The sequence below is a fragment of the Equus asinus genome, chromosome 1 (genome assembly GCF_041296235.1).
Source record: "Equus asinus isolate D_3611 breed Donkey chromosome 1, EquAss-T2T_v2, whole genome shotgun sequence".
Lineage (NCBI taxonomy): Eukaryota > Metazoa > Chordata > Mammalia > Perissodactyla > Equidae > Equus > Equus asinus.
In genome coordinates this window covers 95443074-95677826 of record NC_091790.1, presented here as the reverse complement: position 1 = coordinate 95677826, position 234753 = coordinate 95443074, and the positions used below count along the sequence as shown (strand labels likewise).

Sequence of the window (234753 nt, the reverse complement as noted above, 5' to 3'; positions counted from 1 at the left end):
AGGGACATTCAAGTGAGCCCAGTGGGCATGGCTCCTTGGGAGAGGAGGAGATAGGACTCAGTGCTGAGATTGTCTGAGCAAGGTGGGGCCCTGGAGATTCTGGTGAAGTCAGGGATGAAAAGCGATGAGCCACACTGTGATGTCCACACTGGCTGAATCCACAGAGGAGAAATGTCAGGGGAATCTAGGCTTCCTGGAGAAGCCACTTGGCTTAAGAGCTGGTGAGAAAATCAATTCCACGCTTTTCGCAGAGCACAAGGTTTTTAATTTTAATGAAGTCCAGTTTATCAATTTTTTCTTTCGTGAATCATGCCTTTGGTATTGTAGGTAAAAAGTCATTGCCAAATTCCATATTTGTTTAGGTTTTCTTCTGTGTTATCTTTTAGGAGTTTCATAGTTTCGTATTTTACATTCAGGTCTACAATCCATTTTGAGTTAATTTTTGTGATGGGTGTAAGGTCTGTGTCTAGATCCATTTTTTGCATGTGGATGTCAAGTTGTTCCCACACCATTTGTTGAGGAGACTATGTTGGCTCCATTGAATTGCCTTTGCTCCTTTGTCAGCGATCAGTTGACTGTATTTATGGGGGTCTACTTCTGGGCTCTCTATTCTGTTCCATTGACCTATTTTTCTATTCCTCTGTCAATACCGCACTGTCTTGATTCGTGTAGCTTTCTAATAGGTCTTGAAGTCAGGTGTCAGCCCTCCAACTTGGGTCTTCTCTTCAGTGATTTGCAAATCACTGGCCTCTGCCTCTTTTTGGGTCATGAAATCAGTTTTGGAGGTCTCATGACTAGCATTTTAAAAAATGAAATAGAACAGAAAAGAATAAAGAAAAAAAGTGGGGTATGGAACCTACTAAGGGAAATAATATTTGCTGAAACTTTTGTCTCAATTATGTATGTGTATATGTGCCCTAGGTCACAATATAAAATGCATTTCTTACTGTAGGTTGTAATCAAAGACTTCGAAAGCCACTGTGGATACTCTCTTTCTGAAGAAATAAAGTAGGTCAAGATTTGTAACATCTGGAAGTGAGGATTAAACAATGATTACAAAAGGTTAGAGACGGCAATTTTTATTTGCCACCAGCTACTCCTATGTTCATTTTTTAATTCAAAAACATGATATTGATATGTTCCTTAGCTACTTGTCATTTTCTTTTGTGAATTTCTTTCTTCCATTTCCTCTCTTATTTCTAGCTCGGGAGTGACAAGCACTCAGCCTGGGAGGGGTACAGGCCTGGTGTGCCAGCCAGTCCTGAGGGCAGCACTGGACTCCTGCATGGGGACCATTCACCCAGCGCTTTCTTCAGCTGACTCTGATACCTGACCAAAGACAAAATGATCTGCTTATCGACTTTTAAATTAATTATAATGAAGCTAATGCATGACAGTGGGATTTCACACGTATTATCTGTTTGGGCCTCCCCCAGGAGATGCACAGAGTTAGTGTGAGTGGCCTCATTTTGTAATGAGGAGAGGAGTGGATAGTGGCAGACAGAGAGGAGGGTGCCCTGCTGGGGTGCTCAGGTTGGCAAGAGGGAGAGGTGGCAGCTCAAGCCTCTGTGGGAAGCCCCTTCTTTGCCCAGTTACCTGGCCATAGATTCAGCATAATGGAATGAAGGCCACTGCCGGGCTCGGTGCATGACTCGGTGCAGATCCCACTGCAGAGAGTGAACAGAGGGCCTAGAAGGAACCCCAGTCAGAGAGTCAGGAGTTGCGGGTCCAGACCTGGCTGTACCACGACCCGGCTGTATACACTGAACAACCCCAACTGAATGGCTCCCTTCACCCTGGTGAGCAGGGAGGTGTGTCCGGCAGGGGACCCAGCAGGGGCTGCACTGCCTCCCCCCTAGGCATGTCTGTCCACTGCTCCACGGGGACAAACAGAGCCTATCAGTAGGCAGCATGAGGCCAGAGGCTGCCGTGTCCTGTCAGGGCCAGAGCCCCACAGCATTTCCAGTTGTACTGGCCCTCTGCTCACTGGGGTGCCCATGGGCAGCTTCAAGCATTTTTAAACTTAATCCTCAGCCTTTCCCAGCACAGCTTACCAATACCAACCACTACATCTAGATGCTAAAAAGTCCCTGATGGCTTGGATGGGATGAAAATACAGCAGATGCATGGAGCTCATGGCAAACTGGAGGTTATTTTATCCACCTGTGGTGGTCTATGAGCAAACACTTTTATTGCCAAGTCAAAGATTTTGATTCTCTAGGCTTAAGAGGAGTCTGGAGATGTGTAGGTGCAAAGCCCCACAGGTGACTCTGATGGATGGGAGGGTTGAAAGCCATTGCTGTGAGCCAGATGCATCCTTCCACAGGTGTGTTAAATGAGTCCCTAAGTCGTGCTGCTAAGCCAAGGCAGAAGGAGGCACGAGCCTGTTTCTCTGGACACCCTCTAAAACTCTCCTTCCCAGTGGGAGCTGCACTCAATCACGTGGTGGCCTGGTACAAAGGCACTTTTCTGTCCCCAACTAACCTACTGAGTCAGAATCTCTGGGGGTAAGTCCAGGATATACCCGGACTGCATCATCGTGAATGTACCCATTCTAGAGAGGAAGTGTCAGAAAGCAGGCTTGGGATAGCCCTTGGAGTCTCCCCTTCCAGCAGCACCCAGCTGTAAGCTCAGCACTGAGGCAGAAAGTCATCCACATGCAGAATGACCCTGGAAAACACCTCAGTCCTCTCAGAAGGCACAGAGCAGGGCAGGCAGATTTTACGGAAAATTGAAATAGTGCAATAACAAAATAGTAATACCATTTCACATTTTGTAAAAAACAAAAAAATAATGCACATCCCCTCCCTCCAATTAAAAAATATGCCGAGAATTTTTCATACTCTTGGAAGCTGTTGGTTGAGTGAAGCCTAAACTGTGCTCTCATCGCAGTGGCCCACCTTACTCGTAAACAGAAACACTGGCACTCTTTGTCAGGGTGGGTTGTGAATTATGTAAAGGTGTCAAGAATGATCCCAGTCTTCAATGTAACTGCTCTGGACATAACTCTCTCTCAATAAGTCCTGTGCGGCCAGTTCTGACTCCTGCAGGGAAAGAGGCCGCTCTTTCTTTAGATGTGCACCAATGAGGTTTCTGCTTTCATTTAGAGTCTTTGGGTAAAAACACACACTTTATATTTACACACTAAAACTACACTCGATCCAGGGAGATGCCCACAGTAATGGGACTAATTTGGGCAATAGAAAATGTACACTTCCTAACTCTGGCTCACGCCAGGAAATCTGCTCATTAAGTAGGGTGATATCAAATCAGGAAGCATTCTTTTTCTCGGGGGATTGTGGAGGGGGGGGCTAAGCAGACATAGCTGAGTTTTCTGTTTTGGTTTTTGTGTTTTTTTTAGGAAGATTGGCCCTGAGCTAACATCTGCTGCCTATCTTCCTTTTTGCTGAGGAAGACTGGCCCTGAGCTAACATCTGTGCCCATCTTCCTCTACTTTATATGTGGGACGCTTACCCCAGCATGGCTTGTCAAGTGGTGCCATGTCTGCACCCGGGATCCGAACTGGTGAACCCCGGGCTGCCAAAGCAGAACGAGTGTGCTTAACTGCTGCGCCACCGGGCCGGCCCCCATAGCTGAGTTTTGTAGATGATATATGTATATGACATGAAACCACTGCCATGCAGTTATAATCAGAAAGCCAGGTGGACCCAAGCAGAACGAAGATAGTGGATCTGGTCAGTGTTCAGCAAACACGAGGTTGCATCTTCCCTGTGGGTGAGGCAGAGGTGTGTCTTAAGTGGCGAGGCCCTTAGCCTTGGATCTGGAGCTGAGCTTTGCCAAATCAGAACATCAACACAGGGAGACCGATTCTCAAGTGCATCCCTTCTCGTTCTAACTGTTCCTTACCGCTTCTGTAATTTAGGCTCTGGTCATCAGTCACCCAGACTAGCCTCTCCGACAAAACTTTCTGCAATGATGGAAATGCTCTCTATCTTACGGTAGCCGCTAGCCTCATGTGGCTACTGAGCACTCAAAATGTGGCTAGGGCAACCCAGGAACTGCAATTTTCATTTTATTTTATTCTTATTAATTAAAATAAATTTAAATAGTCACATGTGCCTAGTTGTATCGCATTAGATAGCACACACCTAGCCAAGGCGACACTCTCTCTCCACCTGTGCTCACACTCACCTTCACATTTGTAAGGGAGGAAGACATTTCGTCTACCCGCTGTGGGTTCTTCTGGCTGGAGAATGAATTAAATTCACATGAGACAGAATAACAGGATAAAATTAAACAAAGCTTTATAACATGTACACATGGGAGAGGCTCAGGCAAGCAAAGCAACTCGCCAAAATGGCTGAAGACACCACCTTAAATATCACCCTCAGCTAAAGACAAAGGAGGACGTTGGGGGCGGAGGGAGTCAGTTACAGGAGGTTACCAGATTATGCAGATTTAAGTCCTTGCCTTCCACACTGATTTATCAAGAATTTCTGGAGATAAGGTCACCCCCCCTCTTCTTCCTGGTACAGAGAGGGAGACATCTTTACAGATGGAGATTTCCTTTACCATGTAAATGTCTCTTAACAAAGGGTAAGTAAATTCCACTTTTTAAAGTCTCTTTCCTGTCTGCAGTTTTCAAAAGTAACCAGCCCAAAATAATCCTCATGCCAAAGAGACATTTCTTGGGGTGGCCAATTCCAGTCCCCCACACATTCATTCTTCACACATGAGTCTCCCAGCTGGACTCCGTGCTTCCTTGAGCATTCTGTGCTACAGCTCTGAGATAGCTCTGCATGTGTGCATGTTTGAGTATATAGTTACAACAGAGTTTTTATTTTCCAAGAGAATTGGTCATGACTTTTATTTCAAATAACAAAACCCCACAATTAGACAAAATGACACTGTATTAATTTTCAATAGAACAACCAAGGGAAAAAACGTTCTATTGCTAATTAGTATGATATCATTTTAAGGGATTTGTCTGGAAGGTATGTGAAAGATACATGTGAACATCGGTGTGACCAAAGGCAGGGAGAGAAATTGGTTAGATTATCAGTCTTAATGGATTATGTTGTCAAGGTCTTGGAATTCATATACACAACTCTTTGTAATAGGGTTTATTTATTAACTTATCCTGCTAGCATCAAACACAACCCCTGTCCTCTTCCTCACACAAACTTCCCATGAATGGCTGGTCCAAGGAAAACTCACCTTCTTCAAAGAACCAGGACTGATCTTCTATGAAGAAACCCCAGGAAAAGAGGAGGGAATGGTAGGAAAAAGCAAATGGTAATGAGCACTCACTGGGAAAATATTGCCATATAGTAGATTAAAACTGCAACCAAACATAACATCATGAACTTAAAAAAAAAAATCAAGCAATCACTTCATAAAAGCTCAAAACAGAGATGCAAGAGCTCAAGGAATATATGAGAGGAAAGCCGGCATGGCTGTGAAGAGAAATGGAAGAGAAAGACAAAGCCTTCCCAGTAGTGGAGTCCACATTGGAAGCAGTGTCACAGGGGGAATGATCCTACGGAAATACCGTGAGTGACATGGAGGACGGACTGAGACAGCAATACCAAACCAAATTGCAATCACAGTTAGAAGGGTGTGAGAGAGAGCAAAGGTTATAAAAGGCAGATAAGAGGGATCCAACACACACCTAACTGCTGTTTTAAAAAATAGACCTGCAATAACAGAACAAAAAATATATTTAGATGTAATCCAGAAACATTTCAGAAATCAAACGACTGATATGTCTACAGATTGAAAGTGTACACTGTGTCCCAGGGAAGTGGGTGTCAATCACCAATATGCACAGACCCCTGCCTATTCTAGCTGTTCCCAGGAAGGGTCATTAGTGTCCCGCCAGGTGTGCCATGTATCCTGGAGAGCCCTCTGCTGGCCATGCTGAGATCTGCAGTCATAGTGTCCTCTGTCAGCATTTCCTGCCTCTGCTGGGTCTTCACCAGCCACACAAGGAGCGGCCCCTCTTGTATACTGTGGGATGGCAGATGAAGCCTAACTCTGCGAAGGATGGATTTTCATGTCTGTTTCGAGTGCTTCTTGTTAATGTATAACTTCCAGGATGAGAAGGGGCAATACTGAGTTTACCATACTAAAACTCAAGGTTGTAGGATATTTTACTTTTTATATTTAACAAGCTAATGTTTTTATCGTTAAAAAACCCTACTTATAATTTTAAAAATTGCTCAAAATATGTTTTAAAAACCAATAAGAAGTGTGATCTAAGCAGCGAGATCAAGTTTAAAGTCGTGCTATGAGCGCTTCTTTTAATTCCATCAGTTTGTCTGTGGGACTGCTTGCATCATCTTCTTTGGAGGGACCACCAAGTCTGCATTTGAAAGCCTGGCCCAGTGCTTCCTCCCCAACCCTGGGCTCTGGAAGGATGGGAACGCAGGCTCGTCCTTGTCACAGTGCCTCTCCACACTGCACTCTCCACCAGTACACGCCTTCCCCACAGCCACCTCGCATGGCACTGCACCTGCGCAGCCTGCCGTCCAGTCTTCTACTCTGCACCCCTCCACATGCCCCCCAACACCGCACTTGCTCCTCCTCTCCCATGCCCACAGCCCTTGCCACACACCCCCTACACATATTCACACACCAGCCCCACAGTAACCACGCACACTTCTCGTGAGGAGGAGAGCATGCTGAATTCTTATTATTGTTCTTCCTCTAAGGGTGGCCGGCCTTAGAGGGGCAAGCTACCAGAAATCGAGGACTCAGATTCTGAAAACCAGTGACAGGGGAGTTCAAAATGCTACAGATGTGCTTCTGCGGGTGGCCAAGGCTGGCTTGTGACAATATATCCATATTGTCTGCCTGGTCGGGGGCGGGAGATGGCGAGTCGGGCCCAGGTACAGGGAGGTGGTACATCAGGGTCTCCAGCCGAGAGCCTGGGGAAGCAGACACAGGACATCCATTTTCTCAATCTTTCTGCCAATTTGTCTGATTAGAAAACCCAGGTTCTCATCACTTTGATTGTCCTCGTGCGGTAGAATAAATGCCATTGGACTTGTCAAATGTGAAGTTATGAGTTTCTGAAGGTGTTGGCTAAACCAGAGTGGAGACCTGCTACCTTTGAAGCATTCAGAGGTCTGGGATTCTTGCGGTGGAGGCGCGGGGAGATGAGGCCGGCTGCGACTGTGCCGGCACCAACACGGAGCCTGAATGTGAGCACCAGGTTCCGGCACCTGCCCCGCCAGACTGCAGGACTGAAATGAGCCCAGCGTTTCATCAGGGCCAAGCAAGCTTGCACATCACACATCAATTCCTTCTTAATTAGTTTTTAGCCAGTGCAAAAAACCTCACTGTTAATATTCTAAATCATTTCCAAAGGTTTGTAGTGGCTGACCAACCAGAGTGTTTTGAAATATAGAAACAGACATTACAAGCAACAGAAAATGAAGAACACTGTATTAATGTTTATTTCTAATTACAAGAAACAGAACATCAGTCCCTTATTTGTACAAAAATACCTGAAAGTTTACAATTAGGTTCACGAGCCAAAGAGTTATGTACAGAAAGGAGCAAAGCACGTGGCATAAAGGTTTTGTCTTTTCAGTTAATACCTTCTGCATTCCCTGAAAATGTCTACACACCAGACCCCTCATGGTCTCTGCAGCTTGCACCGTGACATCACAATCTGCGAGGAGCAAGTCCCGCCCCCGGAAAGGTGCACCCATTGGTCAAACCGTCAGGTAGTAAGTGCAGAAAAGAGAAGACAAAACATCTAGGCCGAGGCACATATTTCTTCAAGGTTTAGCAAACAAAAAAACGTTCTGGAACTGTAACACCTAAGATAACAGAGCTCACTTATTCAACTCTAATACCAGGAGCGTTTGGCGTTTTCCTTTTCAACTTAGTCCGGGTTGCTACACAAAGTTTTTATTTTAGAAAAGAAAACCACAAGCAGAGATAGAAAATCAACAGGCTCCAAAACGACCCTGAGCTGTCCCGTTTACATTCATGTCATTTAAATACAAAAATAAAAGTCAAATGTCCTTCAGCCCTTGGCTGGCTGGGCTGGGTGCCCGCGGCCTCCAGGGACTGGCTGTTTTCAGGTGGAGCTGCCAGCCCCAAATGAGGGCAGTTTACACTCTCCAATGATTCACCGCGGCCGAAGGTGCAAACACTACGTCACACCGGGTACATACACACCTGTCAGTCAAGCTTCTGTTCTCCTCTTAAATAAAATGCGTCTCTATAAATATGAAATCCTGCAGATACGAGCTGTCTATCGGAGAGGGGCGTGAGGGTCTCGTCTCACTGGTGGAGACTGGTCTATGTAAACAGAAACAAGAAATGGTAGAGGTTTTTTGTTTTTGTTCTTTAAGGTTTTCCTTCCAATCGTGAAGGGGAAGAAGGTGTGACAGTGTAGCTAGCTAGCATGCTGCCAGGTACGCCCTTGAGGATTACCTAATTGTCGCTGGTTTGAAAGATTAACTGGCTACAAAAGAGAACGCAATCAAGCATTTATAACTAAAAACATGATTTACTAAAATTCTTCACTTGTATAAGTAGATATCTCATGGAAAACAACTAGAGTGTGGCCTATTAACTACCATACAGTGTTTCCTGTGCCCTAGACTGAGAGCGCACATGCGTCACCGAAGCCCGTTGTGTGTGACCTAAACTACGATGTGTTCCTCGGGAGCACGGCGGTGGGACGGAGTCGAGGCAGTCCAGTGGCCAGCACACATTCAGAGGGGCCGGTCAAGTGTGTACCTGGGATCTTGGAAAAGGAAATTGTTTTCACACAGTAGTCTGTATGCCCGTCAGGGGAGCCCTTTCTGTTTTGCAGAGATCAAAGGTAAGGACGCAGCTGCTCTCACACTAGATAGCTCAGCCAAGGGGACAAGGCGGAGGGGAGGAACAACTCGAAACCCGGCCTGACTCAGCTCCCGGAGCGGGAAGCAGTGTTGTGTTGATAACACTCTTCAACGTCCACAACTGCCGTGAGGTACTTCTGACCACAGGCCAGCAGAGGAGGAGCCACAGCTGCTCTGCACTCGCTGGCTTATGGGGGTTTTTAGCAGGACACAGGTCATCAAGCAGACCTTTAAATGCCAGGCTGTGGCTGTGCCCTTTTCAAAGGTTCTGTCTTTATCACCATGGAAACCCACAGCCACCAGAGGAAGCCAAGCAGGTGCCATTTTCTTTATAGATCCTTTAATCCCCTGAGGGAGAACAGCCATGAAAAGACTCACACCACTGCAGAGGGGTAAGGCAGTGATCATTCTAGAACAGGCTGAAAGCACCCTAGGCGGGCAATGCAGCATGGCAGCCACTGCTGGCAGCTGATGGGCACCGGGTGTGTCTTAGGAAGGCTGGCCTGCATCGGACTAGAGGTGCGGTCACTCAGCCCTGCCATGTTGTGGAACAGTGAGTTTTCCAAAGAAATCAAGTCTCCTGAACTGTGGAGGACGGGCCGCAATAATAACAAGAGTACGGGACATCTGTGCATAGAGAAGTGATTGACAGACCATGGTTGCCTGACTGGGTCCACAAAAACATGCCAAATGCCTGCCACAGGTGACACCTTTTATTTAAAAAAAGCTCTTCAAGTATACTGGGAGGGGCTGGGGTGGTTTGTTATTTGGGAGCTGAATCCACCTATGGTAACCTGCAGAAGGTGGGGACCACCTTCTGGAAACATTTGGGGGCCCATAGTCAGTCTCTGAAGTCTGCCCATTGGAAACTGTCTTTGCGTCTTGTATGCACTGAAAAGCCACATCCCCTCCTACCAGAGGCTGAATATAACATTGAAAACAAAGCAGGAGTGCAAAAAAGTGATCAATACAAAAAAGTAAACATATCAGTTTTAATTGTCAAGATTATTCCAGGGCAAGAGTTCATTTCCAATTACTTCTCTCCGGCTCTTGTTCCTACGTGGCCCAGCCAAGCCGCTCATTCCAGTTTATTCTCAAATTCGCGCTTGCTCTCTCACGCCCTCCCTGATTTGGCCAGCGCAGAGGGAGGTGATCCTGCTGGATCCGCAGCAGCAAATCATCGTTAGGTCCAGCGAACTAGTCCACGTCGGTCGGCTGCAGCGACCTAACCGGTCTCACTCGGAGTCCCAAGGTGCAGGACAGCTGCGTGGTCTTCATGCACAGCCCTCGTCATTCCAGTGTCAGCTTCCTCTAGTCTTCAGCCAAGAGTAAATCTGAGGTCATAAGGCCACTCGGATGCAGTGGTGCTTGAGTTTGCAAGGCAGGACTCCTTTGTTTAGCTGGTAAAAGTCCACAAGCTGGATCAGGTCAGAAAATTTGGTGTTCCCGTCATCAAGGCTGAAGAACATCTGTCCATCATCCTCGCACTAGAGAGACACAAGAACACTTGCCAAGTTAGAGGCCACACCTCAGGGAACAAAACACGGCTCACAGTCAGCATTAGCTCTGCCAGCAAGTGGTCTGGTTCCTAAGGGACACACAAGGAGTCAGTGAGGTGAGTTAGAAAATGTCAGGGTGAGAAGCCGGGGAGCGAGGTATTTGTGCTGGCTGCTACCAAGTTTCTGAGGTCTACTGGGCACAGCGGTTCCCCTGTTCCTGAAGTGTTTGTGGGGAAGAGCTCTAAGCTCCTCTAGCTTGCCCCACTTATGAGGCCAGTTAACCTCACGAGTTGACCAGCTAACCTGTGAGTATCCACTCCAGCATGGGCCAGCACATCCCGTGAAAGAGGACAGAGCCCTGGGTCTTCACAGATGGACCTCAGGCAACCTCCTTCAGCCCCGTGATGTTCCCTCTGCTCCATTATGAAGCAAATGTTGGACTACTGTAAGGGCTTAATAAGATCGTGTAGGAAAAGCAACTTTCCCAGGTCCTGGAATACTTGGTAGCTATTTTTATTAAAATAGAGGAACTCTACACTATCTCCCAGAAAGAACTATATTCCTAACATCAATTTTAACTCAGTGAATTTTAAGTTCAAAGACTGAATTCTCTCTAGATGGGGAAGTCACTGTACTGTTCACATGGAGGCAGTTAGCTTTAAACCTTTGTCTATTAAACTTAGAGGCACTTCTTAACTCCAGAAACATTGCTGGACTACCAGCACATTCTGTGTTTTCAAGCACAGAGCTGCAATCTTGTTGCTGTAAGTCTCAACTTACTGTCCCTCTGATACTTCTAGGATTTGGGTTATTTGAGAGAATGGCATTACATAGTCTGCCTGCCATAAAGTATTTTTTCATTTTTTTTGGTGAGGAAGATTGTCCCTGAGCTAACATCTGTGCCAATCTTCCACTATTTTGTATGTGGGACACCACCACAGCATGGATTGATGAATGGAGTGTAGGTCCACGCCTGGGATCCAAACCCGTGAACCCTGGGCCGCCAAAACAGAGTGCGCAAACTTAATCACTACATCTCCAGGCCAGCCCCATAATTTTTCATTTTATTTTTAGTTTTAAGCTAAGAGAATAATATCTGTGTCCATAATAAAATGCAGGGAAAATGAAAAGGACTGTGGATGAAGCACGTTCCCTCAGATAACACTTCCTAGGTTTACACGTTTTGTGGCCTCTGGGAAGACTGGGCTCAAGTCCAGACTCTGTCCCTCTCTCCTAGCGTGGTCCAGGGCGAGCACTGAGAGCTGTCGGACTCGCGATTTTCTCACTTACAACTGAGGGCATGAGAACACCACAGGAAGTGACCGTGCAGCAGAAAGAGCCTAGCAGGTTGCTTCTGCTTGGTTCCCTAAAGCTAACCAACGCTACCCTTGTCCTTCTCCATTTCAGGCTTCCCGTCATGGCACGATTGTAGAGACAGCTGTTCTAAAGTCCTGGGCTCAAGCAAGCTTGAAAAACGCCAGGTTGAATTACGTGAAATAGGTGCATTCAGTTACGTCAAGCCTTCTCAGAGCTTTGCTTTGTTAATGGACAGACTCTCTGAGAGGAAAATAGCTCATCACCCTCTCTTGGCAGAATATTTCCTGGGTTTGGGTTCCACAGGAAACATTGCATGAAAGTCATGATTACCCGCAATTCACCAAATCCTCAGGTAAAACATTTGATATTAGTTTTGTATATCTTATCCCCAAGTAATGAATTTGCAAAGGTGTGGACAACCATCTCCCACATAATACCCAAATCATGAACTAGAATCTGACCTTCAGCACACCAAAGAGAGAGTTGTTACACTTGACAAATCTGACAATAATTTGCAAAAAAAAAAAAGTGATGCTGACTAACATATTTGATAATGATGTTTTTGGAATTGTTCAGAGGTGGAATCTGTTTTCTGATCCAAGGACTAAGTGGAAGGAGCAATGCAACTTCTCTTTGGGGGACCACCTGACCTTGAGTCAGATTTCTACAGCCTTCTTGAGTCACTCTGGTACCTACTAGCATAAGACAATTCCTTAGCTTCAAGTGGCCAGCGGTCAAACCTGCTGTACAGCGCCTGCCTTCCTGACCGCGGGCGCTCCCAGCACTGAGCTCCCGACTCACAGGGCCGCTCCACACTTAGCCATCCTCTCACCCTGCTCCTCCCATCCAGCACTGTTTCAGCTGTAACTCTGAGCTGTCCAGGCATGTGGGCGGGCCTCAGCACATGCCAAGACTTTCAATATTATTTCTAGGGAAATATTGTTCCCAATTCCAAAGGACAAACCTCTCAAGAAACCTTGAAAGGATCTCACTCGTGAGCTTGGAACTGTCTGACATTTAATGATCTAAAGTTTTGTTTGTTTATAACATGAAAATTGCATTAAGAATGGAACCAGAAAACAAAAACTAAGGACTAATATGACAATAGCAATACTTACAGGTAAGATCTGGAAATTTTTAATTTTCTGGTGATGACACAGTGTAAGTACAAATGCCTTTGGATTACTCTGGCTGTCACGGAGCAGAAAAAGCCTGGGAATGGAAGATAATCAGTTGATTATTAATGTGAAAAATCTACACTTAATATACGTACATGTGTGCACATGCACACACACCTTTCCCTGCTCGTCTGCTAAGACAGGCGTGAAGCCAGGAAGCTTCTGGATGCTTCAGCATCCGAGCGGCCTGACTGGCAACAGCACACTCTGCACCCAGACTGTGGTTTCTGAATTACCTCTCCACTGAACGGAACCAGGGCTCCCTGGGTATATGGCCGACTCTAGGGTAAGGTAGGGAAGACACAAGATGAAGATGGAACATTTCGTGCCAGAAAGGAAGGAACTATTCAAAGAACAATGATCCAGGAGGTAGCGAGGCCAAATCTGGGCATCAAAGTAAGTAACAGAAGTAAGGGATTATAGCCCAAAGAATAAAATGGGAATCCATGAGTCTATATGATATCGTAAATAAATGAGCAAACAAAGTAATAGGAGAGAAGAAAAAGCTCTTCCTTAGAGCAGAAGCCCAGCAAGATAAAGAAGGAATGACAGGTTAGAGAACTACCATTTGGCAATTACCATAGATAACCAATGATTAAAGAGAAGAGCTCAGTGAATGCTAAACTTGGCAGATGACAGTTTGATGAGAAACAAAACATTGTTATAGTCTCAAAGCATCTGCCCCCTAATACTTATTTATCACAAAGGAAAAATAGTAAGTTCACAGTAGAGAAACCTGGTTGATACCATCTTCATCGCACATTCCAGTACCACCACCAGGAATGAGATAGTTGGACCTGAGAGCCTCCTGACGGGACGCACTGAGATGACACCACACCACTTCTGGTGCCCCTGCCCCAAATGCATGACCTGACCCAAATCACGAGGAGACAGACTGACCCAAACCGAGGCACGCTCTGCAACAACCGGATTCTGCTCATAACAAGTGTCGATGAAAGACGGAGGAGGACCAAGGGGACACACTGGCTTGGGAGGTGATTTAGGATCAAGAAGTGTTTTCTTTTTGCTATAAAGGATGTAATTAGGACGACTGGTAAAATGTGAACAGTGTGTACATTAAATAATAGAACTGCATCAATGTTAACCTCCTAATTTTTGCAACAGCACGATGTAAGAGAAGTCCTTGTTTTTAGAAATTTTATACTAAAACAATGAGGATTAAAGGGATATCATGCCACAACTTACTCCTAAGTGGTTCAGACAAAAAAACGGGGGGAGTGGGACTAGGGAGGGAGACGGAGAGGGGAGAGAGAGAGAGAGCGAGGGGATAGAGGGGAAAGGCAGGGCAAGAGAGGGAATACGCTAAAGCAAACGTGCTACAATGTTGACAACCAGAGGATCTGAGTAAAATGTATACAGGAGCTCACTATACAATTCTGGCAACTTTTCTACAGTTTGAAATTATTTCAAAATACAAAATTAAAAAAAATTAGAATAGCACAAAGAAGCATAAATCTTTGCTTTCCCATGAACAAACCTAGAATGAGCTGGTAAGATAGACAGTTGTGCATTACAAGAGAAGAGAAAAAAGTCTCCACGCCCTAATCCAAGTGACAAAGAAGAAAAGGCCTGAGAGGAAACATTGAAAGGTACCAGAGACCAAACTGCAGGATCAGCTGAATCATCAGTTTCTAGACTGTCACGTGAAGATGGAAAGCACTTCAACGAGACTGGAAAATTCTGTTTTTTAAAAGGGTAAAAAAGTTTTATTTTACTACAGGACTTCTCAGAGCCTTTAAAATGCTAATATTCACAGTGAATGTTACTAAAGGACTTTTCAGACTTTAAAATGAATATTCATCCTGGCTCCCTAAGGAGCTCAAGCAGGACAATTTTCCAATGTTACCTGACTAAAAATCCCTTTATTACAGCCTTCCGCAGGACGCAGATTCTTCAGAATCCACTTTGGAGACACCAAGTGGAATGGAATTGCACAGTTTGGCTGGGCTGAACTGGAGGGGACAATGCTAAGAATCTGGACTCTGAGGAATGTGCTCCATGGCACAGAGCGAGAGGGCGAGGTCTAGCTCCTCTCCTGGGCAGAGCTGCGCCAGGTTCTTCCACCTCAAAGGTGTGTTTTCTTTTCTCAGCGTCATGATTACCAGCAGAAACCCAGCAGTCTGCAGGTCCCTAGGTCATCCCGGAGGAAAGCTGAGGCTGCCCCTTTCTCATCTGTTACCTTAGTTAGCTCCCTGCGTTTCCTTCTGCAGAGAGGAAGCTGCCGCTGAACCGGGTCTGGGCCCACTCACCCCCGAGCAGCCGAAGGAGCAGACACAACATGCCACCCTGTCTGCCTCGCAGTTTAGGGGCACAACCTGGGGAAATCCTGAGGCTACCCCACAGGATGGGTTTTACAGTTGTGCCTAAGGGCTGTGTATCTGAAACGATTCCTAACAGGGAGGCCCTTCGCAGGGTGAAAAGGGTATGGCGCAGGAGTCAGCAACACTCCTGGATTCGCCACTTGTTAGCTTCAGGATCCAGGGGAATGTGCCTTCTCAGCCTTAGTGTCATCATCTGCAAAAGGGAGTAACGCCTCTCCTACAGGGTCATCTAGAAGATTGTGGCTGTTGTGCAATATAGCACACAATCCATGGTGGCTTGAGATAACAATGCTAATAACCAGCAAATCGCAGAGATGCACTGATTTCTGAGAGGGACAACTGAAGGGACAAGGCTCAAAGAAGACAAAGCATGCCAAGGGATGCCACTCAGATTAAGAAATCATGAGCGTAACACAGGAAGCAAAGGGTGAGGCCAGGTGAGTCCCCACCTTCATTAAGAACTGGAGGCAGGCACGGGGGAGCCCTCCCGACCATGGTCACCGTGCACTCATGAGAGAACGAAGAGCTGTGTGTGCCAGGGGCTGACAGTGATCAGAGTGCCGCACAGCTCAGATCACCAAGCAAGCCATTGCATACATATTAACCCATTGAGTCCTCACAGCCACCCTGTTTTTGTCCTCATTTCATGGTGAGGGAAGCAGGGCATGGGGAAGTTAAGAAAATTCCCTGAGGTCACACAGCCAGCAGAAGCCCCAGAGGAAGCCTGGGTACAGCAGGACAACAGGACCCCTGGTGAAACCTGAGGAAGTGCGCAGATGATTCCTCCCCAGCTGGGGATTCCTCCCTGTTGTGGCTCTTACAAAGGTGTATGTTAGCCTTGGGTCAGGTCCCCTTTCTCTGCCCTGAGGAAAGAGACAGCTGCAAAGAACTCGAGTCTGACAAAGGAGTTTCTGAAGCCATGGAGTGCAGACAGAGGGACCAGCACTCACAGACAGCACAGAGGTGGAGGCTGGGGACAGCAGAGGGGCTGGTGGCGCTAGAACCCAGTGTGATTCTGGTAGGGGCAGCAGAGGGAGAGATAGAGCCGTAAATGCCACAGGTAAGGAGATGAGCCACTGGGGGGTTTGAGCAGAGGGGACAACAGAACTAGATGTGTCCTTTGAAAAGATCCTTCTCCAGGTTCTGGGATGGGCTGGGGCGGCAAGAGGAGAAGGAAGCAGGCAGTGAGTTCAGTGCTCACAGGAATCCCTGCAGGGCTGGGGGGGGTGTGAACGCACACACAAATGCACGTGCACACGCATGGTCACCTGCGTGGGGGGCCGCCTGGAGACAGCGGGATTCAAGGACATCTCCCAGGTTATTCCAGGCTGATGTCTCTTTCTGGCCCTTCTCTTTCTATCTCCAGATATAATTTGAGGCTAAAGCCCTAGGAATCCTGTTCTCTAACAGCTGTCATTCTGGCACTGCCTTTCAAAGTTGTTTCCTCTTGTTGGACTCTCGCAATTGGCTTCCCTTCACTACTTCTGCAGGGGTCAGTAAAGGTTAGGAATTGATCATTTAGTTCACTTTCTTTTCCAAACACATTTCCTCCCCAAATGCAGGAATTAATGGGAGAGGTGGTGTCATTGTGATGATACCTGAATCAGTCCCCTGCTCCTCATCCTTGTTTGTGCCAGGGTTCCAGCAGCCTCACGGCAGAATTGAAAATTAGAACCTTAGAGAAGAGTAAAACCCAGAGAGACTCCTGCTTATCAACAAGGCAAATGCCGCTAGGAGGGCTTCCCAGGGGAGGAGAGGTGGTAAAGGTGATGCTCATACGCCTCACCAGGTCTGAAATGATGTGAAAGTCGCCAGCTGGGACTCTGCTCTTGGAAAAGTTGAAAGACAAACATGGTTTAAAACCAGAAAGAAGCCGACACACAATCCAGTGGGTGGAGAGTGCTAACCCCTCCACCCAGGGTCCCCTGACCGGAGGGGCAGCCCCTCTTAATGAAAGTGGGCCACAGGGCCTGATCTCAGACTCATGGGGGAAGCTTCTTAAAAACACACACGTCCCATCACTCCCTCTCTGCGGTTCTGTCAGCGGCGCAGGGATGCAGGTGCCATCGTCACTGCCCTGGCCTTGGCAGCATGCCAGTGGCCACACCACTTCCTGGGGAACCTTCGTGCTCTGGCAGTATGATGTCAAGTGAACCCACTCGGCTTCCTCAGAACAGATCCCACGGACGATATGGTTAAAGGTGACACCACTGGAACATTCCAGGCACACTTCTGATGTGGCTCAGGGCTGTAAATGGGTACAGAGCCTGCGCTAGAAGTCCCGGGAACACACACATAGCTAAACGCAAACGGGGCAGTGACAGAGGAACTTCAGGTGTCACGCTTCTCTCTCCTTACACAGGCCAGAAACTTTATAGGAGAAACATACTTTTTTTTTTTTTATAATTAGGAGGAGTCATTTCTAATGTTTTAAGAGGGACTATTCTGTTATACAGGTGACATCTCAGATAGGCAGATAGAACAATTGTAAGGCACATGAGAAAAAATAGAATAAGATCCATTCTTTACACAGTACACCAGGATAAATAAATTCCACATGCATCTGAGATCTAAACCAACAAACAAAAAAGGAAGAAAAGAAGAAAGGGAAACAGAAAGAAAGAAAGGGAGAAAGAAAAGAAGCAATACAAGTTCTAGCAGATAACAGGGATGGGAAAAACTTATACGACTATGGCTCAAAAATCTAGAAGGATATGAGACAGAAATGACAAATGTGACCATATGAAATTTTAAAAAAGGTGTCATCAAAAAAAACTAAAACAAACCAACCCATAAGCAAAGTCAAAGAGACAAATGACAAACTGGGGGAAAAAAATGTTTGCAGAAAACAGATTTAGAACATTGGGCAAAGATATAAAAGCTCATATTTGTAAAAAAAATAAAAAAACGCAATTAGCCCTTAAACATATGGACAAGGCTCAGCCTTCTTCATGAGAGATGCAAACTACAACTTCCCTCTCCACTTGAAGAGGCTGTGGGAAACTGTCATTCTCAGAAATTTCTGGGGGGATCACCATGTGGTGTGCACACACTGCCAGGGGGATCTGGCAACATTTTACCATGTTACATAAGACTTCACACTTCCCCTCAACACTCCCACTGCTAAGAACTGCCCAACAAAGGGACACCAGCGAAACCACGAAATGATGGAGCGCTGGATATGATAACATAGGTCTGAAAACAATGAACACGAAAGGAGGCCAGCCTCACGCAGCCTTTGGAGCAATCTTCAGGACACAGCTGAGGGCAGGGCACACAGCATTTACAGCAGGGGACCATCGCTTACAGAGGGGCAGACAATGAAAACAGAGATGTTTTGCCTACAGTTAAAAAAAACAACAACAGAGGACAAACAAACACTGATAAAAATGGTGACTGATTTTGGGGGTGGCGGCAGTGTGGCGTCACCAGGGAATGTGCCTCGTTTCCCAGTCTTGACTTTGCAGCCATGGAAATTTTTAGGTAACTTACAAAGCAGCATTAAACTGAAGAGAAAACGAATCACTTCCACTTGCAAAAATCAGAAAGGATCTGAAACATCTGAACCCGACCATGAGCCAGTTCGGTAGAAGAACCACAGAAAATTGCTCTGGGTTGGTATTTTAACATGACCTGACTGGAATATTCCTTAAGGGTTAAAAGCACTACAAAGGAATGTGAGCTCAGTAGTCTTACTGAAATAATATCAGTATTAATATTTCCAAGATGTTATATGGAATAAAGGAAATAGGATAGAGTGGGGTGAAACAAACTTAAGTTAATGTCATGAATAAGATTTTCAGGGTAAGAGAAGAGAGAGACAAAAATCTAAGAAGTAAAAACCCTGTACTCTTCAATTTGAATTGGCAATATCAACGTGAACCTATAATTTATTTTTCGGTTTAAACAAGCACGTCCTAACTCTGTCCACGGAAAAGACCTACAGATTATGGTCTCCAGAAACCATTTTCCATTAGGAAGAATCCGAGTTCCTAAGAGGAGCATATCCCACGAGACTAACACATTTTGTCACACCTGAAATGAGTTAGTGCTGCGTCAAAGAACTCAGGAACCAACTTGAAACAGGTCCCGTTGCCCAAAGAGAGGGGATATTGAGCATCAAGAATAACAATGTTGACTGAAATAAATCAAACACATAAGAATCTCATCACGATAGTTTAACAAAACAAAACAAAAACACCTCATCTCTCATTACTGGAAGATGGTAGAACATCAAGTCATTATTCTGAAAACTGACAAATGAAAGGGAAAAACTCAAGCATTTAGCTACCTTCTCCAGGAAACCAAATATATGACAAGGGTGACAAATAAATGGCAAGTAATAGGATGTACTGGAGTATATGAGGAAGCCATTTGGTGTAAACCTATTTGGCCTGTCTCTGTTTTTCCAAAAGGGGCTGACATGACCGTTGGCATGCATTGTATATCTGCTTTAAGCATTTGCTATGTCCCAAAGACAAGAACAAATAGCCTTAAGATAAAGGTGCAACTTCCCCAACATTGACATTTCCTTAAGGATAAGCACTTCTCCCTAGACTGGGAAGTGATCGCTGCACTCACCCTGTGACTATCCAGCTTGAGACAGCAGACCTACTACCTGGAGTGTCCATCAATCGCTGTGCCAACAGGGCAATCTTGTGACTACTGTAAAAGGGACATTTCAATCATATGTGAAACATGTTCTTTGAGGGTATATAACCACTCTGTACACTCCAGTTCTTTGGTGCCCTTCCTTCCTTGGGGAAGGAGGGTCCTGGGCCATATGGTTCTCACATTTGGCTCAGAATAAACTCACCCCAATTTTCACTTATAAATTGGTTATGGATTATTTGTGTCGACATTTCTTGGTGCAGTCATGGCAGGATTTCAGAGAAACCCACCGGAGACTATCTGGAATCTACACTGAACTGGCATTCGGTACCAGTAGAGGCCCACTGAGTCCCCCCAGATCACTGCATTCTTTCAGGTGACCTTGGTGAGTTCTCCTGAAACCTGGACCTCCTTATTTTAAGTCAATGGTCCAAGAGTTGATATGAGCTGTTGCAAACCTTAAGGTTAGGTGTCTTAAGGTGGTACCAGCACATACCCTAGGTAAGAGGAACCTAACAGGAATTCCTAGGCCAGAGGAGCCTAGGGGAAACTTTGGAGCGAATGGGGCAGGCTGATCTTTTAAATTTTGAATTAAATTGGAAAGAAGTGTGTTTATAAGGTTTGAACAAACAGCTCGATAGAGAAATGAGGGACTGAATGTGTTCAGCTCCAAAGAAAGGGGATACTGATCCTCCTGGCCAGAAAGGTATTCTCAGGTGGTGACTGAGGACCTCAGCAGGAGCGTTGGAGGATCAAATAAATGCCTTGTGACGTGTAGCAGTCTCATAGGGAACTCCACTCCACTCATGTTAATTAATTATGGCTCATCCAGGTGATACTAGCACTGATATTGATTTCCTTACATTAAACCCAGCATATATAGAGTTAAAACCAAAGCACTCATTCCCTGCTTACTCCCTGGCTTCCTGGCTCCAGAATCCACCATTTGCCATGGAGACAAACAGCCAAGGACAGCCAGCTGGATTCGTTATCTCCTCCTCCTCCTTCCTACAAGCAGCCTCCCCAGGCTGGTGGGAAAGCTCTGACCGGCAAGGCCATATGCTCTCCCTCCCCTAGATAAAACTCCAAATAAAAACCCTTACTTTTAGGTTTTTGGGTTGTTTGGGATTTCAGTGTTAGCTGCCCTTTCTCCTTGCTCAGTGCTGTGCAATAATAAAACTCCTACTTTCTTCCACTACACCTAGTGTCAGAGATTGGCTTACTGTGCAGTGGGTGAGTGAAGTCACTTCAGGTTCCATATCATGCGAAGTGCAAAGGGCTGGTCACCTGCGCTCTAAGCCCCCACGGTGGTTTTAGACTGCCAGAGGGAGAAACTGAGGCATGTAAGACACTGTTACAACCTTTCTCCAGGGAGTAACACTCAACAAGCAGTCCATTTTTTGACTCATTACACTGTCCTTAGAAGTTGTTCAGACTTTACAGCAAACAACATTAGAAGAAAAGTGGGAAATCAGTTCCTGAATGGGCAGCCTCCTCTGAACTCCAGTTGGCTTCATGCTGTGACTGCAATTGCTTAACAAAGGGGGATATTTCCAACCCAGATTCTTAAGACCAAAAGAAAGAAAGAAGAAAAACTTGGAAAACAAGTTTTTGCCACCATGGTCTGCTGTGAGAACACCCTAGCCCAGAAATCTAAGGAACATCTTTGTTATATCAGTCTGTTGTTTATGTGTGTGTCTATGTATGTCATAAATGTGTAGTATTTTCCCTCCGGATGGTATGATTTCTAAAGAGCTCTATTCAATTCCCTTAAAGTAAGTGCTTACAAAATTTTTTTTTAAATGCAGCTAACCCAAACATCTTTCAAGTTAACGTGGGATGAAATAATCTTTGGTAAATAAAAGTTTGTTTAAGTTTGTTGGTTTGATTAAAACAGGCATGTCCTTAGAGCTATCAGCATTGGATATGAAACAGACATGTGGCCTTTATTCTATGTTTACTGGTCAAATAAGCTGACGTTGTCTCTTACAAAACTGGTTAACAAAAATAATAACTTAAAATGATGGCTAATTTTGTCTAATGTCTCATCAAGTCATGTAGGCAATCTAAATGATTATTGGGAACAAAAACCTGAATAGATGTGAAAAAGATAACTGTTGGGTGAACTTTTAACAATAATTATGTGTTATGGTGTATGTACTTAAAATAGCTTCTGAAATCTCTTTGGTAACTTGAAACTTTGAAGTTTTGCTAGTTTAATTTAAATGCTAAAAATTCATTAAATATCTAGATCATCTCTAAATAAGATAAAGTGTTGGACATTAATTATTAATGTAAGTTCACCTACTATTGGCTTCTTATTACAGGAAAAACTAAAAGTTGCTTAAGTGTACTAGTAAACATGTCTTGCATGTTATTAAAAGATTGTACTATAAAGTAACATGTTTCTAAAAATCATGAAAAGTGTTTACAAATTTGCCAAGCCACAAAGTGCTAAAGAAAGTTTATAATTACTTACTCTTAATTTTCACTAAAACTGAAGGTTTCTAAGGGTTAAAGAATTCTAATACATGATTAAAGCTACTAGAAATTAATAAGGAAAACATATTTGTATTCAAGGAAAGGTGTAAGTTTTCAGCAAAGAAGGTAAAAAGAATGGAATTTATTTTTTTTAAGATTGGCACCTGAGCTAACAACTGTGGCCAATCTTTTTTTTTTTTTCCTGCTTTATCTCCCCAAATCTCCCCTGGTACATAGTTGTATATCTTAGTTGCAGGTCCTTCTAGTTGTGGCATGTAGAATCAAAATATTTTTGTTTGTTTGGTTAAGAAAGATAAATTTGTCCTAAAGTACTGGGGGGAAAAAAGAAAGACATGAGACAAATTCTGAGAGTAAAGGGAAGTGACAGAAGGTTGGTGAAAGTAAAACCCTGCAGAGTTTTGTAAATGGTCAAGTTGGCTAAGATTAAAATAAATTACGTAGATAAGGTTTAATATAAAAAGTAAGCTGGTTCAAAAATTAGAATTTGGCTTTCTCTCTTAAAAGGATAATTTTCTTAAACTCTTATCTGCTCTTGATAAAGAGGCTATAAAAGGTTTTTCTTTTGAGTAAGTTTACCCAAAGGACAGAAGATCTGTGTTTTGTTAAGATAATTTCCTATGTTCAAAAGGGATGAGGTCTCTTTATCAAGGATTTTGACTGTTTCTGTTGTCACCTTGGTTAAATGTTATCACAAAGCATTGTTTCAGTGACCCTTGTTTCATGATGACAACATCAGCAACCCCTGGATCTTGTTTAAATAAACGTTTTAAAATCTTTTGATATTTTTGACAAGCTCCCCAATAATCCATACCCTAAATGAAGTCTTTATTTGATATTCTTTGAGAATTTTCGGAGGGCCCCTGGGACTTGTCAAAGAAATTTGTGCTCTCTTCCTATAAAAGGGAGATACTAATTAGCTTGTTTGGTATGCTAAATTGCATGGGAAGCATCATCAAGTAAATGATGACAAACCCTCTTAGGTTATATTGTGTAGGTAAATATTATTCACTATTTTAGTCCTGCTACCTTGCTTCCAACATCACAAGTGGAGAAGAGCATGACTGCATTCTATTATTTAATTTGGGTTAGAGATGGGTCTTACTTAAAAGATAAGCAAGGATGTTATCAAGCTGGATATGCTGTCCAGCCTCAAGAATGCCTGCTACTTTCTATTAACTCCGCTAACCCACTAAAAAAATTTCCTTCTATAGGCTCAAGAAACCACCATGGAAGGAAAAAAAAATACATATATATATACATATACACACACATAAAGGTGGCAACAAAAGGGAAAAATAATACTTTTAGAAACTCTCTCCCACAGTGGCTCATATAGCCTATACTTCTTCTGTTATATGCCCAAGGTATAATCCACAGAAACCATTTCATGAGTCATAAGGCCACTTTCCCCTTCCTAAGGGACCCTTTGAGGTATGGCAATTGGACTTTGTCCAAATGCCACCATCCCAAGGATAAATATATCTTGTAATGATTTGTATGTTCTCACATTGTGTTGAGGCTTTTCCTTGCAGAAGAGCAACGGCTTTAGGTAAATTATTATTGAAAAGGATAATTCCTGTTTGCAGAATTCCTACAGAGTTACATAGTGACTGGGGAACTCATTTCACCACACAAATAATTAAATCTATTTGTAGTATTTAGCCAATAATGCAGCATTTCCACTGTGCTTACCATTCCCAGTCCTCAGGATTGATGGAAAGAACTAATTGCCCAATCAAAACTTAATTGGCAAAGCTTTCAGAAGCATTTACTCCAATGGCCAAAAGCTCTTCTGTTAGTGCTCCTTAATCTTAGATCTGTACTTTTGGTAAACATTGGCTGTGTCCTTTTGAAACAATAGGACAGCCTACGCAATTAGATGAGGAAATATGTGAACCAACTTTGCTTAAGGGATATGTTACATTATTGTCAGGGTCTTATTGAGATGCTTAAAAGAAATGAAAGATTGGTAGCTGATTCTTTCACAGAGAACCCCTAGACCTTAAGGATCATGGATGATAACCAGGAGAATTTATTTATCAGAAGAGACATCAAATAAAAGACTCTGCAGCCCTGTTGAAAGGGACCACACCAGGATGAGAAGAAGATGGCATCTATTGAAGACAGCTATTCAAAGACTCCAGACCAGGCCTGTATTCCCAACGTTGTATCTCCTCCTTTAAACCTTTGTTATGCTTAAACTGTACACCGATTTTATAATTGTTCCACTTAAGGTTTTGGAATACTATCATACTTAAAGAAAGTGACTGACTTGGAGCAGGCTGGTTTTGAAGGATAGGCATTTATTGGGCGGCTCTTAATGGAACTCAGTGGTTATGTGGAACAAACCTCTGGTCTTGGCTACTACCTGGATGGCTAAAACACTGCACCCTGGGTTTCCTGTGGAAGCAGGGAAGGATTCACACTGAGTTAACATCTGTTGCCAATCTCTCTCTCTCTTTAAGGTTCATTCAGTATTCCACTGGTATGGCCACCAAGTGGCTATATTTTCTCCTTCTTTGGGGCTAAAAGATGTCATTATGATATATGGAAGCCCTGAATAAATTTATTCAACAAGCCCTTAGTAATAATCAAGCAGGAATAGCCTTATTAAATACTGAAATGTCCTTAATGAGAAAGGCTATCTTCGAAAACAGAATGGCCTGAAATATTCTTACAGCATCCCAAGGTGGTACAAGTGCAATTATTCAGACTGAATGCTGTGTTTTTATACCTGACGAGTCTTCCAACGTGTCATCTTTGCTAAAGTACATGAAGAAACAGGTGAATGACTTAAGTGATCCTACACCCAGTTTGATTTGTTTGGTTGGCTCCCTTCCAGTATTGGTTCCATTTTTCAATCCGGATTGCAATTCCTATTTCTATTACTTCTTGGAATTCTTGTAATAGTCATAATATTCAAACTAATTGCTGTTATCTTACTCTGTTTTGTAAGACCGGCATACAAGCTGGAATAACAGTTGCCTGGTGACTTGATGGTCAATTGATCTTATAACCCTGGACAAATTTCCTTTTCTGAAAAGGAATAGGCCTAAGAACTCATTTCAAACTAATGTTTTTAAATATGTTGAATTGTTATTGTTACTGTACTTGTTCTATAATTGTGAACAATGTAAATGTGAAGAGTCATAGAAAAGCACATATATATTTGTGCAACAATCTAAAATTAATTGAAAATTATATAACCTATAAAATGCTTCCTCTGTTAACATACACACCTCTATGCTTGTCCACTATATCTGACTATTTCCCCCTAACATAGAAAACTGGGAAAATAAATGAGATAAAAGCATGGCACTGAGGGACATAATGGATTCAGGGCAGGCAGCAACCACCCTGGCACCGAGGTACAATATTTTGATTATCGATGCTTTATATCAAAAGATTATAGATCAAAAAGGGGGACATGACAAATAAATGGCAAGTAATAGGATGTACTGGAGTATATGAGGAAGCCATTTGGTGTAAACCTACTTTGGCCTGACTTTGTTTTTCCAAAAGGGCCTGACATGGCTGTTGAGCATGCATTGTATATTTGCTTTAAGCATTTGCTATGTCCCACAGACAAGAACAAACGGCCTTAAGATAAAGGCACAACTTCCCCCACATTGGCATTTCCTTAAGGATAAGCATCTTTCCCTAGGCTAGGAACTGATTGCTGTACTCACCTGTGACCACCCAGCTCAACACAACAGACCTGCTACCCTGCTGTATCCACTGAGACAGCAGACCTACTACCTGCTGTGTCTATCAACTGCTTTCACTAACAGAAGACCTACTACCTGCTGTGTCCACCAACTGCTGTGCCAACAGAGCAGTCTCATGACTATTGGAGAAGGGATGTTTCAACCATAGGCGAAACATGCTCTTTGAGGGTATATAACCACTCTGTACACCCCACTGCTTTGGTGCCCTTCCTTCCTTGGGGAAGGAGCACCGTGGGCTATATGGTCCTCACATTTGCCTCAGAATGAACTCACCCCAATTTTCATTTATAGGTTGCTTATGGATTATTTGTGTTGATAAGGGAAAGAATTTCAGCTAAGGAATGACGAAAGAATAATAGAATTCAAAAATGATGATTTTGTACCCTAGTGAAATTGTGACCATGGTCCAGTATTGGCTGATCAAACCACGTGGTGAGCAGGGAAGGGAACCTGATCAGGCAGGTCATGCTGATGACACCTGAATCCCCCACTCCACCCAAAGATCACCAAGTAGGACAACCACACCCTACATGTTTCTCAACTTGAGGCGGAAGAAAACACAGCACCCCACTGAAGCGCTCTCCCAGAAGAAATGAATCTGAGTCTAACGGAGCCCAACTGCCCCTTCACAGGAAATGAGGGAGACAGGGGAACATATTAAAAGAAACCACAAGTATACAACTACCAAATGACCCACTTCTCCAACAAATGAAAAGACATGAAAAAAAAAAAAATAGAAGAATGGAGTGGTGGGGGAGACTATTATTATATTTAAGGAGACTTAAGAGACATATCAACCAAATGCTATTTGTGGATCCTGATTTAAACCAACTAAATTTAAAAGACTTTCTGGGTGACAATTGAGGAAATTTGAACACGGATTGGATTTTAGATAATATTAAGGAATTCTTGTTTATCTTGCTAAGTGTAATAATGATACTGTATTTACATCAAAGGAAAAGGGTGCTTATCTTTTAGAGATATGCACTGAAATATATTTATTGGGAAAACTTAGGATGCCTGGGATTTCCTTTAAAATATTCCAGAAGAAGAAAGAGGAAGGAAAATGTAAAAAGGAAGAAGGAAGATGACGAAGAAGATGAAGACAAAGAGGAGAGGGAGGAAAATAATGTGGGGAGAGGGGAGACAAAATAAGACCAGCAAATTGTTGAACGTGGGCAAGGAGTAAGTGGGGGTTCATCATCCTCTTCTCTCTTAGGTGAATTTGGAAATTTCCAGAATAAAACTTTTTCAAGCTGAAGGACAAAAGGATTGTTCTTTGAGTTTAGCAGCTTCTAAGAACCTGTTTTTCCAGCAGACCCTGTGAGGGATAGCTGACAAAGAAACTAATTCTTCTGAGAGAGGGAGACCAGAGAGCCTCTCTTCTTGGGAGTAAGGAGAGGCCTGAGGCTGAGCTCTGCTGTGAGGGACACTGCAGTGACCCCTCATCAATCAGACATCTCTCCCTGCATCCACACCCTTGCGCAGTCCCTTCCCATAGTGATATGAGCTGAGCCAGGCTGCAGGATCTGCTTTGGCCCATGGAATGGCAGCAAATGTGATGCAAAGAGAGCCCTGAGGAATGCTTGGGCACTGCGGTTTGATGTCTCCTGTTCCTGGGAACCCTGTGAGGGCCACATATGAACCAGCCCAGGCTAGCCTGCTGGGAACCTGTGCCCAGTCACCCTGTCACCACAGCCAACAGCCAGCACAGGCCTCCAGACCCATGAATGGAGCCACCCCAGCGCCAGTAGAGCTGGCCCAGGTGAGAAGAGCCACTCAACCAACTCTGATTGGGAGAAATGATAGAGCTTTGTTGTTTTAAGCCACTAAAATGTTTATTGCTTATTCTCATCAAAAGCTAACTGACAACATGTATAAATCGAAAGGTGGGGGCAAAAATATTTTTTTCCACTTGCCCAATGCCTTATTAATTAAAAATAACTATCTTGTGTTCTTCATCTGGTTTGAATCTCAACAAAGAGGTGGAGGATGGTTACAGCCGGAGTATGGACGAGGCAGACTGCAATCCCTCTCCTGCCACTTACCAGATGTGCAAGCCCTACACAACACTAACACCTCTGCACACATTTTTGCCTCTTTAAAATGAGGATACAACTACTGCCTATTATGCCTGATGCTCTGAGGAACTGAACAGAATACACGCCTAGCAAAATGAAACCTCAGCAGATGCCAGCTCTTATCAGTGGTGGCTCCTTACCCATCAACCAGCCCTTGCTGCTTAATGATCCTGTGCGACTCCTCCCTGGAGATCCTGCCGTGAAACCAGTGCTGCGTCCTATGAATCACTGCGGGATGGAAGAGAGAAGGAAGGTAGGGTCTCGACCCCTCTGCAGAATGACTTCCCTGACAGCACCGCTACTTGCGATCAGTGCGGGGCCCCGATCCCGTGGCCACACCTCTCGTGGGGTGCTCTGGACCCAGACAGCTTTGTGAAGCTCGGGGAGGGGTGGGAGCTGTTTTATTTTCTTTACATACAAAAATACCAGGCCAATATGCTGTGTTTACCTGTACTTAGGGTAGAAGGGTGGAGGGGACTTTGGCTACCCAGGATATTCATCCGCGTGCTTCGCTTCTGCAAAAGAAATCCCCATGTTAGCGCTAAGATAGCAGACTGACATAACCAACAAGCCACCCGGTACACACACCTCAAGGCAGGAAGCCTGGCCAGATGACAGGGCCCTGGACTGTGGAGTGAAAGCCACCTGAACCCATATGACCATGGACAACAAAGAGCAATGCGTCACGGTTGTTAAAAACAGAAACAGAAGCCTCCGGGTATATTCCTAATGGTCCCAGTATTGAAGCAGACTCTTGTTTCTTACACAGAGGACATACAGTGAAATTCCTGATACATCTTAGGAGAAAAGCGTGAGCTTCCCCACTGAACTCAGGCAGTTCTGCAAACACTGGCCACAGGATCCCTGTGCTCTGGGGACAGCGTCCTTTTCCAGACACCGTGATGCTAAAGTCTGGGGAAGGCTTTCTGTGCTAGAGCTGCAGGCTCATGTTTTATATACTGTCTTTACATTTCAGGAAAATCTGAAAGTTGGGTGACGTTTTTCCATCTAGAGATTAGGAACTTAACCGAAGAGATGTCCAAGGCCAGGAAGCTGACTAGAGGTGAGGCAGAGGCGTGGGCTCCATGCTCCTCACAGATGGCCACTGATGACTCATCAGCAGGAAGAGTTCTGCCTGTGAGCCCAGAGGTCAGAGAGCTCTGCTCTGTTCCTGCTTCTTCCTTGGGAGCCCAGGGACAGGGAGGCAGTGGGGGTGGCAGGTGGTGGGAACGTGGAGGGGCCCAGAAGTGCCAATTGCTTCCCACAGCTGAGAACTCAGATGCCACCCTCCCCTCCCCAACATCTCACCCCCTTGCCAGCACCCACAGAACCATTCTCCTGGGAAAAGATGAGCGGTAGGGATGTCACCCCGAGGGAGTCTGTCCTGCTGGGACTGGGCCATGGCCTTACCCTCCAGGCGTGGCCTTCTTCCAGGGCTGCGCTTTGGGCTTCCGCTGGATTCTCGATCACTCTTCCTGTTTGCCCAGAAAAATCCATTGCCACGAGGGAGTTCTCAGAGACACTGCGCTAGAGAGGAAAGGCCACAAGTTCTTAAAATATAGGGAAATGAGCCATAGCAGCACATGGGAATCTTGGCATGAAATAATTGAAAAGACAGCAGGAAAAGGTGATAGGAATGCCCCTCATGTGAGCTCCCAACTCTCTAAGGTTCAGGTTGAAAATTCAGTGGCCAAAGGCCCTAGAGCTGGAAACAGCTTTGGTTTCTCCTAAGAAGAAAAAGAAATGTTCCAACCCTCTCGCAGCATTCAAAGGCTGCTGTGTGGCCACTGGTGCCAAAAGGATTTGGCCCGTGTGGTCCTTCACAGGCTCCCTGTCCTTCACTAAAGCACATGGGAGAAATGGAAACCTCACAGGTGAGCCCAGTCCTCATCAGCAACCCAGGCCTTCCCTCAGTATGTTAGTTCAGGGAACACACACACTCTTTCCGTGGCATAATCTGACATCTCCAAGACACGCACGTAGAAGGATCTTTAAGATAATATTTTGAGAGGATGAAGTCTTTCTGTACCTTTGGGATGTAAAGTATGTCCTCAGAACACAAAACGACGTTATAATTTCTAAATCCTCACTAGCAAATGACTCAAGTATAATGGTCAACAGCACCATAGAACCCACAGCTGAAAGGAACAAAAGCCACAGTAGGAAAGGTTCCTCAGTAGAGCTGAATGTTGCTGTTAACAGTTTTTGACCCTTAAACAGAGCCATCTACCTGAACAACCTTGAGAGGAGATGCAGGCATGGGGAGAAGGATGGCAGAGGAATCTGCGCCCAGCAGGGACACTGCTGAGATGACAAAATCCACCCCCCAGACATGCAATGCTATGGGACATACTGGCTTCTCTGAAACACAGGCTCATCTGGAGCTTATCCTGGCAGCCTCATCTGAAATGAGACATCCACAGCACATGCAGACACAGCACCTGAAAAGGAACTTGACTTCTGAAGATCACAGCTGTACTTACCACTGGAGTCGAGAACGGGGAGAGCAAGGCTTTCCTCTGCTGAGGGATTCTGTAGTTCTGGTAAAGGAGCATTCCATACTGAAGGGGAAAGGCCAGAGTTAGTCACTGGGGCTAGATGAGCCCCCAAAGCCCCAGAACATGCAAACCCATGGCAGAGAAGGGCACGCTCAGTACGGAACAATGAACAATACCCTGCTTACAGCCTCTGTGAACCGAGCACAGACATCCAATACAGCAACCCCTCTCAGTCTCACCAGGACTGTCACTCCATGGAAGGTACCAGTGACTGGTTTGGGGATGATGGGTGGGCAGGGAATAAGCAGGGCAGTAACAGTGTAATAAGGATGAGATCAAGAACAACAATTAACCTTATTGAATGTGGCTATGTGCCAAGTACTGTTTTAAGTGCTTTTTGTTATTATTTTCTTTAGTCCTCTCCATTTTATGAAATATGTACTTTATCCTCATTTTACAAATAACAGAACTGAACACAGAGAAGGGAAGCAAGTTGCTTAAGATCATGGTAAAGTAAGGATTCAGGCTTTGAATGTACACAGCCTGTTCCAAAACAGTGCTCTTCCTAACCAACCAGGCTCACTCCCTAATCAGCTCAGCACTTCATGCTTTATTTACCCTGGCAAGAAGCAGTAAGAGTTCTGCAAAGTCATGCACACTTCCCACATCCCAACCTACACTCCCTAATTAACCATTCAAACCACTGGGAAGAGGAAAAAAGGTCAGGAAGAGAAAAACAAGGTTCTCCAGGGGACTGCATCTTCCTCGTCACACACCTTCATGGGATGTAAGCTCATCTCCAGCCCTAGGCCTTAGATTATGTACTCATTTCTAAAATAAAAATATTTAGAACACGTTGAAACAGTCTAACATAGGTAAACTGCACTCCCATGAGAGGAGAAGAGTGAAAATGGGTCAGAAGAAATATTTGAAGAGATAATGGGCAAGAATTTTCCAAAATTGATAAAAAGACATCAAGATACAGAATCCAGAAGCTGGATAAAAAATAGAAACCCACATCTAGGCACATGATGGAAAGATTGCTGAAAAACAGAGACAAAGAGAAAATGTTAAAGGCAACCACAGAAAGATGCACATGCCTTTCACAGAAGCAATGGGAGGACTGACAGCTGACGTCTTCACATAAATGATGAGAGTTAGAGGACAATGGGATGGGGGGAATGCCCAAGAAAATAACTGCTAACCTAGGATTCCCAAATCAGTGAAAATTTCCTTCAATAAGGAAAATGAAATAGGAATATGCCAAACAAAATTTCAGAGAGATATCACTGCCAGCAGGCCCATACTAAAAGAACTCCAAAGTGCAATTCTTCTGGTCCCAGAGAGAAGAATGCAAATTCAGGAAGGATTAAAGTGCAGAGACGTAGGTAATTAAAATAAAAATGAAGCATCTAAAACAACAACATTATCATGTCATAAGTAGCTTAAAATATAGAGAGAATTAAAATACATGACAAGATACTTCAAAAGTGGTGAGGGGGTAAATGGAATTAAAGGCTCCTTATGTTGGCCTGGAAGTGGTAAAAGTACTAAATTATGTTAGGTAACGTGAGTTAAATGCACATGTTGTGATATCTAGGGTAACGACTAAAAAATGGTAAAAGAATGTGTAAGCAATAGGGTAAGAGAAGTTTAAAAATTAAAAAAAAAATACTTGATGAATCTTCTCTGCCAAAAAAAGGAAAGAAAAAGGAATACAGAATAGGTAGGGCAAACTCAAAATAAACAGTAAATGGTAGACTTAAGCACAAATATTATTAATAGTCATACTAAATGATGTACTGCACAACAAACACTCCAATTAAAAGATGATTATCAGAGAAAGAAATTGCTATGTTTTTAAGAAATATGCCCTAATTATAAGGAACCCCAAAAGGCAGAAAAAAGATGGAAAGAGGAAAACTATGCAAATACTAATCAAGAAACAGCAGAAGTAGCTTCAGTAATATCAAAGTCGACTCTAAGGCAAGAAGCATTGCTACAGGTAATGCAGCAAATTTCAGAATGACAAAAGGATCAATATACGGAAAAGACATATTCTAAAATTGTGTGTACCTAATAATAGACACACATGTGTGTGTGTGTATTTATCCATATACAGATTATGTCTGTGTGTGTGTGTGTGTGTGTGTGAAGGATTAACCTTGCCCAAGGAAAGGTTTGCCCCTGGCTCCTGGGAGGGAACCTCTAAGCCTTTGGGATGTCCCACCTGATGACAGCGTCTTTGTTTACCTGGGGGCCTCGAGGCAGCTTGCATAGTTTATGCTGGTGATGTGATTTATGGCAGAGGCCTTGAGCCATGCAGTGTCGGCTTGACCTATGGGGTGTCTGGAAAGTAGCTGTGTCTACGTCGCTGACCCCAATAAAAACCTTAGACAACAAGGACCAGGTAAGCTTCTCCGGTTGGCAACACTCTGTTCTTGTTGCCATACATGGCTGCTGGGAGAAGGCAGCACTGTCCACATGGTTCCACTGGGAGAGGACAACTGGAAGCCCATGCCTGGTGCTCTCTGGGACCATCTCCTAGGTGTCTTGAACTGATGCTGATTTTAACCTGCATCCTTCCACTGTAAGACACTGTAAGCACAAGTCTAAAAGCCTTGAAGAGTTCTGAGTCCTTCTAGTGAACCTGAGGCTGGTCTTGGGGCCCTCCTGAACTACCTGTGTATGGATATATATCTTCCCTTCTCCTTTTCTTTCTTTGGCCTTAATTTGATAATTTTGTTTATAACGTCTTGAAGGGATACAAAGATCATTGATTTTAAGCCTTACTTTTTTCAAATTATATTTAAGACCAAAAATTTGCCTCGTCAATTCCACTTCGATTACAGTTTGTCACATTTTTATAATTATTCAATTAAAAATATTTTTAAAATTTCTTCTGTATATCATTCTTGACCTATGTGTTGTTTAATCAGTTTGTCTTTTAAGTAGGTATACAATTATGCTTTATTTGCATTGTAAGTATTATTTTTACTTTATTAATCTACATTATTATCTGCAGGTCTATGACTATGAATTCATGTTTTTTTCCCAATTACAAATACTAGAACCTTCAGAGTGGTAGGTTTATTTGTATAAGCTCTTTCTAGTGTTTAGATATTAACCTTTTGATTACCAGCTATAGTATAAATTATCTTGTCCTTTATTTTCTTTTTTATTTTTGTGCAGTGGATTTTAAAGAAATGTTTATATAGTCTAAATCAATCTTTTTCCTTTATAATTTCTTCTATTGCTTCAAAAGAAGGAAAATATGACCAGAGAAATATTTTCCCGTTCTTTTGCACTATGTTTCTCGTTTCTTATTCATATCTAATTGAATGTGACAGTGCCAAACAATAAAGAAAGAAGGTGACAGCTGCTGTCGTGCTTCTGTTTGCACAGAGACCGCAGAGATGTCTCTATATTAGGTAGACAGGCACTTCCTGTCTGTGCAGAGGGCATCCTCGCCATGTTAAGACACACCCTCCCCACATATTGTGTTAACATAATAAACAACATCAGAAATAACAAAATGCCAATTCCTTTATCTTGGAATTTAATTAAACATTTAATCTTTATACTAAGTGAGATGGAATGTAAGTTTATTTCTTTGTGCAAAGATAGCACAAGGGTTTAGGGTTACGGTCAAAAAATGATTCATATTGTTGGGCTCAGCTCCAGGGATACAAAACGAATTTAAGACCTACTTTCCACCTTCAGGGGCTATAATTTTGTAGTAGACACACAGATAAGAGGCAATATTATCTGTGTATTAATGGAGAGGGAACCCTAACCATCCACATGGTGAGGGGTAAGTCTCCATTTATGAGGCCACGTCTGACCAGGTTCTTGAAGGACAGCACAGCCCCAGAAGACTGAAGGGGACCAAACCTCAGTGTACCATGTTATTCCAGGTTCTGTTACAGCTTACACAGCACAGAACCTAAATATTTCTGGAAACTTAGAGAAATGCATTTTTAAAAAAATGTTCAATTTCTCCTTCTAGGTTTTTCAGTCAATTTTAAGGTTTTCCTATTTTTGCAAAGAATGTCCATTTCATCTTGATTTTAAAGTACAATAGTAGGTAGATATGCACAGTATGTCCTCACTTTTCCCATTTTTAAAACTACTGGTTTTTTGTGCCTTCCTTCACATCTACTCTCAATATATTTTAACCCCCCCCCCCCACCTTGTTTCTATCTGCTAGCACAAAAAGAAAAGGGTCCGTTTCTGTAGTTCCTACAGGGGTGGCTGAGAGGCCTGCTCACACACAAGGGGGCACAGCAGGGTGGGTGGGGGCAGGAGGGCACCAGGCAGGGCTGGGCTTTCAAACTGCTTCCGAGCGGAGAGGCACTTCGAAGATGCTGCAAGTGGCAGGCTGTGTCTGAACGGACATTTAAACTGTACACGTGTGGAAGTGATTGCACTGTTGGCCACATATTTCTGGCTCTCCACTTCCAGTCAAGTGGCAGGCTTACACTTCCCAGGCCCCTGTGGTTGGGTGGGACTGGGTGACCAGTTTGGACCAACGACTGTGGGTGGAAGTGACATGTGTCATTTAACTGGGAGTGGGAGATCCTCCAGCTCTCTCTTCCCTCCCATCATGCGGGAGACTGCAACGTTCAAGATGGCGCTGCTCCATCCACTGGGTTCGAGCAGGAGCAGGAGCGAGTCTTTATCGTTACAGCTACTGAGACTGGGGATTCGCTGCCACTTAAGAATAATCTGATATACCATATAATCCATTCAGTCTTTTTATCTATTTCACATATTGGGGAATTATTAAAGATTATGCCTGAGGGGGGAAAAGAGTTCTGCTACAAAAAAATACAATTTCAGAACCACTAGACTTGAGAGATCATCTCACAGGGAAGACAGTGAAAGGAAATCAGTGATTTTCATTCTTTTCGATTTCATAAAGCAATCAAATTTTGGGGGGGAAAAATATCTGTGACTGCCTTAAGCCTTGGCAACTCATTTGCCAAACAAGACAATACACATGTAAACCAAAAATTAGCCACGAACCTACCACTTAATCTCAACAACACTTTATAAAATAAAGGCTATTTTGACATTAATGAAGTAGGGAGGACAGTCTCAGATTAAAGGATATGTCCTTTGCCATAAGCACAGTTAGCTTCGTGGAAAGCTTACTACACCATCCTTATTGGTTTCACTTTGCCGTGGAATAGACAAAACCTCTCCACAGATTCTCACTTGTCAGAGGATTGGCTTTGGGAAATCAGGGGTCTAAATTTTGGCATCCACCTGGTGCGACCTTGGGAGTGAGCATGCAGACAGGCGGGCTCCACCGGAAGGGCAGCGCTGGAACACACTGCCATTCCCCAAGCCCCTCCTGTGATTCCTAAGGAGCCCAGCTCAGGAACACGGAATCTTGACTGGTCCCGTCTCACGGAGCTCCCTCTCCTCCTGGACTGTATACTGTGCTCTGTGAAGGCCTCCGGTCCCCTCCCCTCCCCAGGGTTCTCATGAGGATTCAACAAGGTGACACACGAAGCTCCCGGAAGGGTGCTTGGGGTCTGGCGAACACGCAAAAAACATCACCAACGTTGGGATACTTCGCTTCTGGTCTGCACAGCTTCCAGCCCTCCTAGAAGACTTTGTTCCCTGCGTACGGTGCACTTTGAACCCTCCCTTCGCTCTTCCACACTCAGCAGTGTTTGTGTGGAGGGAGGAGGCCCCGTATTTTTCCTCATGCTGCCATCCTGTAGAGCATCTACTTTAACTGCCTTTTCAGTGTCAGGTCGTTTAAAACCAAAGCAACGGCTCATTATAGAATTCTGCACTGATGAAGCAAGACCTCCCTCTTGGGGAAGAACTGCTATAGAAGTTCAAGAAACTTCTGGAAGATGGGTGGCAGAGGAGGAGATGATAGATAACTGTACCAAAGTTTTAGTATTCCTTGCACAGACCCCAAAGTATCTATGAAATTATTTAGAAAGCAATGTAAAAGGAAGGAATGAGGGGCAAAAGCAGATATTATCTGTGGAGTTTATCCCCTAGAAGTATCTGTAAAGACAAGAACAGTTAGGCTAGGTTTCTCCTACGTAGGCTCAAACTGTAATTTTTTTTTAAAGAAAGTGTACCTGTGTTGATATAAAATAAGGTTTTCCTCTCAAAAAAAGCCCTGGGATTTTAATACAACCCAAATAGCTATTTCAATACTATCTAGTCCTGGATGGAGTCAGGAACACTGGGGAGGCAAAGCTTTATGCTTCAGGGCTCTGGGGTCTCCAGGTTGATGTCGGTTGTAAACCAAGGCATCCTCCATGCGTTGTCCACTTCCTCCATGTGAGGACACGGCACATCTGATCCACTTTTAGGGGGCAAGAGAGTCTGAGGGCTGGAGCTGGAAGGGACCCCTCATCACTTACTACTGACAAGATCTTCAAGTCAACCACAAAAAGGCGCAACGCATCATTTCCTTGGACCGTGTTGGTGAGACATCCCCTTGGAGGCCCGAGAATGAGACCCTGCGAGGCAATCCTGCAGATTCTGTGGTCCAAAGGCCCCATCTGCTGACTCTACCAACCCCAGGCAGTCTCACGTTGACTCCAGTGGTGCCCATGACATCAGGCAGGCAAGAAGGAGGAGCAGCTTCAAAAAAGAAAGGTCGAAGCCAGACACAGGAGTTTGGGTCAGTTCCACTTTCCTTCAATTCAGATTTTCTGAGCATCTCCGAAGTTCTGAGCGCTAAGCAGTCACTGTCCTCAAAGAGGATTTTGTGGGGAGCCAGGCAAGATGCCCAGGCACAGAGAAAGCAAAGGTAGGGCAGATGGATGGATCCGGAGGGATGGTCAGGTCCTCTACAGCCTGCTGACCCGCCACAGCCCACCTTGGTTCCTGTCTCCCTGTCAAGGAGACAAGACTGATGATGGACACGAGTCAATGCTCACATCCAAGAAGCTTGCGAAACTTGCAGGGCCAAGGAAACAGGAAGCATTTTAGAAGGTCTCCCTACTGCTTCAAACAGCACAAGTCCCTGGCACAAAATATACCCCATTCTGAAGGCAACATGTAGGCACAGGAGAGGGACCATCAGCATAGAACCTGGTGTTCTGATTATTTCCACCTCTCTAAGCAAGACAATTTGAGGCAGGGCAGGGAGGGTGGAGATGATGTAACATGGGGAGGAATTCTCACATCCTTACATCAGATGCTGTTTTGTGAGCCTGCTCAGTGGTGGCAAGAGACCTCAGAGCAGCATACCTAGCTAGGACAGAAAGCCATAACTCAACTTCTGCTTCACTTGAGATGGCTCAAGGGTCTGTCACTGCCACACTGCAGTGGATATTAGGTCCAGGCCTCCATCCTCCTACAGGAACGGCACCTGAGGATGTGGAATCCGTGGCTCATTGGATGCAAAGTGCTACCTGCAAAGTGGCCGGGACGACAGGACCACATTCAGAATTGAATGGATTTTCGATTTCCTGGTGTCTCTCAAGGAGGGAAGTAAAGCGTGGTGGTTAGGAAGGGAACCCAAAATTTTCGGGGTTCTAATGCTGGCTCTGTCACATACCAGCAGCCACAACTGGAGCATGACTGGATGGGCTTCAGGTTTGTCATCTGTACAATGAGGATGATGATAAAACATATGTCACAGAGCTGTTGTGAAGAGTAAACGAGGTCCTAGGTGTGAAGTGATGAAGAGTGCTTGGCCCATAGTAAATGCTCAAAAATGTTCATAATATTACATTAACACATCGTGTAGCGCATTATTGTTAGCACTAATAACAAAGTCAATTATTAAAATCACTATCAGTTCTGCCCACTTCCTTTCCTGTGACTCGTTATGATATGATGGCTCCAAAGGAGAGACATCTGCTTTTTCTTACTCCTGAAACAGAGGTTAAGAAGTTGCTAACTGGATATATTGTGTATTGCCCCAAGTAATAACATGTATAGCTTCATAGTGTATGATATCACTTTCCTTTTTCACTTACGTTTTTGATTTTTCCAAAACAGATTCCACATTCACTATCAAAAAAAGTCACAGATACCTAAAACTTTAAAGGTTTCCCTCCTACTGCTGCCCCCATTTGCACAGCTGCATCCCCTCTCCCCGTAAGTGACCTCTTTATTTTCTCCTGCAGTCTTACAGAAGGCTGACATGGACACCAGCAAACGCACATTGAGATTTCCATTCCCTCTCTAAACGTAGCATACTCTCTATTAGTGCTCTGCACTTCGCTTTTTCATTGTTAACAATATATCGTAGAAATTTTTCCACAATGCAACCCGAAGAGCTAACTTGTTCTTTTGATAGCTGCAGAGTATTCCTCTGCATGGATACCCTGTAACTCATTTAACCAGTCTCCTATTGATGACGCTTAAATTTAAAACTGGCTTGTAAAGGAGGAGTCTATGATACATAGTATCTTATACCAACACTAACATTTCCTCTTCTGTTATGAAATAGCAACATTTTAATTTTAATCCCTTTTTGTTTTATCAGTGGCAAAAGTAAAACAAAATTAGGTTCTGGGACAGAGAGATATACGGGATGCCCAGCATCGTCAGGGAGAGTTCGGAGCTGAGCCTCCTCTTCTGCCAGTCTGGTTCTTTGGGTGGCTCCACCCAGTCTCAGACCAGTGGAAAATGTCAATGATGGCTGGGGGTTTTTGTAAAGACATCTCAGACCATTGCATGTGTTGGCCACAGGTGACAAAACAAAGTTCTCCAGACACCCCAACTTTAGCCAAGTTCGTTTAGGTCAACTAACCTGCAACTCGTGTGGACTTTATATACATAGGAAATCCCAGACAAGTGGCATATGTATGTGAGCAAAGAACATTTCATGGGAAATCAAAAGTGAGATGTGCTCTACTGTTATAAGCTTAGCTTTTACTCAAGAGCCGTATGAAATCACTTGGCAATTACTATGAAATTCTTGTCAGGGGCATTATCCCATATGAGGTTCTGTGCAATAACTTTCTTTTAGAACTTATTGTCAGGAGGCACTATTTCCTTTGAGATGCTACGGCAAGCTGTACAATTCGTCACGTTTCCGTCATAGCCTTGGCTTTTCAGGAAGCCAGAAGTCTGATGCTCAGCCATGAGAATAATTAACCCTCCTGATGAACTATTTGCTCTCTCCTGCCTCCCTAGTTTTGACCTTTCAATTCCTATTCCTTTAATCCAGTGGTTTCAACCAGGGGCAGTTCCCGGCCCCTCACACACCAGGGGACAGTTGGTAATGTCTAAAGACATTTTTGGTTGTCTCAGCTGGTTGGGGGTTGGGGGTGCTAATTGGCATCTAGTGGGAGAGACCAGGGATGCTGCTAAGCATCCCACAATGCTCAGGATAGCCCTCTGCCTGGCCCAAAATGTCAACAGTGCCGAGGTTGGAAACCAGCTCTGCCCTTTCGAAGGTTATGCCTCTGTGAGAAGCTCTTGACACCCCAATTGGAAAGGTGTGTGACTGCACTCAATTAACAGAACACTGTGAGAGAACAGAGGAAGAGTGATGGGCATCTTCCAGGAAGAGATGTGTGTGGCCGCATGCTGTGAGGCGCGGGGTACCTTGAGGAGCCTGAAGGCCGTCATCCAGCAGGTCCTGCTCTGCTCGTCTTCGGCACACAGCAGCCGTAGCTCTTTAGTTTCATTCCGGACTCTGTTTGGCTAAAGAACGTAAAAGAAGACCCTGTGAGTGTTACACAGCGAATCCGAAACACATGTTCCTCATGTGAAGGAGGGGCTGAATTTACACACCACCGATCAGCTGGGTGTCACCAGAGAGGGGCACGGGCAGACATCTATAACCCGTGGCATTAGGCATCTTTCCTCTACCCACCACGGACCAGCCTTGGTTGGTTACAATTACTTGTTACTTAGCAGGATGATCAGCCATCTTTGGACAGGGGAGCTCAGAGGAGACAAAGAAGAAAGCAAACTATTGCAGGATGAGGTGGACAATGCAACAGGGACAGTGAGGGGGTGTTTAACTCTTTGAGGGGGATGCTGGGTTCGATGGGAGGAAAGCCTGCTCCTGAGTTCACCCAGAAGACAAGATCTTCACTTTCGCCTACCAGGAAGGGTGCGGAGGCAGCTGGAGGAAGGGCCCCTGCAGGGGTTCACCAGCGAGGGGAAAAGCCCGGAGCAGCTCAGGGATCCTGGAGTGTCTGCGTGGCCCCAAGGATGGGCCCCGAGGAAGACACAGAGAGTGAGGTCAATGTTGCCCTGAAGAAGGGGACTGAAGTAGGGCAAGCAGCCTGAGGCAGGTAGGGGTCACCGTCATGGCTCCTGCCACAGTAGATAGTAGGTGCTCCCAGGGTTCATTTGGTGATGGAGGAAAACTGCTGCAGGCATAAGCTTATCTGGGTCTCCATGTGAACCCTCTGACCCCAGATACAAGGGACAGTGCTGGGCGGACACTGACCCTGTGCTCTGCTTTGGGAATCTGGAGGGTGAAGTGAGGGACAGGAGTGGCCACGCCTGCATGTGGCTGATGTTACAGGAGAAACAGAGACCTCTGGTCTGTGGAGAGAAAGAGCACAGCTGGTATGGGCTGGCGGGAAGGCAGAGGTGCTGGCCGCCTGGACCCTCACAGCTCCTGCTCCCAGCTCCAGCCCCTCCGGAGGCTGCATTCCCACAGCAGCTTCCTGTGCACCTCGGGCCTTATGCTGGTTTGAAGTAGGGTCCTATTACTTGCAACCAAAGAAGCTTCAGCACATGAAGTATAAGACAGTATTTTAGGATAGAATGTGCCACCTGCTCCCCGTCCCCTCCTTGGGATGGGGTCAAGCTCTGGCTCACAGGTTTGCCCAGTGGGTGACTCCAGGCACAGTTACTCACTGGCTACTAGACATGAGCAATGGGGCTGGTTCAAGTCCCACCCCATGATGGAGGTAAAACCTTTAGCAGAGAATCTTGTGCACAGTGAGTATTCAGTAAATATTATCTACAGTTCCAAGGACCAACATCACCACAGCCTCCACAGGGGAGAAGAGCGGGCCCTGCCCATAGGGGTGTGTGCGTATGTGCAAGCGCGTGTACATGTAGGCATATGTGTGCACGTGTTCATGTGCATGTACGTGTGTATATCTTTGTATTCACATAAGTGTGTGTGTAAGTATGCAGATATGTGTAGGTGTTTGTATTCACATGGATGTGTACATGTGTGTGCAGGTGTGACAGTACGTGTAAGCCTGTGCCCCCAGACACATGTGCACAGAGGAAGGGCAGTGCTGTGGTCAATCCTCTCTTACTATGCTAGTAGAAGCCCACACAGAAGACGTCTGCTCACCCCAGCACCCTGGAGGCCCCCCTGCCTGGGGGTCACTAGGCCACTGAGCCCATTGATGGGTATTGTCCATCATATACTCTGCTTTTCCCTGAGTTTCTGAGCTACTCAAGGACCTACACATCATACGCACACATGAAATATTTTTACATAAATGAATAAATCCAGTGTGAAATTGCGTTTCTGTTTAAAAAAAAAAGCAATAACCAAGAAAGGAGTTGACAGAATTCTGAAGTTTCCAGTGGCACACTGACACGAGCAGCCTCTGGGTGGCCTGGAGGTGGACTACCTTTATGCAGAAGCCGTAGTCCGTGGGGGCGCTGTACTGCTTCTTGCCGGCAATCAGGGAGAAGACGCTGCTGTCCTCCAGGTCAGCGAGCAGCTGCAGGTGTCTGGGCTCCTGTGAAAGGGTTGGTCAGATTTACGTCGGGAGAGAACTTCTCGAGTACAACAAAGAGCAAGTGTTTCCATCTCCTCATCAACAGAGGGCAGTCTGTGCATGCTTTTAATGCATCTCCCCTCTGACATTCTACAGGTTATAACCATTGTATAAATAAGTGCTAAGTTAAAAACAAATTCACCCAGTTCCTGCGAAAAAACCCCACCTCTCAATTCTCAGACATAAGACTGTTAGAATGCATTTGATACTCTGCCAAACCAAAGCCCCATCACCAAATATTCAATGTGAAAACCAGGAGAAACTCTGAAACCCAAAGGTCAAAGTCAAGAGCACACTCAGATGCAGGACTCATACCACCTTGCTGTGCTGCGTGCTGAGTCCACTCGTGCCTGCAATTTTCCCATCGACAGCTTGTCCCATCCCTCTCCTCCTTCACTCCCTAACCCAGTTTTGTGTCCTGCTCCAGGCTACACATGTCCCTGGGTTCTGCATGCATGAGGATGGTGAATGAGCCATAAACTAGAGCTGCGAAGTCGGGGCATTACTGTTCCCACCCTGCATCAGATGTAAGATGCTCCATCTGCAGAGGGAAGGGGCCCAGCTGCCCATGCCCCTTCTCTCCAGCTTACGCCCCTGGCAGCTGCTGACTTCCCAGAGCAGCACTAAGCCAGTCTGATGCTCAGCACCCTCACCTGGGGTCCCACCAGCTCCCCACGCTTCCTTCCTGGCAGGAACAGAAGAGACCACAGCTCTTACATGGTAAACATGCAGCCATGGTCTGCTGGGCACACTCCTACTGCAGGGCATACTGGGACATTATAAGAAAAGGGTAGGGAAGACTGTGCAAAGACACCAAAGGAGACCCCTGGCAAGGTAAGCCTGCAATGCCCCAACCCTCTTTGGAGGCCTGCAGCTGTTTTCCATCTCTCACGTCCTCTTCCCACCAGGGATACATGTAAAACTGCAATTTATTCCATAAAACATCTACGACGACATGTGTTAGATTGGCATTATGGTGGCACTATAGTCTATCAAATATCCTGACGGCTAGTGTAGATGCCAACTTCCAAATTACAGAAACTAAGTCAGCATTTTTCAAGGGACTTGGGCAGCCAGGAGGTTCTGCTCCCACCCCACAGAGAGGGCCTGGGCTGGCAAGCCTAGGGGTGCAGGAGGGCTGCAGCCTGGAGGCCCCAAGGTCTGTTAGCACCTGCTTTCTGAGGTAGACCAGTAGGCCAGTAACTCTGAGCTTAGCTGTTACACAATTAGCTTAATAAGTTATCATGAGCCTGCAGGAGCCTAAGGTCCATTTTAAAATGCAACCCATGTTCACTCTGCACACTCCCAGCCTGGTGTGACTGGTGACTTTAAAACTCACCTTGGAAACTCCCTTTGTGGAGCAATAAAGGCCTGATCTCCGCAAACACACATACAGCTTTTTCCACGATTTCCTTCCCAGCTCTTTCACGTGCAAAAACCCTTGAATTTCAGGACAACTACTGGAGTTTAAAAAATTCTGTTGAAGAGCAAATTTCAAAAGTCAGACAATGCTGGTATAAAATAATTAAAGCAAATATGTTATTAGCATCACTGGCATTTTGATATTTTCTGAGTTACTAAAATACTCTTTTTTTGGTCAAACAGAGTTTTCAAGTGATATCTTTCCTTTCGGAAATCTTAAACATCCCATTAAATTGGTGTTGTCTAGAACATAATTAGTATTTAAACACACACAAGCAAATGGACCTTTCTAACATTGGCAAAAAAACACTAAGTCACATTTCCTTACAAGACAGTAGACTTCAGGATCCTGCCCTTTATTCTAGTTTTCCATAAAAGACATAATCTGAGTATTAGAGTTGGGGCCAGAGGAAGTGCCATTAGCAACGGCTTAGGAGCCCTGTGGAGTGAGAGCAGGCATGTCACTGAGGCTTTCACCACCTGCCCCTCCAAATAAAACGAGTGTAAACAGTGTCTGTCTGCACCTGATTTCTCCTGGATACCTTGGGGCCAGCACACTGTCCCAGCTAACTCCTCCCACAGGCAGAATGATTTTCTATGGGAAAGAGAGGCCGAGAGCCAGGTCTGGGAGCAAGGCTGGGAAGATGACATTGGACTAGACAGAGAGGGGACACAGCTCCTCCCACAGGTGGGATGAGCCAGCTGGACAGTCCTGATGCACCTGGGCCAGTCCTGCTGGAGTCTCAAGAGATCATCGAGCACCCTCACGAACACACAAGCCGTCTCAAACCAGGCAACTGAAAAAGCCATCATGCCATCACTGTGCACAGGCCATGGCAACTAAATGTTGACAGCTCCTGCCAGAACAGGGAAACGGTGTGGTCAAGAGGGGTTCAGAAGGGACCACCAGAACAGAACTCACGCTAAAGCTCTCATCTTTCAGGAGGCACAGACAGACGTGGTGATCAACAAAGCAGAAAGAGAGGCTATGGGCAGAACCTTACAGAAACCAAATTTTAGCAGTTGCTCCTATACTTGACACCACCTGGAGAGTGGTGGTTGCCTTAGCAAATGGTTTATTCTTTCACTAAACCCGTTGCAAATAGACACAGTTTTAGGGGCGCAGCAGTAATATTCCCCTTTCTGTTCCCGATTTCCCTGGAAGAGCATGAGTCAGCAGTAAGCACAGAGAGACCTCTAGTGGCTCCCTCCACAGGAAGGGGCGTGGGGAAAGGCCAAGTTTTCTTAGAACAGACTTCAGAAAGCAGAGGCACAATTAAGACAGGTGTCCTCATTTTTAACGTGTAGTAAGTTACTTTTAAAAGGATTTTATGGCAACCCGATCACTGTTCACTATGAAGTGGACTCAGTCTTTCTGGAGAGATTTCCAAGAAGCCAGGCAGTGGCCTGTCCTGGGATGTGCACTCCAAGATGGGTGGGAGGCTGCTGGAGAACACGTGGCCTGCAGCTGCTCCATCCTGCCCTCTGGCCACGCACAACGATCCCGTCGCTGCTAAGCAGAGTAAGTTTATCTTGTTTAAAAGTGCTTGTTTCACTCTGAAGGAGCCTGGTTACACACAGATTGCCCAAGTAAACATTTATTTCTGGTTATTCTAAACCCCATTAGGATCCAAGGCTAGTATGTGATTAGGAACGCAGTCACTTTGAGTTTTACAAGGCTGCCCTTACAGCCTGAAAGGACATCCACCCAGAAACTCCAGCAGAAGTCTGTTCTTGGCCAGTACCTGCAAAAGCTGGGTTTGACTGCCGTTGGACTGCTGGCACCAAGTAACCATCTGTTCTGGGAAGAAATTCTAAGGAAATGGAAAAGCAAATACGTTAAAGGTCAGATTAAAAGTGGGGAAAAGCACACTTATAGGTATGCCAGTACTAAAAACATTCCTACAGGTATGATTATGTATATTTGCATTTAAGATGAGGGTCCTTTTAATTTCCTTACCGCACAGTGGAAACACCTACTTCAAAAGGATGTATTATTTCCTTAAACGCTGAATTCAAGTTTGGAGCATCTATTATGTTTAATACGAAAATACGAAATCATGTCTCTAAGTATGTAACAAGGCAGAGGGCCACCACACAGCGGTGACTTAGTGACACAAGTGTGGCATGAGATAAAGAACACTGGAAACTAAAAGATGAGGCAGAGACATGTGAAAAAGCCTTTTCTTGTGCATTACCCAAGAATAGTTATCAAATTTCTTACTTTAAAATAAAACAAATACAGCAGCTAAACTATCAGAGCCAGAATTTGACACTGGGTCTTCTCCCCATGTCGCTGCGGCTCTGCCTCAGGATTCGGGATAGCCTCATGTGCTACGGCTGGTAAGAGGCTCCCTATCCTGATACGTCATAAGACAAGTGCCTCCCTCCCAAAAAAGGAGAGAAAAATCAAGGAGACTACTCAATACGCCTGGATATTGACTTCTTTTTCTTCCACAAATAATCACAAAATACTATTTGCTATTTACAGAGAATAATGAGTTTTATTCTACTATTTGACCAATTTGTTCCAATTTAACTGAGAACTTTCAAAATAACTTAGAAAGCCTGCCCCTCCTCTCTTGCAACGTAGACACTGACCCCCTTTCCCACTGTTAATATGGGGAGAAGGCTGTGGTTCCAGTTGCCCAGTACAAGGGCATCTACATAAGCATCAGAGATTGAGTTTTGAGCAAGGATTGCTTAAATAGCAGCTCAGATTCTCAATCCATCTGCGAACTCCTGCATCTCAGTCAGTTATTTTATAATCTGCTATTATTAAACCCAAGTATAAACTGCAAGATTTCAAGAGTTCCAAACCCCAAACCCAAAGAAATAAGACTCACCATAGGATTTTTAAAAAACTCATATTTTGCATAATTCTTCCTGAATAAAAATTTACTTTCACTTGCCATGGTGCTCTCCACCTGGACCACCAGCTCATGGTCTTCCAAACACCTTTCTGCAGAAGAAAAGCACGAGATGAAATCATGTGAGAGATGAAATAGGCAGCACCTTCAAGGCAGCTTTACAACCAACTATAAAATCTGGCTGACTTTCTGTTCTTTCAACATTGTGAGCGAAGATGAGGTCAAGAACTAAACTGAATTTAAATCTCTCTTTAATGCATTTCCAAATGCATCAGAGGTCTTAAGAAACGTAGTCTGAGGAATTCAGGTCAGTCCTTACTTTTATATACGTCTTCTCAATCTGGCGTCGACAAAATGTTAGGGAGAGAGTCCATAAAGACTCCAAGCAAATGATTTTACCCTAAATTAAGCAATTTCAACTCTTGTAAAGAACATGGACTACAACAACGGGTAAAACACCCAAAGACAAAGAACTGGGGGGCAGGGGGCACTGAGCATGGAGGACTGAGTGGGGGGACGGGGGAGGCAGAAGCAGAAAGGAAGAGATGCTTTTGACTTCACAGAACTCAGCCGCCTGAAATGGTGCCAGGAATGAGAAACGGGAAGGGCATGCTAGGATCACACAGCTGTAGGAACAACTCATCTTTAATGCAGAAGTTCCACTACCCACACTCTAGAGTTGTTCTCATCCGCTGGATGTCAGGGTAGGGAAGAAAACACATATACAGCACTCACTCATGTGTGCTCACACACACACACACATACACTCCAGCGCATCTGAATTAGCAGCGTTATCTCCCTAAAAAGGCATTTCCCTCACTGTTTGAACACTCTGGTTTCACGTGGAGCACAAAGAACTGCTCTGCTCCGGTGGTGCTGACACCTCTCCCACGGGTCTCCTCAAAGACTGCTCTGACTGGGGGGCCACTGGGAACTACCCATACTAAATAATGGAATAAACAATACCAGCAAATGTATGGCAGCTTCAACATGTGACCTGACGCCAAAATGGTAGAGGAAGAGATACTACAAAATTGGCACAAAAGGGGGAAGTCGGTCCTTCAAAGCCTCTACCTCCTTTCACTCTGCTAGAGCTGAATCCTTAGAAAAGTCTCACCTCAAGGAAGAGGTGAAGTTTAGAGTGAATGCGTTTCTAAGTCAAAGCCATCTCAGAACGTGGAAGAAGATTATCTGTCTGCGGAGGACGACCGTCTCCAGGACGCTCGTCTGAGACGGGCCATGCTGGCATGCAGAAGCACATTCAGCCTTGGTTGTGATACCACAAGGAAAGGATTCCTTGGTAAAAATATATTTAAAGCCCAAATTTGCCAAGGAAAGGAACTTCCTCCCCATGACTGCCAGAAAGGTCATGGTACCACAGGGAGGGCCACCGGCATCACCCTTGAACTACGAACAGGTCCACTCGTCTCTGGCGGCAGAGAGAATTTGCTGGCAACACATGAACCAAAACACTGCCCTACGTTTCCTCATGACACAAGAGAAGAGCCATGCACAGCTTGAGCATGTGATTACAACTGTTACGTGTGCTTTCAAAAAAGAGGTTGGCTTAATGTCATTCATTTAAAATGGATTTTCCAGATGGAAAACAGATCAGTGACTTCCATTAAGATTTTTATTCAGAGAAAATATTTCTGTAAGTTATAGGGAAAAAAACAAGAATCCATAACCTGCTGATGGTTGGCATATAGAATTAAAATTTTTTACCAGGTGAAATAAGGAGAAATAAAAAATTGCGGATGAAGCTACGTAAGATAGATGTCGAGCTCCGAAGAAAAAGGCCTTTTGTCTCCAAGAGTCCTGAGGAGAGACCCACAGGACCGAGGGGAATCACCAGCTCTAAGGGGGCACAGGGCCAAGGCACACGCAGGCGCCTGTCCTCCCGGACAACCTCTTTCTGCCTCCCTGGGTCCCGCCCTGGCAAGATCCTAGGAAGACCATGCAGCAGCGTAAATAGGCTATGAAGTGTCCTGGGTGGTCAGACCCCAGGGCAGAGGGGGAGCAGGGAATCCATGTGTCTGAAAGGACCCCTACAGGCGAGAACAAGCGCTGCTGCCCCAATTCCCTGTTCTGTACCCATAGCCAGGCAGGGGACAGCAGACAGCAGTGGGGTCAGGAAGACCGATCCCAGAGATTCAAGAGCTGTCTTGTCTCAGTCTGCCACTGAATGTCCAGAGCACCAGTTGTCACAGCTGTCAAAAAGTGACCCTAGAAACATCAGTTCAAAGCCCCTTTTCCAGTTCTAATTTTCTCTATGATTCTAAATACATGTATTTTCAAATGACCTTAATAATTCTATTAAACGATCACATTGCCATCTATAAACTTCCTATTATTACAACGCCCTGAAGTAAAACTGGAACATTACAATTCGTCAGGATGTTCCAAAAGGACTTTTCTACAAATGAGTCAGACATCCCTCCAAAGATAGTCCTACTTTTCAAATTTCTGAAACAAAGTCCAGCCTCTACGCCACCACCCTATGCCACAGGAAAAATATTTAAAAATCAGACAACTCAAAAAAGCAAATCTTACTTCTATGCCTTAAAATGTTCAGTAGACACACGACTCCTAAGCAGAAACCTGAGCCGCCCAGGCGGGCATCAGCGTCCCAGCGCACTGCTCCCCATTTCCAGGCCCACACAAAGCCCCGTGCAGTCACCCAGCACAGCCTATCTTTTGCAGAGAACAGAGCTGGCTGTCAATGAGCACTTCACAGCTGCCCAGGGCTTTGCCAGACTGTGAGAAATTGTGAACAGGGTCATCGGCGAGATAACAAGCCCACAGAAAACATGCCTGATGTCTAGATATGCCTGCCTGATAAGCGGCCCTCCTTCTATTTCTATATTTCACTGAGGAAAGGATGTCATTTTGGTGCCTCTCAGACGCAATGACAAGAAGACAGAGACGGAGGAGAACCAGCTGTGAAGGCCCCTCTGAGCACCAAGCACAGACGAGGGGCTGCTGCTGCTCCTTCAACACCCGTCTCCACGCCCAGATGTCAGCGTCCGAGGGGTCAAGGCCGAGTCCTCAAAGGGTGACTGTCACACCTTTCTCACCTGACCAGGAACAAACACAAAACTGAAAACAACCCAAGAAAGAGCTTGTGTTTTCTCTTAAGATGTTTCTACCTAATTCACATGACAATAGAATGCTCCAAATCCTCGAAGTTCACAGGACCTGGCTGCAGCTCCTCACTTCACTGTGCTCCAGGACCACGCTGCAGACTCTCCTGGCCACCTGTCCCGATGCCTGCGCTCACTCAGGCCTGGGTGTGGGAGCCCCGGGCACCAGGAGCCCCCATGCTCCAGGGATGGAGTTTATCTGTAGTGGCATTTTCAAGTTCATGGGGGTACCAGGAAGCTGTTCTGCATGCCAAAGTCTGTTTTTCGAAATTCCTTTAAAAAGTGGTTTGTTTACTTGATAGAGCTGCAGGCTGGCTGTGTCACATCCCTCTGTCCTCTAGGCGTGACGGGTCCTGGCTGAGGTGAGCCTTGGAGACCTGCAGCTCACTCGTGTGCGTGGGGAAGACAGAATGGCAACAGCTTCCAAAGCCACTGCCCCTCTCCGGCCCCAGGGCTGGACTTGGCGGCTGTGGAGTGGCCTTGGTCAGGGACAGTGTTCCCATGGCTAAAAGCTCTTCACAAATACTAAAGCCAAAACATGCCCAACAAGCAGGCCTTGCGGGGCGTGCTGACATAAGAAGAGATCACTAAAGGGACAGATAGCACCCCGGAGGGGGCCCTGGAAATCACAAAACAGAGAATACGCTCAGCTACGGTCACTAAGGGCTTTGCCTCTCAAGGCCAGGGCTTGGCCCCAACTTTTAAAACTATCTCAAGTGGTAAACGACTTCAAGAGTTGACACTGGGGATGAGGAAGGGTCATTTGCCCTGGCTCTGGCAACAAGCGCAGTTCAGAGAGGGCAGGGAATTTCCCACCAGTCAGAGATGGTGTCCCTCAGAACGCCAGCAGGTTGCCACTGTTCCTGTTCCTCCGTGACTATGATGTTCCTGCCAACGACGGGGCTTGGCACCCTCGTGGGGCTGCTGGAAGCTGTGGAAACTCAGACACATGCAGGGTCTCTTACTGAAAAGGAAACCACCTCGTAATGGCTATCTTGAGACTGTCTCATCTTTTTAAAATCATCACTCATTTCTGCGGGTGGGAAAGGTTTAATGTTGTTAAGGATCTAATATTTTCGCTGCATAGATCAGTATAGTAATTGTGCTCTGAAATCCTCAATTTCTGAGGCTACTCATAGACTAAAAATGCCCTTGGAATTAGCTCACTTATGGCCTCCGTTATTGGGGGCTGGGGTGACCATCTCCCTTAAGAGCTGCCTTATGGATCTGCAAGCAATGCCTACCTTTTGCCAAAGCCACGACCCTTGTGTTTGTGCAGGTGCCCATCATATACCATATGATACTCCAACATATACCATAAGAGAAAATGCCTTCCTAAAAGGGGCTATCAGTGATGGGGACGTGGGGCTGGATGGTTCTGCCCTGAGACCAGGGGGCGCTGACTGTGTGTGCCAGGGGAACAAGGAATAGAGCAGAACATTATCCAGCAAGGAATTCTGCAAAAGGCCAATATACTCAAACTCATTCTCAGGGATTGAATGCTGAAACACCAAGGGCTTCTCTGAAAAGCAGCCGCCCCCACAGTGCCTACCTCACAGGTGGTGTGGAACAGGGTCCTGTATCTTCCCTTTTCACACTACTGGGTGTCTGACAACTGGATGCTGGTGAATAGTGGGAAGACTAGGACTTTCACCTAAACAGAAACTTAACCCATTAAAAAAAATTTAACTGATAGGCTTGTATCACAAACAGAAGGACAGGCAGAGAAGATACAGTGACAGGACTGCAAGAGGCTCCTTGAGAGCAGTGGAAGGTTTCCGTGGGCGCTGACCTTACAGGACGGCCTCGCATGGTGGTTCCTAACCTCGTAAGTCCTCTACAGAACCCAGGCATCAGCAAACGTATTCACTTGCTGCTAATGAGAAAGGAGCTGGTGGGAGAAGGGACTCAGGGAGAGTCTTCGACGGGGACTCCATGCATCTGTGATTAACTGCATTAATTCCTCTCTGTCAAACAGGGTCCAAGATTTGATCTAAATGCTTTTTCTTTTTTTTGTCATTTCACTTTCTCCCTTGCTTTTCCCCCCCTTTTTACTTGATTTCATAACAAAGTACTATCCCCTTTACAGTATGTTAAGTGCATCTGAGAATAAGAGAAGGAATAAAGAATATAAATATTACATCCCTAAGAACATTGTGTGTACATGTGCTTCCAACTCCCTCAGAATAAACTGTTTCTCATATGGTCGATCATTTCCAAAGTTTTAACATATATCATTTCTTTATCTACTGTACGATGTTCTAGAAGCAGGCACTACCACAAGAAACACTGGAATTGAAATTTCTCAGTCATTAGATGTTAAATTTTTTCTGTGTATCTGTCCCCATTTTATATTTCTCTCAGTCTGTATAATTATATTCATGCATTATAATATTTGCAGAGGTCCTTTCACAGTTCCTTTCAAATTAAGAGACTATTCAGACCTTTGAAAGGACTTTCCACAATATTCGTGTCCAACTATGCAGACATGTTTTTAAAGTTAATTCTATATATGTGTGTGTGTGTGTCTATGTATGTATATATGTGTGTATACATATAGGTGTATATATGTGTAGTGTGTGCATACATACATACTTGCAGGCTTCCAACTATTGTTTAATTTCCAAGTTACTCATGTGTCAACAGATGCTTCCGTAGGATCCATTCATGGATGTCCCAAACTGGAGCTAGACAGTCAGTCTCTGTGGAAGAATAGTGTCACCAGTCGCTGTGCTGTGGCACCACTGAACGCACCTGGCAGCAGAAGGCTACTAGTGACAATGGAGAAAGCGTATGGTGACACACAAGCACTCTGGAGATTGACAGAGATGAGAAAGAAATCGGAAAGTCTTCTTAATACTTACTCTAAAACTCACGCCATATGTCTGACGGTACGGGGGAGCTAGCACACAGTGACCAAGTGATGCCCACCCAGATTTACACTGCGTCACTTACGCTTATATTGTACAACAGCAGCTGAAAGAATGCTATTTAGTTAAGTGAATATTCCAGACCTAGAGGTTTAAATTTGATTTATTAATCTTTCAAAAAGATTCATGAGAAAAATTTAGAACCATGGGAAAAAGGTTACAATCTGTGTAGTTTTTCTCTCCTTCACAACATGGAAGAGATAGCTGTTGATTTAGAGAAAATTCTTGTTTTAAATATGTACCTAGGATTCTGAAAGCATCATACTTTATTCAAAAGAATTTAAACAAAAGTCTGAAAAGCTTCTTTACCTGAAATAGACCACCTGAGCAAAAATCCAAGAGAAAACAAAACCTCAACAAGTTCTGTAAATAGTACATATTTCAAAATATCCTCTTGTCCTCTACACACAACCCACATGCACGCACACACACGCTTTCTGGGAAAGCATTACAAACCAGCTGAGATACACTGTAAGACTCCAACTTAGACGAAATTGCTTAACAGTGCACTGTGATTCCCAGTGGGCCTCCCTGTGCCCTCACACAGACCGTCAGCATGGCTCCCCTACTCCTGTCAGGTGGATGAGCTCCTCTCTGCAGAATGATGCCAGAATCATGCAAGGGGCAGGCTCCCCCCACCCCCAACAACAGGTGTGCAGCAAGCCCCACACGCTTCTCGCAGTCAGGTTCTCCAGCTAAATCAATCCCAGGGAGAACGAGAACCTTCTCACTGTGTCTGAGCCCTTGGGAAGGTACTGTTCAACCACCAAAGAGCAAGATTCTGAAAGCACCAGAGTAGACAGGGCTGGAAGGGAGGGAGGTGAAACTTGAGGAGAAAGAGAAGAGGCAGGAGCATGGAGGACAACACAGAGACTGCCTGCTATTCTGGCAGGGGACACTGTGGTGACACATTTGGCAGCCGTGGTCTTCATCTGATTGTACACTGAGCACCTCCAGGTGCTGTTCCCTACCTAATCCCAGGTGCGGGTGGTGTTCCACTAGCGTCCAGCTGTTGTCATCCACACAGTGACTTCTGTAAACCAGCAACTGGCACAGGTCCCTGGCTGTCATGTCTGCTAGAATCTCCACCACTTTGCTCGTCCCATCTTCACTAAAGACTTTAACATCCTGTAACACATAAAGGTAACACTTACGGATGAACAACTTTGGGTTTTAAAGAAATAAAAACTGAAACAAAATAAAAGAGAAAAAGTAAAGACAACAGTGCTCCAACACATGGATAACTTTTCTTCCAGCAGCAAGTAACTGCCAGCAGCAGGTATGCAGGACGAGTACTGTCGACTTTCGCTCCGTCTTGCCCTCTCCCACCTCGGATGGGGCTGAGCATGTAGTTACAACATGACGTTCTTAAAATGCCCAGGACACCTCAGGGGACGCAGAGCACAGCCAAATCAGAGTGTACAAGCTGCTTCTCAACAACCTGTCTTAGGAAGCGACAGAATTCATTTAAACTACTGCTGGTGGTCTTGGGTTTGGACATTTTGGTTGAATCAACTGTGAAAACAAAGGAAGCAACAGAAATCCTAACTTTTGGTGACTCCACCTGCTCTCCATTCCTAGGATCCAGGGCGCAGTGGCCAGCACCCACTGCCTCCTCACACCCCACTCATCTCACGTTCATTTAGGCTTAGGAAGAAGCTGAGAGAATTTAATATGAATAGGCTGAAATTTAAAATATTAAAAAGAAGAGCATAGTAAGAACTCAGTCACAAAATTCTTTGGCCCCTTCCCCCGACAAAATTACAAGCAAGCTTCATTTTCCTGGGACTGATCAAAGCCATGACAAATGAATAGCCCCTGGGCAAAGGGACAACCCAGCAGAAATCCAGATCATCAGTAGAGCCTGCCCCTCTGCCTAGCTACAGAACCAAGAGGGATGCTACCTTTGGAAAGAACGCATGATGCTTTAAAAAAAATCTTACCTCCACAGCGTGGAAAAAGCAGTCAGAAGAACAAGATGGCATTTTAAATCAAGATTGTCTCTTGAAAGGGAGTTAGTTCCTGGCCTCTCCCTACCGTCCCTGGTAGGCTGGGCACCCCTCCGGGAGCTGGCCCACCAATGGCTGGCTGTGGGACGGAGGAGCCCTGGCGGGCAGGCTGTCTCCAGGCAGGCAGGGAAGCTGCTCGCAGGCTGCCTTAGGCTCGTCCTCTAGGTAGTGGATCAAGCCATGCTGGGCAGACCAATCAGGTCCCTCCCTGAGCCTGATGCAATCGCTCCCCCTCAGGCTCCACACTTGAGAAGTGTGCGAGCCCTGCGAGGTGGAGGTGATGACAACATGACAACAGCAACACAAACTCAGATCAATACGCCAGAAAAATCTCTGCTAATTTTTTCCCGTGGCGGTGAAATAACAAGCAGGACACCCAGAGCCTGAGCACATGTGTTCTCTGAATTCAGGCCTGTCTGCCAAATCTCTTGAAAATCTCTGTCCCTGCACCTCATGCTGTCAGTTGCAACTTCGGAGCCGGAGCTCCCTGTGGCCTGTGAGTGTCAGCTGGTCATATAAACTGGCTCCAGCTCTCCCGCTCTCTCTCAGTCCCCTTTCTGGTGTTTTTGACCAAGTGCTCACTTTGTCTGAACATCTATTTCCACTGAGAGGAATCTGGCAGGAGAAGGCGAGTTGCCAGCATGAAGTCCCAGAGGGATGGCACCATCCCGTAAGGACCATCCCCAACCCTCCCCCAGCTCCTGGTCAGCAAGGAGTTAAAGCTCCCAAGCCCTGAGCTCTGAGTTCAGAGGCTTGGCCGACAGCAGCTGGAGGCTACACAGCTCTCCAGGTAGGCGGGGTCACCACCCCTGCCTGCTGCCTCTCAGCCAGCACCCCCCAGAGAAACCATGCCAGGACCAGGACAGGGTTAGGACTTAGGGACCTGCTTTCAACTCACTTCACTTTTAAACAAATCCACCCATCTATTTTCTGAAATTTATGTTTCACTCAACGAAAGTTATACTCCTACAAAATAAATTAAATATTCAAATAGAGCCAACACGACTGAATCTATAAAACGAAATTTAATCTAAACAAAATATGTCTCTGGTCTATAGGTAAAAACTTTTAAAAAAATGTGTTAACATAAAAGAAAAACAAATTTAGAAAACGCAAGTGAATTCATATAATTCCTTATACATCTGCTAATTATATTATCAACCACGTCTTCTATACATAGAAGCATAGTTGCTTTCAACTACCAAAATCAGCATGTTCCTAATTTTCCTTCTTTCCTAAGTTTTTAAATAAGGTTATCTGTCATTACAATGAACATTATCCTCTCTAGGAAATTTAAATTATGTTGAAGTGTAAATACACTCTTCAAGTGCATTTATCACTTTTCCTGCCCCAAATCAGCTGCGGCACCAGCGTTTAATCTTCTTTCCAGCCCCACTGCATTTTTCTTCATACTCTCTCCTCACCTCTCTGTGGCTCCACAGCCATGCCCCCAAGGGCCTATATATATAGTCTGAGTATTAAAAGCTAAGATTTATGGTCTTTGTCATATGGCCACGTCCACTGCTTTCCGATTACCAGAGACTGCCAGGCTGGCGGGACCTGCTGGCAGCCAAGTGGGCAGGGAAGCTGGGACTCTGCTGCAGGCCGTGGCGGGCACAGACACAAAGGGAAGCATGCTCTAGTGACAGGACCTCGAATCCCACACAGCTGCCCACCTGGCCCCTGACCCACACTCTCCAGCTACCTCCCCAAACTCACTGGGCCTGCTGACCACAGATGAAACAAACCCTCAAGACAGAAAACCAAGAAAGCCACTGCCTAGCACTCTCAAATTGGGTACATGTTTGGAGTTACAGATGAGAGTATTTCTAATGAATATTTAAGGCAAAAGGAAAAGCCTACTGGAACAGCCAGCTAGCTACCTGTCACCATGCTTTTAAAGCCAGAAGCTCTGGAAGGAGCATTTTGCACCACAGCAACTGCCCCTTGAGTCACCACGTGCGCAGAGCTTGGGGCTCATTCTGGAAGCAAAGAACGGTTTCCATCTCAGCCTTCAGCGCAACAGGCCTGAGCCAAGGGTTGCTGGGGAGCAGCCTGCGGCCCCCAGGTAGATGCTTGAGCGTCTTGCACTGGGCGGGACGCAACAGGTCCTCTTGCACAGGCCAAGGCCTCTGTCTCACCGCAACTCACGGTTGGGCAGGAAGATCTCTCTCAGGCTCGTATTTCTCCAGGGTATAACTTATCCAAGGAGCCCACAGATCTGGGTAATGCCAGGATGGGGGAGAACTCAGAAGGCAGACCCTAGTGCCAGCAGGGCTCAGCCACTTCCTGGCTCTGTGACTTCAGGCAGGTTATTAACTACCTGAGACTCACTTTTCCCTTCTGTGCCATAGCTGTTGCTCTGAGAGGGAGTAATGTGAGCACAGTGCTCTGCATGTGGAAGTTAAAGCATCATTTATGACCTCCTTTGCCATAGGGTGGGGGTTCTGCTTAGGTGCTCTAGAATCAGATTGGCCTGCAATCTGGCTTCATCACTAGCTAGCTGTGGGAACGTGGCTGAGTGACCCAGCCTCCCTGTAAGTCAGTTTCCTCCTCTGTAAAACGAGGGTCTGTAAGTAGCACTGCCTCACAGTGTGGGCCTGGCATGAGCTAACGAGAGCCTCTCTTGAAAAACTCTCAGCCCCCTGTGCCTGCCCCCTGGCGTGTGCTCAGATGCAACTTGGAGCTGGGAAGACGGCAGGCTCCTGCTGAAGGCCAGCGTACACCAGGGAAGGGGGCGGCCTGGGACTCTGACGGCCACTTACAACTCAGCTTTGCAATTCTGAGAAAGCAAACGTCATGACCAGTAAGATGCAGCGGGAACAGTTCAGTTGGAAAAGCCAATCCTTGAATCCTCAATATCCTTTTCTCCAATGCAAACTAAGTAGCTAACTGCTTTAAAAAATAAAACACTAATATTAAAAAGAGCATAATCATGTCAACAGCACAAGGCTCTTTCTTTTCACAGTTGGTGGGGGAGGAGTGCTTTGCCAAGTTACCCAGCCCCCTAACTGGCAAGGTACCACAGCTGGTTATAAAAGTCCTGATGTGCTAACAGAATGTTCCATCCTCCCAAGGCTCTGCTGTCACTTCTTATACATTCATTCTACAGAGTGAGAAGCAAGAGCTTAAATCTTTCCAAACCTAAAGGAAGGTCATTAAGAATAATTAGGGTTGAAGTTACATCATCTCCATGGCCCCAAACTGCACTCTGGGGAGCCTGGCTTTTTGTCTCGGTGTCCCCAGCAGGTAGACAGTGGGGGTCACCTCCTTGCTGTCAGTCTCACTTCTGCTTTGTGCCCTGGACACACTTGCTGGCTCACTTGCAGGCTCAGGGAATCTCATACTGAATTCAGAAGACCTCTTGACTTTGGCCGAGATCATCTTGTAAAAATAGAAAATGAGGCACTCTTCACTCTCTGCCTCCCCAGAGCCGTCCGGAGTGTAGGACGTGCCTGGATGCACCCGGCCTCCAGGTGCGAGGACTGAGCAGAGCAGAGGAGGCCCCGCAAACCCTTGCACAGAAACCGAGAGAGCTGGGAGGGTCTGAGCCTGGAGCTCTCGGGCCAGCTTTGTCTTAGTTCTTCATCTTCCTCCAACTTACTTCTTAGTTCAAAGCTCTACTAGGTCTGTTGAAATGCATTTTTCAAAATGAGGACGTAAGCTGGAATTTTCAGTAAATCCTGAAGCTTTCTGTAAATACTCGGAGGTAAACACTTAAGAGAAGCCAGGTGGTAATCCAAGGGCCAAAAGGGGGCATCCATCAGCGGAAGGTCAAGATCAAAAGGGAGAAAAGATGGCTGAGGACAGGAGGTGGGACGTGCTGATGGAATCTTGTTCTGGCTGGGGCCATGAGGAAGAAAAGCAGGAAAGTCAGCAGCACTCAGGCAGGCAGAGGGTGCTACCTGTGAGAGCCACAGTGGCCACGTCAGGGCCCAATGTTAACTCCCTCTGAGGCAGACGCTGCTGTCCTCTGACCAGATGAGCAATGGAAGTCCCAGGAAGGCAGAATAGCTTGCCAGAATCAAGGAGATGGAGGCTGCTGGGGTCAGGATTTGAATCCAGGGCAGCAGGCTGCTTGCCTTTCTTCTCTGTCAGCAAGATGCTTCTAGGCACTAGAGAAACCTCCCTGTCAGGTGGGGTCCAGGCTTCCCAGGAACTACATGACAAGGCTTTTGATTCTGGGGTTTAGTTTAGTTTAGTTTAGTTTGAAGCCCTAAACTGGGCAGGCCTAGGAAGTTTGGAGGAAATGAAATTTACTTCAGACCAGGGCGGAAGCAGGGTTAGGCTAGGTCAGTTTTAGTCAAAAAGAATGTAAGTCTACGGATTTTTCTCAGTTCTGCTCTAAATTAATAGTGTTACTTGGAGATAATCAGGAATGACAACTGAGGCTGCAACACTTAATTATATGGCTCTATTCACCATAATCGGAACATACATCATGATCCTGGTCAATTACACTGACTCAGACTTACTTAAAAAAATCTTCATTATACTCTTTTGATTTCAAAGTTTTCAGTGAGAATTAAAAATATTTTAAGTCCTTGCAAATCCTTTCTAAAGGAGTTAAAGTTCCAAAAATAATTTGCGAAATAGTTCTTGAAGGTCAACCATGGTTTTCAGAGTTCTGAAAGACTTCGCTCATGGGGCGGTTCTCACAGGCTAACGAGGCAGGCGACGAGGTTCAAAGCAGCATGCCTCTGTTTTATACCAGACAGACAGACTGACTTAGAAGAATTAATTGTAATTTGCTCATCTGCCTTTTTTTAACTTTTCTAGAATGAATACGCATAGCCTGTTATTTTGACAATAGCAACTTTTGCAAAGTGATATCTTTTTATAGAAAATAAAAATAAGTGTCATTTTAAAAAGATTTCCTTTGGTGACTGAAGATGAGCAAAGAGAAGAAATCATGTTATGAAAGGCTGTGGGCAGCGGCTGCCCGCCCAGGTGCCCTGCTCGGGCACTACCCTGAGAAAGGCCTGACGTGGCCTGAAGGTCCTCAGAGTCCCTCCCAAAAACAGTGCAGGGTCTCCTGGGAGTTGCTGTTCTTGGGGGCTCAGATTCCAGAAGGGGCCCAGTTACTCTGCTTTACAGTTAATTAGAAACATTTGTTTTCAGACTTGACTTCTTATTCAGTACATATTTGGGGGGAAACTGATATTCAAAAGGCAGCTTGGCTCTAAATGCTGGAGATCTACAGATGAGTCATGTGCAGTTATTTAAATTTCCATTTTAATCATCTGTGGTCACAACAGTGGCAGGTCCAGGCACTGAAGGACGTGCTGGCGGAATGACCATGTCCTCGTGGGTAACCCCTACAGTCGTGACATCCCAGAGGGGGCTTGTGGCATATTCTGTGGCCACTGTGGGACCACGTCAGCTTTTCTGCAAGGCAGAACATTTTAGCACTGCACGGCATGCCTCCTTCCAGAAGGTGTCGAACTTCAAAAGAACATGTAACTCATGACTGCATTCTATGTCGAGTTAGAATTTATGTATTTTCCCGTGAGTCACACATTGCCCCAAAACTGGACCAGAAAGAGAATTTTCATCCTACTTATTCTCAAGTCTACGGGGACAGTCAGCATTCTGTTTTTTTCTCTAGCTTATTTGGTGTCTAGATAATCTAACGTTTTCCCTTTTCTTCTGCTGTCTCACTAACTATATCTATGACACCAAGGAGTATGGGCAGAAGTTTTCCTAAGTCAGAATTAACTTTTGGACTATTGCTTCCTACTGCCTATTCTTCTATGTATTCCACTGAGCTTAATTATTTTTTTCTGTAGATGGACAGAAAGTATGTGCATGGTATGGGCAGGGCAGGGCCTCTGGAGTCTTCCATTCTCAGCTTTGCCAGATCCCAACTCTACAGGGCTGAGGGAAGGTGCTCCCAGTTCTCTGGGCATCAGTTTCCTCGTAAGCGACACTGGCATGACACCATCTAGTCTGCAAGGCTACTCACGTGGGCCCCTGACCAGGTCCCTGCCAATCAAGAGGGCCCATCATTGTTGTCATGGGAACGTCTGTTTGCCTTTCTTCCTCTTGGAGCTCCTGGAAAGCAGGGTCACACTTCGTTCGTTATTCTTGGTTCTACCCTGCTCAGCTGGTCATCTGCTTGGTGAATGAACCCTGGGGACAAGTTGCTTGCACCACTTTTGCTACACTTTTTTGTCCTAGTCAAAAAAAATTTGGCTGCGAGCTCCATTAGAAACCATAGCTGCTTCTACTCTGCAGCAATGTCCTCCTGGTGACTCTGCAGAACTTCCTTCAGCCCTACATCAAGAGTGTGCTGTCTGCAAAGCTCCCCTCTAGTTTTCAGGACCAGGTTTTAGGAGCTGAGGCTGTTGGGAGCATGCAGAGGGTATGCAAGTCTCTGGGCAGAGTGCCTCGAAATGCGACAGACGTCCTGTCTGCCCGTCGCCAGCGTAACAAGGGCATAGTCATGAGAACTGTGAAGGGTGGTTAATTTACAACATGAAAGGAAAAGGACTTTATTCAAGGTGGAGTCGGCTTGGGGGCCATTGCTCTTTTCTGTGTGTAAGGACAATGTTGGCAGCTCCCAGGATGTCCGAAGTTGTGAGCAGGCAGGAGGACCACATAAAGTGGAAATTCCTGACATACATATATGCACACATATACACAAACAGATACATATACACACATACATATACACATGCATACCTACACACACAAACACATACAGACACATATATTAGTTTTTTATTATAAAAGTAAGTTTTCATTGTAACGTATTTGGAAAATACAATAAGGGACAAGGGAAAAAAACCTGATAATCACCGACCATTCCCGGATTCACTTTTAAAACTCTAGACTATGCCCTTCCAGTATTCTTTTGCACATCTATTTATAAATAGACATACTGACATAACTGGGATCATACGGCATAGACAGTTTTGCAATCAGGCTTGTGTAGCTTCACGTTACACCACAAACCTCTCCCAGGTCATTGTTTCTTTGATGTTTTAATGACTTCAAGGTATTTCTTCACACAGTTGTATCAAACATGATGTATTTCCCAATGCCGTCCATTCCAGTGGATTCTAGTTTTTCATTCTTATCAACAGTGCTGCTTGTCATATCTTTGTACATGAGTCTTACTGTGTGTGTTTAATAATTTTCTTAGGATAATGTCTACATCAAATTTTATTAAAATATGACTCTAATAATGGGAACATTTCCAACAGAGATGACTGCCTGACCAAGTTTTTGGTAGAATACTATTTCTTAAAATTGAATTTGTTAAGGAACAGAATGGAACTGCTGGCATGTCCATTTAGCATCTCTGAATTCCTTACTTAACATTAATAAAGCACACTCTCTGTGCAGTTCCCATTCCTCTGAATATACAAGCTTCCCCCCCTGTCCACCCCTAAAATTATCTAAAAGCCTCAGTTATAGAGAGAATTTCTGATTCAACAGGGAGAGCATGGACTTAGAACCTGCTAGTCCTGGATTCAAACTCCTGCTAACTGCTTGCAGCGTGAGCCCCCCCCTTCTGACTGCTGACATCCTCAATGCCAAAATGGGGCGACTGTCACATAGGCTTACATTGGGTGTCACATAGGATACTGCACAGAAGTCCCTATTGCAGAGTAAACACTCAATAAGAAATCATTCCAGACAGACTCACTTGACTTGTCTTCTCCTTCTTGGGGGGCATTACGTACCTAAAAGGCAAGACTCAACATGAGCTCCAGGATCCAGACCCCACGCAGTGTCAACTCAGGAAGAGTGTGTGCCTGGGCAGAAAGAGCTCATCCTGAAGTTCTGCTCCATAGACGTCTAAGGGGCTTTAAACTGTCTCAGCTTTAAATACTTGAAAACCCAGCAATTAGGACATTGTTTTGTATTCAAAGACGCTAAAGCCTATAGTGAGCAAGGCAGTGATGGTTCCTGAGGAGAGGAAGAGGCTCGCATCGTGCCCCCATCCATCGTGGTTCTACAGAGCTCTCTGTCTCAGAGCAGGGGTTGACCAGATGACTCCAAAGGCTTCCTAATTCAGGGTCGTTAACAGTTCTGCTGGGGGCAGCTGCTGCTTTTGGTGGCAGGTCCCCCTGCAACATGAATAACGGGCTGAAGCCTGCAGCGCATGCCCAGCTGGACCTTTCCATTGTGATCGGAGCTACAGTGGGAGCGCACCCCTGCAGCCAAGCCCTTCCTGGAGCAGCACGTGTGTCCGTGGAACTCACTGCACTAGAGCTGCAAACGTGCAGCTTGAATGCAAATCCCATTTCAGCAGTGAATTTTCTAAATGATATTAAGGAATTAGGTGTAATATGGCATTATGGTTCTGGTAAAAAAAATCTATGAACTTTTACAGAAGCAGACTAAAATACTTACAAATAAACGATATTGTTACACGGGACTCTTGTCAAAACAATACATACAAGGGAAGTCAATGGGTTGTGGCTGGGGTAAGACATGTTGTGGGTTGACGGTTGTGGGGTTGGGTGAGGGGCACCTGGGGTTCATCACTGACTCTGTCTTCATAGAGAAAGGCCTAAACATTCCTTGGGTCCCTTTATCCTTGTGTTGCTAGAAGAAATAAAGCATATTATAAGACTTTTCTTGCCTAATCTATTTGAGGAAGTGAACCGACTTTTCTCTTACAGATCATAAAATTCAGTGAAGAAAGCAATACTTTTTCACTGGTTCCCAATGGGGACTTGAGGAAGGTGGATTTTGCCCCCTAAGGGACATCTGACAATGTCTGAGACATTTTTGGTTGTCACAACTGGGGTGTATATAGGGGTAGAGCCCACTACTGGCTTCTTGTGGATAGAGGCCAGAGATGCTGCTAAACATCCTACAGTGCACAGGACAGGCCCTGCAACAAGGGATTATCTAGTCCCAAGTATCAATAACGCTGACTGCTTGCAGAGGATGGGAAACCTCATGCTAGGAAGCAAGGAAGCATGTTGATGGGGACATGTCCAAGGAAAAAGGAACCAGCCTGAAAGGGGCTTCTACCAGCCCCACTGGGACAATATGAGCATCAAAACAAACAAGGATTGCAGGAACTATAAGGCATGGAATAAAATAATAATTAATGTGTCCTTACTGACAAATAAAAATACACATCCATGAACAGCAGAATGCCAATTAATAAGTGCACGATGATGGAGCTAGAAAAACCAGACAGGCATCATCCATACACCACAAAACCAGTCAGTGAAAGACTGATGTAGACAAGCATATTGACACAGTCTCAACTTACCTTTCTTCAAATTACTTCCTAATTACAAAGGGAAAAATAGTCCCTTTACATGAAGAAATTGAGTAGACAACAACATCTTAACCCAGCAAGAAATATCAACATCGGCAATAACTGGACAACCAATGTCATGAGCTTCCTGAAGTGAAGCCCAGAAGACACGGCCTCCCTTCCTGCGATCTTCCCACCACGTCCAACCTGATGGGACCCCGAGGAGACTCCCCACAAACCTAACTGGGTCCTTCAACAAGTGTCTACATCACGAGAGGCGTGGAAAGGCCAAGGAGTGCTCCACATTAAAGGAGATGAGAGAGACCGTGGAACTAGCGCAGACGGTGGTCCCAAACCAGTCCACGACCCAGAAAGAGAGAACGCCAGAAAGGACCCCACAAGGACAATTAGGGGATCTGAACAAGGTCTATCGACTGGATACTTGCACTTTGTTAATGTTAACTATCCTGGTTTCGGTAATTGTACTGTGCTGTGCTCCCTGTTTTTAGGAAATAGACACTGAGGTATTTAGGGGGTAAAGAAAGGACTTGATGTTCACAAATTAGTCTCAGATGGTTCAGAGAAAAGAGCAGCAATATATGTGTGTATCTAAATATATATCTATGTGAATACAAATCTCTCTCTGTACATATATGCAGGGGCAGTGAAAAAGATTTAAAATGTGACAAAATGTTAACAATTAGGGAACCAGGGTAAAGGATCTACATGAGTTCTTTGTATTATTACTGCAACTTCTGTACAGGTTTGAAATTATTTCAAAATTAATAGTTTAAAAACTCACTTTGTGTGAAAATAACAGAATGTGGGCCCCTCCTTTCGTTCAGCATTTCACTGTGTCTTATCACACTGTCAAACCTCACCCACAGGACAGAACTCATGAAGATGACAGCGAGAGGGCTTGTTTGGTTGCCAGCTTTGCCAGCAGCGCCTCTATCCCTTTTCCATTAAACCTCTGCCTTCACTGCCCAAGATATTTAAGATCCAAAATACACAGGCACTGGGTGCTTCAGTCCCAACTGGGGCTGAGCAGAATATCCTAAAAGAGAGGGTGGTGCTCTGTTAGGTCAGCCCCTGGAAATGGGCCCTGTACAGGTGTGCTCCTGCACCTGCCCCAGGAGGTCCCACAAAGCTGACCAGCTCAGGGGCCCGCGTCCTGCACCCTTTGCTCGGTGGTTACACGATGAGATTTGGAGATGGGGAAGTGACTTGGCGCCTCCCCTCACTGCCTTCTCCTTCCGTCTTGTATCTGAAGGTCACCCCGTCAAAAGCAGTTTCCCCTAAACAATCTGAACCTCATCGACTAAAATGGGTCTACCTTCATTCAATGTATTATCTTTCTCAGGACAATTTATACTTCATGTCTTATCTCAAAGTGTGCAATTTATTCATTGTTATCTGGCGAGCAAAAGTAAGCAGCGCAGGTCTTACTGTTATTTTGGGGCAGGGGAGCTTCCAGCAGCCTCTGTAAGGCAAGCTGTGCCCCCAGAGCAGCAGCACTACGTCAGAAGAGCACATCGTCAGCCACTACTCAGACCCCTGGGCCCCCGCCCACCCAGCCTGCAGAGCTGTCCCGTCTGCTGAAGCGCCAGCATTACACGGGTGGGATGGGAGATGGGGGCACACAGCTGCAGGGAAAGAACCAAAGAAACTTGGGAAGATAACAGACAGTGGTTGGGGCAGGGAAGGCGCAGAGCCTTCACCCAGGTGAAGGCAGCCTGGCAGGTTTACTACAAGTTTAGAAAAAGAGAAATTTGAGGAGCTGAGAGAAAGTCCTGCACAGCTAGGAGATCAAAAAAAGGACTACTATTTCAGAACTTTCTCTGGGCCTGGGCAACGCAAAAAGTGAGAGCTGTCATCAAAATTGCACAGATGGGGCTGTTGCTTAGGGCTACATTTTTATTCACTTATAATAGTCAAGAATATGTATCTATAGATATAAAGTTCACCCACAAAATCCCAATTCATCTCCAAAATACATCTACTATGAATATGGTTTTTACTAAGAATCTTGAAACTATCCATAACACCTTATTTTCTGGATTGTCAGCTTACACACCATTAAAGTGAGATGACACAATTACAAACATACAGATAACTGTCAAGAGTTAGTCACAGTAATTATTGCGACTTCTTGAAAAAGCAGAGCGTATTTACTGGCACCACTTTGCCTCCCATGCTGCTGCTCTTTCAGAATTAAAAATCAGGCAAAAGTCCCTAGCTGAGACGACAGACAGAGGTTCAGCCTGCCCTATGGTTACGCCTGTTGGACAAGCAGGGCTTCTCAGTTCTGCTCACGTTAGACCAGGGATCGGCAGGAAAAGACATGTCAAAATCCCGCAGTCGGCACAACTGCCCTAAAACCAGGAAAACAAAAGCTTCTACTACTAAACACAAGCTCAGAAGGTCCAACACCAAAAAGAGTAAGTACCTGAAAGGGACAGTGCACACCTTACCCCACCCTCCCGTCGCTGGGGTCTCGGACTCAGAGGTTTCCAGGGCGGATGAGCAAGCGAGGCCCTGCAGCAGACCTCTCTTCAGGTCTGTCCTTTTGCTCCCAGACAGCTCAGTAAACATCTTCTAGAGTTTCTTGAAGCTACAGAAACAGCCAATCAAAACGATGGATTGCCTGGGAGTCTGCCTTCATCACTGGGGAAAGTGACTTCACACTGCCACTCAGGGGCCAGCGGTACCAGACACCCATCCCAGATTATTCTGCACCTTAAACAGGAGAAGGGCTAGGCCCTGGTGCCTTTGCGTTTTATTATAAGGGAAACACAGCCCTTTGACAATGGTCATAAAAAAATTTTTATATACATGTACATATAATCATAAACACATAAGTCTTTTGATCTAGCAATTACACTGCTCAGAGTCTATCTGTCTACCTATCACCTGTCTCACTGTCTATCTACCCATCTATACCTACCCACCTTCCCGCCCATTAAATGACCAAAGATCTATGTACAAGAATGTTCGTTTCAGCTCCGTTTACAATAAGAACTGCAAACAATGGAACTGTTCATGGAAAGGGGATTTGATGAAATAAATTATGGCTCCTCCGTGCAATGGAACACCGTGAAGCTCTTGGGGGAAATGAGATAATGCACACGAATTCTGAGATGACACAGACAAGACACTGCCCACTGCTCGCCTCTGGAGAATGAGCCAAGAGCTGGGAACAGAGGAGGAAAGGAATTGGACTTTCCATTGTATAACTTTTTGCACTGCTGAAGTTTCACTTTTTGCTTTTACTACGAGCATTTATTACTTCTATAATTTTTAAAAATTAGAGGATTTTTTTTTCCTTTTTGATTTCCTGGCTGGGCATAGATGATTTTGGTAATAAGTCATGGCCAACTTAGTCCCAACTCTTAACTCTGCTTTCAGTCTTGAGAGTTTGGCAACTGTCTTGCTTGACTGACGAACTGGCTTCTTTGGAGAGAGAGGGATGAGGGTGCCAGGAGGACAGGTCAACATGCCACCTGAGGGCAAAGATGAGCCTCGAATGCACTCACTTTAGTGAAGGACTTTTTCTCCCAGGGAGGGGACGGCTCTCAGATCAACTAGAATAAAGATTCAAAGGCCAATCCTGGATCTTGAGCATGGAGAGCTGCCATGGACACCGTTTTCACCCAGCCAGGCCAGTGGGGAGAGCAGAATGCTGCTCTAGATCCAGGGTCCACAGCTCCTTCACTTGTCCAGGCCACAAGTCAGCAACCTTGGGCATGTATGAATGGGTCGAAATAAAGCTCCACGAGTTAAAAAGATGCAGAATGGGTAAAGCCTAAGAAGAAATATGGCTACTAATGTAAAAGAGCCCATTTAGGCATGAAAAGCACAAGGTTCTCTCTCCCGGTACCAGGAGGAATCCCAAGAGCCTGAGAAAAGCAAACAAAAATTCACTGAAGACCTATCAGCTTCTAGACGGAAATCTTGGTTATAGAGATGTGACACAACCCAATCACAACCTTCTGTAGCCTGGAAAGCAGAGGAGTGCTAGAGAATTACACGCAGGATTTCCATGAGTAACGAAAAAAAAAGATTTGTTTGGCAGTAGTGATCAAACTTAATATGAAACATTAAACCTAACAGATAGTCTACAATTTTTAAAAATATTTTAAGGTTTGAATTAGACTGGCTGAAACTTGTCCAGATATTTCAGGTCCGCCTGCATTGGGGGGGGGCGGGGGGGGGGTGGGCGGGGAGGGTGGTCTTGGATCATTGTCATTCATTCAGCAGATTTTGCCAGGGCACGTTCTCTGTGCCAGGCACCCAGGTGCTGGGCTACAGCTCCTAGAATAAATCCCAATCTCACAACTTCACTAGAGTGGGGGAGACAAACAACAAGCAAAGAAGCACAATCTAGAGAGTCAGATGCTGGAAGGAGAAGAGAACAGCTCAGTGGGGGTTGGAAGGGGGTCCTCGCAGGTGGCCGGGGGACTTTAACTTTGACCCTGAAAGATGAAGTCATTGCACAAAGGAGACCAGAGGCTGACAGACCATTTTAAGGGTTGCTCTGGGGCTATGCGGGAACACACACTGTATAGGGGCAGAAGTTGGGAGACCTGCTGAATTACGGGATTTATGTAATAATGCAGAGAAGGAAGAAGGTCAGACCCAGGTCCCAGCAGCGCAGGCACGAGAGGTTGTCCAACTCAGGGCAGAGTTGCCAATGTGGTGTGGAAGTGACAGGAAGAGGGGTGAGGAAGGAATTCGGGATTTGGACTGGGCAGCTGGGGTCTGAGCTGACACTCACTGAGGGACTTGATGGAAGGAACAGGCTCTGAGGGAGGATCAGAAGCTGAGTTTGGACATGTTGAGTTTGAAATACCCTTTAGACCTTCACATGGAAAAGACAAGTCAGTGACTGAAAGCATGAGTCTGGGGCTTGGGGAAGGGGTTGAATGAGAATATAAACCTGGGGTTTTCAGCATATGGATGGGGTGGAGAGCTGAGAGTGGGTGTGACCACCAGGGAGCAACTGCAGAGAAGAGAATATGCAGAGCTTCTCTCAGCAGTGGAGAAGTTCCAGTATTGATGTGAAAGTATGAGTCACGAGCACACAGATGGCATCTAGTGTCAGGGGTCCAGATGAAGCCACTTACGGAGAGCGCATTGCTAGAAAGTGGAGGAGGCCAAGACAGAGCTGTGGAGTCCTGCAAATGCCAGTGGTCTGGGGGAGAGAGGGGATAAGAGGCAGAGAGATGAGGAGAGGAAAACGGGGCATGGAAGCTTGGAGAAGCAAGTAGTTCAGGAAGCAAGACTATGCCTAATGCTGCTGAGATATCACGAAGATGCCACCAAAAACTGACCACTGGCTTTGACCAGAGATATGTCACAAGTCTCCTTGATAAGATTCATTTCAGGCAATTAGTGGAACCAAAAGCCCAAGTAGGAAGTGCTGAGGGGAGACCAGGAAGTGAAAAGCAGAGACAGGGATTCAAACAGCTGGCCCGAGGAGTGGGGAGTTCTGCCAGAAAAGCAGCAGAGAAATGGAGCAGCAGCTGGAGAGAAATGCAGGCGGGGGAGGTTTCACTAGATGAGATATGTTAAGGTTTATTTGGACATTGATGTGAATGATCTAGGAACGAAGATGAAACTGATAATGGAAGAAAGAAAGGGGGTGACTGCAGGAGCAGTATCCTTGAGAAGGTAAAGGGGCTGGCCATGAAAGGAGGGGGTGGCCTTAGAAAGAAGCAGGGGCATGTCTGCTGAATGGCCAAGAAGGTAGGCAGGTGGGTTCAGACACAGGTGGGTGAAAGAAATAGGTGGAGAGATGAGCTGGTCCTCTTTGTTAACAGCCCCTCTCTAATAAATCCAAGGCCAGGTTACCAGGTGAGAAGTTAGAAGAGGGAATAAAAGGTGTGAAAAGTTGTTTTTTTCTTGGGAGTAGTGAGTGAATTGGGAGTGGAGAAAATCTCTGGAGGAAAAGAGATCAAGGGATAGAGAGAGGTGATTTACCTTTTTATTATTGATTCATAACAACTCTTTATTTAGGGATATTGCAAATGTATTACAAATATTCTTTCTCAGCTTGTCAACAGCTTAACATTTAATTTATGACACTGATAGATTTCACTATAAAGAAAATTAATCTTCCACTCTGTGATTTCATCTATTCACTTTAGTAGTTAAAACATCATTCCCCAGCTCAAGGATCAATTAATTATTCCACTGTATATTTTTCTACTTCTCTTAATGTATGATATTGTTATTAACAGCTTAATCCACCTAGAATTTACTTCGGGGTGTGTATATTATTTTGCCAAGGCTGCTATAACAAACTGCCACAAACCAGGTCACTTAAGCAACAGAAATTTATTGTCTTGCAGTTCTGGACACTGGAAGTCCAAGATCAAAGTGTCAGCAGGTTGGTTCCTTCCGAGGGCTGCGAAGAGTCTGTTCTATGCCTCTCTCGTAGTTTCTGGTAGTGTGCTGGCAATCTTCGGCATTTTCTCTGCCTTCATCTTCACATGCTGTTCCTGCTCTGTGTGTCCGTGCCCAGCTTTTCCCCTTCTATAAAGGACAGTAGCCATAGTAGATTACCCACCTATTCCAGCATGACCTCATCTTAACTACCGGCATCTGTAATACCTCTACTTCCAAAAAGTGCAATTCTGAGGTTCTGGGGGGTTTAGGATTTCAACATATGAATTGGGGGGGGGCAATTCAATCCATAACAGCATGCAATAAAGTATAAGATCCTAATTCAACTCTTCATTCAAATAGTTTATAACTGTCACAGCACAATGAATTCAATAATGATGCTATCTTCATAATATTCTAATCTTTGTGCTATTAGGGTCTCTCTCTGGGTAAATGTTTCAGAGCACAGAACTATCACTCCATTCTTAACCCAGAACCACAGGCTTTCATGACAGTAGCTTTATAGCATCAAAACCACCTTTTTGAAGACGGTCTGGTCACCACTAAAGACCACGGGCCCTCTCAGGCTGTCTTTCCTCTGACCACTTTATCTCAGGTATCTATGTGTTGTCTCTGCTTGGAAGGGCCCCCACCTATTTTGGAAGTTTTAGGCGGGAGTTTGGATTTCAAATTTTGGAAAATCTAGGTGAACATAATGTGCACTCCTAGGCGCAAATCAGGGTTCTGGCTGAATTGGTGGCTAATACAATATAAAACTAAATTAAAACAAACACTCCATCTATAAAAGTAAGTAGAACAGCATCTATAATAAAGAGAAGACATGAGCTTACCAGTGGCTAGTTCCACAGACACCCTATAAGAACCTGAGACCTGCCCCGCTGGGCAGCAAGTCACTACGTTCCCACCTGGGCCACGGTTACAGCAGGAGAGTGTCCAGTTCTTCTCGTCTCTGTGACACAAAAATAGTCCACCTACTGTAACAAGTTCAAGTTCTCTTTAGAAGCCCCCGCCCTGTTATCAGGGCAATTCCACATTACTCCAAAGTGGATGGATCGGAATAAGAGACAAGGGCCTTCAGGGAATGAGTCACAAACCCAGCTGCTCCACCTACAAGACCACCACCCCGGGGGCGAGAGAGAAAATCAGCCTCACCTGAGCTCCAGAGAAAACCACATTCACACATGTGCGTCTAGAGACCCTACAATCCCACAGCGGGAGGAGGTACATTCTGACACTTCTACTGCTTATTACCAAGCAAACCCACCTAAAATAACTGGAAATCATCATAGCATGACAGCATCAAAACTGACACCAAACAGTCCTTGTTCAGACTCTGCAGATTTGTCTATCAAAATGTTTTTTCTTACCCATCCCCTTCATTTTCTGTGCTTCATACTTTGGCTTCTTGAAGCAGACTCAGTTCATGACTCAGAATTATCAGTACTCAGAGTTCCTCTAGATTCTCAAAGGGCCCAGTATTCTTGGGATTCCTCCCTTCAATAGCACAATTTGAAGTTTCATAATTTCACACTTCTAAAGCTATTCACTAGTCATGCTCCTGGTATAGACTAGTCTTAATGGAATAAAGCTAAGATTTTTTTTCCCTCTCATGTAACTGCTTATGAAAGAGTGAAGCAATTGCTAAGCACATATCCTCCCTCAAATTCTGCCCCAGCAGCTCCTGAGAGCTCCTCCCAGGACTTCTCCACAGCGGCATCCTCTAGTCAATGGCAGCGGGCAGGAGCTGCCCTGGATGGGCCCCCCTCCTCTCTGGCCTTCCAGCATTGCCAGCCCTGAGCCCTGGACACCAGTGCGTGTTCCTGGAGGGAGGAGGTACAGGGAGAGGCGGCCAGAGCAGGAGGACAGAGCCCACACTGACCTCTGCAAAGGAAGCTCACCTCTGATCCTGCTCCAAGAGCAGTGTGTAAGGGCCAGGGGGACACTGAGGAACCGCCTACAGCCTCCAAATGCAAGTCCCCTTACAACCTGCTTGTTGCAGGAGCCCCTGGCCCCACCGCCTCCCATCAGCTGCAGCTGAGACAGCCAAGAAGCGGTGGAGACTTGGGAGAAATTTCAGATGTGATATTTTCATTTCATAGAAAAAGACACCCACTCCACACAGCTCTGGCCTGCACAGCTGCCCATGTTTCGGGCCACAGGCCCCTCAGTAGGAGGGCAACCCCGGGCTCTCTGAAGTCCATGGGCTCCTCCTCCCAGAAAACCCGGGACCATACAGCTGCCGACCAACCCGGGAAATGACTTAAGTTTAGTCCTACACACTTTACCACTTTTACAGAGCCCACTTATCAAAACCCCCACGTGAATGTGCTAAAAATCTACCCAAACAAATCACACAGATGAAAAAGGGGCCTCTAAACGTTAGGTTTAGAGAGGCAAAAATTTAATTACAACAAGATCTTCCTCCTGTGAGTTCTTGAACCATAAGTGGTACAGATTCTAATATAAACCCAGCCAACAGCATAATTATGGGGCTGGCACTGCCTTTGAGAAAATGTGGTATTTGTTTCTTCACATTTTATCTACTCGGGAACCTTTCATAGTTTGAGGCTCAAAGACTAAAGCCTCAGGAAGTTCTTTCCCTTGGATGAAGTTTATATGCATTGAAACTGAGCACCCAAGAGACAAATCCACTTAGCACATTATGTTATGCCAACATAATTATGGATGTTCCGTTTCTTTTGAAAAGGAAAAAAAAGAGAGGCAGCATGTTCTCAACTTCTCCTCCAAGAAGTGTGGGAATGCGTGGAGGAGTGCATCTTCCTGGGATGGCAGCTGGGGGGAGGGTGCGCCTTTGCCAGCAGCACCAGATCAAGAGTGTGCCCTGTTGCATATAACCAGAAACCGGTCAGTTGATGGCAACAAATGTACTTCTGCCATCAGGTGGCTGCTGTGAACCCTCAGAGTCTCTGGCCAAGGGTCGGCTGGACTAGGGTACGCGTGCAGTTCTTCCCCAGAGTTGTGGGTTAAGAGGTGCGTTTCTGGGAATTACGGAGAATTAACATGGCAGGCTCATGTCACATGTTCTCTAGGATGTTTCTCTACTTGGAGAAAAGCACACTGAAAGATCTGTGCATGTAAGAGGCACATTTTGGGTTTAAAACAGGGTTTTTCTCTTTTCAGCATTTTATATCGAGATAATTTCAGGCTTACAGAAAATCTGTAAAAAATGGTCCGATTTTCCATAGGTTCCCCAAATATTAACTGTTACCCATTTGCTTTATCATATTCTCATTCTCTTTCCTATTTGTCTACGACAGTGAGCTGCACACAGCTGGCCCCTTGACCCCAAGATAGCTCAGTGTATATTTCCTAAAAACAACAACATTCTTACATAACCACAGCACAAGGATTGAAATCAGGAAATTATGTTGACACACTACCATTGGCTGATTTATAGACCTCGTTCAAATTTAGCCAACGTCCAATTATTGTTCTTTTTAGAAAAGGCAAAACAAATTTTGAGGTGTTCAGGATCCAGTCCAGGACCACAAGCTTCAGTTGTCACGTCTCTTCAGTCTCTGTCATCCGCACAGCTCCTCAGGTTTGGTGGTTGTTGTTGCTGTGGCGTGGTTTTGTTTTCTGGGGTCTTCTAAGACCTCAACACCTTTGACAAGTCCCAGCCATTTTGAGGAATGTCTCTCAACCCTGGTTCATGTCTTTGGCACCACAGAAGAGATGCTATGCCTTTCTCAGGGTGTCCCATCGGGAGGCATAGGGAGATGGTCTGGCCCCTTCCTGGTGACGTCAGCTAGGACCACTTGGTTAAGGTGGCACCTGCCAGGTTTCTCCACCTACATAAGTTACCATCTTCCCCTTACTCTTCAAGGGGGCTCCTGTCTCCTTGTGGCATGCCCCCTTCATGCTTTCAGCACTTCCCGGGCAGCTCTGCCTCCTTTTAGTGGAGAATGGAATTTAGAAACCGTGTTCTGAGCACTAGTTTGAATATATTTTTAAAGAAGGAAAAACAGAATCACAAGCTGTCATAGGGACCACAAAAACTATGGGAGAGCAATAAATCACTAAATGCAGTCAATTTTGCTCAAACTCACCCAGTTCTCTTCCAGTTCAACTCTGCTGAGTCCACATCTTAACTGGCCCCCCGCCACCTCCCGTCCAGCCCATCCTTCCCACTGCAAACCAGAAGGAAGCTGCTCAAAACATATACGCGAGTAAGGCCATGAGATGGACAGAGGACAGCGGTGACTTTATTTCCTTGCTCTGATCTGGGGGAAGTCAGATCTGTGCAGGGGCACAAGGTGGGCAGCACTAAGTGTATGTCCTTGTGCCTGCAGGTGTGGGATGTGGAGAAGTGGTCTCGAGGCCCTACTAGCTGTTGTCACTCAGATGCTCTCTCCTGGGTGATCCTCCCAGACTGGAGAACATGTTGGGGAGGCTGGGCTGCAGAGCTGAAAAAGACGGAGTGCAGAAGACATGCACTCCGATCGGGGCCGTGCCTGGAAAGCCTGAGCAGGGGCAGAGTTGTGAGGTCAGGGTGGGTAACACTTGACCCACTCTCCACGCCTTATTCTTCACCCTCCTCAGGGTACACCACAGAGATGGCTGAGCTCTACGTGGGGGGACCTGACATCCAAATGGAATCAGAGTCTTTTCCTGCTCCATTCTGTGGCCACTGCAAAGCAACGCAAGCTTAACTTGTTACGCCATCACCATACACCCAGAAACAGCCGGAGAACAGCCAGAAGACGTGCTAAGGCTGATGCACAGTTTTGAAAACCCAAGAGGCTGCATGTTCAACCCCACTAAGACAGGAGAGGAACAAATGAGTCCTCTGTGTCACCATCACAAACCCTGCAAATAGCACCTGACCCTCGGGCATGGAGAGCCACCCCAGCTGCGGAGAGGAGCTTTCCAAAGCCACCCTGTGCTGCCATGGGGCCTCTGAGCCATTCTCTCACCAGGGAGAACATGGTGTGGGGCCGGGCTCAGATGCCTGGAAACTCACTCCACCCTGAACGTGGTAATCAAAATAAACAGGCCCTGACAAACCGACATAGCAACATGTCCACATCCAGAGCTATAAAATTCTCACGACCTCTGACTAGGAATCTGGCTTCTGGGATCTACCCAAGGGAAAGAACTAAAAATGTGACAAAAACTATATCACAGTTGCTCAAGGAAGCGTTATCTACAGCACAGACAACTGGAAAACCATGCAAATATCCAGCCAGCACAGTATCCAAGTGTGGCCCAAATAAATACTCATCCATATTGTTATCTGCTAGTAAGAGTAGTCTTCATGAAGACCACGTAAGAAACACAGAAAGCATCTGTGGAATATTAAACAAATGAAAACATATATAAAATTCCATCTACTTTCACTGAAACCAGATAAAATACAGAGAGATGAGAACTGACAAAACCACGGGCAAATGGACATAGTTGGCTTTGTCTGTTAACATTGCTAAAACATCGTTTGTGCGAGGTTCAATGGTCAGAGTCCAAGGTGGGCATCCCAAAATTCCAAGGCTCACTAAAAAAAAACGTGTTGCTGCTTCCTCGAGTATTGGTGCTGTCCCCACCACTGAGGGCAGGACTGTCACTTCCTCCTTTCCCCTCCTGGGCTCTGTGGGGAGCCGGGGCGGCAAGAAAAGAGACACTTTTCACGAACAGCAGCAAAAGAAGGTGGTTCATGTGACACTTCCATCTCTTTCCGTTCAGGGTTTTCCTGATCTAAACGCACCTGAAGGCTCCAGCATTCTATACATGGGATGAGAGACTGCTGCTTTGATTTAAGAGAATCTCTGTTGTGGGATTACAATGGGGAGACTGTTTTGGGGTCAGGGAAAAAATAAATCATGTTAGTCAACAGCTTTTGGTTCTCTACTGGGGACCAAAAATAAATTTACCAGCACAGGGTGTGCACTTAGAACCTTTCTGAAGGGGGTCAACGTCTGTGTCCCTTTCCTAGAAATGCTGAGACTCGGCTTCAGAGCAGCGAGCAGAGTGGATGCGGGGGAGGATGTTTACTGGATTCTCTCTTCCGGAGGCACTCCACATGCCCTCACTTGGTTTCCTCCAGTGACTTTCTTTCTTTTTTTTTTTTACATTTTTACTACTCAAATTTCTTTGCCTTTATGCTGGTTAAGAGACTGAGGTGAGAGCCCAAGAAAAGAAGAATAGAAATGATATGGAGGGAAAAAGAAGGTCAGACCCCAGACTCCTGCCCTGCTGGACAGGAAGGTGTGCAACGGGGCTGCAGTGCTGGGGAGGCCCAGCTGTGAGCGGGTGCAGAGACCGGCCAACAGGAAACAGCCGGCTCAGGCAACATGTTTTTAAGATTATGGTTAGCGTCCTCCACGACAGTGAAAACACCTGGACCTAGCGCTCGAGAAGGGTGGCAGCAAAGTTTGCCACAGCATGGAATCCCATCAACCAAGAGCCAAAGGTCTGACAGACATTTCTCAACCTTGTAATTTCATAAAACACCTTATCTTAAACTGCATGGAAATGACACATTTAGACTGCAGAATGGAACGAGAGTCCCCCATGACTCTACGCTGTTCTCAGGCATAACCAAAGCACAGAAGTTCACGTTCCATAGAGGTGACAGCTTCTTCGCCATTGGAGGAATTGTGGTTTGAAACAGCAACACAAACAAAAACGAGGGGGGCGTTTAATCACGTGCAATTACGACAGAAGCTGACACATACTGTAACTGGGGGAGAAGTGCACCTTCCAGTTAATTACCTTTTCCTAATGAAATTGCAAGTCACAGCAACAGCAAGAATTAGCAGACTAGTTTGCCAAGGAAAAGTATTTCCTGTTCTAGCAAACCAGGCAGCCCTCTCTGAAGCCATCTGCAACACAGGTAACTGACAGCTGTTTGCACGGCCCTGGCCTTGGAGTCCACAGCGAGACCCAAGCATATACGTTTGCACACAGGCAAGACACACAGATTTTGGGCAAAAGTAGGGTGATTCTTCCTATGAAAGATGTAGGTAATTTAAGTGCTCACTTTTCCAATGCTCCCGACAGCTACAGATATCAAGAGATACTCAATGCTGTAATAAAAGATCAGTTTGGGGCCTCCTAAATTTAAAGAATTTACATTTAAAAAGCTATTTATAGTCCAGAGAAACACTAGCGGTTGGGATTTCTCATGAGATTCTTGAGATAATTCCCCATCTCATATTTAGCTAAACAAGTGGCCTGCTCCTGTCAGGGCCACCCAGTTCCACCGAGTCCCTTATTCAGATGCAAACACAGCAGCAGGAAGACACAGCCACGTCAGTGCTTTGGAATTATTCCTAGGCTGAGAGCTTCAAAGGGCTCCGAGCCCCCTTGGTTTTAGCAATATTCTCAGAGAAGTCTGAAAAGGGATGGTGGTTATCATTTTAAAAGTTACGTTGGACAGGGGCCGGCCCGGTGGCGCAGCGGTTAAGTTCGCACGTTCCGCTTCTCGGCGGCCCGGGGTTCGCTGGTTCGGATCCCGGGTGCGGACATGGCACTGCTTGGCAGCCATGCTGTGGTAGGCGTCCCACGTATAAACTAGAGGAAGATGGGCACGGATGTTAGCTCAGAGCCAGGCTTCCTCAGCAAAAAGAGGAGGACTGGCAGTAGTTAGCTGAGGGCTAATCTTCCTCCAAAAAAAAAAAAAAAAAAAAAAAAAAAAAAAAAAGTTACGTTGGACAGTTCAGCACCCTTTCCCAAAGCAGGTTCTGTGGGAAGTATGTAGGCGCTATGTAGAAAGCGGTTCTGGGGTCAGAACCTCTGGGAAGCTCTAGGCTAACTCCAGTCACAGAGGTTTTCTTCCCTGTAGGATTGTTCAAATTCTCCAAAACTCAGTATGAAATGTGAATTTCCAAGAAGGTGACAGGAGATGCAAATGGCCCCAAACTTCCTGGACCTGTATGTTTTTTCTCACAACAATTCAGGTAACTGGGAATCCAGAAAGCACAGGGCAAGAAACACAGCTGCAGAACGTTCCTGTCAACTCAGCAATGTGCAAGGAAGCCAGTAAAGCTGGCCGCTGCTCAGTTACTAACAGCTTGGATGCAGGGGCCCAGCCACGCCGTCCCCGGAAAGGAATACCACCCAGCAACTGTGTTATTCGGACCTAGGCTGATGGGCAAGGATGCAGCCGTGGCAGCCATGGAAACTTGCGTACATGGGACTGCTCACAGGCTCCTCTGGGTTGCTGTTCCTGTACAAATGTCCAAGGCTGAGCTAACCTCTGTGCAATAACGTGTTTGTCAACACGTCTCTCCCTACTACACCATGATTCCCCGAGGGCTTCCTGCCTCAGAGCCTGCCCATGCAGCACCTCCCAGGACCAACGTGACAAAGTCGAGTAGAGCATTCCAGGTCACAAGACTTTCTGTGGTGGCAGCACACAACAGCAGAAAGAATGGGCAGCAACGGGATCTACCTTGTTTGTGGGATTTCCTTGCTTGGCTTGGTTGAGTTCACACGTCCCCTCATAAAAAATAAAGTCTTCAGTAAATGTTCATTTTGGTTTATTGAGACGTTATTTCTGTTGGTTCAGAGCACTGCTGCGGCATATCTGGAAGACGATGGACTTGAAGCTCAGGTGCCGAGTCTAAACCCCACTTTTCGGATGTGACGTGTCACACCTGCTCCATGAGAACATTAGTAACACCTGCCTTCTGGAAAGGAGGAACCTGAGGGTTTTAGAGAAGCACAGGGAGGAGCTGGGACTGTGGGTGCAGTGCCAAGGGCTCACCCCACACCTGCCCAGCAGCAGAAAAGAAGAGGCAGAGCTACTTGGCACGGAGTCCAGACATGGCCAAGCAACATCAAAAATTCGTCTTTGTTGGGGGCCGACCCAGTGGCACAGCAGTTAAATTCGCGTGTTCTGCTTCGGCAGCTCAGGGTTTGCCGGTTTGGATCCTGGGTGCACTGCTCAGCAAGCCACACTGTGGCAGGCATCCCACATATAAAGTAGAGGAAGATGGGCACGGATATTAGCTCAGGGCCAGTCTTCCTCAGCAAAAAGAGGAGGATTGGTAGCAGATGTTAGCTCAGGGCTAATCTTCCTAAAAAAAAAAAAATCGGTCTTTGTTGAACGAACTTCGTCACAGAGATGGTAACTAAACATTCCGTTTGCACAGTACTGTAATTTTAAAAACCAACAAAGATGGCTTATATTCCTCCTCTAGAAAATGTTGCAGAGAAGCTACATGACTGATGGGCTGTTAGTGGCCAAAGAAAAAAGGCAGGAATTAAGAATGACGCCCCCCCAGCCTCCAAATTCCAGAAGAGGAGGGACAAAGAGGAGAGGGCAGGGCCGCAGTGGGAAGACAGTGGGTTAGCCTGGATTATGGAGAGGACAGCAGACAGAAATCTGAGCTGGCGCTGCAGAGAGGCATCCTGGCAGAGAGCTGCCTGTGGGGCCACTTGTACATGGACGGTAGCCAGGCGGCGGATGTGTCCTCAGGGTATGGAAGGCAGCGTGGGGCACAGAGAGATACTGCTGCACAGAGGGCTGGGTGAAGTGGGTGACAAGGGTGACAGAGGAGGCCCCTGGAGGGGCCACAGCAGCAGTGCTTATAGGTGGGCTGAGTCCTGCCCAGGGCTGATGGACTCCAGTTCCATTGGGAGGTGGAGCCCTGGGGGGTGGTGAGGAAGCGGCAGCTGTCCCTTCACCACTCAAGAGAAAGGAGGCAGTGAGAGGAAGAAAAGAAAGAGATGCCCGTGTGAGGGATGATGAGGAAAGAGGACTTTATCCTCTAAAGCGCTGGGCATGTGCTAATCTGCATCTAGGCAGGCCCTTGCATTGGTAAAGCCATGAGTGACCCTGAGGGAACATCAGCGTCTTCTCTGTCCTGCTGGGAGCACTGCTCTCCCGGCTCCTGTCCTGACAAGGCCCAACTGCCTGAGTGTCCACAACATAGGCAGGGCAGACACAGTTCACCCAGCTCAGTGCCCTTCGGGGTCGCCCAGCACGTGGGTTAAGCTGCAATGAGGCTCAGGTTCTAATGTGTTCGATGCCTGAAGGCACCACAAAAGGTGATGTGGGTACATTTTGAAGGAGCTGAGAATAAGAGGGCTTGTGAAGGTGTGCAATAAGGCCTTCCAGGTGGAGATTGACGAGAAGACGTCACTGCGGCTCCAGGATGGATGCCTGAGGATGCCCCGGGCCACACAGGGTGAAGCAGAAGATGGCATCATCTCCACACAGGCACATGCTGTGAGACGAACGGCACTTGGCGACCAGGGCTAGTTTTTCTTGCCAAAGATGGTCTAATGTTGAGGGATATTTATCAAATCGTAGTCAAAGTCTCATCAGATCCAATCTTGATCTTTAGTAAATGTATGTGCAAAACCCTATACAAGGGTTTTTAATTTTTAATTAGTTTTTAATTAATTTAATTGCCTATACAAGGCAATTAATCCAGTTCCAGAAAAATCAATATTTAAAAGTAAGCAAAGGGAGAAGAGATGATTGGAAGTACGACAACATTTATGCCCCAAATAATGAAGTTAAAATATGTGATTAATTGTGTTTGAATAACAAATGGAAAAACTTGCTGTAACAAGTCATTATGCAGCTACATGAAAATCTTTATGGACTGAAAGACAGCCCAGCCTGACAAAGCTGTCCTGAAGTATTCACGGGGCCTGTAAAGCTTATCTTCAATTCATAAATAAACATTTTTCTATTAGTATCACTGTCCTTTTCTTTAACCAGCACTTCTCTATCACTTTCCTGCTCCCCTGGCCTCCTCTCTCTCTCCCTCCCTCCCTCACCACCCCCCCAGCATCTCTGCACATCTGCTTTCCCAGTCAGCTTTCTCTGTTTATTCATGGTTTCTGCTTTTTCCAAGAGTGCATCTGTTCTTGCCATCATGTACCATGACCCAACTCACTAGGTCCTGCTGGGTCAGTGCACACCGCACACTACACTCTTTCTACCACTTAACATTTCTGGGCCCCTGGCTCACCAACCAACCAGTATATGGAACCATTGTTTCAGGGTGAGTGCACAAGTCTGGCCTAACCAGCCACAGTTGTGGAGATGGATGCAAGTTCCATGATACGGAAGGAGGTTGCCCTCGGCTGCAGCCTCCTTGCCTCTAGACTTCTCATTATGTAAAAGTGAATTTCCTTACAACTGAAGCCAATGGGCCTTTTGTCTCTTGCAGCCAAAGGCATCCTGATAGAGCCTATGACTCACAAAGCCCAACTACCCTGGGAGATACCCACAAACCTGAAATCTTGGCAACTGGCAGTGCTGTTTCAATGGTGGCAGAGTTGCAAAGTCTGGCCCGCCCTGTCACTTCCCATCACTTCCCTGTCGGTCACTGGGGGCCCTTCTGATGGCCATAGTGCCAGCCCTTCTCCATCTGAGACTGAGTCCCTGGCTGTCCCAGGCACAGTTCAGCACCCCCGGGCTGGTACCCTGGAAGACGAGGGGCAGCTACCCATTGGAGAATCGGGCCTCTTTCTTAGGGAGGCCCATCTCTCTGAGGGCTGTTACTGATGAAGTGGGAGCCAAGAAAGGTTCCTGCTTAAATGGAATAAGAGCTGCCCAACCCCTCTGACCTCCACAGAATGAAGGGCTATCCAGAAGCGTGTACTGAGCTCCTCGCACTTATATAAAGGCAGCTTTTTTAGCAGCAAATGCATCTGTGCTGCATTTGGGAGAGGTTCTTCAGCCCATGCAGGAGGCCCCACAGGGTCAGGGTGTCTCCTCAAAGCCCAGTGAGGTACAACATCAAGGCACTGTGCAGGGTGGGCAACATGTGGGCTCCAACTCATCCAGACCAAGCTCCCTTCCTGCCTCGGCCTCTGGACAAAGCACTGCAGCTGCTGGTCCTCGGTTTCCCCATATGGAAACAGTTTCTTCCCTGCAGTGTGTAGAACCGCTGTAAAAATTACATGCGTAGTAACCACCATGAGATAGATACTAAAAAAAAGAGAAATACCAGGATCTTCCTGATGCAATTCCTTAAGACTTGCATGTGACCACAGGTCCAGTATTACCTGATTCACTTGCAGCCTTTTCTTTGTCCATCCTAGAGAATAGAGAAGTTATTCCTTATGCTTTCTGGTGAACCTCCTAGAGACAAATGTGTTAGACCCTCCAAGGATTCTAATCCAGCCATTACCACTCACAGGTTGCCTCCATCATCTACATTCACTCCTCATTAAATTTTCAGTTGTCCATTTACATAAACTCCTTCTTTGAAAGGCTACTCTGCTTCTGCTCTGAGAGTGAGGATGAAAGAGAAGACGGCCATCTGTCCTCGGGAGTAATGGGGGAGCCACATCCACCAGAGCCCCACAGGGGTGGCTGGGATGCCGGCAGGGACGTCTTGGGCAGCCCACTCTCCAAACCTGCATGGTCTCTGGTCAGCCCCTGGACCCGGGAGATCAGGAGACACCCTTGCCCACAAATGTTGCTGAGGAGTAGCCCTGTGAGCCCCCAACAACCTTCACCCATTCTCCACCATCTTCTTTACCTCTCCCAACATCTGGTGTCTCCACTTGGGATGAGCTCCACATGTTGAGGGTCCTTCTCAGAAGGACAGCAGTGTCTGAGACAGAACAGAACAAAGCAGCTGACTCCTAGAGAATCCACTTCTGTTAGAGCAGAGTGGTCAAATGTGCTTTTCTGGAAAGGTCGCCTCGAACTTTGGACTCAAGCAGGATTTTCATTGACATGGTCCTTCTCTTTCCATGAGCACCAGACAGCCACTGCCCACCCTTTCTGTGACACCTTCCCAGCTGCGTGTGCAGAGCGTCATTTTTAAACCCTGTTTAATGTAATATCTTCTAGATTTGGACTGTCATTCTAGCTTGCTGAATGCTTTTTGGGTATCAGTTCCTGTAATTCATCACTGAGTGCCCACTACACCAAGGTGCCGGGAGACTAAGAAAACACATGACATGGCTCGCCATGCACGGGCCCACCGGAGACCGGCTGATGTGCATGCAGTACGACACCTGTCAGGTTCAGCCTGTGTGGTAGTTTTAGAAAACTGAAACATGTGCAGTATTGGGAGAGTTCAGTTTTTAAAAGCATGAGTCGTGATTTCTCTTGAATCATCCAAAGATTTGGCAACACTGGGCCCAGGTTCCTGTGGCCAGGTGCAGCTGGGCTGGGCGGACGCTGGCCCACCCCTCCCATAGCGGGTGCCTGGGCACTGACACCAGGCCTTCCCGGGCAGTGATGCTTCCTGCCCACTTCTGAGGCACCTGAGCTGAGTCTCGGCTAAAATGGGAGTTGGCAAGGCTGAGTGCACTAGCCCTAGCAGTACCTTTGGGAAGAGCCTGAATAGGTTAGATGCCCCCAAACACGTGCAGCTTCCCAATTGGAGCAGCACTGCTCTTACCTGGGACCTCACGAGGAAAGCAGTGCATGCACCAATCTGCTCTCTCCTACGATGTGAAAGGGGTGCAACAGAGGGAGACAGTGGCTAGGGGTTGAAGCCACGACAGGCAGGGCTGACTTATCTGCCAGGGTTCCCTGAAGAGAGGGTAGGGGACAGGTGTTACCTGAGACAGTGGCCAGGCCCAAAGCTCTCCCCAGGCTCCCCTCCAGCCCCTGTACCCCTCCCCCATGCCCACGTGCTGCACATTCAGGCCAGCTCCAGGCACACTGGATGGTCACATCCTCAATTATGAAGGCCTGGCCAGAAAGACGAGGGGCCTGGCCCAGGCCACAACTCCATCAGGCCAAGAGAACAATGAGCCACTCTCTGGTTCTCGAACTCTGGCTGAAGCTCCAGGGGACACCCCTGGGGCTGCTGCAGGTCAGAGGGAAGGTACTGCACCCCTCTCTTGTAGCCTTGTCACTGGCACTGGGCCAGGCACACAGTAGGTGCTCAGAGTTGCTATCAGATAAATGCATGTCATGCCAAACTCCAGGGAGGCACACAAGAGTCATGAGTCTATAGGTCTGGCACAGACTCAGCAAGACAGGAAGAAGGACCAAGGTCCCTCAGGGCCACTTAGGGCCCAGAGCAAAGGGAACCTTGCCACAGAAGCCCGATGGCATTGACTAGACTGTAGGCGGCGACTGAGGCATGGAGCTCAGTCTCATGGCTCAGAAATCTTTGCTATAGCAATCATCCTTGTCCACGTGACAGGCTGTCTTTACAAATGAGTCCCAAAGCAGTGAAAAATGCCTTGTTGATTTTTACCACAAAAATTCACTTTCTTGATACTAATTTAATTTCTCTACCCTCTAGGGGAAAGAATGCTATCAGTCAGAAAGAAGTTCTCAGGCATCTGCATTTCTGGTTAATAAGTGATTAAACAACTTAAATCATTAGACAAATTAAATGTTGTTAAATAAATGAGGGCATGCTGTTCCTCACAGAAGCTGTACCTTCAGATAAGACCCACTAATCTGTTTTTAATAACCCAGGAAGAGGCTGCAGTCGCTAGCAGACATGACTTAAAATTGTATTGTCAACTGTGTCTAGACTCGTACGCGCAAAGCGATGTTTCCTCTGTTGTGAACTGTGCACATGTTGTTATTTTGCTGCACCCTTCATGAATGAACAGGCCTGTGTGCACACTCTTACTTTACTGAGAAGCCATGCAGTACAACCTAAGCAAAAATGCAAATTGATTGGCTCTGGTTTAAAATAGAGCAAACAAACCAAATGTTGTTGTTTTAAAATTCATATAATAAAATAAGCAGAAAACCCAAGGTGGCTGAGTCTAAGACAGATGACCTTAAAACTCTCACAAGATTATTGACCACCCACAACTGCAGGAGGACTCATGCAGGAGATGCAGACATCACTGTCACTGGGATTCGCAGGTGTGCTGAGATCATAGGCTCTGGACACATGTGACGCTTTCAGTGACTTCCCATAAGGGTCGCATCCACCAAGCCACTGACTCAACAGTGTGTTGGGCAACTTTCCTCTGCGGTTTAAGGTGCCCCTTGCTGGAGAACCAGGAGGCTTATATGAAACTCAGCTACTTGCCATAGTAGCCGGCCCGGCCACCACAGCCTGTACCACAGGCTGGGTGGCTCAGACAGCAGACGTTTACTTCTCATGGTTCTGGAAGCTGGCAGTCTGAGACCAGGGAGCCAGCAGGATCGGGTTCTGGCGAGGACACTTCCTGGCTCCTCCACCACCGCCTTCTCACTGTGCCCTCATGTAGAGAGCAGCTCTGCTCTGCTAGCTCTCGGAAGGGCACTAGTTCCACCATGGGGGCCCACCCTATGACCTCATCTAAAGCTAGCCACCTCCTCAAGGTCACACTCCTCACACCATCACAGCAGGGTTAGGGCTGCAACATGGTAATTCTCAGGGCACACCAACATGCAGCCCATATCATTGTCCCCACCACACAGGTGCAGGCAAGGAAGTGGCCCCAGGGAGGCCACAAACCTGGGGTGAGGTTGGTGTGGGGGAACTGCCAGAGCCAGCTCAGTGGTGTCTGTATCTTCTGGATTCGTCATGTGGAGGACATGGAGTGGCTTCTGAAGATTTCCTGATCCTTCTAGAAAGAATAATGACTTCTTTTGCTTTGTCACTGTTACCTCTTTAATGACCAATTACTCCATCTGCCTTCATCTGAGATGGCTTGTTCCTCTCTGTCACTGTCACATTAAGGTCCTTGTGAGCAGGGCCCATGCTCTAGCCAATGTTCAGCTTCAGGGTCTGGCAGAGGGCCTGGCACAGAGTAGGCTCCAAGGTGACAGGAGGGAGGGCTGCCAGAGTGGTGGGGCTGAGGGCTCTCCTCCTATGACAGCCCCTTGCCCAATTCTCCCTCTCCCCCTCCAGTTAATCAAGTCCGGGGGCCACCAGCCCTTGCAAGGTGCCCAGCCTGCAGCCTGCAGGTCTACACAAGAGCTGTGTCAGGGCTGGGGCAGAACTAGACTCCTCTGTGAACCCCCTGGCCCTCAGCTGTCTGTCCCAGGCTCCATGCTGTGGTGGTGCAGGTCGGCTTTGGGTCCCACCTGCAGTCACAGGGGCTATCCCTGGCAGGTGATGTCATCCACAGGATTGGCAGTGCCAAGGTGAGCAGGATGGCCTGTGGGGCTGCACCGAGCCCATGTCCCGGCAGTTGCCCTCTGAGAGGGGTCTACGGACACCACACCTGACCACTCCTGCCCCACTGAACAGCCACCAAGGCGTTACTGAAAAAGGAAACCCACAGAGAGGTGGCAGAGAGTCTCCTAACTTGTCTGACAGGGGATTTTAGAACACTTTAGCCAGAGTGCCTCGGGCAAGAACCATTTCTCCTTTAACATGGCTATTCAGATCTCTCTTCACTTCTTCCACCTCTTGTGACTAGTGATCGAAAGAGGTTTCTTATGGCCTCACTGTCCCCAGTGTCCTTCTAAACAGGCATTACACTATCTTCTTTTCCCTCGTTGACCCCGTTCTTCGCAGTGGATGAGATGGTGTTATGTGGGCCTCATACATGGAGCGCCCTTCATCTATTTTTATACGTCAGAACTCTTGATGCTAATCCAGTTGTCTCCTCGGACTTGATATGAAAGGAGAAACAACACCAGATTTCTCTTTCCCTCAGGCAAGTAGCAAAGAAAGGACCCAAACTCCTTTGCCTGTTAGCAGCAGCTCCCATCATGGTCCGAGACTGCGAGACGGGGAAGCCTCTTGAGGCTGCCTGGCGACCCCCACCAGCAGCGCCAACGAAACATGCTTTTCACAAGATCAAAAGTCAGAACCTAGTGCCAACAGAGAAACGTCCCTGTAAGCTAGTTACACACAACCAACACCAACTGTCTACAAGTGGTGCCAAGTGTGAAGCATCCGTCCTGTGCCTGCTGGTCCCCATGGGCTGCAGGAATCTGAGCGACAGAAACGCAACACCAATGCAATGTTCTCATGGGGAACTAATCGGATCCCAAGAAAAACAGCAGGCAAAATTCCTGGGTTTCCTGATTTTGCTTACAGAGGTGGAGAGCCCATGGGGGTGGAGGCCCATCTTTGTGCCAACCGCGGCGAGAGCCAGATAATATTTTCATGGTCTTATTTTAGGATGGGTAACGTTGTAAACAACCTCAGTGACCAATCCACAGACAGCTTGTCTAGACCTTTATTTGTAGCAGAAGGTCACCAGGGAGGCAGACATCCCAGATGTACTTCAGGCATGTGACAAAGTGCCTCAGCCCAGCCAGTGCTGGCTCCCAGACAGGGACACTTACCTCACCTTCTAAGTGTTGATGGTAGGACAACGCAGCCTGCTCTGGAGGCCTGAGGTCAGCATGGGAGAAGTACCTGGGAGCTGGTGAGCGGTAAGTTGGAAGAAATGTGTCCCTGCTAAGAGTGCAGACCCTGTGTAGTGTGGGACGATGGACGTACAGAGAAAGGGTTTGGTGGCATATCATGCTTTGAGGACAGCGAAGGCGGGAAAGTGCAGAGAGTGTAGGAGAAGAGAGTGATTCTAGCAGAAAAGGCAAAGAAACTTCTGAAATATACTTGTTTAAAAACAAGGAACGTCAAGGTCCCAGGAGCCACTTAGTTTAGTGGCTAAAATCGGAGGCTCCAGATCCTATATCAAATCCCCCTCCAGCTCTACCACTCAGACTGGGTCACTCCCAGGTCTACCACTCACACTGGGTCACTCCCGGCTCCACTGCTCACACTGGGTCACTCCCAGCTCTACTGCTCACACTGGGTCACACCAGGCTCTACCACTCACACTAGGTCACACCAGGCTCCACTGCTCACACTGGGTCACTCCCAGCTCTACCACTCACACTGGGTCACAGCAGGCTCTACAACTCACACTGGGTCACACCAGGCTCCACCACTCACACTTGGTCACACCAGGCTCCACCACTCACACTGGGTCACACCCAGTGCCATCACTCACACTGGGTCTCAGTTTCCCAACTGTAGAACAGAGATAACATTCATACCTAATTCAGGTTTGTTCTGAGGAATAAATGAACATATAAATAAACAAATAAATAAACATATAAACCAGTGAGACCACGCCTGGCACTCTGAGATCACTCAGTGAATGCTGGAGGTTGCTGTCATCCTGTTATTATCATTATACTCTTCTCACCATGCCCCACACCACAGCAGCACTGGTCTCCCTCCTGGGCCTGCAACCCACCCTGACCCAGGCCCTCCCAACCAGGAGGGATGCAGCAGCCAGCCCATTTCTCTGACAAGTTGATTACCGGTGATTTGACCATGGGCAAGTCACTGAAACTCTCTGTACCTCAGTTTCCTCCTTTGGGGACAGTGGCTGTATAACATACACCTCATGGTCCCACTTCAAGGTAGAAACTACTAGCTTGAACAGGTGACTGTCCCCTTCTAGGTCAAGTGAAAATTCTTCCACCTTGAGCACATCACACTCAAAGTCAGGAATGTAACAGGGAAACTCTTCAACTATGCTGGACTGAAGGTCAGGTGCCTGAGAAAGCCCAGCGTTTAACACCTCTGTTATACAGAATTATTGGGTAATGACGATGATACAGTGATAAACTTTTGTCAGAGAACTAAAACTCATCTTTAAGCATTAAGTTATTATTTTTTCCCCCATTTTTATGAGACTCTTTCTTAAACACAGGTACATCCCTGACTTAATAAATGAAATTTGGGGCCAGTAAATTAAAAAGCTTCACAAAACAAGTACAGTAGCAAGAGGAAAAGAACTAAGAGAAAAGATCCCACAATTTCCCTCCCTTCTCCCCAATGCAATGAGCCAGCTCAATGGTGCCCACCCCACAGCCAAGCAGCCTGGCTTTCAAACCAGGGGAACGCTCACCTGCTTTGCAGTGGCCTGGCTCGGAGGTAAGGAGCCCGGCGTGAGCACAGGGGGGCTCCCTGGGCCGCAGAGCTCGGGGAAGGGGTTGGGGATGGCCGGCAGAGACGAGGTTCTAAACTGCTGGTCCTCCTCCTGTAAGCGCCTGGGAGAGAAGAGACAACCAATCGCTCATTAAAAGCTGTCACCCCCCAACACGATCCATCAATCCCACTGCTAAGATGTACCCAAAAGAACTGGAAGAGGGACTCAAATAGATACCTGTACACCTCTATCGTGTTCACAGAAGGACTATTCATAATAGTCAAAAGGCAGAAGCAACCCAGGATCCATCAATGCATGGATAGACAAAATGTGGTCTATCCATACAGAGGATATTACTCAGCCTTAACAAGGAAGGGAATTTGACACATGCTACAAAAGGGATGAACCTTGAGGACATTATGCTGAGTAAAATAAGCCAGTCACAAAAAGACAGATACTGTATGATTCCATTTCTATGAGGTCCCTAGAGTCCTCAAACTCAGAGATAGAAAGTAGAACAGAGGATGCCAGGGGTGGGAGGAGAGAGGAACAAGGAGTTATTGTTTGACGGGTATAGAGTTTTAGTTTTGCAAGATGAAAGTTCTGGAGACTGCTTGTACAACAATGTGAATATCCATAACACTATGGCAACTATACATTCAAAAATGGTTGAGATGGTAAACTTGATGTTATGTGTACTTTACTACAACTAAATTTTTATTTAAAAGTGCCAGTCTCAGACTCAAAGAGTACAGATCCCCTCACTCATTAAACAGTGGGGGGCGAGAAGCCAGTGGGTGTGCTCACATCGGAAATGATGCTCAGCGCATGACGTGTACTTATTAGCATTTTCTCCAAATACCTTCTCAGTTCAATGAATACCTGATGGGGAAGAGGTTTGTAAGAGCATTTTCACGAGAACAACTATTTTTCAATGACCTTAAAATGAACACTTCTTCAACCACATGAAAATACTAGAAGAGGCTTCGTGTGCCCTCATTTGAATTCTGGAATGAACGCTAATTTACACAAAAGGTTGTTGATCCTGAATTAATTGAAAATCAATACTTCAGGTAGCCATCCTCCCTGGAGCACAAAGCCTGTGCTCAGGTCACCTCATACATGCCCTGCTGCACCCCGCTCATGCCACGGGGAGCCACTTCTGCATCTGCACCACATTGTTCTCTGGCATTTCTCCAGGGCTGCCTCCTCCCAAGAATGCAAACCTCACTTGACAGACAATTAAGCAAACACACACAGGATGGCGAATCAGATGCAATTATGAAAAGAGCAGAAAAATCAAGTTCAAAGTCAAAGCAAAAACAGTGCAAAGTGCACTAAGTTTCCTTTCCCCAGGGTCCTGCTGGCAGCTTCCTGTATACATGTTAAGGGCTTTCCTGAGAGCGGAGCCCCCTCCGTCCATCCCAGGGCGATGCTGCCCACCTGCAGGAGAGAAGCAAGCCCCAAGCTGAGCTGCAGTTTGGTCCCTGACTTTGCTCAGCATCCCAGTCCTGCTCCTTGTTACACACACCTCATAAACTCCTCATGTAGGCTGTGTCTTCAAATAATTTTTTAGCTAATTTTACAATTTGACTACATTAAAGATCCATTAGCTTTCTTGGGGGGTTTGCCACTAGAGAAACGGATGCTGTGACCTTTTACTTGTTCTCTTTTTACCAACTTAGCCTGATTCTGAGAGGCTGGTCCAGCCATTACAGGTGGACCAGGAAGTGATGCACTGATTGACATACTCCCATGGCATGAAGGAGCTCAGCACTCCGAATAGGGAAAGCCCTCCTATCGTCGCTTGACAACATGCCAGAAAGTTTATTTTTACTGTTAACATAATAGCTTCTTCCCATAACAGATTCTGCCTTGGCAAAGTGTCCAACTGATACGTCTGTCCCTTGTCCTACAGAGGAAGAGAGAAGGAGATGCAGCCATATCCACTTTCAGTATTTTCCGGCCCACGACCTCTAACCAGTGACCAACCCCAAGAACGAGAGTTTTATTTTGTTTTGACTTAGAGTACAAGCTGCTGATGGTCTGGCATTCCAGTTGTTGACAAAAGCGTCTCTCTTTAGTAGGTTGTTTTGAACATTTTTAAAAGTCCTGTGTTTTTTAGGGCAGTGAAAATGCTCTGTATGATGTTATAATGACGGATTTGTGTCATTATAGATTTGTCCAAACCCACAGAACATACAACATCAAGAGTGAAGCGTAATGGAAACCATGGACTGTGGGTGATTAGGACGTGTTCATGTAGGTTCATCAGTTGTAACAAATGTGCCTCCTTGGTGGGGGAGGCTGACAGTGGGGGAGGCTATGCATGTGTTGGAAGGGCAGGGGATATGGGAAATCTCTGTGTCTTCCTCTTAATTTTGCTATGAACCTAAAACTGCTCTTAAAAACAAAATCTCTGATAAAAAAAAGTTATGCTAAGTGAAAGAGGCCAGACACGTAAGGCCACATAACGTACGATTTCATTTATATGAAACGTCCAGAATAGGTAAATTCACAGCTCCATGATGCAGATTGGTGGCCGCCTGGAGCTGTGTGGGGATGGGGGTGGGGAGACACTGCTTCATGGGTAGGGAGTCTCCTTTGGAGCGATGCTCTGAAACTAGAAAGAGGTAGGGCTGCAGAACACTGGGAGTGCACAAAATGCCCCTGAATGTTGACTTTAAAGTGGTTAATTTTATGTCATAAGAGTTTCATTTCAATAAATTATTTTTAAAAATTAAGAAAAAAGAGTCCTATGTTGACGTTATGAGTGTTCATAAATTTTACCTAAAGTAAAACTAAGTGACATTACACAAAGCTGAAAAAAACCCCCTTTCAAGAGGCTGACAGCCAAAAGATACATCCCACTGACGTGGAGAGGGGAGCTAAGATGGAGGGATGTTTGAGTCAGAGATGGGGACAAGATGGGCAGGGCCATGCTCCTCCGTCTATCCAGGTCAGAACAAGCCTGCTGCCCTTCTGCTTTACCACAGTCCGCTCCTCCTTCAAGATCTGACAGCTCAACTGTGGCCTTGTCCGAGAAGTTTCTCTACCTTCTCCTCCTCTGCTCTGCACCTGCCTCCATCTGACACTCTCTGGGGAGCCTGCCACGGTGCAGACCCTGACCCGTGGGCCTCATACCCAGCACAGTGCTCACTGCATTTGGAGCCCCTCAGGGCCCCTCAGCCTGGGCTTGCATCCGGGCATCCCATTCGCCAGGTGTAGGCCAAGTCACTTCCTCTGGTGCCTCACTTTCCTCACCTGGGCACTGAGAGTCACCACACCACCCGCCTCGTGGGGATGTAATGACCACTAAACCAGCTAATAAATGAATATTCAACAGAGCCTTACACACAGGAAGTACTCAGCAGTTGGCTTCACTTACATAATAAACCTTTGGCATCCCACATTGGTTGCCCATTTTTTTCTAAATGCATCTGAAGGTAAGAAACGATACTACTTATGTGAGAGAACATCAGTGAGAAGAGGCTGGGCCTGAGAAACAGTGTCTTCTCTCTGGCAGGGACAGTGCCTGCTGCCCTAGGGAGCAGGCCTGCTCCATCTATTCCCCGGGACTCAGTACAGGCAGCTTTCAGAGCACAGGACCAAGTTCATCCAGAACTCTATGATCAAGGGTCCTGGGCAACTAATTGGCAAGGAGCCATGCCTTCTGCAACATCATTCTCCATCTGGGCCCAGCTTTGGGTACTGTCCCTGTGTGGGCTGCAACCCTGTCTTCCCAGGCCCCTCCCCAAGGCCACCACGGATGGGTGACTGACAGACACTGGACCCAAGGAAGCTCACAGGGGAGATGAGTCTCTCCCTCCAGACCAAAGTCATGAGGACCTAAGAATATGGAGCTGACGCTCCAGAGAGCAGAGGGAGACAAACGCTGGGAGGATGGATGTGACCAAAGGCAGGAAGCCAGAGAGGCAGCCGACTATATGGCACCCAAGCCTCTGCACTCCACCTGCAGACAGCTCTGCGTTTACTCTCAAAGAGTCAGAGGGTCAGAGCCAGAAGTCATCTGCAGAAGAGCCAGCACATCAGACCAGAAAGAGCCTCACAGAAGTTTCCAGAAGAAGAAATGAACCCCACACCCCCACCTCCCCACCCCATGAAAGGAAACGAGATCCCTGGAAGATGCAGTGCTGAGGAAGGAGAAGCCACCAGAACCCTCAGTCTGACCAAGGCCCAAAACACAGTGCAGCACACACCCTCCTACCAGGAAGCCCCAGGAGGCCGGCAGATCTCAATCCCTTACCCATCCTCATCCCTCCATGCTCACCTGAAAACTCGCCAGAGGCAACACTGACCCGGGAGGGGGCCACCCAGTTTCTCAGCAGCTGCCCTGTTTCTCACCTGGATTTCATGAGCTACACTCAGAAGGTCCACAATGCCCTTAACACCCCACGCCCCTTCACAACAGCCGTTCTGCTAACTTCTCTGGCCACCCACCTCCCAGGCACTCAAGACAGAGTTGAGGCTCCCTAACACTGTGTCCCCTTACTTCCCTCCATAATTCAGTGCTGATAAACCCAGTCCCTCCCTCCTTTATCCCGGGTGAGGACACCACCATCTCCAGGCAGTACCTGAAACAGCTTCCAAGTCAGCTGTGCTCCATCCTACTGCCCTCTGACCCTAGGCTGCCAGAATTATGTGCCAAAACCCAAATCCAATCTCCTCACTGCTCCTGTTCAAATCCCCTTCCTGTCTCTCCCCTTGGAACAGCTCACAAAGACCCTCTGGATGTGGCCCCCACCTGTTGGGATTATCTCTTTCTTTAAACCGCTCTGTGGAGGTATGACTGACACATAAAAATCTGTGCATATTTAATCTCTCCAACTGGATGAGTTTAGAGATAAGTATACACGAGACCCATCACCACAGTCTGGCCATAACATATCCACCACCCGCAAACTGAACTCCTACCTTCTTTATTTATTAACATTGTGATGATAGTGATCAGAACACAACATGAGCTCTACCCTCTTAGCAAACGTTTCAGTGTATAATACAGTATTGTCAAGTGAGGGCTCGAGCTGCACAGCAGATCCCCAGGACTCACTCATCTCGTGTAAGTGAAACTTCGTACGCTTTGGCTAGTATCTGCCCATCTCCCTCTCCCAGGCCCCCGCAACTACCATTCTACTCTCTACTGTTATGAGTTTGACTGTGACTCCTCAGAGAAGCAGAATCATGTAGTATTTGTCCTCCTGTGACAGGCTTATTTCTTTAGCATACTATCCATGTTGTCCATCAGCAACGAATGGAGAAAGAAAATGTGGTATATACATAGAATGGAATTTTATTCAGCCGTAAAAAGGAAGGAAATCCTGCCACTTGGGACAACAGGGATCGTCTCTGCTGCTCATGAAATCCCTTCCCCCATCCCTCAGCTCCTACTCACCCCACAACACCCAATTCAGAGATCTGCCACTTGCAAGGAACATTCTCTCCTCCCCGGAAGTCCCTTCCTCCAGCCCCAGTATTTCCACAGAGGTTGTGCCTTGTCTGCTTAATCCCCTGGGGAATGTGATCAAGTGTCTGATGTTGCACATTTCTGACAGGCCCTCGGGGACACCGCTGATCCTGATCCCCAGACCCCACCCTGGGCAGCGAGGCTTTGGAGCCCTCAACTGGCTGTGCAGCCATTCTTTCCAGAGGATTCTCCTCTGATGGTTTTCCTGCACATCCCTCCACCTGGCATGACATTGAGCACAGAGCGGCTGCTCAGTAAAAGTTATCTCAACTGAACCAGGTACCAAGTCCAACCCAGTGCTGCCGCGCTAGACAGAAAGGAGCGCATCGGCCGAGCAGAGAGCAGCGTCGCGTCCCCGCAACAGCAGCCGCGCACTCTCGGAGGCTCAGCCCCCGCGGCCACGGGTCCCACCTGACAGCGAGGATGTGCACAGGCTGGGAGCGCTGCACCTTCTGCCGTGGGGACACCTGTGGCTGGAGGGACCTTGTTCCTGAGGGTGTTGGCTGGCTGCGGGCGTGCTGGCCGTTCTCAAGGAGGGGTACGGTCTCCGACTGCATGCTACAGGCCGAGTACAAACTCTCCAAGGACGCGTTCATGTCGTTCACCAGGGCTTCCAGGTCCACGTCATCCTCTGGGCATTAAAAGGCAAAAGTGAAAAAGAACCTTTAGCAGCAGCAAGGGGTCACAGCCAAATGTGTATCTTAGGGGGCAGGTTCCAAAATTCACAACTTTTAAAAATATCATTTGAGGGCAGAGGAGCATAACTGAAATAAGTATAAATTTCTGTAAGGAACGAGATGTATTATATTTATTGATATTCCAGAGGTAATTCAATAACTGTAGAACAAATGCATTTCTACCTGCCTGCACAGGGGACATCTTTTGGAGCATCTGCTCAGCTCACAGACCCATCAGGATGGGTGGGCCACAAGTGGCCATGGTCGCATAGCATGACCCACTGCCTCGGCCTCAGCTGGCCGGATCACAGGTGGACATCAAGCCCTAAGTAGGCCAATCAAGACTCTCCCTTCCCTGAAAGTCTAGAAGAGACAAGAACAGAAGAGCACTCAACAAAGACACCAGCCCTGGCCCACTAAGGCCACCAAATGGGCTGGCGAGTGGCCAAAGCCACGGCAGACAGGCTCACTGTGTGGCTGCTGATGAAACATGTACCTGCGAATCTCCAGGTGCCCCTCCTCTGCCCTCCACTGGCCGGAGAGCCAGAGAAGGTCTGTCTTCACAGAAGGCCTGGGGCAGACACAGAGAGAGAAGCAAAGATGGCACTGAGAACGCCAGAGCAAATGCCAGAAAGAGATGCACATACAGAGATTCTGATGAGTAACTTTATGTGTCAAGTTGACTAGGACATTGGTACCCCAATATTTGGTCAAACATGATTCTAAAGGATGCTGTGAAGGTATTTTTCAGATGAGACTAATATTTACATCAGTAGAGTCTGTGTAAAGCCTCTATAATGTGGGTGGGCCTCATCTAATCAGTTGACGGCCTTAAGAGTAAAAGACTGATGTCCCCAAAGGAAGAGGAAATTTTGCCTTCAGACTTGAATTGCAACTCTTCCCTGCTGGCCCATCCTGCAAATTTTGGACTTGCACCTCCACAGTCATGTGGGCCAATTCCTTAAATCAATCTCCCCCATACATATGTATATATAAATGTACACCCCATCTGGAGAACCCTTGCTAACATACAACAAGGGATGTAACCCAGCACACTCAGAAATGTGGGAGGGAGCCTGGGGACACGGGCCAGGCTCTGGGCAGTGTGCACAACTCAGCTTCCATCCTTTCCTTTCCGAGGCCTGGCTGCATTCCTGCCTGGAGCTCTGTAAAGCAGTCCTATATCCCCCTAACAACTGTGCTTAAGCTCGTTGGACTTAGTTTCTCTCATTTGTAACCTAATAATTCTAATAACCCTGACTCCTTTTGTCTGCGCTTTCAGATCTGTCACTTCTTAACAACACGGCAAATACAACTGAGGTGGACTCTAATGCAGCATATTGCAAGTCACATAATCCAGTCTCATTTGTTGCCAAACAGCTCCATGTGACACCCACTGAACAAACAAGGGGCTTAGGGCCCAGAGCAGCAAGACCCTCACCCACCAAAGGTGACTAGCCCCTAACTGGCAGGAAGGGAGAGCGGAGCGGGCGGGTGCTGAGAAATGGCTGGCCTGGCCCTGCTCTGAGGGCTTGGTGCCCAGGCCAGGGGCCTGCGTCCTGTTGCTCGGTTTCTCCAACACCAGCACGGGCTTAAGAGGGGCACCCACCCCGCAGGGTGGGGGTGAGGAGTGCGCCAGTTACTATCTGCTCTGTAGCAGAGCCTTGCGCACGGTAAACACTCAGGAAATGTCATTTATTAGCTCTATTTCACTTATTCCTTACAAAACAATAGAAAGTGGTGATGATTAACCTGGCTTAACAGCTGAGGAAATAGGCTGAGAGGAATTAAGCAACTTGCCCCAAATCACACGAGCGCTAGGTAGTGAACCTTGAATTTGAAAACAAGTTTTGCGGCTACACTCTGACCTCATCAGGTGCATGATCAATAAATGAGCTCACAGATCTTTCCGGAACATTTGGCCCTCCCTGCCTCTCCTCTCCCCACAAAAGTCCCAGATGCCTCTGCTTCAGCTTCCCTGTCTCATCGGGCGAAAGGGCACAAGACAGAACAAAACAGAACGACGACAACAAAACCTGCCTGAAGAAAGCATAGAAGCTGAAGGGGCACAGGGGCTGGGGTTGCAGGGCGGCCCCGTGGTCAGAACCAGGGGAAGATTTAGGCAGAAGCTGAAGGCCACAGACCACCCCCCGCCCCCGGCTTCTGTACCCTCCAGGCAATAGTACCTGGAAGACAGGGTCTGAGGAAGGCCTGGGAGAGAGACACCACATGCGGTAGGCTTTAAACGAATCATGCGCAGAGCCCTGAGGAGGATGGACAGACAGACAGATGTGAGGAGAAAAGACATAGCGGAGATGAGACATGGAGGCCCACCCAGGGCAGTCACTGCTGGAACCCGGAACAGAGGCCACCGGCAAGAGCTGGCTGAGGTGGCGTGGACAGGGGCTGGGGAATAACCAGGCTAGAGTCAGGGCGGAGCGGGGCATAGAAATGGACCCCAAATCCGGACGGGGGAAGTCAGTGTGAGCAGGGCCCTGCATTTCTAGGACCTGTGCGGAAGGATGAAAGATGCTGCTATAACTCAGGTTATGAGGAGTCAAATATTAATCCTGTGGGCAGATATTAAAAGGACAAAAGTGCTGAATCAATAATTAATAATTACCATGTAATCAATAATTAATATATCACAAGGAAGAACACCAGAGTCAGCAGGCAAAACTCCTGCTGAGTCTGAGGGGAAGAGTGGGCTGATAGAAAGTCAAGGGCCCTGGGGGATGCAGGGTGGCAGACGCCCACGGCCCCTGTCCGACAGGGCACTGTGGTCTTAAACAGTCCTCATCTGTAAACTGAGGAACCACACTCAGCAACCATAAAAACTGGGGATGATGGCTGCCCAGAAAGAACCAGCACTAAATAAGAGACTTCAGCTGTACATTTATTGAGACCTTGGGGGTTCATCTTATGAGAAAAAGTATAAAGTTATAGAGGAGTTTACAAATCTGGGGCTTCAGGAAAGTTCTAGAATGTATCCATCCTAACTGCCACTCATTGCCTATACTCCTATTTAGCTCATACGTAATAGCGCCTTAATTTAAGCCCTGTAAAACAATTAAGTAGTATATATGCCGACCTAACTCACCCCATTAACAACTCAATATTTCCATCTTAATGGACCATTTAAGAATCAACACAGGGTGAAAACTAAAGTTCCATGGAATTATCAAATCAGCCTTCGATGATGCACATGTTGGCATGGACGTCACGGCCGGGCGGCTCAGGAGCACTCCACAGGTCCACTGGGTGTCACACAGCTGTGATTCACACTTGTTCATAACAGGAGAAAACCCAGCAGAACACGAAGACCAATGCTTTCACCACTTTCACCCTCCTTCCCAAACGGGAAGAGAGTTCTCGCTCTCTGACAGATTTCTTCCAAGAAAATAAGAAGTCTGGATTCCCTCAGGTGGATCTTCATCTGAGTTATGTTTTCCCTGAGCGTTTCTGAAAGCACTTGGCTGGGACCCCATGTAGGGCAGCCCATGGGTTCTCTGTCCTGTTCTTCTGCTCCTTCTCTCTGCCACCCTGGTCATTCCTGGGTCACCCCTCTCTGCAGCCAGGCCACTAAGCTTTGGGGAATGCAAAGTAATTGTGAAATTATTCAAAGTAAATATAAATTGGATGCCAAAATATAAACACAACACAAGCCTCAAAATGCTTTAATTCTCTTCTGAGGTGGGTTATTTACAACTACTTTCTACTTTAATACACTTTATTGTGAGTCTATTAAACAAAGCCAGGTTAATCTGATAACAGTCACTTGGTAGGTCATGATTTTCATGAACCGAGTCCAAACATTATATCAGCATGTTTCAAACTTGCATAGTTTCCATAGCCCTTAGAGCAAAAATCAAACTTTTTAAAGAATCTAAAATATGTTACTCTAGGACAAACATTAAAATTTCCTGTGGGGTCAATTAGCACTTTATCTGTTTAGATAATAGTCACTTATGATGATCACTTTCCTTAGGACTTTGTTACAGTCTAATGAGGACTAATCATTGAATCTTCCAAAAAGCGGTTTTAAGAGATTGATTCTAAAGAAGACACTTCTCCATATCTACACCAAGTTTTTTTTAATTACTACACTGAATTACTGAAGTGGCATTCCATCCTTGCAAATATCCCGTAGGGCCCACATTCCGTGAGCGAGTCCATCGTGCAGGACTCCCATTCCTGTGCGTGTGGCCGGCTGCGTGAATCCACGTCCTCAGTAACCACCCAAGTGTGAAAGCCTTTCTGAAGGGTCAGTCACATAAAGGGAAGAATCACATAAACAGGGCACTAACAAAGCAGCTCTCCTGGAAACAAACGTAGTGTCTATTCAATGCTAACTTGATGCAAAATATTTTCCATGAGACTGCACGCCCCTCTGGCAGGAATACTGGAAGGGGAAGGGAAAACGATCTTACACATACAATTTCACTTCACACAGATTTATAAGGATGTATTTACTGCACAAAAATAGATCAGACAACGTGGTTGTAAATCAAGTTATTAATAGTTATTCTCCTTCCTTAAATAACCCCAACCCAAAACGGGGCATTGACTTGTGTCCCAAGTATCAGCTCACTCATTTGATCTCCAACTCACATGAGCATCTAGCCTCACTGTCATTAGCAAACTGAGGCTCGTTTACTTCTAAAGTGGATATAAATTCAGTGAAACAAATTTGTGTTTGGATTAATAAACTATTCTGGGTGAATGTCCTCCACAAACCAAGCCAGGAGGAGGCGGGACGTGGGCCAGCAGACAGGGGTCAGCAGGAGATTTACAGGGAGGGTTTAACCTGCGGCCCGGCCTGGCCTCCCTCCCCGCACCCTGCTTAGTTTATAGCACCATCTAGTGTCTTCTTTAATTAGATATTAAAGATGACACTGGATCTGCTTTACTAAATTATTTGGCACCTTAAAGAAATGCTATTTGCACTATGTGTTAAAGACACATGGTTACCGTCCTTTCTTCACAGACCCAGGTCAGCACCCATTAACAATTCCTCCCATTTTGATATATAAGGCACACTCTTAAGTAAGGGATGGCTGTGAGACAGGGTGGGGCAGACTTGCATACAATGCTAAAACCCTACAGGGTGATAAATTAAGTATGAGCAGTATCTCGGTTCCTGAGAAGAAAAAAATAGATGGTACTGGTGAAGTCGTGATAGAATAAGTAATAGGTATTTTGGTCTTCCTCGATGGTTCCTGGCACGCAACTCCTAAGATCCTTGCAATTTCCCAAGTGATAAGAGTGATAGGAGCATCAGTGTTATAATATCTGGTCTTTTTTTGTTCCTGAGATATTGCCAGGACTATTATAAAGCTGAAGGGAGCATCTTTTTTAATTCACAACAAGCCCCTTTCAACCACTCCTGAGTTTATGTCAATGAGGTGATTTTTGGAAAGTCCCCCAGATAAGCACAAGATGGGGGCTGGCTACCAGGGGAACCAACAATGTGATTAGAGGGTTGGGACTTTCGGCTGCGCTTCTAGACCCTTGGAGATGGGAGAGGGGCTGGAGGCTGACTTAATCACCAGTAATTTGATCAATTATGTCTACATAATGCAGTGTCTATAAAAAACTCTAACCCACAGGGTTTGGAGATCTTGTGGGTTGGTGAACACAAGGTGCTGGGAGGATGGCATGCCCAGCATGAAGCCCCAAGCTCCTTCCCCACACCTTGCTCTATCATCTCTTCCATCGGGCTGCTCCTCAGTTGCATCCTTTAAAATACACTGGTAATCCAGTTAGTAAACTGTTTTCCTGAGTTCTGTGGGCTGCTCTAGCAAATAATCGAACCAAGTACTGTCAGAATTTAACTGAATTGTAGGACACCCAGCTGGTGTCAGAGAATTGCCAACTGTGGGAAAAACCCCCACACATCTGGAGTACAGAAGTATTCAGTGAGAGTAGAGAAGAAAAAAGGAGCATTCTTTACAGTGCCATATCTGAAAAGACCCGAACACACATGCAAAGGCCAAGGTTCTTGCACATTTCTATCTGGATAAGAACTAAAGATCCAACCTGCAAAATGCTTTAAACCTAAACCATGTTCACTTGACAAGCTATTTTTGTTGGCCTCTAAGCAATGAAAATCTTGTGCAGATATAACCTAACACTCTACTGAAATATATTTTTTGCACACCAATTAATCTTCTATTCTCATGGAATTAATTTTTAGTATGTAGAGTTGTTTGGACACAGAATAAAACAATGAGGTATTGTACTGCTGGAGTATCCCTTTCTATTCTTATTCATGATATTTAAAGATATTCGGCAAATATAAAATGAAATCATTGAACCACAACTCCAAATACAAATGCAACTTCAAATCATGTTATTTAAAAAAATATATAGAATCAATGCCTTATTGCAGCGGTTACTACAGGCAGGCAGGATTTGAGACAGGAAATAAAAACCCTAGAATCATCTACCCAGCATATGCATGTAAATATCCATAGCATCGGAGCCACACATTCACAACTCCTAACTTTTCAGTGTTTACAAGAGAAACTTATCTTCCCAAACTTGGTCAAAAATGGCAACTTTTCTCCTCTCCACCCAACTCCCACAGATAATGTAATTTGCCATTTTCAGTGCCTATTAATTGAGAAAATACATATCAACGAACTGGTTAATTTAACAATCCATAAGAATCTGCGGGGGGGGGGGGGGTTTATTACAACTGTAATACATTTGAAAGAGTCCTCTCTACATTTTGGGGAGGTTGCTGGGCTCCATCAGTGGTCGGTGACGAAGTGGATTCCAGAGACCCTTCCCCACCCCAGAACCCACAGGCCACGTGGATGGAATCATAATCCAAAGCATGTTCAGGGCCAGCAGGTGACATGAAACTGGAAAAAATACACACACATGCTGGGTACAATACACTTAGACAACGTTAAAACTGCAACGATCCTCTCAGGTTGCTGAGGCCAGGCCGACTGGTTCTTTGCTTTGTTTTTACAGATGATATCTTCATTATTCTTCTTGGAATGCCTGTCCGTTTCCTCATCCACATGCAGGACTGTGCACTTAGGAAGGCTGCATACATATTCAGTCATATTTCCAGATCCTTGATAGTTCTCGCATTTTCTTCTGTTGTCTTGTTACTTCATCTGGACTCCCTTCAAGAGCATCCCATAGCAAGTTATAGATCCAGGATCCTACCAGACAGCTCTGTAAATAATAGGAAATATGTAGACCACTGATTCTCTGCTTTGATGAAATCTGTCACCTGCTCTCCTTAAAGCTATACTTAAATATTCACATTCTGTCTAAATAAAGCGCTACCCTTATGATTAAGTATCTACAGCAACTACTTAGATTAAGAACAATCAAGAAGCAACTTAGAATCAAATCCTTATCTACGGCCACACAGATGAGAAGCAGGCAGGCACTGTTTATGAGTCAGTGACCGTGCAGGGGGCTGGGGAGAGAACGACGAAGAGATGCAGCCCCTCCTTGAGAAGCCTCAGGCTCCTCTACCCCAGTGACTGCGGGACTTGCAGAGGTCCCTAGGCTCCACCCCTGCCCTGGTCTGACTTTGGACATGTTGCTCCACATATTCAGGCCTCCTTTTGGTCCGATTTGAGAGGAGAAGCTGTCCGAGGATCCCTGGATGCTGACCGACCTGGGGCTGCCCAGATCCCTTCTCTGTTAACAACGGATGGAGAAAATCAATTCTTTCAGGAAAAAAATGCTAATATCATATCTCCCTTGTGGAAGGAGAGAGGATTTTTACAATTCCAAAACCCTGAAACCAGAAACTACTCAGTTCCTGAATGAACCCCAGGCTTACTAGCCCCTCTCGTCCGTTTGCCCACAGAGCCTGCCACAAAGTATTAAAAAGACGGTCTGGGCAGCAGAAACTATCCAAGTTCACAGGGCTCTTTCAAAACTTGAAAGCAAACATTGGGCATACATTATGCAGGTTCCCAGTTGCATTTTTAATGTTCCACAGCACACTGCACCCTTTCCTCCCAAGTACACAAGGGAACTTCCCCACGAAATCATTCTGCACTGGCCCTCCTGCTTTTGTGCTTGGCAGATGGGAGCACAACCCTGAGGTGAGGGGAGCAAAGGAGTGTCAGCAAAGATGCTCAATGATCTGCAAAACCTCCCAGCAGCCTGGGTCACCCAGCAAGAGGGCCATGTAGAAACAACTTCTTCTTCTATACCATAAAAAGATTAAGAACTCAAAGGAGGCTTAGAAATTAAGAGGCGTAAATTTTGCATTTCACAGTTAGGCAAAGCGAGGCCCAAAGAAGTAGTCATTCAACATGCCACAGTGACACGGTGGCCTCACCAAGGGCTTGACATTCAAGGTGTGTGTCCAAATGCAACGTGATCACCACTAATAGCTACAATTACCACATGCTTATACGTGCCCCTATATTTTACATCATTGATTTAATCCTCAAAATAATGATAGGTATTATTATACCTATTTAGCAGTGAGACAAATAATCTGATGTTCACTGGGGTCAAGGTCCCAAAGCCAAAGACAACAAAGCTCGGATTAGAACTCTGATCTCTTTTCTTTCAAAGAGGTCAAGATGCTTATTGCAACGATGGTGTACTCAGCCACGCCTCCTGCGACAGCAGAGTCATGCTCCTGGAATTCAAATCCATGAAAAGCCACACTGGGATGATGTGAAAGCAGGACTCCAAGCTGAGGGCCTGGAACCTGAGCACAGCTCCTCAGGCCTCCTGGGCCACCCAGCTCTGTACCCTCTGCCCACCCTGCAGGTCTTACCGGAATATCACTTATTCTTAAAATTCAGGACTTTCAGAACATCCTATAAACGTGGACTGATATCCTGACAGTGTACTTTATTTGGTATTAATGTGAACAATGGAAACCCAGTGAGAACAATAGCAAATCAAATTAACCCAGGGGCCTGTAAATTTTATCAGACCAACACAGTTCATGACAGAAGAAGTTCTTCCAGCCCAAAGGCTCACTACCTAAGTGGTGGTTCCCTTTGAAGCCACTGCTATGAAATGACATGTCCAAAAAGGTAGAAACAAAGAATACAGCTTGATTTTTAATCATGTAAAAAACTTCACTGGAAACAGAAACAGCATGAAAGAAAAAGCAAAAGTGGGAACTGTCCCTTTGTTAGAGTGATCCTGAGCCTATGCATGGTCATCGTCTTTTAAATAGTGTTACAAATCCTTTTTACACACTTAACCAAGAACACCAAATATGATACAGTTGTGCATTACTTAACGATGGGTATATGTTCTGAGAAGTGCATCATTAGGTGACTTTGTTATTGTGAAAACATCAGAGAGTGTACTTACACACACCCAGACGGTATAGCCTATACGTACCCAGGCTATGTGGTACTGATCTTACGGGAGCACTGTGGTATATGCACTCCGTCACTGACCGAAACATCATTACGGGGCATGTGGCTGTGTTTTGTCTCCGACCCCAGCTGAGGGGACATAAATGACTTAAGTCTCACCTAGATTCCAGAGCCTGAGGGAAATGTTAGCAAAGACTTCAGATCTAGCGATCTACCCAAAGAGATACGACATGCACCTAACACATACTGGACACCATGCATAACCAGTATGATTCTCACTAGACACTGGGCAGAGTGGCCAATGGTTCCTGCAAACATCATTCTAAATAGCCAATCAGTTGAGGCATTTCTGGGGTGAGCTGCCACCCTTTCTCAAGAGCCCTTGCATTCCCTGATGCCTTTTAGGCCCCTTCTCCATACTTCAGCCCCAAGTGCAGCCAGTGCTGGAGTTGGGAGGGGCAGGAAGCTCCAGGCTGGGCGGGGGCGGGGTGACTCCAGCTGAAGAAAAGCAGAGCCCCCTTCCCGAGAGTGGCCAAGAGGCTGTTCTGGGGCCATCTGGCACATTCTGGACCCACCAACCAGGGAGCTAGGAGACCCCTCAGCCCAAGACCGACACGCCCAGTGTCTGAAATTTTACCAGCCTGGCATTTCCAAACTTGTAAAATTAAACAAACTCAATGGCATCATTTAAGGCAGCGGATTTTAAACATTTTGGTGTCATGGTCCTCTTTTATAATCTGGTTTTCTCCTTTATCCTAGTTCAAATGCTGCAAATTTTCTACAGTGAATATGCATCACTTTAAATCAGAAAAGGATGTTTACACTTGAAAATATATCTGAATCTGAGGAAGAGTGGCCAAAGGAACCGGACTTCAGGATAGAAAATGGTTTTTGTTCGTTAGCAGCTGTCATTCAGTTCTGGCCCCATCATAAATCAGCTACACTTCAGTGCTCAACTTAAAGCACTGCAACAGAAACCTTTGGTTTATTATATTCAACTATTAAATCTCTTCAATAATTAGACCAAAGAATTTAAGACTCAATCTGTTTTTTTCTTTCTTTCATCCATTTTTAAAATGTAAAATTAGGTATATACCTCCTCAAAAATTGAAAGCCAGGACTCAGCAAGATATCTGTACACCATGTTTAAAGCAGCATTATTCACAATAGCCAAGGAGTGAAAGCAACTCAAGGGTCTCTCGATGGAGGAAGGGATGAGCAAAATGTGGTGCAGCCATACAATGGAGTATTATTCATTTTGTAAAAAGGAAGGAAATTCTGACACTTGCTACAGCGTGCATGAATTTTGAAGACATTATGCTAAGTGAAATAAGCCAGACACAAAAAGACAAATACTATATCAGTCCACTTACATGAGGTATCTAGAGCAGTCAAATTCATAGAGACAGAAGGTCAAATGGTGGTTGCCAGGGACTAGGGAGACACAGAATGGGAATAATTGTTTAATGGGTTCAGAGTTTCAGTTTTGAAAGTGACAAGAGTTCTGTATACGGATAGTGGTGATGATTGCACAACAATGTGAATGTATTTAATATCACAGAACCGTATACTTAAAAATGGTTAAGATGATAAATTTTGTTAGGTGTCTTTTACCACAATTGAAAATGATAATAATAGTAAAAGTGGTTAAAAGTTAGAATGTTTAATAATCTCAAATATGGTCAATTAAGATCTTTGTCTGGCTACTCTACTTGGGCACTTTTCAGGGACCCTCTACCCTAAACCCACCTGAACAGAACCCATGCCACACGCTTGGACTTCACAGATGAGGCTTCCTGGGCTGCCCTGCTTAACCACTCCCGCCCTACTTGCTCACTGGCCTCAAGCATCGCCCCGCTGGTGGACAGATGCTCACCCCCTCCCTCCCTGATTCTGCATGCCCTCAGTCCTCACCCCCCCCGGCTCCTCCTCTTCCACTAGGCCAGCACGCCTGCTCAGATGTGGCTTCCTCCACTACCAGAGCTGAAGAAATGGTGTGGACATCGCTCGTGTTGGCCAGCACAGGGGTGGGCTCCTGGGGGCCAGTGCAGGTATGACCAGAACGTGGCCCAGGGTGACCAGTGGGGACAAAGGTTCAGTTGTGGTGAAGAGTCAAGGGTCACATCGAGAAGAAAAATATTAATCTGAGTGAGTGTAAGGACCCAGTGAGGAGGCAAAACAAGATGTGGGAAGACCCCAGGCCGTGGAAGCTGAGGGTGATGCGGGGCCTCTGGGGCTGGCTTCTCAGGTGACTTACCAGGTAACACAAGACGGACTGGCTTGTGAAGCTCCAAGACCAGGCTGCTCATGTCCTAAGTTGCACTAAACATGGATTCCTCTTCCTAAAAACATTAGTTTTCAATACAAATGTGCACGCTTCACCACCAATCCTCTGAACCATGGCAGGTAGGTGTTCAAACCTACCAGTTTTCATCTTATGAACTTCATCTTATGATAAAGTATTCATTTTATGATGGCTCTTGCAAAGCTCAACCACCAGTGGAGGCTCTATGAACAGAACCTATAGAAAAACAGTAAGTCTGTGTCCTCGCACACTCAGTGGTGCCAATGGTGCTTCACCCACTGCCCCAGAGCAGCTAGTGCCCAAGGCCAGAAGTGGTCCAGAACGCTGGCTGTAGCTACCTTTAGGGCAGGAGGCTTGGCATGTCTCCTCGTCCTGCCAAGTCCCTCTTTACTGCCGGGGCTGTGTGACAGCCCAGGAAACTGCAACACTCAGAGGGAAGGAGATGTCACAAAGTCCAGGGCAGATCTCAGATCTCCAGGGCAGATGCAAATAATCTAGTGGCAAGACAACTTTACCTATACCACCAAAACAAACAAGCAAAAAAAAAAGTAAAATAATGATTAATCACTCTGGACTTTGATTCCAGCGAGATTTACTTTTTTAATTTACATTTTGAAGAACTGTAGAATAATTCTACTCAAACAAAAAAAAAAAAAAGAAAGCTTTCACTCGTTTCACTCAGTGATTTCATTCACTGAAATTCAATAACTGGCATCTGAAGTTCAGTGAAGATCACCTAGAAAAGAGTGAAATTGTCCTTCTTAGATTTCATCCTGCCACATTGTTGCAAGGAAGCACCTGGACATGACATAAGTCTCTTTCGTGTCTTTAAGACAGTTGTATTCTGCACTGTGGAGCATACACAACATAGGAAAGGAATTTTCCATTACCAAAAAGTTACAGCCTGTCGAGCAAGGACCAAGGACCCAAGCCACAAACTATATTAAAAAGTACAAATTCAGCTGTGCAGTCTCTATTTGTACTATCAGAAGACAATTCGAGGGGAAAAAAGAACAGAAACAGACTCACAAAATATCACTGAAAAGGGGCAAAAGATGAACTGAATCCTTCTCAAGTCTTCCTTAGCAATTTAGTGTTTCTTCTTAACCTTCTGATTTTGATTCCTAATTCTTCTATTACATCATAAATCAGGCAGAAGTCTGGGTGCAAGAAACTATGTAAATAACTTGTCATTCTGGAAGGTTCTCATTTTCTATCAACTCTAAAAATATGAGTCCAAGAACGCTGGAATTGAAGAGGGAAAATTCAGGCCACAGTCCAAAAGTCTGTCACTCACTAGCACTGTGCTCTCAAAAGGACAATTTTTTAAAGGTAAATTAGACACCGGGGAGTCTTTATTATCCCATTCAATATTAAGACTCTATGATTCCATGAATTTAACTCCATAAATTTAAAATACATTCATGTGGCCAATATTTTTCGTCATTCAACAAATATTTACTGATCACCAATGTATCTGACAGTGTTCCAGGTTCTGGAAATACAGATGTTAACAAAACAGACAAGAATCTCACCACCTAAATGTAATGAAGGGCTAGGCAACAGCTCTGGAAAAGGATGACCGTGCTAGACACAAAGTAGCAAGGAGGGATATGAAACTTCTTATACTAACCTCTGGAAAAGCAACTCCCTCTAGGAAGAAGCTAAAACCTGCTCCAGTTTAGTGGCAACTCCTGGAGGTCAGTGGGTAGAGACAACCTAAAGAAAGAGCGGGCTCCTCAGGAAAGGGGCCACCTCAAGCCATCAGGAGGGACCCCCACACTGGCACCTGGTGAGAGAGGTTAGGGAGAAGCAGGGAGTAAAAAGGCAGCACAGAGTCCAGTTTGTGTCCTCAGATGAAAAGGACCTGGGCAGAGTTAATGAAGTACCCAAACCAGCAAGTACGTAGGGGCCAGAAACTCTCTGAGGATAGTTATGCTCATTACTTGGCAGAAGAGAAGAATTTTAAAACGAGGTCTCTGTTTACAGGCAAGACAGTCAAGCAGAGGGCACGCAGCTCTAAGAAGAGCCCAAGTTCCGAGGCATCAGGATGGGAAAGTCATTCCAGGAGAAGGACCAGGCCATTCCAAGAAATGGCACATCTCCCAGAACTGAAATGCCCAGGAGAGAGGAGCTGGCTTTCCAGGACGTGGATGGGGCAGGCGGGGCAGCGTTATCTAGATCTGTCCCCCTCGAACCTGTCTGACGGGCAGGTCACCTGGGAGCCTCTGTTTGTGAAAACAGGTTCCTGGGACTCATTTGGATTCATTCTGAATCCAAATCTTTGGAGTTGGGTCAGGGAACGAGCAGAATTCCTAACTGAGATTATTCTTCTTATGATCATTACTTTTCAGTTCAGAGAAATAACAGCACACGTATACACGGCACCTCCTGAATACTACCCCAGAAAAAGGGATGCTCACAGAACAGTGTCTCTCAGAATCCAGGTCTGGATGGACACAAATTCTGGGGGAGCACACATCCACAGGCTGGACTCACAAGACGGGGAGGAGGCACATTTTGGTTTTTATTCTCTTTCTATATATAACATCATATTTATTAATGATGATGATAAACAATAACTACCATTTCTTGAGCACCTACTAAGTGCCAGGTCAGGCACATCTCATAGCTCAAGCGGTTTCTAATATTCCTACCAAACCAGCCAACTAGGCATACTGTTACAGATTTCAGATGAAGAAACTGAGGCACCAAGCCACTCAGCTACCAAGATATAGAGTAGGGAGTAAAATCCAGGTCTGTCCACCCCCACGCCTGACAGGTTGCTTCCTTCTTACATTGTAATTTTAACTTTCTCTAGTTTTCTTCTCACTAAACTTGAGTTTCTAGAACTGCATGTTCTTTCACCTTTGCCTCATCACCTAATTTCACGCCTGGCACTCAGGAGATGCTCAGCAAATGTTAGCTGAATATGTGGAAAATGGAGTCACCAGCTACCATCAATCAAGCTGTAGAATTTTCCAGAAAGTCAGACAGCCAGGCAGAGTTCCCAAACTCTCTGGAGGCTGCTGAGTATCCTATCCTTTAGTTCCCTGGAAAAAGGCCCACCAGGCAGTTTACACACAGGTCACCAGGTGAATAAATGCCAGACTGTCTAATTCCAACAAGGGATGGCACATGTCCAGGAAGGAGGACAGTTCTAGGCACAGGGATCTCTCTCCATGAAGCAGTAACTAGCAGGCTAGACCTCTGCCTGTGTGAGCCCACCTGACCACGTCAGGCCTATCTGGTTGTCCCTGAGGTTGCAGGAACGATAGAACAATCCAACTCAGTCTCTACCCAAGGAGTGCAGCCGATGCCGTGCTCCCCTTGGGCTCTCCCTGCCGTGGCAGTCTCTCTCCCTTTGCATGCACTGTCTTCCCTGGCACGGCACAGCCTTGCACTTCTCCACTCAACTACGGATGCAGCTAAATCTCCTGAGAAAAGACAGTGCTTCAGACATCACTACCTTCTCCCTCACTCCTTCTTCATCGTGACCATGAAATGAAAAATCTGTCCTTCTAGGCAACAGCAGCTTCGCTCGATGTAAGATCAATGCCCCTTTAAACCGGTGCCTTTACCACTGAGTTCCGCCAGTGGAGACCATATTAGAACAGGAGGAGCTGGCACTTGGTGGGATGCTGGGCACTGCAGTGGGAAGGATTCCATTTCCATCGGAAGGAGAGAAGAAGGGTATGTTTCACAAGTCCTGTACTCACTGCTTCTGTCTCCAAGGAGCACAGACACTTAGCACTCGACAAAACCTAATTCAGGACTTCGTTTAACAAGCGCTCCTTGTCTACTATGTCCAATGCACTGCATGCCTGTCAGGAGTAATTCAGAGAGTGGAGGGGAGAGGGCAACAGCGCAAGAACATTTACTTTGGCATCTCACAGAATCCTGCACCACACCCAGGAGCTAAATCCTATCACGCCCATTTCACAGACTGGAAAACCAAGGTCAGAGAGCTTAAAATACATACCCAATGTCACACAGCTATTAGTGGAGCTTTGATTCCTGCCCTGGTGTGGCTAAAACTCCAACATTCTTTTAGTTTTCCCCAAGTATTAAAAAGAAAAACATGATCCCTGGTTTCAAGAAACCTATAAATAAATTGGAAAGAGAAACACACACCTGGCATACTATGAAACAAAGCAAAGCGTGCTATGTTTGGGGGAGAAGGAAAAAGCCACAGGAGAAGACCCAAGAGGAAGCACCTTATTTAATGGGCAGGGGGCAAGAGAGAGGAGCTTCCAGGAAGCTGGCCGTGGCATCTGAGTCAGGACTGAGAGGAGGAAGAGAATGTAAACACACAGAAGCAGTTAAAGTACCACTGTGGGGGTACCCAGAGACAAAGGTAGGGAAGGACAAAATTAAATAGCAGTTTCCATAAAAACAAGTAGATTCTGCAGCTGGTGCCCAGGTGACACGTATGTAGGCGTAATGGGAGAAGACGCTGGAAGGCAGAGTGAGGCCTCACCATGTGGGCCTGGAAGCATACCATGCACTTTATCCTGTACCAACAGAAGGACTCAGAAGTGTCTGAGAAGGAAAGTGGTGTGTCCAGAACTGTGTTTTAAGAAAAAACACTCTGCGACCACAAAGCATGGCGAGAAGGGGCAATTGGTGGGAAAATATAAGGGAACAGATGTCACTGAGAGTTACCCCATTTGCTCCAAGGTAGGTAGAAACCATCCCGTATGATGCAGAATTCCAGGGTCTTTGCGTCAGTAGCTGGGGCTTACTACGCCAAACCTCCCCAAACGAAAGCATTTGCCACGCAAAGGTGTTCACAGCTGTTTGACGCACAAGTAGACTAATGGCCCACTGGGATTATTTTTCAATACATCTGAAACATACTCACAGAGATGGAAAGGTCAACAATCTGTGCCACCATCTCCTCTAGAACCTGCCCGCCCCCCGACCCCCAAAATAGTCAGGACTATTATAAAGTCTTTCCTGGTCAGAACTAAATTCAGAGTTGAGCAGGTGTCGGTTACCAGCCCTGGTATGTCCTGAGGGAAAGAGCAGAGGGCGGTGGAAGGACCAGGCGGGCCCCTGGCTCCAATGCTGGGCACCCAGCTATTTAAGTCGACTGAACCGTCTGCTCCTCCGAGGATCGCTGAGAGGATAACTAGACATGTGCGCACAGTGCCCGCCCACAGGTAAGAAACTAAGATTTCTGAGAACTGACTTGGAGATGGGATTAATCCACCGTAGGCTATAATAATATTAGCTGTGTTAACGAAAGTGATACTAGTAACCTTGTTAAATTACTTCTGAAGGCAGCAGGACATTCTGTCCTGAAGGATGCAGGGTTACTTTTCCTTACAGAAAATCTCTAGCTTCAGATCTTTAGAATTTAAAATTATAGAGTTTAAAACTGGAGTTTAAAATTACATAATAAAAGTAACTTATTACAAACAATATTTACCTTAAATGGTTAATTGTGGTTTAAAAAATAGGTTAATCTAGATCAAGTGTAATATAATGGAAAAAAACACGTCAGATTTTTTAGGAGATAGTATATTCTGGTTTTCTACCTAAGGGAAATCTAAAGATATTCTTACATCACTGATCTTAACAGTGAAAGAATTATATCTAAGTTGTACCCTGCCACTTCTGAAAGGAATTTTTACTTCCTTGGATGAAAAGGTCCATATGTTATATGACCAATAAATTAAAAATGACTCACTTGTGTGTCCCCAGTCCTGGTGTGGCCTAGCCAAGCGACAGATATTTGTTGAATGAATGAATGAACACGTGAATGAAAGAAACAGGCAAACTACAGAGCAAGAGGATGAAAAGCCAACACACCAGAAAAACAGGAGCGTGAGGATAAAGCCCTCTATTGAATGGCGAGCATCCTGACAGCTCAAGGAAACATGAAACATTAATGGAGTCCAATTATCTGCTGAAAGGAAACAGACAAGAATGGCGTGAGCTGTCAGAGCATCAGGGAAGCGAAGGCCCAGAAGAGCTGAGACTTGAGAAATCACAAAGGATGACAATGGGTGTCTCAGTTCTGCTCCAAATGAGAACCAGGAAGAGCGAGGTCTGCTGCTCGCCTAACACTGGGAAAGACAAAGAGAGAGCGGGGGTCTCAATGCCTGTTTTGTTCCCATCTTCCTCATGGAGACAAATGATCTTCCAAGTGGAAAGGACGGAATGAGCACAGTGGAAAGAAAAGCGGGGTCCGGGACAGAGGAGGCGACTATGGGGATCTGATCTGCTTGGCTGCTTTCAAGAACAAGGAAAATTTGGTCCCTATGGCTGACGTCTCAGTTTGAACAAGTGAAAAATGTGAGGCATCAAAAAGAAAAAAAGATATGAGTGGCCTCTGAGAAGGGTGGAGGGCTAATCCAGAGGCAGAACAGCACAGTGGCGAGAAGCAAGATGCCATAGCCCACAGTCACAGGTTCCAACTCAGCTCTGTTGCTCATTTGGGGTGTGATCTGGGCAATTTTTCTAACCTTGGTGCCTCAGTTTCCTCCACTATAAATATGGGATAATAACAGCCGTCAACCCATAGGACGCTTAGGTGGGTTCAATTGGTTAAAATATAAAGCACAAGTTCTTAATGGGTTAAGAACCTGTTTTTCTAACAGGAAAGTCACCTAAATACGTAAGAAATAGAGGACAGGGCAGGAAATTCTGACATATCTTTCAACGGACTATATTATTATCATTTAAACTGGTGTTGCAGAATAATCACTAATGACACGGGCAAATGCAATTACTAGGTATGGCACAAATGTGCTTCGTATTCCATAAAGCAGAAAGAATGTGGGCATTAGTTACTTTGTGGGCAGAGGATTACAGACGACTTTTCTCCTAGCCTTTCTGCATCTCAACCCTAATAAAAGGTGTTTAGGCCTGGGGGCTGAGGGAGATAAAAGAAATCAAAATTATAATCAACTTTGGCATCAATATCCAACCAGAGGCCAATACGTTACCATTCAAAATTTTGCTGAGCATTTCAGAAAAAGAACATCATCTCTGAAAGACAGCATAATTTCACTATGAGGAAATGAGACTAAGAAAATAAAAGTCACCTTGTGAGTGTGAGTGTGTGTGTGTGTGTGTACATACAACCACGATGCAAGCTTGGTTCCAAAGCAACAGTCAGTAGGAGCCACACTGTCTTCTTGGTTGACTCTCGTATTCTCTCATTTATCATCCCTTACCCATATCTGACACCTCGTAAATGGTACCATAGGAAGGGAAGGTCTTTGTCAATTGGTCTTCATCTTTGCTTGGCTGGAATTACCAGTACCTCCCACACCGAGGGTAGAGGCAGGAATTAAGGGCCTTTCTAGAACCTACAAGTGTATTTATGGCACACGAGTTCAAGAATTCGTTAAACAATTATCTACTAAATACAACTATGGATAAGCAACTATAGCAGAACTTTCAAGATAAATAAGACGCAGTTTCTTACCTTCAAGAAATGAGTGATCGCAGGGGAAAAGAGGAAAACATGACACATGAACTAACTCTTACAGGGTAGCTTATGTGTATAGGCACATGCTAGATGTTTCCCCTAAATTATCTCAAAATGTGAAGTTGGATGGACTTGGCTTTGATTCTCATTTTCCCACTGTGTAACCTCTCTGTGACTTCCTGGTACGTTACTAAACCTCTCTGCCTCACTTTCCCTATCTGTAGCTCTGATGATTAAGTGAAACATTGTAAGACATGCAGGAGGTTTTAGCACAGGACTCCAAGTTATCATCACCATTACTACGATTTTTCACAGTAATTATGCAAGATGGGTACATACAAATGAAGACTCTAAACTGTGCAGTGGTTACTAACTTGCCCACTGTCACAGGGCCTCGTGGGAGGAGACAAGAGACAGGAAAACAGCCAGCCCAAAGCCTGGCCACCCCCCATCTCATGACATTCAGAATGGCTCCCTCACGGGGAGGAACCAAAACAGAACACTCTTTCTTGATCTGTTTCATCTTGTCTGTTATCTAACATTGTTTTCTAATTTTGGGCTTTTCCATTTGGTAAACAGATTATCCAATGAGATATTGGGGATTCTGAAATAGTCCCATTCCACATCTTTCTTTCTTCACTTACACTGTTTGTAGAAAGAAAAGCATCCCACAAAACATAGTTCTGCACTTTAGAACTGCATGCTAACAACGAAAAATTTGGTTTAAAGAAAATCAAGAGAAGAAACTAAAGCAGGAAAGAGCTGGGACAGGTTTGACAGGACTGTCTAAGGTCAGCGCCTAGAAGCCATCCCTCGATTCAGGGAGCCAAGCGCTGGAGTTGGGTGCCTCCATCTGAGCCAGCGGATCCCTGGATTTACAACTCCAGGGGTCACAGGCACATTCTGAAGACATTTCAGGAGGCTTCCCTGTGATGCACACACAGCCCTGTCTCCAAATGGAATACAGTCAGGATGAAATACACACACGGACGACTCTAGTGACCTTCACAAGTGGACTTGAAACCTCTCAGCTCCTTGGGATATCTTTGCTAAACTGTGGTCTAGTAAGAGACATGGTGGCACAGCTCAGCTTCAGTGATGACAATAATAACCACCCAAAACAATTTGTTTAAAATGAGAAAAAGCCAAACTCTGAAAAATCACAATTCTCTGAAACTTCAAAATCTCAAAAATATTGTCAAGAAAAAGCTAAACATGGAATTACCATATGATTAAGCAATTCCACTCCTAAGCATATCCCCAAAGGAAGTGAAAGCAGGGACTCAAACAGATGTTTGTACTCTAATGATCATTGCAGCTTTATTCACCATAGCCAAGAGGGGGAAGCAAACCAAGAGTACACTGATGGGTGAATGGATAAACAAAATGTAGTACAAAATCTATGTACAATCAAATACGATTCAGCCATAAAAGGAACGAAATTCTGATACACGCTGCAACCAGGATGAACCCTGAAAACATCATGCTAAGTGAAATAAAACAGATACAGAAGGACAAATATTGTATGATTCCATTTACATTAGGCAACTACAACAGGCAAATTCATAGAGACAGAGACTAGAACAGAGGTTACCAAGAGCTGGGGGAATTATTGCTTAATGGGTACAGAGTTTCTGTTTGGAGTGATAAAGTTTTTAAAATAGATAGTGGCAATAACTGCACAACACTGTAAAGATAATGAATGCCACTGAATTGTACCTTTACAAACGGTTAAATTGTAAATTTTATGTTATGTGTATTTTACCACAATAAAACAATATTTTTAAAAACTGTCAAGAGTAATTCCAGTTATTACAAAACCACCCTCTTTCCAAGGAAAGTGCATCCCCTTCCTGCAGTGCGCTGCTAGGAAATGTGTGAGGCATTTTTAGCAACTGTCACACAAAAATAAGCTGCTTACATTAGAAACCAGCTAATAAAAACGAGAGCATTAAATCCTCTTTGGCACAGAGAAGGAACAGGTCAAGGAAAGTCACAGCAAATCTTTTCTTCTAACCATCAGGTCCCTTGCAAAGAACCAGCCAACTCTAGATCAAACATATTATGCGAACCGAAGGCCTATAATCAGAGCATCTGAGGACATCTTGAAAATTAAGGAAGAAGAAAGAACAGCACTATATCTTCGTCAAATTCTGTCATGCATCCCAAGTCATCTTGTTAGGAAGAACTGAGTGTTGAACTTTGTGTCAGGCACAGAGGCGGCAGGGAAAGCCCAGAGACGCAGGGAGGAGGCACCCACAGGGTGAGCTGCAGGTCCTGCAGGCTGTGCAGACTCTGCCTGGGAGAGTGGCAGGGCCACCCTGGGAGGGCACAGGCCTCTGCACTGCACTGCAAACCCAGAGCCCACTCACTACAGACGCACAGGGCAGTGAGGACGCCAAAAGGGAAGATGGACACGCAGCACTCGGACACACTGGAGAGCGACTGGTGCCTTCTGCTCCATATCACAGACCTCAGAGTGTCAGCTTCCACATTTTTCATGTTGAAATGAGAGTCCAGAATCAGACACAAGCACAGCATACTTTCTTTTTTTGCAAATTGCCTGCTCATGCATTTTGCCGGTTTTTCTATCTGATTGTTTCTCTTATTTATAGGATTTATTTTATTTTTTTATAAACTGAAGACACTAATATTTTGCATGTCATACGCATTGAAGATATTTTTCCCAGGCCGAGGTGTGCCTTTTAGCATTTTTAATGCTGTCTGTTACGTTTGTATAGAAATTTATATTTGCCGTGTACTCAAATTTCCTGTTTCCCTATGGTTGCAGTGAGTCTTATTTAGGAGATTCTTTCTTAGCCTGAGGGCATAAAGATTCTCACTACTCATTAATTCTTGTTATTCAAATAAATAAAACATTCTGTTTTTCACTTTCAGTGACTTCGTTGACCTGAAACTGAGGATTGTGGATAGAATGCAGTAGGGATCTGGCCGTACCCCCACCACATGGGGACAGTCACAGGCGTGTGTCCTCAGTGCTCTGCCGTGACTTCTCTCTGCTCAAGTGAGTTTATCTAGGTCTCTTTACAGGATGTCTACTCTCGTCCTTTGGTCTATTTGTCTGTCCTTGAATCAGTAACACGCTTTCTTAACTGTGACAGCCCCATAAGAAGGCTTGCTCTCTGAACGTGCACATCACCCCTCCATACGCGCTGTTCTTCAAATTTGTCTCGGCTGTTACTGAGTTTCACCCCTCCATATTAAAGCTAGGACCCATGTGTCAAGTCACGCCAAAACTCTTAGAAATTTGATTGTACCTGCATTAAATTTAAAAATACATTTGGGAGGATGTGACATCTTCACTAAGTCTTCTGACTCATGATCACAGGACAGCTCTCCGTTTATTTAGGTCTTTTTTATATTCGTTAGCAACATCCTATAACGCTGATAATCTGGTTGAATTTACTCCTAGATACCTCATAATTTTTGTTATTCTTGTGAGTGGGATTTCTGTTCACATTATAATTTCCTGATAATTTTCTACTGTACAATACTCCTATTAAATTCTTTATGTTGATCTCATATTAGATTGGCCAGCCGGCTTAAAGAACACATTTACTTAAAAAGTCTTTCTGTATATCTGTGTGGATTTTCTATTTGGATAATCACATCATGTGCCAACAGGCATAGATTTCATTTCTTCCTTTCAGTGTCTGCATTTCTGTTTCTTTGTTTGCTTGTCTTATTACACTGGCAAAGACCTCTAGTGACAGGGGGCATTCTCGCATGATTTCTGATTTTCATGGACATGACTCTAATGTTTCTCCACTATGTGTGGCGGATGCTATACGTTTTTGACAAAGACACTTAAAACAGGTTAGGGAGGTTTCTTTTCAGTACTGGTTTAGTAAGAGTTTTGTTGTTATTGTTTGTTTTGTATCATATATGCGCTGAATTGCATTAAACATTCTTCTTTTCTCTGGTGAGATGATCATGTCTTTTCCTTTCATCTTTTAATATGTTGGATGTGTTCATAGACTAATGATGGTAAAGCGTCCTTGCCTATTATAATAAATCCAACTAGGTCATAACATTTGTTTGTTTTATGTTTTATTTAGGATAAAGTGCTAAATATGATTAATTAATGTTTTTCTCAGACTTTTTAGTTCTATGTTAACATGTGATATTGGCTCATAGCTTGGATCTCTTTCAAAGCTACACAAACATTATAAATTGAGTGGGAGAGTTCTTGTCCTCACCTCTCCAACTGTTTGTATAAAGAGAGAAAGTATTTGTTCCTTGAAGTTTGCATGACACTCATCTGCAAAACTTCCTCAGTAATTTTGAGGGGGGTGGTACTGACTACTGACTCCATTTCTTCCAGAGTTATTTAAACAAAGATCTTATATTTCTCCAAGGGTGAATTTTGTTTTGTTTTTCTCTTTCAACTATTCTTTTTTATTTCTTCAGAATTCTCTACCTGAAACTTTTGAATGCTGTCTATACTTAGCTCACAGAGCTCTACCCTCCATCATGTCATAATATTTAATTCACATTGCACAAGAAATATTCTTGGTTTTCTTAGGTAGTCTTTAGGTTATTTCTTCTTTCAGATGGGTCTGTTTTTTTTTTTTTAAAGACTTTAATTTTTTAGAAGGGAAGATTTACAACCAAATTGAGAAGGGGGTATGGAGATTTCCCATATACCCCTTGCCTGTACACATGCACAGCCTCTCCCATTATTAACATCACTCACTAGAATGATACATCAACACATCATAATTACCTAAAGTCCAGTTTACCTTAGGGTTCATGGGTGTTGTACATTCTATGGGTTTGGACAAATACATCTATCATTACAGCCATCATTATAATATCATACACAGTATTTTCACTGCCCTAAAACGCTCTCTGCTCTGCCTAGTCGTCTTTCCCCACCATCACCCCTGTCAACCACTGACTTTTTTACTGTCTCCATAGTTTTGCCATTTCCAGAATGTCACATAGTTGGAACCACACAGTATGTAGCCTTTTCAGATTGACTTCTTTCACTTAATAATATGCATTTAAGGTTCTTCTATGTCTTTTCATGTCTTGATAGTTCATGTCTTCTTAGCACTGAATAACAGTCCACTGTCTGGATCTACCACAGTTTATTTGTCCATTCCCCTACTAAAGGACATCTTGGTGGCTTCCAAATTTTGGCAATGATGAATAAAGCTACTATAAACATCGACGTGCTGGTTTTTGCGTGAACATAAGTTTTCAACTCCTCTGGGTAAATACCGAGGAGCACGATTGCTGTATTGTATGGTAACAGTAAGTTTAGTTTTGCAAGAAGCTGCCAAACTATTTTCCAAAGTGGCTGCACCATTTTGCATTGCCACCAGCAAAGTATGACAGCAGTTCCTGTTGCTCCAAATCCTCAACAGCATTTGATGTTGAAATTTTTTTCATATTTTTGCAACATATTATCCATTTCCCTCATATTTTCATATTTATTGTCATAAAGTTGTTCACGGTTTTCTTGTTTTCTTTCTTGTAACTCTGTGATACGCTCTTCCTGGGGATTTCCAGCGCGCCTTTTGTCCTCCTGAGTGTGCTAGAGGTTTGCAGTTACGGTAGCTTTCGCCCAAGACTGGCTCATACTTTATCATGTCAATAATTTCTGATCTCAACTTTTGTAATTACATCCTTCTACATTGCTGAGAGCTATTCAATTTCGTTCTTCTTATGTCAATTTTTCTTCCCTTTAAATCTCAGAAATTGAGTCTTCAATGCTATTTTAGCAGCATTACACAACTCTCAACCTGCAGTACATTCATTTCTCATTCAGTTCTAAATAACTGATATTTTCGTTGTGATTTCCTCTTTAACGCATGAGCGAAGTAAGGGTGTGTTTTAACGTTTCCACATAACATGTTTATGTGTTTTGTTTTGAGGTTTTTCTGTTGACGTCTGATTTAATCACAATAGGTCAGAGACCGTGGCTTGCAGGAGATAGATTGCTTAAAACTTAGAGCAACTCGCCATATATGGTCAACTTTTTAAAGAGCTACACAGATGTCAGAAGAGAATGCAGAGCCTGTCTGTTACGTGCAGGGTTCTAGGTGTGTCTACTGATTTGAGCCTGTTAAGACTGTTACAGACAGTCTTGGAATTGCGCCTACCATCTTATCTTGTATTTTCTGACATCTTTTTTTTCATATCTTATTTATCTTCCTTTTCTGCTTAATGTTTGTTGTTTTTATTAAATACATATTCCCTAGTATCTTTTTCTGCTAGGTTAGACACTATAGATCCTTATAGGAATTAGAGTCAACATTTAGTTGTGCCCAGTATTTTAAAATACATAACTATTTTCTTCTAATGTAGCTTCAAGCTATTTTACATTTTACTTCTCCTAACTGGGGTCTTATTATGCTTTAACCATTCACTGAACAACCCTCACTCAGATACATACACATTCCCAACGTCTTATTATCAGAAGTTTGAGTTTACCCTTATTTTAACAATCCATAAGGAACTAAATTTACGACACTGTATCCCTTTCTGCATGTTATTGCTTCTTACACTCCATGCTTTTGTCCACATTCACAGCTCTTCCTGAAGGACAATATTTAGTTAATAATTCTTTTAGTGAGGATTGCCACGAACATATTTTCTCAATCTTTGTCTGACAAAGCTTCATTTTACTTTCACTAAATGTTGGTACAAAGTTCTAGATGGACCGTTCCTTTTCCCTCAGCACTCTGGAAACAACCCACATCACATTCTGGCATTTACTGTGCCCGAGTCGGCTGTCAGTCCAATGGCCATGCCTGTGCTGGGAAATCTGTTTTTTCCCTTCAGGTTTTCTCTTTGTCTTCCATTTTCTGGAGTAGTGCTAACTCCTTTTAGAGGTTGATTAATCTTCATTTTTCCTTTTAATCTTTGAGGACAGTTTGGGGACTGGCTCTCTCTTCAATTCTGGCCAATTCTCAGGTAGCATCTCTTCAAATTTTGCCCTCTACCATTCCCTCCATCTCCTCTCCTCAAGACTGAACACCCAATGGCCGTTCATGTTTTTCCATGTCTCTCTGTGCTGCGGCAAGAAGACTCCAGCTCGTTAATTCTCTTTAGATCGAATCCAGCATTTTCTAAAATGCCAGTAACTATATATTTCATTTCCAAGATTTCTAGGGCACTCTTTCTCGCACCCACCTGCTCTTGCTTCATTTCTTCTCGTTGTATTTCATAGTTTCTTGTCCTCTTTTCTGGGTATTGTTCTTTCTTTCATCTCCCTCAGCATTACAAACTCACTTATTTCAAAGCCTTTGTCAGACTTACAGCTACTGCGTATGTAAACTGGGGATCAGATGACTCTCTTAGCTGTACTTAGTAGGAGATTGCTTCATGTGCTTGGACCGTGGATGTGCGGACTCATTTGAGGTGGGTTGTGCTCTGTTCTTCTGTTCTGCCATCCTTCCTGCTTACCCCTCCCCGTGTGGTGGTGGAGGGCTGCTCAGGGAAGGATACAGGTCGCTGCACCCGTGAGGCTATATGGGTCGGCCCTGGCTGCACTGCTGTGCCTGCTGGCTGGCCATGGGTTCAGGGTCTTTCAGGAGCAGAAGAGCCCCACTTCAGCTCCTGGTTAGATGCGCTGAGCCTGGCCCTTACCGTGGCCTAGGACCTGACCTCCACCATTGGTGCTGCTTTTAGACTTGTAACCACAGGCACCAGCGTTGGCACTGCTCACTGCTCTGTGGAAATGTCTATCCTGTTTCTGAGCTAGGCTGAGTCCTTCTGGTTTTCCTGTTTTATATGCTCTGTGTGTAGAATTATTGAAGGTTGCAAGGAAGGGTGGCCAGCATCTTGGCTGTGCTTACAAGTACGAACTCCCTGGGTCACTGAGCAGAAGTTGACTTCAACACAGACATGTTCATTCATTCCTTGAAGCCCTGCTTCAGGCGCGGGGACAGTCAGACGCCCAGCTTCACTGCCTGCTGTGTGACTCCTGCCCAGGAAAGAGATTAGCTCTCTTCCACACGAAGCCCAGTCTACCTTCTGTGTCACAAATTTACCTTCACGGCGCCAGCTGACTCCCCTCACGGTGCCACCACCTGTGATATCTATGGGATATCTGAACATACAACTTAAAGGTGCAAGATAAGAGATAAGCTTTAAAAAGTCCTTTCAGTGTAATATTTTTCTAATTTTCTGATTAAAATATTAACATAAATTTTTATATGAACCTTAATACCAAGACTTGGATTATTCAGTTTAAATGAGACCATTTGTAAGCAATGAAATGCATTTAAATTTTCCTGTTTCAGAGCCAAATTATCAACAAATTGTACTCTTTTCCTTGCATCATTTCATTTGAAAGTTTTCTAAAAGATGAACCTGAAATTATGCTTGACACAGAAAATCCTGTTTTTACAAATCTCCTAATATGTGGAAAAAAGTTCTTTGACTTCATGGTCAGCTCCTAGCTTTTATTTTTGCCAAATTTCATCCTCTTTCTCATTACGCAATTTAAAAAATCCGATTATTCTAATTCCTTCCAGCTCTAAGTTCTTCCATTTCTTATACTTAAACTCCTGAATAATCCAGAAGGCCAGCCACGCACATTCTTCCTGTTCCCTCTCACCATCAGACTGGCTCCCTTTCTAGGCTCCCATCCTGTACTCAAGCTTGCATTTATTAGACCTAATTTGCTAACTCTTGCATCCTTTTAGAATCCTTCCTTTCGTTCCTACTATGACCCTATCAGAAATTAACTAGAAGAAATAGAAGGAATCATAGAAAGGCAGAGAAATACCAAGAATACATACATGTAAAATGCTCTTAAGTGTAAATATTAAAATGCCAGAATCAAGAGGATTTCACCGTGGAGAAGCCCTCAATATGCAACATCAAAGTGCCTTTAAGCTGACTCCCAGGATAACTCACATGAATTGATTTTGACGTTTTGCTCACTGAAGTCGGTTCATAGAAAGGAAATAGGTGAAGATATTAAACCAAGTATTTTTCTCTTTTTTAGAAATTATTTTCCTTAAAGGGGAGAAGAACGAAGGTCAGAACATTCTTACATTAGTACCAAGAACAGTGTCTTGGAATTCAAAGCCTCAGCATTGACACAAAGCTGTCGCTGCGAGCAATGGCCTCTGTGTTTTTGTCACTCCTTACCTTGGTGATTTGCGAGCCGGTCAGACTGTGTGGGGAAGCCAGGTCCTGCCAGCTCTCGAGGACTGTGAGGAGGGGTCTGCTCCGCCTGCTCCTGGAGAGGACAGGAGCAGAAAGGCTCTGTCAGAGAAGCACGCCACCTGGTCGACATCCACCATCCCTAGCAGTTCCTTTCTTCCCTCATTTCTTACTTCTTTTCCATTTATTTCCTTTTTTTTTGTTTTAAATGACAGTTGTTTAAGATATGCTGTAAAAGGGAAGTTAACCATGAAGAGGTGTAACCTGCCTGGCAAGGGAGTAAGAAGAAAACTTAACTCCTGTTTTTGGCTTAAACCGCTTTCCCTGAACAGCAATTCAAAAAGAATTACTGTCAACTGCTGGGTTTAAGCAAGGAATATAAATAACTAGCATTCCATGGAGCACATGCATTTTCTGTAACAATTACTGGTAATCAAGCCCTAGGCGGTCTGTCACCTGGTACAGAAACATCCAGAGACTGTTTCATAATTGGCCCCTCCACAAAGCATAAGGAGTTCAGTGGCAGTTTTTAGACATCAGGATGAGGAAAAAGATTTTATGCAAAAATTAAAACAGCAACATTATGACCAAGCCCACACTTCTAGAAAGATATTTCATGGGATATAATCAAGCCAATGAAAGATATATTAAAATGTGGGATAGGAAAATGGACCCTTTAATATTTACAAGCTTATAACAAAATATTAGCAGTTACTTGGGGTAGAAAGATGTCAAACTTCTCTTACAGATTCAAGAAATCTTTGAAACTTTTAGAATGCACATGTATTACCTCTGTAAATAGAAAAGTTTTAGAACAGTGCCAAAAGTATATGATCTGCAAGGAAAACCTGCTATTAATAACAATAATACATTGGCCCAAATACCATAGTTACCTTCAGCCACCTTATCTCCAGCTCAGCATAGGAACCTCCTGGTACTGCACACGGCCACAGGTGGAATATTCCATGTGTGCAGGCACTAGCCAACATGCGCACAGAGCTGACTCTGCCAGCTGGACTCCCATTTCACAGATGAGGACACAGGCACAGGAAGGTTATGTCCCCACCACTATCACCCAGTCAGTAAGAGGCAGCCCTGGGAGGAGAACCCAGGCAGTTGGGCTCCAGAGCCCACGTACCCATGCTGCCCAAGAAACTCAAACCTACACGTTTATTTTGACAAGGTGCTTTATCACCTGAATCTTCCTCATCAAGTGGTTTCTCTGTGCAGAGCCTTCACCTGCTCACGTGTAGACAGAGAAGGGTGACAACTCTACTGTGTGACGCCAACCCACCTGCAGGTGGGGGTCTGTCACTGCTGTGCTGAGGGCCCTCACAGGAGTAGGGGAAGAGAGCGGGAGTGCTGGGGAGAGTCCACAGGCTCACCTACACTGACCACTTAGAAGAAGGAAGATGCTCGCTACCTGGGAAGGCCGGGCCGCATTCACACCTTCCTCCAGAGCATCTGGGGAAAACAAGAAAGCCCTAAGGTACAGGAGGTATTTTCACTTGCTTCTCTCTCTCTGTTCTCTCCCTTCGAGAAAAATAGCTTTCTTTTTCTTTTTTAATCATAGATGCAATACTTGCTAATTATGAATACCTAGGTGCTAAAGAAAAGAAAATTAAAATGAATCTCTCACCCAGGGATGTTATCCTCTCAGTTTTTGGTCTGTTCTTTCAGAGAAAAAACAATGCATACACAGTGTGCATATGTACGCAATGTTTGAATTATTTATGGAGAGCATGATGGTATATTTGAATCACATGGGGGCTACAAATAATCCCGATAAAAAATGGAATCATAATCATTTGACTTATTTACTTTAACATATCTTTCTGAAATTCCCTATGGCAACAAATGACCTCCATCAGCACCTTCACAGCTCCAGCAGACTCCATCCACTAAGTGGACATGTGACATGATTTCTTTAATCAGTACCCTACTGGTGAACACAGAGTTTGTTAAGAATGTAAGGTTTTGGGTCAGCCCTGTGGCGTAGAGGTTAAGTTCACGTGTTTCACTTTGGTGGCCCAGAGTTCACCGGTTCAGATCCTGGGCGCAGACCTACACTCCACTCATCAAGCCATGCTGTGGCAGCATCCCACATAGAAGAACCAGAAGGACTTGCAACTAGAATATACAACAATGTCCTGGGGCTTTGGGGAGGGGAAAAAAAAAGGAAGAAAAAAGGAAGACTGGGAACAGATGTTCGCTCAGGGCCAATCTCCTTCATGAGGAAAAAAACAAAAAAACGTAAGGTTTTGATTAGGAAAGTGGAGAGGGATTGGTTTGGAGGACACGGTATCTGGGAGGCAAGAGGAATGCCACCAAGAACCCCAGTGAGGTGCTGAAGATGGAGCAGGGCTATCAAGGTTAGCATACAAGGTGGCACTTCCCAGTCCCCCAAACTCAGCAGAGTCTCCCCATCTGGGGTCACCCCATCTAGTTTCTGCAATTCCACTGGAGCCAATGTTTCTCCATCCCATCAGCTTTTCACCATTTGAGAGAAGCATTTTTTCCTTCTTTTCCAAATTTTAAAACTACTTATATAAATTTTTGGAAATATAGAGCAAATATAAAATAAAAACTAGCCTCAATCCTATGGCAGTAGGGTAACTTAGCATGCTTGTGGACTTTGCACCTTTCTTATGCACAGCTAGAAACTGCTGCAATCACGTGGTGTAAACAATTTTGTGTTTTGCTTTTTCCCCCTTAATTAACAGTATAAGATGTTTTTTTTTAAACCTTGGTAAATATCATTTTTTCAGATTCTAAACAACTCTAGTAGACATTTTCAGTTGTTTGCAAATTTTAGATAGCATAAACAACAACCAAATAAACACCTTTGTGCCTAAAACCCTGTCCCCGTCTCTGATGATTCGCTTAGGATCCCTAGAAGCACAACTCGGTCAAACGTCTCATGCGTTTTTTCTTTGAGTCCAGGTCCTGTCAATTTGCTGTTCACAGTTTATCCTTCCCCCAGAAACAGACAAAACAGCCGTCTTCATAATGTCCAAAGCGGCCAGCACTGTGAGTGCTGACTTTCTGGAATTCTTGTCTTGTCAATCCTAGAGATACGCAGTGGCCTTTGCCTGTGGTTTTCATGCACATTTTAAATACTGAGGCTGAAGTTTCTTCATGTGCTCATGAGCCCTTCTCTTTCTTCCTTTGGACCATCCTTTAACAGGCCAGCCAGACTAGTGCCTGAGAGCTCGTGGGCATTCTAATCAAACACATCTGCGAATGACCCACAGCAGCCCCGACTCAGGAGCTGAAGGCTTGGGGCCAGTTATCTGGACCCACTGAGTCAATTGGCTCATCTGTAAAATGGGCTAAATGACTCCGTAGAGACTGCTGGGAAGGTTTATTTACAACGTGAAGCACAAGTCCAGGGCCTAAGTGGGTGCTGGGTGAGCACCCCGGCATGGCAGCCTGCTGACATCCTTGGCCCACTGGAAACTGCTTTGTTTCTTAATTCTTCCAGGATGAGCTCTTCATGTGGTAAGAAATGAAGTTGGGTCATATTTGTAGATAATACTTTTCCCACCTTATTTGTCTTCAGATTTAATTATATTTTCAATTCTCAGAAGTTAAATTCAATATAGTCAAGTTTACTGAATTTTTCTTTGTGGTTATTTTAAACTTCATAATTGCCTTCACCCTCTATCAAGAAAACTGTAAAACATCCACTTATGTTTTATTCTGATTTCTTTTCCTACTTGATGCATACATTTTCATCTATCTGACATTTATTTTGGTGGACAGTCAGAGGTGAGACTATAAATTGACCTTACCCGAATGGTGGATCAGTTCACCCAAGACAACTGATCACCCGGTCTTCCCTTTGGCCTGATCTGGAATGATTTTACCACACATTATAATCCTGCTCAGACATGTCTGCTTCTCAGCTATCTGATCATTGGCTCCGCAGATCTGCCCACTCCCAGGCCAGCGCCCCACAGTTTCCATTCTCACAGCTTGCCCACATGCTTATCATCAGCGGATATGTTCTTGCCTCTTTTACATGAATTCCTCAGTCATTTTCTTCCAATCAAACTTCAGAATACTTTCTACGTTTGTTTAAATTATTAAAACTACTCATCTGGAATATTTACTTATATATAAATGAGTAATAACTACCCATTACTAATACGACTATTGGTAGTGGATTATCTGATGGGAATCAGACGACACAAACATTGAGGGCATAAGCCGAGAAGCTGCTCCCCCACCTATTTCAAGGGTGAGGGGACCAGCCTCCTGGACGCCTACCTGGCACAGCCCTTCTCTCTGGGAGTGGGAGTGGCCCCACAGATAAACAAGCTCCCTGGGTGTTTCACGTGCACACTGGAGTCCGAGACCCAGTCATCCACTCCACACACGCTTTCCTGAGAACTCCTGTCAGTGACAAGCAAGCCAGACCCCACTGAGACACCTATTTAGAAGACAAGTAACTTCCAAATCTAATTTAAAGCAACCTTGTCTAAACAGCGTCACCAGATATAGCAAATAAAAACACAGGATGTCCAGTGAAACTTGAGTTTCAGATAAACAACTAATAATTTTTTTGGTGTAAGTACGCCCCAAATATTGCACGAGACTTCTCCTAAAAGAAATGTTGTGGTTTATCAGAATTTAACTGGGCCTCCTCTACTTTATCTGGCCACTCTATACCTAAAGAACTGTTGAAAATCTGACAGGTTTGGATGACAAAGTATAGCAGTAGGAACAAAACCTGGGTAAGCGGCTTATTTGAAACCTTCCAGGTCAAAAAGGAAATGTACTTTTAAAAATTCAACAGATAGAAGCTTCAGACAGGACTTCTGTTATCTCGAGAAGCAAAGAAAGATGTAACAGTATGAAAAATGTTGGGGTTTGTAAAATAAAGCCAAAACACAAAGGCAGCAGGGAGAAATTAACCACCATGGCATACGAAAAAAACCTTCTGACAGGGCTAGAAGGTCCAGTGCAAACCCCATCCACTTTTTTTTTTGGTGAGGAAGATTGGCCCTAAGTTAACATCTGCTGCCAACCTTCCTCTTTTGCTTGAGGAAGATCATCCCTGAGCTAACATCTGTGCCAATCTTCCTCTATTTTATGTGGGATGCCACCACAGCATGGCTTGACGAGCAGTGCTAGGTCTGTGCTGGGGATCCAAACCCACAAACCCCAGGCGTCCAAGGCAGAGCACAAACTTAACCACTGTGCCACTGGGCCAGCCCCTCTATCCACTCTTCAAGGGAAAACAGTGGCACTTTGCCAGGTGCAGGGACAAGAGTAAAAGGCTCGCCACTATGCTGGCTTGGTCTCCTCTTAGAGCTAGGTTTTGTTCGTCTGGTGGGTTTCCTGTTCCAGGCTAGTAAGCCTCCTGGTTAGGGTCAGGACGCAGGGTGGCCTCGCTGTGGTCTGGGGCCAGTACTACAAAGCCTCATCCTCTGCAGGGGAAGTCGAGGATTCTTCTCTGAAGGCGGCTCTAAGCAGCTAAAGCCTCTTTAACCCAGAGCCCTTAATCACTAAGCCGTCTACCTCTAGGGAAGGTGGAAGCCTGGGAGAGTGGACACTGAGCCCCTTAACTAAAGCTGTGCAGCTCACTTCACTAGTTAGTGCTGGACCCCCAAATCCACATGGCTTTAGAAATACTCCCAAAATCAGAAGCGGGTGTCCAGTGGAGTGGGGCAGAAACATCGCCTCCATAAAGATGACGAAGAAGAGCCACCCCCCACAGGGGTGACCTTGTGCTACGAGATCTCACTCAGCTCACACAAAGCCCTCCGAGCTGGTGGGGGCTGAACCTGCAGGGTGGCCTCAGCCAGCACCCTGGTCCTCAGGCTCCCACAGGGCTCAGCAATGAGGCACAGACAAGAGAGGGTGAGATAAGGGAGTAATTTCCCAACCAGGCAGTGCTTTTCCTGTAGCAAGTTCCTTCATGAGCTACACTCCAGGGGTTGCAGGAATGGCACTGGCCTTGCTCCTTCAGACCTCTTGCTGGCCCCAGGATAGGGCACAGAGCTGCTTGGTTCTCCAGACCCCTCCAGCCCTGGGAGCGGCTGTTACACAATGCTGAGACCTCTGCTGATGGAGGCAGGTGGCATAAGTTCCCTCGCTCTGCTGACGAAGAACCCAAGGTAGTAAAGATGACATATACAGAGTGACTCAAGCCGAGGTCTGGGTGGGCCCGGCCATAGGGCCCGAGCGCCTGCCTGTCCGCTCAGTAGGTGTCAGCATGAGCTCAGCTTCTGGAGCCTCATCTGCGAGAAATGCAGACTCCCAGGCCCGTCAGCCCTGCTCAGTACCAACTATGGGGAGTGCTGCTGAGTCTGAGCTCCTCACATTAGCTGATCCACTTACATGGAATATTCCAGGGGCCGCCTTCCTGGCCCGATTTTCCTCTACACCAAATGGACAGGTCACAGCCTGTGTGCCTCCCCATCCTGCTCTGCCTGTGGATCCCTCATTATCTGAACTGTTCTTTACCCTGCCCCCACACATAGCATCCACTGGTCCTCAAGGCCTAGCCCAAGCCGCTTCCTTCTGGAGCTTTCTCGGACAGCCAAGATGAAAATCGTCTCTTACTCCCTCATCTGCTGCTTTAATTCAAAGTACGAAGAAGGACAAGTAGACCAGTGGGCACCCCTTCTCCTCTGGACAACCGGTCCACGCTGACTGTCCTCATGACCCCAGGCCGGAGCCCAGCCTCACCCCCAATGGGGCAGGGATGCCTCTGCTTCTTGGTGAGGCGGTGAGGGTGAAGGCCCTGTGATGGAGTGAATGCTGTCACGGGGCACACCCCCAACCTGCCAGAGCCCACAGAAAGACAAGCTGTGTTTCACTGAAAAGCATCACAGTGCAACCTGGGCGCAAACAAGACAAGAGGCAGATTTCCACCCATCGCCAGCTGGCACTCACCTTCTGTGCAAGGAGAGCATCTAATCCTTGCCTAAGCGGGCTGCCGAACAGTACAAGATGCCCAAGAGGAACACCTCTCAGGAGACCAGAGATTGTCCACTGGGCAGTTTCCTTATCTGAAAAATGGACCAACGCTCACCTCAGAGAGCATTTGGTGGAATTCAATGAGACAGAAGTGTAACAGTCAGCACAGCATCTGCCAGGCAACAAACGGGAGCATAAAGCTAAAGGCCATACTCTGGGGTCGAATGCCAGTTTCCTCCCTGCTAGTTGGTCGCGTGACTTTAGGCAACTTCCTACAGCTCTGTGCTTCCTTGGGATAGAATGGCGGCTTCATAAGTTGCTTATGAGGATTAAATTAAAATGATGTAAATGAGGGCTTGCCCAGGGACTAAAGCTGCCAGGTGTTCAGTGAACAGCAGGTATTGACGGTGCTAAACAACAGGGACAAGAAGTCTGTAAGACAGTCTCTCTCCAGTGGGTGTCACAGGGCTGTGTCCTTGGCCCTTCCCTGTGCGCATCTTTTCAGGGACCTGAAAAGGCACAGAAGGCGCCCTTCAGACCTCTGCTAAGATAAACAAAGAGCAACACACAAAAACAGAACGAGGGGATCCGAAATATCTTCGACCACCAAGAATGCTCCATCTAAACCCACAAGCTAAAATCTCACTGTGGATAGACTTGAAATACTACAGGGACACAAAACCACCCAACCAACAACGCGTGAGAATGGTGGGGGAAACAGGCAGTCCAGGATGCCTGCCTGAGGGGGTGGCCATGAGAAAGCTAGAGGGGCTCTCTCAGCACCAGCCCCCTTTCCTGGCACATCCCACTGTCACAGCAGAGAAAGACATACTGACATGGGATCCCGCCCTCCAGGTCCTGGTAGCTCCGGGCCTTCCTCCAGGCCTCTTCACACCGGGTAGCCCCTTCCTGCCCACCGGAGCCTGCTGCCCAGTGAAACTGTGTACTACAAGCCAATGCTTCTGAAGGTCAACACGTGAAACACAATTTGCCTCAGTTTTGTTGTTTCACCCAAGATGCAGTTTAAGTTGTAAAATGAATCAAAATGAAAATCCATTAATCTATGAGATTGTAGCCCAAATGAATAAGTGATGATACTTTCTGCTGTTCTGTATTATTTGCAGTTCTACAAAGGGGATGCATCACCCTACAATCTGCTATAAGCTCCCTTCCCTGTCCAATGCCCACTGCTGTCAACTGTATGTATGTCTTACTCTAGAACTTTGAAACACACACACTCAGGTGTGACAGAGATTTCATTTACCCTCCCCCCAGTTACTAACTTTTATTAAAAATGAATGTAAATACAGCAGGGCTTCTATTGCAAATCCTGGGGCTTAGGCAGGTGCCAGACCCTTAGTGCATTCTCATTTAAATTCCCTCTTGAATAGGTACTGTTATTACCCCATTCTTACAGAGGAGGAGACAGGGCGGGAGGGGACTGGCCCAGGCACCACAGCTAATAACCCTGGGTGGGAAGCACGTGTGGGAAGCACATGCGGGCTGACTGGGAAGAGTTCTCACCTGTGCCAAGATATGGGCGGCTGCCCAATCTGTCACTGGGCTAGCCATCGTGCCAATTCCTAAAACATCAGAGAACTGGGGGACAGCTGCAGCGTCAGTACTCCCCATTTTGCCAGTTACAAGGTCTGCAAAATTAGCACCCCTCCATGGAAATAACACTCGTAATAAATGACCTGCACCTATTTTTTGCCCAACATGACACTGTCTGTTTAGATACAAGTCTTTATGTCTATGCAAGAGCACAAGGTACAAGAGATTTACATCCAACTGACCCTAAAACCAAATCACAAACTTGGCTTCACCTGTTTCCAAAAGCCTGCAATGAGAGAAAGAAAACACACCACACCAGCCTTCCGTATCAAGGAGCGAGGGCAAGGCTTTCCAGTTCTATCATAATAACATAGGCTGCCGACTCTGACATGAAAATACCTGGACGGCCTCTCATCAGAATACAGAACACTTTTCTCCAAAATAGTAAGATGCCAAGTGTGGCAGGGTTAGTGCATTCTGCAATGTAGGACACAGAAACATCCATTTCAGTTATCCAAGTGGGAGGGGAAGCCCACCAATCTTTTATTTTTTTAAATAGCTATATCAAGATACAAATTACATAACATAAATTTCATCTGTTTTAAGGGTGCAATCCAACGAATGTTAGATAATTACAGATTTGTACAACCATCACCACAACCTAAATTTAGAACATTTCCATCACCCTACAAAGAAACCTCGTGCCCAGAGCCTATCAATTTTGACAAATGGTTTTCCCAAAATAAAATGCCTTTGCCAAGTCGATATTGCTCCCGTCTTTTGATTTGGCATTCCCACGTCAAGGAGGCAGTTCAGCCTAACGGGGAAGAGCACCAGCTCTAGAACTTCTATAAAGGAGTAGCTGAGTAACCTCGGGGAAGACACTAAACCACCCTGTGTGCGGGTCGCCTCAGAGGACAGTTTGGAAGAGTTAGTGTGATCAACCCTGTACAGCATTGCTCAGGAAATGTGAGCTGCTGTTCTCACTACTACCACTACTAATCCTGCTGTTGCCACCACCTCTGCCATCACCTCCACCATCTCCTCCCACCCACTGTACCTCCTCCCACCACCTCAGCACCTCCCCCACATCCACCTCCCCCACCATCACCTCCATTAGCTCCACCTCATGTACCATCTTGACCTCTTCCACCATCTGTACCTCCTCCTTCACATCTACCTCCTCCACCACATCGACCATCACCTCCACCTCATGCACCACCTCTACCTCCTTCATCACATCCTCCTCCTCCACTTCCTCCCTCACCTCCACCACCTCCACCTCCTGCACCATCACCTCTAACGCCACCATCTCCAAGATCCCCATCTCCACCTCCTCCATCACCAATTTTAACATGAGGATCAGGAAAAGGGCCACTTGTGAGTAGCTGATGGTACAGCAAACCAAATACATATATGATCATATAATGGAAATTCAGTTAACATCTCTTCTGATTTCCTTTCAGTTTTCCTTTTCCTGAAGTGAGTTCAATCACAAGTAGAAGCGGACAGAACAGGTTCTGATACTGGCCCCTAGGGGCAGGCATTGCAAATACAGGAAGGAGCATGGCCCCAAAAGGAGGCTGGATGCCCAGTTTCACACCTAAAGGAGTCCCGGGATGTGGACTCACCCATTAGATGTTTATGAAGAAAATAGTAGCTAACTGAAAAATGAACCCCACAAAGCGCAACTTCAAAAGGATAAAGTGGCCTTCTCAACCCTGCCCCCACTTATTGCCAGAGTGGGAACACTCAGCGGACACACACCCACAAGGCCTTCACCCTCTCCTAGAACCCGGAGAGGTGCTCATGTCGGAATTTTCAAATCTACCTCAGAGCAAACACAGAAATTGAAGTTCACAAATTCCCAAAGCCCGAACAAGAGGCCGCACGTCTTTGCTACAGTGCTGTGAGTCACAACTGGCCATCCTTCAGGAGCCCAGAGACTCACAGGCAAGGAGGTGGAGGTGGCAAGAGAAGGCAGGTTTGCTCTCAGGCTCCCTGCTTCGCCTGAGCACCGCATCTGCCACCAGGCGGTCCTGCCGTGAATGCAGCCCCACGACTGCTAAGGGCTGGCCCTCCAATCGACCCCTTATTCCACATCACTCAGTGTTCTGCTTCCCTGACTCAACCCTGATCCAGAACCCTGCCATCTCCTCTCCAGTCCCCGAAGGAAAAGTCAACTCTTCCAGTATTTAAGGTCTTCTGACTACATCCAGGTCTTTAATTATGTATATAACTTGTTGGGAGGGGTACCACACTGACTAAAATTCAGAACTAGGTAGAAATGACTAATAACAAAGACCAGGATCTGCTGCCAAGAAGGGGCAGCTATCACTCGGAGAGGTGGGCCTGGAAGTCAGAGGTTAGGAAACACCAACAATTTCACAATTTTACAATTTTACAATTGGTCTGTGTCTTAGGAACTCTAGTGAGAAGTGGGGAATTCCTGCCGATATAATTACTGTGGTTCAGAAAAGGAGCTATTTCAAGTCAGTGAAATTCTAACTAATAAGAAATGTGATGTCACAAACACTCCATTTAGTAAATGACAGCACAATGTTTCTTGCACCAATAACTCTACTGTCCATTCTTGCTTTCACATATGGTTGAAGTTTTTCCAAAGTTCTGAACTTACTGATTTTAAACCCAACTGGTGGTTTCTGTCAAAAATTAAAAGTTGTAATAAATTTGGTAAGGGGCATTTTGTTGTCTCATGGGATCTACTTAACTCTCCAGAGACTGGTCAAGATGCAGGAGGCAAAGGCCCCTGGGATTTTCTCAGGCCCTCTCGGAAGAGCACCCTCCAGCTGGGCACCCTCCACTTGTTCTTGCCCGTCACGGCCGTTTGCCCAGGTCGGGGGAGTCAGAGTGCCAGGGACTCCCTCCCTCTTCCTTTCCCAGGAGGAACCCAATGAGTCAGGGTCAGTGAGCACCTTCCGAATGACCCGGTCACTGAGCTCTGCCCAACTGCCCAAACACACACTATTCAGCAAAACAGAACAGCAAATACAGTTGTATAGGTGACGTGACATAGGAAGTACAAAGGCCTCCCGTTTGTTCAGCACATCTGCTCCAGACACAGGATGTGGCCTTTCGCTCTCCATCATTGGTCACTCCCCACCCCGTCACAGGGAGATGTTACTATGATGGCCCACTTACAAGAGGACGATGGGAGTAGCCTGACAAGTGTGTAGGCAACAGTAGGACAAAGCAGGACATCAGATCTTTGGATGTGAAGTCCCACGTTTTCCACCACCCATGCCATTTGTTTTCTAGAACACCCTTCCCTTGTGAAAAGGAAAATGAATAGAGACCAAAACACCTACACGTATTAATATAATGTTAACTTGTTAGAACAGTAGGTAAGTAGCTCCTTTACGGACCATCAGTTCTACAGTGACTTAGTCTGGAAACGAGACAACACAGAACCTCTAACTGCTCGGTTAACAATGCTGGCAATCACAACCTTTAAAGTGCTGTGAGAGGATCAGTTAAAATGTGATGCAGGGTATGAGAAGAATCTGATAAACAAACAACAAACTTCCAAATGAAATAAAATGCGTTCTGATTTTGGCCAAACACGACTCCAAGTTCTGGAAAAATGGAAGTGACCCCAGGCTTCCCTCTCTGTCCCCACCCCTCCCCGTCACAGAAGATGACTGCATGCACTGAGGCCAAAATGCCACCCACAGGCTGAACCCCTCCTGAGAGGCAAAAGGAATCAGGTCGCCCAGCTACAGAGACCTCAAACAAAAAGGACCAAATTTAAAAGCGATCATTAACAAAAGGCAGTGGCATGCCCCTCAGAGCACAGCTTTGAAGCTGGGAGAACTGGTTCAAACCCTGGTATACCAGCCAGGTGATGACAATCCCTCGTCTAAAATGGGGATCACAATCCTGAGACCTCCCTAGTGGAGTGCACAGAGCCACTGCAGTCAAGTGAATCTGACAGCTTCAGCTCGAGCCTTCTCACTTTCTCTCTTAGCACAACCACCCCGTGAAATGTCTACATCCAAACTCAGGCACCAAACCACATGCCGGGCTGTTACAAGGATTAACCGAGACAGGGCTGTCTTTCTAGCAGAGTAGCCAGCACCCCCACACTCTGTTTCCCCAATTAGAAGAATTACCAATTAATGAGGAGAGGGACCTCTTCCTTGAACTTTTTCAACAATCATTTCAGAATTCGGAAAGGGTTCTCACTGTCCTGGTTGAGCAGGAAAAGGCCCCAGGGTTTAATATGATGTAATCCTCAGTGGTGGCTCTTCCTCATTTCGATGTGCCCTCTGGCTAGCAGAGGGCCCAGGGCGAATGGCAGCCTGCGGCCAAGAGTCCAGAGGCAGAATGAGGTAAGCTGGGTCTGGCCCACAGTGCCAGCCTGGGTCCCCACTGCATCCCGCCTGGGTTCCCACACTGCACCTGGAGCAGGTATGATAGCTCTTCACAGGTTAGGTGTGAGATGGAGCAGGGAAGAGCAGAGAGAAGCTTGCTGAAGGACACGGCTGACAAGTCAAGGCGGTGCTCCTTTGGGGTACCTTCCATAGAGCTTTGTGCAAGGCAAGTGGCCAAGACAAAAGTGAACGAGCAGCACGGATCCCCGAGCACTAGAAACTCAGTCCTCTTGCCCAAGAGCTGCTTGTCCCTACAAGACAACACCTGGTCAGCCCTGGCAGCAGGGAGGCATGCTGGGTCCTGACCTTGGCGTGGGTCACAAGAAGCTGTTCATCGCATCTTCGTGTATGAAAAAGCTTGTGGTGTCATGAGCCAAATGCTTATCAATTGCTGGTGTGACAAACTCTATGACTGAGCAAAGAACTTCATTCTCTTTGCGTGTTTCCTCATCTGTATAGTGAGGTCTTTGGACCACATGATCTCTGTATTTCTTTTCAGCTCCAAAGCTGATTCTGTATACTACATAAAAATGTTGTGAGGATAATCTATTCCTAGAACCATGGTTAAAATAGTATTATGAGGGACTTCTGTGCTTCCAGTTAAGATGGGATATCAAGGACTAGATGTACCCCTCCCCTTAAATAAAAACTTGAAATACTTTTCATACGTTTGCCAGCAGGCAGCACAGGACAGTATTCCTGAGAGAGAGGAAGCAAATGCAGGGAGCCCTCCCAGTGCCCCACTCGCTGCCTGCACAGTCTCTAATCTGCAGCACAAGGAAGGGGATCTCACACAGAGTCTGGCGGTCCTTCTAAGGAGACAGAATTCAGAGTCCAGGGAGGCCGGGGCACAGAGGAGAGTGCTGGAGACCTGCAGAGGGTGCCCTGCAAATTGTTAGCTGAATATTGATTAACGCATGCATGTAAAGAAACTCCACAGGCCAGGGAAAGAAGCACGGGCAAGAAGCAGGGAGAACAATCTCCAGAGCTCACAGTGCAGGGCAAAGTCTGTGCTCCCTCCAGCCAGAAAGGAAAGCTCCATGGGACACTGAATCAAGTCCTTAGAAGGGTCTTGCCTCAAGTGAGGGCAAAGTAGGTCTAGATTAAAAGCAATTCCAGGCCCAGCTAACAAAGTTTAAAAGCAAGCTTCAAGAGGATCAAAGTGTTTCCAAGAAGACTAATTGTTCCCATAATAAATCCCCAAAATATTTAAAGGGATACCAAAAAGAAATCCAGCACTCAACCATGTAAAACTCACAACGTCTTACATTCAATCAAAAACTATCGGGCTTGAGAAGAAAATAAGATCCATAATGACAAGATAAATCAACCAAGAGAAACAGACCTAGGAATGTCAAAGATGATAGAAGACAGGTATGTTAAAACAACTAGGATAAATACACTCCATGTGTTCAAGAAGGTAAAAGAAAGTATGATCCTGATAAGGCAAGGAATGGAAGACATAAAATGACCAAATCCAACCTCTAGATATGAAAACACAATACATGAGATGAAAAATACACTGGATGGGATTAACAGCAGATCAGACACTACACCTCTTCTCTACTCTCCTGCCATCCTCATGACAGATCTCAGGACACACCCTGGACTTTCCACTGAGGGCTGGAGAAGCCTGGGGTAGGAGAGCCCCCATGAAGACAGAGCAGTAGAAACTCTCCAGAATGACCAACACAGACAAAATAAAAGATGGGAATATTATGATCAACTCCCCGAAATTATGCCCAAAGTGGGGAGAAGGGGAGGGACTCAGGTTGGGACGAGAGAGAGCTGAGGGTGAACCTAGCACCTTACACATTCTGGCTCTTTGACCTGAGCTAGGTAAGTCAACAGAAGTCTCTGAGCCTCAGAGTCAACAGAGGTAAATTTGGATAATAGTACCCATTTCACAGAGTTTGCTGGGAAGACTGAGTGACAAGTATAAAAAGTCCCAACAGGGACTGTTCAGGCAGCCTAGTAGTCAAGTTCGCCTGCTCTGCTTTGGTGGCCCCGGGTTTGCTGGTTCAGATCCTAGGTGTGGACCCAACACCGTTCATCGAGCCATGCTGTGGCGGCGTCCCACATAGAAAAACCAGAAGGACTTCCAACTAGGATATAGAACTATGTAGTGGGGCTTTGGGGAGGAAAAAAAAAGTCCCGACACAAAATAAAGGCCAGTTCCTTTCTCAATCCCCAAAGAGATGACATCCCACTTTGTTACAGCCTTGTATAGGTGGGAGAAAGGGGAGGGTCAAGGGGAGATACATGGAGGGTCTTCACAGTTCTTTCAGAGTTGTACACACTCAAAAAGCAGTTGTAAATGACAAACGCCTAATGAGCGACAGGGTTCCTCCACCTTCAACAAACACCAAGGGCATCACGGACAGCTGGCCTCCACCGCAGAAGGTCCAGGTGCCAGACTGTGTGCTCCCAGTCATGCCACCAAAAGGAGTTATGCTCCTCAGAAAGGATGGAAGCATGTGTGTGTGTAATGCGTATATCATTTGTACCACGTGTGGAACACAAGCACTACAAATCTAACACATACTGGGCACCGATAATCTACAGACACTGCACCAGCCCTTCCTGTTTCCACCACCGAGGATACAAAATGTTTCTTTATCCAAGAACCCTCCCCTGAGTTATGAACCTTGTTCCTCGGCAGCAGGTCTCAAGAGACCATCTTCCTGGTCCGTGCACCTCCCCCAGGCATTTGAGGAGACCGTTCATTCACATCTCTACCTAAGGTCTCCTCTCTTTCTCTAAAAAGACGTTCCTGGGCTAACAGATCCCTGGATCCATTTAAAGTACGACTGTCAGATACAGCTATCTGTTAACCCTTCCCCCAGCACCAGTCTCTAGGAGGAGCTGTGAGGAACAATAACAAGGTCATGTGACTCTACACCAAAACTGCTCAAAATGGACTTGCTGTGAACAAAGCAGACCCAGCCTTGATCACCCCAGCGCATTGACTCCTCTCACTCGAGGGAAGCCTGGAGTCTCTAAAGAGTCCAGCGAAACGCTGACGCTCAGCCTGCACAAATGTTACAGCTCGGCAGACTAAGTGTCAGGCCACCACACGGGATAGGGCTTCCCAAGCCAGGAACCAGAGGCCCGTGCAACAGTGTTCACCAGGTGCACAGAAAAAGATATGACTGATGTAGGGATAAGAGAAAAGGACAATCCATCCCTACTCAAAGACTGGACACCTGGATGATCAAGAAGATGGCGAACTGACACCGGGTTTGGGGGAGAAGAGAGGCTAGTTTGGGTAACAGGAAGATCAATTAGATTTGAAATTTATGTACTCTGAAGTGCTGGCATTACAATAGTCCCCAGAAATACTTTAGTGAACACTAGTCAGCAATCCTTCAGTTAGGTACCCAAACCAGAAAGAAGAGTCAGCCTCAAACTCGTCCTTATCCACATTCTAACTGGTTACCGAGTCCTGCTGACTGCGACCCATGCTTTTTTCATGGCCACTGCAGCATCCTGAGCACAGGCAACCTCACATCTCGCCTTGAACCACCAACTCTGAGAGTAGCTGAGAAGTGACTGTCATGTCTCAATTGTACCCCACACACGGGAGACAGGATCATGCCCAGGGTCCCGTGAATCTGCATCCTAAACCCTCACTCTACACCTAATAGTTCAGTCTCTGAAGACCACTGACCTAAATTTACTCAAACCAATTTGTTCACTAAGAAGCAGGTTTCATAAACACATTAACACCCAGTTCATTTGGAGCCTGAAATACACCACACCCAAGCTGAAAATCCAGCCTGGAAATCCTGAAAGCAGAAATTGCTTTTCACAGTTCTCGGTACAAGAAAGCTTTATGAACCAACGAAAGGAAGTCTGCAATTTCTGATCAAAGTCTGAGCTCAAGGAGGACTATACAATCCTCGCCAGGGCGATGCAGTTCCAGCGTAACCGATCAGAGCTGAGAGACTCAGATATCGAACTCTAGGTCACCTAAGGAACAGAGAAGTACACCAGATCTTCAAAGACACTCACCCACCCATTCAACGAATATCGACTAAGCACCTAATATAAGGCCAGCACATTCATGCTTAAAGCAACGATCCTACCCTCTTTGCTTTACATTTTATTTGGAGAAAACAGATAGTAAGCAATAAACATACCACACAATTTACTTATTTATAATTTAAGGGGGTGGTGCCATGGAATAATAAAAGAAAAGCATACAGCAGTGTCAATAGGGGAGGAGGTTGCAATTCAAATAAAACTCAATGGAAGGCCTGATCGAAAAGGGACCCCCAGCGAAGACCGGGGAGCAGAAGGGACAAGGCGCACAGGTTTCGAAGGGCAATGCTAGCGTGTGAGGACCTCAGTCGAGCCCGAGATGGCAGCCCATGCAAAGCAACTTCAATATCTCCATCCCAATTGTGACTATCCTGAACAATCAGAGTCGATGCCAGTTTCCCTGTGAAATAACCATCAGAACTAGCTTCTTACATTTCTGTCACACTTTCCAATTTTCAACCAATAATGAAAAGTCTTGTTCTTCCTATGAGTTTATGCTCCTTTTACGGTTTATTTTTTACTTTTTTAAGCTCCACTATCGAGTGATCAAATCCCAGTCCCTCTGTCGTAAGCAGGCTCTGGGGCACCAGAAACAGCAGTGGAGACACCCCGCCCTCCCCCGCCCGGCGGCGGACGCCCTTCCCAGAACCTTAGCTCCTCTCAGCAAGCCCAGGAGGAGCCCACACCGAGCTGCAGGCAGACATGGGAAATCCATCTACAGAAAAAGAAATGTCGGATTTCCTATCACTTTTCCAGAAAAGTTAAGCAACACAAGCAAAGTGACAGAAAATTCAGTAAGTGGAAATGCTAAAACATCAGCTAAATATTTACTTTCTCCTTAAAAGATCAATTACGGAAAAATCTCACAGAAGTTAATAACAATGCTAATCTCCAATAATAGCAATTTCAAAAGCTTTTTTAGGTGAGGGTTTCTTCCTAGCTAATACAAAATAATAATAATTTTTAAAAGGTGCCAGTAGACACGTTCTCAGGGTCTCCCTCAAACATGCATAAATATTTAATATGTTCTAGGGGAAGTGCCGAGGTAAGTGTTCACTGTATGATAAAGCTATGACCAGGATGCATTAGTGGCCCCTGTTTGCTGGGGTTAATAACTGGTGCTGGTGAGAACAGGTGAGCAGGGTCCGTCCGCCACCAGGTGCCAAATGAGGCAAAGAGAGCAGAGGACACTGCCCAAAGAAGAAAAAATAACCAGTAACAATAAAAGGATCCACGCATGCCACTGTGAAATTGAGCATGAGCTAGATATGGCACAGGAATACAAGAATATAATTTAGGGGCCCACCGGTGGCGCAGCGGGTAAATTCGCACATTCCGCTTTGGCAGCCCAGGGTTCACCCGCCGGATTCCGGATGCAGACGTGGCACCACTTGGCAAGCCATGCTGTGGAAGGCGTCCCACATATAAAGTAGAGGAAGATGGGCATGGATGTTAGCTCAGGGCCAGTCTTCCTCAGCAAAAAGAGGAGGATTGGCAGCAGTTTGCTCAGGGCTAATCGTCCTCAAAAATAAAGAATATAATTTAAACCTAGTTACTACTTTAAAGACCAAAGAAGAAATTAAATAGAGGAAAAAGCTCATGTTTAAATTATTCCATACGCTTTAATAAAAGGAATAATTTCAAGGTTCCCCTCTCTCCCAAAATGCACCATTTTTTTAAAAAAGTTAAAATAGCCTAAAAATTTTTGTCAATCAAAACATTCACTACTTGTTTACAACACATCCTTGTCCTCAGGCTGGCTGTCTGAAGCCCATGCAGGAAGCAGCCACAGCGTGTCCCTCCGCAGCTGAGCACACAAGTTCCACTCGCCCAAATCCGCCGGCCGAAGTGCCGTAATAATGCCCTCCACACCTCGGCGACAGGAAGGAAAGAAATGCCCGCTTCATTGAAGTTTAATAAATTGTTAATACCAATACCACAGACTCTTTGCCATATTCAAATATTCTAACATGGTACCAGATCCCCAGCTGTGAACCTGTCCTCAACTTTGTCAGAGAACACAGAAATGGCTCCAGGGCCTCAGGGTGCCCAGGAGCCTCACCCCTCCACAAGGTTGCCATCCACCACGCTGGCCCACAGGAGGCAGGGACAAGCGTTGCCTTTGTGCTCCAGAGCCCTGAGAAGGACAGCCTTAAGGACACCGGAGAAACGGAGTTCTCCACACAGCAGCCAGAGCCTGCTTCCAAAATCCAACCAAATCGTGTCGCCAGGCCCCCTCCACCTCAGCTTCCAACAGTGCAGTACCCACTCCAGGAAACAGGCTGAGATCCTTAACTCTGGCCCAGGAGCAGGGTGACACATAACTCATGGCTATGACCAGGGTGTACGCAAGAGCGAGAGGAGACACTGCACATAATTACAGAACAGCAAGCAGAATGTGAGTCTGCGATGTGAAAACCACGATGGATGTCAACCTCTCTTAGAAGGTCCAGTTACCTTCTCTGCAAACATGACCCTGAGCCCAGGGGGGAGGTCTGCAGAAAGCACGCACTCTTACAGAAGGCAGGGCGAACGTGGACCCGTGCAAGACGTGACAACCAGCAGCTAGAGTGTAGTGAGAAGATGAGGGGGCCAAGAGGAGGCCAGAGGGGTGGGCAGTGGCCAGACAACACAGGACTTCCTAAGCCAAAGGGACAACATGGATGACGGTCAGTAATTCAGCTGACACCAGAAAACACACACCCAGAACGAGCAAGTACAGGTACACTTATCCTCCAAACCCCCCACGAGGCAAGTCCTGTCACATTACCAGCAACAAATGTGTGTTTGGGGACGGGGTTGGTGAGTGACTGTCTGATATCCAAAGCTAGGCCACCCCCACACTGAGCAGCCCACAAGGCATCCAGGGCCCCGATTCACAATTTCACAAATGAAACCCCCCACCACGGCAACTTTCTAATTCTGCTGGCCCCAAGCCTCCCACCTTTCCAGCCCTTCTGTCTGGCTATGAAATCTTACTCTGGCCTCTCAATCAATCAGTTTGGTCTGCAAGCTGGCATCACACACCTGCCCAGCCAAGCACACAATGCCAACGAGAAGCAGAATGGCAGGGTGGAGAAGGACATGGGTCCCATAGGCCCCGTCCCTGATCTGCAACGTACAAGCCCTGTGACCTTGGGAGCTACCAGCCTCTTCAAGCTGTGGTCCCCTTGAAAGAAAAAATAGACAAAATAACACTTGCACAGCGCTTGCCACAGTATCAGATACAAAATAAAAATAATACACAGAAGGTATACAATAAATAAAGCTATGAGTGTTATTCAGAAGAAATCTGAGACTTCGAGCCTACACTTAAAAGGATTACACTATTTAAGAAGATGAGCTTTAGGCAATAAAAACAAAAGCATTCTGAATAGAACATGTCTGTCTCTCTAATAAAAAAATACATACTTTTTAAATATTTATTTAAATTTATTCATTTATTTATAGTATTTCATTAAGACATTCTCCCATTTTAACATTTTTGAAATTCAAACATCTTCCAACTGATCCACATTTAAGGATTATACATGATCATCTTTCTCTTTATTTTGACTAAAAAGCTGCCATTAAAATTCACCCTTAATCTTACGGTATTTTGGGATCAAATAAAATCAGTAAGAGCAAAATCACAGGATACAAACTCAATGTTTCATTATGGAAACTCTGAGGAGAATTAAGTCCATGACAGCTGGACAATAACTTCTCCTCCTCCTCAGTCTCACCATTATTAACACACTCACTCCCCTTCAAAGATACAAACCATTCCTCAGTAGGGGAAATGGCCCTCTGTCTTGACATTCTCATCTGTAAGGGGAGATCAGGAAGGCCCCCACCTCACAGGCTGGTGGGAGGATTAAATGGGAAAATCCAAGTAAAGTTTCTTGGTATGACGACCAGCACATAGTAAGAGCCTCAGTTTTTCATCTGTACAATGGGTATCATGAAGGTCTCATCTCACAGGGTTGCTAGATGGTTAAATGGGAGAATCCAAGAGGAGTACACAGAAGTGCTGAATCTTTTCCCCTCTACCCACCTCCACTGAGTCATGAGCTCTGGGCTATAGAATGTCCACGTTTGACGGTTTTGTCAGGAAACAACGTTAGGTCCCTATTGGTCCCCACAAAGCACACTGTTGACACTGATCCAGTTAGTTTTGCAGCTGGTGTCTATCAGGCCAGCGCTAGGAGTCTCTGAAGGGAAGGTGGGCATGTCATTAATCTGGTGTCCCAACATCGAACCACGGTCTGTCCATCATTTATAACACAGCAAGTGAATGAGCAATTAGCCACGTTATTCCAAACATTTAAGGAAAAGAGTGTTACACTGATTCCATAAGTTACAGAAAGTATAAAAACACATGCTATTTCCTAACACGTCATTAACTATCTAGGATTTCAATAATGAAGCCAATTAACTGCAATTTGCCAGATCAGTGAGAAAATGTTTTCCCAAACCAAATGCCATATATTTTTCAGTGAATATTTTACAGTGATTTCAAAGACTTGAAAAGACTGTAATCTCAAACTTACATAGGTATCACAAAAATCACTTAAAAATTCTACTTCTAAAAAAAGAATTCTATGCTCAATCAGAGAGCAGCTCATGTAATGTCAAAATAATAGCTCTCATTTACTGAGGGTCTTTTACGTGCCAAGCACAATGCCCAGCGCTTTGTAAGTGACCTCTGATTCTTACAGTGACATTGTAAATAGAAAAAATGTACAGAGAATTTAAACAAAGTGTATGGTCATGCAGCTGAATAGTAGTATATTGTCAATGCATTTATAAATTGCCTGCTTTACCTCACAAAACATCTCTATTAAATAGTGGTTGTTACTAAATTAAGAATTATAATCTTAAATGATCTGCAAAACCATTTTCGGTAAATGTCCTATCAGTTGGAACAGTCTCATAAAATAAAAACATGGGATGTTTCAAATGATCTTTGCATTCTCCCACCTCAAGTATAAGAGCTATGACATGGGAAGTTACTGTCCACGAATTTCTTGAAGAAAATGTATTCCAACGAAAATGTCCCTTTGCCAAATTACAGGTGTATAAGGTTAAAAATGCAAGAGCTACAGAATCACTCTCTGACTTAAAAAAAGAACAGTGACAGACTTGGGAACGATATTCATTTCCAGAGACTGATCCCAATTGACTATAAGGAATGATGTCATCCTCCAGCTCCTCAAGACACTGCCAAAAGATGGAGGAATCCAGATGTCAGGGCAACCAACAGAAAATCCATAGCTGTATGTGATCGGCAAGCGAAGTCTTACTCAAGGGCTATTGGTCTTGACCCTGTTGGCCCCAACAATGAGCACGAGACAAGCGGACATAAGGAGGCCACTGTGGCCTCTGTCCACCCAGAAGACTCATTCGAGCTTTGCTGATGTGGCCTGAAAGCTGCCACGGGCGAGATGTAAACAAAAGAGTGTGGCTGTGTTCCAATAAAACTTTATTTACAAAAGTGGACAGCCAGCCGGATTTGGCCCACGGGCTGCAGTTGGCCAACTCCTGCACTAGAAGGCAGGTTGCCAGCCTGAAGGCTCAGAGATACATAACTAAAATGGAGCCAAAAGATGCAACTTGTGGAAAGCTGGGGCTGGGACAGAATGTATGAAATTTCTCTACAAACGGAGGGTGGGAAATGAGGACCCATTCTGCAGGAACGCTGTTGTCCTAATCCACCGGCAAGCTGAGTCTCTGGAGGGCAGGGGCACAAGGACAGTTTCTACAATGCTTTCCTTCTAACACAAGCCTATGTGCTTTCAATCCACAAATCAGGAAAAAAATCACAACAGTAAAAATAAATATTTGGAATAAATATTTGGAAATTCAGTAGCAATATTAGCAACCTCCATCAAATTTATAGGCAACCGTTTCATTCTTAAAGCACAGCTTAATATTTTGTTCAGATGTTTGTACCTGAATTCATTTTACTTTCTATTTTTGCATGTTTCTGAAGGACAATAAATGTTTTTCTTTACCGTAGTTCTTGTAATAGGCACGCATTATCCCTTCTTCAAAACCCTGGAGGCTGGATGCGGTTGGGAATTAAGAATTGTCTGGACTTGAGAAAGATAATGCAGGGTCCAGGGCGGCCTAGTAATCTGGCCCATCTAGGGCAGAGTAATGGACAAAGCTGGATCCTGCCATGACATGAGAAATGAAAACACTTCTCCATTTGGAGCTTTTTGGATTTTAAAACTTCAGACAAGGGGTTGTAAGCCTCTATTTATAACCCCCGCCCCCAGAGATCTCTCATTTCTAGTTGACTAAAATATAAACTCCTCCCTCAGCTCATCAGGCCAGGCATTTCCTCGTCCTGCCCTCTGCCCAGACTGCCCTGCCCAGTCCTGCCTGGGTGCCACCCACAGCTCCGGGCACTTCCTCAGGAAGGCCTTCTTGACCTTCTGGCCTCTCTCTCCCACTGTCCTATTTTATCTGCTTAAGAATTATTACCATTATTCCCAATTACCTTATTTGCCAGTCACCTCACATCTACCTCCCCGAGGAGGACACATAAGCCCTAGGGTTTGTCTGCCTGGCGCAAAGCTGCCTCCCTAGCACCCACACTGTGTCTGGAACCTGGATGTACTTGATCAATAACCAAGGAATTAAAAGTAACAAACCTGAACTGGGTGCCTAAGATGTGGCTGGCCGCATGCTGGGTAATCTCTATGCATTTCCTCCCATCCCCATACAACTCTAACACCATTAAGCCTTTTTGACCAACAGAAAAACTAAGGGACAGGAAAGTTATGTGATTCCCCCAAGGCCACATAACTATGACAACACCACATCTTAAAAGTGTAGCAGTTCATCCGCTTCTCCACCAGCCCCCGCCCCCCACACCCCAATCTGCTGCCTCCGTCACTAAGCAGAAAGCAGGATAATTAAATGCACACACTAATTTTGGTGCTTCTGCGTACATAAGAAAGTCTACATATCAGCAACTCATTGCCTGACTGTATCTAATCCAGGCCATGGCTATCAGTGAACAGCTAGAATTAGAAAATTATTTGTATGTTGAAGATCTTAAGAAGAAATTCTTCCCTATAAAAACTTGGAGAAGTATCCAATTGCTGTAATTGGAGATTGCTCAAGAATGGAACTCACTATAAATCATCCCGTTTTCTGAGAAATTCTGGAACTGTCATCTAATTTTCCAGGAACAGAGGATAAATGCTGCCAAGTCTGGTTGCTGGATTTTTACAAGAGTGAGACAGTGCCTTCAAAAGCCACTAAACGCACGACTGAGCACCTCCTCAAAGGGTGACAGAGCATCACTGAGGGGGCCCACCATTTGTCCAATGCTTCCTGGCTCCTGAACAGCAGCCTCGGGCAACTGGGGCAGAAATGACAAACAGTGAACATGTCATAAAGTAATGCACTGGCTTCAGTTAGCACTTCTGCCATCTCTGTATGGACCAGCAGAAATCCAAGATGCCAGTGGGCGTGAAGGAGAACTAAGAGGGCCTTCACTCTTCCCTACGTCACATCTGGCCCTGAAGGTCTGCTCTGTACCCAAGTGAAGATGACACTATTCATCTAATTTAACATGGACCGCCCAGGAAGGTTTCCTTGTAGTTCACTGATCCCGTTGTCCTGGGAGTCACGGTGCAAAGTGCAAGGCAGCAGGCTGGGGTGAGAGGTGCACTCTGGGCCCAGACGACCGGCCAAAGCTAAGTGGTCACACGAGAATTGGCCCCATGACCTGTGATGCAGCAAAGAGCTTTAATCAACAGGGGGAGGCAACCAGGGTCTCTTTAAGAAAAAGAAGATAATCCTGCAGAAGGCAGAGGGCGATAGCTGGTGTACAGCTCACCCACTAACCAGGCCAGCAGGTCACCACAAAACTTCACAGTTCTGCAAGGTTTCAGCCCTCTTCAATTTTGGCTTTGTCTCAAATTCAATGATTACAGTGAATGGTATTCCTAATCTTCAGCCTTTCTTCGAAGGTTTCTTTTAGATTGATACCAAAAAAATTAAAAAGATGTCCCTCTGCAGCTGTGATGCTATAGGCAAATTTTCATCACTGTAGCTAAAAGGAGACTTCACAGATTAGGGAGAAATAAACAAGTTTAGAGAAGTGCAAAAATCAGATCAAGGGTGGAGCATACGGAAGGATTTCAAAACCTGGGACTCCTGCTGGATAGACAGAGACCAAAAGAGAGTCAGTACAAGTACTTAAATGATGAAGGACTGACAAGGATAAAGCAAGATTCGCTTGCCAAATCCAAAGAACCAAGGACCACTCCTTCAAACATATCCCACTACACTGTAAAGTAAATGAAAATCTGTTTCAGTAGATGAAGGAAACTTGTCTAGCAGGCCACAAAGAAGAACTAGAAATTGTAGGAACAGAGATGAACTTGTTCCCCAACAAAACCCCACCTGATGCCATGAGGGTGGGGGAAAAAGGAGTCAATCTGGGGAAAGGACTGCGTGAATGAAAGGCCAGTTATAGCTAGGCTAAGAAGCCACCCACTAAGAAACGTTTTCCTTCCCGTAAGCATTTCCTTGCCCTGTAAGCTCACGTCTCCACTTGAACATCCCAATATTCGCTATCATTCCAACTTGCCATCTGGAGTTTTAGGGCTGAGCAGGTGACAACAGTCTCTGCTTCATTGCAGGCAAGTTTGAACCACCATGAAAAAGGATGCCATGGTCAAAGAGGACACAACGATGAGATCTTCCAAAGCAAGGCAAGGAAGACTGTGCAGAACATGCCTGGTCTTTTGCACCGGAGTACGTGTGAACAGCCCCAGTTCAGGCATTCCTTCTCCACCTGCTAGTAATGGAATGGTTCAAGGTTAGGAACTACATTTGTGCTGTGGCCCTTGGCCAACACCATTTGCCAGAGTCAGACATCCATGCTCACCCATACCTGGTAGTACGGATGGTGCAAAAAGGAATCTGGGCAGCCAGCTAAAGCCATTGGTTCCTTCTTGCCTTCTTCAAATTACATTTACTGCGCTGCAGCACCTGGAATAGAGACAGACTGTGAGAAGCCAAGCCAGAGAAAAAATTCACTACTTACAACTTGTTCAAGAGCGACATGTCTAAATGGGTCATCCTTCGACACCACTTGTAGGTTTAGTTAGGATGTCTATCCAAGGAGTACTAGGTTTTCTTCTAACACGAGGAGATTGTCGCCAACGACAAAACCTTGAGAAGCCATCTGTGTGGTTACAGGGTCTGTGGGATACAGGGGCACTCAGAGGGGTGAGGGTGACGTTGACCCACGCAATTTAACTCACATTCTCAGCAGTTCCCATGAATCGCTTGAAATCCCATGACGACTTTACCATACCCTGGGAAATATGAATATAGCCTAATTCCACAGAAGTGCTGACGGGGTATGTGTGTGTGTGTCATTGGGGTCCTCTGAGTACCACTTGCGTAAATTCTGGCTCTACTGGCCATAGCCAAGAACAAACCACAGTTCTCAGTGGGCACCAAACCACGACATATTGATTCAACACTCTTCTCGCAGGCCACAGTTTTGTAACTACAGTAGCCCTCCCTTGTCCTCAGTTTCCCTCTCTTCCATTTCAGTTACCCATGGCCAACAGCAGTCCGAAAATATTAAACGGAAAATTCCGGAAATAAACAAGTCGTAAGTTTTTAAATTGCGTGCCATTCTGAGTAGCGTGATGAAATCTCTCACTGTCCCACTCGATCCTGCCCAGGAAATGACTCATTTCTTTGTCCAGCGGACCCACACTGTATTCGCCACCCGCCCATCAGTCACTTGTAGCCATCTCGGTTATCAGATCGACTATTGCAGTGCTTGTGTTCAAGTAACCCTTACTCAGTGACGGCCCCAAAGCACAACAGCAGTGATGCTGGCAATTTGGATATGCCAAAGAGAAGCCGTAAAGTGCTTCCTTTAAGTGAAAAGGTGAAAATTCTCGACTTAATAAGGAAGGAAAAGAATCTGTATGTTGAGGTTGCTAAGATCTACAGTAACTTTTATTACGGCGCCTAACTTATAAATTAAACTATCACAGGTATGAACACATAGGAAAAAACATAGTATATATAAGGGTTTGGTACTATCTGTGGTTTCAGCCATCTACCGGGGGTCATGGAACGTACCCCCGAGGATAAAGGGGGACCCCTTTACAATCTTCGAGAACATTCTCATGACACTTTCCTGACTTCTACGTGAGCTACAAGTAACATTAGCTACATTAAAATACACGTTTGGCTCCTATAACAAGCCCCTAAAAAGCAGGAAACAGATATCTTGTCTTTTTCTTTTTTTTTAATCTGCCATGGCATAAACCGCACACCTAATGCACACGAAGCAGCCGTGGCAGCCCTGGCACTGCCTCTGACGAAGTCCCCTCCCTTTGTCACCTGCATCAGGGATCAGGGGGATCGGGAGCCTGGCCTCTGGAGGATCAGCCCTCTGCCTTCAAACACAAAAAGCTGCTACTCACAAACAAGAGACTCCCTATGAAGCGAACTTCTCTAAGATATGTCTTTCCTTCTAAATCTTAGCAGAAATTAAGAGTTTCATCCCCATGAGGACAGAAGACTCTATTACAAGTCACACTTTGGAACGCAGTGGCTGGATTACAGGAAGAGAGGGGAACCAGTGTCAGAAATCATCAGCGATGAAAACATTTTCAGGAACAGCAACATTCTCTAACATTCTCTGTCCTAATCAATCTCAGAGGTGCCAGGGACCCTTTGGCTCCTCTCCAGCCCAGAGAACAATTCACAATTCTTGGCAACATGAGGCTTTCTTGGGCCCCTTCACTTGTAGGTGTTGTTCCAGCTATGTCATCAGCTAACTCTTACTGCCCTTTAGTTATGAGCTCACAGATCACCTCCTCCAGGAAGCCCCCTCAGACTGCCCCTCACCAGTCACCACCCAAGATGGCTCAGTTAGTGTCCACTCTGGGCTCGTGGGCCACACCCCAGGCTTACATCCATCCTTGCATCTGCCACACTGAATTGTAAATGCTCCTTCTTGGTCTCACTCCCCTCAAATAAACTGTACACTCACTGGGAGCAGAGGCTCTCTGTGTTCCAGCCCCCAAGCCTGACCTTCAGTAAGTTCCAACAGAGAGAGACTGCCTGATTCTGTGAGGCTTCACTGGACTATCTGCATCCAGATCCAAGCAGGATGAGTTTCACAAAGGGCGCTCTAGTAGTCATCAGCATCGCCCAGAGCAGGGAGAAAAAACAACTCCAAGAAGGCCACACCCCTACATCCAGGGGCCACATAGGCGGGACCACCCGTCTCTCCTACATCCCCCCGCTGTGGAGGCCCAGGGACAGGCAGGCACCCGGTGCTCCAGAGCACAGCTCATCTCTGAGGCTGCATTTCAGAGGAGCAACAACAGGGAACAGTGACAGGAACCTCCACAATGAGGCAACAGCGGAAAGGAACCTAGAGGCTATTTCCCCCTGTTATGCACAGGGGCCTGGAAGGGCTTATTTCCCTGAAGTAGTTTTACTACGAGGAAAATGAGAAAAATGCAGAAAGTGATTCACTTCTCTCAATGAAAGAAAGGCAAACCAGGAAGAAAGGAAAATGGAAGAAATAATACAGGCAAGAAACTGTCCAGGACCAAGTACACGGGACACTGGGAGCTGTCATCACATCAGAATCGATACTGCAGAAAGCACAATCGATGGGCGAGAAATTCCAGAAACATGAAAATAGCCCATGAAGAGAATGAACCAAATCTAATGATAAAACAGTGACCAAGAAAAGAGAACTGAGGATGCAGAGAACAAAAGGCCAGTTATGAGGGAAGACCAGGCTTCCAACCTGAAAAGGACCAGAAATTGGCAAGGGACAGGGGTCCTCACATTTCAGACATCTGCAGCAAAGTCGAGATCCCCATCTAGTCACAGTCTGACTTTTTTAGAATTCAGACATAAAAGACTCATGGAAGTTTCCCAGAGGAAAACTGAAAGACTCAGGTAGCACATTAGGACATAAAATTAAGGATACTAATTCCACTAACCAAAACAGCAAAAAAAAACAAGACAAGACCTGGTATGAGCTGAACTGTGCCCCTCCCCAAATTCAATTACTGTAGCCCTAACACGCAGCATCTCAGCATGTGGGTGTATTTGGAGGGAGCATCTTTAAAGAGATCATGAAGTTAAAATGGGGTTAGCGTGGGCCCTAATCCAATATAAGAGGTTGGGACACAGATACACACAGAGGGAAGACCGTGGGAAGACACAGGGAAGAGACGGCCATCCATAAGCCAAGCAGACAGCCCTCGGGAGAAACCACCACTGCTGACATCTTGATCTCAGACTTCTGGCCTCCAAACTGTGAGAAAATAAATTTCTGTTGTTTAAGCTGCCCAATCTTTGGTACTTTGTTATGGTGATCCTAGAAAAGTAATGCAGACCTAGAAGATAAAACACTACTAAATTGCCATTATAGCTCAAAGGAGCAGAAGTGTTCTAACTCTGTAACATTTGCTACCAAGCAATTATGTTCTCTGCAAGTGTCTCTCTAAGACCCTTTACAACACCAGTACAGAAACAGAACAAAAACCCATACTAGGCCGCTGGGCAGAAAAGAGCAGGTGATGAGCAAGAGGAGTGCTACCAAGATGGTGGGGAGTACTCCATGCTTCAACTTACCAGTCCCTATAGAGGGCCAGGTTGCAGCTGGTAACCTCTCTCCAGCCTCTAGCAGGACCAGCATCCCCCAGGCCTTCAAACTCCTCTAGCCCATAAGTCAACCTTGCCCTTGTGGTAGCTAGTCTCATGTGTCAATCTGTCCAGGCCCTAGTACTCAGCCATTTAAACAAACACCAATCTGGGGGTTGCTGTGAAGGCATTCTGCAGGGGTGGTTAGCATCTGCAATCACTGGACCTTAGGTAAAGCCGGTTACCCTCCCTAATAAGGGTGGGCCTCATCCAATCGACTGAAGGCCCAAAGAGCAAAGATGGAGGTTTCTCAGAGAAGAAAGAGTTTGGCCTCAAGACTACAGCAAACTCCTGCCTGAGTTTCCAGGCTGCTGGCCTGCCCCACAGATTTCGGACTTGCCAGCCCCCAAAAGTATATGAGCCAATTCCTTAAAATAAATCTCTTTATATAAACACACACATGTTCTGTTTCACTGGAGAACCCTGACTTATACACCCCAACCAAGTGCTGCAAGATCCCAGGACAACACTACGATGCCTCCTGTAGGCCTACCCACACCCACAAACACACCGTCAGATGGGTGTGATGGCTCTGCACAGACCACCTCCCAGCCCCTTCTCCAAACAGTCCTTCCACCTTCTACCCTACCTACAGCCTTGCCTTCCTGGGGAGGCTCTTTTTCTCCCCTTCACCCACATCTCCAAGTGCCTGGGGGAAGGGTTGGTGTCCTCTGGGCTCTTTACTGCTGCAGAGAACAGCTCCTCCTGGTCCCTTAAGAACCGTCTCTGCGCTCCTACCATCAGACTGTCCCATGCCCCATGCCTCCTTCTGCTGTCACTCCCGTTTCCCCCTGTCTCACTCCATGCATGCTGCTTGCCCTACCTAACTTGTAAGCCCTCGGGAACTCTTGGAGGTATGGAGTTCCATATGTTGAATACATATGTAAATATACTATGTTGCCCCTGAAGTTTCAAACTTAATAGGTGTTAAGAGTGCTGAAAATATCATTTAAATATGCCAGTTTCATTACCTAAATATCACCTTTGAAAGTTATTACCAAATGAGATTGCTTCTCACCTAGAAAAATATACATCCCATAAGCCCTGTTGAGTAGGTTCCTTTGGGACAAGAAAACTATAGTTAGAAACAGTAAGAGGATCGGATTAACTCTAGTCTCTAATAAAATGTATCAAACCCAAAGCTGACATCATATTCAACGGTGAAAGATAGAAAGCTTTTCTCCTAAGACCAGAAACAAGGCAAGGATGCTTCTTTTCACCCCTTCTACTCAACACAGTATTGGAAGTTCTAGCCACAGCAATCAGGCAAGAAAAAGAAATAAAAGTAACCAAATTGGAAAGGAAGAACTAAAATTATCTCTGGTCACAGATGACATGGTCCTCTCTGTAGAAAACCCTAAAAATTACACACACACACACACACACACACACACATAACTACATTAGAGCTAATATATTCAGCAAAGTTACAGGATACAAAACCAACATGCAAAAATCAGTTGTGTTTTTATATACTTAATGAAAAATTTGAAAAGGCAATTAAGAAAACTCCATTTAAAATAATAGCATCAAAAATAATAATTAGGAATAAACTTAATCTAAGAGGCAAAATACTTGTACACTAAAAATTACAAAATATTGCTATAAGAATATAAATAAGGAAAACATCCTGGGTTCATGGGTTGGAATATTTAACATTGTTATGATGATAATACTACCCAAAGCAAACTACAGATTCAACGCAATCCCTACCAAAATTCCTCCAGTGTTTTTGCAGAAATAGATAAAATCGTTCTAAAATTCACATGGATTCTCATGGGACCCCAAATAACCAAGAAAATCTTGAAAAAGAAAAAGTTGGACCCAAATTTCCTGATTTCAAAACTTATTACAAAGCTATGGTGATCAACACAGTGTGGTATTGGCATAAGGACAGACATACAGACCAGTGAAACAGAATAGAAAGCCCAGAAATAAATGCTTGCATTTATGGTGGATTGATTTTCAACAAAGGTGCCAAGACCGTTCAATGGAAAAAGGATACTCTTTTGGATATATGGTTCTGGGAAAGTTGACAACCACACACAACAGAACAAAGCTTAGCTTACACTATAAACAAAAATTAATTTTAAAAGATCTAAATGGAAGGTCTTAAAACTATGACACCCTTTGAAGAAAACATAGGGTAAAATTTTCATGACACTGAATTTGACAATGATTTCCAGGATATGACACCAAAGTCACATGCAACAAAAGAAAACACAGAAAACAATTGGACTTTATCAAAATTAAAACCTTATGTGCATCAAAGGACACTATCAAGAGAGTGAAAAACCCACAGAAAGGGACAAAATATTTGCAAATCATAGACAAGCATACCTCATTTTATTGCACTTTGTAGATAATGCGGTTTTTTTCACCAGCAAAAAGATTGTGACTCTCTCTGAAGGCTCAAATGATGGTTAGCAGTTTTTAATGATACACTATTTTTAATTAAGGTATGTACATTTTTAGACATAATGCTATTTCACTCTTAAAAGAACACAGAATAGTGTAAACATAACTTTTTTTGGTGTTTTTTTTTTTTGCAGGGTAAGATTCACCCTGAGCTAACATGTTTCCAATCTACCACCTTTCCCCCCCCAAAGCCCCAGCCCCAGTGCATGGTTGTATACCCTAGTTGTAAGTCGTTCTAGTTCTTCTATGTGAGCCACCACCACAGCATGACGACTGACAGATGTGTGGCGTGGTTCCATGACCAGGGAGTGAATCTGGGCTACCAAAGCAGTGAACACTGAACTTTAACCACTAGGCCATCATGGCTGGCTCAACCTAAGTTTTGTTTTTTCTGTTTTGTCTTGTTTGCTGAGGAATATCTGCCCTGAGCTAACATCTGTTGCCAATCTTCCTCTTTTTGCTGGAGAAAGATTCACCCTGAGCTAACATCTGTGCCAATCTTCCTCTATATTTTGTATGTGGGTCACTGCCTCAGCATGGTTGCTGACGAGTGGTGTAGGTCCACACCTAGGAACTGAACCCAGGCCACCAGCCACGAAGCAGAGTGCACTGAACTTAACCACTAGGCCATGGGGCCAGCCCTCAACACAACTTTTATATGCACTGGGAAACCAAAAACTTTGAGAGACTTGCTTTGCAATATTTGCTTTATTTCAGTGGTCTGGGACAGAACCCGCAACATCTTCAAGGTATGCCTGTATCTGAAGGGATTAATATCCAGAACAAACACAGAAGCCCTACAACTCAACAACAAAAAACAAATAACCACATTTTAAAATGGGCAAATAACTTGACCAGACATTTCTCCAAAGAAGACATACAAATGACCAGTGCATGAAAAGATGCTTAACATCAATAGTCATTAGGGAAATGCACATCAAACCACAATGAGATACCAGGGAAAATAACAAGCAACAGTGAGGATGTGTAGAAATTGGAACCTCTCTGCATTGCTGGTGAGAACGTAAAACAGTACAGCCTCTGTGGAAAATGGTATCACAATTCCTCAAAAAATTAAACATAGAATTAACATATGTTTCCGCAATTCTATTTCTAGGCATATACCCAAAAGAATTGAAAGCAGGGATTCAAATAGTTGAATACTCATGTTCACAGCAGCATTATTTACAATAACCAAAAGGTGGAAACAACCCAAGTTTCCATGGACAGATAAATGGATAAGCAAAATGTAATACATATATACAATGGAATACTATTCAGCCTTAAAAAGGAATGGCATTCTGACACAAGCCACAACATGGATGAACCTTAAAGACATTATGCTAAGTGAAATAAGTCAGTCACCAAAAGACAAATATTGTATGATCTCATTCATTTGAGGTACCTAATATAGAGACAAAAAGTAGAACAGAGGTTAGCAGGGGCTGGGGGAGTGGGGTGTTTAATGGGTACAGAATTTCTGTTTCAGATGATTAAAAAGTTCCAGAAATAGTGGTCATGGCTACACAATACTGTGAATGTACTTAATTCCACTGAATTGCACGCTTAAAAATGGTAAAGAGGTAAATTTTATGTTTTGTATATTTTATCCCCACTTAAAAAAAACTATCAAAAAGTTGGCTATTCAATGAGCTTCCTTTAATAAAATTAACAACTTCTGCTAAATTTAATAGACCCATGAGATTCGGCAGAATTTTTTAGGATGCTAAAGCTTGGAGATATATAAAGCAGTGGTTCCAAGTATCGCTCTTCCATAGTCATGCTATTTTCTTTTTTAAATAATACTATCATTTTTCTTGTCACAATTGTTCCATCACTTGACACCTGTTCACAGCTTTTCCATTTTGATTTATCTTGACCAGCAGCACCCTTTCTCAGTTCTGTAACTCAGCTCTCTGAGGGGGTGACATGGAACCCACACAGCAAGCCCCCTATAAAAATTATCTTGCCCCCCTTACCTGACAAAGACTAAAAAGCACTGTCGTTATCCATACTTTCACGGAGACTGAAAAAGCCACACCACTCTGAACACACCACACTTCTCAATGTCCTGCAGAAGTACAGATCTGATGATATACTGTGCTACTTTAAAGAGTTTCATTTTTAAATCATCAGCTGATTTATCAAAAATGATGTGCTCACTATAGATACTGAGGAACAGTTTCATAAGCAGATAGATATTGCATCTTTATAGTGATAAAAGGCATTCTCATTAACAGTTGTAGAATGACAAAGAAATTATACCAATAACTGTTGTCTGTCTTCTTCCTTTGATTAAAGGGACTTATTGACAAGTTCAGCTTGCTGTGCTGGTTTCACGTGTCCTTTTAATTTTGAAGGTTAACCGCCCCTTTGCAAGAATGCCACTATAAATAATGTATTGGAGTCTGTCCATTTTAACTGAGTTTTGAACTTGCGATACAAATTTACATAATCTTCACCATAAAGTTTCCACTTTTTTCCTTACTATAGTTCAGAAAAAGAGTTCTAGCAAAGTCAAAAGTTTGCCGATTCTAGAGTCAATATCTTTCTTAACAATGTCAATATTTATACTTCAGGATCCAGCAGCTGAACTGGAACGTGCCTTTGTTCTTTTCATGTTTATTTTTTTCCATTTTAAGGGTAATTTATACCAAATTAAAGTGATACAATTATCATAAACCTGAAAAATGTTGCACCCAACAAGACTTTCTCTGAAAATACATTGGGCATTCCCAACGGAAACTCTGAAGACTGACACACAGCAGACGACGTTCTTACGCCTTTCACATCACAACCGCCTGCACATTATATGTATGGTAAATCTAAGCGGCATAGCGTTCCCCCTCCCATCAGGACGACTTTGTACACTGGATAAATCAACCCATCTCATGACACATCGGGCTCACCACAAGCGGCAACATGCTCAAAGTGTGCTTGGATCTGTGCAGCCCACTCTGATACTGCTCTATTTTCCTTACGAAAACACACTTTTTGTGACCTACTAACTTCACATCAAGGCATGACAATGGGTTGCAACCCATAATTTGAACAAGGTCAGGTCTGGGTTTGTGTTGCTGTCTCGTCTCCAAGCTCACCACTGTCCTCCGCACCCACATACCTGCCAGCTCACAGAGGCTGCTGTCCACTGGCCCAGCCACTCCTATCCCCACGTCACGGCCCGCCCACACTTCTCTCCTTCCTGGCTCAGGTTTAGCAGTCCACTCCAGATGTCCCCTGGCAAACACCTGAGCTCTGGTGCCCACCTCCTCTTCTGACCTACGCCTAGAAAAACACAACTCCTCTGCTGAATGCAATCAGCCACTTCCAGGCCCCCTGAAGTCACAGACTGTGCTAAATGGACTCTTTCTATTTTTATTTAACCACAAATCCAAAATGTACATTTAATACTGCTGGGAAAGTCTACTGCATTTCCTTAGGAAACTTACTTTGTATTCCCCAGAATGTCTGTTTCATACTTTCTCCTCTCTCCCTCCAAATAGTGACCCCCACTCGCAGGACACTCACGCGACAGCCAGCACGCCGGCCACTTCCGACCCTTCAGCACATGCAGTGCCAGCTCGTCGCCCTGTCCTCTCCGCGTCATGGCCACAGGCAGGACCTGAACATCAATCTTCCTTCACTTTTTAGATAGTTACTAAATCCCTTCTTGTTCAAGAACTCGGTCTCGCTCCCTGCTACACCCAGAACAGCACATGGTAGAGACCCAAGAAGATCTGCAAACCACTCAGGCTAAATAGTATAATCGTTGAGGGACAGGCTAAGTAACAAAATTTAAGTTAAAACTAAAGATCAAAAAGAGAAGTTTCAAGTCTTAAATCATTGCAGGAGTTTTAAAAAAGAAAGCTGTACCTTTCAGAAAAACCAGGAGATCCTGCTCTGTATTAGGAAAAATATAACTGAGCAATGTTCATGATATATTAACACAAGCACTTGAAGAAATGAAAACAGAATATTGGCATTCTGAATCATATTAAAAGGATAAAAAGAAACTAATAAGACTTTAAACATCAAAGGGAAAATAAAAAACAGACGAAGCAGCATTCAAAACAGAAACATTTATTCAGAAGATGGATGACGTATACGTGTCAGCTGTCCAGTTCCCTTATTTCAAAATAATATTCAAAAATATTCCAGTGTAAAAAAGAAATACTCAAGGCCAAGTGAAATAGAAAAGCTTTAAAAAGAGTTTACATTAAAAACAAACAAAACCTCTAAGACCTCCAAGGAGAAACTGAGAGAAACCATTTGCTGTTGGGGACTTCCGCTCGTCAATTAGGGCAAAGGAAGGACTCCAAGTAGGATAAAAAGAAGGCAGAATACTATGCATGATGAGATAAGATCCATGGATATTCATGAAAAGTTGGTATTTGCAAATATTCACAAACATTCGTGAAACATTTCAAAAAAATACTAAGTTACAAAGAATATCAGGGCATTTTGCTAAAACATAAAGATCTCTGGAGCTAAATAAACACCTGTGCCAGCCTCCTCCTGCCAGCCAGCTGAAGACACAGACCAGACCCGGCACATCCCAGGGCTGACAGGGGCATGGGGACAGATGGCCACCGCAGCAATGGACCCCATGAGAAAGCCAAACACAACACCCCTAGAAATTAGCAACGTGTGCATAAAAAACAACTACTCTGCTACCTGAAAATCAAAAACAAGCTCTGGCCTACATAACTGGCCCAAGGAGGAAATGAATACAATAGTCTCTGGACAATTAGGACAATGAACACTATCACGTGTCAAGACAGATAGAATGAACCAAGATTAGTAACAGGAGGAAAACAAATGCCACGCCCCTTGCACCTTCTCCAAAAGAGAAAAGAAATTAAATGAACAACATGAATCCATCTTTAAACTAGAAAAAAGAAAATCCAGTCAAAAGAAATCAGAAAACATAACAAAATTTGTGAAAATTCAAGAAAGATGGTAAAAGACAAATCTCTTACAAATAATAATAAAAAACTCTCCAATATAAAAAATTTTAACCAAAGGAATATAATGATTTTTAATCATATGGTAATTTTATGGACATTTAAAAAGAAAGAAATTTGAAAACTTCAATGAAATTATAATTTTAATTAAAAATATACAAAATCAGAATAAACTAAAAAAAAATCTTAAAATAGAAAACACTGGAGATAAAATTGAGTGAGACTCACCCTCCTTCCACTCCCCTAACATAAAGAAAGCCATGGACTGGCTCCTGCTATCAATTATTTCACGGAAAATAAATGATTCCTAAATATTTGTTTAGACCAGGCACTGGGCTAAGTGACTATATATGTGTGTGTCTATGCAAACATACACACACACTGTACACTAGCATCATTCCCATTGTTGACGAGAGGAAAATGAAGTGCAGTGGTCAAGGTCCTGGGGCGAGTGATGGGAAGGCCTGAAGGAGGAGACGGAGCCCAGTCCAGAGGTCCACACTCTTAACCAGAACCCTACAGTCTGTGGTTTTCAAATTATGGTCTCTGGACAGACAGCGCAGGCAACAGCAGGGAACTTGTTAAAGTGCAAATTCTGCAGCCCAGACCCTGACCTACTAAATCAGAAACTCTAGGGGTGGGGCCCCAAAATGTGTGTTTTACAAGCCCTCAGGTGGTTGTACTGCACACTAAAGTGTGAGAACCATGCCGACCTAGCCCCAACCCTGGGCTGCACCTCAAACTCACCGTGGGAGTTCTTAAAACTCCGGGTGCCGAGCTGTACCCGAGATCAGTGAAAATAAAGCCGGGATGGGGGGGCATTGTTTTAGGCTCCTCAGTTCCTTAGGTATTTCCAAAGTTGAGAACCACTGCTCTCATCTCTTTTATTTACAATTATTATTCTTTTATGATGTTTGCAAGGAGAAAAACATTAGGAGAAAATTGCAGGAAAGCTTTGAAGAATCATGTCTCACTTCCTGGGGGCTGGGGAGGAGGTGCCTACCACCACTAAGCCGTTTGAAGTGAAAAATATAATCAGTTACTCAAAATGCATCACTGAATCCTAAGGGCTCAGTTCCCAACTGGAAGCTGCACCTGGTATGTTTTCTGCCTTTTAAAAATGTATTATTTTTTTCCTATGCATATATAAAGAATCCCTTTTAGAACACCAGTTTTCCCCTTCCTCCACAAGGCATTGGTGGGAGGGGGAGAAGACACAGGAGAAAAGGCTATTTTAACTACCCGCAGCAAAGAACGACCTCATCATTCCAAACTGCACGTTTTTCGGCCCGAGGGTCCAAATTTGACCATACGTGTGAGAATGACCTTTGATTTTATATTCTTGGTATCTTGTAAGAGACTTCTTTGGAACATTCTATTCAAGTATCCAAAGTACCTTACACCTAAGGTGATTTGGTCAGCCTCCTGACAGAAAAGGAGTGAGACTTTCAATGAACACACGATTTTTCAATCTGCTTGGATGGTCTGAAATGCAAGTGGAAGTGAGAGCGCACAGCTCCACTAAGCAGAGTCCCACTCGAAGATGGCCACACTCCTGGTCTACTGAGTCCTCTCAACAATCCCCTATGGAGACACTTATTGCCCCCACTCAACAGGCCAGGAGACTGAGAGTGAAGGGAGCTTGCCTGTGGTCATGCACGCCGACTAGCTGTGTAGTTAGTCCTTGGGCTCTGCCCTGCCCAAATCCAGAGCCCAGGCCCTGAGCTAAGATGCAGACTCCCCAGGAACAAGGTTCCTGTGACCCAGGAGAGGCCAATGCTAGACATTCATCTTCATTTTCTAGCTACCCTCACCATCTGGGCATTGGGGTCTGTGAGATGGGGTCTCCACTTCTGCAGTGGTTAATACAAAGGCGTAGAGGTCATGATTGCTAATCCAAGTCCCAGAGGCTCCCATAAGGAATGCCCCACTGACTTGAGGTACTCATCATTAGATGAAGTCAACAAACAACCGAGCAAGGATTGCCACAGAGAACAGCCCAGGTGACACACAGGCAGAGCGGCCTCACATCCTCCCTCATAAATGCATTACCAAGGAAAACAACACTGGCCCTCTGGTCCTGAAAACAGAGGCGTGGGGGGTCAACACAAACCCCACACACAGTCCTTTCCATGTCGCGTTCACAGAAGTAATAAGGATACCCCTCCATGATGGCTAAGCGTATGCAGACAACAAGAACAAGACAAAACTCACATTTGTGCCATGAACCCTAGACATCTCTGAAACCTGTAAGGGTGACTGTCCCAATTCCACAGATGAGGACACAGACTCTGAGATGCTGGATGACCTGCCCAGGGTCACACAGAGAACACAGGACCTCATGGACAAAGAAACCACATGGAATCCACAGGAGGCCAGCAGACCTGAGAGTCAGAGAAAAGGAGGGATCAGGTGCTCTCCAGATGAGGGCAGCCTACCTGGGCGTGACCAGGGACACAAAGCGGGGAGGATGGAGGAAGAAGAAAAACCATTATAATTTTAAATTTCAAATGTGCATTACTTACATATAGATCTAAAATTCAGGTCCTTTTAAAATAATTTATTTTTGCTGATATATTTTTTTAATACATTAAAAATTTTTTTCCACTATTGGTATCATTACTTACGATAATCCTTGATACTTGAGTTTAATGAATTATTACAAATTACTTTATGCCTTTGTTTGCCTTCAAAGGGACAGATCTTTGCATGTCCAAACTATAAAAACAGAAACAAAAATTAAGAGACCAAATTAAGTCAAAAAGGGAAAAATTACCATGATGACACCCACACTGCCAACTGCACCCCCAACGCCCTAGGAGCACTGTCTTCTCGAGGGAACAAGTGAGACAGATACCAACGAAAAACATACCACTCGGCTTTGTCTTTGCTGCCTATAAATCTGTAATTTGTAACCTGTATTCTGTAATTGTTGGGAAAATGGTTCAAACTTTATGACAAAAATTAAGGGTGCTCTATCAAATAGCCCTTGGATTTAAACACTTTATAAAATATACACACTCCAAAGTCCTTCTAATCAACAACTAATAGTAAAGCTCTTGCCCCTATAATAAAACCCAGGTCACTGATGGGGGACTTCCTTTCGTCTAAAACTTGAAAAAAGTCCCAAGAAATTATATCTAAATCACATTTTCCAGACTCTGGACTACGATCTCTGGGTAAACTATAAAATACTGAAGGTGGCGGCCTCAGATCTCCTTAAGCTCACTCTCTCGGCCGATCTCATAAAAGGCCTGCAGTCCGTCTTCCTGGTCAGTCCCCAGGGGCAGCACTGGAGCTGTAAAAACTTCGGGTCTTTGGTGCTTCGGAAAATGGGACATGGGAGCCAGCACCCACCGCCCCACAGGAGCGACACAGCAGTAGTAACGGCCCTGAACTGCACCCGGCTGCTTCACTGCAGAGCTGCTCACAGCAGCAAAGCACTGGAAACAATCAGACAGCCTGAAAACAGGGGACCGCTTGGATTACAAGACTGACGTAGCAACAAAGGAGGAGGTGGCTGCACATGCAGGTGCCCCGAAGCGTGCGGGGGTGAGGGGGAGCCGGGAGCAAAGAAAAGAAACGGGGCAGCGCCCTCCATGGGGAAGGAGACACCCTCTCAGGAGGGCACCAGCAACCAGCAGCAGGACTGCCTTGGGGGGGCCAGGAGACTCGGCGGATGGGGACTCTCACTTTTCACTGAAGACCCTTTGGACCTGTTAAAGCACATGAATTCTCCATCCAAAAACAACTGAACGCGATCGCTCTATTTTAATTCTTAAAAGAAGTGATGCTGCCCTACCTTCTGAAACTTTGCCATGATCGTTGGTGAATTTAGCAAAGTTCATCCTTTTTTTTTGGCTCTCGTAGCATCAGACTCCTATTAACTACAGGTCAGAAGAGCAAGCCTCGCTTCTGCCACCTCGGCAAAGTAGTGAAAAGCAAGATCAGAATCTGAAGTGCATGTCAGAGGGGGCTGGGAATGCAGTCATGGAATATAGTGCCACCCTCACAATACTGGGAAAGTGGACCATAAATGTGCTAATGAGCAATGTGTCCTGTGTTTAGGTATTTCCAACAGTTCTAACGAGCATAAATGTCAGTCAGGCTTCTTCCTAAATTTCACAGCCCTTTCAATACGTCAGGCTACAGAAAGTGTGTAATTCTATGATCCACCCCCGTCCCCGCCCCTCCCGTGTTCCCTCCCTCCTCCTCCACCACCTTGATTATTTTGGGACAAATAAACACTCTGATTTTTTAAGTCTATGAATTCAGTGTTTCACAGATTCACACTCAGCCCAAAGCCCTGACACATGAGGCCCCTCAAAGCTCTCGCTGGGGAGACATCATCTTGGCCTAGAAATGTTCCAGAGGTGTTCAGTCACACCTCAGCTCTGGAGAAAGCGAAGTGATCCTAAAATGAACCATCTGTCTCTAAGCTACATTATCACCCAGAGTGCCCCCACACACCAATCCACCGAACCCAGGCTGAGTGACTCAGGAAAGGCAGTCCCACATAAGTAAGTCACTCTCCTGGATGGAATGATTCGGTATCTGCTCTTGTTCACGGCAGGAGATGTACTCAGGTTTACCTAACACTTACTGTCAGACACGGGGGCTGGCAAGGGAGGGATGTTCCATAAGACCACTGTGCGTCCCTCCACCAGGGACCGGAGCCTGGTCAGCAGACTTGAAAAAGCACTAGAGCTAATGGTCAACTTTCATCCACAGTGTCAATGATGAATACACAGTCAGTGCTGCAAAGTCTCACATTATTCTTGACTAGGATACAAGGTTAAAGGCTACCAGGTTACAAGACTAAACAATTGAGCACTGATCACGGTCTAGTTAACTTAATGTCACAACGCTAGGAGACCCTACAACTCCAGGGCTCTTACTGCCTCCTGCTTGATTTCCTAGCGGCAGCCTTGAATTTTAAGCCTCATCAAGACATGTCCATTGTCCTGTTGTTGTTGCTTTAAGAGTCCCAGAGTAGGAGACAAGACTGGATCTATTAGATGAGGTTTTGCTGATGTTTCAAAATAACCTGAATAAATTCACTTTAAATATATCAATTTTAACTGAAAAATAAAGTCTTTCCTGGTAATCACAACATTTTATCCTTGGTATATCTTGAGTAACTCACAAGTTCCCTCTGAAGAGGCAATAAGCTATATAGTTCCCTCTGAAGAGGCAATAAGCTATATATTATTTTCTTATGTTCCAAGGATCAGGACCCCACTGAAATAAAAGAGGAGTCCACTCTGTCAGGTCACAAGAACACCACTGCCACGCCACTGAACTATGCTGACACTCGATGGCCTGTGCCACATAAATGAGGACAGTGGTAGCCACCAAAACACGACCTTCAGAGACCTCCCTGTGGTTCTGCAAATCTTACCATTTCCCCACAACGATTCCCCCTCTTTTGCTATTACCCGGACCCTCTCCCCATACTCATCCAGGCAACCGGGCACTTCCATGCTGCAGCAGCCACAGGTCAGGTCTCAGTCCTCAGGAACTGGTCACCTCATCTTCAGCTCACCCCTGCCTCCCGGGACCTCCAGGAGGCCACCGTAACTACTATCCTCCTCCCTCACTGGGCCCCTTTCTCAGTCTCCTCTGCGGATGACTCTCCAACTCCAAGACCTCTAAATACTGGGGGATTCCAGCACCCGCTTCTCAGACTTCTTCCCTCCCTCCCGCCCTTCCTCCCCAGTGAGCTCATTCATCTTCATCACTGTAGACATCACCGAAAGCTAGAGGCTCCCTCGTTCATGTCTTTACAGACCTCGCCCCTGAAGTCTACGAGCACAACTCTCCCTGCCCATTGCCACTTCGCTGTTCCCTGGCCTCTCAACTCAAAGTCCTGGTCATCTTCCCCACACTGCTCCTGCATCTCAGCACATGGAAACGCCCTCCGTCCACTTGCTCACACCAAAGATTTTGATGTTGTCCATGTTTCCACTCTCTCTTCCATACACTCATCCAGTTTCCCACTTCTCCCCTGACTGTGTCCAGTCTAAGAGCACGATTCTGCTACCTGGTTTCTCGGCTTCTCTTCCTGCCCATCTGCAGCTTTCTCAACAGAGAAGCCAGAGTGATCTTTTTATGACCCATGTGCTCTGCCCCTGGCCACACACTTAGGGTGACCCCACCTCTCAGAATTAAATCAATGCCCTCACAACAGGTCCTCCACCCCCAAGGCCTCTGAAGGGTGGAGAGGGAGGGAGGAGGAGAGAGAGGGCAGAAAGGAGGCAGAGGACACAGGGGGAGGACGGGAGGGAGGAGGGAGGTGGAGGAAGGAAAACCGAGGGCCTTGAGAAGGTGCAGCCAAGTTTGAAAAGTGCTCCACCCCACTTCTGCTGAGAGAGCCACAGTGCTAGATTAAAGGCTCAAAAAAGTATGCGAGGAAAATAAAACCATTTGGCTCCATATAAAGCCCAAACTTATTCTACTATGACGTTCTTTCTGTTTCCACAGACTTGAAAGGAATGTCGGAAGGGCACCAGCCTTCTGCTCCATGTCCTTGTTTCCTCCTCAAGAGCCAGAGCAAGGGAGCAGCAGAGCCGAGGCCAGGTTGAAAGTCCACGCCCACCGCAACAGGACCAGAAGATTCCAGGTCCCTATGATGCCACCCGCCAGGTGACCATGAGAGTGAGATAAGACAGAGTCAGTCAAGGATAGGGCCCGCCTGATGGGGTTGAAGGTGTGGCCGTCACCCCCACTGTGTGTTCTCACCTCCTTCACATTTTCCCCTCACGATTTCTCTCTAAACGCTTCAAATCTACTTGAAAGACTGCCTTCCTATATAACTTCCAGTATTTTAAAACAAAGCCTATATTGACCCCAGTTAAAATCCCTCCAGTCTAGATACAATCTAATCCTGAATGTTATAGGATAACTTACCTTTCTAAGGGTTCAGTCTACCAGAGATAAGCTAAATGCAGGCACACAACTTACAGAAAAGAGGACAGGAGGAATGGGATGTCTTATCTCTGCAGGCTGATGAGAACAACACTGTACCCTCAGGGCGGGGAGGGAGCAGATCTGCTTTAACAAGGGAGTTTATCACCGTTCCCATCCTTAGTGGGGCCTGGATCCAGATTAATTACCAAAACCCTGGGTCAAGATGTTCCTCCACTCTGCCTCCCCTCTGGAGCAGACCTCTCAGCCCATGACAGGCAGGTGGGGGGCTGCCCTAGAGTGGCACAGAGTCTGGGTGGAGCAGCACAAACCAGGAGGAGGTGCCTGATCAATCCAGGAAGCCTGCTCAGACCCCTGCCCAGGTAGGGCCTTTGGGGAAGTTGGGACACACCTAATCCCGGGCCAGGTGGGAGGGAGGCCCAGACATCACGTGCCTCACAGCAACTGAGCCCATGGCCCATGGGCACCACGGGGCAGCAGTGCTGGTAGTGGATGCAGAAGTGACATTAGACAGTAGCAGACACTTAACCGTAAATTATCTCATGTGGGTCAAGTGTTATGCAGACGGACATTAAGTAGGGCAGCTGTTATCAGGGAAAGCTCCGTGGTGGGTGTGAGGGTTGAGCTTGGAAAAGTGGTAGAAATTAGGGAGAGGTGGAGAAAGCAGGTGGGGGCAGAGCAACAAAACGATAGAGATGAGGGAACATGGGATACTTCGGCAACACAGGATGAAGCCCCAATGCCAAGGCTGGGGGAACTAGGAGAAAACACCCAGGGTACCAAAGCCAGGGAAAAGAGCCCCTTGTTGGACATTTACAACGGGCAAGGTTCCAAGCTGAGCATCAACACAGACCTTTCTCCTTCTCCTTCCTAACAGCACATAACATGAGGAACCCGTGGTCCAGGCTCTCAGCAACACTGGCATTTAACACGGTGGCCGGGACTGGGGCCTTGGGGCCAGAGCCCACAGGGAACAGAGGCTGGTCAGGGTGAAACACGATGATATCCATTCTGGCCTCACAGACTATAAGATAAAACAATTCTGGTTTCAGGAACAGAGTGAGACCCACCCCAAAAAGGGGAAAAGCTTCTAGGGAATTTCCTTCAAAAACATCATGGGAAGATGTGCTAAATGAAAATACATATTGGAAAAACACCTCGTTTTCTCACCCAAAATAGGCTGAAGGGTCTACACTCTACAATCTAGATGATGCTAAAGATTCCTCAAACTCCGAAGTTCCAGATGTTTACAAACATACTAACCTATTTTGTATGAAATTTGAATTTTTATTACGAAATTCTTTATTGTATAGTCATAAAATGAAATTTTAAATTGTTTTGTTTCAAAAAAGTAGACATATGTCTACTCTAGCCACAGTAGTCCTACATTATCAGAGTCATTATAAATAATCACCAGGAGTTTTTCTTCTGAAGTTTGCATAATTTGCAGGATCTGTCATTTTCAAAGCAACATTTTTTTTCCCCATTGGCTCTAAAATCTGCAGTAACTAAGAAAGTACTAATCTCCCAATGAAGTCATCCACATCCATCACACACCCTCTGGACCCTCAGACATCAACTCGTTTGTCTATGAAGTAATTCATCAAGAGAACCCCTGACAGCACAAAGAAAAGAGCACCTCTGAAATGTTACCCTCTTCTCTCCTCCACCCTCTTTTCAGGCCTACAGCTCTGTTATTTCTGAAAGCATGAAATGCTTTAAATGGCGCTATTCAATCAGAGCTTGTACTCCTTATCATAAATCTCATTGCATGTTATTACATTCCTCCATCTTCCCTTAATTGAGACTGTAACTTAAAAAAATTAATCCTCCTTTCAACTTAGAATAGATTGTAACAGCCTGTTGATTCTGCTGCTCCCTCAGTAATATTGCTGCCAGGCTGCCCCCACTTTCAGAAAGAGCAAAGGAAAATCCATTTCTTGAAGACAGTTGGAATGTCTGGCCTACAAGTCACATACAGCAACACAGAGTAGCCCTCTGGCAGCTCTCCGTAGGGAAGCACGTAAAAAGCTCCCTCTGCTATCTCAGGAGCTATATTCCCTTGGGAGGTACCAAGGCAGAAAGTCCTTTGCAAAATATCAAGGATGGCCACACGCAACATTTTGGTAGATGTTGCTCTGAACATTCACATATAAAACTTAGTTGAAAAGTTGAACGAGCTACCAACATTGGATAAGGACCCAAGACCAATAAAAAACATTTTTAAAAAAGAGGTTCCCTTCCTGCATCTTGCATTCTACCTAAGCAGGTGCACACACCCAAGTTTCCTTTGCCATTCTTCTTCCATGCCTCTATTTCAGGGCAGTCCTGTTCCACAGAAGCTTCCATGACTACAAACACGGTGAGCCTGGTAAGAGTTGCTCTTGGGGTAAGACATCTAGAAGTGCTAGAGTATGCTATCCACAATTCTAAACAACCGACAGCAGATACAAACATGTATAACCAGCATGCTTAGGTTCCCCACCCCTACTCTTCAATATTTGTGAAATCAAGCCATTCCCATTGTCAATGCCAGAAGAGCTACATTTTTACATCACAAAGATACCCAAGTTCCCAGTCTAATGACGCTGGCCACTTTCACAGGAGGACAAAGACAGTGGACATCTTAGATAATGAATCACCCAGGCCCTAGATTCAGCCTGCAATGACCCCCAGGGTCCTGAGGTAACTCACTAATGACCAGCATGGGCCCTCTGAGATCATAGTCCAGGCTACCGGAGAAGAAAGGTAAGTCCACTGTGCTCCCAGGAGTTACCTTTAACCATCTAAAACGTGAGTAAAATCAATAAAATAAGGGTAGACTCAGAGGATCCACAATGGTTTGGCTCCTGACACTACACGTCAGACTCAACAGGAACTAACCAGGTGTTGATCCCCAGGCACCTAGAGCTTTGCCCTGTAAGAGAGACCTCTAGCTCTTGATGCTTTGTCCACTGCCTTGGCTGGCCTGGGACATTGTCTTCCTGACCAGTCCTACCCCTGCTCTCCCAGACCAGAATGCAGATGACAGGCAGACCCACAGCCATGCCCCAAACCAGATGTCCAGGACACCAGCAGGAGGAGACTGAATCCAGAAAGGAGGACAGAAGGAAGGACACGGCATTCCTACAAGCCAAGAAAGAGGCAGTAAAGAAAGCAATCTACCGCAGCTGTATTCAAACAGCAAAAACCTGGAAACAACCCAAATGTCCATCAATAGGTGGATGGATGAACCAGTTGTGATGGGTCCACGCAAAGGAATACTACTCAGCAATAAAAAGGAGCAAGCTGTTGCTACATGCTTCAACTTCAGCACAGCTCCATCTCAAAATAATTATGCAGAGTAAAAGAGGACAATCAAAATACATCAGTTCCCTTTAGTTGCCTTTATGTAATACTCTAGAAAATGCAAATTAATCTGCAATGAGAGAAAACAGATGGGTGGAAGGGTGGGAGAGAAGGACTGCCAAGTGGCAGGAGGAAACTTTTGGGGGTGATGGATTTATCTTCATTATTTTGATTAAGGTGATGGTTTCATGTGTGTGTACATATATCAAAATTCATCAAATTGTACCTTTTAAATATGTGCAGTTTATTATACTTCAAATTGTTTTTTTTTAAACAAGAAAACAATTTGGGGGAGAGGATATCAAGGGATTTGGTGTGACTAGAACAAGAAGGGTCGATTCTCACTATCTGCAGTAGCTATGTTCTGAATTAGTGAATACTGAATTAGCGAATATTGAACCTCTGGCCCTAAGGGAAATACAGTTAGGTTTCTATGAGCTTCTGGTCGCAACATTTTCATCAATCAATTAATATTTCATGTGTTTTTGTTTTTTTGTGTGTTTCTGTTTAAAAACAACTTAATATCTATACACAATTGATTCGTTAACATTGAAGTCTGGCCAACGGCACTATAAGCCATGCCTGAACAAAGCTGACCTAACACATATATGTTTTCTGTCAGGCGTATTACAACCTTCTTATGCGTAGGAACACCTCAACACTATGCTTTTGACAGCAAAATCACCAAGAAAAAGCACAAAAATGTGAATGATGTAGCACCAAATAGACTGCAAAAGGACACGTGTTTACAGTTGGAGAGCTGAGGTAAGAAGGAGAGCGTCAGCGTCTTGCCCAATCTCACGTGGGAACGTGCAAGTCAGGCAACTCAACCTCTCTGCCACTCTGTGCATGTCTACAAGTGACTGCAAAAGTTCCACGAGTATGGATTTTGGAGGTGCAGACACATTTTAGCGAGTAGGCAACTTCACAGATACGGGGTTGGTGAACGACGCGAATGAACGGGACTTCTTTGTGCCTTGGTGCTCTCATCTGTAAAATGGGGCAAGGGTGTATCTACTTCACAGGGCTATTGTGAAGATCACAAGAGTTCACGCGCAGACTCACTCACAACAGCACTGGCACTATGAGTACAACACACGTCAGTTATTGCTGTCATTGTCATTTGTACGGCCATCGGCTGATCTCTGCACCTCCTCTTTCCACAGAGCGAGTACTCTGCACTGCTGTCTACTTCCCCACAGCAGCGCCCAGCATCTGTGGACAGGGGAGGATGGGCCAGGCATCACTCCACCAAGTTCTGTGACATTGGGGGCATCACAGAGGGGTTGTACCTGAGCTGAGGCTGCTTGGTTTGGACCCCTATGACTTATCTTAAATAGCATGCTAACTGCTTTTTGCCTGCAGAACACTTTCTCCGAATTCAACTTTAACATTGTCACTACTTAAAAACACTCAGCTTCAAGAAATACTGCCCATTATCTTATCCCCAAAGTTGTCAGCAACTTATCAATACTTATGAATATTTTAAGATGATTTCAGTTCTCTTGAGAAACTCTCATTTTAAGGATACATTGGTAGTCACCAAAATCAAGGCACCAACATGTTCTGAGTAGCAATCAGCTCTTCTCCCAATTCTAATGGACAGAAATAATGGCAACAAATAGCTGGTTTTGGTTTTGAACAGGAGAAGTATGGCAAAGAGATGAACTGGCAACATGAAAAGAAATAAGAGACTGATTAGTTATCAGTCTTTGAAAGATTACTGAGTCCTAAGTCTTCCAATTTAGTTAAGAGCTGAAGACTTAAAAATTGTCCGCTTCACTTTAAAAACACTTAGACTTCTAACAGGCATTGACAGAATTCTGACAATTATTTTCATCTTTTGGCTGAACCTCATAAGGAACCAAATAATCATTCTCTACAGCTCCTTCTAAAACTCAACCACCACGAGCCAGCCTGGTGGGGAGTGGCTGGGTCCGGTGCACCCTGCTTCAGCAGCCCGGCTTCGCAGGTTTGGATCCCGGGTGCAGAACCTACACCACTCATCAGCCATGCTGAAGCGGTGACTCACATACAAAAGAGAGGAGGCACTGATGTTAGCTCAGCGACAATCTTCCTCACTAGAAACAAACAAATAAACAAATAAACTCGACTATCTTGTTCCCAGCAAAAGATTTTGAGTAGGAAACCTTAAAAGCCAAGTAAAGATTTCCAGTTCTAGCCAAGATGGAGTAGCCATGATGGACCTCAAATAACAAGAAGCAGAGGAAGACTCGGAGAGGTAGAAAGAAGGAGGCAGCTGACTGGGGACATTGGGACTTGAGGGAGAACGTGGCAGTGAGTTCCTGGGTTTCCTTATCATCTCCCACAGACCTCAGACAGGGCACTACAGAAGTCTCCAACCAGGAACCACCAACAGGCTGGGACAGGAAAAGTTCCAAGACAGCACGTTCCCACCACCAAAGGACCAGGAAAAGGGTGGCCAAACAAAACTAAAAATCTTTTGGACAATACTCACCCTACTCCAGCCAAACACCATTGGAAAAACTGCTCACACCCACCACGGTTTCAGCAGGCCGAGTGGAAACTAATTTTCCACCCCTCTCCTAGCCCCCGACTTGGCAGAAGCAGGTGGCCACACTGGGATCCCTCCTGGGTGGGGGGTGGGGGTCTGCTGGCCAAGCAGGAGCTGATCTTCTCCTACTCGGTGGACGCGGACACTCAATTCTTCTCCACTGGGGAGCTTTGCTTCCACTCCTCCTGGCATCATGAAGGGCACCATGGGGTGAGAGGTGGGGTTAACTGGCATTTCTTCCCCGTCCTCCATCTCCCATGCCAGCAGAGCCCAGTGAGGGGAGCTCAGTCTCCCCTCCAACTTGGCCGCAGGAGGTATTGCTCTGGGAAGGTATAAGTGGGGCCAAGAAGGAGCTGAACTTCCACCCAAACTGACTGTGACAAGGTGTTTTGTGTCAGCCCTCCAGGTGGTGTCTGCAGGGCCCAACAGGCAACTGACATCTACCCCTACACAGACCTATGGCTAGGCCTCAACAGGAAAACTGCCTGCTAAGAAGGTTAAACAGGATCCAAAATCTCTCAACATAAAACCAAGATGTCCAAAATAAAATGAAAAGCACCTGTTGTACCAAGAACAAAGACAGCCGCAACTGGAATGAGAAAGAGAGTCAACCGATGCCAGCACTGAGATGACTGGGGTTGGAATCGTCTGACAAGCATTTCAGAGCAGCCATCAAAAAAATGCTTCCATGAGAATCACAAACACTCTCGAAATAAATCAGAGCAGAAAAGCTACATCTTTAAGTGACTCACAAGTAGGGTGGTAACAGTATTTTTCTCCCTTCAATCTTAGACTACTGATTTTTAGATTCTCTGCAGCAGGGAGTAACCGTTCTAAGACCTCATTGTATTTGGACCCAACGATTGTATTTGGACTCACTGTATTTGAATCATTCCATCAGATATTTATTGAGATCCTGCCATGTGCGAGGTATCATGCTGGCTGATCAGGAATACAGAGATATGCCCCATGATCATTGCTTTCTGGTACTTTCCAGTGAGAGGAAGAGGCATATGCAACATCACTATATCAGGGCATGCTAGGTCAAGTGCCCAAAATGAGGTATGGGCACTCCAGAGAAGAATACAAAATGTCTGCCAAAAGAGGAAAGTGCATTGTTATAGAAACCTACAGACGAGAGAATGCCAAGAAAAGATGGAACATACGACACCAAAGTGTATAAGAGCTTCTTAAAGATCTGTTCATGGCTAGCTGACCTTGAGCATCAAAGTCGCTGTGTGGCCCAACTATGATTTTCTGCCCTCAGAAAGAGGAAGGCAGAAGTCATTCCATCTTTAGTTAGAGTCTGAGAATGCTTTGGTTTAAACTTACTGTAAATGAGAAAGAACAAATGATTGGTGCCACTGGGCAGAGAAATGGTTTCTACCCTCAACCAAACTCTGTCATGTTAAATAAGTTAAAGTAGCTGAAGCCACAATAACTAGCCCTCCTCTGACTGCCATCTCAAAGGTAAGTGGTCAATGAGAGAGGCACCCTCCTATTGTCCATAAGAGTCCAGTGAGAGCCTGGCCACTGGGGGCACACCTGCCTCTGCTGGCCACGGGCAGGAGAGCACCCCATCAGAGGCTGAGCCCTGGGAGGGAGGCTGCTGCAGTGGATACTCAGCTTGGGGTTGTGATGCTGAGACCCAAGTCAATCCCTAAAAATTCTCCAAAGAGAACAAAACAAGCAACCATAAAACACAGCCAAAGGATGGCTAAGCCACGGTCCGAGAGAGGCCCCAGGCCTGAGGGAAACACTCAGAGACCTCTCCAAGATCACTAGTGGGAGAACAGAAATTGGACGATTAAGATCATTGGTACCTTTCTCTCTCTCCCCACTATGACCCCAAAACAACCAGAGCTCTTGAGATGCGATGAACCTGAGGGAGAACAGTGGGAGGACTGCCCTGATGCCCACTGCCCTCTCCCTACTTTACCACCCACGGCCCCATCACTCCAGGATCTGTGATTCCCATGGCAGGTCCGCACATAGCTAGGCACTGGGGGCCCTGGTCTGAGCCACCGTGCAAACTGAAGCCTGCTGTGACAATAACCATTTCCCTAATTAGCCACTAACTGGTCCCTCTCAGACCCTCTCATTTTGTGTGGCAGTATCTTTCGGAAATACCAAGGGACTGGGCTCCAACTCTTAGAGCAAACAAAACAGGAGATCTTACTGGAATATCTTGCTACTAAAAATACCTTCCGTGCCTGCAGGGGCTGTGCGCAGCCTACAGACCATGGTACCCTCAGCACCTAGGAGGGGACCTGGTATCAAATGGGTGATTGCGAGGAACTTATGGTATGAGTAGAAAAAAGCAAAGTGAGAACTAATCTATGAGCAGTTTCAATCAAATACATTATACAACACATACAAGTTAGTAGAGTCTAACCTTGGGTTAGATTTGTTCTCTTTAACACAGTGGCTCGAGGATGCCAAGGAGCCCCACCCGGCACTTGATGAGGTCGGCCCTGTCCTGGAGAGGATGCATACTCCAGACTGCCCGTTGGAATGGCCTAAGTGTGGAGCTCACAGACCCACACACGCTGTGCTACCTCCACATCCCATGAGAGTGCATTTTAGCAATTGTCTGGCCAGGACTAAGGGTGCAGTGGGTAGCCATGGAATAACGTAAACTGGCTTTTAAAAAGTCTAAGACTTCCTGCCTCGGACTCATCCCTGGAGAAGTCCCTCATGAAAGTGTCATGATAATCACAGGGAGGAAACAAAAGGCACCCTGCCCACTGTCCTATTGCCCCCCAGACCCAGGGAGCTCCACGCCCCCTGGCTCAGCCACCATGTCCCACACTCACGTGCTGGATGAGAGGCATCTGGGTAAGAGATCAAGAAAGGGCTCTGTGGCTAAAAGAGTTTTTGGAATTTCCCACCCCAGAGCAATCTTTTGCGGCCCACCCCTTATTCACTACACTGACTGATCCCTCTGGGGACTCAGAGTCAAGAAGCTGGGGATGGCCGGGTGGCCACAAACCCCACTCTTGGAGGGTAGATGAGGCATGCCCCACACTGTGGCTTCCACGGCAGTGGACCCCACTGCTTAAGCTGCCGTTGATAATTAGATTTTAAGCCCAAAACAGGAGGATTAACTGTGAAATGAGGTTTCATTTCAACGTTGTGTCCATGCCAAGAGGTCCCTGATCGGGCTCTTGGAATTCAGAGGCTCATGGCTTTGAAAGAGAACTGTGTTTGAACGATACAAGCAGAAAGAAAAAAGACAGAAGGCATAGGCTGGTCTGGTGATCCAAGAAGTGGGGGCAGGGGTGGTCTTGCCCTTTTCAGATGTCTCTTCAACACTGTAAAGGCTTGCCAGAAACAAAAACAGTCCCAAACCTGAAGGAATCTCAGCACCACTCATGATGACTCCCGTGTTTGGATGAAGGACAAAGCCAGCACAAAGAAGCAGAGGGACCAAGGAGGATGACCCCCTCCCCATGAGAGCATCAACCCAACCCAATCGCCAGGCACCGCCTTCCGCACCATGTCGTCAAGGACAAAGCACCTGGCCATGCGGAACCTGTGCCCTGGATCTCAGACACTGAACAGTTGGGGCTACAATGAGCCACAAAACGATTATTTTCACTCTAATTCATCCTCCTATGAGACTTTCATTTCTACAGCTTCTGAGAAAAGTCAGAGATAGAGCACTTCTGTCACCTTCGTTCATCTCGCTGTGAGAAGGAGGATCAAGGGCCTCTGTTTTACAAAAAACAGTCCATCTCGATGGCCTGTTCCTCCAGGAAGGCGGTGAAAGTCTGAGGCGGTCACAGTTCATCAGAAGTGAGCGCCGCTCGGCAGGACTAGGGCAGGAGCAGAAGCTACAGCTACTCCTAACTCCGTGCAGGACGCTGTCCCTACAAAGGACCACTGACTCACAAGGAAAAAACCATGCTCTAGAAAAGAGCAACTTTCACATGAGCTTTCTAGAGGGAAACATGAAAACTCCCACATGTGTACTTTTTGAATTTGGAACCAAGTATGTAAAATGCTACTGACATCGGTAGAGGCTGACATTTGGCAAGCATCTGCTGAATGAACCAAATTAGTACAATGGCTAAGAACCCTTTCTTCTGCCTTGTGGACAGTGAAGGAAAACCCAAAGGGAATAAAAGGTCCTGAAAGGAGGCCACAAAAAGGAGGGGGAAGAGAAATGAGAGGGGGAAGGGAGAGAAGGGAGGAAAGATGAAGGGAGTGCCCAGATCTTTGTATCAAGGACAGTGGACTCCCATCCCTCAGCCTCCCTTCAGCCCCTTGGGCTGGGGGTCCCTTCTGTTAGAGGCTACACTTAAACATTCCCATGCTGAAGCCCTAACCCCCAGGACTTTAGAATGTGCTCTATTTGGAAACAGGATCTTTAAAGATGCAATTAAGGTAAAATGAGGCCTTTAGGATGGGCCCTAACCCAGTGTGAAGAGTGTCCTTATACGAAGAGGAGATGAGGACACAGACACGCACGGTGGGGAGACCACATGAGGACACAGGGAGAGAACAGTTGTCTACAATGCAAGGAGAGAGGCCTCAGGAGAAACCAGTCCTGCTGACACTGTGATCTCAGACTTCTAACCTCCAAGACTGTGAGGAAATACCTTTCTGTTGTTTAAGCCACTGCAGGATTGGTTATGGCAGGCAGTCTGAGCTGACTGATGCACTCTCTAACAGCTGCCCCCAACCCCCATCTTTCATCCTCCCTGGGGGCAAAGGCTCCAGCAGGCACATTTGCTAGAAGACCGTTCTGACCCCCTCAGTCCTCCAACTAATATCTCAGACCCACTGACAGCACAGTAAGAACCCCAGCCCCCTGGCTGACCAGGATGAAAGGGAAGGTCCGTTCCCAGAAAGGGCTGTCTCAGCGAAGCCCTGAGGAGAGGAGGCGCCAACACTTGCCCCGGACCTTCATTTCTCACCTGTATCCCCAGCTCAGTGCTACAGGTGGGGCAGACCGGCACTCATGCTGGAAAACAAAGCCTGAGTCAAGACCCGCCTCACCATTCTGTTCTGGCCCATCTCCAAAAACAACAGCTGCCGACTTCTGAGGGCTTACTATGCTATTCTCAGAATAACCCGGGAGGCAGATTATGACCCCCACTTTAGGGAAAGCAAAGGGGGACTAGAGAGGGTGAGCAGGCAGTTGGCATGGAGGGTGGTCTGCAAGGCCCAGGTCAAGCCCAGCCCAGCATGGTCTCTCCAACCCCTCCCACCTCAGCTCAATGAGTGAAGACAGGGAGGGAGCTAAACCGAGGATCGGGGGGCGGGGGGAGATGATGGGGACACGAGGCAACTCCCTGTAGAAACAGTGGAATAAAGGGTCTATTGTTATGCTTCTGCCTATAATGACATGCATTTATTGATCTCACCTTAATCAATATTTAACAGACGATTCTTCTGTAAAGAGAGAAACAATCTACCAGTGAAAATCAAACAGACTTTACCTGTCCAGGGCTTGCTCGGGCTCCGTCTGTTTGGCGGCTGCCTGGCTTGACTGGGAGGACCCAGGTGAGAACCAGCTGCTGGTCACGGGGCCGCCGCTCCCCACAGCTCCCTCCTCTGGCTCAGCATGCTGCTCAACTCCAAAGCTGAAAAGTCAAAGAGGCCATCACTGAACACGCTGAACTTGTAGAAATGTGAATTTTATGCTCTGCACCCAGGACTAAAAGGTTTAAAACAGACATACTGAATATTTTCTCTTCAAGGAGATAATTTAAAAGACTCTTTGAAGAACAGAACAAAAAGGAAGTCCACAAGAAGTAGGTTTCTAGTTGCCATGTCAACTGACAGCAGGGAGAAATGCTAGGGCCCAGAAGAGCAATGGGAAGTCCCCTTGGGCTCCCAGGTCACTGCCTGCAAGTCTTCCCCCTCCTGAAGAACAAGGACCCCCAAGGTAGGTGGGGTATGGAATGCGCAGACCTTTGCCCCCCGCAAGGTCAAGTTTACCTATAATTTATGCTTCAAGCCCAGATCAAAGCCCATGTCCTTCAAAGGGTCCTCCCAGGCTACAGACCTCACCCCACGCCACAGGGACCTTCTTCCACCTGGGACCAGGTACCAGCCCCACCGAGTCCACACTGTTCTCAGAAGGCTCTGCTGAGCACAAAAAGATGTTCTTCACGCGGAACACGCATGTTCCACAGGACAGGGGTAGAAGCAAGCTGACCTGCAGTTAGAATCCTGGCTTTTTTCTCTGATTCATTTATCCAACTCATATTTACTGAGGGCCCAAGCTACTGTTCTAGGCTTGGAGGAGAGGGTGGGAACTGAGACAAACCCTTGTCCTGCTGGAGGTGACTTGGTAGTTAGCTGGGCAACTCTCTGGTATCTCCGGACCCAGGCTCCTAGGCAAGGCAGTGGGGAGAAAGCCCACCTCCCTGAGGATTATAATAGATTTCACTGGGATGACACTGAATCTTCACATGTCTAAAGGAAACACATACAATGACTTAAGAGGGAGATCAGCATGGAGCAAGGGCTCATTCGAGAAGAGTCATCACTGTTGTTATCTTTGTATGTTTGAGCTGGTCCACTGCCTGACGTTGGTGTCCTTGGGTGGAGAACAGATCACTCAATAAAGTGATCATAAACTAACCCTTCCTGATGATTTAATAGTGGAAATAAAACCAGCCCTGCCTCTGACCTGACATGGAATAAGTCATGGGCCTATAACTTTGAAAACCAATGTATAGGATCCCACTAGGCATGCTGGCTAGGAATCAGGCATGGGAGCCAGACAGCCGTGGCCGTCTCCTGACACTATCCCGTTCTTAGCAGGTGACGTCTGGGTGAATTGCTGAACTCAGTGAACCTCAGTGACCCCCAACTCCAAAATCGACGTGAAAATAGTATCTCCCTGAAGGGCTTTTATGAGGCTGAAACGAGCTAGTGCATGTAAAGACTTAGGATTCACCATATAGTAACTGCTAAACATAGTTACCATTAACTATGACACATCAGATACTAAACACATTAGCCACCTGCAAGCTGTAAAGCCTGATGTCTAGATGGATGCTAATCTTTTTAGAATCAAAAGGGGAGATACATGTTACTGATTATTTGACTCCTCAAAGCTGAGCATCACATGTATATGCAAAGCCATTTTATTAGGGGTACCTGCTTTCACCCTCTCAAACAATTTGTGAGTCTGAAAAGTATTATAATGATTATGTAGAGTGGAACATCTCTAAATTCTATGAATATTCAAACAAGTATGAGGGTCTCTGCAATGACAATGGGAATTGTCATTGTTAGGAATGTTGGGAATGCTGTTGGGGTCACCTAAGGACAGCATGTACCTGTGGATCACTTCTATTTCTCATATCTTTTCCAGAGAATCTATTCTTTTCCAGGATTCTGATCCAAATGCCCCAGGACTACTTCCAAATGCATCTTTCATGCATATGCCTTCAAATTTGCAACACGTGCTTGGGAGGTTTGCTTTTTATAATGGGCAAAATTAATTAAGAAATTAGACATATTATATATTATAATTAAAGAAAAATGACATATAGTTGTCAGTCCAGCTGGTCGCCACTTCAACCATTTTTGTCTGTTTTTAAGAAAGTGGATATTGAACTTTATAGTAGACAAAACAAAGACAATATGATTTTTGAACTTGAACTGAAAAGAGTTACTGAGATACAGTACCTCCTCAATAAGAGCAGGACCAATCAACAGACACGAGAGTGCGTACTGCAAACACACCTGCAGGCATCATTTACGACAGCTCCAGCCAGCACCCACAGCAGGCACCACCAACCCCCGAGTGCAGACCAGTATGCCTCCTGCACTGAGCTGGCCACTGCCCCTGCACCTCAGAGTGAATGGAACGCTCTCGGTGCTGTCGGCCCTTCAGTCAGGATGGGCTTCTCAAGCAGTTTTATAGCCAGGCACAACATTAACCTGAGATCTTAAAGAATGTATGAACTTGAGTGAAAAATAAATGTCTTAACTTACTTCCAAAATATTTCAGAAACAAAGGACCTCTTGATTTCTGTGTAGTATCTTTGATATCTTCCAAAAACTCCTGGGTTAATATAAAGTTTTCCTTCTGTCTAGCTTTCTCACAATAAATATTTAGAGTAATAACAGTGGATATTTAGACACTCAACAAATCCCAATTTTCATGACGAGGATACTCAGCCTGTTCAGCCAGACAGCTCTGGAATGAAGTCTAGGCCTTCTCAAAAGGGGACAGAGTACCCTTAATTTAAAAAAATTAAATTCAATATTGTATTGATATCAGAGACCACTGTTTTCAGAGTAAGAAGGTGCTTATGAAGACAAGTTAAGAAATATGTCAATGAAATGGAATCAAAAAAAAGGCAAAGCTTTAACAAGGAATTATAAAACTTCAGAATGCTATTGCCAGAACCTCTAGACAACTTAAAGGACAAGTAACCATTCAAGCTGCAACGCCACACCTCACACCCCCTTCATCAGGCCCGAAGACAGATCTGCCCTTCCGGCAATGCCACAGCTACCTTCCTGGTAAAGATGACAGAACATGGAGACAAAGGAAGCTAGCAGCAGAAGGAAATTAAAACATAGGAACGTGCCCACCCAAATGCCAACACCATACCTTCAAACCATTAAACACACAGGAAACATTCAGCAGGGACATTTTGGCCCAAGCCCAGGAGGGCCCCTTCTTTGATGGCCCATCCATCAGCAGACACTCGGGGGCTCCACAGAGATGGCGAGCATGGCCCGGGACAGAGTGCTCACATCCCAGAAAGAATTTCCCAAGTGGCCACCATCACGAAAACCAACAAAACTTAACTAAAACGTATGAATGGGCCCAGACCCCATCTGGTTCTCAATTCTAGGGTCAAGCAGAACCAACCATCCTACCAGTCCTCACCATGGGGCTTCCAGGAGCCACCAAGCAAACCCACAGATGGGTTACCCAAACGAAACCTGTCCAAGGCCATACAGACGAGAAATGCAAAGAGAATAAGGGACCGCCTACCCAAATGAGGCAGACTACTTCTCTCTAAAGCTAGTCCAAAGTCAGCAGAGCAGAGAGGGATAGGACAAACGCATGCACAGACACAGTAACTGACCAGAAGGCAGATGGAAATTTCCCCACTCTCCATAGCTGATACACATACATGCATAGTTTAGTTCAGTCCTCAGAACAGGCCTATATAAACAAAAGAATTTCACCACACTTCCCTGAGAGAGATAAAAGACCTGGACAAAGGGAAACACACTAAGTTCCTGAATGGGAAAATTAAACATCAAAACCATTTCGATTCTCCTAAAAGCAATTAATTTAAAAATTAAGGTTAATTTTGTAAATGAAATGCTCTATCAACCTAAATTCATTGAAAATGATAAAATAAATAAATAGTAAGACTGTCAATAGTAGAGCATTAAGGGAGAATTACTCTCATCACATAGTAAAATATTATAAAGCAAAAGTAGTTAAAATAGTGTGGTAGCAGCACAGAAACACAAGCTGGAGTCCATCAGGAAGAGCGAGGTTTACCAATATCAGTGTGAATATTTTCACAGCAGCACCGCGCTATGTCAACTATCCTGATATAAGAGTGTGTCCAAATCATCATGCTTCCACAACCTGGCACACAGGACCCATCAGACTGGAATCCCAGGGCTTCCCAAGCCTTTCCTAACTCTCACAATGACGCCACCCAAGATGAAGGTGACAGCCGTGACGACCACAGAGATGGCAGTGATAGCCACCCTTGACTGACAGCCTATTATATGTCAGACCTCTCACCGAATGCTCCACATGTAAGAGGTTCTTGAAGATCAAGCTAAAAGGAGCAAACGCACGTGAGACATAATAAAACAGGCAAAGATTAGTGGTTCTTAATTAAAAACAATTCAACATTGTCAATGCTTCGAGGCAGAAGTATTACCCCATTTTATGGATGAAGAAACTAAGACTGGGAGGCAATAAGTACCCGCCAAGGTCACAGAGCTAGTAAGTGGAAGAGTCAAGATTCAAATCAAGGGATGTTTGAACCCAGAGCATCTACTTTATTATTTTGTTAAGAAAATATCTTTGTATGATAAGAAAAGAGACTAGGAAACTTGTACTTATTTGTAAGGTTTCTCTTCATTTTTGTTCTTTCACCTACACTGTTTGGAGCATATTTTATTTTCATTTAGAGAAAAAAATAGCCAAAAGTAAGAGCCTGAAATTCAAAGCGTAGAGGGTAATGAGGGAAAAAAACCCTCTGCTCGCCAGTAATTAGGATGTTAGTGATGAGGTATAAAACAAGGAACCCTCTTAATCTAACAAAGGCATCTACCAGAAACTTCCGGCAGGCAGGTAGCCTACATAACGTAGAAGCACCAACAACCTTCCCGTTAAAATCAGGGCCAGGAAGCCCATGATTATAGTTTTAGCCACCAATGTTCTAGAGGTCTCAGACAACACAGTGAGATAAGAAACAGAAGTGAGGTGTAAATGTCGACTAAGAAAAGATAAAAAGTCTGCGTTACTCACAGACGAAATGCAGGACCATCAGCTAAAAAATGGTTACAGCGAATGTGAGCATTTAGCAAGGTCGCTATCCCAGGGCCACCCACACATCCTCGGTCCTTCTGTACACCAGCACCAAGACAGAAAGTCTAATGGTAAAATGGTTTTATTCACAGATGCAACAAATACAACCTACTTAAAAAATATACACAAGATCCTTTGAAGAAAACAAAAGACCTTTGGTGAGGAATCTGAAAGAAGACACGAAGGTAGAAACATCACTTTCTGGGAAGGGGAGTGCCACACCCACAACGACACTCCTCTGCAGTTAAGGGATGGATGTGATACAACCCCAGTGAACACCCCAGTGTGCCAGGGACTCAGCTGGCTGATTGACGGGCATAGGAACAGACACAGAAGGCTAAAGAGCACAATAAAAAAATCTGGATGGAAGTGAATGAATGACAATATAGAATGAAAAATAAGATCCAGGATCATTGCCCATTGGTGCACAGTAAGACACGGTCAGATCCTCACCTCCCACCATTCCTGATAGATTGAAGGTATAAACATTACAAAACATACTAAGAGAAAGCATGGAAGAATAATGTTACAAAATCTGGGTGAGAAAGATCTTCCTAAGCAACATTCTTAACCTGAAGCCATGAAGGAAAAACCAACTCCTTTACAGCAAAAGGCCCTCTATACAAAATCAAAAGACAAGCAAAAAGCCTTGGGAGAAAATATTAGTAGCACTATGCAGCAATCTGCATTTAGTAAATCTCTTGTTTATTAAAATAAGAGATAGGGTAAGCAGCCCAGTGTAAAAATGGGGAGAGGACAGAAGCAAACAGCTTGCAAAATACACATGTGAAACATGCTCAACTTCAGTAGTAACCATGGAAATACAAATTATAATAGCAAAAATGAGCTATAGTTTTTGACCCATCAGATTGCTGAAAATGAAAAGGGCTGGGACAACCACTGAGAGTGGGGAACAGCCTAGGACACAACAGGCCTCCACAGGCTTGGGGCAGCCAACTGGGCAGCATCTCCCAAACTTCAGCCCTAGGCACAGGAATCCTACTTCTCATAACTTATCCTCACAGGCACACACTCATACACACCTGTACACACACACACAGGTCCTTCACTGCCACACTCTAACATGGAAAAACTGGAAGCAACTGGAAGCCCCTGCCCAAATCTCCCGTCCCTCGCTGCAGGTCACCGCACGGCACCCACCAACTGCACGTGGCGAGCCCAGGAGTCCTCCTCTAGCCTTCCTCTCTCACACCTCCCTCCCCTGTAATCCACCAGCCCAGTCAATGTTGGCTGTAGAAGCACCTGAAATCCATCCACTGCCTTCCATCTCTGCTACCACCGGGGCCACCAACCTCACCTGACCTGGAACAAGCTCTCAGCAACTGTTGCATCCTTGCTCGCTCCCAGACTGGGCTTCTCAGTGGGCTTCAGATGCACCCCAAAGCCCAGCGACAGCCGCCAAGCTGACCCATGGGCCCTGCCTCCCCCACCAGGTTCCTGGGGAGCCACCCACCTGTGATTCACTTCACCCACCAGCCTCCTCTAGGTCCTCGGACACTCCTCTTCCTCATGCCCTTTGCATGTTCTTTGCCCTCTACCTGAATGCCTCCTTCATTCCAGCTCCTCTCTCTGTGGCTCCTTGGGGCAGGCAGGCCTCTGCACACCCTGTCCAGGCCCCTCTAGCCCCTGGTCCACCACCCCGGGACTCCTCAGGTGTGTATAGCTGATCTTCCCACTGCTGACTTGGTGTGTGTCTGTCTCTCTACCAAGAAGCCACTCTGCAGGCAGAAACCATATTTGTCCAGGACATTGCTGTATCCCCAGCTCTCGGCAAGGGACTAAGCAGCTCAATCTTTGCTGAACACATGAAAAAATGCCCCAACAGGAGCCTGGTAACCATATAGGAGTGCAGCGATTCTCCAGGCTGGTAGGCAGCTGACAGAAAGAGCCCCCATGGAACTGGGTGTCTGGTCTGTGAGAGGCAGCGTGGAAGTGACAGCCTGGCTCAGCCCAGGGAGCAGCCTGCCTCCTGTGCCTCAATCTCCTCAACAGAAATGAAATAAAATAGTCCCAACCTCATGCAAGTATTAAATGATGCAATTCCCATAAAGTGCTTCTCAAAGAGCTGGCAGAAGGTAGCGCTTGACAGATGTCAGCAACTAAGATAAAAGAGAAAAAGAACTAAGAAATAGGCGATGTTTGTGTAAAAGGGGAATGTGACAAATGTGCATCCACGAATTTCAAGCATAAAAAGCCCAAGAAGAATTCCGAACACTGACCTGGAGGGAGGCTCACAACGATGAAACAGAGAGCACGAGAGCGGGGATTTCACTCCTTTCTCTACAGCCTTCTGGGTTTGAATGTTTAGAAGGAGGAACATGAATCACTCACGTGATTTTTAGAATTAATCTACCTAGCAAGAAGTGCTTTAGTCAAGTTTCAGATCAATGGTCCTGTTTGTTCTCCTCCCTTCTCACCCTCACCCAAAACCTGCACGCTGAGTCCCTTGAGATGCTCAAGCACTGTCTCCCTCCCTCTGCTCGAGTGGCTGGCTCTCCCCTCTTTCTAGGATTTCCAGAGAAACCACCGCTCTATACCTAAAACAATGAGGCCATTAAGTGCTCCAGGCAAGTCACATGAGCAGAACAGTGCACGCAGACGCTGTTCTGTACAGGCTGATTCTAGAAACGCGGAAGGACTCGTCTATTTTATTTTATTTTCCTTCCTTTCTTTATTTTGCATCTCCTTTCTTCCCTTAGGAGGTTAAAAAAAGTAAGATAAAGAGCAAAGTAAGTGAAGACAACATTGCTTGTGGACAAAGTACATCATTTAACTGAATTTTCAGCGGCAACAGTTTTGAGTGAGGAAGGCACGGCCAACAGCTGGTTGAGATTCCGCCCTTCTGCAGTGAGTAAATCTACAGGAAATGGAGTCAATCCTGTTGGATGCTTTATCGCCACTCTGAAAACAGCCCATTATGAAGATTAGCCAAGCCACGGACACACCACAAAGTCTAATATCCCCCCACCTTCAGGACTTTATATTTTAAAGATAATCACATCTTTTCTTTCTCTGTACCATTCAATATATGCAATAGGTAACTACTGTGGGGTCTAGGTTTTCAAGAAAAAGTATCAAAGCATACATATTTCTGGTCCCTCTGCTCCAGAAATCAAGATTTTTAGCAAGGACAAGGGAGATGTACAGTCTAGTCAATGCAGGAATGGTCAGAAATCGATGATGAGCGGCTCTGAAACGATTATTGAACAGTAGGCAGGTCTGACAAGACTGAAAATGGACCAGCGTAAGGCATATTAAAAACTACTAAATTTAACAATTTAATCTACTTTTATGACTTTTATAAAATCTAGCAGTATGAATCTTTAATGACCTCTAATTATCTCCGTGTATTTAGTCCTCTTCATCTGCTGCTCAGCCCTTTCAGCAGCTTCCTAAGTCCCTGTTGGCTGGGCCAGTTCAGACCCTGTGGGGCCCGAGAACAGCACCACCCCGTTGGTGCGGGAGCAACAGGCTGCCCAGCCCGGCTCCTGATCCTCCAGTTCCAAAAGCAACACCTGAATCCTGAAAGTATAGGATGGAAGGGTACAGCAGACCTGAAAGGTTGTTATGGACTGCAGGTTTGTGCCCCCCAAAATTCATATGTTGAAGCCTAAACTCCCAATATCGTAGGATTAGGAGGTGGGGCCTTTGGTAGGTAGCTGGGTTATTAGATGGAGTCAAGATGGTGGGGGTCCCCATAATGGGATTAGTGTCCTTATAAGAAGAGACCAGAGAGCTAGAACTCTTTCTGCCATGTGAGGACACAGCGAGAAGGCAGCCATCTGCAAACCAGGGAAAGACTTACCAGGCTCTGAATCTGCTGACATATTGATCTTAGACTTCCCAGCCCCTAGAACTATAAGAAGTAAATGCCTGTTGCCTAAGCCCCAGTCTGCGGTATTCCGTTATAGCAGCCTGGAGCAGACTAAAACAAAGGTAGACATACTGACCACCCTGACGCCAGCACTAAACTGCTCAAGGAAGGAAAGAAGAATTCATTTGTTGTTTCCTAACCTCAAAATGTAAATGACCCCACCCTGGCAGAGACTCCCTTAGTCTCCCCCTCCTCCATGAAGAGGCTCTCCCCTGGCCACATGGTCACTTGCTCGGGACACATGAGCATCAGGGACTCTCCCCAGAAAGCAGAATGTCCTGCTCAGGCATGCAGAGCCAGTACAGTCTTCTGGGTCTCATGTCCACCAGTCCCACTGAAGAGTCACAGTGTGGCAGCTCCCAGGAGCAGTTCCCTCATGCTGCCTCCAAAGCCCTTGGCCAAGCTACAGGTACAGCTTAGCGCCAAAAGTGTCCCTTGGGGCATGAACAGTTCTTACATGCTCCTATCAAGGTGCACCTCTTAGATGCCACATATCAATGAGCCCACCATGACGGGACCTGACAGGACCAGTCATCTCCTTGTTCAGGGACATGAGCCACGGCAGGGGTGAAGACCTGACAGAGAGACCAGCACAGAGCAGACCCTCCTGCCACTGGCTGCATCTTTCCATCCTTCCCCGTCCACTGTTTTGTTCCCTTGTCATGTACCAGGAGCCCGCGTGTGCCTCCCAAAGACCCAGTGCTGTCTGCCTGGGACCTGGGAGACCAAACTGAGTCAACAGCAGAAACCGTGTGATGCTCTCCAACCCTCTGGTTCCTTATCTGAGCAAGAAGGGCCTCAGGCACTCACCTGCTTCTTAGATTAGGGTTCGGAATGAGAATTTATTTGGATGGAAACGTTCTCTACTTTCCAAAAACAGAGACTCGACAGCCAGATTACAAACGCTCTCAAGCTTGCCACCCTCTCATCACCCAGTACTGGCTCCTATCCGACTTACGGGGTGGCTGTGCAATGACAATGCTAAACACAGAGTAATTCTTTGGCTATTTTCCTTCAAGCTAAACGAAGTAGACAACCTGCAGTGTTACAAACAATTTGGAAAAGACAACATGGGAAGCTAGAAGTACTAGCTGATGCAGTCATTCTGCTTTTACCTGGCTCTAGTAATTTGTGCAGAAAAGGTAAAGACTCACATTGCCACCTCCTTCAATCCCCAAATGACTCTCAATTTAGAATTAATTACCCTGACAGAAGAGAAGAGTCTTTCCATGCCAGTCGAAAGGCGTCTGCTGTTGAAGATAGAACACCACTTCGAAGGCTCTCATAAACCCAGGAGCTCACGCAGACAGCTGAATGCTTTGCTACCCTCCTTAACAACCACCTTTTACATGTTTACCTTAGTCCTGAAATTCATTATTTTTTCATTAATTCACTCCACAAACATTTATTGAGTGGCTCACTATGTTCTCAATCTCAGTACTGTCAGTTACAGAGCCATCTAGAATTGGTCCCTAACCTAAACTTTTAGGGCAATTGATCTAAGACACAGGAGTGTGTCCAAATCTTGGTCAGGATCCCATACTGAGAATATGAGAAGAGAATCAGCTTGCGGTATGCATGACCTATCACTGCTTTTATCCATTCTGCAAAAACTTCACGCAATGTTGAAACACATTCTAAATGAACTTGTTCTCAGGTGCCTAGCAGGGGACCCTCAGCTGTTGACAATCCCTATGGGGAACAACCCTCAACAACTGCTGACTTGTTTAGGAATCCTAGCTGTTCACACATCATTCACCAAAGAACAAGTCCTCCTCCTGCCTGGGAAAGTTTGCCCCTTGGACTGACCAGAGGCAAAGCAAAGGGAAGAAACAGGGCTCCACTCACCAGTCAGAAGAGAAGAAAGCTACTCTAGGGGCCACTGGGGTGGCTGGTGTCCCAAGCAAATCACTCGGAAGTTCACCTCTGAGCTCAGGTGAGTGCTCCTTAAAACATTCACTGCTCCTCCCTTGAATGGAGCCTCAGCGAGGAGCCCGCGTCTGGCCCTGCAAAGCTAATTCTACTTAACTCCACCAGTGAAATCCATACTTAGCATTTCATTACTCAATTCTCCTCCTCGTGGCGACTGAGCTACTAAAACAGTCACAAAAGACTGACTTCAAATGGTCTCCTATAAAGATTAAGTTTATCTAAATCTTTTTAGAATTTTATTCTCTTCCACAGTTGTGACGTCAAATGTTCAGGACAGGCCATCATACCACACACGAGGTCAGGCTCCACAGGAAGAAAGCTAACGTTGAGACTCAAGGTGGAATCTCTCATTTTAACCAAAAGCACCTGCCTTGGCCACTGAAACAGCTTCTCTTGGCAAATACAGATCATGTATTCCTCACGTCACTCACCCTTCCCTCCTCTTCACACTTCTCAAATTGACCGGTCCTCAACACCTCAGCATGTCCCCTGGCTGTGCTCTACCGCTCCCATGCTTTACCTGTGGGGTAAAGTTAAAAAAAAAAATATCTGGTCTTTGTTTCAGGTTTGTGCTACACAGCTCCTAAGACTCTCAGAATTTCCAGAGCAACAAGCGTCTCTTGTAGGCTAATATCTTTTGTATGATGTATGCTAATAGATGTGAACTCCAGTCTCCAGGGAGGGGAGGGGGGCTGAAAGCCCACCCTTTAATCATGCCTTGGTCTTTCTGGTGACCAGCACCCATCCTAAAGCCATCTTGGGGCCCCCAGCCAACCTCTGGAGAGAGGAGAGGGGCCAGAAATTGAGTTAATCACCAATGGCCAATGAGTTAATCAATCATGCCTACCTAACGGAAACTCCATCCAAACCCCTAAAGGACAGGGTTCAGAGAGATTCCAGGGTGGTGAACACTGGGGTGGTGGGAGGGTGGTGTATGTGGAGAGGACATGGAAGCTCCACATCTGCCCTCCCTACCAAACCTTGTTCTATGCATCCCTTCCGATTGGTTGTTCCTGAGTTGTATCCTTTATAATAAACCAAGGTAGGCAAAGTGTCTTCCTGAATTCTGTGAAACAGTGTACGAAATTACCAAACCAGAAAACGGGGTTGCAGAAACCCCAATATACAGTCATTTTGTCAGAAGTACAGGTGGCCCAGGACTGGCCGCTGGCATCTGAACAGGGGCAGTCTTATGGCTGTCTTGAGCCCTTTAACTTGTGGGATCTGACGCTAACTCCAGGTAGATAGTGTCAGAACTGAGTTGAATTGTAGGACAGCCAGTTGGTGTCCAGAGCACTGGAGAACTGGTGTCAGAAGGAAAACCCCACATATTTGGTGTCAGAAGTGTTGTGAGTAAAAACAGCTTAACCTGGACACAGAAAAACAGGGCCCATGGCCAACACCGCCTTGCCCTCCACTGCTAGTCTGTCCTTCCTCACGGTCAGCTCCCAGCCAGCCTCGCCCACCTGGCATTCCGTGGGCTCTGTGGTCTGAGCACCACACTAAGGCCCTTCATGCCCACAGGAGGTGGCGGAGTCCCTGGGCATTCTGATGGGGCAGCACGACCAGATCCACCAGCATGAAGAGGGGCAGGGAGGAAATGCGACCACTGCTTCTTCATCTGCAGCACCCTTCTCTCCCTTCTCAGCTCACCTTTTATGCGTGACATAAAAAGTGCCACCTCTTTTGCCTTCGTGGTCTCTGTGGATTAACTCTCCTTTGTTCCAAAGTGCTTGCGGGAGGCACTTTGAGTGACGCTTGTGTCAGTTCCCTTACAGACCCTTTAGTTCCCCCATGGGTAACAGGGACCTGAGGACAGAAACTCTGCTGTAGAGGTCTAGGCAGCCAACACTGGGCAGGTGCACAGCACAGGCTCAGCAAAACTGCCCCACACATCACAGACTCAGACTCAGGGTGTACAGAGCCTCCCATCCTCCCTCCCCATGCTGCTGCCCTGGTCCCACTCCCCACAACTCACAGCTGACCAAAGCCAGTCGCCTCAACTAAACCACATCAAGGTGGCACGTAGCTTTCGGCATTATCGTTTCCATGCCACATCCACATTTTAACGCAAAAAAGAACATGAGCACACCAGAGACAGAAGACCTAGCTTCCCCCCTTATTTGGTGCTTAATAACTATGGACCAGTGTCTTCAGGGCCTCTCTGAGCTACGGCTGACACGACAGAAACAAGACATCAACCACAGGGACTGATGGTGCCCCTGCACAGCACTTCTCCATCCTCACAAGCGAGGGGTGCTGCAGGGCCAGGCTCAGGGAGACCCTACCACCCAGCACCCCTGCTCTGCCCACGCCTGTGCCTTGCCTATGGGAGCCTCTCACTTGGAGCCCCAGCTTTGACTGACTTCACGTGCCAAGGGCGACACCCTCCATCAGTGAGGTCAAAATCACCTTCAGACACCAAGGTGTGACTTGTCCTTTCCCCCTCATTCTCTCGTGAGTATGCACTGGAGTTTTGAATGCAGAAAGCAGATATGGGAACCCAGCTGCCTTCTATTAAGCCAGATGTTAAAGGGGATTTACAAAATGCAGTATGACATCACTCTTCTCATTAAAATTTATTATTTGAAAAATGGTTATTTTTTTCTTAAAAGATGTTACTTACGTTTACATATAATGGGTTTATTCTTTTTAGGAAGAAATAAATATTTTTTAAATTTCTGTCGCTTTTAAAATGGCAAATAGCAATATATGTCCACCTAAACACATGTTGTTTAGGCTCTTCAGTTGTTTTTAAGAGTGTCAAGGGATCCTGGGAGCAAAGTGTGAGAACTGTAGCCTCTACAGCCCGACCCAGTCCTGGGCAGCTCCCTGGGGAACCAGGACTGTGCTCAGCACCCAGGACTTGGATGTGCACCCTGGACAGTCCACCCACCACCCAGGACGCTAAAGCAGCTGCCCGTGCAGCTCTGCAGAGTGAGCCCTGGCTCTTACAGAACCAGATCCCCGCAGAGACTCCTCCATTCAGAAAAGATTTTCTTAAAAACGATACTAAGTTTCAGAACTTTTCACCTGAGACGTGGCCATGTAAATAAATGTCACTGGCCAGAACCAACAAGGAAGGCATTCCATTCTGGAGGGCAGCTCTGAGCAGGGGATTCCAGGGGGTCGTTACCTCTGAAGAGTGACTCAGCTGTGCTCCCCAAAGGCTTGTCCTGCATGCTGATTCTGGCAAGATGCACAGCTCTAAGTCATTTAGAACATTCTTCCCCTGCCTTCTGAATAAGCCACACAAATAGAGAGAATCAGAGGGAAAATGTCATGTGTCCAGTATTTCCAGTTTTCTAGCAGAATTCTCTCTTCGGCACTGGGTGAAGAACAGCCTGCAGGACAGATGACCTCCTTGGGGCTCCTGACATACACAGACACCAGAGCATCACCATCTGCCCCTGCCCCGCTGTGAAACTAGGGGCCCAAACTCAACAGTGCACACCAGAGCACAGGGTTAGAGCACCTCTGATACAGAAAATGCAGCCATTCCCAATTAATGCTCATCTCGGCTGTGTGTTTCCTTCTATTTAAACTTTGCCGTGGAAGACCAGAGCCCACGGCCCATGCAGAATGCACTGTGGGGTACAGAGGGGAACTGTCTCCCCAGCCTTCTCAGAGCTTCCCAACAACGTCCGGCTCTCTCCCGCTGCAGGATTACCACTCCCGGGACTGAGCACACGCTTAAGGAGGAGAAAGAGGATCTATTTTTGACCTGAGAACGTGAGATTCACTCCTCTAAATGGGGCAAGGACTTTTACAATACCTCTTATTTCTATCCATAAGGAGTCAGTACCCCACAGTGGGAGAAGAAAGACACTAGTGCACTGAGCTTGCAGTCTTCACCTTTGGGAAACCAAAATGGACCCCGAGAGGTGGTTAAAAAGTCAAAGGAACTCAAATGGCATATGTGTGCCCCAAAACCTGGTACTGAAGTAACAGAGGCTAAGCAAGGGTGTGATGGGGATGCAGACCAAGTCAGGTGACCTCTTTCACTGCCATTACCACCCCCAACAAGCTCAAACATTTTGGAAACAAAGAAGGGGTGAAGTTGTGAGAGTCATGGTACAAGATCAGTTCCCTGCCCCCAAAAGGCCACTCAAAACCCAAAGCCTTTGCTGCAACACTCAAAACTACAAAATGGCCACTCAGTCTGGAAACAAAGGTAAACTGATATTACACAATATAAAATAATACCACCTACATTTCCAAACTTCATAGCTTCTAGACCATTTGAAGCCAAGAGTCCCAGGACTGTCAAGAACACAGAATGTTTCCTGAAAAGCTCCCCAGGGAAAGGGAATTAAATGTTTGTTGAAGACCTACTGTTTGCCACACACTATGAAATGAATTTACTTACACTTTCCTTTAATATTCACAAACCCTGAGAGTGAAGAACCAACATCCTCAGATGGCTCCTTCCTCTTATCACACATGTCCCCATTTACTCGAGTGGGTGGGCTCATGGTGGAAACATGTGGCCTCTCCCTTCTTCCTTCTATTGTGGTACTCAGGGCCATAAAGAATGTGGGACTTGGGATCCAAAGACCTGGAAGAGTTCTAACTCTTCCACTAATGCCCACTTGACCTTGAATAAGGCATTTGACTGTGAGGAACTCCCATTTCCTCAGCTATAGAAAGAAGACTCTCTCGCCCTCCCTTGTAGGGTTGTCCTAAGAATCAAATGCAATCCTGGTAAACTCAGTGCTTGGCAGAGTAAGGAATTCACCAACACCCAGTCAAGTTCTTGTTCTTCTCTTTCCTCAACAGCAGCACAATATCTTGTCCAAGCAGTTCTGGAGTTACTTGGGAAAAAGCAGACACCTCTCCCTTATTCCACCACAGCAACAGCAAGAGTTTGACAGCAAGATCCCCATACCAATTCAAGTTTCAGTGTTCTGTAGAAGATTCTTCTAAATATGATTTACTCTGTAAATGTTCATATCTAAGCAGGCTTCCTTAAAGCATAAGGATAGTTATACAAAGAAAGCATTCTAGAGGAATGAAGGACAAAAAAAGCTATCAGATACACATACACAAAAAAACAGCAAAATGGCAGAAGTCCTCCCTTATCAGTAATTAAATGTAAATAAATTAAACCCTCCAATCAAAAGCAGAGATTGGCAGAATGGAAAAAAACCCCACAAAACCCAACTATAAGCTGTCTACAGAAGACTCATTTTAGATCAAAAGACACAATGGGATTGCAAGTGAAAACACGGAAAAAGATATTTCATGTTAATAGTAACAAAACGAGAGCTGGGGTGGCTATATCAACATGACCTAAAATAAACTTTAAGTCAAAACTGTTACAAAGACAAAGAAAGATAATATAGAGAGAGAGAGAGAGAGAGAGAAAAGGGTCAATTCACCAAGAAGCTATAACAATTATAAACATATACGCACCAAAAATCAGAGCCCCAAAATGTATGAGGCAAACACTGACAGAATTAAAGACCAAAATAGTTCTATAATAAGAGTTGGAGACTTCAATACTCCACTTTCATAATGGAGAGAACAACCAGACTGAAGATCAATAAGGAAACAGAGGACTTGATCTCTATAAACCAACTGGACCTAACAGGCATAAGCAGAACACTCTACCCATAAGCAGAATCACATTTTTCCTAAGGGGACATGGAACATCCTCAAGGATAGACCATATGTTAGTACACAAAAGAAGTCTTATCAAATTTAAAAAGATTGAAGTCATAAAAAGTATCTTTTCCAATCACAATTAAACAAAACTAAAAATCCACAAAAGTAAAACTGGAAAATACAAAAATATGTGGAAATTAACACACTCGTTAAAAACTAATGGATCAAGGAAGAAATCACAAGAGAAATTTTAAAATATCTTGAGACAGATGAAAACAAAAACAGACATATCAAAACTTATAGGATACTGCAAAAACAGTGCTAAGAAGGAAATTTATAACTGTAATGCTTACATTAAAAAAAAAGATCTCAGGGGCTGGCCCCGTGGCCGAGTGGTTAAGTTCGTGCGCTCCGCTGCAGGTGGCGCAGTGTTTCGTTGGTTTGAATCCTGGGCGCAGACATGGCACTGCTCACCAAACCACGCTGAGGCAGCGTCCCACATGCCACAACTAGAAGGACCCACAACAAAGAATATACAACTATTTACCAGGGGGCTTTGGGGAGAAAAAGGAAAAAACTAAAATCTTAAACCTTTACATAGGTTGAGAAGGAGAAAAGACTCAAATTGCTAAAATTAGAAATGAAAGTGGGGACACTACTACAGAATACAGATTTTACAGAAATAAAAAGGATTACAAGAGAAGACAACAAACAATTTTAGGCCAACAAATTGGATAACCAAGATGAAACAAATTCCTAAAACATATCATCTACCAAAACGAATCATAAAGAAATAGAAAATCTGAACAAATCTGTAACTATTAAGGAGATTAAATCAATAATCAAAAATCTCCTGAGGCCAGCCCGGTGGCATAGTGGTTAATTTGCATGTTCCACTTTGGTGGCCCAAGGTCCACGGGTTCAGATCCCAGGCACGGACCTACACACAACTTATCAGGCCATGCTGAGGGGGCATCCCACATACAAAAAATAGAGGAAGATTGACAGAGATGTTAGCTCAGGGCCGATAGTCCTCATCAAAAAACAAAAACCTCCCAATGAAGAAAAGCCCTGAACCAGATGGCTTCGCTGAAGAATCCTACCAAATATCTAAATTATTCAAATCAACCCTTCTCAAACTCCTCCAAAATCCTGAAGGATGGACTCATTCTACGAAGCCAGCATTACCCTGACACCAAAGTCAAAGACACTACAAGAAAACTATAGATAATATCCCTGGTGATTACTGATGCAAAAATCCTCAATAAAATACCAGCAAACCAAATTCAGCAGCATATTAAAAGGATTCTACACCTGACCAAGTGGAATTTATTCATGGAATGCAAGGACAGTTCAACACACAAAAATCAATCAGTGTGATACAACACATTAATAGAACAAAGGAAAAAACCATATGATCATCTTAATTGACAGAGAAAAAGCATTTGACAAAATTCAACGCCCTTTCATGATAAAAACCCTGAATAAACTAGGAATAGAAGGTGTTTTGGTCCATTCTGGCTGCTATAACAAAATACCACAGATTAGATAACTTATAAACAACAGATACGTACTTCTCACGGTTCTGGAGGCTAAAAGTCCAAGATCAGGGTAGTAGCATGGTGGGCGAGGGCCATCTTCCAGGTCACAGACTTCTCACTGTATTCTCACATGACAGAAAGAGCTACAGAGTTGTATGGGATCTCTTTTATAGGAGTACTAATCTCATTCATGAGGGATGCACCCTCATGATCTAATCACCCCCCAAAGGCTCCATCTGCTAGGATTTCAACCTATGAATTTTGGGGGATACAAACATTCAGACCATAACAGAAGGAAACTTCCTTACCAGGACAAAGTTTGCCATATATGAAAAACTCTCAGCTAACATCATATTCAAAGGTGAAAGAGTGAAAGCCTTTCCTCAAAGATCAGAAACAAATCAAGGAGCCTGCTTTCACCACTTCTATTCAACACAGTATTGGAAGCTCTAGCCAGAGAAATCAGACAAGAAAAAGAAAAGGTACCCAAACTATACAGGAAAAACTAAAATTATTTGTGTTCTCAGATGACATAATTTTGTAGAAAACCAAAGATCCCGCAAACATGCAAAACTTTAAAGTTAAATAAATTCATCAAAGTTACAGGATACAAAATCAACATACAAAAATCAGTTGCATTTCCAAACAGTGACAATGAACAATCCACAGATGAAATTATGACAACAATTCCATTTACAATAGCATCAAGAATAATAAAATAATTAGGAATAAATTTAACCAAGCAAAAGATTTGTACCTCGAAAACTAAAAAACGTTGCTCTAAGAATATAAAGAAGACCCAAGTAAGAAAAGATATCTCATGTTCATGGATTGGAAGACTTAATATTGTTAAGTCAAAACAATCTACAGACTCAATGCAGTCCCTATCAAAATCCCACCAGCACTTTCTGCAGAAATAAAAAAGCCATCTGAAATTCACATGGATTTTCAAGGTACCCCCAATAGCCAAAATAATATTGAAAAAGAAGATCGAAGTTGGAGGACTCACAATTCCTGATTTCAAAACTTACTACAAAGCTACAATAATTGAAACAGTGTGATATTGGCATAAGGACAAAGAGACTAACAGAATAGAACAGAGGGTCCAGAAATAAACCCTCACATATGTGGTGGACTGATTTTCAACAAGGGTACCAAGACCATTCAATGGGGAAGGAAAGTCTTTTCAACAAATGATTCTGGGAAAACTAGATATGCACATGCAAAACAATGAAATGAACCCTTACCTTACACCACAAACAAAATTAACTCAAAATGGATCAAACACCTAAACAAAGAGGCTAAAACTTAAAACTATGAAACTCTTAAAAGAAAACAAAGGAGAAAATCTTCTTGGAGATTTTACTAAAAGAAAACTTAGGAGAAAATGACTGCCTGGGTATGACACCAAAAGTAAAGGACACAAAGTAATAAAACAGATAAATTGAACTTCATCAAAACTAAAAACTTTTGTGCATCATAGACAAGAGACCGAAAAGATAACCCACAGAAAGGGACAAAATAGTTGCAAATCATATATTTGATAAGGATTAATATCCAGAATATACAAAGAATGTCTACCACTCAACAACAAAATGTACATCAAAACCACAATGAGATATCACTTCACGCCTACTGCAACAGATATTATAAAAAAAAGAATCAGAAATGATCAAGTATTAGTGAGGATGTGGAGAAAGTAAAACAATTGTGCACTGCTGATGGGAATGCAAAATGGTACAGCCACTGTGGAAAACAGTTTGGCAGTTCCTCAAAAAGCTAAACACAGAATTACCATACGGTCGAGCAGTTCTACTTCTGGGTATATACCCAAAATCTGAAAACAGAGACTCAAACAGATACCGTACAGCAATGTTCGTAAAAGCATTATTCACAACAGTCAAAGGTGGAAACAACCCAAATATCCACTAACTGTTGAATGGATAAACAAGTGTGGTATAAACATAACAGAATACCGTCCAGCCATAAAAAGGAATGAAGTACCAAAAAATTCTATAGCATGGATGAACCTTGAAAACCTTACATTAAATGAAAGAAGCCAGATAGAAAAACCACACATTATATGATCTCATTCATAAGCACATCTCAAATAGTGAAATCTAAAGGCAGAAAGTAGATTAGTCGTTGCTTAGGGTTGGGTGGGGGTGATGGAGACAGAGGGATAACTAATGAGTGGAGGGTCTCTTTTTGACATCAGGAGTTGTTCTAAAACTGTGATGGTAATTGTACACATCTGTGAATATATTAACCGGACATTATACATACTATAACTATCTATCTACATACACATGCTAACTGCACATATCTGTGAATATACTAACTGTAATTGAGTTGTACACTTTAAATTTAATTGGATAAACATATGGTATGTGAAGTATATCTTAATAAAGCTGTTTTAAAAAAAGAAAGAGGACTCAAAGCCTATCTGCTACTAAGATATATTCAGCACAAAAGGGGTATCATGCCCCCTAAATTTGGAACCACCATAATCTATCTTCCTCTTGGCATGTCACACTAAATTTTCTGAAAGTTCTGCCATAAGAAATAAACTTTATCTATCCCAGCACTTCCAAGCATACTTGGCCACAAATATTAGCCCTTGTGGCATCTATCAACCTTCGGGAAGCACTAAGTTGTCCAACATCACCACATGCCTAGGGAGATGCTTGATAAAGGATGACAAAGGAACAAGGTTCAAAGCCCCATGGGGTCCACTATACATGTGTTAAGCTACTAGGTTAGGCAAGAATACAAAAATTCAACGGGTCCGTTATCCAAGGAAGGATTTTGGTGGCAGAATTTTTCAAAAGGTGGAAGAAAGAAGAGGTGATGCTCAGGGTGGACCCTGACACACAGAACAGACTCACAGACATAAGACAAAAGCTGCTGTCATGCCACCTCCCCTAACGGGGAAAGACCACCCAGCCCTACCTTTTCAGGTATGGCCCACCTAGACAGCCTCCTGGGGACCTGGGTGGTGTCTCTCTCCACTGCGTGGGGCCCTTGGAGGTCACTCGGGGTTCTCATCCGATGCTGAGACGTGAAGGTATGAAGCAGGACCTCAAGAGAAGTGAGGTGCTGTAGTTTACAAGCTCACTGGGGACACAAATCCCACATTCCTAAAATGAAGGCAAGTAGCGCTTCCAGACGACTCAAGATTCAAAAGGTTTCAAACCTTTGTAAGTTCTCCCTCATCATAAACAAAAGACAAGCCACCGAATAAAACCCATGGGACCCAAGTAAATATCAAAGCAGGACTCCGCAAATACTTATAAATGGAATAAAGGATGGACACATTTAAGAATGCCACTTACAACAATATAGGGTTAACCACTGAAAAATTTTGGCAGAATTCCTGAATTAAGTAATAGCATTAGTAATAATAGCTGTTACAGGGTAAAGTATCCTTTTCAGCGAATTTCTAGAGAAGAAACCGAAGATAAAATGGGAGGAAACATATTAGGACCATGGTATACAGTATGACTCTCTGACCAGCACCACGCGCATCACCTGGGAGTTGGAGAGAAATGCAGACTCTCAGGCCCCACTCCAAACTTACTGCATTAGAATCTTCATTTTAACGATCCCTAGAAGACTCACATGCATATTAAGGGTTAAGAAGTACTGTTTAGACACTGTTAATATTTAACATGTGTCATTACTGAAGTTTGCCAGCTCTCTCCAGGAAAATAAGTGAAAAACACATTTATATCACCTCTTTATTGTTCAATCAACCCACGCCATCCCTCTGCTCACCGTCCCTTCTCCAGACGTCATTATTTTCAATCTAAGTGGGGCAGGAACAGACTAAGAGGACAGACTGGATCCTCAAACATCTGTTGAATGAATGACTGAACAGGTCCTTGTCGAAAGCCATCCAGGGCACTCCTCGAAACTCTTATCCCATCTAAGCACTAAAAACTGCTGAAAGCTACACCGTCATCAGTGGCAAAGGCGAATAACCAGACCTGAGCCACCAACACTGCTTTGACAGCACTCAGAAGCTGGCTCCCAGACACAGTGAAAGAAAGGAGAGAAAAATTATTTGTAAGAGATGTAATGATGTATTTACATATTTAGCATTTTCTTCCCCAGCTAATATCAGATTTGAACTGCGGGCATCTTGAATTCAGCTGCCACCCTTCCAGATGCCTGCAGCAACTCCCCCACAGACCAGGAGAGTTCCTGGAGAGGATAGTCCTGGACCCCCTGCCCAAGGAGACAGAGAAGAGAAGGGAAGGAAGGAACAAATGGATTCAGTAAATACCTCATGGCCCCCAACCCAAGTCGCTGCTCAGCGTTTTCCTGCCCCTTTAACTGAACCTCTACCAGTCCTGGGAGCTGGGAAGCCACTCCACATGGGAGGACGGAAAGGGAAGATTTTTCCTAAATAAATCCGTAAGCTTCGTGGAAAAGGTTCAGATACTTGTAGGGTTTGCGATGGGTTAGGTCTTTTTGGGCCATTTCCAATAAGTGAATTCTACAAAATATGAGTAAATACAGTACATCACACCAATTTGGATTTGATGTGTGGCCAGCCAAGTGCCAGGCATGCTTCTTTGGTGTCCTGCACCGCATGGGGCTGGGTGAGCCCCGGGGACTGGGCCAACCTCTTTTTTAAGCCTGACGAATAACACAGAAACAAGAAGGCTCACACAATGGTCTCTTGTCACACATACTCCTAGACCTGCCAGGGTCCACAGGGCTCAGACTGCCCTAATGCACCCCTCATTCGGCCCATGACCTTTCCCTTAGGCAATGATTCTGGCAGGTGGGAGCTGCTAAGTTTCTCACCCAAGTGCCAGACGCCCAAGTGTTTACAAGGCCCGCAGCCCCTGAGCTCGGGTGACTTCTGAACAAAGATCACTTCTCAAGCCTGTGCCCATAAGGATCACCTGGCCATTTCACCATGACATGGGATTCCAGGCCATAACCCCTGAGAGTCAGTTTCATAGATCAGAGCAAGGTCTGAGGATATGCACTGAGAGGGAGGGGGTTCTGAAACAGGTGGTTCAGAGGTCACACCTTGAAAATGCCTGGTCTTTCCTATACATTCCTCCACCTGGGCATTATCAGAGCACAACCTCCCCCATCTGAAAGGAAGGTGCACCTGATCGGTCCATGTGCGATTCCTAAAACACTCTCACTAAACCACAAGTCCGCACCCCAAGCAACTACACAGCTTTTGTGGGACCACAAGGGCAGAGTGTCAGTGAGTTTAGACAATAGCAGAAATGTCACCAAACTCCAAAATTCAAAAGATGCAGTGTTCTCTGAAAGTTCAGAAACCCAGCTGTGGGGTGGTAATTAAGTGATGGCTCAAGGATCAACTAGAGTTGGAAATCCTTAGAAAATGCTAAAAATAACTCATTTTTATTCTACCATTCTTGAATTCCTCCAAACCCACTGAACCAATAGTGAAATTACCATTAATTCTGTCTACTGCATTCTTCGGCAGTTAGCATGCATCCTCCTCTCTCCTACCTGGCAGAACCCACCATCCCTGTCTCACAGGTACAGACGCAAGAGGCACAACAGAGACTCACCCCTAAGTCTGCCCCGTGCACGAACACCCTACCCCGCAACAAAACCATGCTTTGGCATACGGCTGTCTAGCACCCCAAAAGTTAAATAGGTTCTCCCATCGGTCTTTATCACCTTTATACCCTGGAGTGTCAGAGGAGAGGAAAATCTCAATGAGAACCCTCTCCCCTCCCCACTCCCTCACCTCCCCATGCCCATCCTCTCACTGCCCCATGCCCTGAGCTTGTGGGTCCCAGGCTGAAGGGGGCTGTGAGACCTGCTCCCACCACAGGCAGAGACACCCCAGCACCCCACACTGAAAGCAAAGGAGCAGAGACCTGCACTAGACTAAAGGCCGTGCCTGGTCCCGCGGCCACTTCTAACCAGACTCTGGGGCTTGGCACTTTGAGGCACCAACACCCCAAAATCCCTGCTGTCACTCAGGCCTTTCATACTTACATAGACAACATGGAAAGGCACCCCCTCTTCCTGCTGGCCTAGGAATGAAACCATTTGGCAATGCAGACAGGAGCCTCCCCAGACAATAGCTACCTGTGTGTGGCACCCCCAACAAGAGCTCTATCAACACCCTGACAGAGACTCCTGCCATCAACCGACAAACGGCAGTGACCAAATGGACAACAGACATGTGAAACAGGTGACCTGACTGTTTTTCTGAGGAGCGAGGGCAAGAAAGTCGCACCTGTGTTTGGAGCAATTCGTTGACCTCCATCAAGGGTGCAGATCTCCCCAACATCCACCACCTCGCCTTAACTGCCCGATGCCTTCCTGGAGGGAGGAGGAGGGCTTTTGGAGAAAGATACAATGTGACAGGACGTGGTTATCCAAGCCTTTTGAACCAGACTATACAGGTTTAAAAGAAGTGCACGCAGGCCTTGAAATTCCGTTTTTAGCAGAGAAAAAGGCCCAGTTTCCCAGGAAGCCGCTATATAGTCCTTTTCCCCAGCTGGCTCCCACACCCTCCGCCTACCACTAGGCTAAGTAAGAGGCAGTGGACGGGTTTGTCTGGGTGCAGTTATTCCCTGTTACATATTAAACAATTTAGATTAGACATGGTTACATAACACCGTGGAGAGCTAACATCCACAGAGGTTGCAGAACCCTAGACTCCGAAGGGCTGGCCAGAGACTGGGCCAGGGAGTGGCACTGCGGAGAGTGCAGAGACACTCGGAGTCCCTGGGCACCAAATGCCACAGCGAGAACAAACGGCACACTGCTGACCACTCGGGGTCTTTCCAGATGCCCCACAGCTGGCCCTTCCCGCCCCGCGCGTGAAGGAAGTATGACGGAGCCATACTGCAGGCTGGACCCTGGCATATTCATGTCCATGCTGGGCACCAACTGTGCCATTCCCACCACACCGGGTTGCTGTGCACATCGCAGCCAGGGCCTGAGCCCCTGCACAGTACGCAGTGCACCAGCGTGGGATACCAGACTGGGGGTCCGCACAGCTCCACCCTGACAAGGGACCTTCAGTGCAGAACATCAGATCCCGGGGTCCTGAGCACCCCCAGACACAGTCTGACATGTTCTTACATGAAAAAACCAGGAAGCCATCCTGGCAAGGGTAGGATACCACCTTGTCTCCCAAATATGCCTGACAGGACCCACTTCTATCATCCCCCATGTGCCCAGAGGACCCTATGGCAGAGCCCCAGCCACCCTGCCCTCAGACCACACTCCACAGCTTCAAGAGGATGGCACTTCTGAGGAAGCTGGGGAGAACACAGCCTGGTCCACAGGAATCCTAGGACCAAACTCCATGAGATGCAATCATGCCCCAAAGCCCCAGAGGGACCCTTTGTGGCCCCATCTCCCTCCACCCAAATCCTTGGTTCTCATAGCAATCTAAAAGAATCCCCTGCTCCCTCTATTGCCTCTCACAGGTCTTCACAGGCCACCTCTACCCTGCTGGGCAAGGAACCCCAAAAGCCCTCCTTATCCACCCATGAAACCATGCAGAGCACTGAGCTGGGGGAAAACTCCAGCTCACAAGCCAGACATGTGAGCAGCGCCTCCACTCTCTCCACCAGCTGGGGGGCCTGTGTAACTGCCCGACCAGCCACTTCTGGTTGTCCAGGATCACTACTGTCTCATACCCCTCCCCCCAATGTGAGAGCAAGAACACCAAGGAAGGGAGACACATTTCTTGAAGCCCCAGGCATAAAGCTACTAGACATGATAAAGTAGAGTTCCATTTAAAATGATAGTTAGCAAGGAAAATAATAGATACATTTCAAGTATCTGCTAGTCACTTTATATAGATATATATAAATATACACACACATATACACACATAAACACAACCCTGCGGCAAATGAAAGGAAAAAAGGCCTGCAGATGTTAAGTGACTTGCACAAGGCGACAGAGGTAGTAAGCAGATGTCATACTTCTATCAGAGAACATGGCAGGGATTTTGGGAATGCAAAAGACCAGGTTTTTTTCCTGAAGCAGTGACAGGTCTCTAGGCCTTTGGTACCACACTGAGCACAGGTGGGCCATTGCAGCTGACACAGGACCAACGATGTCCCCAGGGCTCACAGCAGCCTTGTCAGGGACTTAAAGAGGCTTCTTCAGACAGTGTGGCAAGTCGAGGAAACAATACCTAAGATACGGCACAAGGGGCTCCCCACACAATGAGGCAACCAGCGACACCCTCAGGCCCACAGTTGGCTCCTCAGTGGTATCTTTGAAAGTGGGCCAGAGAAGGGCCCAGACTCTAAGCAAAGCTTTGAACCTCAAAGACGGAGGGAGACCAAGCAGAGTGGGTCACACACCATCAGCCTCACCTGTATCGGCCTCTGTCCGGCCACTGCTGGGGCAACCACCTGAGTGTGGGCCCAGTAAGCCCCATGGACAAGCAAGCCCTGCCCACGTGGCCTGCACCCAGCACCCAGCACTCTCAGGCTCACACCCAAGGGCCTGGCTGGTGGGGATGGGCAGTGACTGGAAGATAAATTCCTCTCCTCTCTACCCCAGCCCCAGGACTGTAGAGAATCACGATATGGAGCCATCTCTCAGCTTCTCTCAGTCACACGTGGTGGCTGCCTGGGGACCAGCCTCATGGCTCTCCTTCCTTCCTGCCTCCCTCTCTCTCCTCACCCCTCCTTCCCCAGGTCTGCATACCTGAATAAAACATGCACCTAAGCTCTTGCCTGCTATAGGCTTTGCTTTCTGGGTAAGCCAGACACAAATACAAAAAAAAATTAAAAATAAATAACGTAAAAACTGGAGAGAAGAAACTATGCAGAAAAAAGAAAAAACAAAAATGGAAACTAATAGCCCCAAAAAGAGATTTTAAAAAACAGTACATCTATGAAACAAGAATATTATAAGATTAAAATAAGAATAATTGATCTGGGTGGTGGTGTCATGTCAATGCGGCTTCATCAATTGTAACAAATGTCCCACTCTGGTGGGGGACGTTGAGAGTGAGGGGGCTGTGCATGTGTCAGGGGAAGGGGCACATGGGAAATCTCTGTATTTTCTGCTCAATTTTGCAGTGAATCTAAAACTGCTATAAATAATAAAGTCTATTAAAAATAATCAAAAAAGAAAAGAGAGGCCCTTGGAAATTAAACATGAAAATAGAAATTTAAAATCCAATAGAAAGGTTAAAAAGTCAAGTTGATATACTCCAAAACCTAGAACACCACAAGAGATACTGAACAGAAGATAAGATAATTAGATAACCAGTGCAGGCAGCTAACAACCAAATAAAAGCCATTCTAGAGAGAGAGAAAAGGAAAAATGGAAGAAAAGAAATTAAAGAATTAATTCAAAAAGTGTCCCAGCCCCGAAGGACCTGAGTTTTCAGCCTGAAGGGGCCTTTGAGGTACCCCACGTGACAGACGAAGACCCGCCAACAAGGCATATCTTCAAGGGATTTCCAAAGACACAAAGAGAATATCCTATAAGCTTCCAGACATGAAAAAAAGAAAAGAACATGGAGAAGATTCCATCCAAAGAATCAAGAATCAGATTAGCTTCCTTCTCAACTCTACTCTGCCGAAAGAGAGTGGCAGCCTTCAAATTTCTGAGCAAAAACTATCTCCAATTTAGAAGTCTATGCTCGGACAAACTATTGGCCATGAGGTAGAGTGAGGACATTTTCAAACACACAAGGTCTCAAGAAATTTGCACGCACCTCTTTTTTGGAAGCTATGATGGAATATTCTCCATCAAATTTTGGGAAGAAACCAGGAAAGTAGAGTCATGAGGCCCAAGAGAAAGGCAAAGGGCATGCCCAGAATGATGGAAAAGGAAGATTCCAGGAAGACAGCTGAGCAGGGATCCTCGAGGGCAGCCAGGTCAGGGTGGGCCAAAAGGCACATGAGAGATTGCTTCCAAAGGATAAAAGCAGCCAAATACCCAGGGAGTCTGAAAGGAGATTTGCACACTGTCAGTCTGGAGTGGGGGTAGGGAGTAATAAATAAATAAACTACTAAGCAAATGCAAATACAACTCCAGGAGAAAACAAACTGTCCTATGAGACAGAACATATTATCACAGTATACTACATGGCTCAGCCACGGGCAGCATTCAGGGGCTGTCACCACAGCAGCAGCAGTGTATGCTGGTCCAGCCAATCTCACCAGAAGAGATGACTGGGAGGCAGAAAGTGCAAGTGGGACAGAAGGGCCAACTCCTCACCTTCCAAGGAGGGCAGTCAACGAATGTTACGCGAAACTAGGGTCTTGGGGGGCGGGGCAAGTGTCAAGGAAGCGCAAAACTGCAATATATTATGTAGACATCTGCTGAGAAATACTGAGAACAAAACAACAACAAAAAATTGGCTGATAAGCCTGGGTACTTCTGGGGAATTGATTCTTTAAACTATGTGCATGTATCACTCTCATTAAAAAATCAAACTAAATTTAAAAACAGCCTGCCCTGGATGTTGAGGGATTAGAAAGCCAAGCGGCCCTTCAAATGCACAGAACTTGTGTGTTGAGACCAGGTCAGGCCAGCAGGAGACAGGCCCTGGGCAATGGAGAAGGGCCAGGCTAGGCCTGCAGATAACGGATGATCCAACGAGGGAACAAGCAGCCTGTCCTACCTTACGGGTCCTGCAAGGCTCCATCACACCACTAGGGAGATGCCGCCGAGGTCTCAAGTTCTCATTTCTCTAGAAACATCCTGAAGGGGTTTCCACGAGAGCCACACAATTCCTCAGAAGAGACTGAACAACATTCTAGAAAAAGCAACCTGGAGGCTCTTGGGTAACAGCCACAGGCTGTGCTGGCCCACACAAAACACTGAAAGGGCACTGGACATCACCCAGCTTAACCTCCCTCCCCACGGGAAGATTTTCAAGCAGGGTCCCAGATTTAGTGCAAGGCCTTGTCCTTAAGCCAAAGGGGACCTTTTATAAGCTTGAGGCCACTGTACAAACTTCTGAACTTAAAAGTTACTCGGTTCATAGTAGCTTTTTGGTTACTAAGAGTTTCTTGGAGCAGGGAATCCTAAAATTACTACTATTAGATATGTGATATGATAAAACTTGTTATATTAAAGGGAGTTCTCAACTCATAAAACTTTGGAAGAAGACTCTCCTAGGGATGAGAGTTAAAAAAAACCAAATAAGTAGGGGCCGGCTTGGTGGCGTAGTGGTTAAGTTCATGAGCTCTGCTTCAGGGCCCCGGGGTTCGCAGTTTCAGACCCCGGGCACAGACCTAGCACTGCTTGTCAAGCCACACTGTGGTGGCATCCCACATAAAATAATGCAAGATGGCACAGACGTTAGCTCAATGTGAATCTTCCTCAAGCAAAAAGAGGAAGATTGGCAACACATGTTACCTCAGGGCCAATCTTCCTCACAAAAAAATAAATAAATAAGTAAACCAAAAGCCCAGCTCATCAGCGAAGCGAGTACTTGTAGAGTCTCTCGACTCCGAGAAGCATCTCCAGTGGGATCCAGGAAGCTTATGTTCAGTGGCCCTGGAAATTCCTCACTGTTGTCTCCTGTGTGACAAGATAAGAGACAAGGGGTCTTCAGGTACCCCTCATGGTTTTCTCTTTTTCAGAGGCCCCCACGGAACTCCCAAGTGACTCGCCACACAGCTCACGGATAGGGCTAGACAGAGGATCCAGCCCCCAACCTTGCTTCCAGCTGCGGTGACAGTAATGATGCGATGATAAAGGCCAATACACAGCAAGCTCTTTCCATGCCAAGTGCTTTATGAGCCCACAATCCTGCACAAGATTGCAGCTGCTGGTACCCAGGCCCATTGACCTGGCTCAAAAACCCAGCCAGGACCTCAGGGAGAGGCAAGGCTGCCCACTAGCACAGCCATCAGACACGTGCAGAGCCACTCCCCAAGGGCGTGGTGAGTCCATCAGGACCAGCAGTCCATGCTCATTTCAGCCTCAGCTGGAACAATATCTCTGTAGACTCAACACCAACCAAGCTCAGGGGCCTGAAGACATATGCCACCCAGCTCCACGTGCCCAAGACCGGAGGTCTTTCTGCACACCCAGGGCTGCAGCCCATCTGAGCTTGTGCATCTCAGGGGTCTTCGCACTTCTTGCTCCTGGTCGCAGGGCACCAATTTTTGATGCCTATCATTATCATCATATATCAGTATGTCATCATATATCAGTGTTCATTATCATCTGGTTCAAACGGTTTGCAGCCAGCTGAAGTCTACGTTCCACCATCCATCTTTGCTCTTAAAATCCTGCCTGTGAGGTGTTCAAACTGTCCTGCTGCACGTAGGCAATAAAAGGATTCTTACAGTGACTGATGCTCAAAGCAGGTTATGGTCAGTTCAACAAGGTTTTGTACAGCTAACATGCTCAAAGCACTGGGAGACAAAAATACGGAAAGCAGACTGTCCTTTCCAGCAGACCATGCAGGTTAACAGAAAGCAGGATAACCCAGTACACAAGGTGCTCCTAAGACAAGGCTGACTGTGCACAGAGGCAGTGTCTCTGAGCCCTCACTAAAAGCCACACACTTAGCACACAAGGTTCGCACAACCCCCACAGCATCCTACCTTCCAAGAGCCTTTCAAGGCAAACACCCTTACGACTCCCACTTCACCAAGGGGTGTAGCCAACTTGTTGAGGCTCGCCGAGCGGGTCAATGGCAGAACCAGCAGTCACACTGAGGCAGCATACCTCATGCACTCATCAGTACTGGCCGCAGCCCCCAGCAGAACAAAAAGGGAGTGAACAGGGGGAAGGAGACTCCTCTCCAGCACCCACAGTAGATGATAAAACCCACAGTCCACTCTGGCTGCTCCAGCCTAGATAAGGAAAGCCTCAAATAAGGACTGAACAATTGAGGAAAATCTCCCCCCAATCCATGTGGAAATTCCATGGCTGAAAAACAGGAATAATCCTCTCATTCTCCCAGTGGCATCCAGTCATGACGAACCCACTTCATCCTCAGTGTTCCAGGCAGGAATCCTAAAGCAAGACTATGACTTAAAGGGGCAGACAATCTACCTCCCCCACGACACCCCCTTCTTTCATGAATGGGCTAAAGAGCACCTAGGCAAGAGAGGCTTCCCTCATTCTCAAACCAGTCTCTCTCCCACACCGGCTAAAAGGGAGAGCTCCTCAGAGTCGGCGTATCCCAAAAGCAGAAAGCCAGAACCACACATTTCTAACGGAGATGATTTTGTATAACCCCAGGACATGCGTTTTTTGTTGCCATCTGAAAGGACAGCCACGCCATTTTTCCTTCCACTATTAAAGAAAAGCCATCAGCCTTTCCACAAGCTTGCGGTTTTAAGCTTTGCCTGCTTTCATCTCCTTACAGTTAACAGGTCCCGTGATCACCAGGAGCACAGACAAAAGCCCGTTCCTCAAAGATCAGCTCAGAAGCCCCTTGAAGCCAGAGAGGGCAGTCGGAGGCAAAGGTATGCCGGCTGGAGGGAGGAGATGGGGCAACAGAGACAGCTCCCCAGAAGTGTGCAGCTAAAATACTAAGGCAAGTTCAATGCCAGCCAGTGCTTGAACGGATCAGATCAGTTATACACCCATTAGAGCACAGACCTTGTCCAAGGTTCCCAGATCCCCAAAGCACCCAAGCCTCACCAACCAAGTAGCCTGACTGTCTAAATTTCTTCCATAACCTCCCACACTTCTACAGGTAAGCAAAAAAATTAAGTAAGACAGGTTGTAAAAAATCTCCACTAGTAGAAAAGTTTTATTTAAATTTTGAACACGACTGGACATTTAAATAAAAGACAAGGCAAATATTTTCTCCTCATGAGCCTATGCAATTTCACATTGGTTTAAGACAGAGAAACAGGCAAGGGGATTATGCGTATGCAAACCGCAAATGCACAAACTCCTTCCCATGAACCAGGACAGAAGTCCCCTGCAGTCGGCTCCAAGTTCTGACAGGCAGGCCAGCTAGACCGAGACACCAGCTCAAACACATCCAACCATTGTGCAGGTTTTCCTTCCCCTGCAGTTAGGAGCTGGACAGAATTCCAAAGAAATAAGTTCTTTAAATTATGCCACCTTCAAAACATTAGGTTTTACCAGATATACCAATGCAGAACTTCTACACCTCTAAGATGTGGCTGAAGGCACAACAGATGTCTTTGTTAAGCAGGAGTTCAGTTTCTATATATTGTAAAGTCTCAGACCAGCCACATCATCAAATTCAAAAGTTCTGTGCTGGCTCTTATAGATTCTGCCTTCGCTCTTCTCTCCCATTGGTGGCTGACTGGCCACAGAGACGGTCACTGTAACCGGGCCAGGGCTGCCCTGGGTTCCGGTCCTGGTGGCTACCGCCATACAAAGCCCTGGACAAATAGCTAGCATGAACCTGCCCAGCTCTAGGGAAAACAGAAGACATTTTTCCCCACCCAATGCTGCCCCAAAAGTGGGAGAGACCGCAGCAATGCGCAAGAGTTGACAGTAGGGGTAGACAGCTTTTATTAAAACATTGTTTCGATTACAATAAACATAACTACCATATCAAACTCATGACTTTGTGGATATCAAAGTTTCCTCCCAAAATGTGTATTTAAGTATAAAAAGTGAGAGGACAAAAGAAAATATTGATAACGGCCTGGTGAGATGGCGGAAATCTGGAAGGCCGGGAGCCACGGGAATGGTAACAGAGCCTCCTAGCTCTCTGGGCATGCGACTGGCAGGGGGACCTCCTCCTCCACGCCATTTCTCTCCCAGAGGCAGATGTTCAGGAGCAGAAAACACAGAGGACTAAAAAAATCCAAAGCTTAGGCTCTGGTGACAGCTCTGTCATGTGCTGGCCATGTGACCCTGGGCATGCCAATTAACTTCCTGAGTCTCGGTTTCCATACCTGTAAAATGGGGATCACGGGGCTGTAGAGGATTAAAAGCAACAAGGCTTTGAATGTGTCTGGGAAACTGTGAAATGCTGCAGAAGTATCAGCCACTGCGCTTCTCAGTTACACAAGAACGCTTGCTGGGTGTGTAACTCTCTGTCCTCAAATTCCCTCCCTCCCTATAATCTGGGGATTGGCCTGTGTGGCCCTTCTCTCTCAAGTGTTCCCAGTAAAACTCAAATATTATGTGCAGTAATCCTAGGGTTCTGATTTTTAACAGAAAAACCGAGTCATCTAGAATCATTCCTGGAAACACATTTGATTTCAGGGTTTTTACTGAATAAAATACTCCCCTAAAAGACACTTCGCCACGGCCATAAGCCAGAATTTCTTCTGCTATAGAAACCTGGATTCTACCTATTTTTCCTCCTGGAAAGAAAGAGGGGGATCCTAGGTCGACTCTTGCGAACAATTACCAGCTCTGTGCTGTAAACCCTAGTCAACGCCTGTTGCTGCGCTAACATGTGTTCTTAGTAAAACCGAACGAAACGTTAAATAGAGCACCATTTATGAAACTCGGGGGCTCCAAACGGCTGAATCAGCATTTTCAGAAACAAAGTGTTCTGGGCCTGGCCTTGTAAACAGCAGCAAAGAGAAAGTTGTGCAATAACGCCTATTTACTCACGAGCGCTACTTGTTTTGGTCTTTTCTTTGCATCTCTTGAATGACACAGGGTACAACGTTTGCGAGAAAGCCTTCTTTCATACGCAGCGTAAAGATCCAGGACCGTGTAAAAGTCACCTGTGGCTCCCCTGCATTACCCAACGTCTCGGTCAAAGCAAACGACCAAAAGTTGGAGTTTCTTCCAGTCTCAAAACAAGTCGAACACAATAAAAAGTAGAGAATACTCTAATTTCCATAACGCACATGCTCGTGGGCCGTCGCCAGGCAGGCGTTTGGAGAGGCAATCAGCAAAGGCGGAGAGTTGCATCAGAAATTTCCTTCTGCGAACGGTACGGCTCTTATCACATTTCCACGGCTGGCGGGCGGCTAATCCGCGAGCCCTCAACTCGGTGTTAGGCCCCAGCGGCGGGTAACGGGGTTACTAACAGCACCAAAAAAAAAAAAAAAGATCCCGAGACTGGGCCGCGCTCCGGCTTGGGAGTGTCCGGCCCCACTGCCCCGGCCGCCGGGACGCGGGCGCACCGGGGGCAGCAGGGCGCCTGGCGCCCACTCTGCGGGCGGCCCGGGAGCGCGGCCTTCGCCCAGACGGCCAGCGGCGCAGCCCCCACCCCGGCCCAGCCCGCGAGCGGCTGGCGTCGGACAGGATGGCTCAAGACGGCGCCGCCCGGCTCCCCAGCTCCCGGAGTCGGGGACGCAGCGCGCAGAGCCCGCTCCGCTCCGCCGCGCCAGCAGCCCATCCCTCCTCGCGCGCCGCCGGCCTCGGGCCCCGGGCGCCGCAGCCCCCGGCCCCGAGGCGACGCCCTTCCGCCCGCCGCGCCCCCGCGGCGCTCGGCGTCCCCGGCCCGGGCGGCCAGCGCGCAGACAATGACGGCGGGGACCGCCCGCCGCCCGCGGGGCCCGGCCGCGCCGACCACAAAGTAACTTGCAGCCGCGCTCCCCGCCCCACTCCGTACCTGCCGCGGGGCCGCTCCCGGCCGCCTCCGCGTGGCCGCCGGGACCCTCGGCGGCCGGGGCGGGCGCGGGTCCCGCGGGGCGAGCGCGGCGCGCAGGGCGGTCCCGGCCCCCGCGCGCCGCCGCCGAGGGCTGCGCGGAAACTTTGGGCTCCGCGCGGGTCTCCGCGGCCTCCGAGCGCCCAGCCCGCCGCCGGCACGCCGCTCCAGTCCTTCTCGCCTCCTCCCGGCTTCCCCACCCCCTCGATGAGCTTTAAACTCGCCGGCCCCGCCCGCCGCCGCCCGCCTCCTCCTCCGCCGCCTCCGCCTCCTCCCCCGGCCGCTTTTCCTGCTCCTCCTCCCGCCGCCGCCGCCGCCGGGACCGCTCGGCGGCCGCCAGCGCGGGCGGAGCCGCCGCCTGGACACAGGGCGGGGCGCGGGGCCTGACCCTCAGGGCGACCGCAGCCCGGGCCGGCGCGGGGGGCGAGCAGCCGGGCGTGGGCGCCCGGACTCTCGCCCTGCCACCCGGGAACCCCGGACACGCGACCCCGACAGCCCAGGCTCCGGCGCCCGCGAAAGACACATCCGACCTATTCCGAAAGGCAATTTGTAAGCGAATTCCTTGAAACTCAAAGTATTAGCTCTGCGGTCCAAATCCTTTATCCTGGGCGTAACAGAAGGACGGATGGATGAGTTGTGGCTGCCCAGTCTCTGTCGTGCGCAGGTGGTCCCCGCCCGGAAAGGGGGAACCTGCAGTGTCTGCTCACAGCCAGCCAGGTCTGGGGCCTCACCTCTTTGAGCCTCGGTTTCCCTATCTGCATGTGAGCACTGGAGTATGGGTGGAGTGGGGAGGCCCTACCTATTTTCTTAATACTGCCAAGCCTCGATGTCCGTATCTTTGAAATGGGCTTATAAACCCACTTGAAAGTGATGTCCTGGGGGTTAAATGAGATAGTACCTGTAACATAAAGTGACTGGCGCGAAGAAACTCCATTGTCATTAATATTATTATTGTCTCTACCGAATCAAAATTATAATACAAATAAGATAATAACAATAATTATGTCTTTTCCTGGGTCTTGCTGTTATAAAAACAGCTACAATAATAACTAACCTTTACTGAGCACACATTTTGTGCCAAACATTCATTAATCCTCTTATGTAACCCCCACTCTGGCCTCTGAGGTTGTTACTGGGGCATGCCCACTGTACAGACTGGGCAACCGAATCTCCCAGAGGTTAACTAACTTGCTGAAGGTCAAGTAGCTGGTAAGTGCAGAGTAAGGATTGTGCCAAAGCCCTTTATGGCACTTTTTATAGCTCCTGCCTTTTCCACCTTTGGACGAATGTATTGATGAAAGGTCATCCTTTCGTATAACTGAAATAGGCCTCCCTCTGAAAATGTCTACCCATTGGTCCAAGCTCAAAAAACCAAAGGATGAAAATCTAGAGGGAATGATGGGAAGGAGCTTAGATTCCTGGGAGAACAGAACACAAGGACTCCAGTTATAGACAAAGGATCAAGAGAAAATCAAAGAAGACAAAACTCGATTTTGGCCATCTTCACACAAGTGTATAAGCTTTGAACCTTACAGCTTTGCTGAAGGCTCAGATCAGCAAAGAATGCCTGCACCAGCCAGAAAGCCTGACAGGCATGGGGCTTTTATAGATGTTTGAAAAGTATCTATATACATAGACGTATTTTTCTAAATCATTTGTAGGCAAGTTCCATACTCTGTAACCCCTTACCCCTATATACTTTGATATGTCTTACATAACCACAGTACAGTTACCAAATTCATAAATTTATATTGTATCTAATCTAGGTTCATCTTCCAATTTTGCCAGTTGATCTGATAATGTCCTTTATAGTATTGCTTTCCCCTCCATCACAAGATCCAGGCCAGGGTTGAGTATTGCATTTAGCTGTCTCAAAAAGTATGGGTTTTCAAACATTACTGTTCACTGAAAAGGGACCAAAATAAACATCTTAAAGTGTTTCCATGCTGACATCGATGCCTGGAATTCCCAGGATGGGCCCTCATTCTCCACATTTCCCGGCGCTGCGTAGACATCCATGCATGCCTCTCCCTTCTGGGCAGGGCCCATTCAGTACCACTTTATGATACAAGTTCATGAACTTGTCACTCCTGTTGTGGCTGTAAAGCTGCAGCTGTCCTCAGTGCAGTGATCCTGGCTGAGCCAATCCTGTGGATAGATTGTACCTCAGTGCCTTCCCCTGCTACAAATTCCAAATGCCCACTGGCCACATGCTCCCTCTCAGAAGGATGGAAGCCAGGGTGGAATACCGCCATGCAGTGTATAAATTACCCTGGAGAACTCAGCCTACAGGGACAAGGACATGTGGCTTTGTGTTCAAGAGCTTCACAAAGGAATGTACCGCCGTAATTAGGTGTCAGGACAGGAAACAGTATTTCATGTTACTGAGGAGTTCAATTATCCAAGCGTGTGCTGGAAGATTCCTTCAGCTGAAAGTAGAGAATCTGATAGACTCTCATTATACTTAGTAACAAACTGATTAATATCTGCGTCCTCTGTTGACTCTAAGCATGGGACAAGGATAATCGCGTTTCGTTCCCTAGTGTTATCCCAGCAGGGGGAGCGCGTGGCACTGAGCAGGCACTCAGTGAAATAAGGCATCAGTGGGAAAGAGTATCATGCAAATGAATTTATCAGTTGAGCAAATGAATGGAGTAAATGAATGATGCGCCCTGGGACCCAGGCACCATCTCAGACATTGCCAGCAGCCTTGGCAAAGAAAAAGAGAACAAGAAACAGCACCCTGGAAGTGAAATGCTCGGACCAGAAGTGGCCCTCACGTCTGCTCCCTTGGGGCGAGGCCCCCTGGAGGCAGGTGGTGCACATGCACCTGGCAGAGCTGGAAACCAGTGGTCAATGGCACTGAGGACTGCCTGCCCACACCCTCACCGTGGGCCAGGGATTGATCTGCAATCATAATGCAATCTTAATGTCTGCCTCAGAACCCCTGGACCCGCCCCCACCTCCACCCAACAGAGTTTACCCCTCAGGGTCAGTCTGCATTTTTAACAGACTTCCCCAGGATCTGCATGTGCACCAGTATTCCAAACATGGGGATTCTTTGAATCTTCTAAGCAAGAAAAATACAGGCCCTCCCACACCCCAGTAGAGAGGTGGGGAGCCTGGCAGCATTCAAGGAAGTCTTCCCAGTGGTGGCAATGCCCCAGTGGAGTCCTGGAGCATCCAAGATGGTAAGTTCTGCAGATAGGATCTAAAACAAAAGGACTTCCAGGTCTAGGGAGGGGCCTCACCAAATCCAAGAAAGAATTTTCAAGTAGTTATATTTCGTCATAGGATGCTGGGCCTGGGGCTGGAGGACATGAGGCATCAGGGGACTTGACAGGAGATCAGTCTGGAAAGGTAAGAAGGGACTTACTTGTCATGGGCAGGCGATTCTACTTTATCCCAATGGTGATGGAGGGTATGAAATCTGCTCTTCATGGGGCCTACCAACACAGTTTGCCCCAAAGTGGAACTATCCATAGTCCCCCAGCAATCCCGCCTTTCCTTGGTCTCTACATAGTACTTGATTGCTTGGGAGATGACACTTGGCCAGAAGATTCCCATTCTGTAGGTTTGCCAGTGGGCAGAAGGATGGCAGTCAGATGCCTGCACCTGGGATTCTGAACCAGAGGTGCTGGAGGGGTCTGGACAGTGGAAACCAGCTCTGCAGCTGAGCTGAGCTCGGTATGTGAAGGGAGGTATCAAAAGCAATCCCCAAATAGATGCCCTCTGTCTCCTGTCTCCCCTGGCCTGGGCTACTGCAACTCTCATTTTAGATTTCCATGGAAATCTATTTTGCTTATGATGTCTTAATATAAACTCTCCTCTTCCTGAGGTAGCTTGAATCAAAATGACTTTACAACAAAAACAGGCGCTCACTGAAGGGTGTTTCTTAAGTCTGGTTTGTTGAGATTTAATTTGCCTTCAAGGAAAATCACACTTTGGGGAGTTTTGGAAAGGTATATAGCTGTGTAACCACAGGGCCAGTGATGATAGAGAACAGTTCATCACCCCAAAAGGTTCTCTGGGCCCCTTTCAATGTCACCCTCTCCACTCCCCGCAGCCACTGATCTGCTTTCTGTCCTCATAGATTAGCCTTTTCAAGACTGTCGTATGAATGGAATCACACAGTATGTAGTCTTTTGTGTCTGGCTTTTGTCACTTTGCATAATGCTTTTGAGATTCATCCATGTTGCTCCATGAATCAGTAGCTTATTCCTTTTTAATGCTGATTGCTATTCCACGTATGGATGTACCTCAATTTGTTTGTCCATTCACTGGCTGGTGGAACTTTGGGCTAGTCCCAGTTTGGGGAAATTCTGAATAAAACTGCTACACACGTTGTTCTGGGAACATAAGTTTTCATCTCTCCTGGGTAAATAGGAGCAAGATTGCAGGGTCATATGAAATGGGTTTAGCTTTATAAAAAATGCCAAACTATTTTCAAAGTGACCATACCATTTGCAGCCACACCGAAAACGTGTGTTCCATTTGTTCTGCATCTTCACCAACACTCAGTATTACCAGTCTTTTTAATTTTGGCCATCCCAATTGGTGTGTAATGGTATCTCATTCTGATTTTAATTTGCATTTTCCTCATAGCACATAATGTTCGGCACTTTTTCACGGGTTTACTTGCAATGCATATGCATTCTTTTCTAAAGTATAAATCTGTGACTTGTTTTTATTGCAGTGTTTGTTTTGTTAACATTGAAGTTCTGAGAGCTCTTTATGTATTCTGGATACCAGTACGTTAGCAGATATATGTTTTGCAGATGTTTTCTCCCAGTCTTTTTTCATTTTTTTAACAGTGTCAAAGAGCAGAAGTTTTTAATTTTGTAGGTTAAAAATTATCACTTTATCCTTCTGCGATTTGCTTTTTGTATCCCAGCTAAGAAGTTCTCGCCTAACCCCAGGCTGCACCCCTTTTCTTCTATGTTTCCTTCTAGAAGTGTTATAGTTTTAAGTTCCTGCATTTAGATGTATAATCCAATGTGAGTTCATTTTTACAGATGACCTGAGGTAAGGGTCAAGGTTTTGTTTTGGTTTATTTTGCATGCAATGATCACCTGTCCCCCTAGGTGATGTACCCTCTGCCATTAGAGGATCCCAGTCGTGTCATCAAAAGCTCAGTCTGGCTTCAGTGTGGACCCAGGAGAACAGCTAGAGACTTTTGCAAGTGGGGACGATGGTGGGTTGAGACGGAGGAGAGAAAAGGTTCTAAACATTGGAGGTGGGCAGCATGGCTCATGGTGGAACTGGAGATTCTTGGCAGAGCTGGAGAAGTGCTGGGGGATGGAGAGGAGAGGCTCCTGTGGAAACACAGGGAGGTCTCAAACAGGCAGCCTGTGCACTTGAGTTGATTGTGGCCAACCTATTTTCTGTTAGTGTTTTTGGGAAGGTGGGGAGGTAATAGGGGGATATTCTATACTGTCCTTAAAATTTTTAGGAAAGGGTTAAAAGTCTGAATCTTTCCCATAAAATCACAATCTTAGCTTCCCTTGAAAAATCAGTGCATCTGGCAGCATGGGCCCTATTCCCGGTGGCAGCAGTCCTCTGGGGCCGAGCAGCTGAGGAGGCCTCTCCGTGGTGCACACAGCTTAACACCCGGCTGCTTCATGCAAAGGCAGCCCCTGTCAGCTTGAGATCACACCCTGCCTCAGGATGTGTGGCAGGAGAGTGAGAGAGCCTCAGGGTCAGCTGCGCTGCCCTGGAGTCTTGCTTCAGTGTCTTACGGCTGAGAAAGCCACTAATGCACTCCTGAAAGTGACACATTTCTCCAAGGCTCAGTTTCTCCTGTGACCCCTCTGGTGGCTCTGGACTTAGATGAAACAATGGAGACCATGGGCAATGGCGAGCTTGGTGCCTGACACATAGGGAGGGAGAATTTGGGCAGAGCTTGTGGCCACTCTGCTCCTCCTTCCACGTGGCCTGTGGCCAGAGCAGGGAAATCCCCATCACGGAGCAGCCTGCCTCCTGGCGCCCTTTCTGAGACGCCTCCGTCTTAATTGAAAGAATGCTGTGCCTCCCGGGACGCCTTGGGCTGCAGGAACAGAGCAGAGCTCACCAGCATCATCCAGGACCCAGGCATTTTCCACTCTCCCTCAGTCACCCTCTGACCCTTACAGCAATGGAAAGCTGAGACCCCTCCTGCTTTAGAAGTAGCTTCCTAATAAAATATAGCCTGGGAATTAGGGTCTGAGGGATGACGTGCAATTCTGAATCCTGAGATATTTAAACCTAGTTATGCCTCTAAAACATGAGCTCCTTTTCAGCAACTTAAAAAAAGTGGATTCAGCCCTTTAATTCAGTTAGAAGTTAATTAACACTAATCTCATACAAATTTTACTTAATGAAATATATTCCCAGCCCAATATACTTGATGGATTTAGTAACCAAAGTTCCAGACCGAATAGGAGAATCCAAAATAAGAACAAAACTATTTAATTGGTAAAATTTATTTAGAGTTTTTGAAGATTTAGCATTAGCCTAACTTCCATGGTGTGTGAGAAGGTTAGGGGTTGTAAGTTTTTAAGGTAACATCTTAGAGTTGAAGTTTAAGTTGTTAAAACCAGAAACTAATTCAGATAGTCAGCACACAGTCTTTAAGAGGATTAACCTGCCTGCAAGTGATGTGAGACTACACAGAAAATAGAACAGCTAATCCTGGAGAGGGGCTTGACCAAGGATCCCGCACCCGGTGCATGGTGACAGGAAGACCTGTCCAGGTGGAGGGTGATCGGGTGCATCCATCCTGGGACCAGTGCTTTTGTCTGACAAGTGTGAATGTTACAATTGCATGGTGGAAAATTGTGATGTAATGTACAGCCTTTCTTGTTTATTCCGATGTAAGTCATTATTATTTACAGGGTCATTATTATTTAGAACTCAAGCAGTTTAAAGATGCAGCATCTGTATATGACAGATTTTTCTGGGATAAACTCAATATTTTCTCTTCTTCTTCTTCCCCTTACTCTTTATTTCATCTCCCCCTCTTTTTTCTTTTTCTCCTTCATCCCCAAAACAAGCAGCATTTCTTAATATTTGCCTCACCATAGGCAGGTGATGGATATATGATGCATCCTTCCTACTGTACACCATACCAGGCACTTTATACATATTTCAGTTAATCCTAGCAATAAATTTTGAGTTAAACATTATTGTTTCAATCTTACAGTCGAGGAAGCTGACTCAGGGAAGCTATGTGACTTTCTCAAGGTCACTTAACCAGTAAACAACAGGGCTGAGATTTGAAGCCATTTGTCTGACCCAAGTCTCACCTTCTTCCACTATCCTAGCTGTCTCCACTGTCATTTGCTGTCATTTTATTACTTTCCATGTAACCAATTATATAAATGTGTGATCTAATGCGATTTCTTTTGTGCCAAATTCTGCAATCAGGTTTCAATGTCGTAAACTTATCTCTCTTCAGGCAAGGGGCTCTTATTTATTTTGGGATCATCAGATGTGATCTCATTTCTGTTTAAGCATGTGTCCCTGAATCCAGTTAGAAGAAGATATTAGATCCTTTATTTATTCAAGTTAGGGATTTTAACCTGTGTCCCCTTGCCCCTACCACTTCCTGCTAGCTTTTAGGGCGTTTGAGGACGTGACTGGATGCTGGCTTGGGAATTCTGACCATGTGAGACCAGAGACACCCACAGGATGGGCAGACCCAGAAACAGGCAGTGAGAGGAGCCAGCCCTAGAGAGGAGGAACCGGTCAGAGCAAACACAACCAGGCAATACATCCAAAAAGTCCACAGACGTAGAGTCTTGCAGGTGGGTGACCCTCCTGGTGATGAGACGCCAGCTGATGTTCAGACATCTATCATAGAGCAAGTGGATGGAGGCAGGTGCAAGGTGCAGTCATGGACAGAAGTCCAGGGCAGGTACTTGGTGCCTGGGCAAGGATGAGACGAGGCTTCTGTCCAGCAGGAAGTGGGTCAGGAGGTCAAGACTTGCATACAGTAAAAGGTGGACACCCCAAACCGGAACTGGGACGCTAGCCTACGTAGGACCTGTGTCCCGAGCACCTCTGTGAGGCCCCTTCGGGTTTCTCTCAGGATAAGACCAGTGAGGCCCAGCTTCTGCAGGGGATCTTTGAGGGAGGGGAGGAGGAATAAGTTCAGGAAGTGAAACAGCTCTGAAAGCTTGTGCTAAGAGCTTCAGCCAGCCAGTGGCATTGGAGTATGTTTTAAGTTTTCAAACATGACATTCACTTAACAAACACCAATTAAATACTGACTGTCCGCGAATGCCTTGAGGAATGAAGAGTTGCAAAGGCAGTTGAGATGATGGTATTGCGATCTTACAAAGGCTTCCTTAATAGGACCCTGGGCGATTGGAACGGACTCCTTGAAGGAGCTGTGTGATGCCCAGAGCAGAGGCACCCCAACAGCAGCCTCACAGGGAGGGCTGCACAGACATGAGCCACCAAACCGCCAAGGGGCCCTGAGAGTCCGGGGTGACCCCAGGGCTCCTGAGAACGGTCAGCAAGGCAGCAGTTAGGAGCTGCTCCCCAAGAGCGCCCATCTCTGCATGTCTCGTAGACTGCTGCAGACTCCTCCTGCAGGGGCCATCACCCTGGGAGGCAGCTATCACAGTGCCCTAGGGGGCACAGCAGATGGAGAACTGGCTTGGGGTTCCATATACTGTTCTGCTCAAAAACTTGTGCTTTGGAGTCACACAGACCTGGTTCCTACTCTAATTTTGCTTCTTGTGTGATTTTGGACAAATTACACAGCCTCTCTAAACTCAATTTCCTCAGCTATAAAGTCAGGGTAACAATCCTTACCTTGTATGGTGGCTTGGTGGATTTTTAAATTTACTTAATTTTGTCCATAGTGTTTCAATATTCTATTGCAGCATAGCAAACCACCCCAAACTTATGTTAACATAAAGCAAACATCATCTTATTATCTTTGCAGACCTTCGGCTCAGTCATTCAGACACAGCACAGCAGGGATGGCCGCCCATCTCTTCTCTGCCATGTCTGGTAATCAGAGCAATCCCAGGCCCTGTCTGAGCGATGCTGTGGTCGCTTTAGGAGTAGTCATGAGGACCAATTCAGACCAAAGACCAGAGAGTGGAAGGAAGTTCACTGGGGGCTCTAGAAAAGGAGCGTCCTTTCTCTTGTGGGACCCAGGCTATGAACAAGAAATCATGGAGTGCCTGTTGCGCTGGCGGACTTCCTAACTCCAGGGTGATTGGCTGAGGAGGAAGCTGGCCCTGTGGACCTCAAGGTGGAACAGCAGAGCAAAGGAATGCACACCTGTGAAGTCGTCTCAGACCAGCCAACCCTGGGCTTCAAGTCCCAAGAGCTAATACATGTCCTCACTATTTCGGTTTTTTTCCTATTATTGTTTTTCCTTGCAGCTTAAAACACCATGACTAACATAGTTGTTCACTATGGCATATGGCATATACCCGCTAAAGAGGAGCAGCGTCATGGAGTCACCTTTCTGCACAGAAGTCTCTGGGCCTTTCTGTCATTATAGCACAAGTCACTGCAAGTATTCGTGAATAAGGTAGAACTTCGTCATCACATGCTCTACTCTTTTCCAAGGAGTAAGCTTCCCACTCTGGGCAGATGCAGTAGGAAGCCTGTGACTTTGAACCATCACCTCATCCTCCAGTTCCCACTGAAAACTCTGGCCTGCAGCAGAGCCTGGGTGTTTCTGGAAGATGCATTTGGCATTCTGCTATGCTCTATTTGTATTATCTTTTAAAAAGATATGTATGTGCACAATAACACTTTGCTTTTTGGAACTTTTTGGGGAATAAGGTCATCCACAGCCGTTCTTGGCATCTTAATCAAATGTCTCAGAGAATCTCTCCAACATTTGACGCCAAAATGCCCTCACTAACTGCAAAAGACATCTACATAGGGCCCCCACTCAACCCAAGAGTTGGGACTGTCACCCAACACCCATTTAGAGAAGATATGTCCATTCCGGCAACGTGGAGGACAGTTATTCTTCCAGAAAAGCCACTGAGAACGCCTATCATGGTTCAATCTGGCACACTCCTCACATGCCATGGGGCATTGGGCAAGTCGTCCAACCACACTGAGCCTCAGTGTCCTCGGGTATAATACAGGGATCACCTACAATGGGTTGAAGTTGATTACATAACACATCTAAAGTGCCCAGTGAGGTGCCATGCCAGGGCATGTACTGTGTCAGTGGCCCAAATGGCCCGCAGGGCTGCTTGCAAGGTGAGCTTCGAGCTGGGTCCTCTAGTCTACTCTTCTGAGGGGCTCATGCAGCCCTGGTGACACCATCCAGCACAGAAGTAGGCGAAGAGGGAGGGACCTGACTTTGGTGGATATATACCAAGAAAGAAAAGGAGAAAGCAGTGCTGCATGGCACTGAGCATCCCTTTTTATAGCCGCCCCCAAAGAACAGCTTCCATTTAATTTAAATTTCCCTTATATTCATAAGTTTACAGGAGTTAAAAATAGTTAAAAGTCAACTGTTTATATAACCTTTTGCTTTTTCCCAATAATTATGATGTGCGTGTTTCCATCTGCATGTGCTGGGAGGGAGGCTCTCCTTGTGCTTTTGTTGTGACTGTTTGCAGGCACCCTTCCTTACGAATCATGCTCCACAGGCTCCACAGGCTTGTTTTCTTGGGCATTGAAGGAGTCCTTTCCAATTTTTTTGCTGCTATGAATAGCACCACAATAAATACCCTTGAGCAAACTGCTTTTTGTTAATTCCTTTGCATATCTCATTAGAACTTTGGTGTCTGCCTCCCTTTCTTTTGTTAGTGTCCAGGAAGAAAAGACTTCCACCAGTCACCCCAGACAAAGGGCTGTCATGGGGGAGACTGTCTGGTAGCAGGAGGCGGAGGCAGAGGCAGCTCCGGGCAGTTGGCTGTTCCCAGAAGGCCACACGCTGCTCTTGACTTGGCTTCTTCCAGCCCTATTGCCTGCTGGCTGGCACCTGCCCCCTTGTGTTGTCTGCCCCTCATCACTGGCATTCTTCAAGGTATCGTGGCTCCTTCAGCACTGACCAACTAGCTACCTTACAGTTGCCATTGCCTTTGCCGGCAGGCTCAGTCTTAGATTCCATAGTTCATATTTCTAAGAGAGGCCATCTCATTAGTCCAACTCAGATTTCTCAAAGGCCAAGGTCATAGGTAAAACCTGTGATGGGGCAGGCCAACTATATTCGTGAAGGGAACCAATTTTAGTTTCAATTTATTTCCAAATGGAATGTCACAGATCACTCCCAAAAGTGACAGACTAGCAGCCACTGCTATCTTACTGGCCCACAATTTTCTGGACCAGTGAGTTAGACTGGGCCTAGGAGAGAAGCTCTCATGCTGGCCTTGTGTGGGCTCGCTGCTGCAGCTACAGTCTGAAGGCAGGTTAACTGTGGGCAGGTGGAAGAGACAAGTCCCAGTATGCAAAGGCTTTTCAATGTCCTGTTGGCAAGCCATTCACTTGCCCGGCCCAGCGTCAATTTGGGAAAGTGATACCCAAGGGCATGGAACGTGATTTGGTGTGGAATCCCATACATCACCTGGAAAATTTGTTTTTTTGTTGTTTTTTTTTTTTTTTGGAGGAAGATTAGCCCTCAGCTAACTACTGCCGGTCCTCCTCTTTTTGCTGAGGAGGCCTGGCTCTGAGCTAACATCCGTGCCCATCTTCCTCTAGTTTATACGTGGGACGCCTACCACAGCATGGCTGCCAAGCAGTGCCGTGTCCGCACCCGGGATCCGAACCAGCGAACCCCGGGCCGCCGAGAAGCGGAACGTGCGAACTTAACCGCTGCGCCACCGGGCCGGCCCCATCACCTGGAAAATTTGAAAGGAGATTCCTACTACTTTAAAAGTACATCTCATTTCTGGATCTACTCACCATGAATTAATATCTTTTTATTAAACCTTATATTATCTCATGAAAAGTGTGATCATATTGCATTTTTTGCTACTTTCGTTAAAGGTATTAATGTAGACACTGAAAATACACCACAGATTTTGTAATCCTGCTTTAGTGCTTATTTTTTCATATTTATATGCCAGGAAGTGGTCCCCCAGCCTCACGTCCTTGGTCTGGTTTTAGGGTCAGCCTGTGGCTAGGCTGCTCTGGGTGGCTCAGAGGTGGACATCAGTTCACAGGAAAAATTGGAGGGTGTCCTTGGGAACTCCTGTGAAAAGGGAGGGGTGAAGCAAGAGTGGGTGGGGGGGTCTCAGTGGCTCCATGGGAGCTTGGAGCTGGGGTGGCCCAAATGACCAACTTACTCCACCCATCAGCCATCAGGTGCAGCTGCCCCAGCAAGGGGGCCTGAGCTTGGGCAAGGGCGCCCTGATCAGCCTCGGCAGTCTTGGAGAGGAAGTCCAGTGGGAGCTGTGGAGCTGCTGGAAGGAGCCCCTCAGTCAAGGAAGGAGGACTGGGCTGGGTTCCCTAATTCTGCATGCCACCTGATCAAATCAGCGGGGGCTCAGCATGCAGGAAGGGTGGGACCAGGAGGGACCCACACAACCATACACAAGCTGGCCACCCAGCACTGGGTCTGTACCCGGCACTTTCCCCTAGAGGGAGTGTAGCCCTGCCAGGCACGCCCACCTGGGCTTCTCCAATCCGGCACGCTAACGTTGGTGAGGATTGGTCCAGAGACGTGTGCAGCCCCGCCTCGCTTACTGATTTACTGAGGTTATGTGCAGCAGGCATTTGGGAGCATAAATGCTGCTCCTTGCTCAGCTGCTTCTCAGCAATGGGCAGCCCCTCCTTGCAACTGATCTTAGGGGAGGCCCACCTGCTTTCCTGATTCATGAACCACCCTCTTGTCATTGGTCTCTCATGAGCCAGTGACAAAAAGCCTCCAGGTTTGTGCTAAGTGGTGAAGCTCACATAAGTACACCAATGAATGTGGTCTACATGACACCATCCAGAGTCTCCCCAGCCCACTGTCCCTCCACAGCCCACTGTCCCCCACAGCCCACTGTCCCTCCCAGCTCATTTTCTCCCCTCAGCCCACTGTCTCCCCCACAGCCCGCTGTCTCCCCCACAGCCCGGTCTCCCCCACAGCCACTGTCCCTCCACAGCCCACTGTCTCCCACACAGCCACTGTCCCTCCACAGCCCACTGCCGCCCACAGCCCACTGTCACCCCCCAGCGCACTGTCCCTCCACAGCCCACTGTCCCTCCACAGCCCACTGTCCCCCACAGCCCACTGTCTCCCCACAGCCTACTGTCCCCCAACAGCCCACTGTTTCCCACAGCCCACTGTCTCCCCACAGCCCACTGTCCCCCACAGCCTACTGTCTCCCCACAGCCCACTGTCCCCCACAGCCCACTGTCTCCCCACAGCCCACTGTCTCCCCACAGCCCACTGTCCCCCAACAGCCCACTGTTTCCCACAGCCCACTGTCTCCCCACAGCCCACTGTCCCCCACAGCCCACTGTCTCCCCACAGCCCACTGTCCCCCACAGCCCACTGTCCCCCACAGCCCACTGTCTCCCCACAGCCCACTGTCCCCCACAGCCCACTGTCTCCCCACAGCCCACTGTCCCCCACAGCCCACTGTCTCCCCACAGCCCACTGTCCCCCACAGCCCACTGTCTCCCACAGCCCACTGTCCCTCCACAGCCCACTGTCCCCCACAGCCCACTGTCTCCCCACAGCCTACTGTCCCCCAACAGCCCACTGTTTCCCACAGCCCGCTGTCTCCCCCCTCACCATTGCTTCCATGTATGTTTTCTTACAGTGGAAGTTTCCAATCCTGGCCACAAAACACCTTTTTCGTTTCCTTAGCTACTTTTCAAAATTTCCCAGGCTTAAATATAAGGAGTGATTTTGGAGTGCTAAGATTTGTTTGCTTTCCCCTCCACCTAAACAAAGATATGGTCCAGTGTGTGCTGTCCTTCAAATGCCCACCTTGATCAAAGGCCTTTGGACCATCTTCTTGATTGATGACCTCAGAGATCTTCAGCCATGTCAATAGCCCCTCATCCCTCTGTGGGGTACGACTCTCCTTTGTGGCCTGCATCCTCTCTCCTGCCATCTCCTCCTTCATCTAGGTTCTAGCACTCCCCACCCCTTAGGGTTTGCACTGCCCTGGAACTAAGGCTGAGGACCTCTAGAGAGGGTGCCGGGGCTGGCCCGACGTACAGATCATCTGGGAGGGATGCCTGCAGGGCTAGACAAGGCCATGAGCTCAGGGGAACTTTTAAAGAGAACTTGAGAAACTAGCCCACAACATCCAACATCCTACATGGAGTGGGGGCTCCATGCTTTTGCTGAAATGAACTGCTGTCGTGGTATTGACTCAAACGGTAAACCTAGTGTCAGAGATATGCCAATGTATGCAAAAAATGGGACCATTTTCTGGGCCCCTCATTTATTGGGCTCTGCAACTGCCCGTGAGGGAAGGAGACGCACAGGCACACATGTAGGAGCCTTTTCAGAAGAGCCTCTCCCTGTAGCACTGCCATCTCCTGAATGCTCCATGCGTGTTTCCTGGTACAGATTCTGTTGATTAAGATTGCCTTTGATGCTTACTTAAACCACATTTAAATGCATTTAAAAATGTTAAGTGCACTGTGCAATTTGTCACTGCCCTAAGGAAGTGGCTCTGTGTGGCAGCATCACTGACAGCCCTGGATGGCATCTATGACATTGGTCCCTCACTCTCCCTCTGTGAGCTTTCACCATGCCCAGCTCTGCAGAAACAGCACAAGGCCCAGTGGCAAGCTGAAAATGACTTAGGGGACATATGTGTGAATTAGCTGTAACTGGATATACTTGAAATCTCTCAACCTTTTTCTTATTTCAACATCACGCTAATTCATTTAATTGACAAACATTGCACACTGACTCGGGCTCTGATTTATGTGATGAGACCACAGCCGTAGTTGGCTGGACTAAGGGCAGTCACCTGACCCACAGTAGCCAACCAGAGGCTAGTGGGTGACCGATAACATAGCCCGGCATGGCACAGCGCCCCATCCCTCCAGTCTTGCCTTAGAGCATCTGGGAACTATGGAGAGACTGACCTAGTTTGCAGTGAGGGTGGCAGGCAAAGCAATGTCAAAGGATGGAATATGAGTAAGGAGTGGAAACCAAATAATGGAGAGACAAAAGTGGGGATTTGCTGCGAGGCGGAGGTACCACATGAGAGGATCACACGGTCAGAGCAGGAGAGGGAGGCAAGAACTGCCCCTGGGTCTCTTTGCTCTCTGGCGGCTTCCCTGCCTGGGTCCACAGGTTTCCTCCTTTCCCAAAGGTGCCCTTGAGTGAGGCTCTGCAACTAAAGGAAGTTGGGCTACCCCAGGATCTGGTACTTACTAATATCCCAAGTATTTTTTGAATATCAGGTACTTTACTGTCGTCTGTAGGAAGGACAACACTGCTGCCTGGGTTCAAATCCTACTTCTTCTTCCCAGCTGGTGAGTCTTGGGCAAGTTATGTAACTTCTCTGAACCGGTGCTTACGGTGCCTGGAGCAGAGATGTGCTCAGTGAATGTCAGCTACTCTCAGTCCTTGCTCTTTCTGCTGCACCCAGAATGCTGCATGTTAGTCACAGGACTTCCGAAATCCAACCATTTTTAACTTAACAATTATTTAGTTGCCTGGGTTCAATGTGATATAAACTGTAAAGTCGTGCCTAAATTAGTTGTTTTTGAAGTGAGATTCCCGGTCTGGCATGATCAGCATTACTTGAGAACTCAGGCCCTACCCCAGATCTGCTGCCCGAGGACCGGGCAGGCAGCAGCCCTCCAGGGTGGGGGTTCTTCCTGGATTTTAAAAGGAGCTATAGGTTTTGTTTTGTGGGAATCAAATTTTCTACATCGCATTTCGCCAATTTGCTTGATAGTAAAAATGACCTGGGGAAATTGCTAAAAATAGATTCTTGATCCCCACCCCAAACTGTGGAATTGGGCTCCCAAGGGAGAGGCAAGGGTGTCATGACCATCAGCCTGAGAAGGTAACAACGTGAATAAAAATCCAACCCCAAAGAGCCCACTTGCAGCAAGCTACCAGGGCCAAATTGCGTGTCCATGCCTGGAGGAGGATGCAGGAATGCAAACCCCAAGATCGGGCACCCCACGGTCAGGAAACTTACAACCTTATGCCCTGAGCCCACACCCTCAGCAGACCGGGGCCACTTGTCCTTCCCCCAAGATGGGAAAGGCATCAGTACCCTTGGAGCACAGAGCTGCCCTCTGTCTTGTGCTGTGGAAGAAAACAGGGAAGCTCAAATACCCCCTGCAGCCTTGCAGCACCTCACTGCCAAGTTCCAGACCCTTTGGGGATGAACTCGTGTTCTGGTCCCTCCTGTTCTGCTCCGCTCCATGAAAGGGAGGCCTTGCCCTGGTCTCCTGCTTGGGAGTCCTCGCTTCCCCAAGGTTAGCACTCCCTGCTATGGAGGAAAGATATAGTCCTATGAATTTACAGAGAGTTGCTGTCCACAGGTTTACAATAAGATGGGCATGAAAATGTCCACCAAACAGCTTTTGACACCCACGTCGCCAAGCACCCCACAAAGCCTTGGCTGTCGTTTCAGCGCTCCATGCCTGGGAGCTGGAAGGTCATAGGCGGGCCAGGGGGCAAGCCCTGCTGGATGCCCCTCAGGCTGAGCACCGCCAGCCCTTTTCTCTGCTCTAGTGTGGTTCATGCACCAGGCACTTTTCTCTCACCTACAAGACCTGTTAGCAAAGTCTACAAATTGCTCTGACGTCATCAGCTAATCTTGAAATCACACTGGCCATTACGACAGAACACATGCCCAAGGAACCGAGTTCTGACAGCAAGAATATTTTACAGTGAAACAGTCTGTTCAGGTTGTAAAGTGCTCGCTTCTATGCTGTATCAATTGGGCCTTAACCACATTGATTCCCGGTCTTCACTGTGTTTGAGTTGCATCAGAAGCTTGTTGAAACAAAACTTCTGATCCAGTAGGTTTGCAGTAGGGCCTGAGATTCTGAATTTCTAAAGTGCTTGTGGACCACAGGTTGAGTAGCAATGCCACAAAATTGCTATCCCCAATTTATCAGAGAAAAAAACTGAGTCAGAAACGTTATTCCATATGGAACAGCAGAAGGCTGTTTCCTCTGTGCTTTTCAGGTTGTTCTTTTTCTGGCCTTGGTTCATTTCCTATACACATGTGTGTTCTGACCAGTGTTCAGTGAACTCAGGGAAGCCCTCTGTGGATCTTCAGAGCTGCCCCTCCCTGGAGCCCTCTCCTCTCTGGTCTTGCCTTCTGTGTGCTCTGACCACCATGGCGTCCCAGACCCTCAGCTCTGCTCCTCCACTCAGGGAGACTGTCGGGCTTGGCTTGAGTTTCCACCTCTGTGCTGCGAGGCCTGGAATCTCTCCAGGCCGCGTCCTGTGGTGCCTCTGGAGCTCGCCTCATTTGTGCCCCCTCTCAGAGATTCGTGTCCTCTGCTCCCTGATGTCCAAAGTTAAAAAACGATTGTTTCATCATCTTGTCCAGTTTCTTAGCTGTTTCAGGTGAGACCGTAAATCCAGTCCCTGTCACTCCACCTTGGGCAAGAGCTGAAATCCTTTTCTCAATTTTGAATTCCTGTCAGCAGTGACTTTTTTACATGACCCCATGCTCCTGCCAGTCTGCATTTCTCACTTGGGTATGCAGGAACTTTTGCTTTGCTTGTGTGCACCACATAAGCCATAGGTAGCCTGGAGAAAGGCCATGAACTCGCCTGACCTTCTGCTGTTGTGGTTGTGGTGGCCACGGGCAGGGCTTCCTCCAAAGACGTGCAGCCTTCCCTGGACATCCCCCCCAACGGGTACGTTCACTCAAGCATGCCCAAAGCACCAATGTTTCCGGGTTCAAGCATGCCTCTTTGGACAATCATAATACCTGCCTTGTCCCCACTGAGGTTCAGTCTAGAGAGAGCTCAGGAAAGGAGCCCCGGTGTCTGGTCGAAGCCAGATAACTCTAACTCCTTCCACCAGGCCACACAAAAAGGGTTTCTGACGTGCCCGTTTCCCTCCTCAGGCGATAAGTCATCACAGGCAGAGGGTGGTCTTCCCCACCAGAAGGAACTCTGTGATCAGAGCTGTCCCATCGTGGTTCTTGTTCTGTTAAAAACATTTAGAAAATGCTCCTCCGTACTTCTCCTCCTCCTTCTGTTATACTAATTTATACAATTTTATTAATTTCAACTTGTCATTTTAAAACAAACCCAGATTTACAATAAAGTTGCCAAAATCATATAAAGAATTCTCATATACTTTTCACTCACCTTCCCTAAATCTTGTGTAACCACAGACCATTGATAAAAATGACAAAATTAACATTGACACAATATGACTAACTAATCCATAGCCTTATTTAAATTTCAAAACATAGCCCATGAATATCTTTTTTCTGGTCCACGATACAATCCAGGATCACACCTTACATTTATTTGTCATTTTTTCTCAGTGCCTGAGTCTTTCTTTGCATCTCATGACCTTGATCCTTCTGCAGAGTTTTGGTCAGTGATTTCCTAGAATGCCCCTCATTTTGGGTTGTCTGATGTTTCCTTCGGATTAAGTTTAGGTCATGCGTCTTTGGCAGGAATACCACTGCAATGATGTTTCTTCTTCTCAGTGCATCCTGTCAGGAGGCACGTGATGTCACATGTCTCATTACTAGTGATGTTTACTTTGATCACTTGATTAAGATGATTTCAACCGTGTTTCTCCACTGTTAGGTTGTCATGTTTCCCTCTGTGATCAGTAAGAGCCTTGTGGGAGATTCTTGGAGGATATATAAATATTCCTTTTCGCACTGTAATGTTTTCCCTTTCTTGCTTGCTCCTGCTTACACTTCCACTCCGGCTCTTGTGTTTTCTTTGTTTCAACAGAGCCTGGCTTCCAAGTGATAATCTATTTGCGAAAATAGGTTATACACTTAGGCATACAAAGGGGTGGGCTTCCTCACACTTCAGTTCCACCCTGGTCCTGGTGCAGGTTCTTTCCCATCACATGCCGACCTCTCTGATGCCAAGGCCCCTGTGCTGTTTGCATCCTTGGCTGCTCAAGGGGGGAGGTCTTCTCGGGAGGTTGTTGGGATGGGGCTGGACATGTGGAAAGGCACAGGCAGGCATCCTTCCCTGGAATGCCTGGGAGTGTCACTGAGGAGGACTCAGTGGAGAGTCAGGCCCACAGCCCTGCAGCAGCATGGACGAGACGGGAGGTTCCCTCTTGACCTGCAGTGAGTGGCCTGTCCACCTTGCTGTTCCATATGGTCCCCCAAGGGCCTGTTAATGTTTGGCAGTTTCCTTTTGATGATCTAAGTCCCCTCTCTGTGGTCCCCCTGGATCAGTCACTCTCTTTCCCTGCCCCCAACTTGCTCAAAGTCCATGCTCACCCTCCTCCTTGTCACATTTTCCTGGAAGCAGAGGCCTGATTCTAAGCAGGGGAGGATGTCTTTTTCCTTCTCCATTCTATTTCCTCTTTTTTTATTTTAGTGTGGTGGATGTTAGCCTTGTGTGCAGCCACCTGAACACCTGTCCTGTATGTTGATAACTTCCCACATTATGAGTACTGTCCCCAGGACAGAAGCCAGAACTCGCTGTCCCAGGCCTCCTTACAGTTCAGGTATAGACCCATAGGTTGAGGCATACCTAGCCCCTGCCAATCATATGCGCTTGCGGGAGACTAATTTGAAGGCGAACAAGAAAAGGTGGCAAATAGACCCCATGATCTAGGTGCTTGTAGGAGCAGTGAGAGGTCCTGTCATTTTGGGCTGGTGTCAGTGTGGCCGCAGGGGTCCTTGCCCACAGAGGAGCAAGAATGGCTGCTATTCCTGTGGCCAATGAGCTTCCAGACCTGGCTCTCCTGCCTCCCAGAGAATCCTTGCGCTACCTAATATGCTGCAAGGTGCCCAAGCTGGCTGGAGTGCACTCTGTGGGTCATTTGTGCCCTCCACTTTATTCCTCTTAAACCTTCCCTTTGAGTCTCAAATCCTTGTTAACAAAGTAAACACACACACACACACACACACACACACACAGATAAATAAATATTAGATTTCTCTTTCTCTTTTTCCTTCTCTCCCTCTGCTCCCTCCTTTCCTTCTTTTTCATCTGCTCTGAAACAATTCTATTTCTCCTTGAAGCACTGTAGATGTTCCCAACCTAGTAGGGAGAGGTCACATATAAGGAGGTGGGAAAAAGAAAAGCACAGAGATTATTAGTTCAAGGTATTATCATGCTCTACTATTGATGGAAATTGTTGTGATTTTTACACTATCACAAAACAAACGTATAGTGGCTAACATGTTATGATTCCTGTTCTTTCACAGTTCCAGTGTGCTTCCACAATACTGTCGTTCTCTTTTAAATGGTGGAGGATTCAGTCTCCACTATAGTCTACTCCCAGCCATTGGACAGACGCCATCGGACAGATGCTGAAGTCTGTATGAAGCAGATAATTCACAGCATGAGTGTGTAAGGCTTAGAGAAGGCAATGGATACCAAAGCATTTGAAAATCAGAAAAACCAGTGAAATAGAAGATATTATTTTGCACTTACATTTGATTTAGGTGTGTCTAATATCCTTAGGTTATACTTTAGAACATACAAATAAAACTCTGGATTAGAATTAGGAGGAGCTAGAGATGCCTAGAGTTTCTGCCCACAGATTCACACCCAGTTCAGGGCTTGGCACACCCCTCCCCTTACACAATACTCGTCTTTAAACAGCTCATTCTCAACCAGATGCCATAAACCACCTCAAACCATCCCAGTCTCAGACCTCTAGACTTCCTTTCCCCTTGAGGGAAAGGAAGCAAGAAAACCTTACGTACAAATCAGGGGACAAAACCTAGTGCACTTAGAAGAGAATATGGCCCCTAAGTGTGGACTGTGTGATCTGCACTGTCCTTAAAGAAATGCCGCTGAAGTCATCAGGCAGAGCTTGCACTCTTAAACAGCAGGCAGCTCAGCCGTTTCCTTGCCTAATACACATTTACCCGCTGACTTCTGAAGATGTATGACCCAGGCCGTCTAAGCAGAGGCTACTTTACTGAGGGATTCCCCAAAGGAAGAGGTCGACTCAGAGGGAGTCTGTTTGCTTTTGTAGTTAGCCAGAGGGATGAAGGACTCCTGTTTCCATTTTTCTTCAAGGACTGTGGTTTTCATGTTCCCACTTAGTTAGCAGTGTGGGGCAAAGGGCTCCCGTCAGCTGGTACGCATGGTCATAAAGAGATCTCTCTGATTGGAGTGCCCTCTAGCTGCCCTGGCTGGTCTACACCTGCTCATCTTCCCAAATTTACTAGTCATTCTTCTCCCACTCTGCCACCCTGGATTAGGTCTCTCCCCCAGGGCTCCCACCACTCCTTTGAGCACCACTCATTTAGGTCTTTTGATTTTTTATGTCCTTACTTTATCTTTCATGGATGGAGAGAAATGAATTAAGTCACATTCTGGGTGTACCTCTGTTTGTTCTCATAACAGCTCCTGTGGTAATTGCTTTATGAATTTTGATGCTGTGTTATT

General features: G+C 46.0%; 1 protein-coding gene and 2 long non-coding RNA genes across 10 annotated transcripts; 1 reads left to right on the top strand and 2 right to left on the bottom strand.

Annotated features, from left to right (window-relative positions):
* Positions 1–9523: 9523 nt before the first annotated feature.
* GRB10 (growth factor receptor bound protein 10) lies at positions 9524–213388 on the bottom strand. 4 transcript variants are annotated; one of them, XM_070497694.1, is made up of 18 exons: positions 213253–213388; positions 178705–178848; positions 149256–149353; positions 123420–123510; positions 94941–95160; positions 89024–89165; positions 53623–53779; positions 46555–46670; positions 45454–45522; positions 43626–43763; positions 42137–42247; positions 40128–40226; positions 30567–30644; positions 29494–29610; positions 28532–28598; positions 28224–28311; positions 12760–12853; positions 9524–10312 (listed from the first exon to the last, which is right to left on the bottom strand). In XM_070497694.1, exons 3-18 carry the CDS (start codon positions 149304–149306, stop codon positions 10166–10168), a joined length of 1785 nt encoding a protein of 594 aa, XP_070353795.1. In that variant the 5' UTR covers positions 149307–149353; positions 178705–178848; positions 213253–213388; the 3' UTR covers positions 9524–10165. The 4 variants fall into 4 exon arrangements, with proteins under 4 accessions (XP_070353795.1, XP_014683746.1, XP_070353895.1 ...); XM_014828260.3 differs by lacking the exon at positions 213253–213388 and adding an exon at positions 190062–190145; XM_070497794.1 differs by lacking the exon at positions 28224–28311.
* LOC139042096 (uncharacterized) lies at positions 69854–77687 on the bottom strand. The gene is made up of 2 exons (XR_011498339.1): positions 71128–77687; positions 69854–70426 (listed from the first exon to the last, which is right to left on the bottom strand). It is a non-coding gene; the product is annotated as an uncharacterized lncRNA (long non-coding RNA).
* Positions 213389–213580: 192 nt separating the features above from the next.
* Positions 213581–225262, top strand: LOC139042079 (uncharacterized). Of its 5 annotated transcripts, XR_011498315.1 has the most exons (6): positions 213581–213837; positions 216583–216648; positions 220881–221072; positions 222221–222820; positions 224065–224284; positions 224956–225262. It is a non-coding gene; the product is annotated as an uncharacterized lncRNA (long non-coding RNA). The 5 variants fall into 5 exon arrangements; XR_011498311.1 differs by lacking the exon at positions 220881–221072 and having other exon boundaries at positions 222669–222820; XR_011498325.1 differs by lacking the exon at positions 220881–221072.
* The last annotated feature ends 9491 nt before the right edge of the window (positions 225263–234753 follow it).

Excerpts from the sequence above, each read along its gene's own strand:
- GRB10 (XM_070497694.1), bottom strand. The coding sequence starts at position 149,306 with ATGGCTTTAGCTGGCTGCCCAGATTCCTTTTTGCACCATCCGTACTAC. Across the intron at positions 95,161-123,419 it reads CCGGCTCGCAAATCACCAAG|AGGATGACGTGGACCTGGAA; the intron begins GTAAGGAGTGAC and ends TTTAATGCCCAG. Across the intron at positions 89,166-94,940 it reads GTGCACATCCTCGCTGTCAG|GCGCTTACAGGAGGAGGACC; the intron begins GTGGGACCCGTG and ends CTTCTCTCCCAG.